Raw genomic sequence first — 288,358 nt, forward strand, 5'->3', positions numbered from 1 at the left:
CCCAGCTCTGGCTGTTTGGTGACAAAAAACCAGAAATGACCAGTGAGGAGCCCTTTCCCAGCAGTGTGTTTTCCCTGGGAAGCAGCCCCTTGCAGCCGTGCCTGGCAGGGCATCAGTGCTGGGTAGCAACACCAGAGGCTCTTCTTTCAGCTGGAGGTGTCCTTGTCTGGGGGAAGAGGTTGGACAGTTGCCACTGGCATTTGCAGACGAAAGGAGCCAGACTGAACCTCTCTCCAGCACCACAGGGGAACATGAAATTAATTCACCTAGAGGAAAAAAAACAGGAGAGGGTTTCTCAATCCTATCCAATGGCACAACTCAGAGCCACAGGGTCACACAGAATATGTTGTCTTCTCCTCTCTGGTCCTAGTAAATTCATGTTGCAGCCTCTAGAGCCCGGCAGGGCAGGATTGCCAGCTCTTTGGTGAGATGCCTTTCAGAAAAGGCATGTGGCTTTCAGAAGAATGCTCTGTGGAAGTGATTTGATGCTTCCACACCTGCAAGGGGAAAAAGGAAGTGTCTCTTCTCTGATGACAGAGCAAAAATTGCTTCAAAGGGCAGAGGCTCTCCCCTTTTAAGACACTTAAGGTTGACCATCAGAAAACCAGAACCCTTTTGATGACAAAAGAGCAGGCATCAGTGACTCAAGCACAAAATGTTTCTTGAGCTGTGGGAACACTTTTGTCTCCTGGCAAAAAAAAGATGTGTGTGCACATAAAAAAAAGACTGACTGGTGTCACAAATCCAGGGAGCAAAACAGAAATTCAAGAGAAAGCCAGGGGCAGACCCACTGATATTGCAGCCACCAACCCCCTGCTCATCCGAGCGTGGAGGCACTCAGCCACCAAGGCAGAGGTCCTCATTTCCACCCCAGCCCAGTGCCTCTGGCCGCTCTGGGGACTGAAGCTGAGGACCAGCAAATGACCAGGGCTCCTCCAGAGTGGCTGAGGATTTCAGTAGTGCCTTTACTTCTTGTTTAGGGGTGGTTTGGGGCAGGAACTGTGTGATGTGCCCAGTGCCAGCTCAGCGCTGGTGACCCACACCAGCATGGCTCACACCTCTGCACAGCCCTGCTGCACTGACAACAGGTGTAAAATCAGCCCCTTTGGCTCCTGTTACAAACTTTGCATCTCATTCAGGTCAGAACTGGAGGGTGTTTGCCTGTCTCTCTCGATGGGAGGTGTTGGGGACGAATGAACAATAAATCAAACTCTTCTCCCCACCAGAAAGGCAGATGTGGATCGTAGGCAGAGCACAGCTTTTGTACAAGCAACAGTGGCAGCAGCCTGTGTGACTCAGCCAGCACAAGCCCACAAAGCCTGCAAATAAAGCTGGAGTCAGATGCAAAATGCACAGATTCCTTGGTCCTGGTGGCACCAGGGTTTGTGCTGTCAGCCCACCCAGCCCTGGATCACAGCTGGTTGACAGATAAGAAAAACCCATCTGGAAAGGAAGCTGGGAAAGATGGACTGGATTTAGGTGACAGGACTGATCACAGTAGAAGGCACCAGAATGGCTCCTATAAATACCACAGAGAGGAAGAAGGCCCTTGAGGCTAACCCAGACTTGCAGGTCTTTTGAGCCATTATCATAGAATCACAGAACGGCAGCGTGGTTTGGGTTGGAAGGGACATTAATGATCATGTAATCCCAATCGTCTAGTTCCATCCCTTCACCGTGGACAGGGACACCTTCCACTAGATCAGGTTGCTCATAGCCTCATCCAGCCTGCTCTTGAATATTTCCAGTGGTGGGGCACCACAGCTTCTCTGGACAATCTGTTCCAAGTGCTTCATCAGCCTCACAGTAAAGAATTCCTTCCTAATACCCAATCTAAACTCTCTGACACCTTAAAGCCATTCCCCCTTCTTGTATCACTACATGCCTTTGCCAAAAGTTCCCTTCCAGCTCTCCTGAGCCCCTTTTAGGTGCTGTAAGGTGTCCCTGGAGCCTTCTCTTCCCCAGGCTGAGCAGGCTCTCTCAGCCTGTCTTCACAGGAGAGATGCTCCAGCCCTCTGACCATCTTTGTGGAACTTCTCTGGAACAGTCTTTCCTGCTCTGAGGAGCCCAGAGCTGATGCAGCACTGCAGGTGGGGTGTCACCAGAGCACAGCAGAGGGGCAGAATCCCCTACCTCACCCTGCTGCCCCCACTGCTTTTGATGCAACTCAGGACAGGTTTGGCTTTCTGGGCAGCAAGTGCACATGGCTGGGCCAGGTTGAGCTTCTTGTCAGCCAACACACCCAGGTCCTTCTCCTTAGGGCTGCTCACAATCCATTCTCTGCTGGGGAAATCCCCAGTCAGGAAGGAGGAAAGCTGGCTGTGAGTGCTGCCATTGCAAATGCTTTGCAAGTGCAGGCTATTTTACTTTCCAAAATGCAAACTTTCCAATTTCCCTTGAAGATTCTTCATATTAATGTTGTTTTAAAAACTAAGTATGTCTTGACTTCTAATCTAGTTTCTCAGGGTGTTCTTTTTAAAGAAGAGACAGGAGCTGCTTTTTTTTAATTGTTTTTAAAGTTTTAAGCCTTTTAAAAATGCATAAAGCCTTTTTTTTCTCCTTTTTTCCCCACTTTCTCAGTGCTTCACAGGGTGTTAGAAGAAGGCCAAATTCCCAAGTTGCCCACATTTTCATATGAAAAACAGCTACAACTTTCCATTGAGCTTTTAAGAAGGAAGTGTAAACATGTCAACTGTGTTTATGTGGGAGTACAGATAATTAAATATAACCTACATTTCCTGCATTATAGATATATAAGTGCCTTTATGAGAACAGTCTAGACCTAAGGCAGCTGATCAGAAGGAACAGACCCAGGAAAACGTGAGCATGGCTGTAGCACAAGCTTCTTCCTGGCAAAAAGGGACAGTGACCACCCCATGGCAGTGGCAGGGAAACAGACTCTACCCACCTCCATGACATTCACCCCTCTTGCCCTCCAAACCAGGCTGCTCCATGCAAACTACCCAGTGGGGGCAGGTCCAGGCTCCTCAGCTAGGAATCACAAGGAGAAGTGCTCCTGGTCCCAGGCCAGCTATTTAACAGCACAGGCAAAAGCTTTGCAAGGCAGCCTTGAGTAAGGACATCACCACCGTGTCCAGCAAGGGATGGAGTATCCTGGGACATCCCTTCCAACCCAACTGCCAAGAGAAGCAGCACCCCCGGCCCTGTTGTCCCAGCTTCTGTGACCTTGGAAGGGCAAGCAAGGACTGGAGTTCTGCCCAGTGATCCAGGGCCTGGAAGGGATCTCCCTGCCAGCTCAAGCCCCTGCAGCATGGCTCCTCTGCTCCCTGCCTGCTTCTCCTCTCCCTTCCCCAGCCAGACAGCATTGCAGTTTCTGCCAGCACGCAAGAAAATGACCTGTGATTTATCACACAATCAGTGATTTTGTTGGCTTTTTTATTTTGGACATAGAAGCACGTTATACTGCTCTCCCACACTGAAATACAGGGGTAGCAAATCTGCCTGCCTGGGACTGTCTGTCTTTTTAGCCTCATAAAAAGCCTGGAAAATGAAAGCAGGAACAAAATCGTCAGTTTGTTGCTTTTTTTTTTGTTCCCCTCTCTCCCTTACAAGCAGGAAGGAATTCTTAGCTATTTTGCAGAGCCAAATCCTGCACCTTCCGGTTATTAAACTGGTGCCAGAGCTACAGCCAGAGTCACTCACTTCAAACACACAAAATGCCTCCAGCTGGGAGCTGCTGTGGACGAGTCCCTCAAGTCCCGGTCACAGACACAGCCCGAGCACAGTCCCTTTCTGCAAGTGAGAATTGGCTGCTGCATTAACAATGACCTCTCTGCTTCCCCCTCTCCTAGCTGCTCTCCATTCTTCCCAGAGAAGCAGGTGGTAATGCTGCTTATTTCTATTAGAAAGTATTAAGCCCTGCTCCCTTGTAATGCTGGGAGCCAAGCCCTTAGCTAAGAAATGTTTCTGTGCTCCTTGTCAGTACCTTGCAGGATAAATTACTTTTGTGTCTGATGAAAACAGGGCCCTTAGCAAATTATATCATCAGAGAGCAGTTAATAACACAGAATAAAAAGAGTTATCTTTGTACATGGAATGGGAAAACACAGAAGTGAAGGATGAGTTTTCCTCAGTTATTTGAAAGGGTTTAATTAAACAGTAAGCAAATAAACAAAAATACCTAAGGCAAGGTAGAAAGCACAGAGTGTGATGGTCTTGCAGAGCTCTGGGGTTGGTACCAGTGGAGGGGGGAAGAAGGCCTGGGGCATCACATCCCCATCCCCCCAGTCCAGGCAGGCATTCCCACCACACTTCCACGTGGAGCCCCAGGTGGCCACAACAGAAAAATGTGGCCTTGTTCCCTGTACCTGTGAGGGGACGCTGCAATAGGGCTGGTTAGCTTTAGGTCAACATTGCTGCTGGATTGTTTCTCATCTCCAGCGAGTGTTCCTCACTGAAAGAATGACTGAGGTGATCCAATTTCTTGCAGTCTAAGTTGTTATATGAAGTGAGTGATGACTTTAGTAAAAGCTGCAAGCATCTGAGCCATCAAATAATAATTTTTGACATCCCATTCCCAGTCTCCAAAGTTTCCCTTCAGAAAGCTCATATCTGGGGGAATCACTAAATCCCATCTCAATTTTACAAGTCCTCCTTGTGCTGAGGCTAATTAATGGACATCTTAAATGTCTAACCAGCTAGTACAAATCATTTTAAACAGCTTTTGCAATAACACTTCCATCAGACTCCTGCAGCCCTGCCTTTGCCTGCTGACACGTTGGTGTTCCATCCATCACAGGGCAGCCAGGTTTTACAGGCTGACCCCGAGGAGATCCTGGGCAGCACTAAACCATCTCTGCCCTGCCACGAGCCTCTCCCGACCTCACAGGACTGCACGCCTCCCGTCGCTGTCAGCCACTTGCTGGCTGCTGCCTCACCTTGATGCCTTCAGTTTTAGCTTTCATATTTTCCAGGTTCTGTACTGCACTAGTACATAACTCTGAACTTCATATGAAGTGTTAGCAAGTTCTCTTCACAGTTTAGTTAGACAAAACAATCCTATTCTAGCCTGAGAAGCAAGGACACCATTTCAGCTTCAGGCCCAAAAAGTGTAAACACCAGCCAAGTGAGGAGAGCAATCTGGGAGAATGGAACTTCACACCCTCAAGCTGTAACTGGACAATTAACCCCAATATCTAAATGGACCAAAACTTATAAAAGTGTGAAAACTCAGCATCCATGTTGGGTGGAGCCATGGCCAGGCTCCTGCACTGCCCAAGGCGTATCCTTTGAAGGTCTTTTAATAAACACCTACTTTATCCCTTTAACACTGCCTAGCCTCTGTTTTAGGTAGCCTCGCAAGGCATCGACCTCCGGGCTGGGGCTGGCTGCTGCAACACACCCAGCCTCAGCCAGCACCTGCAGATTAAGGGCAGTGCTAAGGGACTACTCTGATATTCGTTAACAGAATGTGATAGTTTTGATGGGAGGAAAAGAAAAACTGACAGCTTGTCCTGCTTATGGACAGGCTCAGGCTTGCCCATGGCTGGGGCTGTAACACATCACAGATGCAAAGTTAGATTTTCTTTTTTTCCTGTTTTCTCTGAGCTGCAGCACAAGGTAACACTGAGGGAGACCAAGCCACTCTTGCAGCCTGGTGAGAAGCAACTTCTTCATGCTTGGGCAGGAAAAATTCAATGCAACACATGCTGTGAATGATAAAAGCTCCCCCTGTTGTGTGCCACAGCTGGGGGATGGGCCAGCACCCACAGCTGTCTACCCAGGCTGTCACAAGATGGAGAGCATCAATTTGCATTTGTATGTGTAAATATGGGCTGTTTTCCCTCGCATGCTGCCTTTCCCTCTCCTCTGTAGTTTGGCAGGGCCATTTCCCATACCCAGCCCCACACACAACCATACACGCATGCATGGAAGAGCTCTTTTCAGGGACTTGCAGCTGTAGACATGCAACGGGAAGAGAGGGACTGTGGAAAGATGACCAGGGTAAAAAAGATAACAGTGTGGAAGTTGCTGCAGAAAATCCAGCTGCTGCTCCCTGGATGGAGCACGCTCAGCATACCCCACCTTCCACACACAACACAGCACAGTCGAAGGGGGGCTAAAGGGAGGGTGGAGTGGAGACACCACAGCCAGGCTCCATTGAAACCCTTGCAGAGGAGGGAACTCAGTGGTACTTTCCAGCTGATAAGCCCCTGAAAACAGCAGCTGAAAACCAAGGGAGATAAAGGAAGATGTCCTGCTGTTGAATCAGCAACCGTGGTGAAATTGCTCTCCTTGGACTGGCACATGTCCCCATCACACGGGTCCCAGCTTTTCTGGGGTGTTGGCAGAGCAATCAAAGGGTTTGAGTCAATCTCCCTTTTTCACGTGACAGGGACTTACACACAGCCCACACTCCTCTCAAGGGGTTTTTCTGCCCTTCAGGGACTCCTGGTTCTCCAAAGGGCCATCCAATTTCTGTAGTGTGCATTTACCAAAGGACAAAAACTTACCAAAAAACAGCCCCTGACTTTATGCATCAGGTCCTATGAAGCAACTCCTAAACAGAAAAAAATTGAAGTTTGGTCCAATTGCAGACAAAATGTGGTACCTGAGACCAGGAAGTTGTTGGGTCTAAGTTCACCCAGCTGTGTATTTCTGCCCAGGGCCACCCTGGACCCTCATACTGGGACCTACTTGGGGCGGGAAGGGGCCACCAGAAGTGCTGATCTGACCTGACTTCAGCCAGCACTCTCAGGCCTCCTTTCCAGTCCATCACCATGGACCAGAAAGGCCACATCACCATTAAGTCCCAGACTTAAGGTCAAGTTGACTTACTGTCCCTCAGGCACAACAATCCTGTCTGTTTCAATGTGGGGTCCCAGCTCCTGGTGAGCACTTGCTGTGATATCCTTGCCTGGCCAGCTCCTGCCTACCAGCTCCTTGGAGAGCAGCAAGGAAACCACCCAGTGGAGATAAATCTGGCACTGCTGCATGGGACTGGTCACAAATTCTCATGCAGAAAATAAATTGTTTCATTCAAAACCAAATTTCCTGCCTGTGTGACTCTTAATGAAATTCCCTCCTGGGAAAGCATTAAGAGGAGTTGAGATGCTGTCATTGAAGGGTAAGAACAAGACTCACAAATCCCTTTTGAAACACTGTTTCTTTTCAGAGTATTAATATTAAATGTCAATATAAGCACAAAGCTTCTGATTTTATCTAAACAGCATTCCACTTAACATGAAACAAACATGTGGGGAGAAGAACACCAAAATCCTTTTGTACTTGTCACTCACTCAGGTTTCCCACCTCTGACCCTTAGAGGTGGAAATGCTGTTTTGGACACAGTTGAGCCTTGCATGGTGCCAGTGTGACTGTCCCAGCCTACGGGTGTGTAACCCTGTCCCTCACTAGAGGCAAACACAACTGGTCAGCACTGAAATCACGTCTTGCCCATGTCCAGTTGGGGGCTGAAGCCTCGGGGGGAAGGATTCAAGTTGTCTTCTCTGGTGCAAGCACAGACCAAACACAGCCAGCCCTCACAGCAATGTCCTGTAAGTGGTCACAGGCGCATCACTAATGGAAGCAACCTCTGCGGTGGCTGCTCAGGCTGTGAGCCAAGGCCCCAAGCGTGCAGAACCATAAAGCTCTGGCTACTGCTCTTTGACTCCCAAAATTCAGACTTCTTCTCAGGACCATCGGCTGTGTTAGATAAAGAAGTCATCTTCCTTGTCCTACTACCTCTGGGCAGCCCACTCCCACCTGAGCTGGCTCAAGTCATGAGTTTAGTTCTTTGCTCCTCAGTCCCCTCGTGCTGGAAGAGGATCAGCTCCCAGGAGAAGCTGTAGGGTTAGTGCGCTCCACGAACATGAAGGGAAAGGGCACCCATGGCAGGTTGCACAGTGAAAGGTCGGGTAACAAGAGATGAAGGATGCTGTCCCACTTGGCCCCTCCTCAGAGAGTTTAGCATTATCATCCTTCACTCTGCACGGGCTCTCTTTGCAGCTGAAAGATCCAGAGAAAAGTCACCCACTTAGGTGGCCAGAAAGCAAAGAGGAGCTCCTCCCTCAGCTAAAAACATTCAGCTCATGAGCCTGCTCTGCAATAATCAGTGTTGCAGTACTTTTGGCAATCTCTTTCTCGGTGATATCACTCCTTGCATTTTGTCATCTCCTACCTGCATGAAATACTGAAACACAAGAAAATTAGTGCTCACAGCAAGCAGGCACATCAGCATTTCAGACCAACTTTTCCCTCATCAGGGTGGCAACAGTCACTTTGCAATGAAAACAAAGCTCCTTTCTTCAAGCTCATAATGCCCATCTGTACACCAAGTCCTTGTAAGCAGGTTTGCCTCAGCTGACAGCACATGATGGATCCCAGTCTGATCAGCAGGGCTACACACCAAATGCACAGTGCCTTGGAGCACATGCCTTCCATGCTTCAGCTGAGGAACTGGAAATTTGGGAACTGGTTGTGCCAAGTGTGCCCAACCAGCCTGCTTTGGCTCTCAGCCAGAGACACCTGGGCTGGTGCAGAGGGGATGGCAAAGAGCAGCCTGGGCACAGGGATCAGGGGCAATCCAAGAGAGGGAACACGAGGTGTCTCTTGGGTTTCCAGGCTCCAGCTGATGGCAATACCTATGGCTTAGTGACACAGTTGGCCACCACTGAAAGGAACCAAGTGATTCTTTTTTCCTTTTGCACTATTTAGAGGTCTTTATATCAAAGACCTGACTTGCTCCACATATTGGCTTGGTTTTGAGCTCAATGGAGATGAAAATGCACAAGAGTAGGAGAAAACAGCATTTGTGGACAGAGGTGCATCCACCTGCAGTCACCAGGGTTTGCTTCAGCAGCACAGACTTTTCCCCCTTTTCACACTCACATCACTTTGTCAACACCAAATATGCAGTTTGAGAAAGTTTGAGAAAAGAGCTACTAGGTTTTGCTTGGAAAACATGGCACAGTGTAAGATTTTGCTGCAGGCATCACTGTTGTCCAAAAGCTGCCCAGGCATTCATCTCATTTGGACGCAATCCAAAGGGCCAGACCCCTAGAGAAGCCTCCAAGTGACCAGGAAGCTCTAGTCACACATCACTGCCCCATACCTCTCAGATAGAAGCCAAATTCCACAGGGAAGGAGAACTTTTACTTTGATAGTTCATTCAAATGACATTGTGAAAGCCAGAGGGTGAAGGGAAGCTTCATGCTGACATTACAGAGGACAAACCACAAGCTCCTGTATGATGTGTTTTACACCACCAAGGGCCAGAAGAGCACTACAGGGTAATGAGAAACTCCGGATAGATGAGTCTGCGAGCAACCAGGCAAGAACAGGCATCCAACACAGTAACACTTGTGTTCTCTGCCACCAGCTCCCAAGCTCTCTTAGTAAAAGCCAACTTAGCTAAAATATGTTCTTGTATTACAGTTGTGGTTCACAGTTGTGGTTTCTTCCTCCTAACAAAACTGCAAGGAAAGAGACTATTTAGTCACACAAGACTGCTTGTCAGTAAAGAAAATACAAATTTACTTTTATTATAACCATAAAGAGGCATATATTTAACAATTAGCTGTACATTCAGCACTCAGGTATATCTGTGTCAAATAAACTCAATTCTCTTACTGCTAAAAAAAGAACACTTCTCAGCAATGCACAACCTGTGCTTATTAGGATGTTTATTGTCTCTGTATTGCAGTTATCTTGACAGACAAGCCTCAGGATACAGAATAAAGCTTTACTCTTGGACCAAAATAGGAGGCAACATTTTTATTTAAAAAAATTAAAAACAGCAAGTTTCTAGTCAGATAATATAAAGCATCTTAAATTAATCTTTTGAAACTATTTACACTATTTGTAAACGTAAATATCTGAAACTGTACATGTTTAAACAAATGTTCATTTAGCAAACAGGCTGTATAAACTGATTGCTCTTCTAATCCTTCCACCAGCTGTCCTAGAGCTGTCTGGGTACTCTAAGAGAGAAAAGATCCCAAGCACAAGAGTGACTACTGCCATGGTTTACCCTTCACAACTCTTCTGTACAATGTCTGCATTAAGTTAGTCATAACTCTGTACAGTAACCATGCAGTCCTTCTGAAAAATCTTATAAAAAACAAATATACATATATTACAATGCACTGGACATTATTTTACAGACTGTATTTCTACATAAGTAAAGGGAGAGGGCAAGTTCTTCTCTTTGTTAGTTCCTTTACTTAATTTTTAAGGAGTCATGTAAGGTCCTATTAGTACCATTTATGTATTTCAGCACCACTGCTGTAACACTTCTTGTGGTAGCTTTCAATCCTACCATCTTATACTCTAGTCTTGTTATTTATATCAGGAAAATTATTAAATCAAAATATCACCAATGTGCAAGAAATGTCTTCATATTCAAAAGTACAGAATAGGCTTTAGAAATAAGTTAAAAATCTGTCACATAACCTACTACATTTTCATTTTACAGTGCTGCACAATGAAGATTTACACACTGAGAGACACTGAAGTGTTCATTCCATTAAGGGCCAGGCATTTAGCATCCAGCTTTCCACACTAATGTCCAATTAATGCTCACTCAACAGCGTGCACTGTTTACCAGTTACCAAGTACTTATCCTCTCTTATCCTATCCCTGTACTTATCCTCTCTTTACAATGCAGATTTGACAGCCTTGCACATCAGTTTCAGACATCCCCACACCCCCTGATTAGCACTTTCTCCACGGCACAAGGGCTGTGCAAGCTCCAGACCCAGCTCCCACTTTAAACAATGTGACAACACCATCTGATCTTGAGAAAGGCAAAAAAACCATCTCTGCCCTAAAATTAGATAGCTGAAAACCTCAATGCTAAGCACTGCTGCAAAGTATCTGAAAACATGCAGTTCGCTCAGAAACAACAGAAATTATGTTGCACTGCTTTCCATTGCAAATCCAAGGATCTGAGACTCTTCACATGGAGAAAGGCTAGACTATGACACTTCAAGTCAGGCCTCACAGCTCCCAACCACAAGAGTATAAGAAAGACAGCCCATCCAGCATTTCAAGAAACACTTCACATGTGGGAAATAAAGTTTTCCCAAGCAAGAACCTCTGAGTTACTTTCAAGCATGTGGCGGATTACCAGGATTTTCAGAGAAGTTAAAGAAAAACTCAGAAAAACTGAGCATGCCTGCTTAAGTCAAATTGTCATACCGATATGGTCATCTCCCAAGTCTCACAAGTATCTACTGCTGCGCTCAGTTGACTCCCTGCACTGTATTTCCAGCATCTCTTTGAAAGTGCGACTTTCCATTGCATATATCAACTCATTAAGGGAAAGCAAGAACGGTTTTGACATTAAAAAAACAAACAAAAAAGGTTTTCAATTTTGAAAATATCTGAAAAAGGCAGTAATTGAGCTTCCATAAGAGTCATCAGCAAACGGGTTTTTGTTTCATTTTCTTCTGCCCACTGCTCAAGCCAATGAACAGGAAGACCTTTACCAAATCAACAAACCTGTTCATTTTGGTTTTTTTCCTTTAAACAGCAGCCTGTATAGTTTTGATGCAGACTGGACTGCACACGGATTCTTTGTTTACTTCAAGCAAATGTGTCTGCATTCCCTTCACTCCCTGGCATTTGGCTGAAGCTTATTCCAAGCAGCCTCATTGTTGGGCTACTTGGACATCGACAACAGTAAGTTCACCTGAAAGACAAAATCAAAGCCTACGTTAGACAGAGAAGCCAAGTTGCAGAACTGATGTGTCATATTTTAACCTTTAAACAGGATTCCTAGGAAGCACATTAATCAGAAGACAGTTACAAAACAACAGCCAAAATTTCCAGTCAAATGCCTACTCACAGGCTTTTTAAAATGCAACTGATGACCATGCTGACCACTCATTTCAGCAGTCACAAACCACTGTATAAACTTCCTAAGATAACTTCATGAATTGTCAAGAAATTCCAAAAAACAGGCACATTGGCAAAAAATGTTACCATTCACCTCAAATATCTGAAACACACTTGGAATCCTTCACAGTACTTGTTTCCCATAGATTACAATACGGTTTCCCACACACTTCAGTTTGTAGGGTGAGTCTAAGGTTCATCAGATAAACAGTTAGAGGAAGCCATCTCCTCCAGGATAACCTCACCTCCTTATGGTGCATCACTCCCACTCCAGGACAGTGCTCCAGGACAGTTATCACACATGCCTGTGGCCACACGCACTGCAGGCAACATCCTCTAATCCATAAACTAGATTTCAATCATCCTGTGATAATCGAGATTCTACCTACATTCCCTAGACTACCAAGGTCAAAGTGACATTTTTAAAAGCCTACTTTTTTTTTTGTTGGTTTCTGACAGAGAATCCTAATAGAGGGAATTCTTAACCCAAATTATATCTGAGATTACAGACCATGTAGGGTTACACTTCCATAAACACCTGCACATTTTCTCACTACAATTCACTTTAAATGCACTCTAGTAATTCATTCTTGTGCTTCATAAATGTAAAAGCTGCTGCTTTTGTATTTGTCAAAAGAAAGACTGCCTTCAAATGCAGTTTTTTTAGGGCATATTCACTGGCTTTGATACCTTTCCAAGAAGACAATGCCAGGAAATGGCAAGACTCTGCTACAATGCTGTACAACTCAATCCCCAGCAACATCAATCATCACCTTGGTTTAAGAAAATCCATTAGACATTCATTAAAATAACCCAACCAAACAAAGTCCCCTCCTAGCTGAGAGTCTTAAGATCAGATAAAGCCCAAAGTTTAATCATCCAGGATTAAGGGGGATAAGAAATAAATAATGATACTGAACACTGGAAATACAAAAAATGAAAAAAATCAATGTTTATAAAAGCCAGTCACATGAAGGAGCAACTAATAAAACAGGGAGCTTCAATATATACCTGTTCCATTGAAGGACAAGCTATGATCTGGAGGTCTTCATTACTAAATTCTTCCTTTAACAGAGCATGGAGTTTCTGGAACATTTGCTGAATGTTATTCTTTTAGAGGAAAGAAGAAAAAAATCAATATTAAAAAACACAACACCCATCTTAAACCAGAACAAGCACAATGTACATGGAACAGCTACTGAAGCGACCAGGTAGGGAGAAGTAGCCAAGCTTCAAGAACTTTTTTCTAAATCAAGCCCCAAAACAGCTACAGGAATCCACATTAGTTATGAGATAAAAACTTCAGTTAGATGTGCTAAAGGGAAAGACTGAGTCCTAAGGACTTAACCTGGAAGCTTAGAACTCAAGCTTGGCTCTCCTGGTTGTTTACAGCAGGTTTTCCACTGAACTGTATCACCATCTCTGCCTCTGGAGCTTTTGCCCATGCATAACTGACCAAAATCGACTGGTTGGTGTGGGACAGAGTTAGTTTTCCTTATGGCAGCTCATTTGGGGCCAGGTGGAAGATGTACACAATACAGAGCAGCAGTCGCTTCCCTATAATATCCATGTGTTGTGTAGTACAAGTGAGAGCAGTACAGCTGTTTGGATTTGGCTTTTTTAAGCTAAAGATACCAACATGAAACATCTACAGGAAAACATGGCAGCAATACTCACTCTGACTGGCTTAAACAGAATTAATTCTGTATCTTTATTGGACAAGTATAAGGACATGCTTCGTAAAGTTGATGGCAACTTTGTTTTTATTGTCTTGTAAGTGGAAGAGACCAGATCGTTGATCTTTGCTGAAAGTAAAAGAAAATATGTTTAACAGGCTAAAATGGAGTTCTGCTTGCTGAAACCTATACTCCAGAAAATCACCTCCACTCTCCTGGGGCAGATCATTACCAGAGGTTTGAGTGGAAGGGAGAGAGGGGGTACAGGGCTGTGCAGTGTCAAACCCATCACAGGACCACAGCCTGCCAGACACTGCTTCCTTTCCCTGCAGAAATTGTACCCATTCCATTTCTGAAAGCTACCACATCCTCCTGAGGCTTCCGAAATCACAGCACTCCAATAGCAACTAAGTTCTACATAGGCTCCCTCCCAGAAAACTTAACTGGAAAAGCAATTGCTGAAAAACAGTGCTCTTCTGCAAAGAGAACAGAATCACAAATCCTCCTTACTGGTTATAAGCCATGTCTGTGAGAGGAAAGGCTGCACAGAAATCTGATATTGAATTAACCAGACAGGAAAGCTCTGTCAGACAAGATCTTCTTTCTTTATTGCTAGGAATTTTAATGATTTTACAAGATCACTGCCTAAAGGCCAGGGGAAAAGTAATTTTTGTAATTTTGTAAATTTTTTTAAGTACTGAAATTAAAATCTTGTGTGGGTTTTTACCCCCCTCAACTTTTGCCACATCTAAATTTTCTGCCTAGTCCCACTTCCCAGACAAATGACTCCAGGAAACAGCAGAAGCTCTGCTTTGATCTGCTTGTATACACATAATTATCTCCAAACAAACACTAAAAAAACTCCTGAAGAAGCGGGAGATATTAGGTAGAACCTCAAGTTAGCCCTTGAGAGCGTCTGACCCATGGAGCAGCACTGAATTATGTATGAACATAGCTGGCTTTGCATCTTAAGAATATGATGCAACAGAAGGTTCCAGTGTATGATTTAGAAAAATCAGAGTTTTTCATCCAGAAGCACAACTTTGTAAAGTGAAGAGCAAAACAACCAAGGAGCATCTAAAACTGCTTCAAATGTTCCTATGAAGTGCTCACATTTGAATTTTTAAAAAAGAGGGAAACAATCCCAGATTCCCTTTTTTGCATGGTGACAGGAAAACTGAAAACAAAGTAAATAACAAATGTACAGACAATAAGGGCTTCAATGAGGATTCATTCTTTCCTACAAAAGTAAAACCTTTATCATAACGCAATTAATTAATTCCTTAAGCACATTCTGTATGCAGTTGCAGAAATGCTGTTTATGTGCAAGAACAATCACAGCTTGAGAAATACTCAAGGCATTCATCTATTGCACCAATTAAACACATATTCTGAAGTTTGTCAGGTTTTTAGAGCTGGCTTAAGACATTTCAAATAGCACACAGGCTCAAATGGAAGCCAGGATTTGCAAGAAAAAAGCAGATAGTTCTTATATGTAGAATTTTTCAAAATCAATCACAGTCTCTCAGTCCAAGTTATTCTGACCACCTCTTCGGATTCCTAATAGTAACATGAATATAAGCCAAAGTAAATACCTGGTTGTGCCCAAGGTTGCTGTGAAAGGCTGTAATTGGGACCTCCTTGAGTGGCCATTGTTTTTAAAGCAGCCACCTGAAACAAGTAAAATCAACAAAATGATGTTTCTTTCAGTTGAGTTCAAAACAAAATAACCAACTAAAAATTGTAAAACTCTGAGATACCACAGTGTACAGAATCTCCACTGCTCTGTCTCTTCCGTGACCTGACTTAAAAACGCACAGGGGAAGCAGCTTGACAGAAAAGCAATTCAAAATTACAACCGTGATCAATTCTTGAAAGTAAAATTCAAAATGGGATTAAATTTACAAAGATGCTTAGGCACCTAAGGATACAAAACCTCAAAAGAGACTTATCCTTAAGCAGCTTAGTCAAACTCCCAGATTCCCAATGAATCACTGAGATCACTCAACCAATCTATCAATCTCACCAGTTACCCATCTATATTTTAGGCAAGCCACTGACCCCTACCCCAGCATGACAGGCATGAGTAAATTTAATACCGTAATCTTCTAAATTCTTAAAAAATCAGCAGCTGGGATATCTGCAGTCCATGCAGTGCTGCAGCCCCAGTTTCTGAGAGGTCATGTCACTTTTTCTCAGGACATAAGGCTCAGAATAGATTCTGTTCCAAGGTTTTCTCACTAGAAATTCTGACCTCTAGAGCAGGTTCTAGAACGAAATGTATTGTAACAAGACACCTAATATTCTAAGACCTCCCTCAAGAACACACATGACCCAAGACTGTTTCTGAAAGTTTACAAATGCAATCAAAGTAGTTCCTGCAAAAAGAAAAGCTCCTGCCAACCTTCACACACCTGTTACCATTCAAGGAGAAATTAAAGCTTCTTGAACAAACACAAGGGTTGCTTTTAAAAACTAACTATGACATGTTCCTTTAACCCATTAATCTCAAAAATGCATGGAAAATTGCTGTTGGAACTTAAAGGAAAGCACACTGTCTTCAGCTAATCACACAGCACTAGCAGATTGTCATATGCCCAATTTAAATACCAAGTCCCTTATCCTACCAGTACTTCAGTTAGGTTAGCAAACATACAATACATTTGTACCTTTGTCATGAATTCCTCCAGCTGGTCTATAAACTGTTTGGTTTGCTGCTGAATAAACTGCTCACAGGCTGATTTCAGATGACGATCTACGTCTTTCTTGGAGTCGATATAATGTTCTCTGATTTCTGGAGTACCCTTGAAGAGAGAACAACAATTCTCTTCTTTTTAATTGCCAGAGATCACCACACACTTAAATGACCCAATTTTTCTTAATGCAATAAGACTCCACATTACCTCCAGTAAGAACTGTATCAAGGCGTTGTTGCTGTTCAGTCTAAAAAATCTTGAAACTGCCTTAGGATTCAGAATTTTAAATGCTGCATCTGTGAATCAGAAAGTCACTCACACTGTAAGTCAATGCCACTCAGCTCCAGGAACTACAAACTATAATCACTCATTTATGCATAAAAATGGCCCAGCATGAATGATTATGACTGCAACATTAATGACTCTAGCACTACTCAGTGGATGCACAAGTGCACATGCACAGAAGCACACAAAGCTTAATTCACAACTTTTCAATGGCACCTATGGTACACCTGTACCTAACAGTTGCACAGTCTAAACAGATAAATGCATTACAAGAAACTAACAAGTTGCTGATATTAACTGCAGTGCTATAACCATGAAAATTGTGTGAGCTCTCCTCTTCTTGTTACTGTAATCTACAAGTGGAAGACTTTAACGTAAGCTATTTAAGCATTTACAAACAATATCTAAAATTTTGCAAACATTGCCTGGGAAAACTACCAACTACTGCATGAAATAACTTTTAATTGGCACTTTTTTCTTCTGTGTTTAGCTATTTTAGTTAGGATGAAACAACAAAACATCAAGGTTGATAAACATTCATGTTTATGTTCTCTACACAAGCCTCAAGAAGGAAAAGCAACAATGTCTGTAATTAACACAAGATACTGAAATTACACCTATAGTTTCAACAGGATGCTGTCACGCTGAAATCTAGTCAAATTGGGAAAAAGAAAATTATTAGTTACAGTATAGCTTTTTACCCTACTGTCAGCCATTTATCATCCTACACATCTATCTGCTTTTTTTTCACTTCAAAAGGAATTCTGCACTCTGTATAAAACAGGAGGGAAAAAAGGCATAAAAGAAGTGTTTTCTGAGACATTAAATAAAGAGAGAATACCAAATATATAGGTTTGTAGATTTTGCACTGAATTAAGAATCTGCACTCTTATGCAGTGAAAGGTGAACACAGAGCAAGATTATTTTTGTTCTCTGAATTTTTTACCAGCAGCTTGAGAAATTCCAAAGATTTGCCAAATTCTTGGTTAGAAGACTACAAGGTAGTCCTTTTTCCCACGAATATCTCAGTTACATGAACCTTAACATTATACTACTTCAAAGAAATTGGGCAAAAGCATGACTTTTACAGTAAGCAGTATCGCTTCACCTGCAAATACCAAATTAAATCTTAAACCTGTGTGCAGGAAGTTTGGCTAGAAGACAGTAAAACTATTAGCCATATTATTTTTCCTCTACAACTCATCCCAAATATAAAATCCCTACTGGCCTATGCTACACCACAGTAAGAATTAAGCACAACATACATCTTTTCAACACCACTGCCACCACCACCACCGAATGCAAAGAAAGTGTTTTCCACTACTTACCACTACCACCTGCAAAGCACTGGCTGGCACAAAAATTTATTCCATTAAATGAATATGGAGAACAAACTTGTGTGTCAGCCAGGACCAGACACCAAAAGGATGTATTTGCCCTTTAACCTCCAGTCAACTAGAAACCACTCAACAGGTAGGAGGTTTCATTGATGTTCAAATGCAACAAGTGAAATGGTTAGTGTAAGAAATGCTTGCTTCAGAGTTAAGACTGCAGCATAATAGCAGGAAAGAGAAGTTATTTCTTCAGCTTTCTCTTCTGGAATGGAAGGAGAGAAACTTGACATGCTTCCAATAATTTTTCCCATTATCCTTACAACTTGGAAAGTGCATGACAGTTCAATTTTGTATTAAGAGCTTTTTTGCTGAATTTTATAAGGGAACAATAGTACAATTTCAAAAACCATTACCATGGCCACTACTTCTATTTTCCTACAAGAGACATGCTTGCTACATAATACCGTAATACCGATGCTGTTCATTGAACTTGCAAAATAAGAAATCCTTCTCAAAACAAAACCTTCACAGAAAGGTCCAGGAAATCTTAATTTGCTCTAGCTAAGTTGACTATGTATTGTTAAATTCCCTGCTAAGCAGCAGTAAGCAAAGATATTCCTTTAACAGGCCAGAAAAGAGGAAAGACAATTCTGGGCAATAGAAATGTAGATTATTTAGCTGTTCTTAAAAAAAGACTGAATAAATGAGTTAGGTCAGCAGTAAAGAAGGCAAACACATTTCATACAAAAATAAAGAACACATTAGATACATTTTGAATTGCCCTGAGTAGGAGAAGGGTTTTGGTTTTTTTTCAGAAAAGCTAGGAACAAAGCAAGAGATTAGAAAAAGCATACAGGTTATTGCAAGTGAACATAAAATAAACCCAAAACTTTTGCTGGCACAAAGGGAGGACAATCCCATCCCATTCTGTAGCCAGCAGCTGTTTAGTACCTCTAGTTTTCTTAAGGTCCAGGGAAATTTCCTTAATGGTGAAATCAGTATGGAAAGGAGCAATTTGTTCACGAAGAATCAGAAGGTGTTTTATTAAGAAAAGTTGTCCATCGACCTGGGTCTACAGCACAAGAAAAAGAACATGCATTACATGTAAAAAAAAAAACAAACCCCAAACAATTAAATGAGGAGCAAAGTTTCAACATTTCCACTTTTATTATTTAACAAGCTTTTTCCATTAGTCTGTAGTGTGATTAAATACTCTGGGATCAACTTCTGTACTGTTCCTAATACACTGCACTACAGAAGCATTACTTCTACTTTAATGGGATACTTTATTCCCATTTCCTAGAAGAATTAGATTACACAGCCATATCACTAAATGTCCTCATTAAGTAAAGGTATCCACTATTTGAAAGATATAAATTTATTCTTCTTCAGAGAGAGGAATTATTTCATGTAATTTGTGTAGTTGAAAAACATGAGGTTCTAAATTTGTTTTCATCATTACAATGACTAAAAAAAGTCAATGTTCTTGTAATAATCTTGATTAACTGTGCTGTTCTGCAAGGGTCTTGCAATGCATTTTTCTCATGTCATTAAACACAAAGCTTAGTTAATTTCTAAACAGTACAGCAAAGATACAAAGAGTAAAAGAAGGCCAAGTTCACTTCATCTAAATGATCCGTTTTGCACTGCTTGTTATTTTAACTACATGCTTTATACCATGTGCTGGTTTTAATCTTTAAAGTTCATGGCTCATTGAGGTAAAAAGAGGAGGACTCTAGAATTCAAATTTGCTTTTGCAAGCTGGAGGAGAACTTTCCTTGATATAATGTTAAATAAAACAGAAAAGAAGAAATCAGATTTAAATCTGCAGTTTCAACAAATAGAAATTTCACTAAAAATGAGTGGTGGAAAGGGCTTCTAGAGTTGTTTGGGGTTGGTTTTTTGTTTGGTTTTTTTTTTTTTAATTCTTATATGCATCATTTCACCAGATAACATTAAATTAACATGCATCAAGAACAAAGTGGTAGAGATCTAGTTCTGGGCCAACCTATTTAGAGCTCATTGCAGGACAAGTTTCATTCTCTGCAATACTTTTAAGTCAATGCTAGCCAGGTACACAGTGCTAGAATTGGTATTTAACTGTAGAATTCTGAATCAGTTACACAGGAAATAGTTATCTGCTTAAGCTAAAGGGAAGTGTAGCTTGCATTTCTTTTTAAAGATGCCATGTTTAACAGATTTTTTTAAAGGACACTCAAAAGAGACACTTTAAAACAGATAATTTCCAATCAGAACTAAAACCTTTCTCATTATTAAATATTTACTGCTTATAAAAACCCAAAAATTTTAGCCTACTAAGACTTTTCTTTTTTAATTCACTTCCTGGCTGTTAGGAATTAGCAAATTACTACAGGATTTAAAGGAACTGTGAAAGGAAATACAAAGTTTACTCCAACTACAAACACAGGTAAAGTTTAAATTACTTGATGAATCTGCATTGAATTCTGAGCAACACACAAGATCAAACTTTTTGACAATACAGTTCTGAGCAGTGAATACTTAAAACTTCTTCCCAGTGAACATAAGTTAGAAAGATTTTTGAAAATTCAAACAATGGAGGCAGAGAAAAAGAGAAAAGAGTAACAGGCAGTGAAAATAACTACAAAATCCTCTAGCAAAAAATTTCCCTTCAGGCATCACTTCACTGAATCCCCATGATTAGAGCAACCTGTAAACACGACTGCTATGATCTGTATTCCACCTTTTCAGACAGGCTACCATGTGAATCATTATCTTTGCCCTGCAATACATTAACCATAACTAAGAACTGGCAAATCCATCAAATCTCTGGGGGGCAGAGCAACATGCTTTGACTAAGATTTTAACAGAATTCTGAACCACTGCTTCGTGACTTTAGATAGGGGCTGAGGGCTGTGGAAATCATACCCAAAGCACAGATTCTGACCTTGTTTTTGCTTATGGAATCAGCAGCTCCCAGCAGCGACTGGATGCAGGCAGACAAGGCCTCTTGCGATAATCCCTGAAACACTGCCCTCTGCAGGGAAGAGGAAAATGGAAAAAAAAAAAACAAAAGAGTTGTTAGCAAAGCTTAGGTAGAATTTTAAGAGTTGCACTTTGTGAACGATGTGTTTACCAGCTTATAAATCTCCAGACCAATTAGCAACAAATATGTTGGCTAAATGCAGTGACACAGGACAGACCATTCACATATAAAAGCTTGCTCAACCACTGAGGCTGGATGCAGGTACCCACACAAGCCTGCCCTGCTCACCCTGCAGCTCTGAATCAGCATCTGGGTAGCGACATGGTCAGTGACACCTCACACATTCAGAGCCAACAGCATGAATGGTGTGTGTGCTGGGTAACCTGACCAGACACTTCTTTGTGTCAGGGCAGCTACCTGTGCGTGCAAGCTTCACCTGCAATAGACACGAGATCATTTGAGTGAGCTTAACCTCAGGCAGACTCAAATTACCTCACATTTGTGACAGCTTAGTAAACAAACATGACAGCTGCCAGGGCCCAGGGGACATGGAGCAAGTCCTTAAGTGGCAGCAATATGATCCTACAGCTGAGCCAGCCATAGGAACACAGTTCACTCCCACCAGCACTGCAACAGAGCCCCGACTGCCCCAGACCTGCCAGCACCATTTCATTCATGTGTTCCCTATCTACAGGGTGCAGGCAGAGGGTACCAGTTCTGCTACAGGATCTCAGGGGAAAACTAAATTAGCCTCTGTGCAGATACACTATAAACAAGCCTGGCAAACAACACAGAAATCACCTCATTTACAAAGGTCTAGCTGAAAACAAGGGCAAATATTCATCTGTTTTAGTGGGATTGATATTTTAAGCAATAAAACATTAGTATTTTCTAGTTCCCTTTTTAGTAATAGCATCTTGGCAGGAGTTTCATGTAACACCCATCAAAGATATTTTGAAATCCATTAAATGTGTGTGTAATAAAGATACAACACGCGCAGAAAAGCAGAAACACTTGCATTAGTTTCCTCAGAGACTTATCAGCTTTATATGCTGTTAAGCAAGCAACACAAAACAGATTCTAATGGGAAAGTCTTAAAATATGTGTGAAGTAAACATTGGTTTTGTTTCTGCTAGACATGAAGATTTCCACTGTCTTAAACTTTGGAAATGTGTTTCTATGTTTTGGAGCATGAAGAAATGTGCCACAAAAAAAAAACTTCAGGACATTTTCAAAATGTAGAAGCAGCACAGTCACCATTTTTAAGACCAGAGACATAATACAAACACATTCACCCAGTAATTTCAGCAATAAAATCATTCCCTGTAATTGACCCAGAACTTTCTATTTTTTTCTTGTCTTATTCACTCCTCAGTTTTCATGAGACCAGTATCTTGAACATCAGACACTGAATTATTTCTGTAACACCAAAAGCAATAGATGTACAAATCAGTGCCATTTTTCTAAGTCTACAAATATAAAACTGTCTTGGAAATGATGACCTAAATTTGTCAGTTTGTTTTACATGAAGATAACAGCAGAAAGACCAAGAGGTTAGAGGCCAGTATTTGTCCATTCCTAGTTGTATTAAAATATTTAGACATGGTGCTCTACACACTTTATAACTTCACCTTAAAAATTAGATAAAGAAATTTTTGCATACATCTATACATCTGTACAGTTTGGAGAGACACACTAGAGTCCTTCTGACAGTAGGATACCACATTCCATGCAGATCTGCAGGTGAAATCGTGCTCTGATGCCTGGGATTAAGGGATTCAGCTGAACCTGTTTAAAAGCAAAATACACACATGAAAAGCTTGCCCATCTGTCCTTCCAACCACAGGAGACTGTTCTATCAACTGTAATATAAAATTCCATTTTATACTCTCTACGCAGAAATATGACATTTTATTTTACCCAAACAGGTTAATATTTTTTTCCTTCTGACCAGGTCAGTACTAGACTTCTGATGTGAATCGAGCACAAGCCTGTGAAAGACATGAATTTGCTTTCAGGGGTAGCCCAGCTCGACCTCTTTAAATGAGTTAGCGTTACAGGCATGTCTCCAATGACACACACCTCCCTCTCAGATAGCTAAACAGCTGAAATAATCAGCTACCGAAAAAAAAAATAGCACAGGAGAAAAGGCAAAAAACAAATGGTTAGAGATCATGGAATTACAGGAAATACTTAGGAAAAAAAAAAAAGGGAAAAAAACATTCTATTTCTTCACTCTTTCCCTTCTGCTGGGGATAATTCTACATTGATTGAACAGTTGCAAAAAATATAGGGTTTAAACATAATTTATAAACTGCAAAAGTAACAGCAAAACCAATTTTGTCATGAGCTTGTTGCAAACATAAAAAAGTGCTCCTCCTGGGTAACCTTCATAATAACACAGTATGCTCAAAATGGATTTTCACAACACCTGACAGACAGAAGTCTGTTTTCATTTTGTCCTTAAATCAAGCTGGGAAACAGCTGAGTCAATAGCATCAGAACTCTGATTTCAAATACCAACCATTTTAAAAAAGTAATTTTTTCTAGTTTCACCTGCTGATGGAAAATGCTCTTGTGCATATGTGATCACATAAAGAATGTGAAAAACATTGACATTCACATTGATATGAAGAAATCATCTGAAATAATCCAGTAAAATCTTTCTACCTTTTGCAACTATAAATATACTGTCACAGTAATTAGAAAGCCTGTAAAATCTTATGATATCAGTTTGAGGTTCCTAGGCCATTTATTAGTCAGTGCAGCTACTTCTGCAGGTCCTGAAATGGGAGAGAGGCACCTCTGAAGGACAAATAATCCAAATTATCTTAGACACATATCTTCAAATTATACCATATAGGTTGCTTCCACCTCCTGAGTGCAGGTGAGAATTACAGGACTTGCAAATTCCATGCACCTGGGGTCAAGTACAATGAACTACATTCTAAATGGGATTTGTGGAGCCAGGCTAGAAACACCCCTGCAGACTTTTCAAGCCAAAAGCAAGAAACTACCATGTAATCAAAAGCAATAAAAGAAACAAGTGATAAAGAGCTGAGAAAGATGCTGCTGAGTAAATAATAACACAGTACCACTCTGAAAAATGATAAAATAAAAGGAGAAATTCTTCATGGATCTTCGAAAGTAATTTAAAATTTTCTAACACTCAAATGACTGGCATCAGAACAGCCACGTTTTATGAAATTTTATTCCAGTTTGCTGTAATTTACAGACACATGGGTCACATGTTTAAAATGTCAAGGAGTAAATTCTGAATTATTAAAATACCTATCATTTAAGAGACAGGCCTGACACACCAAATCACTCTTCCCATCTTAGCACAGCTAACAAACAAAAGCATCCTCAAGTACACATCTTGATGGCAGGGACACTTTTCAGCGGAGAATACAAAAGCTCAGGTTTATACAAAGTACAGTAGATGCTGTTGGTTGCAAAAGAAGTTGCTTCATATAACAGACTGCACTCGAAGCACAAAGAAATGGCACCAAAAGAACAAGATCAGGCTATTTCTCATCCAAAATACAAAACTAAAACTTTGAGACCAAGTTCACCTCTAAAAATTGCTTATAAATTTGTCTAGGAAAATAACCTTTTAAGATACATGCAAGTTTCTCACAGATGGTTCAAATTAATGCTCACATTCCATGAGCTTTATGCATTAATTTGACAATATGAGATGTATTTCATACCAGATTTAACTAAGCTGCAGGACTCAGGATCTTCTAGCCGGACATCTGAAAATGAAGCTTCAGATGGCAGCTTCTTCTGTTCCTCTTTCAAACTCTGCGCAATTTGCTGCAAAGAAAGATACACAATAATATTTTAATATTACATAACACTGCTTTGGTTACAACAGATAAAAGCATGCTGAATTGCAAAAGAAATCAGCTACACTCAGCTTCCAGTGTTTCAAAGACATTTAGAAGAAATAGGCAGATGTTTCCAAAACAGTGGCAAAAATATTGCCATATGATAAAGATTCGCAAATACATATCTGTGTAAAGCACTGTTCTTTCCATTTTGCCTGTTTTACTGACCGCTCAATAATGACCTATAAAGCCACCTAGAAAGAAAAGTTCAAAATAGGGTAACCCAGTTCAACACTTACTTGGATTTTAAACAGATCATTTTTGATGGCTTTATTTCCATAAATGACATGTGCAGATGGCCCAAAAGTACTCTCTAGTTTATTCACTGTGGGAGTTCAACCAAAAGCCTTCCCCTAACATTACTCAACATTTCCACACTTCAACCTTTTCCACTACTTGGTCGGCTTCAAAGCAACAAGAGGCAGCAAGAATGGGCAAAGAACTGCATTAATATTTGAGCAGAACAGCACAAGAAACATTTCTGCCCCGTGCTTTTAACATTTTAATAATTCATTTACTAAGACAGAAGGTCTCTCTAAATAGCAAGGTTTTGAGGTTTAAAATCAATCAAGTAGCAAAATGAATCTCAAACCAGGCAAAAACTGAAGTCTTATGAGGACATATGAAGAGCAGCATAATTTCTCAATTTGGAATGAACTTTCTCTTCCTTAACTGAAGGGCCATAGGACCTTTGTTAGAAAATAAGGCCTCATACAGACCAAACAGCAGAATCACTTGCCTGAAGATGCTTATTAGTCCTTAAACTCTCAATACAAAGAGCATCTACTCAACAGACTCATGAGCTTCAGGGTTTAAAATCCCAAGGATATCCCACAAAATTGCCAAAGTACAAACTGCAGCACAATAAAAGCTTTAGATGTGTATAAAGACAATTGCATAGCAACATGAGTTCACTACTGGTAATTTTCTCACAGTGTTTTTTTCTGTTTGCAGGCAAGAATTGAGCCCAGTAAGGTACAGTCACACAATGTTAATGTCTTTCAGCCCACAGCAAAGTACATGTATTTTAGGAGAGAAGAGAGAGATAAGACAGACAGACAGACAGATAGATAGATAGACAGATAGACAGCTTCTGTATTTTTTATAAGTAATGTTCTGATTCTGAAGTCAAACAGCAGCTTCTCTACCAACTGGTCAGCCGGAACGACGTTCTACAATTTTATAAGCACCACCAGCTATTCTGGCAGCTAGGTGGAAAGCAGAATACAGTAATAAAATTTGGATCTTTCCAGTCCATGTTGGAAAGGCCATTCTCAGTCACCTCAGTCCTTTGACAGCTTGGGCCTCCCATTATAAAGTGAATGGCAAGAGTTATTTGGAGGGGGATCTTTGCTTTACTGCTTCTGTGTAGTCCTCATGCAGTTGCAGCTTGTTCTAGTCAAAAACTCATGAAAGGTTTCTCATTGGGCATTTATTTATTTCTGTGAGTTGTTTCATTTTTTAAAGTAAGTAGAGTTAGTTTGATCCATTTCAACAGGAACATTGACTCAAAGGGCTTAGAATGACTAAAAAAACAGCTAATACTGATGAGAACTTGAAAAAGGCTTCTGGAAGCCATTGCTAACATGTTAAATTATCTAAAGCAAGTCTCCTCTCACACTGCCTGAGCAGAGTACACACAAGCCTACCAAAAGCTAGTTGACCAGTAATTCTTAAAACAAACTTGCAGCTAACTGGGACTGCCTAAAGCATCTCTTCAATTCCAGCCCAAATAGAAAATACACTGGGTAATACCTATTACTGATAAATGTAAATAAAAATTCAGAAGCTTCAAATTCTGATAAAACTGTTAACTGTGAGAACTATTGCCATTGTCACTAAGTTTGACATAAAACGCTGACATCTAGTTCAAGGTCATAATTTAATCAGCAGGTGTCAATTTAAAAACGTAACACTAAATACACCTAAGAACAGGAAAACCCAAGTTGCCAAGCACTGTACTGCACGTACAAAGTCAAGGGCAATGAAAAAGCTGAGGCTGTACCTCCATCATTTCCAGCTTGTCGGGATAGGCGAGATCGCCTGGCGCAGGCTTGTAGCCGGTAATGTCAGTCTGAATGTAAATGTGCGTCCTATAGACAAGGCGCTCTTGCACATCTTCCAACATCTGCTTGACACCAGCTGCAAATGCACCCAGTTGTTCAGCTGGCAAAGGTAAAGCAAGGCACAAACTTGTTAATGACAAAACAAGCTTATAGAAACACAAATCTGAAGTATCACATATAGGACCATAAAAACCTGGCTTGCTGCAGATGGAGTCAGGTTATTTTTGGAACAGTGGCATGCAGACAAATTTGTGACAAACCAGGAATTTACTGAACTCCATGCTGCAGTTGCTTTGGCTCCCCAGATTTTCATTCGGCTATGAAAATGCAACCTCACACTGATGACATCAGATGCCTTGTTAGAATTAAGGGTTCTAATTATTTCAGACCTGGGTACATCAAGTGGAATTTGGTGGGAACAACAAAGCAAGGTGGCTTTGGTTCCATCACAGCCAATACCTGTGGTGTGACTGTTGAGAGCTGATAAAAACAGATAAACCAAAGCAGCTCACATAAAACTTAAGAATTATTGTATCAGCCCAAATTTAGGTAGTAGTAAGACACTTCCTATGATAAGCCAAAAGATTAAGTCAGCAAATTTTTGCTCATTCCCAACAGTGTTTTAATTATACTTCCAGGAAAGTGAATTCTTCATGATTACTGGCACAGCTTCAGCGACAAGGAGCTACGCTGGGTGATACATCAGCTACCAAGGAGGATTTCTGTTCATTACCTGGTGCAATAAAGGCTATGAAAGGATTCCATTATGCACTGGTCAAACTATGAAATGAGACACCAGGTCAGCTCACTCCTATGAGACTTTGGGCTCTGCATTCTTAGAAAACTCCAAAAATTACACTGCTACTAACTCCTCTGCCGAAATTACAATTTCTAATCTGGGAAACATGACATTAAGGAAAATTGAAAAAAAACCAGTTTGCATTCCTTTATGATCATTATGCCAGAAGCTCTACGTGGATGATGCATTAGCAGGGCCAAGTGAAGTAGTTTGTTAATTTAAAAAGTCAATTTAAATCAAGCCTGGTGCATGCATATACACTGGGCGGATGCTTGCTAGTATTTGTACAATCTAGAGAAAACAGGACTAACATCAGTACATTATTTAAAATGAAGCTATGCACAGACCCAAATATACAGACCTTCACTATAAATGAAAAAGCATAATTAATTTTACACAAACATGTCAAATATGAGCTTAGGTTAAGATCCATTAGAAAGAAATAAGCACCTAGAATTTCTGACTATGCAATTAAATCATTTTACGAGTTAAGAAGACACTTAAAAACAATAATCTTCAATCTATGAGTTACCATTGTTTTGTACATGATCCTCAAGCATCTCATTTTTGAGAATCCCACAGAGCTCAGAAAGTGTCTCTAAGTGAATGACATGGATGATCATTGGCCTCAGGACATCATACAATGAAAGACACAACTTCTCCAAGAGCTCACTATGAAGAAAAAATAAAACAACACAGCTCTGTTTGCCATAAAATATTGTCTGTTACATCACAACACACTAAATACAACATCCAGTAAAAAAAAAACCAGCATCTACCACCTACTCCAGTTTTGGTGTTGGTTTTGTGAAGAACTCATTGTAAAGCTGGTGTTCATCCTGGCATACATGGACCATAAAGGCACAACCACTTCGTACCTGTATTCACAGAAACACAAATACTTCATTATTAAATTCTTTCCCTTGCATCAGTATCGAAATAGATATTATTAGAGGTATGATTACTATGTATTATATACTGAGTTGTGATTATTACAGCTATGATTAAACTGAAGGTTTGTAAGACTCAAAAGCAATGAGATAAATTCTAAGACTATGGGCTGAAAAGATGTTACTAGGCAAATAAAAGCTCACTGTACAACTTCTGTCCCTTTTTTGTTTCTGAAATTTAAGTAACCACATTTTATGCTTCTTTTCTATCCTCCCGGCTCTGTGAGGTTTGTAACAGGGTGGAGTTTTTACAGAAACACAACATGTATGGCTTGAAAATATTAGTAGAATATTAATGATTCAAACTCACAGACAACAGTAACAATTCTGCATGTAAGTGACTGAATTAAGTAAGTTCACTTTTCCTGGGGGAGAGAGGATTAAAGCCTGACAAAACCCTCACAACACATGACTACTCTACTTACCAGAGCACAGTGATCTCTGTTATTCTGACTGGTTAATTCTGTAACAGTGCTAGCGATACTTGGACCAAGCAAAAGTTCCCGCTGGTCGAGGTAACATTGATGGATTTCATTGAGAACTTGCTGATACCTAGCCAAGAAATTAAAACAGTAACTGCATCCTGAAGATCATTTTCTGGCACACATAAAATGCATTCTAATACTCTCTTTAGGTCTATGCAATTTCAGTTACCTAAACAAAAGTAAATATTTTCAAAATTTAAAACTGTTGAAGATAAATTATGTAGACATACTCACTCTGGCATTTTTTCAGATCTTTGCTCTACTTGTTCAATAAGAGTCTACTCAAAAAAAAAACAGAGAAAGAAGTATTATCAGTAAATTACTTTTTTGTAGTAATTGGAAAAGAGTTCATAGTATTTTTCCATGGATACAATATGCAATCTTTGGACATTCATACTTGCACAATATGCAATCCCTGCATTCACACTAATAAATTCAAGCCTCATTTTCATAACTTCCTTTTTAAAAGTTAGTTACCAGCTACTTACTCTGACTTTGGGAGCAGCTGCTCTGAATTTCACATAAAACAGCGTGAAGGCATTGTCAGAATTTGGCACAGCTGAAGGATCCTGAAAGAAAAGATGAGTAATTGGTTAAAAAGCAAAATACTATATTTGGCTTCTAGTATATAATGGTGAGATAATTAGGCTCTAAAACAGGGTATTGGTTGTTTATGCTTTTGCCTCCAGTGAAACAGCTCTTAGCCACTTCCCACCAAAAAAGGCGTGCTGGTTTCAGAATTTAAAGTCAGATGGAAGAACAAAACCCAAGCATTTCATGCAACAGCCTCTACAGGAAAAGGAACATTTTCAGTAATTATGACATTCTCCATTAGAGACAAAAATTTTCTCTGGACCTGCCAGAGAAGTAGTGATTGTTGGTCCTTAATATGTAGTACTAAAATAGAACAAATTTCCCTTTTATCTGCTGGTCCCAAGGCAGAGAAGCTAGGTTTCAGCTTGCATTCAAGCTCCAACCAGAATATCAAGTCTTGAGGCAGCTCCCCCTACAGCTCCTCAGCCCAGTGGGGCAGACAGCTTGAACTTAAGACAAATTCTAGCACTAACAAAGCAGAGCAGAGACCCAGTTTACAAACCAAGCTTTCCTCCCCTTATCCCTACTGAAGTGAGAGAGATGATCTTCTTCAGAAATATGATGGGGACAGGAAATCTCCACCATCCTCACCTCCTATTTTTATCCTCGTGAGCAACCTCATCATCCTTCTACAAACTTACATCTAAACCTCCACTCACATGTGTGCACCACCAAAGAACATCCAGATCTCAGTCCCTTTCCAGTCCTGACAGTCTTGTTCTGTTACAATAGGAAAACTCAACACTTGATCCTAACTAACAAACTGTCCGGTCCAGTACTGCACTTCTAGCAGAAGGAGCCATTTAACGTTTCAAACTGTACAAAATATCCATAAAACCCCTATGTACATGGGAAGGAAAAGGTCATCCGACTCTTAAAAGATGTATCCTTCCTGGCTTAAAACTCCTAAGCAGCAATTCAAATTCAAAAATAACGTTTTGCACTTCTTTCTGGAGACATGCTGATTATAAGAGATGTTCAAATTTGTTTAAATTCAGCTCAGTCAGAGCAATCCATTGGCATCAAACCAAGCTATGATACCTTTTTTGTAAAACAAAACCTAGTTTTGTACCAAACACAAAAAATGTTCAATGCCACTTAACCAAGATCTTCACTCCACGAGTACCCTTCCACAAGTTTCCACGAACACTGCCTAAAATTCCCTTCTTTTTGGTGTGCCAGTTCTCAATTCTGGCATCTTTCAGATTCACTGATTATCCCTCAGGACACCATGTTTGCCTGTAATAGAACTGAGCACAAGGTACACAACAATTCTTTGGAGAAAGAATCAAAGCGCATAGGAAGAGACATTCCCCTCTCCCTTCTGCCCTGCCAGAATATTGCAGCATGAGACTATCAACATTTTAATGAGACCAAAAAACCTCCCTGCTCACATTTATGCCTACATCTCCTTGGAGTGAGGGGGAGTAAACACCTGGACAGGATGTTTCTTCCCTGGGACACTCTAGCATCACTGTCAACACTTTAAACTGAAACAAAAAATACTGGCAAAACTAACAGGAACCTGGCACAGTTGTTATCTGCAGCTACACAAACCACTGCAGAATAAATGAACATTTACATGACCAAGAGCACCCAAGAATATTTACTGGAATGTAATACTGAAACCATCATGGTATGAACTCAGAGTTGTGCTTTACAATTACCATCCAGTAACACCCAACTCCTATACACTTTTTTCAAGTATTCCCTTTAATCTCTCTCTGTCTCCAAAGCAATCCACCTCCAAAACAAAACACCACAGTACCTCTATTTCTCTTGGGTACCTTCCCCATTTGGCAACACACCAACAGCCAGTTCAGAGCTCCAGTGCACATTCTGGTTCAGGAAAGCAACTGTCTGGCCATCTGGAGTCTCTCATAAACAGTCCTTCATCCATCCCTGGCCTTCACTAGCTTACTGCTTGCCTATGTCAATTCACCAACCTCACCTTCTTCAATTTCCATCATTTTTTAATTATTACTACTTTTAAATCTTCTGGATCACTAGATCTCTGTCATACTTGGCTGAGTATTGGACAACCTACACAAACACCATAGTGTTTGCACTGACCTATTTTCACACAATCTGCTGACACATCCCACCTTCAAAAAAATAAAAAGAGAACTGTTTGATGTTATAATAGACATTTCAGTACAGCTCCACTTCTCACTTGCTGGTTCACCTTACCCTTTTCATTAACTGGGTTGTGAGGTTCTGTAGTGTATTCACAGTGTATGTCTTGATAAGGTGCATAGCTTTAGAAAGGCATTGCTTAAACTTCGTCAAATATACAGGATAATCTTTAAAATTTGGCTGAAAGAAAGAAAAAAATACAACTTAAATAGAAATAGTAAGAGTCAAAAATTTATCAAACTTAAAACACATAACTAGCTAGCTTGTACAAACTAAAAGCAGTATTTTACAAAAATTAAGCAGAATAAAAAGTATATTCAATAAAAATTTCTCATGTTTATAAAGCACCATCCTTAACTTCTTCCTGTATTTGGCAGAGAAAACTTTCTTTGGAGGAAAAAAAATCATTACAAAAGTATGAACACAAAGTTGTGACAATTTAACCAAAAATACAGAATGACTTACATGTGATGAAATATATGCAATACAATCATCAAGCTTAGCCAGCATGGGAATGAATCCTTCACTGTTCACGGACAGCGTAGGGGAATTCAATTTCTTTGGAAAACAAGACAAAGCATCATTGTAAGGAACCTAAGCACATTACTTAGTTGGTGACTAAGTTCAACAGACGGGTACATTTTCATTTTCTAAGACTATTAACAACGAAATAATACTTACAGTGTTGATATTTTCCAGCTCATTAAAGTAAGAAAGTTTCTGCTGGATGTTTTCAGCCAGGTCAACAAGTTCTGACTAGTAAAGAAACAATAAATAAAAGAAAATCATCAACCTAGCAAGTGGCTTAAATATATATATATAATATACACACGTGTGTATCAAATTATTATGTCTCCCTTTCAGCTTTCAGCAGACACCATTGTTCAACAGCTCCAAGTAACTTGCAACAAATTAAGTACAACAAAAGATGCAGAACACAGCAGTGCTCTCTCACCAGAGACTGACACATTATTTTCAGTAGTGTATTTAAAATAATATATACTACAGGTTTGTCTGTATCTCACAGACAGTGCTGCATACAAATACTAATGGCAGTGCTGCCATCAGTATCACAGAGAATTGTAAAAATCCTGTATCTCAGGACTGGAGTCTTAAAAAGTTGTCTCTTATCCAGCCTGACTATGGAAAAAAAACCACATACCACTGTTGCAGCAGTTCATCAGGAAAAAGTAAGTATCTGGGAAATAAGCTCCCAACTTTAAGGACCTTGCAGTAAGCAGCTCAAAATACTTCTGCAAGTGATATGAATTATTAATTCCAATACAGTTTGCACTTGTCAGGCATCAGTTACAAAAACTGCCCTCAGCTAACTTTCTTCATTAAGGCACATATTGACACATACTGAATACTGCATAACCCCCAGTTGCAGGTGAAACATTCTCAAAAAATTAGGTCCAAAGCAAACAGATGTAGTGTTACCACAGCTCATATATTTTCCCAGCCCAAGAAAAAGAAACTGTCATTTAAGATGTCTTAGTTCCCAGTAACCCTTCCATCAAAGATTACCTGCTCTTTCAAAAGCTGTTCACAGGCCTCATGCAGCGTTCCTGTCTTTGTAGACACAAAAAGATACTGTTTTTGCAGTGACTCCAGGTGCTGAAGGGCACTATTCACATCATTCAAGATAGCATCACACTGCTCCTGAAAGCCAGACAAGTAATCCCTCATCTGTCTAGAAAAAAGAGAACCAACAGATAACAGAAGTAAAATTTCCCTTTCTGTATTTGTAAATCCAGCTGCCTGCAGGGACACTGCCCCCACCTTTCTCCTTTTAGGAATAGGAGATCACTTACATCAAGCAAGAGTGCACAATAAGCAAATGTTTCATTATTTTAGAAGTAAAAGAGCTGACGGGTCTGGAATAGCCACTCCATCTCCCTGACATTCCTTATAGCAAGCCTACCTAGAAAGCAGCAGCTTGCACCACAGCTGGTCTGCATTGTGTGAGTACTGTCTAAATGGACAGCACAAACACACTGACTTCTGCAAGCAGCCAAATTCTACCGGCCTTGCTCCCAACAGGGGTGCTCATTTGGGTCTCTTCTACTAATTTTCAGTTTCCATTTAGAAATTACTTTTTCTCTCCTGAAGTAGCTGAAATTATCGAGAGGATTCAAAACTTACTGTGAGGATTGAAAGAGGCTTAGATGAAATAGATCCGGTGTCTAATGTCACCAGATTTGCCCAAGGCTCGATGCAGACAAAAACTCTACATTATAACTAAATGTTATGTCAAGCATTCAGCTTACCTAAAGCATATTAAAAATTATTTACTCTTGGATGTCAGCTAAAACTTCAGGGTTCTACTTGACCACGTACAAAGATGCAAGTAAAGCAATTCCCTGTATCCATGTGCAACAGGCAAAGAAATTATTCACCTTCCTTCTGCACCTTTGACCTCCTGCAGACAGTACCATACTGGCCAGCCTACAAACCACTGTACATCCACGGCACACTGGAGTACCTGTGTGCACCATTATGAACGTGTCAACTGACAAAGTGCAAGCCTGCTACTCCTTTTAGGTTTTTAACGATCAGATCACAGGATCAGTTTATGCCTCACCCTCTGCTTTTAAGAAAAGTCGCGTTCTCAAATGTCAGAGCAAAAGAGAAAGAAACAGCCCAAAGCAAAGCAGAGGAAAAACAGAAGAGGGAATACAGCAGCATCTCCTTGTGGCCAAGGGCAAGTTTGTGAAGTCTGAAAACAGAAGCCAGTTTCTATAAAAGCCACGAGCGGATCTAGCTAAACCATTCAGCTGTACTCCAGATTCCCAAGGAGTAACTGTCAAAGTCAGTGAGAAGGGTTTCTTCTGAGCCTGACAGAAAATTCAGTTACACAAAAACAGATGAGAATGGCAAGACTCAAAACTCGAGTTGAGCAAAGTGTCAAGAAATGCAGGGAATGCAGATACAGAATGACAACCATAGTCACTGGTGAGCCAAATGGTGAGAACAGAAATGACCACCAGCCACATCTGCTTATACAGTCTAGCCCTCAGAGGATGCCAGTCCAATAGCAGCAGCAATTGAAAAATCATAGGAAAGCTCTTAGACTGCCTTTGTCTACAGCCCTGTCTGTAAGCCAAACCTGATTTCCATCTGTCTAAATACAGTGGGCAGTTCAGAAGGAAATCTGTGTCCCCTTAACTGCTCTGCCACCTGGGCAATGGCCTTTGGGAATGAGGCACACAGCCTTGGAAAGCCTCAGCTGCTCCAACACATTCCCCCACTCCCCGCCAGCTGAATATGAACACGTGGTAACATTAATGGACAAGATGAAGTCCCTCAAGGGTGGAACTGCATATAGTGAAAAGAACTGAGGAAGAGCACATACCTATACTTGGCACCTTCATCTTGATCCATCTGTGTTTGCACCTGAGCAAACCAGGAGAAGAACTAGAAGAGATTTTTATGGTGTGAACAATATAGATATCACATGCAATCAATTAAAAAAAATCAAATCTATGATCTATGAAATGAAGATGAGCTTTTGTTAAAAACAGAGCTGTTTCAGAATTCAGTTATTAATCTAGGAAACTAATTCCTCACTGTAGGTCCCTTCCACCTGAAATACTCCATTCTATTCCTTCACTGAGTTTCCACCTGAAATACTCCATTCTATTCCTTCACTGAGTTAAAATGGTAAAGACTGGATTTCATATGGCTTTATTTGCACAAGAACAAGGATATCACATTAGGTAACTGGGGTTCTTCTGCTTCAAGAGCAACACCACTTTAGTGAAGGGGTGCCTTATTCTCGAATTCAATTCCACTCCAAATGCAAAAAGTACCTGTCACTTAAGAGCCAAGACTTCAGTGACGTTTTCCCCCCAAGTTCCCCCTTTTGCATCTTGAAAACACCCCAAAAGGTTTAGCAAACCCACCAAAAGCTAGGCGAGACACACAGAAACTAACAGAATTCTCTGAAGATCACTGCACCTTGGAGGTCATTCACTTACCTGCTGTGCTGTTTCAATTCTTTCATCCTCCATCCCTAGTGATGCAAATCCCTTCAAAAGGACATCCTCAGTGGATTCTGGCACCGCAGCTGTCAGCAGAGCGGGCAGCGACTGGGACGTTAGGCTGCACAAGTCCTCAATGGGCAGCTGCTCACAAAACACCACAAACTTTGGTCAGATAACTCACCGAGAGTCCCTTCATATCTGCAGCTCAACTATAAAGCAATCCAAAGCAGTAAGATGAGAAAATTACAGGCATCTACTTTTGAAGAAAAAAAATGCAATGGACATTTTACCTATCAATGAGATAATCACAGAATCATTAAGTTTAGAAAAAACCTCTGAGATCACTGAGTCCAACCATTGCACCAACAACTACAACATCCATACATTTAGAAACACCACTCAGGAACCGTCAGGTTTTTTTACTAGACATTCAAGGAAAATTCAAGATTGCTGCCATAATTTATTCAGAAGACAAGGAATAGCTCTGCTGAATGGGAATTATTTTTAGCCACAATTATTTTGTTTAAGCAAGAAAAACATGGAAAAAATTAACTTGAGATAAATTGTATTTAAGTATGACCAGAGACTATTCACTAGCCTATATGGAAGAAATTATTTCAAGAAGAAAAATACTGTTATACACACTTAACTAATATAATACCCTCTTCAATTACACGATGATGAATTGTATGTTTTCTGAGAACATCAGCAGGGTAAAACCAGAAAACAGTGCTTAACTACAAACTGGTATCTCTTTAGAAAACAACTCGCTTAGTAAAATATTCCCTGCCTGGTAATATTAGTCCGACAGAAAAAGAGCCATCAGTATTCCAACTATTTGAGAAAAAACAGATTGCCATACATTGTTCAACTTCCACACACCTCTCCACCCTGCCCCCCAAAACAGGGCTGACCCCAGCAGGGGAGCAGGGTTTCTCTCATGTCTAATACAGAGGGAAAGGTGAATCCATCAGAGCCTGCTGCTTCAGGACAGCCGAGACAATGCTGTCCCAGTTCTCTGAAGAACTCAATGTCTTGGCTTTGCTGCTGTCCTCACTGGCAAACAGAGTACCTGCCTTGTTGCCAAGCTGGTTTAGATCCTTAAAAACATCTTCTGGTAGCAGGACATCCTTCTACAATCACTTTGGATGCCTGCCAATATTTACTTTTTGCATTCTCCTTACACAAAAAAAAAAAGCAACCAGGAAGGATTAAATGAAACAGGTGTATTTGAGGAAGGAATTGCTTTACACTCTCCTTTTGGCAGTTCTGAGCTTTCAGAAACTTGCTGAGAGCAAGCTTTGTTGATTTTATGGCACTGTATCTTACACTACGATCCTGTTTAAATACAAACCACCTCCTGAAAAGTGCACTTAGGAATGCAAGGATTCTGTTCCACCTCCCTTTGCAGACAAGGGAGTGTTCCTAAGTAATCACCTTGTCAGAGTTTGGAATTTTACACCGTGGGAGACCATGTCCTCTATGGTGCTGACAAATTATTAAGCTTTTTACCCCTATTCCTGGCTTTCCTCAGTTCGTTCGAGAGCCTGCAATTCATACCAGGAAATAACGTTGGCGCCAGCAGCTATGCATTGGTAAGGCTCAATTTAGGAGGACCAAGAGAATGAACTCCACGACTAAAGCTCCCAACTTGAGCAGGACAAATGTCGGTGGACTGAGGGACGCGGCGAGGGCGGGCAGAGAAAGCCCGTGGATTCTCAGGGGAAAGCTCCCACCGCTGCCTGACAAACCCCTGCCAGACGGGGTGGGCGGGCGGCAGGAGGCTCCTCGGGACGGCTCCCAGAAGAGCGAGCCCTCCCGAGGGAGGGAGGGAGGGAGGTTGGGGGCGCGGCTGTGAGCGCGACCCAGGACGCAGAACGCCGCTGAGCCCCCTGAAGCCCGGGAGCGGCCGCGGCCCCGCAGGCCCAGCCGCTCTGGGCCGTCCGTCACCGCCGTCCGCCTGGCGACGTGGCACCGCCGCCACTCCCGCCCTCGCTGCCGCCGTCCGCCCCTCCGAGCCGGGCGGCGCCCAGCCTCACCTCGGCAGGCACCGGCAGGTTCTCGGCCGCCGCCTTCAGCTCCAGCACCGAGTCGGTCTGGCGGTCGCTGAGCGGCGCGGTGGGCTGCGGGCGGCGGTCCCAGAGCGTGAGGCGGTCCCGCACGTCCCTGCCCGCGGGCGGCGGCTCCGCGGGCGGCGGCTCCAGCATGCTGCCGGCGGCGGGACGGGCGGCCGGGCCGGGACGGGCCGGGAGCGGCGCCCGGAGCGCGGCGGAACGCCGGGAGCGGGGCGGCGCTTCCGGGGGAGGCTCGGAGCGCGCCGCGCCGCGTCGCGTGGCAGCGGCGTCACGGGCACGGGGCGGAGAGGCGCGCCACGGGGAGCGGCCGTGCGGGATGGCGACCCCTAGCGCCTGGGAGGATCCACAGCGTCGCAGACTGGCCCGGAAAAGACCTCGGGTCGTCCCGGGCACCTGTGACCGAACAGCACCATGGCACCGAGTGCCACGTCCAGTCACTCCTTAAATAGCTCCAGGGACCGTGCCTCCACCCTTTCTGAGAAGAAACTGCCCCTGATGTCCAACCTAAACCTGCCCTGGTGCAGCTTTAGGCTTTGGCCTCTTGCCCTGTCGCTGGTTTCCAGGGAGAAGAGACCAATCCCACCTGGCCGCACTCTCCTTTCAGGCAGTTGTGGAAGTGGCAAAGTCCCTCCCGATCCTCCTTTTCCCCAGCTTGAACAGCTCCAGCTCTCCCAGCCCCTCCTCACAGGACTTGTGCTCCAGACCCTTCCAGATACACTCCAGCACCTCAACATCGTTCCTGAGCTGAGGGGCCCAGGACTGGAGAGAGCACTTGAAATGCAGCTCCGCCTGTGCCAGGTACAGGCAGACCAGCCCTGCCCTGCTCCTGCTGGCCACACTGCTGCTGATACAGGCCAGGATGGCATTGCCCTTCTCAGGCACCTGGGCACAGCTTCAGCCGAGATCCTGAGCTACCATTGCACTGTTTCGTTGCCTGTGTTGCAGTCAATTCCAGTCCATCTTGTCCAGCTGTACCTCTCCAGCTTCCCCACAGATTAACTGGTACAGTGCAGTCACTGTCACTCCAAACTGGCAAACTTCAAGTATTTGAAACTTCAAAACAAAGTAGTTCTAAGTCATCACACTTCACATTTTAATAGGCTTGAAAAACATGTACTTTACTTACACAGTGTACAAAAATATTTACACTTTTTTTATTAAAGCAGGAAACAGTTGTAAGGGGAAACACTGCACATCAGCATACCCCTATATATAGAAAATGTTTTACCTTAGGAAAGTGCCTTGTGCATTTAAAAATTCTATTTGTGAATTCAAAATTAGTAATTTTAAGTGATTACAGAAATTTTGATATCACAAAGAAACATCTTTAAGTGGAATGCACAATTCTATGAAAAATGTGTAAAAGATTAACACAAGGCTACAAAAATCCAAAGCTATGGATCCTGCTTTGCTGCCCTCTGTAAACACAGAAGATCTATCCTACAATTTGCATCTTACTCTTTTTTTTCCTGGAATTCAACAACAGCACTTAAGAAGCTTGATGTAACTGTTAACACCCCTGAAGTTTTGATATACCTTTAAGCCTAAAGGTAATGTTTATAGAAGCTGTGGTTGATTTCTGCATCAAGTGTTTCCTTGCATGTAACAGCAACTTGAGCATCTTTGGTGTATGAAAGTGTTCACTAGTTCTGGACTTGGGTGTCTTTTTAAAGGAGGAAAACATTTTATAGTAGATTTACTTTTGGAGGGGTTGGCTCTTGTCACAAAGGCACCCACATGACACAGCCTGACTGCTCAGTGTAAAACAGTCAGAAACCAATAGTTCTTTCCAAGGATGGAAGAGGCATGGAAAGTTTCTCTACAAGATCAGCAGATGGGCATGAACTTGTTTGAACTTCATTCCTACTAGCAATTTCCATATGAATATGTTTAAGAAGCACTTATGCTGAAATCAGGAATTATACATGGAAGAAGAAAAAAAAACCCTTTCTTCAAGCTATGCAAAACTGTCAACTGTAGCAACCACACTTGCTAATGAAGCTGGATTATTCCCAGAAAATTATGCAGACATCTCAGGACTTAGAACACAGGAAAGCTTCAAACCCAGAAACAGATTTTATACTGCAGTAGTTATTTTGTCAGCCTGAAAGCCAGCAAAGATGTCTTGTGACACTTCCAGTTAACTGGAAGCTTTAAGCTATTACAATCAAATTGTATACATTTCTGAAAGCAGGAAAAGCCCAACTCCTTGGTTCTGCTTATCTTCCCTTACAGAAATACTTTTTTCCTTTACAGAAATATTTTTCTTTTCCTTCCTTTATGGAAATACAGAAGAAAAAACCCTTTCCTTTTCTTTGACTCTTATAAAACACTATGCTTTGAGACTCAGATGCACAAAGTTGCATTGCCGATCTTTACATTCAAGAACACTGAAACAGTTGATAGAAGGTATTCCACCATGTTTGGTTCAGTCTAAAAAACAGTGCACATCATCCACTGAATCACGTGCACAAACTATGGTTACAGGAGCCAGTTTGCCTTGAAATCACTTCCAGGTTCTTCTCATTCAGTCTTGCAGTGACCTCTTCCTTTGGCCAGCAGCTCAGACAATAAAGAGCAAACACTCAAGACAACTTGCACATTGCTCTAAACTCAGACAGTACATGAACAGAATTCTGTACACAGCTCAGCATGTCAGGCATCCAATTTCTTCAGCTGTTCATATGTCAGAAAGAACTGGCACAGCTGATTAAGGAAAACTGTCTCCTGTTCATGCAGTGGAAACTGGTCCCTTCACTACTGGAGGTTAACTGCATCTGTGTGCAACTGTGTTCCACTCCTTGCTCCTTCTTTTGCCCTGCTGCAGGTTGGCCGCATTTTTACACAACACTAGGCAGAATAATGAAACTTGCTTAAAGGCTGGCAATATAAAAATACTTTCCCATCCCTTCCTCAGGATCTTAAACCCAGGACTGAGGAGGCAGTCCTGCAAAAGCCCTTAAGAGTCTTTAATCACTTAGCTTTGATGGGCTACAGAAGGTTTGTTTATTGTAAAAAACATTTCTACCAACTCACTTCCCAGCGCCCTGATCAGCTGGCTCCTGAAACAAAGCCAAAATTGTGAGACTAAGATAAACAAAAAGATTACATCAGTAAATGCCAACAGTTTCCCCAGTTCTGGAAACAGCCCCCATTCCTAATTCACCTGGTCAACTTGGATTAAAACTAGGCTCATAACAAAGAAAATGGGCAGGTATGAAACTGGAAGAACAGAAAATTATTTTGCAGGATCATATTTTAGTGTTGACTGTGTGAATCAAATTCAATCTGACTGGAAGCAGTTAACTAAAAAAAAACAAAACAAAAAAACCCTGTCAACTGCACAATTTTCCATTCATAAAAAAGGGAATATCTGTGCTGATATGACACTTCCCACACTGAGTAATTCTGTAAAAAACAATACTTGTTGTTGCATGGCTAACTGAGTTGTTTTGCACACCTCTGGAAAGGATACAATGATATTCCAAGGACCAAGTCTTAACCAGTTTGGCCAAAAGCCTTTATACAGAGCAAAAAAGCCTTCATTCTTCCATGTCTGGGGGGGGAAAAAAAAAATAACACATTTATGTAATTCTTTTTTAGTGAGAAATCCAGACAGCATCTCAGCTAACAAGACTGTACCAGACAAGGGGGTGGCTTAGTCCCGTAACCTTAATTTAAATTGGTCTGCCAGGACAAAGAAATACATTCCATTAGATGTAAACTTGCAGTTGACATTTGACAGCCCCTTGAAATTTGCTGCAAGTAAACTTGTAGCTAACATATGGCAGTTCCTTGAAATATTTCAGTTTGCTTTATGGACCTCAAATTTCCCTGGACAATGTGACTTGGACTGTTCTGTCAACAGCTGGACAGCAACAGCTTACTATCTTCTCCATGTACAATGCCATCATGGTCCCACTTCATATCAAAGTTAGAGACTTCAGAAACCAAATCAAAGTAATCAAAATCAGAGGCTGACCTTGCCTCTGGCTGTACTGGGCTTTCCATTATGCAGTAAGCAACATAGAAAACCATCTGTTTCAGGAGATGTTTTTCTTCAAGGACTGACCTATGAAATTATAATTTCCTGTCAGCCTGACATAGTATAAGTTGAACAAGAGAGATTGCTGCTGAGAGCCTTCCTCTCCTCACCCAAGCACCCAAACAAAGTAAGGCTCTGCAGCAGACACTAACTTTCTTCCTGCCTTTCTGGCAAGACAGTAGATACTTTTCACACTTGAGTGCATTACTGACAGCATATTCCTTTTAAATATTATGGCAAAAAGCATGTCAAAGTTACTAGGGAAAACAGAACAATTTTGAGCTCCACAGCAAAACCATTGCTTGGTGGCAGCAGTTTCTGTTTATAATGATACATGAACTACTCACCTGTAACAAGCAATCCAAAGTGCCCTTGTAGGCTGAGTGTCCCCCGTGTTGTTGGCTTTTCTGATTCATCATGCGCGTTCTTACAACATCAACTGGGTTGGATGCAAGGGCTCCAGCTAACCCACAAAGAAAACTGGAACTAGTAAAAGAAGGGTTTAATGAAACCTAATCTACCACACAGATGTACAAGAATTTCCCCTTTCCAGGAAACACACAGTAATAATGACTGTTTAATACTTTTACTAAAAAAATTAGGTCATCTAATGAATGTGAAAAGTTACTTTTCATTTACTATAAAAACATAATTTTGAAAATTTGCTATACAGCCCCCTTATATATATATATATATTATGCTTGGAAAGATGTTCATGCCCCAGGGAATAATATGACTGTAAATTTCTTCTAACCTCAATTTGCACAGTTGAATGATTCAGACCGCCCACAAAACAAATTTCCACATTTCAAAAGAAAGCTAAATCCAAATGCTAAGTAAAATTAGCTTCCATGCTACCATTTGAGATGCTATTACACTAGAAATTATAAACACATCACAAGTATATGTACACATCTAGACATATGATAGAAAAAAATCAAAATACTCCTCTCCCCTGTAGCAAGAACTATCTAATAATGAGCAATACAACCAGGTACACAAACTTACAGGAAATGAGTATATACGGTATCTCCCATGTGTCCAGACATAATTATGTGCTTCTTGGTAAGGTCATACACTGGCAGCTCTACTCCAACAACAATAGCAGCTCTCTGTGCTGTCAATGATACTCCCTGGCAAAAGAAAGGATATAGTTGAAATTTAAAGTCAAACTTTGTGCACTGTTAGAAAAGCCAAGCTCTTATAGTACAAAGCAAAACACCACAAATGTGTTAAGAACATTGCAAATTCAAATAAGGCTAATTGTACTAAGTCTTAGATGTATGTACTCCAAAATGACAAACTTGAAATAACAGAAATCACTTCTCCACACAGAATGGCAACTTCGAATCCTTGAAGTTATTTTCTCTCTCTGCTTAACATCTCAATTCTTGCAGCAACAGTCAGCTAAAACCTCAAAACCAGTATTCCTTTGCTGCTAGCTGAAAAACTGAAGAAGTAAGGAGGATGAACAGAAAACTGAAGATCAGGAAACTTTGTGAGAAAGCAGACTAAAAACATTCCTATTTTCCAAATTGCTCAAAACAATTGTACATTTTGGCTCTTCAGTTGTTATACAGCCATTGACTGTAATCGGCCCAAGAGACAACATGTAAGACTGAATATGAGAGGTCCTGAGCTAGAAGGGATGCTGAGCAAGTCCTTCACTTCCAAATGTTCTTTAGCATATGTTTTAAAACAGACAGAGCATACAGATTGAGAGGTGTCAGGCAGAGGGTTGTTGAATTGTTCCTAGAGCCAGTCACCCTAATTGAACCCTACACGTGTCCTCCCTCTGCTAAGTGGCAGCTAATCCTCACACACAAGGCTGGCTGTAACCCTTCACCAAAAAGCACTGAGACACCAGCAGTGAAGCAGTCACGACAAATGACAGACATTACATCCTCCGTATTTCAGCTGAGAACACTGTAGGGATACATGACATTCAATTGAAGAAGGAAGTGTAGTTGAAGTGTAAGATACAGCTCAAAAAAAAACTTGCCTTCCACAATCCTTTAGTGCCTTCCTTTTGGTAGATCTGTATGAAGTTGCCCATCATTCCTCCTTGAATCGTTCTACCTTGAGCTTGCATTCTGATCTGAGATTCATTTGAAGATACGATTAAAAGATAAATACAACCAAAAATAAGAAAACTAGATTCAACTATTAAGTTACAACTGCAAGTAGTAAAGTCAATTTCTCTTTGAGTATAAAAGCAAGTGATGACATTATCACAACTATAGTGCAATCTTTTGCCTTAACTATCCAAATGCAGCTGCTAATTTTGAAGTAGTATGTGGTAGAATTCTTAGCTGCATTAAGTCACTTCTATTTCTGTATGGGTACACTGCTCCATTTAGATAAGACTGGCAGATGGGTTCTGCAGGATGTCCTTTACAGGATTCTCACAGGAACATGTTGAAATGAAAGGTTAAACAGATTATTGTTTCAGCTACTGAGAACCATGATCTTCAACCCTGTAGATTTATAAGAACATCCTTAGGGACCTGTCAAGGTAACTTTCATATACGAGTTGTCAACAAGTGACTTGGTGAGTGGATATAATTTTAGGAAGCAACTAATTGAAGCCACACTTGAAATACAAGCTTGTGTTTGAAATACCACTACATAACCACACTAGCACTATGAAGGACAAAGCTTTTTAGTAGTTTCAGGAAAACAGAGTTTTCTTGACTTCCTTTTCATTAGGAGCAGCTTTTTAAGTCACAAGCTCCAGTTTTATAAGATAAACCCATCAACCCTTTCAAGTAACTGACTATGATTAAGCTAACAGATTCTTAAAGAGGTGGTTGCTTCACTAATTCACTTTAAATGATTGATGCTGGAATGCCATTTCCTTGGAACACAGGTTTACAAAGCCTCTCTACAGTGTTAAGGAATCATAAGGTACAAGTAGCATTCCCTGGAACTCTTGCCTCTGAACTGATCTTCACCTGTTTTGAGCTCTAGCAACATCCAAGTGTAACAGTGTTACCAAGAAGTATAGATGAAATATGGAGTGTGGCTTCCACACAAACTCCACAGCATCAAAGTTATTTTGCCCCCACTCAAAATGTGCAGATCTAACTACTTCCCCAGCCTTCACCTTCCTCACACATACTTCCAAATCATTAGTATGGACCAGAAGGAGGTTCCAAGAATTCAGGATGTTACTGATTCTTTAGAAGTTAAGAGATGAGAATGAATAGGGTTACAAAACAAATCTATATTCATCAGGAGACTCTTTTTACTTCAGGAGAGAACAAAATTAAAAGACAAGCTCTACATAATTACCTTTAGGACATCAGTAGGGTTGGCAATAGATGACGAGATTACTCCCGAAAGAACACCACACAGAACATTCATCATGAGGGTTTCATCTGTTTCACAAACAAAGAGTTTAGCTGCAGATTCACAGAGCTTAAGATGCATTAAGACAGGATGATACCTCCACTCATTTAACCAGAGAGTGCCAGTTACAGAAGCCAGTTACAGAAACCCGCTCTGATGAGTTACCCTTGCTGACTAACTTTGTTGTAGCTGGTGTAAGGAATGTCTTCTTGGTAGACTTGTTCAAATGCTACAGTAAGATACCAAATGGAATCGGCTTCAAGCAAATCAGTCCTCAATTAAATAGAAAATGACCACTCACCTTCTGGATGCTCAACAAACATTCTTTTTAAGCTCTGGTAAGTGCCTATTTTTATAGTTCCATATGAAGCTTGTCGTAGCATTGCAGGTGCAATCCTGTAAAAACAAGCAGCAAAAATGTTTATGCTCAAGATCTCAAAAACTCTTCCTAGTGCAGAGATATCTAGCAAAGAAAGGTTTGTTCATTTAAATCAGCAATTTAAACTCATTATAAACAAAAAAAGCTTTGGAGCTTTTTAGGTTTTGGGTTTTTTTTTTTAATAGATCAGAGCCTGTGAGAACATGAATGAACTGTGAAGGGATTATTCTTATTAGACCATGCTTCAACTTGTAATCTATAAAATAGCTGGCAGTCATGTCTGAAATGTAGTTCCTCCACCATCCTGCACGTTTTGAAATAAAGCATGCTCATTTATAGGCAAAGGTAAATCCAATTTTAATTCTGAGAGATGGAACAACTATAGCAGCACTGCAGAGAATAACCTTATGCTTAAGTATTTTGTTTCATGTAGGTTTCGTTGTTTAGGGTTTTTTTTTTAAACATGAAATGCTATGGCAGTGTGCATCACTGAAGGTATTAAAGCTGGGTCCTCCAATTTCCAGATTAAGGCTAGCCAAATGCCTTGCAATCATGAAGCCCAAAAATTCACATACAGTGGGCTTATACTTTCACTAATAGACTGTTCATAAACCATTGCTGCAACTCTGTTAATCTTACCCAGAGTATAAGGCTTTCAACCCTTCTTCTCTGCATATTCTGACCAGTGCATGCACCATTCCACGGTAGCGGATCTCTTTATATTTGGCATCATTAACTTGACCTTGAACCTGGAGACGTGTTTTGGTCAGATCAATGGGGAAAGTACCTTAAAGGAAAAATCAGTGAGAAAATTAACAAAGTACCTACCTAACCAAAGAAAACAGAACATCATACAAGAAACAGCAACATTTTTTATGTATCATAACATATAAAAGTACTCCCATGGGAAAGAAGCCTTTCTTACCAAGACTTCTATTAAAGAAGCAATTCACATTCTATCACCTTGTTTCTTCTAAAGGCATGACAGAGGCACTGCCTACCTCGTGTGTTCACATTCACTATATTTTCAGGCAACACTGGTTGTAAGCAGCCACACTGAAAGGACTTTGCAATCCCAATCAAGCACTGAGTTTGCACGTGCATTCTACCAACACCTTTGAAGAGGACATCACTGAAGGCAAATAAATGCTGGAGGACACTTTCAGATACTAGGCCAGAAGCTGTATAAAGAAATAGCAGCAGTACCTATTTCCATTACTGCTTTTCTGTAGCCTACTACTATGTTATGTTCAATTCATATTCTCCATGCTCCCCTTACGAAAGGGTTCAGAAACCATATCCATCCAGGAAAAGGACCACCTCAACATTCCATACTCACCTAAGTACTAAAGGAGTCAGGATTAACTACATCTGTTTAAATGAGGCTTACCAAACAAGCAAAGCTTTCATGAATTGTGTGTCTTCCTTAAAAGCTTTTGGCATTATTGGCCATATTCAGTCAAGTCAATAATGACAGGTTTCAAACTCAAGTTTGTACAAATTTCCTAAGTCAAAACCCTTCCCATCCCTGGAATCATTCAAAGTCGGATTGGACAAGGCTTTGAGCAACCTAAACTAATTGAAGATGTCCCTGCTCAAAGCAGGGCAGCTGGACCAGATGACCTTCCAACCCAAACTACTCTATGAAAACAAAATAGTAGTTTTAAGTGTAATTTTATACCGCATCTACTTCCCTAGACAGACCTTTCATGCAAGCCCACCAGATGCCCAACCATGTCCTGCTACAATGAAAATCCAGATTCCCTTTACTTTCACATACATGCATTTCAAATACAACTCTATGAAAATGTTGATATTTAAGGTCTGCCTTTAGAGGAGGCCTAAAACATCAGAAGCACTGTCTCAACACAGCAATTATTCTGTGCTGCTCACTATTGAATTTACGTGTTCAAATCTAAGCAACCACTTACATTCAGAAAAAGATAATTTACACTGCAACATAAATACTCAGTAAAGCTAAGAGAAAAATCTACAAGTTCAGAGTGTAACTAGCCTACTGCAGCAAAGCAGCAGCTGTATCTACTTATGACCACTATCTAGGAACAGATCAAACAAACACCAAATAATAAAACACAGAGGCAAAATATGTGTAGAAAACAAGACTCACCAGGGATGAGAGTTTACAGACACAAGTGTTCTGACATCGCAACAGAGATAAGAGCAACTCTTCAGTCAGCATTAAGCAAAAAACTCTATGCTGCAGACTACCATATACCACTGTGTCACTGGCAGCATGGAACCAAACTTGTTTTACATAGAGACTATTCAAGTAAAGAAAACCATGTTAACAGTCAAAGCAAACACTTACCACATTCTGCAGTGATGGATGCTAAACCTCCATAGACAAAGGGCTTCCAGTTCAGTGCTGGCATTATTGGTTCCTCTTTCTGTGAAAGAGGAACATTTAACACCACTGGAATCACATGTAATAAATATACATGCTAACACTTAGCAAAAACTTTGTGCCTGGTCCATTTAAAATGGGCCTTTCAAACACAAGTAAAAAAAAGGTAAGAGTAAAAAAATCACATTTAATACATTTGGCAATCAGAGGAAAGACAGGAATACCACAGAAAGGCATCTGGGTTCAAATCAGTGTCTGCTATGTATTTGGGCCACCACTCTCCTCACCATGAAAGGTTAAAGCAGGTTATCTCCCAGGCATAGCGTTAAGGAGCACTGAAGTGAATAGCCTCCAAGGCTTTTTACTAAGCTGAACTAGTCTGACTACATCCTGCAGTCATTACAGAACTTCATTTTTTCCAGTTACCAATGTTATTTAGCATGAGCTAAGCTGGTACACTTGGACAGAAAATAAGGGTGCATACACTATTTTGCTTCTATTCAGACTATTTCTGCTACCAGTGTTCACAATATTCATTCTTACGAATGTTACATGAAAATAGTGTCAATTAGTGAATTTGACAAAATAACCACAATTCATAATTAACTATAGCATATGCTTTGCAAGATGTTGAAATATATTAGAAAAGAGACAAGAACTTCATTCCCCTTCCTCACAATAGTTTTCATTCCCCATTTTCTATGATATCCCCCTAAACATTGCATTCTACAGTTATTTTTGCCAATTAATTTTAGGGGAAAATTGTACTTGAAAATACCTCCCTTAGCACTGACACTCCCTGTTATTCTTCCCTGCTTTATCACCTGTAGTGCCTAACTAGAAAATATCAAAAATACACCCATTACTTAGCCCTGCCTTTTGTATAGCTGAACCTTCTTTAGGCACTTCCCTCTAGAAATGCCAATAACCCAGCAGCAAAATGAATTTTCAGAGTTGCAGACACTCAGCAGGCCTGAACAGTTTCTGCAGCTCTAGTTTTCCTTTTATCATATTTAGTTTACAATACTCAACACCTACATGCACAAAAATCCTTCTTATTCTTTAGACTGCCACAAAGAACAACATTTGGGAAAAAAAAAAAGAGCGAGAACAAGGCAACTAAGGTCACCCCACTATACTGCCAAAAAGAGTGAAGTACAGAGATCCAGACACACAGGCTTAGACCATGCCAGCTTTTCAACACAAAGGAGGCAGAGCCACATGGATATGGCATTATATCAGAGGGAGGCCAGTTCCAGCTCCAAGTTCCCCGTGATTAATGGCAGATCATTTAATCAACAGAGACAAAGCCAAGCTAAGTTTGTCTACCCTCTGCTACACACCTGTCTTTACTCCTGAGAAACTCATCAAAACTGACAGTTAAGCCCCCCAAACATACTAAAACAGGTTTTTGTCTATCACAAATATACACTAATAAAACAAAAAGAGATCCTTTTTCTGTTAATTTCATATTTCACTCTGGCTAGGCAATGAAGGCTACTCACTTTTTCTATGTAATTCTGAGCACAGTCAAGTAAAGTTTCCAATTTGCACACAGATTTACAAATATTAGTTAAAGCTTTAATATATAAATAGGATACTCCAATGCAAAAACTTTACAGCACATTCTTCCTTTGACAGACCCCAAAGTGAAGGTCAAGGTCTGTACATCTGAAAGGCTGTCAAGTCTCATCTCCTGCCACTATGCTAAACTGACCATATGAATCTTTCAGCTTCTAACCTCCAGCCTGCTTCTTCAAGATTTCCATACTTTAGGAAGAAGTATGAAGAAGAAGAAAAAGATAAAGCAAAGAAGTAGAGTTTTTCTCAGGAAAAAAAAATCAAAAAGACACACCATCCAGTAATTTCGCCCCATGGCCTCAGGTGTCTCATTTCCCGCTTATATTCCAAATTCTTGATTTGCTTCTTAGTCAGAGCTTCTTCCCTATATCAATAAAAATAGTAAGCGTCTCCTCAGAACAATTCTGTATCAGCTGAGCGAGGGGCAAACTACTTAAAAAGAAAATCCAGCCATCATTATAGAAAAACTTAAGGTCTCCGCTTTCACTAGAAACATACTGCCTTTACAAATACTCATTACCATGCCCTGAACATCAACGACACCAGAGGGGATACTCAACCCTAAAGAACATTGGGTTGAATTAGTACAGAGATTCATCCACACACTTTCTGCAGCAGCCAGAAGAGAATCCTCTTTCTTTTTACCACAGCATGACTGGACTAAACCCAAAAGTCAGGTTCCATGAAAAAAACTTATCACTTAAATAACTCGATATTTCCCCGAAGGGAAATAGGCTTGAAAAGCCCTATATCGAATTACGTATTGGTTGAGAACATCGCTAGCGTACTGAGCATACAGTACACTCGAGCTTATAGCAGTTTCAAATATTTAAGGAGGATTCGGGTCTAGGGTAGCAACAACTACTATTACGACTACTACACATGAAAAATGGTCTCCCACTCTCCAAGACCCCAGAGCAGCAGCAGCCGCCACCTCTCCACTCACCACCGAGCCCTGCCCGACGCCCACGACCTGCCGTGCCGACCCCGCCGCTCCCAAATCCCAGCACCGCTCCCCGCGGCCGCGGCGGCTTTTGGGGAACGCGGGGCTCCGCCCCGGGGCGGGCTGGCTCGAGGGGCCGAGCCGGGAGCGGGGTGTGGAAGGGGTGGGTGCAAAGCCGCAGTTGGTTTGAAGGGGTCGCCGAGCCGGTTGTAATTATCCGGGGAAAAGATTAACCACGCTGACCTTGCAGTCAGAGATCTCCCCTCGCCGCTGGCCTTGGAGGGCTGCTGGACTGGCGGGGCAGGCCCGGCATTTTCTATTAGCATTCCTGCCCCAGGAGAATGGAGCCGCTGTGTCGGGTGTTTCAGCGCTCCCCGGTTAACGAGCAGGTCACTCGGCCCTTAGAGTTTCTCCTCACCATTATCTATAAGGACACCGATTTTGCCCATCGATTTGTGAAGGCGACACTGCAGCAGTACCCGGGCTGAGCTTTCCCGAGGCAGCACACGAACCTTTACCTATCTGCTGTGTGGAGGAACAGAAAGGGGCAGGGTGGGCTTAAATAGCTACTCTGCTCTTTGAAATACCCTCTTCAATATTTTTGGCAGAACAATTACAAGGGTGATTCAGCAGTCATAGTAATATTACACAGTTCCGTGCCGTTCTATGTGTCTTTGCATTACCAGGGCAGAAATTATGGATTCAGTATATATGCTTTACATCGCTTTGTTCACACACATGCGGTGCCTGTCCAGAAGGAGAGGGGCTATCCAAAAGGGCAGGTCTCAGCCGCTGTACGGGCGGCAGTGACCAGTGAGTGAAGACTGGACGAGAACCAGAAGTAGTCTGGTCCAGAGCCCAGGGCTTCCTGTGAAATAGTTGGAATCAGCTCTTTTGCTGCCCCTAAAGGCAGAGTGTTCTGGCAACTCGGTGCTTTCTGTTTCTCACTGAAGAGCTGCCAGGGAGTGCTTGTAGAGACCTGCTACCCCCACGGTGCAGCCCTGCTGCCGCTGTCAGTCCGCTGCCCTGCAGGCGGGTGGCATGCCTTACCCCGGAAAGGGCAAAACACCCTGCGGGATTGCTCCCCGCGCCAATCTCAGGGCAAGGCTGGAGGCTGAGAACATTTATTTAAGCTTCCCGGCTGGTGGAGAAAGAGGGTGACACCCGCTCAGCCCTCATTAAGAAGCTGGATGTGGCTTTGCGTGCAATCCTTGATAATGCATAAGGAATCCAAAATTTGGGTTCCAGCATGCCACAAGTGCTTCTTACAATGAAAATAGTTCTCTAAAACAATCCGAGGCCATTACAGACTGTGGTTGTGATATTTTATGAAAATCCCTTTGTTAGGATTTTCTTCTCCTGAGAAGCTGAAGGGCCTCAGCTTCAAGTGTAAACAATTTGTTATCTGCTACTGTGGAATGCAGCAGGTGCTTTCTCGATTGGTCAATGTGGGATGTTTCTACTTGGTGGCCAATCGAGGAGGCAGCAGCTCTCAGACTCTCTAGGAGTCACAGAACTTTGTTATTCATTCCTTTCTATTCCTGTCTCGCTGTCTGATGATTCTTTTCTCTCTGTTCTTTGTAGTATAGTTATAGTGTGGTCTTTTTTAATGTAATATATATCATAATATAATAAACCAGCCTTCTGAAATCGAGTCAAAATCTCTCCTTCGCTTCACCAAATCCTAACTGCCCAGAAGACCCACAGCAATAACAGACTGCCCACAAATGTTACATTTCAGATGTTAAAGGATGGTAGCCTACAAAACTCGTGCTCTAATCACAATGTTGCAAAGTTGTCTTTGCAGGTGGGCCTCACAGAACAGTTCCGCCTCAGAACTGGTATTCACAGTCTAACCCCCTCCTGGAACTCCTAGTGCCTGAGTGCCTGGCTAGTACTTTACAGGTTTTACATCTACAGCAAGTAGTAGTACGATCTTACTTCAGATAAACTTTGAATGGCTCCTTTCTGTCTTTTTGCACAGAGATAATTTGGACTGATTCTAACATTGAGTGATTTTGCACTTTGGTGCAGCCACTTTGGTTTTCTGACTTCTCGAATTTCTGCCTCCTTTTAAGAAGGACTTTAGTTCCACTCTGATCTTGAGTTGGGCAGCTCCTTTTGCAGGCAGATGGGTTTTATTACCTGTGATGAAAATCAGCTCCTACTCACATGTTATATCTTGCACCCAATCACATTTCTTAGTTTCTTAACAACCTAGATGCTAGTTCCCAACTGTGTACATCTGAATACAGAACAATTCAGGTTAACTTTTGTTACTACTGGTGACTTTTGCATGGGTCCTCTGAATAAAGTCTTCTGTTGTATTCTCAACCCAATTCATACTACGTGTGAGGTACGTAATGCTTTTGTCAACAGACAGTGGACTACTCTTGGCAAGCTGCCTTGAACCTGGCATCTGCGTCATACCAGCACTGACTTAGGTGCTGAGCATCTGTCCACATGTGCTACCGATTACACAATCTTACAACAGCTTTATCCAAGGGCCAGTTCTTTCCCAAGGGGCTGTGCAGGGCTACAGTTTAATTAATTAATTCCCAGACCCCTAAACTTACTGCTCCTAAATTTCCTCACACATTTTTTATTTCTTCTTTTTAAGCAAAAGAAGACAGCCCTCAAACCATTTCTCCAGGGAGCTCTGTTTTTTGTGTATTCATTCCTATTTTGCTACTTCCACTGCTGCTTAAAACAGAAAATCATTTCACTTCTGGTCTGTGCAGTGGTGAAGACAGTTTTGCCAAGTCTCCTACTGCTTAAATGAACAGTTAGTGGAGAGACACAGCTGGCTGCAGGTATTGTTCAAACTGCCTTGACATTTTGTCACTAGCTGTAACCACGGGAGAGTTACCTTTTTCCCTTGGAAACTTCCACATTTATGAGTTACATAATTGATTTGTATTTTTCATGTTCCATTGGCTGAGTGATGAAAGCAAGCCTAGGACATGGGAGTCAAGAGCTCCCTGCCCTCCACAGCCTCCTCACCTTCAATTGTTTGCACTTTCTCTCTGAAGAGCATTTCATCTGACCCTCAATCATACAGCAGATGACTTTGTTGGGAAAGTAGACACTCAGTGTGCTATTGGCATGTGTAAAACTGTAAGATATAATAAATACTACTTCCATTGTGTTTGCCAGGGGTAAAGCCTCAGCCTGGAGCACTACATCCAGTTATGTGTAGTGCATTTCAGGAGGGCTGTACAGAAGAGCTATGAAAATAAGGCTAGGAATACAAAAACACAATCTGTAAGGAAAAATTGAAAGAAACAGTCTTAAAAAAAGATTAATATAACATAATCTTCAAGACTGAAAGTTATCCATAAAGAGGAATTTAATTATCTGTTCTCCATCACTTATTTTAGACATACAACAGACTTTCTAATGGTGTGGACAGTGCTAGATGAGAATGACTGTGGAGTTTGCAGTACCTTCATCATCACCAACTTTTAAAAACTGTTACACAGCTGTTTTTGAGACACAATTACAATCTGGATTTCCTGGATCAAGCATTGGGATGGACTCTCAAGGATCTTTCCAGCCTTTTTTGTCTGTAATTATTCAATGATATTTCCTTCTCCAGCAGCTAGCATATGTTATGTACAATGACAAGACAACTGAAGTTTCTAACTTAGTAACATAATCTACTGTGCAGAGACCAAGGAGAAAGGAAAGTGAAATCAGGAGTAACAGTAAATGCTATTTTGTAGTCTTTCTTTTTAGGAAATATTTTTTTATTATCTGATTTGGACTCTGGCATTGGCAGGAGCCAAAGGTCTTTACTGTGTCATTGTTTTGTGGATATAAAAGGGTCATGTTATTTGTTTTTAATGGGTAAAGGGTGAAGGAACAGAGGGCAGTTCCAGGCTTTGAGTGGATGACAGTCACACAGCATAAGGTCCCAGCAAAGCAGTTCTAGTAAATGGAAACTTGTAAACCAAACAAAATTTTCTGAAAGTGTTGCAATCTTGCAGCAGGTCCTAGGAAATTGATTTGTCTTCTTTTCTGAGATTCCATACAGAGATAATAACTCCTATGTACGTGACAGTGTTGGGCTTGATGTTATTTGAATGAGCAAATGAAAAGCTGCTGAAGTTGCTCAGATAGGAAGGCACTGTAGGAGGCTTTTCATTATTACAAAATACTTTCCAGCCTCAAAGGGTGATCGTCCAGGTCCTTGCTAAATACAGATCAGTCACAGTTGCTTCACAGAGGCTTTTGTCCAACATTGCACTGCACTAAACAAGCAGCAACTGGAAGAAACAATGCCAATTTAAATGCTGGTAGATGCCACACAAAGAAGAGCAAATATTTTTCTATGTCCTACTAAAAACCAGACAGAATATGGTGTAAGATACAGCCTAACCTTTCCCACAAGGGAGATGATTCAATGTTGAATGAATGACAGAGAGGTTGATGTGACACCAAATAATATCTCACACATGGTATGTTTTCTGCCACTTTCAGTACACCCCCCCCTTGCTGGCAGTACTCAATATCCAGGGATAGTAGGGAACATTTGTTGGGGGAAGCATATATTTGTGGAAGTGCTCTGGGGGAGATACATATCTGCACTAGACTATCCTGTGAAAGCAGAGTTGCAGTTGAAGTAGTTCTACAGTAAAAGAAATGTGACTCAAACAAAGACAATGGTCAGGGTGATGCCATGTCCTTCACAATGCAGGATTTAGGTTGATCAGAATACAAAACTGCCTACATAGCAAATTTTCAAGCTTTCAGTGCTATTACTTTGTGAAGGAGCCTCACTATTCTCTTTCCAGATTCTCAAGTGTTGATGGTTTTCCTCTAGTGTTTACAGAATGCTTTGCATTAAATCATTACCCAAATAATATCGCTTTTCTTCTGGTTACTCCAGTCTGGCTTTAGGTAACCTAGCTTTCACTATCAGCATCTGAATACCATTTCCTTCCTTTTAAATTTAAAAATGTACTTTATAAAATTTTGTCAAATTAAGCATTTAAGTAACTTTTTTTTTAAATAAAAAGTTCTGGAAAAGCAGGACACTTTCTGAAGAAGTATTCTCTTGCTTCACAGCCCTGCTGATCCACAGGATGACAACACCAGAATTAACACAGTGTTTGGCTGAGATGAGCTGATTGCTGTTAACCTTGAGCAAGACAGGTTATTCTGCACAGCAGGGAAAAACAGCTGTAGGATTTTTGTCCTTGTGGTAGTTGTCTGTCACAACAACCACATCCTGAACAAGTCAGTCAGGACCTTTAATGTGCAGTGGGATTCCTTGCTGATGCAGCAAAGCAGCAGTCATGGGTAGGAATTCACATCTCCACTGCTCCTAGTAACCAAGTCTGGCAGAGCGGGAGAACGATTGTCTTCCAGAGGCTGAAGAAGCACAGACTACAGTGATAGACATCCTGGGTTTCCATGAAACATGGCAGCTGACATGCTCATGTCCCTCCATTTCCCAGAGTTATTATTCCCAACACTTGGTTCAGTGGATGCTAGCTTTTGGACACACTCATGCCTTAGGAGGCAGCACCAGGGAGCAGAGTGTTGTGCCTCACAGCTGTAAAAAGAGTCTTTGTTCTGCAACAAGGCAGTGCTGATGTAGCAGCTCACTGCCAAAAAGGCAGATGCTCCCTTACCTTCCCATATTCCCCTCCCATTCCCAGGCACAGTTCTGGCCCTTTGCTCAGGCTGCCGATTGCTCTCATCTGACCTACGAGTGGGTTCAAATCACTAATTACAGAATGCACCCATCAAACCCCAGGGTTCTGCCAGCTGATGCAGCTGAACTGGCTTCACACTGGCAGCAGCAGCAGTGTAACAGAAGAAGCAGCATTGCATGACTTGAAGTGGGTTCATCCTGTTGGAAGCATTGAAATATTAGACCATCTCAACATCTCACGGGACTTAGGCACAAGGATCTGGCAGAGCAAATACTCTTGAGGGGTTGCAGTATGCATCCTGCCTTTAACACCCCATCCTAATACCTCTGGCCTCCCGTCTGGCTTGCAGTAAGAACAGGAGGTGGCATTAATGCCCAGACTTCACACAGTGTGCTAACAGCATTTTCTGACCTTCAAGGCCAGACAACAGGGGCAAGGCAGAGCCACCTTGCAGCCTGCAGGCTGCCAGTGGGGTCATGTGTAAAACCTCATCGAAGAACTTTGGATGGCCTCCTACAGGCAGCTGAAAATGCAGACTTCAATTCAGGCCAAAGACGGGTTGGCCTTGTTTCAGCTCTAAGGCCATGGGGAATTCAGCTCTGCCTAATCAAAGAACCAGCCTACAAACTTCCTTGCTTTGCATTTCAAATGCAAAGTCAGCAAGAAGACATGGAGAAGAGAGACAAAAAAGCAATTAAGAGTAACAAAGATGAACAAGAGAAGATAGTGCAAATGAACGTTGAGACAAGAGATATTAGGAGAACAAGCCTATATAAATTGTGCAGAAGGTTTTACTGGTGCTAGACTGTCTGAAAGGACAAGAGGGATTTTTGAAGGTGAAAAGAATAAGTTATGCTTTGAAAACAGATGGTTTGCTAGCTCAGTGATGGTTGCCATGAGGACTAAGACATATAGGTAGCTTGTTCCAGAGGAAAGCACTACAGGTGAAAGCTACTTCTGACACTTTCAGGATTCTGAGAGAAGAAATGTTCTAAGGAAGGTGTCTGGGGATTGAGTGGTTGTCTCCACTTCCTGGGGGAAGTGTTGAGGGATCCCTGGAAGGTCACAGCACTATGCAATCACACCTCAGGATACCCAGCACAGCCATCCTTCCGGGCTGCTTGGAGCACCGGACTTAGCAATTAATTATATACTTCCCCCTGGATGGAGTTAAACTTTGTGGATTTGTAATATCTGTAAATTTTATAGGAAACTAGCCTAGCTCTTGTAGTTCTTACACATCCTGGATTTTATGTGATTCCAAAAGATCCACTGTTTTTATTGTTTTTATATCTTAAATGACAGTCCCTACCTGAAGGGCTTCTGTAATGGAGGTAATTGTATGTGTATGAAAATGAAGTAACTATAGAAGCTACACAACCTTTTTCCAAATGTATCTCAGCAGTATGTAAATGACAGCACTTTTTTCTGATGTTGATTTTCACTGCAGACACCATTGTAACATTGCATTTTGGAGATTATAAACAGGCTGTTCTCTATTTCTAAAACCGTGGAGTACAAAAGCAGTTCCAGGAATAGGGGAACCCCAGAAAATGGCTTGTGGTCGGTAAGTATACAGCATCTGAAAGGAAGGGGAGAGGTGTAAGTGTGAGCAATGAAATGTACAGTATAGATGATCTTACTCCATACAATCCAGTACATGGTAGAGGCATTTAAATGGTGTGGTTAAAGACTAGGTGGGAAAAATAACAGTGCTGCACAGACTCCTGCAGCTCCATCTGGTTTGTCTGAACAGAGCACACTCAATTAGCTCAGCAAGTCTCTAATCAGCAAAAAAGATCTTCATTTAACCACTGTCCACGTCACCAGCGCAGAAGGAATTAGCTCCCAAACCAAGCTCATCTGACCATGTTAGCACATAGTTATATGTCTGTCTTTTTCATGTAACAGTTAGCACACTTGACTCCATAGGTTTCAAGTATCAGATTAGTTGTGTCCCAGAATCCCTCTAAACTTAGCCAAACACAGGCTTCTGGATACCAGCCCAGAAAGAGTTCTAAGAATTTTCTTAAATTCTGCATTATGCTGTAATCCCCTAACAATTGTGATGGGAGACAGAGCTGCAGCAGCAGTAAGACCTTTGAAACTTTGTTTACATGTTGCAGGAGGACAGCATCGGGAAAGAATTCTTGGCCTGCTGTCAGAAGTGCAGCACTTTTTGCAGCAGGAAAATCAGAATCAGGACTCTTATAATGAAAGCTGTTCTGCCAGCACTGTAGATGTTTGTTTTGCTGTTTTGCCTTAGAAACAATGAGCAACATTTTTGCATTTTCATTAATTAACATTCTTGGTCAAAATCATTACACCCAGAAAGCTCAACTGAATAGCATTTTGTTTTTTTCCTATTAAATCTTCTAAATCCACTGCAAAATACATCAGTTCTCTGGAAAACAATTGTTCAGGCAGGCTGCAGCTCCCATCTACTCTCTCAACAGTTCCAGCAACCCCAAAGTGCATTTGCAAGGTTTGGAGGTACTTGCCATTTGCTGACAAGTGGCAATGGCATCAAGCCCTGGAGTTTCTCACTGACATTGAGTTCTTTCTCATTTATTTTCCCTGTTTTGTTTACTTCAAATGCACTGAAACAAATGGCCATATAAATGTTAATGAATTACAGGCTCACTAATCAGACCTGGGTTTGCCTCCAAGTTTTAGCTGAGCAATGTACTGTGAAAATTCTTGAAAAGCCAGTTTAGTTTCAGAGGGTGGTGGTGGGAGGCCGATTATTATTTCGTAATGTTCTCAGACCATAACTTTTATTGTAGTAAAAACAGGAGGAAAAGCCTTGAATGAAAATCAAGAGCAAAATATTCTTGCAAGGAGACCAATTGCTCATCCTGAACCAAGGGTCTGATCTTCCAATATTAGGCTAGACACAGTAATCTCAAAATACTCCATGTGCACCAGCACTGCAAAAGATATGGCTGAATTTATGAAGTAGATTATGCTGTCTAGTGTACATTATGCCTAGAGACATCCTGTGACACTGGCACTGTAAATGCAGAGATGTGTCTTCAACAGTGCTCTGAGCTCACAGAGACTCTGCTCTGCTCATTTGAGCTGACTGTGGCCATTGGGGTGAGGAGTCAATGGTGCAAGGCACAGTTGTAGTCACTCTGCATTTTTGATGACTGAGATTGGCTGGTTTTATTCATACTTAAAGCTTGACCCAGCTTGGCTCCAGAATGCCTCAATTTTAAAATCTTCTAGAGCATACTCTGAAATGTTTTCCATTTCCATTTCCATCACAGAACACATCCACAAAGAGAGATATTCTCCACCCCACTCCCAACCTTACTTCATACTTGAAGAGGTGCTTGCAAACACGAACCTTAAAAAGTACAGACAAAAGGGCAGGTAAAATGGCAATGGGACAGGTAAAAAGGTTATAATAAATTTCCTCTGTCAGAACTGCATCTTAGCTCTCTCTGCCTCTGTTTATAAGCCCAGATTTGTATGTCTGAACTTTCCCCCAAGTAGCACATGACAGAGTTGGTTTGTGCCAGGTTCCAAAATCAGCTCCCAGAGACCTTTCCTGACCACAGACTGGAGCCAGAGCAGGCAGTGTAACCTTACTGTGGGGTCACACTGTGCCCATGTATTAAAAAATAATTATTTTCTTTTTTGCGCTTCACTTCTGCAATTACATGAATGTTTCATTTCCTGTTACTATACACTATTAACATTAGAATTGGTGCTTGAACTAAGTCAAAACAAAGCCATGATGTCACTTGCCAGAGCAGGGAAAATAAAACACTGCATTGAAAACCACAGCTCTTGTCTTGCAAACTACGAGATTAAAAAATATAACAACTACAGCCAGCTCAATATTACTACTGTATCACACACTTGGCAAAACCAGAACTCACGTATTCAACAGTCTTTAGCTCTCAGATGTCTACTGGACATTTTTATTAAAAGACTAAAGTACTTTCTGCATGAGTTCAATATGCAAGCCCAGGTGTGCAGTATATACAATCTGTAGCTTTCATGTTTTTTACATTAAAATTATTTTTATATAAGCTAACAGTAGTTAACATTGTGTGCATTTTTATATATAATTTTAAATCTTTGAGATAGATATATAGATGATTATATATTGTTTAAATATTGTGGTGATAATACAAGTCTGTCTTTCTCCTCTTTGTGCCTTTCTGGTAAATTCATAGCTATTCCTAGTTACAGTTTTTAAACTAGTAGGTCCTTCACATTGATGACATAAAAAACAAATAAAGGACTTCAGAACTCTGAATATGATTGAAATTGCACTGACTGTGAAAAAAAGGCTGTAACAGTGTCTGATGCTGTTCACATCACTGTAACTGGCCTTGAACAAGATGGTGCAATTCCTACATGCTTTGTAATACTCAGTCTTGTTCCTTGAGGCCTTAAAGGGATCTCATCCCATAGACTGCACTTCTGAGCTGTTAGCAATGACTCTGCAGGGTATTTCTGTGTGGTCTGTAACTGCCCACATGTACACATTATGAATAAAGGGACTGAAACCAAAAAATGGAAATCCAAATTGAGTGCGAGAACAAGACCTGAGCATCACAGGAAACTCCTGCCTCTGCTGGGAAGCAGAAAAGTACTTTGATTCCTAAAAACATACTTACAGGCTTAGCCCTGAACACCCTAGAAAGCGGCAGGGCTCCAGCAGGGCTGGGACATGGGAGTTGCCCACTGTCAGTCCAAAATTCAGCCCTTTTTCATGCTTCTCTTTCAAGATTAACATTTTGTAACTTGGGCCAAATACCGCACTGTGAAAACAAACTTTGTACCTCTCTGTAGACCAAACTTCATCATCAGCACCACTGAAATATTATTATCATGGCAAGATCTCAGGTTCTTGCTATCCATCCTCAATATCCATGATCTCCACAGTTTTGTTTCCCTACCTATGGAAATAAGTAATAATTTGTTATGACGGCATTACACCAGAAAAGAAATTAAGAATGAAGAAACATATTCGGTCAATATAACTACCAACTATCATGGCTATGTTCAGGAATGGAGAATATAATCAGAAATCAAGGAAATTATGAAAAAGAATTTTCCCGGTCCTTAATTTTCAGTAGGCTACAAAAATCAGAAGATTCGGCCTTTATGTTTGCAGTTTTCATGTGAAATGCTCTTAAAAAAAAAAAAAAAAAAAAAAAGAACTGCAAATAAAAATCATGCCCCGAGCCTCTGTCTGCCTAGGTCAGACTCCAGGTAGTAAAGACACCCACAAATGATCAAGTTGTTCCTCTAAAAAACCTGGGCCTCAGGAAAGCAGCTTGCTTATAAACAGGACTGCATGCAGAAACTGAAATGGTGCCTTTTGTGTTTAGCAGCAGCAGACCTGTTCAATAAACTAATGGAGAAATTGCTATTTTTCCGTCTGTGTTTCTTGTATGAAGCATGCAACTGAGGGCTTTGGATGAAAGCCAAGTCTTTAAATAGCACTGGCCACCAGCAGAAATCCAAAGCAGTGGATAGTAAACTCAGATTAACATAAAGAAAGAAAAACTATCCCCATTTTCATGGCATTGCTCTTATGTGCCTAGCTGGAGCTCACCCTTTTGCCTTGCCCCAGAGGATTCTGAAGACAATTTCTATCCTGCTGTTTAGGGGCCCCCCACGGCTCTGGGCACCACGAGCACATCGCACCCTGCATGCTCTCCCCCTCTGTATGCAACATCCACTCTCCCCAAAAGCAGCTTCTCTCTAGGATGTTCAGCACAAACCCGCCTGTGAATGGTGAGAAAACACACCAAAAAGATGATCAGAATAATTTGCATATATTTGATGTTCAGCATAGTGCATCTGTTGCATGGTTTCCATATTCATGCTGTTCTCAGAGGAGAATCATTTGCTTTGTGCTATAAGAGCTACGCCCCCACGCCTCCCTGATTTCTCTGCATTCACTTGCTCCCATACGTATTAATTTTTTCAGTGGGACTTCTACCTGGTTTCCTACCCCCATAGAGTAGTAATAATTTCTTCTATGAAGCCTTGCAGTAGGTGGATAAACGTTACTGGCCTCATTTCACGCATGGAGAATCTGAGACAGGAGGGTTATGCACAGACTGCCATCACAGAGAGGAGGGGCTGTAAGCACCGGTTTTGACACACAGGAATTTCTCTGTTGCCTCACAGGTGTGTGCTGTGCTCCCACCCATGCTCTTGAGCTTCTCAAGACTGAAGGACAGCATGACCTTCTAGGAAAAACAAGCCCAAACCTAACAGGCACTGTGTGCACCACAGCGCTTGTTATTGACAGCAGAAAAATATGTGTGCTCAACTTCGATGTGCACAAATGTGTTTTCGATGTCCCAATACACTTTGCTTGTGCACATGTACACGTTTGTGGGCTGAGGTATTCACGTGTGGCAGGATGTCCCAGACAGGAAATTTGCTGTGATTTAATGTCTGATGAGCCACAGCTGGAGGAACACAGGACTAGACCACATTGCAGAACAATTTAAAAATGAGACACACAGAGGGGGCCTGTGGCCATACAAAAGAGTGCAGAGGGTGGATGTGATTTCTTGGCACTGCTCAAACAAGGCAGCCTGACCTCACATCACCTCTGTAATCCTTCGCTTACTCAGGGATATCCAACACTGCCTTGGCTGGGCATTTGAGCACAGTCATTAAACAGTAAGGAAGCTGGTGGCACTTAAACCAGCTGACACATGTGAAGAAGGTTTTGCTTGCTCTTTCAAATGTCAAAACCAGGTCAGAACTGTAAGACAGCAGGATCAGACGAGGAGAAATCCTCAGGGCAGCAGCTAATGTAATTGGCATAGCTGGGAGCTGGTGAGGCAGAATGGGCAGCAGTCCTCCCTCACCTCAGCACGGCCCCACAAGTTTGCCAAGGGTTATTTCAGGGCAGAGAAACAGACAGAGATGGTTCCTCAGCCTCCTTACGACTTTCTTTTCCCCTCTGTGTTTCTAGAAAAGTTCTATCCTAAGGCTGCGTATGATTGACAAGTTAATAAAGGGCACGTAAGGATACAGAGATATCTTCAAACTCCTTCCTGAAAAACATACAAATCTATGCAGAGGAAGGCAACATCTCAGTGTTGAATTTCCTCACCTCCAACAGTCCTTGGCTGTAGGGCTTCTTCCTGAGCCAGAAGTGCTTAGTAGCCTTTTCTGCATTTTTTTAAAATTTCTTTTCAATAATCTAAACTTTTAGCATCCTCCACAGCATCCTCAAGCAATAAGTTTCAGGGTAGCTATAAACAAGGTGTTAAAAGGAGCCATCTTTTGACTCTTCTGAACTTGTCAGCTCATCATTTTCTTGATGTTCCCATATTTCCTGTCTGCTGATAGACAGTGAATAGTTGGTCTCTTGTAATTTTCTCAGCTCTACTGGTGATTTCAAAGATTGCCATCACACCCACCACCCCAGACATCACTTTTTAAAGTTAGTGTGTCCTATTGCAGATAATATTTTGCTCCTTGCCTCCCTTCTTGGTACTGGTCCCACTTTTACCACACCTTTTTGACACTTTGAGGCCAGGCCTGCACATGGCAATTGACATTTGGGCATGCAGCAATTACATTCAAAATGTGTGTGTATGTGTGTGTGTGTGTGTGTGTGTGTATTTACTCTGTGTGTGCGTATATACAGACATATGGCAGGGATGTTTCTGCTTTTATTCTCTATTTCCTTCTTAAAATTTCATTAACAGTTTAGTCTTGTGATCAGCACTGAGAGATGCTCTTATGTTTTCACAGAAGTCTCTATTATCGCTTCAGGCAACTCTGCCCTGAATTGTATTCATTAGCTAAACTCCTTTTTTATGTAAAACTCCTGAAGAAATACATGAGATTACCAGCTTCTTCCATTTTTTTCTCTCTACCTATAGCATCACAGCTGTGCAGAGAGACTTCCATGTGCCCACTGACCCAGAGAAAGAACCAAACGGTGAGGAACACCCTGGTTCATCCTGTGTGAAAGTACTCACAAAGAATATAGTTGGGATTTTTTAATAAATACAGAAATTGTGTAGCCAAGTGTCTGTGTAGAATGTGTAGAATGGGTCACAATGAGCTCCATAAAGACCTGAGCATCAGACAGGCCTCTAATTCCACATTAATACAGGTTATGATCCATCCTGTACTTGGAACACTCACAGGGAAATGGTAGGGCCCAGCCCCCTATTCAGTAAGCAGTTCTGTTTCTTCTGCAGAGGACGATGGAAATCTCCAGCATGAGGAAATCTGAAGAACAAGGTACACAAACATCTCCCCACAGAAGTGCATGTCTAACTAATCCCCCTGATGAAAGAAGACTGGCTGACTGAACTCTCAAGGTCCTTTTCTACCCTTATCTTGAAGTGCCTCAGATTATCAGCCATCTCAGATAGATAAACAGATCAGTCACTATTTCCCCAGAGCATATTTGTGGATAGAATCTGCAAACACCTTCTTCTCTCATCCTTCTCTTAAAATTCCCCATTTTTGAGTACCTCCTACAGTGCTGCCATACCTTTCTGAAACAAGAGAGCAATTCAAAATCACTCAGAAGCTGGGAGATACCTCCTAAGTGCCCAACACTTCCTTTGTCACCCAGGTACCTTTTTGGTTTTTGCAGAAAGGAGGAATGTAGTGGACACTAAATTCTTAACAGAAAAGAATAAATATCTGTCTTGAGATCTTTGAAAATGACAGCAGCTTTGTATTTCCAGCTGACTTGTGTTATGACCTCAAGTTACTGGATTGCCATTTGAGAAGCTGTTTTCCAAAATGGAATCTTTTAGTCCTGTTGCCTACTGTCCCCTACAGTATTTTAAAGTGATGTTTTGACAGACCAAGAAGTTAATCTACCCATTTCCTTATAATGGGTATTGAATCCTGCCATTTTCCTTGTGCATCTGCAGCAAAGTTTGCTTTCTAAACGTAACTAAACATGTTACCCGCTGGTAGTGTCAGAATTCTAGGGATAACACCATTAACACGCTGAGTGCTCTGATGATTATTTCCCTATTGACAAGACTGAGAGCTCACTCTGTGTAACAATGACCTAAAAAGCACACAGGGATGGATTAAAATGGCAGAACTCAATTTCAGGCTTCATAAGATTTCTGAAGCAAATGGCATTTTGAAAAATGGCTACTGAGCGAGTTTAGCATGGCAGGATTAGTCCCTATAATGGTTAAGAAGTCAACAGACCCCAGCTCATTATGAGTGGATGCTAATTATCTGGAGTGAATGGTACCTGTGTGCAGCATCCAGCTGGCCAGGAGCCCAGAGTGGCTGCATCAGTTACAGGCCTGAGATCGAATTTTACTTGCGCTGGTCCTGGGGCATTTCAGGTGACATGGGAACGGTATCAACAGCAGTGGAAAAAGCTCTGGCCTCCTACCAAGGTGAGCAGAGTCCTGATTACCATCCACCGGCTCCTGTCCCGCCATCTAGTGGGGTGTCTCTACATGGCACAGGCGTTCCGAAAGCCTTAAGGCTGGCACAAAAATAGAGAGCTCACAGGAGAACAAATAGAGAGCTCACAGGAGAACATCTTCTTTGAGTCTTCTCAACAGGGATCGCTAAAGATGTCTTCAGGGTGAAGAACTGGACAGAGATGTTTGCCTTAGAAGCACTGGCTAACTTTGAAGAGGTGCCTGTGGATAGAAACTGTAACTTTGACTCATGTTGCAGTAAAACCAGCTCCATGGAGGGAGCTGTGAGCTGCACTGCTGGGACCCTCTTCCCCAGGGCTCAGCAGCTCTTTGTGCTCAGGCCCATCCCTCACTCCCCACCTGGGCTGTGCTGCAGCCATGCTGTGTTCAGCCCGGCTCATCCCAGCCCTCAGCGTGGCTTTAGACATTGGTCCCACACTGCTGGCCCAGCTGGGGCATCCTGGGACTGAGCCTGGCTGAGGAAGACACTCCCCCTGCCTGCACTTCCAGCTCCCCTTCCCTTATGTAGCCAGCCTGGCTGCTCCATGAGAAGTCAGCTTGAGATCTCTTAACAAATGGATCTGCTCATGAGCTATCTCTGCTGTGGAGAATAAATAGGATAAATTCCATTTCCATTCTTTGCAAAACAATTGAACCAGCCAGGCATGCACTGATATTTTTGGCTTTTTGGTAGATGACTTTACAAAACCTCCGCTCTATTGTAAGAGTGGATATCTCTGCAGAGAGACATCCAGGTTTACGGCCCATGGACTAAGGAGAGTCCCAACGCAAGAAATTAGACCTCTGCTTACCTTTGCCTTAGGTTTCGCATGGAAGGAGTCCTTTCTGCAGCATACCTCTAATCTGAGTCAAAGGATTGTACCACACTGTATTTAAATAGGACTAAAATAGGGACTCACTAGGATTAAAACTCTGGGCACTGCAGAACCTGAATGCTTCTCCTTCTGTGTACATGTGATTTCCATGCAGACCCATCCTGCCATGCAGGGCAACATTCCTCTCCCATAACATGCCTTTCCCAAACCCTCTTGTTCATTCTGAATAGGAATTTCAGGATATTAATTTTATCCTGATTGTGTAACCACTCTAAACAGGTATAAATGACAGCACATAGTTCATGTAAGAATCACTTGGCGATGAATAGGGTTAAAAAGAACCTAGAGACAGGAAGAATCAACCATTATTTCTGTCAATAATAACAGATCTAACATGTTTTCTGGTCTCCCATGAGCAGGTTTCTAGCTTATCCTCAAAAACCTGCCAGGACAGAGAACTAGGTAGACAGCCTATTCTTTGCTTGTCTGTTGGCTGTACTGGAAAGCATTTGCAATGGCTAACCTAAATCTTCCTTGCAGCAAAACAAACTCATTTTCCTTCTACTCATTCCCTCTGCTCTTGTGAACCCTTGCTGAGCGGTCCATAGCTTTTTCAAAGTGTGGTGTTAAAGCTGGAGTCAGTGCTCCAGGAAATACCAGCACCACCAAACAGAGCTCAGCCCCTCATATCTACAACAGCACAAGTTTCTTATACATAACATCACCACTTATCTACTCCAATATCATGTGGCCTTTTCTCAGAACAGGTAAAATAGACATTAGGATTTTTTTTTTCCACTGAAAGGCTGCTCAAGCATCAGAACAGGCTGCCCTGGGATGTAGTTGAGTCACCATCCCTGGAAGTATTTAAAAGACAAGGAGATGCGGCACTCAGGGACATGGATTAGTGGTGGACTTGGCAGTGCTGGGTTAATGACTGGACACAATGATCTCAGAAGCCTTTTTCAAATTAAATATTTCTATGACTATGATTCTGGTTCAGCTTTGGATCCACCAGTATCCCAGATCTTTTCTGTAGAACTGCTGCCCAGTTCTTTGTCCTGTGTCCATGGCTGATAATTTCTGCTCTGCATTTGTGAGCATGACATCAGAGCACCCATATGGAGCACATCACCATCTCAGCATTCCCTGGCATTTGCCAGCAGCAGAAGCCTACAACAGAGCAGACAACCAGGGCCAGGATAAGGCAGCACTTCCCGTATGCACTCTTTCAGTTTCTAGTAATGTGTGGCTCAGAGCTTGTTTGAATGTTATGCTGCATCTTTGTGTTCAAAAGCCTTTGGTAGGTTTTCCTTTTAGCAAATGTTTGACTGCTCTTTGATGAGCTGGCCTTGTCCAAATGCCTTCTAACAATTCAGGCCACTTATCCAACGTGCCAAAATCACTTTTTAATTCCAATTTTAAACTCCAATACACTTGTGGTCCTTCCCAATGTACTGATACTGCCACTTTAATGAAAGCACTCTCTATTCCATCATTGAGCACAGCAGTGGGACACAGTGGCAGTAGACCTGAGGATCAGGTGCAGGCATTTCCACCACAGCCCTTTCAGACACCTGGATGTTTATATGGTTAGTAAGTATAAAATTGCGGGTGGGCAGCACCTTGCTTCATAGTTTTAACTTGGGAATCGCAGTCCTGTTTTTCCTAAAAACGCAGCAGTTGCAGTGCTGGCAGACAGCCTCACACCCCCCAGGGTAGGGTTTGGGGGAGCTGGCCTGGTGCAAGCAGTGCCACAGATAAAAGGGGTTTGTGGCTGCGCAGTGACCTCTCTGTCTGTTCACAGAAGTGCAGCAGCCAGCGAGAGGAACAGCAAATACTGAAAATGCCAAGGTAGGAACACCTGCATTTGTTGTGAGTGCAAGAGGGGCTGTTGCTCAACCGAAGACCTTCCTTGTATTCTAAGAAGGGATGCCTTTGTCTGGGATACCTTAATCTGTACAGTCCAGTCTAATATGGTCTATCATTTGTGAATAAATCTGAGCTGATAAGCTACATTAATGATCAAACCTCAAATCTTTCAAATATTAATCTTGGATTCTGGCTTAGTACACTGCCAATGCAAATGTAAATTATGAATTTTGTCTCGAGATCCAAAACAGTTGAAGGACTGCCAAGCACTGGAAGACTGATTATATTCATAACATAAACTCACCTGAAAGAGTCAAACTGATGGTCTGGCTTTGTAAGATGAATTCACAATTAATAAGAAGGGGTAACAAATAGTGATCAAATCTTTATTGCCTGGAAATATCCCGGGGAAAGAACTTGAAGCAAACCAGTTAAAAGCTACAGTTTCCATCTGTGTGGTTGAAAGAGGGGCTACAAAGTCACAGCTCCTTGTTTGAATCCTAAATTCCAGACAGATTTGTGAAGACATGAGCTGATCACGCGCATCCTCTCCCAAAGCCTTTGTGCTGGGAGATGCACTGGGGAAGGGGGCACTGGGCACAGACTGTCCTGCCAGCCTCTCTGCAGCACCAGGACTTGCTCAGTCCTTTAGTCCTCATTTTTCCAGTTTCTTTCTACCAGCATATATATATATATATACTTAGGGTCCTCTCCCCCACACCTAGCAAATGATGTAAAACATCACCACTTTTATGTGACTTTCACAGCCTTTTACAAAGGTTAGACTGGTGCCATCCCTTATGTCTTAGCCCAGTATCACCTCTCTTCCTCTAGCTTCACCTCTGCTTTATTTCCACTGATTGCACCCTGCAGGAGACATAGCTGAAGGCAGGATCCCCTCCCTTTTCTTACAGCTCAATGGGAGTTGCCACAACGGGCTGAAAATGTACTGTTTGTTTAGGGAAAGAATGGTGTAGTATCAGCTGTCATCTGGCACTTTAATCCAAGACACAATTAGTTGAGCACAGCCGTATCCTGACTCTAATACTTGATGGAAGCAATACTGCAGTAATTCACAACTGTCTGAGGTGTGGTTTTCCATGAGAAGGGCTTCTTGTGAGACCCTGCAGACACCTGCCTAGAAAATCCTCCTCAGATACTATTAGAAGACTCCTCTATAAACCCACAGGATTCCATCGGTCCTTCAGGATTTACACAAGACCGAAGGTGAGGTGCGCTATCAGGAAAACTTCTCACATCATTTTGGTTGTCAATCGGCAACTAAAAAGGTGGAGGGAGGGGTGGAGAGAGGGACCACATTTTTAACCTATCACTCTGAAATGTGAATCCAACTCTGGCTGGATGTGAGAAGTGCTTGAAGAGGCTGCCTGGACAGAAAGCAGGTGAACACCATTGAGGTTTACTCAAATGTCACTGGTTTCTGGAAAAGGGAAAAAAGCATTTTCAAATCTATTTTGCAAAGTATCAGCACATGGCATAATTCTGTGTTTATACGGGATCACGGGAAAATTTCAGCACTGGTACCTCAGTGAAGCCTATGCCAATTAAAACTGCTAACTTCAGCTTGATACTGATTCATCTTAACTCCACATCAAACTGGTGTTCACAGAGGAGCCTTGACCCATTTAACAAACGCATTTCTAAATGACATCTCACATTTTACACCTGCAACTCTTAATGCAGACCTACAGGCAAGGCAAAGCAACCTGAAGGTCCATCTACCTTCACACTGTGCTAAAGGCTTTCTACCCTGACTTCAGGAAATTGAGTCAACTGATGAATTTGTGAGAGGTTTCCGGACTACTGCAGAAATATCCATTTTTCTAGAATGGTCTCTTGAAAATAAAATCAAATTGAAGCACACCTACTAACTGGATGTTTTTAGCTGCATATTACACTATGTAGAAGGAGCCAAATGTTCCCCTGTCACTCAACACACTGCTAAAGATGTAAGTTGCTCTTTTTCACTGTGGTTTGTAAAAAGAGGGGTTATCTTTTATCAGGCCAGCTGCCCCTGAGAAAAAAAAAAAAAAAAAAAAAAAAAAAAAACAAACAAAAACAAAAAAAACCTTTTGGGAAGAAGCCCCTTCTTCAGGCCTGAAATAGCAGCAGGAGTCTTGAAGGTGAAAACCAGCAGAGAACGACTTATAAATTTAATTAGATTATGTAAGATGCTAGACCATCTTAAAAAAAAAAAAAGGAAGGGCACTGATATCTGGAGCAAAGGAAGGAAGAGCAGAGAAAGAGGAGATAAAAAGGGAGCTCCACTGGCACAAGCAAGGAAAGCAATGAGCAATTCACTGCCTAAGGAAGGCGAGGGACAGGGAATTGTGTCCTGTGCCCTGGTGTCTCTGCCAAGTCCAGGATCATTAGCAGCATTAAGTGTTTCAGGTGCCATGATGTCTTTTGAAGGTATTTTGTCAATGTCTCTTAAGAATCAGAGTTCAAGTGAGGTCTAGATTTGTTTCAGCTGTGACAGACTGCTGCAGAAAAGTACGTCCAAAGGGGGAAAAAGAGGTCTAGGCATAACTGCCCTTCTGTCTTTCATCTCGACCCTGACTACTGGGCTAAATCTCATTTATCCTCATAAGAAAAATATACCTGCCCCAGCCAGCCCTTTTGCGAGTGCATAAGCAGTGCCTCTGAACATACCCAACTCAATTTCCCTGAGGGAGTAATAACAGGAAGAGTTCAACAGCTTCCTAATTATTTCCCTATAAATGTTTTGAAAACATCACTTGTTTGGAGAGGTCCAGCACCCAGTAGAGCAAATGTATGTCCATATGTATGTACACCCAGTAGGGTGAATGACTTTCTGTGTCCCTGTGTCACAGCCCTTGCAAGGTCCAGAGCCCCTCAGCAGCGTGTGGGCATCACGGAGAGGAGACAGCAGCTGGAAGTGGCCAGGACGGCTCACGCAGACACACCCCTGTCAGAAAAACCTATGGAGGGGACACCCTGGCTGTGGTGGGACACAGGCATCAGTGCTTCCCCGGGGTGCTTGGGAAAAGCTGGGTGCTTTCTCCTTGGAAAGTCAGTGTGTGGATTTGCCAGGCTGCCTGTGTTAAACTTGAGGCTAGTCTGGAAAATGTGGGTGTAAAGATGCTTCCTAATACAACACAAGGAAAAGAGAGTAGATATACACTAAAAAAAAAATTAAGGAAAAAGAAAAGATGCACAGATGTCCCAAAAGCTGTACCATCTTGGACCAACCGGCAAAAAGAAAATGAAAATGTGATCGTCCCAGCCCGGCGACTCTGAGTAATAAGAAAAGAGCCAGTGATCACACATCCCAGACACCTCATAAGAAGTTAGACAAAAAGAAAAGTGTTACTGAGAGCTTAAAAGATTAGGAGAAAGAGGAAAATTGGTGTTGACACCCCTGAAATGCAAGCACAGGCAATGAGGGAGAGGCACCAGCCGTGCTCTGGCACGGGGCAGGACGGGTTGCTCTGCAGAGATCCCTTCCCCATGACTCGGGAAGGATGAAACCCTGCTCCCCGTTTTGCAAGCTGAATCTGAGCGCTGCCCCGGCAGCCAGGAGGGCCCCCCGTGTCGTGGGGTGCATCAGGCACGGCGTGGCCAGCCGGGCCAGGGAGGGGATTGTCCCGCTCCGCTCCCAGCTGGGGCTGCCTCACCTCCAGCGCGGGGGGCAGTTCTGGGTGCCACAGTGTAAGGAAGACACGGAGCTACTAGAGCGCCCAAAGGAGGGCAATGACGATGGCCAAGGGCCCTGAGGGGCAGCCGTGTGTGGTCGCTTGGTGCGCCGATCCTGGAGGCGACGGCGGGGAGGCCCCGGCGCAGCGGCAGCTCCCGGCGCGGTGCCGGTGCCGCTGTGGCGCTGCCTCGGCCCGCGCCGCGGGAGCCCCGCGCTCGCGCCCCCCTCGCGCGGCGGTTCCGGGCGCGGCCGCGCGGGGGCGCCGCTGGCGGAGGGGCGGGGCGGCGCGCAGCGCGCGTGCGCGGTGACGCGCGGGGCCGTGCCCGCTATATGAGCCCCGGCAGGCGCTGACTCGGCCCTTTCCGCCCCGCTCCCGCCCCGCGCCCGGGTCGCTGCGCTGAGACCCCGCGCCCCCCGCCGCCCCCCGCCGCCGCCATGATCATCTACCGGGACTGCATCAGCCGTAAGGCCGCGGGGGGAGGGGGGCGGCGCGGCCGGGAGGGGCGGCCGGGCTGGCACTCGGAGCGGGGGGGGAAGCGCGGCCCGGGCCCGTGCGCTGGGCCCGGCGGTGCTGCCGCGCATGTGCGGGGCCGAGCCGGGGCGGGGGGGGGCGCGGAGCCCGGGGGCGGGAGCGATGCGGGGAAAGCGGTGAGTGCCGGCAGGCGGAGAGTGACGCGGCTGGGTGTGTATGTGTGTTTGTCTGTCCCCCGCAGAGGATGAGATGTTCTCGGACATCTACAAGATCCGGGAGGTGGCGGACGGCCTGTGCCTGGAAGTGGAGGGGAAGGTGAGTGCCCGCCCGCCCCGAAGGAGGGAGGGAGGAAGGGTTGCCGCGGTGACTCACGGCCGGTGGGGAGTCGGGGTGGCGTCCCTGCGAAGGGCCCGAGCAAGGAAAGAGAGAGAAGGGAAGACTCACCTTGGCCCAGTGCCCCGTGCTGCCGTAGATGGTGCCTGAGAGAGCCCGGGTCAGCCAGGCTGGAGTGTAATGGAGCTTGGGTTGTGCCCCGTGGGGGAGTCGTGCTTGGGAGTCATAGAATCATAGAACGCTTTGGGTTGGAATGGACCTTGAAGATCATCTAGTTCCAACCTCGCTGCCGTGGGGAGGGACACCTTCCACTAGACCAGGTTGCTCAAAGCCTCATCCAGCCTGGCCCTGAACATGTCCAGAGGTGGGGAATCCACGGGTTCTCTGGGCATCTTTTGTCAGTGCGTCCCATGTAAAGAATTTCTTCCTAATATTTAATCTAAACCAACTGTCTTTCAATTTGTATCTATTCCCCCTTCTCCTGTCACTGGGGAATTAGTGCTCAAGCTGCAGCCAGGTTCCTTGCACTGAAGTGTGTCTCTCGAGTTGTGCCCTGCTGCCAGGTCATAGGTGTGTAAGAGCAGTAGCGCTGAGGTTTTTTGCAGAGCCGTTAAGTTTTTTGATGTCTCTAAATCTAGATGGTCACCAGGACAGAGGGTCAAATTGATGACTCTCTAATTGGTGGCAATGCCTCTGCTGAAGGTCCTGAGGGAGATGGAACAGAAGCCACGGTCATAACTGGTGTTGACATAGTAATTAACCACCACCTTCAGGAGACCAGCTTCACAAAAGAATCCTACAAGAAGTACATCAAGGATTACATGAAAGCGTAAGTGTTGGTAGGATTTTCCTTTCAGTTGGATTGCAGGGGTTTTGTGTGCCTGAGATTGTAAAAACAGCATTGGATTTATTCCTGTTAGGTGTTCATTCTGATACAGGTGTGAAACTGGCTGTGAACTTCAGTCACGTCTTAATGCTTGGCAGAACTGGGGCCCTAAAGAATGGGGGATGGAATATCTGTGTTTATTTTGGCTGAGGTAGAGGACCTGGTCATGTGCTTTGGATCTTATTTGTAGCCTTGCTGTTTTCTGTTTCTCCATGCCAGACCTTCATGTGGAAGGGACTGAGGTGGTAAAGAAAAGCTTCTGAAGCTGTTCTAGAGTGACAATGTAAACAGCTAAAAACTGTGTGTGAATGGGTCTCTTTGCTAGTGCATGGTGTAATAGCTGTTGGTTGGTGTTCAGTGGGGTTAATACTGAAAGTAAAAAAGCTTTGTGATATGGGTGGGTGATGCTCCTGATGCTGTGGAAAGGGCTTGCTGATATTTGCCTGTCACTAGCCTAGTTATAAAATCACCTTGGTAGGAGTGGCAGGTACTGTTTTGGGATTTCACTTGAAAAACTTAGTTAAAATTTGGGGGCTTTGGGGGAAGTGGGGGGAAAGGCAGCAAAATCTGAGTTTGACAGGTAGCTGGGTAGACTCTTTCTGCTGTGACATCCTGCCAGACAGTGAAGTTATTCAGCTAGAACATGTTTTCAGGGCATTTTTTCTTTCTCCTTCCAGAATCAAAGCCAGACTTGAGGAACACAAGCCAGAGAGAGTAAAGCCTTTCATGACTGGGGCTGCAGAACAAATCAAACACATCCTTGCCAACTTCAAAAACTACCAGGTAAGTTACGTCTCCTTACAGCAGTCTTGATAAGCTGTGATTGGTTCATCTGCTGAACAGCTTGTTGAGAATTTTGAGGGCTGCTGTTGTGAGGATGCTATAACCTGATCATCTCGGAGAGTATTAGGGGCCTGAGAGTCAGGGAGGAGAAACAGCCAAAGACTGTTGGATGTTTGGGGATTTCATTTCAGCTGGTAATGCTTGTAGTTAGCTACATTTGTTGTTAGGGTGATTCAGGGACTGTGCAGTTAGTCTTGGATCGCTTTGGCCCTTACTGTCTCTTGCTCTGTTTGTAGCAGCATGGTAAAATTATTGAATCACAGAACACTTTAAATAGAAAAGCATCATGGGGTTCCAATTCCCTGCCATGGACAGGGGCACCTTCCACTAGACCCAGGTGCTCAGAGCCTCATCCAGCCTGACCTCAAACACTTCCAGGGATGGGGCATCCACAGCTTTCTGGTCAGTCTGTGCCAGTGTCTCACCAGCACCACAGTAAAGAATTTCTTCCTAATATGTAATCTAAATCTATCCTCCTTGGAGTTTCAGCATCATTCCCTGGTGTCCTATTGCAAGGTGCCTCTGTCAAAGTCCCTCTCCAGACATTTTGTAGCCCACTTTGTGTACTGGGTGCTGTAAGGTCTCCCTGGAGCCTCTAGGGGTGAACAGCCCCAATTTCCTCAGTCTGTCCTCATAGGAGAGGTGCTCTGGGCCTCTGACCATCTCAGTGGCCTACCTGGGCTTGGTCCAGCAGGTCCACATCCTTCTTGTGTTGGGATCCAAGCTCCAGAGCTGGATGCAGCACTCTGGGTGAGGTCGCAGCAGAGAAGAGGAACAAAATCACATATCTTGACCTGCTGGTCACTCTTCTTTTGATGTTTGGGTTTCTGGGCTGCAAGCTCACAGTGCTGGGTTACATGGAGTTATTTGTCATCCAACACGCCAAAGTCTTTCTCCTGAGTGCTGCTGTCAATCCGTGCCCAAGCCCCGCATGTATTTGTCCTTGGGGCTGCCCTGACCAGGAATAGGGCATTGCACTTGGCCTGTTGGACTTCACAAGGTTCCCATGGACCCACCTCTCCAGCCTGTCAGGGTCCCTCTGGATGGCATCCCTTTCTTCTGGTGTGTCCACCATGGCGGCACTAAGATGGACAAGCTGCAGAGAAGAAAAATCCCTGTGGCTGGTCAGGGAGACTTGTAAACTGAACTTGGTTTAGTTGCATTGTTTATACAAAGGTATTGTATAAAAAGGCATTTTCTCCTGGCATTAGCCAATTAAATGTCTTAGAAACACATTCCTCTGAAGTTCTTTGTAGGGGAGAACATGAATCCCGATGGAATGGTGGCTCTCCTGGATTTCCGTGAGGACGGTGTGACCCCATATATGATTTTCTTTAAGGACGGCTTAGAAATCGAGAAATGTGTAAGTACTGAACTGAACTGGGTTAATGTGCCCAAGTACATTGTGAGCTCCATCTCTTGTTCTCCTGTATCCCTGTTGAAGTTGAGCAGTAGCTGCCAGTTTGAAAACTTTTAAATATTGTATTAGTACAGCCTGATTGGTGCTTTTGTATTATACAAAGTGCCCGAAACTTTAAATACTATTCAGTTGTACTAGAAGGGGATGTGTATCACTGCTGTGACTCATGGTGACTTAATGGCCAAGAAATGCAGAAGGGATTGATGAGATGTGTGTAATTGGGAATGGGTTTAAACCATAAGATTAAAGAGAGGTCCTCTGAAATGGAGCACTTCTACTTTGGATCCCTTTTCTGAGGGTTAATTGTGAAGTACCTTGCATGGTTATGTTCCATCTTCTTTCATTTAATCTGATGCCCTTATACAAGAACTGTCAGTATAAATATTGCCCTAAATTTGGGAACACAGTATTACTTGACCAGATACTTAACCTTTTTCTATCTGGAATCTCCCCACTACCTGAGCTCCTGTGGTCTGCTTTAACTACTCTGTATTGGAATGCGGTTGCCACAAGACAGTATTTGGATCTCAACACTTGTGGGTTTTTGGCTTGCTTGGAGACCTGTGGAATTCACTGCAGTGTGGGATCAGCAGTTGCTTTGCCCATTGTGGACTTGTGAAGTCTGTATATAGACAGCTAAATTTATCTGTAAAGGCTCTCACAGGCTTTCTGGTATGCAAGTCATGTAAAGACGAGCCAGATTCTGGTGTGGAGCAGTAGCCCAATTAAAGGAATACTTCAGTTGGCCAGACAGACACAGCACCTCCCACAGCCCGTTGGATGGGGGATGTCTGTCCTGGCCCTGGAACAGGTGATCACCTGGAAGGCACCTCCTGGGAGCAAAAGCTTCTGTGCATCTCCTCTATGGGGAGACATCCCTCTATGGGGGCACGCCTTTTGGATGTGTTGTTTGGATAACTCCACCTACTTCAAGGTGGAGTAAAAGAACAGTAGCAAGGTGTCCGCATGTGCAGTAAAACCTTCAGCTTCTTGCAGCTGTTTTCAGAAACAGCCGGGTGCATTGTAAGCTCTGGTACTTGTTGAGGATGTGCTTGAGAGCAAATCTGAACCTTGGTGTGTCAAGCAGGAATGATGTGGATGAGTGCTCAGCGTGGCTTGCTCAGCAGCTGGTGGCTGCCAGTTGCTCTGTACGATTGTAAAAATGATCAGCATCCTCTGATAGACCATGAGCACTTTTTCTGTTGCTCCCTGGTTTGCACTTGGATGCAAAAATAACTTCCTTGCGCTTTCTGCCTGCTTGACTGTGGCAGACCAGATTGAATTAGGGAATACACAAGTTACAGAAACTTGCTGATACTGTTATGACCTTTAACTAACACTTGCTACTCTTGTTTCAGTAACAAATCAAACAGTATGGTTTTGGATCACTTGTCTTCATAGCTGGCTGCTGTTTCTTCTTCATCGGCACAACACCAGGAATCAGCAATGTCTAACTGGACTGATGTCATCTTGAGCTTTATTCACTTATTTTGACCCTGATTTGGAGTGGAGGCATTGTTTAAAAAAACAAAAAAAACATCTATCATGTAGGTTGTCTAAAATAAAAACTCATTTAAACCATTCTAGGTGATGTCTTTTGGTCTGATGTGTCTCTCAAGGTGACTCGAAGGAGAGCTTGCACCATGGGATTGGATGCTGTCAGTAGCACAGCTGGTGCTAGAGCACTACAACTGGACTGTTTCCAGACAGATTTCACAGTTTGCCTGTGGTGCTGGAGTGCAAAAGCAGGTTCATGTCAATAAGGCAAAGTCCAAGAAATGTCATAATGGAGTGGACCACGTTCATCTTTTGTGATTGTGCAGAGATTTATCTCTGGAAGAGATAAGAAATTAATAATAAAAACATCCCAGCATGGAATATGTGCTACTCAAGCTGAGTGCTGGCTGAGCTGCTTTGTCAGACAAGAGCACTTGAGCCTCTCTTGAGCTGTAGTATGTCTCCAAGATCAAGGCAGGAGGCTGAATGGGAATACTGGGGAGAGAAGATGAAGTGGCTCAGTTTTCCAGCACAACTTGGCTGGGGTACTTTGAATTTGACAGCTCTTGGGGAGCATACGAATTACAATTCAGTCAAGTTGCAGGATTTTAGCTTTTTCTGTACTTGGCCTCTTGGAGAGAGATGTTGGAATGGCCTAGCTCTGCCCTAGACTTCCTCCAAACCAGGTGAATGCCTGTACTTGGGATTTACCTGAGTGTTTGTAAGTTATGTTCCTGCTGTGTTCCTTGTTAGGCAATGCATCTGTTTGACAGACCTGGAGCAAACACTGTTGCTTCTCAGGTTCTCCTTTGAGATGCAACAGTAACTGGTTCCTTGCGCTTTCTGCCTGTCTGAACCGGTGGCAGTTTGGATTGAATAAAGGAACACAAATTCCTTCAGAGCCCCACCTGGAGCAAGGGGGTGCCTGTTGCTGCTGACCCTGTTCCTGAGCAGGGATGTTGCCTTGGACTGATAATCATTAACTTTTTTCCTCCTGCAGTGATGGCAGAGGCATAGGAGGTTAAGGTGCCTGAAAGGGGAGGGCATGGCCCACTTGCTAACTGTTTATCTCCTTCAGAGTTTTCACATCTTTGCTGTCTTGTGTCAGTTTTTGGCCCCTGGTGCTGGAGGGTGGAGGTGGAGGGGGGTTCTGCAGGGGTGAGATAGATGTGGCAGAAGGCTGGGAGGAGTGAGAGACTGGAGGAGGGAGTGGAGTGTGCCCTAGTTATCTCCCAGGTTCCTGTTCTGGTTAAATATGCCCTATTATAGTTCTGGGGGAACTTCATGTATATATGGATTTTTTTTAAATTTTTGGGTTTTTAAGTTTGTTCAGTAAAGGATTTTGGGTCAGCTGTGCTGGATAAAGTACGATTTTGTTGTAGCCTGCTTCACCCAGTGAGGCTGGGAGGCAGGTTCAAAGCCTAGATAAAGTCACTGAGGCAACTTATGCTTTCCTTGCAGAGGATGTGTTTAATGGGACCGGGTGAGGATGTTATCTTCTCTTTCCTGATGCATCTTCATTAAAAATGAGAGCATTAAAAGAGAGGGAGAGGAAGCAGTCCTCAGCTGAGTAAAGTTAGTGTGGGCAGGGCAGTGCTGCTGTGCCTGTGCTGCCCCTCATAGCCCTGGCTCCCACTTCCTGTGAGTCAGTGTTTGAAATTCTGGAGCTGATACGTGAGAGCGACTCCTCCCCCCACTGGCTGGTCCTGCCAAGGCTGGGAGCCCTGGCCACCAGCCTGGAGCAAATTGCCACGTGGCACCTGTGTACAGATGCAGAGCTGCTTTGAAAAGCAGGTGCTTCAAAGCATGATGAACACAGCCTTGCTGCTTGGTTGAATGGCAAATTGTGTGTCATCCTGTCTGTACTCCAGGCTCACTGGGGTATTTAATTGCTGTGTGCAAACATTCCTAACTAGGGAGTTCTGTGCTCCAGGCAGGTGTGCTCTTCTGCACAGCACAGCCTCCGGTGGGAAGGCTCCTTTCAGCCTGCTGTAAGGAAATGTCATTTCAAAGGCTCTGGAGATGCAGGTTTTGTTTGTTTCTTCAGGGAGCTGCAAGTGCAACGTTCTTGCTGCGCTCACTGCACTTCCCAAAAATGCATTGCTGCCTTCAGTTTTTCAGGGAAGAGGATAAGTCTTGCTGCTCTGCAGCATCATGTCTGTCAGATGCACCAGGCAGGGTGTGGCAGGGAAGGACTGCGGCAGGGCCAAGTGGTTGCTGCAGCTGCACTGCTGTGGTAGCTGCCTGCTGTGCAGCCAGGGTGAGCGAGAGGTGGGAGTCACTGCGTGCTGTGAAGGAGGAGGCCCGTGCTGGTAAATGCACTTGTCCGTAGTTCATGACGCAGCTCCGTGTTGGGGAGGAAGTCTGCGTATTTCCTCAGAGCGTAATTCCTCTTCTTCTGTCCCATCTTCATCTCAAGCAGCTGTTTCTTTCCTAGGCCTGAAAAGCTGAAGTGGTTTGGAAAGGAAAGTCTTGGTACTTCAGACAACATCTTTGGAGTTATTAAATTGATAAAATCCCCCATGACAACAAATTAGCCTGCTGCTGCTTAAAATACAGGCGGAACTAAAGGACAGCTTTAACACTTAGCCCAGTCTTGTTTTAAATTGTGCTTATCAGGCTTGCATCTCACATTCCTAGAAAGATACTTTCAATGGATTTGGGAAGGATCCAAATTGCATTTTCCCTGAGTCACATGGAGCAGGTTAAGCAGTTGGGTAGAAACCTCCCTTATGCTGGCTGGGGTCTCAGGCTCTGTGGGGCCAGGAGGCTGCTCCTGCACCCACTATGAACTGGATGCTGACAGGAGAAAGAAGGTTGATTTGCTTATAAAGAGAAAAACCTGCCTTTCTAGTTTCAGCCTTCTGTGGTTAAAGGAGCGATGCCTTGGGGCTGAAGGAAGCAGCTGCTGTGCTGGGCACATGTCCCATGGTCTCCTTGACTTTTTGCCCTCAATGTCTGCTTATTGTCTTACAGTTTTGCTACCCCACTTATAAATTCACTCCATTTTTGCCCTCTGGAAGCAAACAAAAAACCCCAAATGCCCCAGTGACTGATGTTAGTATCCATTTTGCTGCTTGTCCATCTGCTTTGAGGAGAAAGGATGCGTACCTGAGGGTGTTCATGCAGTGCAGGGAACATCTGGCATGCTGGGAGAGGCACTGGTGTCCCCACCGCCCCTCTGGGGTGCCCAGCTTTGCCCACTGAGCTGGGGGTGGATGCCAGAGCCCAAGTGGGTCTTTAAACCTTGTGCAGCCCTCAGCTTTGGCACAAGGAGGGAGAACCTGCAAAGGGAAGATTCTGAAAGTATGTAGGAAACACAGTTGGGTTTGATTGGTGTTGGGAGCTTTTTTTGTGAATTTATTTTTTAACTCAGTTTAGGTCACAGCTAGAAGGCAGTTACAATAACCACAGGACATGGTTGTTACCAAATAAAATAAGACTGATTTTTTTTTTTTTAAATTTGGAAAAAAATTGGAAAAGCTGCAATTCACTTACTTCCCTAAGCAAGTCCCTGGCTGTTGAGCTGGCACAAGACAGCCCACTTTCATCTTGGCAGTGGGCAGCTGTTCAGGGAGGATGCTTTCATTAAAGAGCAATAGTATCCACATCAAGATACTTCTGCTTTCTCATACTCTGCTGCTCACTTGGAAGAGGTAGGATGCCTCCCTCTGCTCTTGTGAACCTCCATCTGCACTTTTAGCTCTGTAGCCACTTCCCTGGGGTGTCACTGCCATTGTAAGCTGGGATGTTTTGCTCTGGACCAGAAAATCTCAGTGTCACTGTAGCTGGCAGTGGGAGAGCAGCAGTTAAACACTATGTTCATTAGCTCAAGGATGAACATCTTCGTAGGAGGAAAAAGCCCTAGCCAAGCCTGGCACTTTTTGCCCCAAACAGTACCAAATCCATTCACAGGAGCACAATCTTGCTGGTTTGCAGTCCCTGTGTCTTGGCTGCCTTTTGGTAGAAGCTGCAGCTGGAAGCTGTTGTGCAAAGATCACAGCCAAGTGCCTGTGGCCAGGGCTGGAGGCTTGAGGGAGCTTTTTATTGGGTGCCAGCAAATATTGGCAACCCTGCCAGTGTGTTCTGCAGGAGTGGGTGGGATATTGAGGATGCACATGGCTGCCGGGCATTTTAATCCACTAGAGCTGCATTCATCACCTTCCACCTCAGGCAGAAGAGATCCAAACACACTTGAAGACCTTTTTAAGACCATTTTGGTTGTGTGATGCCAGCGTTGCCAATGTGGCAGCAGCTGGACATACTGATAAAATGCTGAACCATTGTTTCTCTGCAGCCCACACTTTATCCTGGGAGCTAACAGCTGGGATTCTCCTCCCCATCTGTAACCAGCAGCAGTAGGAAGGAAGCACTGCTGGCATTTTAGAGAGCAAACCTCTTTTTTCCTATCCTCAGTGAGGTGCAGATGTGCTGGCACAAAGCAGTCCAGCTAAACATAGATGTCGAGAAAGTTTTTTAAAGATCAGCTTCCCAAATTATTTGTAGCAGAGTGATTGAAAAGTAGCCATGTAAAGCTGGGTACTCCTGTTCTCCTCAGCTACTAAAACCTCACTATTGCTACTGGAGTGGTCTGGTTCAAGGGCTGAGGTAGAGGTGCTCTACCTACAGCTGTGTCTGCACCCGAGCTGGGTGCCCTCGGCCTCTCCCGTGGCAGTAGGGAGGGATGATTTCGCTGTCCCTGCAACTGTGGCTGCTGCAGCCACAGAACTGCCTGCAGCTGCTGGTGCTTCCTCACACTGCCCACAAAAAAGTGTTTCAGGGAGTCATCTCTGCCCTTCACCCCCCAGCTACAGCTGCCCCAGACCACCAGCTGCCTCCAGCAGCATGTGCCATCCTGGTACCCTGTGTCTTGATTTTCAGCTGTGCTCATTTCTGAGTTAATTTCTTCTCGGTAGCTGTTACAGTGCTGTGTTTTGGATTCAGAACTGAGCGGTGCTGGTAACACACTGATGTTTTTCTACTACGTCCTGTTTACCCTATGTCAAGGACGTTTTTCTGTTGTCTCATGCACACTGCCAGCGAGAAGGGATGCAAAAGAAACGGGGGGGTGGGGAAAGCATAGCTAGGACAAAGGACCTGGGCTCACCAGGGATATTCCACACCACAGAATGCCATGCCCAGTATATAAATGGGAGGGACTTACCCATAAGGGGGGCCCATCAGTCAGAGGGTAATGAGCACTTGTATTGTCCATCACTTGTTTTTCCCTTTCTATTAGCATTTTTATAATTTTTTACCATTACTACTGTATTTTACTAATCATCAGTTATTAAACTGTTCTTTCTCAACATACGAGTTTTACTTTGATTCTCCTCTGGAGGACAATTTCCCTGGCGTGGGGGGAAAGAGAAGGGAGGTTGAGTGAGCAGGGGATCTCTAAAGGAGTGGCTGTCACCTCGTGTCTGCTCAGGTCCCTGCTGGTACTGCCTGAGCTTACCATGTATGAAATTTCCAATGACTCAAACTGGTTATTTGGAACAAGCAAGGCTGGAGACTGGACATGCTTTTAATCTTATTTAATGGCATTTAGCACACAGAAACTTCTGCTCATGCCTGTGGGACCTGCTCGCCAAGCAGCGTTCTGACCACTAATATTGAAGAACATCTGCATGAGCAGAGTTCAGCATCGAGCAGAGACAGCAGCACATGGGAAGACCAGCAGGGAATTGTTCATCACTGCTGCGAGTCCAGAGTTTAAATTAATCCAAATGTGGGGGCTAGGGAATAAGACTGGAACGCCTGCGAGCCTCCTCCTCTCTTCTGGCAGATGGAAATCCTGCCAACAGCACTTGTGTAAGGGTGTTGTGCAGAACAAGTGCAGCGGAGCGGGAGAGGTTTTGCTGGTTATTAAGCGATGGATCCAAACGAGGTTCTCCGAAATGCTCAGTCATTATCCCAGCCTTGCATGAATTTAGACTAGTCCTGCAGTGGCCTGGGTTATTGCAGAAGGTAGAATATGGGGCTCATAGCAGCATGTTTATCTTGCTGCTTCTGTCTCTACGATGGTTTGTACTCTAAGATCCCATGGCTTAGCTGCAGGCTGGATGATGACCTGCCAAGGGCACCTAAAAACTCCACCTTCATCTTTAACACGTGCTCCCACCAGGCAGGAGCCAGCAGAGCCCTTGAATTCATGGCACAGGTCCTGCTGCTAGCACAGGAGAGCATCTTTTCATGCTCTAGATCAGCATCTCTGTGGACTCACTGTTCCCTGCTCTCATGCCACTTGGATTTTGTGGCAGCTTTTGAGGCTAAAATTCCAATCACACCCCAACATGCTAGAAAAACTTCAAAATCATGCAGGAAACAGGTAAAAAAGTAGCTTACAAGGTACCTGGCTTCTGGACTCTCCATTGGTTATCTTTTCTTAGTTTACTGTGATAGTGCATTTCCGTTTTTGAAATGGTGTTTCCTCACTGTCCTGCTCCTCATTATTTATAACTGGTGCTCCTTCACAGAAGGCTGCAAGCAAACCAGTACACCTTGGCATTCCTCAACCTTTCTGGCTGCTCACTGGTTGAAAACTCCACTGCTTCTTTTTTCTGTTTACTTCTAGCACTCTACAGGTTTTTAATGATAACCATAAAAAAATCAGCCCTTTGCAAAGAGCATAAACCCCATAAAAAATGGAGCGCTCTGCACATTTTCCATTACTCCTGAGCAGAGCTTATTTACCCTGTCCAAAGGCACTCTGCAGATCAATAAAATACCTCCTTTACTTACATGTTCAGGCATTTCATGCTGACTGATTATGTCCCTCTCAACTGAAGACAAACTGTGAAGCAGCTCACATAAAACCAGAAATACAAGCAGATCCAAAACTTTCCTGCTAAACTAATTCTGCTGGGGATTCCACTCAAGGTAACCATTTCCCTCTGGAATGTCACAGTCATTTTTACTTCTGGTAAGGAATTACACCACTACTTAATCAGGACTGCATGGCATCCCCCTGCATGGTGTTAGAGGACCATGTGAGGAGCAATACAAAGGAGAAGCTTACCTAAACTTGCTGGGTGCTTCAGCTTCACCTGCTGAAACAGGACATGGATCCCACAGGAGCCCAACGTGAAAAGCAAGAGCTTTCATTCTACACATCCCTGAACACAAGTCCACACACAGAGGACTCGAGCAGTGAGATGGGGACAGCAGGGTGAGCAGGCTCTGGCTACTGCCCAGGAGCACATCATGTTCCACAGCCAGACACAAAGGCTGACTTCCTGTGCTCCTCTCAGCACCTCAGATGGCTCCTGCAGCCATCTGCCAGCTGGGTCCTGCTGTAGAGCAGGAAACACGAGTCAGTGGCAGTATTTGTGAAAGCACACACCCTCCCGGAATGCGATCTGCTCTTCAAAACTCTCAGCAGTCCCTCTCCTGGGAACTGGGCACTTAATGCCAAAGGATGCTGAGCACTAGCCCCAAGTATAGCTATAGAGAGATACCTACACAAACAACTCTAGAAAAAATGAATTGAGCAAAATTGTGTGACTTATGTATAAGAGTTGTTTTACAAACCTCTGAAAGCACTTGACCACTCCCACAGCCTTTCATTGCTTCCAAGTGGACCAATAATGGAATGTTTGCTTCTCACACAGACCTCCTGTGTCATTAGGGTGAGCAGAAATGATGCTTACACATGAAGGACATGAGAGAATGTGAAAGCTGAGCTATCAAACCTCACCTGCTTAATTTACAGGTATAATAATGAGGTTATCCCCACTCTGTGTTCTTTGCTCTCATTTTAACATAAATTCTGAGAATATATTTAAATATATTAAATATATTAAATATATTATTTATAAACATAAATTCTGAGAATATAATTAAATAGTCCCTTCCCTGTTCCCTCCTAAAAAGGATGTTGAAGGAATAACCCTTGCAGTGTGCATTTCAAAAAAGGGGAACAGAGACACAGACACATTTAGCAATCTTTCCCAAACCACAGAGGAACCCAGTGGCAAAGCCAGCAATAAAAACATACTTTCAAAAAAACACTTCAGACTTGTGCTATCTAAATCACAATGTGTTCAGGTCAATACTGTGTGGTACAAATTAAAATAATACTTTTATTGATATGCTTAAACAGAACATAGGTATCAGCATAAAAACCAAACAAAAGAGAAACCTGTTCCTTGCTGTACCCAACAGACATTTCATTTTTTCTCAGTAATCACATGGAGGGGACTGACATCTTCCCACTGACTTTACGGGTTTTTAACTGCATTGATTTGTTCCCAGGGAGTCTAAGGATAGTGATGAGCACCATGGTTGTGGCTGTTCTTCCTAAAACCTGATAACAGGAGGAGCATCATGTCCATTCCAACATTGCACAAAGGGTTGTGCACATTTTCAGGCTTCCAGACAAAGCCCTGACAGATCCCAGCAGAACCGAGGGTATTAACCTGGGTACACTGGAATGCAAACCCAAAAAGTTATGGTTTCCTCTAAAACACATTTTACATCAAAGTTATTGAGACTTAGAAATGCCACAAAGCTACCAAGAAAAAGTAAGAGGAGAACTCAGAAGATTTCTAATAAAGATAAATCTAAAACAAGTTTATTCTGCAAACTTTTCCTGTCAAAAGACAAAGCATATATAGAAACATACAAGAAATACTCCTTGGGGAAAAAAGCTACAGAAAATTACAAAGTATCAGCTGATAATTTATCTTTATCCTTGCATAATTGCACTGTGCTCAGTCCTGTCTGTAAACACCACAGATCCCTCAGTGCAATCACTCTTACACCATAAATACTTTTGTTAATCACTCTTTTCTTCTCCTTGGTAATGTCTGTATTCCGGCTTCAGCTCCCATGTGTTTTTGTGGGTCCCCTTCACATTGTAGATGCCTATTTCTCTCAGAATTTCTTTCAAGTATATCTGAAAGGAAACAAAAGTTCAAATTAAACAGGCAGGCAATTGCCACAGTTCTTGCACACCTGTTCAATTGCATGGACTCAATTCCTAAGGGGCAGACAGCCTGGCTGGCTGATGGGCACTAACTGGTGTGGGAAGGACTCTGGGATAGACTTCGACCCTCAGGCACCAGCAGGGATTAGCACAAGCCCCAAGGGATGCAGCAGGGAGCACCCAAGCCCCAGAGGTGATGGCTCCCAGGCAGTCCCTCTGAGACAAGTACTCCAGGGGCTGCTGAAATGAAGTCATCAGCACCTCTTGGGAACTATTATGCCACACATCTTCCTCCTGCTGGAATTCCTCCAATTGAGCTAAAAGCTCTTGACCTTTCTTCCTGCTTGGGCTGGGATTATCTTGAAAATCCTTGCCTTATTCAGACTTTGTCAAAGCCTCAAGCTGTTGGTTTTTATACCATTTTGCAAAGCTTTAAGCATTTTATTATGGCCTCATTTTTAGAGGAGAGCTGAGTGTACGTCTGAGAATTTTCTAATACCTTAAAATATTAAGGCTTGGAAGAGAAAGAAAAAAACCAAAACAAGTAGAGCTATTATGGCAGTAGTATAATAATCTTTGACAAAACACGACTCACTGATATTGCCCTCCTTCACTCTTTATAATAAACACCAGTAATTTTCTTAAGAGTCACAAGAGCCTGCTTGTTTGTTTAATTATTAATTGGGACTGAGATGAGTGGATTGTCATGGCAACTACAGACCACAGTTTAAGAATCCCCACATTAAATTCATAATTGCTCCAGTTAGAGCAATTTAATCCTGTTGGAGTGCTTATATTGAACTGGAGTTGTTGGAATGCTTGTATTTTCTGCATCTGCAGTTCCACTAAATATCAACGTACTCCAAGCCATTAAAACCAACAAATACATGTTGAAGACACAGGAAAATAAGAAAGGTTGCTTGTCTAAGTGTTCCATGCACTCTTTCCCCCTTCGCTAAATGGAAAAGCTAGGAAATACATGAACAAAAAATATGTTCTCAGTCAGTAAAATAAGTGTATTTTACTAAAACCTTTCCTTACTCTTCCTCTCCAGGTACACACCAAAAGTATGCAAAGCAGCCCAACGCGTAAGAAAGGTGACTGTCAGGGATGTGCACATGAACCAGCTTCTTAGGGTCTTCTAGGGTGTTTCCTTTGAGCAGAGCAGCTGTGCTCAGGAGCAGGGAGTTCCCTGTGCAGGGATGGCTCCGCAGCCTTCCGGGGCGCAGATGCAAACCCCAGCAGGTGGCAGCAGCAGATCACCGCCGTCCCCTCCTCGCACACCTCCTCTGTTGCAGAGATGCCGTCATTGTTCCCCTCAGGTACCCGGGACACACGCTCGCTGTGGCAGCGATGCACCGCGCACGGTGCAAAAGGTGCTGGGAGCAGGTGAAGCAGGCATTTCTGCATGGGTGTGTGCAGATGTGCACACCTGCATCCCCACTGCCTGCACGCAAGGCCGTGTCACCGACAGACACTTCAGAGCATGGCAGAGTGGATGGGAGAAACACCTGGCTGCAAGGTTAAATTTTGCTTCAGATCACATGGACAGAGAACTGGAAAAAATCCCCCACAACTGCACTCAATGCTATGAGGTACACTGATGTGCAGTTCTCGAGCTGGCAGATCTAGTCTGCCTGGGAAGCTGGGTCACAAGGTGTGATGCTGCTGCTGGGCTCCGGCAGAGTAAAACCACTATGGCTGAACTTTCCATAACACCCACCCAAAACCACCCACCCAGCTACACGAGGACTATTTTTAATTTCAAGTACTTTTCAGACCTAACTACTCAGGCAGTTCTGCTTCTCTCAGGGCAAAACTTCCAAGAGTGTAACAAAATGGAACAAAACCAACCCAAAGCAAATACCAAAGTAGGGTCTGTGACACAGGTAACAGCACTTCAAGCTGGAAGCGTGAACTGCAGCAGCTGAGGATTTGCCACTTACTTCCCATCTCTGCTGCAGGGGGTAACCAGGCAGGAGAGGTGTTAGGGAGGGCAGCTCAGAGCATTAACCCCAAAACATCACTGTGTGTGCACAGACAACACTGAACTGCTGGAGTTTTTAGACAATTATGAAACATGGATAATCCAACAGTGCTGTATTGTACCTGAGAACAAGTGGCTTGAAGAGATGAGTTCAGGGGATGTTATGATTTTTCCTGCAGGATCAATTCTCCTCCTAGAAACCAGGACTCCCCACCTGGGTCTGCACGACACAGGCTGGCCTGTGTATCTTGAAGTACAGTGCTTTGACACTGTACCATGGAGAGAAACGCCACACTACTCCCAGTGATGCCAAATACTGAATTTTAGAGTCTGGTGATCGCTAATCAGGGGGCCACAATTTTTTCTCAGAAAGGGATCCAGTGTGTTTATGTACATATAATTCTAGCACAGAAACTCATCTGTAGGTGATCTGTTCATACATTTAAAGCATCTTCTGCTCTGTTCTACCTTTCCTCATGATTTTTTCCACATAAAGTGAGATGTTATCATGGAATTATGGGATAAAAATTACTGAGGAGCTAACTTACAAGCTCTAAAAATCCTTCTGAAACTTTGAGGGTGAAACAAACCCTGTTGTATTTAGGATAACCATTACTTAAAGCTAAAATAGAAGAAAAAATCCAAACAATCTACTCAATTTTTTAAAAATACCGTTCTTAGGCCACTGGCTCTATCCTGCTTCCATTCTTCGCAAATATTTGATTTCTCACTAACAGTATTATGTTCTCAGCCATGAAGCCCAATTCTGGAATTACTGCAATATTTCCAGGGAGCATTTAATACTTACATCTGGGTAGGTGGCTCAAGATTTGCCTACTACTGCAAATTGTAATTTTGCATTAGAATGAAAAACAAATCCAGGTTTCCCTAATATAGCAGTCATTTACATTCAGAAAATACTTGTTTTGTGATTTCATGACACAAATAAAGATGGCAGCAACTTCTTGTGTAACATGCAACAAATTCTGTAGCAAGGGTTTAATTCACTATTTACATTTACCATTACATAAGAAAAGTACCTTTATTTATTTGTAACTTCAAGATCTCCAGTGGCTTAAGTGGGAGTTGTGGGTGACTACTGCAAGCTGATGTCATGGTAGATGAGATAAATCTGAGACTTGCTTTCAAAGTGATCGAGATAGTGACTGCCACACTTCTCTTACCAAAAATAAAACCCACTTAAAATTTTCTTGCCACTTCCTCCATACCTTCCTTCTATTCCTTCCTCCTTCTCAGCTCCCATGACCCACACACCTTCTCTGCCGCAGAGATATGGAGCTGACTCATGAGATAAATGAATGGAAGACATGGATATGTTACTCAACTTTCAAGTTTCTTTCAAGGCACTAGAACACAGTGAACCTACATGGATTTTACTTGGGTAACATCTTCGTGCAGCTTCTAACCATACAGATTGTTCACTTATACAAAGGCTCTGACAGAGATACACTTCATTCTAAATGTGAAGTGAGCAAATCTAGTAAGCACCTTCCTTTCTGCCCCTTTTTTTACAGAGTATTTTTTCCATAATCCAGCTGTCCTTTCTTCTGCCTTAGCTCTAACAACCTGTGACATTGTTGCTCCATTTAGACTCAATTAAGTCCCCTTAAGTCTTCTGAAATCTGCAGCTGGGTTGAGGATAGATATTGAAGTTGGCAGTGAAAAACATCAAAAACACTGAAGGTCCTTTGCATGTCACTGTCACCCTCCCACTCTTGCCTGATCTGCTCAAGGAAAGCTTGAACACGGAAAGAAGGGAAAGAACTGAAAACTTATGGTTCATACATGAAGAGGCTGACAGATATAGCAAGACAACAAAACCATCATACATGCAGATGTCTTGGTGCTTTTCTTGTCTGTGTATTGAAACACTGCTTAAAAGCAAACCCCAAATAAATCCTAAATATCAACCACCTAAACTCTTAACCTAAAAATTACCCTATTTGTGAAGGAAATCCAGTGATTTTGGAGGCATTGAGCCTGAGCTCACGATGCCTGAGCTCCTAGCATGAATAATCCCTGCATTTAATACAAATTCCATGAAATACAGAAAAAGAGCAACACCTGTTGTAGTGCCAAAATAAAGTTCAGAAGCTGAGGGAAGGGCTGACCATAGACTAACATAAGCTGCTGCTGCCAAAACTAGGTTTCAGTGAGGACAGGAGTAGCAGGGGAGACATGAGAGCATTACAGAATTTGGTTCCTGGTATTAAAACAAACCTAAATAAAAAAGAGACCATTTAGGTTATTTAAACCATCTCTGTCAAGAAAAAGCACACTCACTACAATGTCTGGTATCCTACACTGTCCTACAATGCTGAACTTAAAATTTGGTGACTTCAGTTTGTTGTAAAACATATTTAGAGAGGAGTTTCTAAGGCATATAACACATATTAAACTATTTTCTAGATATGTGAAATACACACAGTAGTAACTACTGAAAATGGTTGTATGTACAAGACTTGCAGTACATACCACTGGCTGTTTGGTTATGTCCACCAGGTCTTTAATGTTGTAATACTGATGTTTCTCAAAGGCTGAAAAAAGCATGTCCAACACTTGTTGTTTATCAGCTCGAGCTCTTTTTCCGTCTTCTTTCTTCTTCTTCTCATATTCAATCTGTTACAAAACACGTTTTAAAGACATTCACATGTAATGCTGTATAATTCTCAGTGCTGAACATTAAGCTACAAAAAATGTCTTCTATTTAACAAAACACTGTTCAATGACTGAGTCCTTTTCATCTGGAAAGTTTTCTTTTGAACGTTCAAATATTCTTTTATGAACATAAACTAAGCATTTTGTCCCCAGCACAATAACCTTCTCAGATTTATCTGCTTTAACCAGAAAAAAAAAAACAAACAACAAACCCAGAAACAGAGCCTGCAGGTGCCCAAACCCAGAAAAAAACTAATAATAATATAGGAATCCAAACTGAGACGGTATTCTCACTCCACCTCTGTTGGTACCAGCTTCTGAGGTACAATGACAAATGCCAAACTACCATGCTCAGGAAAATCCACAGGCTAACATGGCTACATCCACAATCACAACAAGCACCTGCCCAAAGAATGTTCCCAATGGCCCTTGTATGCTGCCTCATTTTCTCCAGAAGCAGCACTCAAGGCATAAACTCCATTCAATATAGAACCAATCTTCAAAGACACACTTTGAGGATGTGGATGGTTTCTCTTCAGGAGAAACCAGAGTAGCACACATGAAGTTGCACTAGTCCCAAAAAACCAAACCTTCTAAGCAGGGAGAGGCCCCTTGTTGCCACACATCATCCTACTTCAAACTGTACATTAAAAGTTACTTAACCATTATAATCCGCACCAGATGACTATATATTTTCACAGAAACTTTTATCACCTCCAAAAATACTTCCTCTGATTCATCATCAGAAGCACAGACCAGCACACCCCAAAGAAACCCCAGTCGCCAGAGAGCACCAACCACGACACCTGCCAGCACATCACCTCACCCACCCCCAATACCACCCTGGAACAGAAAACCAGCCAGCTCCTTGGAACCAACAAAAGTGATCCAGAAGGTAGTGTAAGTCATGTAATCATTAAGTGCTTTCAGGCAAACTGCGTGGGTGAATCCATAGCGGCACAATGTACAGCAGAAAAGATGCATGTGATCAATAAGGGACACACGCCTGGCTGTAAATGGGATAATTCTGTATGGCAGTCGTTCTGCTTCTGATGGCTCAAATCTGACTCTGAAAAGGAAGACCTTCAGATGAAAAGCCTAGAAATGAAAATACACAGATCTACTAGATACTAAAGATCTTATTTTTAAGAAGAAAGATTGGTTTTATGGCCCAATTCATAATTTTTCCTATGTATCCTTGCCAGCTAACTCCCTCCTACTCTCAGAGTGAAAATAGCCTGTCTCTTGGTAGCTGTCCCAAAGTGGCTAAAGAATATTGCCACCTTTGCTGTGGCTCCCAGGTCTCCAGCCAGCCAACTACCTTCTTCACATTCTGAAATGGATGTACATCATTAGACTGCATGCAGAGCAATTGTTCCTAGCCTGTAGCTTGAAGTGTCTTACTTCTGATTTAAACGAAAATGAGTGTGCACAACGAAATACTTGTCTGCTTTTCCAACTCCATGCAGTGTTATAAAAGCTACAATCTCACCACACAAACCCATCATGCAATTGGTTTTTATCCAGTAAATACAGTTTAATTATTTAACTCTTTAGCTAGTGCATTTAAAGAAGAATAAATCTCCAAAAAAGTAACAGCTCTGCAACATAGCAAACTGTAACATCAAGCAAACCAGCTTGACAGTACATCATCTTGGTTGCCAGGATCCAGAGCAGAGCTGCTGCACCACAGACTCGATAAACCTATGACACTAGCCTTCCTTTAAACAATAGCAAGCCAAAACATTTGCTTCTTCTGGAAGTCCAACAGACAATTACTAAAAAAATTCCATATGAATACTCTAATAGTCTTAATTCATTAATGTATAAAATCAACTCACATAAAAAACTGTGTATCAAACCCTCCCTTTATTGAAAAGTTATTAGCTGCTGGTGCCCCAGTTGCCCACTCTCTAATTAGCAATACTCTAGCATTTTCCTCTAACCTCAGCAACAGTTTCCACTGTTGTCTGATAAAAGTGCACATTATGAAGTGCAAAAAAAAAAAAGCTTGGTGTCTTCTGTTGCTGATTTCTTCTTTTTGGCCTTGTGAATACACTGCTCACAGCAAGTTACAATGCAGCCTTTCACTTTTTTCCTTCCTGTTTTCTTTGCAAACAGGATCTTCTATGTAGTAGGCTTAAAGCACTTTTTAATAGTCATGTAATGGAATGCACCTACACTGTAAACTAATTAGATGTCTTTAAAGTTCTGTGTTTTTTTTAATTTAGAAAACATTCAAATACTATTTTATTTCAAGGAAGGACCATTTTAGAACAAGCTGTTTAGCATAGAAGTTGTGAGTTTATCCCCAAAGACTTCATACTGAAATCAATTTCTCTTTGTTTACCTTCCCAGGATGTTGCTAAGCTTGCTGAAAAGCTGCCAAAATTGCCTTCTTGAAAGTATCATTAATACTGAAGCTGATGTAACTGCTTTGGTAAACAGCGACTACAAAAGTGATAGAGAAGTTAGAATAAATCCAAAGTTTCATCTAAAGATGCTTTAAAGTAGTCCTAAAGGTTTTTTTGTCTCCTGGAGCATGGGTACCAACCTCTACAGTGCAGGACATTGGGAAGAGAGGAACACAAAGAAACCACTAAAAGAAGCCTCTGAAGGCGTAACCAGAACCACTCAAGAACCTTTCTGCTGTATTATGAAAAATAATTAAGTCACAGAAAGGTTCCAACTTCAAGAATACTAGCCTTGCAACTTTGAAAACACATTTAATATTTATGGAGGTCATAACACATTTAATATAATGGAGGTCTTTTCCTAGAGAAGAAAAGCTAAGTTACAATCTTAGCATATATTGTAATGGAATTGCAATTTCTTCAAATGAAAAGGTAGTTGTAATATAATTTCTTGCAAAAAAACCCTAACCACTTTCCCAGTCCTTGAATTCAAACAAGTTATTACTATTCCACATATAATTTATTTCCCTCCTCCTTCCTGCTGTATGTGCATTTATAGGTACATGAAGCAGCCACACTTAAGCCCCATTTTATATTCTTTCCTTCCAGAAATGTTAACCCTTTCTGTCTTACTTAGTAGATACTCATTCTTCCCTCAGAAACTGCCCAGATGATGACTGTATTAATGTATATGACAGTTTGTACATTTTTATTTCTTTCTTGTGAAAGTCCAGTCTGTCCTCAGCACAGCACCCATACGATTACATGCAATGCAGCAGGTTCTAAGAAAGCAGTTGCTGCTTGAAAACAGCACAAAAATTCAACCAAGTGGTTTTAGAAGTTCATGGACTTTTTCTCCCAGTTATATACCCTTTCAGCTATCTAACCTGAACTTTAATAAAAGACTTAATGAAAATAAAGATTTTGTAGAAAGTAGTCATGCCTCGGCCTTTAGAGTCAAGGCAAGGTGGTCAAGGTGACTCAAGTACGTCTTACAAGATTTTTCTCATCAGAACACCTTTAAGGTAGACATGAAAACTAAACACACTGCTGATGGATTTCCATGACCATGAACAGCTATGTAACCATTAAAAATACAATAATTAGGACATAAGAGCATAATCACTTTTAACAGGCCTGGTTATACCCCCTCAATCTCACACAAGATTTAAATTTCCATAATGATATGATGACCTGCAGTTTGCAGCTGGAATAAAGACACAAAGATTATCTCTAGGTTGTAGTCATACTGTTATAATTATGCTGATGTCAGGGAAATGGAACAGCATCCCACTAAAAAGAGAAGCTGTACCCCACCAAAGCTTATTCCAGAATTAAAGAAGAACACCAGCAGCATCATAAAACAATATACTGATGTAAAACTGCATCCGCATAGTAGGCACACATCAGTGTGACTGTTTTGGTTAAATGGTATTCGCTCAGCTGCAATAGTTATATTGGTATGATCATCCATGTACAGAGCAGACTTTGAACAGTAACTACTACAAAACAGACCCATGAGAGAAAAATTATTATTTCTGGTTCTGTGGCAATAGACTGACTTTCATAATAATGCTTAAATATCATCCAGTATATTGTCACTTGTTTTATGTAAATAAAATCTTAATAAAAAGTGTAAAAGTTTAAATGACTAACACAATGATTCATTTTCAGTATGACTTAATGTTGCTCACATTCAACATACTCAAAGAGTATCTTTAAGGAAAAGGACGTTACAGTTTATATGTACATCAACCGATCTGGAACAGCAGTGTGGGTGTAATATTGACAAAGCCAATGATGCCAATAACATGTACTGTGAAGGTAGGAAACTGAGAAAAATTATCAGCTGTTACTCTTTCTACTTGTTGCCAATTCCTCCAAAGGACTGGAAACTAATGATTCTTTTCAAGTCCTTTACCCTCCTGCAGATGATAAGTTATTTGGCTCAAAAGAGCGTTTCCACATCTCATAGCACAAAGCCAGAACTGCCTTTCATCCACAAATGTCAGAATTACATTTAAAAAAAAGATTAGAGGAAGAATGTAATAAAGCCACTAAAAAGGGTTGGGTGAAGGTGGTCTGCCCTCCATCAGATAACACAAGACAGTTACGACTGGCAGACCTTAGCCCCAAGGATGATACTGTCCTGAGACAGAAAGAAGATCCCCAGAAGACAAAATCAAGGAGAAACCGGATGACAGAGCATTACCAAAGACAGTGGTCAACTGTGAGCAAAAGAGCTGCTGGACAGCAGCAGAGCAGTCCTGGAGTCCTAAGCCAAATTCCTCCTGAAGAAAAGAAGGGAAAATACTAAAAGCTACTTACGTTATATTGATGATTAGCCACTGGTTTATAGTTTGTGGTTACAGCTTTGTCCAGCTGCTGTGATAACCTTACAGGTTTAGAAGATTCTTCTATCTGTAATCTACAAAAGAAAAAAAACACCAAAAACAAACAAGAAAAAAAAGTTCAGATAAGCATACACTCAAAGTGAATTCTAAAAATTTGCAATTATGAACCAGCCATTATCAAGGATCAGTTGCAAACAATCTATAAGGCAAAACAGATGCACTCTTCTGAATTAAGTTCTTCTTACTCTATTTTTGCTTAAGGACACTGAACTATTAGGGTGCTGTATGCTACAGAAGATACTGAAATGCTGAAAATCAAACAGCTGTAGAGAAGATACTAAAACTGAACTTTGAACACAAATTTCACTGCAAAAGCCTAATGCTGAGATTGAAAAAAACCCCTCGCTCTTAAAAAAGATCAAACCCAACCCAAATGAATGCAGAATCTCACAGCTTACTCAGCTGAGGGATGAAAAAAGATTTTCATCCACCTCTGATAACCCATAACCTTCTCTTAGATATTGAAATGTAAAAACATAAATTTCTGTGACCTTTCTTTTGACGTTACAGTACAGTAAGAGAGTGCAAATAACAGTTTTAAGAGCATTATAAAGACATGAAGACAGAAAAATCTACCCAGCTTCAAATCAATGTGTAATCAAGTCTCTATCACACAGATAACAATAGGTGACCTTCAATTCTCTTTGGGAAAGACTCTCAGAAGGTCATTGGTTGAGGATATCTTGTCAAGCTTATCCCCATGTAATTTAAAGCTTCTGTATGTTGATGTAGAGGGAGTGTTCAATTTAATTCAGATTTAGCACTCAAGAATTTCTACTTGAAATGTAGAGGCAAGAAACCAAGCTCTAGAAAAGCACAGGACAATGGCCTTTCAGACACAATGGCTTTAAAGCACATCTGATTAACATGTTAATTATCAGTGAAGCAGTTTTGTTTCCAAATGTGTATCTTGTAGGCAGAGGAGTCAATTTCCACTAAATACAGTATAACACAGCCCAATAAATGCACAGTGATGCTTGCTTCCTTCCAAACAAAATTAATATGGTGACATTAATGCAAATAATAACTGCATGTTTACTAGTGTAAAACATACAAATTATAAAACTGACAGATCTTTAAAAACAACTGTAAATATTTGAGATCACTTATCTATTTTTGTAAAAATATCATTTACACCCAAAAAGATAAAATTTAAATTCAGTGTGTTTCTGAATTAACACCTGGACAACCTAAATAAATTACATTTGAAGGAAGTATTAAATCAAGAAATAAATTCTCTAGTTGTAGTGACTTGAAATGAAGAAAATCATTCCTCATAGCTGGTATTGCTGTCCAGTAAGTGGGGACAGTTTTTTCTCACACATAGATAAACTTGCTCCCTCTTGAATCTTTATATCATAAAACGTAGAATATGAGGCAACGGTTGCTTAAGAGTAGTTAAAACTACAGAAAAAAATGACAAGTCTGCAAAAGGAAGAAGGAAAATCAATTGGAAGGTAAATGAACAGTGAACATGTTTTGCTTATCACAAGAGTTTATCTTTTGGCCTTCAATCTAATTAAATGATTTTAAAGATTTTCTTCATCTGGTTACCAAAGACCTTCTAAACTCATGTTTCACAAAAGGCATAGACCAAAACTAAATCACTGTCTTTTCTACCAATCTGTCTTTTTCTCTACTTCTCCATTGCTTAATATTTTTCTTTTTGGTCCCAATGACTTTTTAAATTTTTAAATAGTTTAGCTTTAATTTTTACATAGTTTGGCTTAGTTCTTTTTTTTTTCCACTTCATCATGTTTCTATTGGTTAGGTCTGGAGAGTTTTCCAGTTCTTCCTTGCCTGTATTCTAGCTATTCTTCATCTCACTTCTCCCCCCATTTTTCCTTGATAAAGGAGACTTCCTGCTCAACCCATTTACTGATACTGCTCCTGTTCATGAGACAGGGGCTCCTTGAGACGAACTGGGAATTCTTGTCACCCTCTTCCCCTCCAAGGCCACTGCACCAACTTCACGTGCACCAGATTATTTGATTTGCAATGTAGCTCCAGAGTCCTTCTCGTAACAGCTACAGCACAGGGTCCTAACAATACCTAAATACATGAGATGGTGTCACGTTTTCAGGGAGCGCCAGGCATTCAACACTGACCTATCTTTGTGATTAATCCTCCTTGCACTGGGCTTCATATTCATTACTCTTTACAATGTAAATTAACAATATCTCTATTTCTTCAGGTACACAGACAAAGAACTCTTCAATGATGAATTGTCAGCCATGGACTTTAGACACCACTCATGTTCAAGGCCTCTTCCTGATCTGGCATTTTAAAATTACAATACAGGAAATTTCAACTCCCATTCAGTGCAGCTTCCTTAAATGAATTCTTCTTTGCACAAAAGTACATTACCAATTTATTTCTTAATATTTTTTCACTCCTCATCCAGGGTATGCATTTCAGCTCTTTTATGTTAACCTCCCAATTTCCAAACCAGTAGAAAACCAAATGTGTAAGGGAGCTAATAGACTTCTCAGAGGCCTCCCTCCAAAGGTTGATGGAAGTGAAGGTACATTTAACAAGTAAATTTCTCCAGCACATAATCCTGAAAACAAAGAAAAACTTACTGACTGCTTAGAAACAGAATGAAAGCCAATCAAGTGAAAATGGAGAGGGACCAACTGAGCTTGTTTGTGGAATGGCAGAAGACTTCAGAAAGATCTATACATAGCAAGTAACAAATGCATCAGCTACAAATGTATGTTTCTGGAATTTCAGAGATATTTGTGTTGTACTTTGATATTTCTTGCCAAAGGTTTCCAAATTACAACCACAGATCTCACAGATCTCAGATGGTCTTTAGAAAACTGGCTTACAGTAAAATGTTAACCTTTATTTTGGTTTCTACTGCTGTAGTGAGAGCTAAAAATACATGACATTCCTGATACTACTTTTTAATGCAAACAATTACAGCAGTGGCCACATGCCAATATGGAAATTTATAAGGGAAGCATGGTGACTCAGGAGGCAAAGCTTTTTATTAATAGCTTTTATTCTACACATGCATCTTGCTCTTCTCCCTAATGGCTGCCCTTCCCATTTATTTTACAGCAGCTTTCACGATTGCACAGAGCCTCAGGTTACCTTCCTTTACGTTCCTTCCACAGGGCTTGCAGGTGGAATATTGTCACACAATCCTACGTGGAATAATAGCTGATGCACATCTGGAATTGGCCTCACAAAAATGCATGAATAAAGAGACTGACAAACATGGTATAAACACCAAATTAGCAAGTGGTTCACGCGGGGATGAAGCACTGAAATTTGCTTAGCGCATTACAAAGGGTAGAGACAAACAGTCCATAATCATTTTGTCCAGATGATTTGTTGATACAGACACTATCTGCAGGGAAAATACAGCATGGTTGTTTGGTTTTTTTTCAAAATCATGCTGCAATTCTGTTACATTCAGAAAGTAGTATGTTGGGGGGAATATAATTGACTTTTTAAATTTGCATAGATGTTGTCTGAAAAAATTTGATTTAATATATAAATTTATACATTCCAGTAATTATACACTCAAAAATACATACCGAAAACTATAAACTGGAAATTGTACTAGCCTTTTAGATAGATGTTTTAACATGTTACAGATAGAATTACTTTTAATTATTTAAAATTTCTTAAACAGAACTTAAAAAGCAGTATTAACCAAGAATATCCGGTGGTGCTTTATGCAGAATTTTCTCATAGTGGACCTGCTGAATCTTACACTAAACTTCTGGTAGGAATAAAGAAAAAAATCAATAGATATTCTGAGTCACTGGTGACACTGATTTAAAGGAGCAGTGGCTTTTTACCTATTACTCTTTATTATGATTTGCACGAGTTAAAAGACGTAGTTATGGCTCTGAACAATACAAAAATATCCAAGGAATTAAATTTTACACTGAACTCTTGTTGAAATAGTTAGAGCCATATTTCATGCTAATATCTGGCCTAAAAAATAAAGAGAAAATGGAGATATTTTTTCCCCAAAACTGCCAATGAATTAGCAACGGAGCAGCCACCAGCCTGCACACTGTGGTTTTCTCTTCCACCCCCAAGATCAAATATAGCTCTTCCACCTTGAAATACAGCAAATAACCAGCATGGCATCAAATTCACCATGGTCATTTCCCAGCAAAACACATTTCATACCGCAGCTTTGATTTCATGACATTATGCTTATACTTGAATAAGGAGAAAAAAACACTCAAACAGACTGGAAATAATTCCATAGGACTTGGCAACATGTAGCAAGCTCATACAAGAAGACAGATGAAGACAGTATGTACATTCCTAGGAAGAGATATTCATTGTTTTTTAAATACATGTAATTTTCAGCAACAAAAAATAAATCAAAGACCTTTAGAACGGATAATCTACTGTGATTAATCCTTCGTCACAAAACAAATGTTTCAAAGATTTGAAGCAGGTATTAATCAGAAACACTGCTAGGGCTCGAATTCTTTGTATTTCTAAATAAACTATTTTCCAGACAAGAGAGGAAAGTTAATGTACCTTTTTGTGCTTGGCTACCTGTACACAGGGCACCGGTCACTAAGGAGTCACCCTTACTGATGAAAAAAAAGCAAAAGTTGTGTTTCTTCTCTCTCTGCAGTAACACCCAGCAGAGATGCACTGGAAGACTGCAGGCCCACGGCCCAAAGCTTTGGAGGGGAAGAAACACACACTCTCCATCTTTGCATAGTTTTGTAGCTTTTCTCTGATTGCTCACAGTAGTTCCCAGTCCAATACCAGGGAACTGAAAGCCAAGGACTAATTCTCTCATCGTCCCTTACTCAGTAATTTTGTACTAGAACCAGGCATTGACAGCTGCTTACATGAAGTTTCATGATGTCTGGTATGGGCCATGAAGCTATTTCTTTGCTTCCTTATTTCGCTAAGCATCCCAGACATGACAGAAGTAGGTACATCCTGAAAAATCTCATCCAAAACAAACTAATAAAATAAATGCAACAATATAGCCCCACACCTCCTCTTCTTTTGTTCATTTGGACTTCTGCACCTTGCTGAGGTTCAGGTAGCATGTCTTTTGACTTTCCCTCCAAGCAAGAATAGCAGTAATGTAAGAAGCAAGCAGATGATGAACAAGAGATGAACATTCTTATTAGATACTGAAACTTAAAAAGTTTCACTAGTTCTGTGAGAACTAAGGGACTTCAGCACCCTGTGGTGCACATGTTGCTAAAACAACCCCATGGCAGTGCTCAAGCACAAACAACATAGGAAATTACTAGAATGGCCACACCAGTAAAAACAGGCACTATCTAATAATAAGAATGACAATCTGTTGCTACACCAAACAATCTGTCATATATTCTCAAAGATAAGAACAACATGCAAATTCTGCACGTTGTGTTTCACGGCAAGGAGCCCTACTGTCTCACGTTCCATGGAGGCGGATGACAGCCTCCATCGCATGGATGAATCCACTGTTCTTCAGACACTCAGTGTTACTCCAGCGCAGTCAAAGCAAAGGGAGTCTGTCCCCATTTGTGAAAACTAGACACGCAGACAGAGAAGAGCATGAGCTGAATGAAAATGGCATTAAGAAGAGCATTTGCCAGCATTAAATAACTAAATGTTTCAGATTATTAATACAGGATATGATTTATAACTAATTTTAAGTCCTGAAAACCTGGCATTTCAAGGAAAGAGCTGTAATTATTATGTGTTCAGATATCAGATTTTTCTGAAGTCGACATCTTCAACTATATATGTTGAAGGGTAAGCGATGAATCACATGACAATTTCATGTCTAATTCTCAGACAGCCACCACAGTCACAACTGAAGACTCCAATTCTACATATTGTATCTTCCTCCAGTACAGAACATCAGATGATATAAATGGCAATTCAACAATAAGTAACAATTTCTTATGCATTTTATTTTCTGGATTGACAAAAAGTGAATAATTGATTAAAACAAATCCAAGTTTTCCTCTCTGAGTTTAGTATAGCAAATGACTAAAAGCTTCTCAGCTAAGCTTGTGTGAACAAATAATATAAAGATAAAACCTATTTTAGCATTAGTACTGATATAATTGAATAATTTTCTCTATTTGTTTGATGCACAACTTCAAACATGTTAAGTGATGCACTAATGCAATTAGCATGAAAAAAATTGTAACATCTGCTTGACATCACAGATATTTTTAATCAAGCTGATGTGTGTCTACAGATACTTCCACTGGAAGCATTCTGACACTGATGAAGTCAGGCTCTGGCATTGCCTGGTCCACACTGGGGACAAGGTGGAAGAGTTTTATCTGAGACTAAGTTCAAAAAGGAATCATACCTCAGAGGTATCTTCTATATTAAACAGCCTATCCATTAGAGCAGCTGACAAAGTTTGTTTCTTGTCCCTGCCTCCATTAGGTTCGTCCGTCCAGGTCTGGGTCTCTCTTTTGTTTGTTGCCTCCCCCTTTTACTCAGCACCCACCCCCTTTTCCAGTGAAAAAGGTCCATGACCAGATATCCTTAAGGGCAGAGATTCCCATTCAACCCTGTGAAGCAAGGCAGCCTCTGCACCCTCCTTGTCCTTTTAGGAGGACTTAGGTCAGGACTTGGGTCACAGCATCACCTCCTTGCCCCCCAGGTGAAAAGGCCCTTTCAGCACTGCTTAGGCTGTTGATTGATAGAAAATCACACAACCAACCACAGAACCATTTAGGTTGGAAACAGTCTTTAATTTCAACCATTAACCCAGCACTGCCAAATCCACTGCTAAACCATGTCTCAAAGTGTCCCTCCAGGCCTTTTAAATGTCTCCAGGGACGGTGACTCAATCACTACCCTTGGCAGCCTGTTCAATGCTTAACATCCACTTCAGTGAAAAAATGTTTCCTAAAATCCAATCTAAACCTCCCCTGGTATAGCTTGAGGTTGTTTTCTCTTATCCTACTATCTATTGCAAAGAAATGAACACTTCCTTATTACAATTCATGTACTCTGGAAGAGCAAAGAAGTTTGCAGCTTTGCAGTTGTTGAAAATGCCAGGATTTTGCCCTCCTTTCCAACCTATGGTCATTGCAGTCAATCGATTAGTGCCCAAAAGGAAAAGAACTCTCCGTTATTGGTTCCTGCCATACTTCCAGTATTTTCTTATTAATACGCATACCACGAACATCTCTGTTCTGCCCTGTTTCCTGCCCAACACAAGTGATAAGATCAAGTTCAAGAACAAGCAAAAGCAGAGCTAACGGGGAAGGTCTTCCCTGAGGACTAAGTCAGGGTAAAAGTGCATCCATGCACGCTCAGTTACAGGCTGTAGCTTCATATGGGGCATTTCATCTTAGTTTCTAAGTGGATTAAAACACAGCAGATTTTTATAACACAGGGCTTATACTTGTGGCTTATTCCAGTGACAGAAAGGTCTAAAATGAGGATGAAGTAAAACCTGGATGCCCATTTGTGTCATCCGGAGCATGTAAGGGTACCTTGACCACAGGCATGAGACAAGGTTTGAGACTGGTAGAGTGGTAAGGTACACCAAACAAAAAATTAGGCAACATGCCAGGAGAAATGGGAATGCAGGCATGATTTTGGGGAGAGATCTATAAAGAACTATGCAAATGTACATGACACACATCATTCCCACATGGAAAAAGAGAGGGAGGCAACACAGAGGCTGCAAGAGAAGGACAACACAATAGGAATGGCTGAACAGGCTGGTGCACATACTCCTGAAAAATAGCAAGAAAGGGGAAAAAGTAGGTTGAAAAGCTTTTGGGTTTGTTCAGCTAAGACACCCAGGTGACAATCCACAGGCCACCGCCTCTGAGCCAACCCTTTGACACTGGACACTGCAATTTATACAGCACAGGCAGATGCCAGCATCTCAAATACCGTAGGGATGAGTAACCATGGAGCAGATCCCGGCTCCGGGGGAAGCACCAGCAGCCTCACACGCCAATTACTAATACTAGAGAAGGTGATCTAGGAAAAGTGACTCATTAGAAACTAAGCAAGAGAGAAAGAGCCCAGCCCTTTAATTTTAACATTAATATTAGCTCCTGAATTAAAGCCAAATAAAGTCTCCTTTCTCACTTCCATTTTCAAAGATTCAATTTCCTTTCTCGCTCCTATTTTTCTCACTCCTCAAATTTCTCCACAACAAATGGATTAACATGCTAGACACGATTTCAATTCAGATTTTAGAAGAGGAATTCTAAATTCTGAATGAATATTATTAAAAGTAAAACAAATAGACTTGTCTCAAAATTACATAATCTTTGTTCTCCTGCCAAAACTCATCTGGTGTGCTTGGAGCTGTTTTGAAATCAATGGTAGAAGTAACAGGGATTTTTAGGTCTGGGCAACAAAAGCCAAATAGTTCTTGGCAGTCTGCAGATAGAGAAATCGTGCACATATTGCTAATGGGGACAAGAAAAGAGAATTTTAAAAATTAGTTTGTTGAGACAGAAAAGGTACATCTTTACCGTACTCTGAAAGGCCTAGCTCTTCAATTACTGGTAAAAGGGTGGATAATTTACAAGCTCAGTCAATTCACTCCACAATGAAACTGCTCACAGCTAAGGAGGTGGAAAGAAAGAGGCAGACTCTTGGCTACAAGTCCTCACAAAAAAAAAAAATCCCTACAGCACCTCAGCTACATCTCTTCAATGTGAACCTCTCCTCCCCTTCTGCAAAATGTCTTCATCAAGTTACAGCTGCCAGCACTCTGCCTCCAACTACACGCTGCCATCTCTAAAACTCCAATTCCCAAATACTTCACCACTCTCCTGATTGTTCTGCAAACAGCTATGGCATCTGGCTCAATTGGGGATCTTCCAGTTAAAATTTACTGTAAACAATTTAACAGTTTGTGACAATCTGGAAAACATTTGGACTGCTTCCCTAGAAAACCTAGCTGGCTCAAATCTTCAAGGTTTTTCTCTGTCTCTTCCTTCCTTAGCCTGCAGACTCTAAAATTCTGGATAGCAAGAACACCTTTTTGAGGACCCACCCCTCCCTTAATTAAAAATACATTCAGAAACGACCATCAAGAACTGCTGTAAAGGGCAAAGAAAGGCAGGTGCTGGGAGAATGTACTGCACATGCCCATGGGTTAATGACTATACACTGCCTTTGATAGCTTAGAGGGGAATCTTGCACAGTTCAGCTGCTGTTCAATGATTTAAACATATGGCTGCACTAAACTGCAGAATTAGTTCACACAGAACTGCTGAATTAACCCACCCAACACTCTTTCCTGCAAGCAAAGAGAATGAAATCAGTTTTAACTGAACTCTGAAATCATGCTTAATCCAAACAAAACCAGCATTAAATTAAAAAGAAGAGCTGGGTAGGTTCAGCAACCCTAGAAACCCTATACTACAAAGACCAAAGCAAATGCAGGAAAGAGACCTGTCTTTCTCCTCAGTTCATGTCAAAAAGCAGTCTTGCTCACCCCCCAAGTGGAAAATTTACCAATTTCTCCTGCAAGCCATGGGAAAAAAGGAGATAACACAGCACAGACTGAAAGATGCATCAGTTAAACCAGAAAACTGGAGATTTTTTAAAACTTCGATCATCATTCTTTCAGCCAATTGTATTTCCTTTGCCAGTAGTACAGAACTACTGCTCTGCTGCATTTGCTCAAGTAGTTTAATTACATTTTACCTCCTCCTATTTTGCAAAACAAGTGCTCTCCCAGCTCCCTCTCCCAATATATTACATACCTGCCCACCTCCACTGGAAAACCACTGCTGGATGTGCCTCACCTGTTCAAGTGGGAACTGTGCTCCCACAAACAGAGCAAGAGGGTATGGAGCTGCAGCAAAGCCAGAGGCAGACACCAGTTGTGTGGAGGGAGCCCAGCAAGGGCTGCGAGCTGCAGGACTGCTCTGCAGCTGGGAGGTGATGGCAATGGGGAAGAAGGGCCACCAAAGGGTCACCTGTCAGAGGACTACACTCCCGCTTGCCAGGTTGTGAAGGAAGGTTTTATAGCAGCCCTGCATCATTCAATTCTGTTTGAGTCACCCTCCTCAAGGTCCGGTCTTTGAAATGCTGCTGCAGAGGGCAAACTTTTTATTTTCTTAAAAAGCCTTAACTTGCCTTCTGTGCATCATCTTCAGGGTGGTGCTTATCAAAGCCACAGCTGTATCACCATTAGCCCAAATAAAAGCTCTCAGTATAATGAAAATACCTTCAGGATCAGGTGCTGTGGCTCAAGACTCAGCTTCAAGCTCTGCTATAGCTTTAACCCAACAATTCTCAATTTATTTTAAAACAGCTTTCTTTAAAAAGCACACTGGTAACCACAAGGCACAACAAGGACATGACTAGGTTTTAAGGCAACTGAGTCCAGAAATTGTTAAGATTTCATTTTGCATTTGAAAAATATAACTTAAAAAATAACTCAGCCTTTGTTTCGAAGACAAAACCAATAAGCTTAGTAGTTCAGAACATCATCTTTGAAACGCGCCCTAGAGAGCTCACTTGTTAAGAAATAAACTTAGCTCCATGTACTTTGAGGTCTGTTACATTGGTATTCTCTTAATTAGAGATTTTCAGAAGAGTGCATCTTATTTGTGAGCACAATGAAACTCACCCAGACTTTGTGAAGCCATACCTATTCTGTTATTAAATAAAAAAACCCAAAGATTTGATTACAGATTTGTCTGGCATGACAAATTCCAAAAACAGTTAGTGGCTGAAGCACAAACATTGTCTAGCTTCCCCAACAGGAAGCTGGATAATTGGGTTTTCCATAAGACCTGTGTGAAAGCAGACTCCATTCACGTCCAGTTTGGTTGAGTATGTCTTCCACAGGGAAGTATGGGGGGTGGGAGGTGGGGGAAGAGTCGTGAAAGAATTTTCAGGGCCACTGTATTTTAAAGCTTGATTTGCACAGTGTTCCTTAATTAAACTTGAGGTTGCAATTTTAAAAAATGCATTGCATACAAGAAGAAATGCTCCACATAAATTTCACTGGTTTGTCATGAACTGAATTTGATAGTCAGTAATCCAAACATGAAATGTAATGTGAAACCATAATTACTGAGAAAAGTATCAGTTTCCCCAAAACTTCTATAGTTTTTGATTCAGTGTGTGTGTGTTTCTCAAATGGCAGTGTAAAACAGTGTCTATCAGGGCACTGAATCTGACAGGGATGGGATGAGCCTCCCCCACAGCAGCCCCTGAAGTGCCTGAGCAGCACCCACACAACACCAACACCCCCAGGAGCCAGGAAGCTGGGAGTGGGCAAGAGGTTGAGAGGGGATGCAGTCAAGACAGCTGACCCCAGCTGACCAAAGGGATACTCTGTACCATATGGTGTCATTCTCAGCAATAAAAGGTAAGAGAAATGAGGAGGATGACATTCCTTATGAAGGCATTTTCTTCTGAAACAGTTGCTGTGTGCACTGGCTTCCCGTAAAGTTGTCCCCATAAAGTTGTCCAGCTTCCCATAATGTGGCTGGACATCGCCTGCTGATGGGACGTGGAGATTAAATCTATATTTTTGTTTTGCTTCCACACACAACCTTTGCTTTCTTCCATTAAACTGCCTTTAACCTGACCCATGATATTTTCCATATTATTTTTTTCCACTGCCCTGATGAGGTGGGAGTGTGAGAGAGCAGCTGGGTAGGCATCTGGCAGCCAGCCAAGGTTAACCCACCAGACATAAAAACGCTAAAAAAATTGTAACTTTATAAAAAGTTAGCTCAGTATAGGGAAATATTTAGAGCTACAAATGTTTTAAAAACACTTAACATCAATGGGAGAAGTTCTCTGGCAGAGAACACATAACATAGGTCAATATAGATCAGGCTCAGAATGATGTGAACTGCTGGATATCTGCTCTTTCTTCAGTGGTATACATGGCATACTGCCAAGAATGCGTCCCTGCTTATGGCAGAGGTTTGGAATCACGTGATCCTTAAGGTGCCTTCCAACCCAAGCCATTCTTTGATTAGATGAAAAAGAAGTGTTCTTTTTTTCTACTGATATGTCTCCTATTCAGTTCATTTTAGTTTACATGGTCATCTTGAAAGACACTTAATAATTTTTGTTGTTATTATTTATTGGCTTTGTATAAAAACAAAATTATAAGCATCTCTAGGGGAAAAGAGAAACAAATCATTTTTTGTGAAAGTTATGAAAGCTCTTTGGAGCTGTTTCAAATCCCATGGGACATCAATTTTTAAATTCTAGCTCTAAGTCTAGAGGAGGTTAAGACACTCTAGAGAAAAGAACTGGAGAACAGATTTATTTAAAAATCTCCCCAAAAACCAGCTGTAGCAAATATTTAATAATTAAAATGTAGAAAACAGTCAAGCAATTACTCAGAAAGGTAAGAAGCCCAACAGGTTTTTTTCCAAACAGATACTTTTATATCTGCAATACTTTTTGGACTACTTGATCTGCTCACCACATCCTTTAACTTAATAACTCCACAAGACTTTGGAGGATTCACACATCCTTCACTGCAACAGGAAATCAAACATAAATTACCTACCACTTTCTTTATTGCTAGAGCCGCAAACATTTTGTGCTAAATGGGGAGAAGAAAATGCCTCTGCAAGCCTGCTTCCCCAGCTATGCAGAGCCTCAAGACCTCTATGACATTTCAGGCCAAGTACCTCCTGCTTTAGAGACTACAGGATCTCCGAGCCAAAGATGACAGGTACTATGCACTGTATTCTCTTCTGCATTTGGCTTAGCAGAAGCAGAACACAAAATGTTTATATGGCCTTCATAATTTTGGAAAATCCTTCATTCTGAAGAAACCAGGAAACTTCTTTTTCATAATGGAAAAAATGCCAAATTTCGCAAAATGCTGTTATAATTAATTTAAAATTCCTCTCCACTTGATAAATGAAGAAAACAACTGTCCATTGCTTCTTCTCAAGTGCAAATTCTATTAATGGCTACATGAAAACTAGGTTTACAAAGGGGACCAGCAGCATGCTGCTTTGTAATACAAAAGGGCCAATGAAAAATAATAGCATATAAAAATACCAAATAATGAACAATGTAGTTTTGTGCATTGAAACAACGTGCCTTTACAAGAGGTGTTCTGCTATGCCATACCCCAGGTAACACATGAAATGAACACTTTATTGCAATGAAATACAAACAACCTGAAATGGGACATCTCCTTTGTACATGTTCCATGACAGACGGTACTGGAATGGTATTTGCTGCAAACCACATTAAATCAGTTTTAGAAACTAAATTTCATCAATGAACAGATTGCACCATCTGCTTCTACTAATATATATTAGAGAATGTGTATTTTCCATAGCTGCATATTTACTCTGTAATCAGAAGCCTATGAGACAAATAGGTATAGCTTAGCTACAGAATGGCTGAAAAGCATCATCATTTGGGAATGTCAAGGGGGAAAATCAAAAAAGCACTTAGGTTATTGAAGGCTGTGCAATGAAGTAATGAAAGGAAATTAGGCAAAAGAAAATTTAAGCAGCACACTGGGACACTAACAGTCATTGCAGTGATGAGAGAAATACAAATGCAAAAAGCGTAGATGCAAGAGTTTCTTACTAATAACATGTAGAAAAAAAAAAGAAATAATCTTTCAATTAAAGCCTAAGTAGGGGTGTCTGGAAATCTAAATTTTTATTGCATTTTTTTTTGTGTTTTCAAGAAAAAAACGGTTCATATTTGAATCAGGAGGTAAGCCACTGACATCTCACACACAAGACCCCTTCTTATAAGCACCTGAAAAGTCAGGCTGACACATTGCTGTGGCATTTTGTGGCACACTGATATAACAGCAACGCAAAAGTGAACCTGAGGAAAAAGCTTGAGAAGCCAGGGTGAGATTTCACCAGTATTATTCTGTGTACCCTCACTAGCAAGGATGGTTATTTCCTGGAGAGTACAATACCAACTGCAATTAATGAAACAGTATTTCATTATAAATTGTGGTCTTCTCTCTGAAAGGACAATAAAAGAAACAAGAACTATTGGGGCACTAATTTTCCCTGCTATAAATGAACAGAGGAATGTAACAAGTTATATTCTAAGAAAAAAAAAAAAAAAAAGAGTAGAACTCTTCAGAGCCAAAAAATAAAATAATGAGATATGAAGGTATGACTGAGGAGTATGAATTCATAAAGTCCAGGAATAGGGAACAACTGTATGATGTGAATACCAGGAGTAGCAGGCATTAGGTCACAGAAAAATCCCCAGCAAACTGAGGAAAGCAGTTCTTCAGACAACTTGTAAATAAATGGCAGAATTTCTTGATGCAGAATATTATGAATGCTACAAGTGCATATGGGTTCCCAAAAAATAACTTTATTGATGACTACTAAAAACCAGGACAACACAACAGTCCTTGAGATCTTGTCCAGGACAAGCACAGTGTGCTGGATTTAGCAGGAAAACTGGGAAGACAAGCACTCCCTCTTTCCATCGAGCAGAGTGAGGCACTCCCTCTGCCATGCCCTCCTGCCAGTATCCAAAGTGAGCAGCCACAGCCTGCTCTGTGTCACTAAGCACAGCTCCATGCAGGTCTGAAGATCTGGATGTGCCAAGCACTCGCTCCAGCTCAGTACAATTGAGACTCCAGAAAGAAAAACACATCAGACACCGCTGTGATTTTTTTCTCACAATCCTGAGAAATATTAATTACTGGGACAGTAATCATGTTTCATAAACAGCTGCTGCAGATAAGGAAAGAAAAATTAATCTCATGCTACATGTGTGTAGATTTAATTAGCTTCTGCTCAAAGGTACGTCTTAAGAGAAGGATGGGATCCAATACAAAAACACAAAGGCATTATATTGCTGCAATCCTAATGTGGAAGTAAGTCAAAGATCTAGAAGAAAACTGAAAGGAAGACTTTCTGAGTTGAGTATGTATTATTTCAAAACCAAGGCTTTTGACTTCAGAGTCTTGCAGGTGAAGCAGGATCTCTTATGACCTATATAGACAAAAACGAAAAGAATATGAACCTGGACTTTGCCTGAAACTGGGAAGTGACCATGCCACAGAATTTCTGTCAGGACATTCAGAAGAGCACCATCAGTTCACTTGCCAAAGCAGAACTCGTCAGCTTCTTCATACCTCTATTTCCTCACTCTAAATCACAGCATAAAATCGACCTCTCAAAGTGCAAAGCCTTTTAAGACCCTTGGGTACAGGCATTTACAGAGAGTATTAACAAACCCCAGTGGGCCATGCCACGACTATGTCAATGAACACAGAGGTGTAGCACTTTGGAATAAAGTGCAAGCTAAACAGTTAAGCCAAAACCAGTCAAAAGAGGAAAAAGTGAAACATTTATTCCTGCTGGCCAATGAAACTGCAGAGAAATTAAATTACTTCTTCAAGAAGGACATACATGACAAAGCTGGATAATTACAGGCATGATAGAAATGAACTACAAGAATAAAAATAGAGTTAAAAAAAAAGTTTGTGGGTTAGCGTATTATTTAGAATGAAGTAACATAGTCATGACTTAATGAGGATAGCCTCAAGAAGGGAACCCTACGCATCCATACAGACATTTAGATAGGCCCACCTCCTAAAGCTAGAGAAAATGAAGAATGAAAATGTAGACAGAAACACATGACAGATAATTGGAAGGGTTTTGGAAGTTTTTTGAATAATCAAGAAGTCATAATTACCTAAAGAAAAAAGGATTTCTTCAAAAAGGAATAAAGGCAGAATGGGGAGGGAAAAAATAACCAAAAAATATAAAGGAGATGCCCATTAACAGCCTTCCTAAGATACTAATTTTCTGTACTTCACTTAGGAGAGGGACAACAGATAGAATTTTGTCTACTTGGAATTCTTAGATAAACACACTTTCATTTGTAGGTGGACATCATGAAACTACTATTGCACTCTAATCTCCATCCAGAAGACAAAATAGGGCATCATGAAGGATAATTCAATGAGGAACAGAAACTGTGGATGGATTCAAGTATCTCTTTCTTGTATCCTGAGGAATGTTTTATGGGTTTTTTGTTGAGTTTTTTTTATGTCTAGAGCTTCATCTTCCTTGACAAGCGACTACTAGCTGCTTTGCTTGAGTTACTTTGATGGAGTTGTTTCTAAAAGGCTCCTATTTGCTGCAGCAAGAAGCTGTATCTGAACAAGACTAATTTTCTCATCTAGCTTTTAAATCCTCTAAAAACGATTTTTCTTCCTCTTCTTTATTAATATTGCAATGAACTGAAAGTACTTCTGCATTTTGCCAAAACTTCAACAATCTTTAACTTCAGAAAAATTCTGAACAAAACCAAAGCAAAACATTATGTTTTAAAAAGTAAGGAAGATGCCTATACTCTGAATGAAGTTACTGATTTATCTTAATAGAAGACAAAAAGGCAGGGTGCACTGATTGGCTGGTCCCTGAGAGCTCAGAGCAGATAACTCTTTTTAGCCTCAATTCCTTTGACAGGGGACTTTCAATTCATACATAAAAGTGAAGTGAAAGCCAGGTTCAATTTATTTTATTCTGACATTAACTTAGTCCAGGGCAATTGCTTGTGTTCACAGTGATTAACAAAGAGAAGAGATGTAACTGTCAAACCCGTGTTAGAAGCCAGGTTATCTGAAGAGCACCTGGAGGACAGAACAACACTTAATCATTCTGAAGGGAGTGCTGCAGAATGGATGGCCTCCACATTGCATTCTATTTCAGGGGAAAATCCCTCACTATTATGGCAGGATCATCTTTGCTTACATAGTAAAAGCAGACCCATGAGAAAAGGACAAGATAATTGAAAAAGCAAACCAAATACTATATGATCACAAACCATAGCTAACACATGGGATTCTGCACCACCATTAACGGGGTGATTTAATAACTGCTGCGCTTGATGGAAGTCTTCCTTGATTTGATAGGATTTAGGGACTAGGCCCTAAAAGCTCCTAGTAACTACTTGGCTAGTGCAGCATGACATGAATTCACAATATTGTTTGAATTCTGCCTTTTAAATTTTGCTAAATAAATGTCTTGTGCATCAGTCACTTCTTATACATACACAGAAATACATCAAAAGACCTTAGCAAACAACAAAGCTGACCATGTAACACGATGCTTCCAATTACTTCCAAAAAGGACACTGGTCTTTCTGAACTTAGTAAGAGCTTGTGCACTTGCTTTTCAGCAAGTTTCAGATATCCATACCAAGTATTACTTCTGTTTTGCATGCACCAGATTTCCTAAATCCTAGACTTGAATTATATGTTTATTCTTTTATTAAAATAATGGCACATGTGACATGTGGGCAAATATGCTTATAACTCTTCATCTTCCCTGGATGATACATAGGACACTTGTGCTTCACTCATCAGCTTCTGAAATGGATCTGCCCATAATCTTCAAATTACTTCATGCATAATTAGGCAATTCCTGATTTTCATTACTCATGTTCATTGCTGCAGCATTTACATAGCACCAATCATACAGCTGCCCATGTGCAGATTGGAACACACCACTAATTACATACATTTCATTTGGTTATACTCCTCTATAAGTGAGGTTATGGTTTCCAAGGGCCAGTTCCAAGCTCATATCCAGATGTTCGGAGACCAGAAAGTCCCTGAGGTGTAAAAACTCATTTGAATTTACTGACCCTTTTAGGGAAATAAAACCACAAATAAAGTATGTCTGCCATTTTATTTCCTAACTTGTGTATCTACAGCTAAAATATGACAGCTTGGATTCACTAGAGCTGGTGATGCTTTACCTGTGATTCCTTATATATAATTTTGAAGTATTTTTTAAAAATTATATTAAAAGAAATTACAGTTTGAAATAATTGTTGGAAAATAGTAACAATAGATCAGTTTATCATTTGTTTGCTCTTTTCTCATCAATTTAGATGAATGATTGTGTCTGTTTAGACCAAGCAGCTGCTTTTCAAGCAGCTTTTACAAGTCTTACTTTCCTTCATACAGCTGAAGTCTCATTATATATGCAGAAGACAAAAGTACAATACTATTTATTGTCCTCTGTTTAGCCAGATTCAAGACTTCCACAAATGCTATGCTTAGGTAATTAAAGCAAGAGAAGCATTTCTTTCAGCTGTACTATGCACACATATAAGCACGGAGTGTAACAGAAAACAACTTAGATTTTTAAGAGCCTATAAGGCAATTAAACAAATAACTGCCATATTCCAATCTATGTTCTGCCAAATTTTGTAACATAAGTACAGACTATGCAGCAGCTAATATACTTCACTGAATATACAAAACAATCGCTCACTTTCCATAAGCATTGGCTCTTAGGTCTGTCAGGAACAAAAACCTATATGCTCACAGTGGCTAACATCTATCATTTACTCACCTAGCATTTCACTTACATACACCTTAATGAAATAATAAAAAAAACCTAAATGCCATATAATAAACCACCTCCACAGAGTACAAACTAATATCCAAGTGACATTCAAAGTTAGTTTTTTATTTTTTAAAGCAGCAAAAGGATGTATTAAATGATAATTCTTTCTGCACCAGACCATGCAAATCTAAGAGTACAGGATAGAGGAGAGGGAAAAAATACCATGTAAAACTGCAATGAAATGTCTTAAATCTGGCAGATCCATTTACTAGTTTTGTCCTTGCTAAGATCCCACAAATTCTGGAAGCACTTTTTACCTCTAGAGTGAATACTACAGGGGGGTATTCATCTTCTAATATGACAATAGGCTAAAAAGAGTTAAAAGAAGAAATAGCAATAAAAACAGTTTTAATAATCTACTCCAGTTGGCTGATTTAGGCACCAATTTATAAAACCTACACCATTACTCCTACTCGAATAATGTGGCAGCATAACTACACTGTAGGTGTTTCTCTCCAAACTGCCCTGAGTACCTCTCATGGTCGATATTGCAGTAATAAAGTACATTTCATGTTAATTTAAATTTGTAGTATAAAGACCGGGAAATGAGGTTTAGGTGCACAGTTAGAAATTTAAAACAGATGCTTTAATTTATTAGGAAATATTCATATGATTCAGTTTCACAGCATGTGTGAACATAAATCCTCAAGAGATTTAATTAGGTGTATTTTATCATAAATTGCATTCCCATAGACATATGCTGCTCCTGCTTCCTGCTGATAATAACAAAACCAACTGATACTTAAGAGCACATCTGAAGTGTGGTTTTCTGGCAACATTAGGTACAGTAAGAGAATAAAAGAACAGTGCTCAATATAAGTATCAGTGGTTTTCCCAGTTGTTTAACCATACTGACTTAGAAGAGAGTTTATTTTATACAGTACAAATTAGCCTCATGAAGTTCTATGTTTTCTCAATCTACAAAATATATCTTTGCTTCCAATACCATAAACATGGGGTATGAAAAAATTGTTTGCTGTACCTATAGATGTGCTTCATGAGAGCCTACAAAAGCAGTCTCTTGTTTTGAAAATCATAGTTTTGATCAATTAACATCTTATTAAGTATTTTCTGAGTCTTTTCTGCAATACAGTGATTTCTTAATGCTCTAAGCATTTTGATTATAGTTTCATACTTTCAGGACCTAGTACTTATTCCCTGAATTTCACTTCAGAGAAAGAGTACTAAGTTTTCGTGGATTTTGTTGAAAAGTTCTTTGTCAACATGAGCCACCAACTGCAGAATAGTTAAAATGATCGTGATTTTTCTAGGCAGCTCCCAAAGTCAAAACAGAAGCCAATGTCTGAGTTGAAATTAGAATTCAAAATAAAGAAATTATTTGAAATGTAATTTGAAAATGATATATGGGTGGTTTGGTTTTTTTTAAATTTTAGTTTGAAATGTATTATATAAATACAGATCTAAAGGGTAATTCTCTCTCAGACATTATCATTTAACATCTTCAGGTATGCATCCACATATTGGTGTTAATTTCCACGTAGTCTGCTATTTTTATCACATATTTTTCTACTCCCGCCTACACTCACATACAGTGAAATTTCTCTTTCAAGATGACATCACAATTCAGAATATATCCCAGAATGCAGGGATTTTCTTCTCTTTTTTCACAAAAAGAAATCTGGCCATGGATATTTTTGTGTTCCTGTTCCTCCTGTCTGTTTTCCAATTAGAAAAAAAAAATGGAGTGAACTATGATACAGATAATATTGAACCTTGTAACAGGTTTTGAGCACAGGGCTTTCTTTAACCTCAGAAACAGCTATAGTTAACACTGCTGGAGAGCTAGGATCTTTTCAGATATGACAAGAACTTTTAAAAATAAGCTTAGCAGACAGGATGTGTGTCTCTTTAGTACTGGGCCCAGCTAAACACCTTTTAAAAAATCTGAACCATTTTGAAAGAGATTTTTTTCACCTCTTTATTGTTTTAGATCTGAAGTGGTTGCATTGTCACAGTCATGATGGTCTAAGGGTTAACAAGTGCCTGAGCTCACGGGAAGATAAGGATTCGTATTAAGCTATTTTTTTACACTTCGATTCCTCACCTTAAAGGTGTTGTCACGTTCCTAACTGACTCTAACATGAGATAAAACTGTTCAACCAGCTCTGAAGAAGGACAGAAGCCTGTGTATCTCTGCTGTCTGCAGACTGGAATAATGAAGTCAGAACCTCATGTTATAAACAGAAATGAACCCTGTAAAATCCCTAATTTCCCCATGCCTATTGTCGGGAACGCAGCTCAAAGCCTCAAAACTGAATGAAACCAAGAGCAGAAGGAACAGAGAAAAGCTCTTTGGTGAGCTATTTCTTTGTCTAATTCGTTACTATTTCTTCTTTATCTTCCTCCTTGGCAAGGTCTCAGTCAGCACTCAAGAACACACGATCTGAGGGAACAGCAAGGCAGTAATTCAAATTTATATTACATGTCACAGGGTACAGTTCCTCCTGATTCTGCCACTATCATTAAGAAAGGGGTTAGTCAGATATGCCTGAAAAAATATGGACCTGTTCAAAGACCTAACATAGAGACATCATTGCCATTAACTATGGTTAGGACCCAGTCTGTTCACGCTTTCCTCAGTTACTGTTTCAGTGTACCCAAAACCTGCAAGATGGTGCTGTACCTGTTTATTTTTGGCAGGTATTTTTGGAATTGCAGAATTAATTCTCAGAACTGTCTGTCAGGATGAGCTGATACATTAATAAGACAGGAGATTTTTAATCTTTGGCATTTGGAAAATCAAATATAAATTATCAATAGAACACACTGTATGAGTTGAGCACAGATTTAAATTTCTTTATATTTTAAAACTGCTGCTGAAGATAACTCCTGGATAAACTTGCAACTTCACCTTAGTTAGAAAGGGCAACCCTAAACTTCTACCAGCAAGTATTTGAGTGCTTGACAACACCAGAAGCATCCAGCACACCTAAAGTTTGAGTGAGAAATGTACCCTGGATGAGAGAAGGGAAGGTAGGGGATAAAAGAAGACACATACAGTGATCAATGGGAAAAAAAAAGTCAGTCTGTCCTCCAAAACACCCCAAATCCAATCAGTCTGCTGCTACAGGTTTCACTATTGCCCTTCTCTACCTTCTAAACCTAAGTTCTGGTCTGTGCCCACTGTGGTTTCTAAACTGTTCAGAGATGGCTCAACTAGAAATGGCTTTAGCTAGCTTATGTTACAACACCCAAGCAGAGACAATGGATCCCACAGAAAAGAAAATTAAATAATCTTGATAGAGCAGGTAACATATATCAATACGTACCAACATGATACATTTGGATATCAATAGGATTTTAATTCAGGCATGCAGAGCCACTTTTAGTGCAGAACATTATCAGCCTTGAGGTATGTCAGAAAGTTGGGTGAAAATGAGAGCATTTTTTTAATCATATCCACTTAGTGGCTTTGATATATTAATTACACTCTGTTGGAAACTTTAATTTCAAGTAGTGGCATATAATCTTTCTAAGTTTTAATACTTTATGCTATGCCTTGCTTTCAAACTTGAAACAGGAAAAGCTGACAACTCTCAGGTGATGCAGTATCCATTTTGAGTTTGAACATTTCAGTCTTCTTGTGAGGCACAGGGAAAGCACAGAGCAGTCACCTGGAACACGGCACTTCAAGGCAAGAACAGATCTTTACAACTCCTGTGTGAGAGGCTTTCTTGGCTGAGAGCCCACATTGCCAGCTCATGTTCAAGTTTTCATCTACCATTATTCTCAAGTCTTTCTCTACCAGACTGCTCTCAATCACCTGGTTGGCACTGATACTGGGAATTGCCCTACCTCAGGTGCAGAATATGCATATTATCATACATTTATGTGTTCTACAGAAGAAACTTAAACAAAATTATAAACTAAAGTAACATTGACCCTAAACCTTAATGATCACTGGTAGTTGTCACAAAGCTGCCTCAGTTCCAGCTTTCTGCCCGGGCCAGCAGGGGAGGAACTAAGCAGTAGAGTCTATGAGCACTCTTCATGCTTTCCTGCTGGGGTCATCATAGCATTCAAGGTACACGGTTAGCTCAGAAAAAACTTCTCATTTCAATCTCAGGTATGGATAAAGTGCATCAGCCCTGTAAGAGTTTCACTGTCCTATTCAACAAACATACAGCCAGATTTGAGCTGTAATACTCTTTCGACTAGCGCAGAGGCATTTGTGTTGAGTCCTAATGGTGGTACTGGCTTAGTGCAAAATTTTCAGTGAAGTATCACAGACACCAAAATGACAATGATTAAATCCCAGGCAACTGACTAGAAACAAATGAGGCAATAGTCTAGCAAGGACATAGTAACAGATTTCAGGAATGGTGCAATTATTGTATACAAGGGGCAGTTAGAAAATATTTTTCATTAAAAAGCACAAAGCAGCTTGAAAATTTCAAACTCAATGTAGACTTGAAAGGGACTTGAAAGGGACACATCACTAGAACTGACATTTAAATCATATTCTGTTGATAAAATACCATTTCAAAGAGAAACCACCTCATCCTCTCACAATCATGTCAGTCTTGCAATGGTAACTGAATTAAAATGGCAGCATATGTTCTTCTTTAGGCCATAAGCAGACATATTTGTATTTAAATTAAGGCATGGAAAGAACAAAGAATTTGTGAGCCATTGTTTTTATATGAAATTGTTAAATTTGTGTATGCACATGAATGTACATAAGAAATATTTCAGGTAGGGGTCCTTTGTATTAATTTCTGCTTCTTTCAAGCTGTGGGAAGTAACGGTCTGTAGAAGAGCTTTTGTGCAAAATATTACTGAAAATGATTTGCATTTGATTTGAAGTGTAAATAAGCCTCCTATGATTTTAAAGTTCCTTCACTGCATTTGCAGCTTAAGTATAATTTGTTGGCCTTTGATACGGTCAATCCCATTTTTTCTATCCAGATGATTCAAGAGAAGAAAAGTGAGTTTAAGTAGACTAGACGAGTGAATTTCAAAGAATTTTACATTATATCTCTCGCTTAAAGCAAAAGGAAGTGATTTACTGCTCTTTTCCATTTTATGGCATTAATTTGAATTCAACTCTAAAGCCTTTTTAAAAACAACCCAGACTCAAGCATTAGCAGGTGGCTGCACAGTTTCCTCCCTATTGGAAAACATTTCAGGATTGTGCCTGAGTACTAACTGATTGTTGCAGTGCTTCAGTATCTTGTATTATTATCTGTGCAATGCTGTGATTAATTTCCAAAGCTGGCATCTTTTCCACCCACAGAGCCTCTAAGGAGCACAGGAGGTACCTCCACAGCTTTCCTCCATGGTACCTGGTGCTATGGCACTTTGGGACTTAAGCCCCCACTGGAATTTTGCCATGTCTGCAGGAATTAAATCACCCACTGATGACAGGGAAACCCAGTTTGATAAGCACTGGAATCCTACAGACAGACATTCCTTTAAAAAAGAACCAGAAACAGAGGATGGACAGTCTGTCATCTATGAATTTCCTTGAACTTGGTGACATCCCAAGCAACAGGCGCTATTTGGAGGGACACCTGTGCACCCTGCCACCTTTCAGACCATTGTCTCAGTGCCTTCCTGTAGCTTCATAAATTTCAGAAATGTTTTGATAAGCCAGGAAATCAATACATCAGCAACAGAATTTGCCACCAGATGATTCTAATCTTTGATTCTGCACCAGGTAGCTTTTAGTACTCAATGACACCATAGAATTTTTGGAGCTCTTATGCAGCAGGGAAGTGTTGGACAATACCAGTCTACTGATCTGTTACAAACTCCAAAAATCATCAGTAATATGTGAAAAAAGCAGCTTAAAAATAGAAGATGTGGTATGGTGCTGACATTCCACATATTGTGACAATTTGAGCTTGTCAGGCTGGTAGTTGCCAAAGCAGTTTTGCAGAAGCAAGAACACTGGCAGTACTCAACATAACTACAGCATTTGGAATGGTGGCCAGTAAATGATCCATGAGCTTCAGTGAGCTCTGCAACAGAGAAAATGCTGACACCAATGAAGAAATGAGCTTTTTTTATTTACCTCAGTAACACCAGATCAGTCATGGTAGTTAAAACTGAACTCCCAGATTTTCACCCACTCTAGTATGAGTTTCATAATACAGATGGAAAAGAGGATGAAAAGGAATGTGCTACCCTGGGAAGAAGAAGTATGTTCCTACATACTAAACAAGTCCCTCACTGAAATCTGGAAAGCACCTTAGCAGCAGAGACATCTTTGTAATTATTGTTCACCCTGGTTAAAGAACCTCCAGCATTGTACAACACCCAGGACTCCGGTTTCAAGAGAAGGAATCAGTGCCCCTGACATTAAGGTTTACTAGAATTATAAATATCCAGAACTTCTGGTGCTGAGCACTGGTACTGAGTGAGGCTTTTTTCGAGCCTGAAGAAGCTGGCTACGACTGAAGCCTGAACATACTCCAGGGTGACTATTTTTAGCCTCACTGCTTTCAGCAGATAGAAAGGAAATGGATGCTATTTTGCTAATTACCATAAAGGCAAACTAGGTATGTTCTTAAATGCAATGCCTCTGTTTCATGAACTTTATGTCAAAAAAACCCCAGAGCAATGAGAACTCTCCAATTACAACTATTGATTTCCTTCCGCAAGTATAAGGAAAAATTCATGGAGTATTTGCCATAAACTCTTCTTAAATATTCATCCCAAAGAATCTCTCTTCTTTCTGAAAATGACCTTCATGCTAGGCTTCTATCAACAACATACCTTTCTAAAAAGGCACAGAACATATTCACTATGCTCTCTATTCAGAAGCCATTTTAGTTTCAGAGAAATGCAGACGAATCTGGACACAATCTTGAGCAACTAGCTCTAGGTGGCCCTGATGGAGCAGGGGTGTTTGGACCAGATGACTTCCAGAGACCCTTCCCACCTCAACCATCCTGTGATTCTGTGACTCTCACGTGGAAATTATGATACTTAAAAAACAGAAAGAAGGCAAATTTCAGGTCATGCTGCAATGAAGCCATTTTAAGGTAAAACAAAAGAAGAATCATAAGTCAGCCAGAAAAGCCTACTTTTTTATGCTGCCCCCAGGCTTTTACAAAAAAAAAAGGAAACTGAGATCCAGTGACCAGATCAATGGTCTCTCCCAAAATTTAAGAAAGTATCGGTTTCCATAACCAATATAATTCATATGCTAGAAAGCGTATTAAAAAAAAATGTTTTATGCCTCTTTCTTCCCCCCTGCCCAATCCCCCTCAGATTAGCCTGAATACACTTGGTTACTAGAAGCTGAAAAGCACAATGGAGTACAAAGAACATATTAACCTTCTGCATCCAGCTGCAGATTTAAGAGAAACATGATAAAATACCTGCTGCATTACCAACAGTAGGCTATGCCTTATTTATTAGTATCATTATAATGGCTGGAAGCAACGACCAAAATTACAACCTTTTTCATATCACTGAACAAAAAAGCATAGTAATATAAAAGGCCTATAAAAATCCAGTCTCAGAACACCACTTGTAAAAACAACAAAAAACAACAGACAAAATGAGAAAGACAAGGGACAGTGAAAGGAGCCTAAGATCACAAAAAATATATACAGGAAACAAACAAAAGCAGCAACACTCCTGACTGCTGAAATGGGGAATAACCACTTCTCTGGGCTGCTGAGCTCATCTCACTTAAACCTTGTTTTTCTTACTTGCTTCTCTCCACTACTCTGGAAAAAAAAAGTGAAAAATGGATCCAAAATGGACACAAATACATGAAGTGTGTCTGTTACTTTGCAGTCCAACTGTTCACAATTAGAGTGTTATTTGCATGATTTCTTAAAAACTGGTGGGTGCCGAGGAACACAAGAATCATATTGAATACATATCTTAACAGTACAGCTTAACCTACATGAACATGATTAACATTAATTTTTTACAAAGTGCACATAACTCTTCAGGAAAAACTGTGATTGGAAATACTCTAGCATATGAAAAAAAATATATTTTTGTACTTGATGAGTAACTTAAAATACCCTAGGAATGTGGTTTTTTACTATGCTGAATCTTACCTCAAGCCAGAGAAACTGATCTTTGATACTTGAAAAATCAAGGTTGCATTGACTGACAGGCAGATGCAATCTCAGCCCTGCATAAAATTGGCTTCCCACCTCAAACAAACTGAGCAGCATTTGTGCAGCACGTCAGCCTTTGTGGAAAATGCACAGATGTATGAATACTTATGTATTTTGGAAAGGAATTCATAGCCAACTAAGCATATCTACAAGAATATACAGGAAGTGGCATGGTGGTCAAATGACTCATTTTCTTCTGTTAGTGGGAAGTATTTGTGGGGGAAAAAAGAGGAAAAAACCCTAAACAACCCCAACCAAAAAAAAAAAAAAAAACCAAAACCAAACCCCTGGCATAATGCTCATTTTCAGCAATATACTGAACTGTCAGTCAGTCAATACTCTCTCAGTACTTTAAAAAAGGTGAGCATCTCATCTGCATTAATTTAATTTCACTTGCTTGACCTAGAACACGAAGCTTCAGGACTTCTAGAGGCCTCCATTATATGGTTGTAAAGAAATATGACTTTTCAAATGTGGAAGTTCATTATTCTAAAATGTTTTACAACCCATTACTCCTAAAAGTCTATTATGCACATTTCTTCCAGCAGCTTTTATAAGGACTTTCATTATATTCTCTGTAGAAATCTCTTATAAGAAAAAACAAGAAGATAGACAAAATTCTTGCAGCCTTGTTACAAGCTGTCATACTGGCAACCACTATTTTCACTAATGACACTTCAAGACATATTTTAAAATTACTTAAGAGAGCTATAAGGATTACAACCCTTGTTGCAGTGTTAAATGTTGGCTCTTGTAGGCTTTTGGTAATCCTAAGACTCCTTCTTTTTCTTCACTTGGTGTAGGTATTGTGAGACTTCAGTAATTCAAATTAGGTATAGTCAAACCAGAGTATTCCAAAAGCCATTGTGAAAGGTGACCAGCATTTCAGCATCACATTTGAGAATGAAACAAGGGCACTGAATTCATCCTTTTTTGCCTGCCATTCTCCACTGTTGCAGAAGCGTTAACAAACAGGTCACACCACACATCAACTGCTTGAGCTGCACTTCACAAGTGCCTTCAAAACCTCCTCTGAGAACTGTGAGCCTGCTGCCCAGCCACCCTAGTGCAGAGGACCTGAGCAGTCCTAGAGACCTTTCTGTAGCTACTCAACTTCACCATGTCAGTCTGAATCAGAGCTTTGCAGAAGTTGCTCTCAGAGATTTTTTTTTCTTCTTAACTTTACCTTAAAATGAAATGTGTAAGATACTGATGTGGTCCAAATACTTTTGAAAATATTTTTTTCTATAAGTAAATGGAGAAGCAGAAATGGGAAAGGGGGACTGAGAAAGATTTGGGGAAGAAGAGAGTTTGCTATGATCAGAGGGATGAAGAGAATGGACGTGAGGACCTGTGCAAGGATAGAAACAGGTAATGTGGCGGAAAGAATCTGAGGTGGCTACAACTGGCATGATGATATTTAAAATACAGAAAGAAGGCAAATTTCATACCATGCTGTAATGTAGCCATTTTAAGGTAAAACAAAAGAAAAATCATAAGTCAGCCAGAAAAGCCTACTTTTTTTATCCTGCCTCCAGGCTTTTACAAAAAGAAGGAAACTGAGATCCAGTGATCAAATCAATGGTCTCTCCCAAATTTTAAGAAAGTATCAGTTTCCATAACCATATAATTAATATGCTAGAAAGTGTATTTTAAAAATAAAAAAAAAAGGAATGTTTTATGCCTCTTTCTTCCCGCCTGCACAACCCCAGCCCTCCATTTTCCCTCTTTTGTGAATAGCAAACACTCCTTAGGAGGATCAAAATCGTATTCTCATCTCCTCTCAAGTCATCTGGACCCTGAAGCGATCCTGAATGTCTGGGGAACTCCTCTTCTCCTGTGCCCCATGTTTCCCAGTGCAGACAAGCTGCTTGGAAGATCTCTCTCTTTGGAGGGGTCATTAATCCAAGGTGGTTAAACATTGGAATCACAAAATTAAAATCTCTTAAGCCTCAGAAAGGCAAAATTATGACACAGACAATGCATCTGCATGGTGGAAAGCTGACTAGAGTAAGAAAATAGTCTGGTTTGTGTGGGACTGTCTAGGGAGCATGTGGAGCCTGCCTAAGGCAGCCTGACAGAAGGGAAAGGCAACCTGCCTGGATGACATGGATGGTGGGGACACAAGCCTGGTGCAAATACAGAGTGTGAGCCATGTGTGTGACCCCCACCTGTGACGCACGCACTGCTACCACAGTTCACATGTGCCCCCACTGTCTGACAGGCTCCATGGGGCAAGAAGGGTCCTATTGTAGAGTAGTGTAGGCACAGTATTTTCTGTGACACTGCACAGCAAAGCTGACTGCAGTTAGGAATGGTCTGCCTACTTTTTTCCCCACACAGTCCAAATATTTTTAAATGGGATCATGAGATCCACTCCCACAAGACAGAAATCATGACAGGTGCTTGGAAACCACATACATTATTTTCCAGCTAGCCTCAATAACAGCAAATGTAAAACCAATCATTAAGGTGCTATGAAGAAATACACTGCTAATAAAAATTTTGCAGGAAGTTCAATAGCACAAAGCTTTACTACTGTAGGATAATGGGATTTTCATGGTATTTGTCCCTTTTCTAGAATGTGAAGTTCAGGAAAACTGAAAAAATTAAAATAAATCTGCTGACAAAAAAAACTTGCAAAATGGAATACCAAGTGAAGGTCACACAGCCTCTGTTTTACCTTAGTTAGGGAGTAGCTATCCCTAGACACACGTCTGTACCTTGTATTCAACGTGTTGGGAACATCAGCCATCTCCATCCTTTCTGTAATCAAATCAAAAGTGTGGGGGGAAAAACCCTTCCGAGTACAACGTTTGCTAACATTTTCACTCACACATGTCACCAGTTTCTGTAGTTTCATCATCCATCCTTAAACCCACACGTCACGCTTCTCTCCCACTTAACTGCCAGCAAGCCCATCACAAGACCATCGCTTCATCCTCACACTGAAACTCTACAGAACAGCAAGGAAACCAATGCCATGCCAGGCATCCATCAGCTCATCTCCTCGACCCAGATGCAGACGGCAAAATAGACAGGATCTGTATCTGCATTTAATACCAGGAAGTATATAATCCTTTTTGGTTACTGCCAGCTCTCAGAAAAAAAGTGATTACAGATTTTGAGAGTGTGCAGCTCCATTTTCTAGATCTTAAACATTTAAAGCTACTGCATTTATCTTTTAATTTTACTTCCTTCCCAACTCAACTTAGTATTATAGCACTCAAAGCCTACACAATAGACTTACTGTTTTATCAATATTATAAATTCCATTTTTGAAGAGTCTCTCTCATATAAAGCACAACAGTAAATAGAAAAATGAACAAAATGGTTTAATATAACACAGCTCTATAACGTATGTGTTTTATATTTAATGCTGTCACCTTTTTTTATGCACAGACTGTAGCATGTTGAGGGTGGGAGAGCATAAAGGGAGTGAAAAGTTAGATCCTACTACTCAAATACCAGATACAGTATTTGGATATAAACCAATTCCTTCTGAGGCTGTGACTGCTAGATGTGCTAAATCTCATGCTGATTCTCAGCAGATCAGACTATTTTTTTCAACTTCTTGGTAGAAGGCAAAAAATCTTTAACAACATGTGAAGTTAGAAAGTAGGAATACACAGCCTGACAATTTTTCTAGAGGAAGGAAAAAACAACGGTACCATTGCTTTCACCTGCCAATGTTTTCAGAGACAAAATGTGCTTTTGTATTTGTACTTCTGTTGGAAGTACTCCTATAGGAGTAGAACATGACAAAACTGAATACCAGGAGGGGCTGCATCCATGCATGCATGACAGAAAGTAGAATGCTGAAAAATTCTAAGTTTGGGTAGTACTTAATTAAAGCTATCAGTTCTGTTTTGGTCTCCTTCTGTGGCCTTTCCAGAAGAAGCTTATCTGATCAACTATGTACAAAATGCAAAAAAAGCACTTGGATCAGGAAACCTGTGATTAGAACAAGTATGAAGCAAATACATCTTACATTCTATATTCATGTATATTTAAAATTGCCAGATTGAAATGAGTCTTCTTCTATAACATTACATTTGCCTCATCTCCATTTCCTACTGATGACAAAAACCATAACAGCAATCATAGAACTCAGTTTGAAATTAAGTAGCTCACTGTACAGGAACAAACTTATGGTACTAATTTCCAACAGCTACAACATAAAATGTCAAAGAATGTCAAAACTGAATGAATTCTGTAAGGAAATACTGGAGCAATTTAGATGACAGAGAAAGTTAATAAAATACAAGATACTGAAAATGTATATGATACATAGAAATCAGATCAGGCATCAGAGAAAAACGCCACTTAGCATTTTATGTTTCTTTTGCCAATTTTAAATCAGTCACAGACAATTCTCTTCCTGAAATTTCCTGCTTTGAATTTCTCTATTTACTACAAACTCACAGTATAAAAAGGTGATTTAATGAAAACCCACATGTTTAAAATATGCAAATATGGACTTCATATAAGGCACAGTTCGATCCCAAATCTGACTACCAGAGAACATCATCAAGTTAATTACCCATAAGATATATGAATCACATGGTAAATTCTAGAGATATTTGCTTAAATTTTCAGAACTCACTATATGATCCTGTTAAATGTGTGTGCTGTGGTTTCCATTCCACTTCTGGTATTTTCAGTCACTACTTTTTCTAAGAACCATGCCAGCTTAGGTCCAGCACTTCTCCAGAAACTCTTCCCCATTTTTGACATAAACATCTTCTCAGAGATTCTTTTTGTCTAGCATGGCACAGTGTAAAGTGGAATCAAACTTGGGTGATCCACAGAAACCCACACTTGAGAAGTTCACCCGAGCAGACCAATGTAATCCCTTAAGTCCTCAGGAAATTCAGCTTCAATCACATTTGAATACAGTCATATGTTCAGATATGAAAAGGTACATGTGCTCTAGTAAGAGATTTGCATATGAATGGATGCAGAAGTCTGCATCATCCCACCAGGCAAAACCAGAGGGAGATACAATGCCCACAGCAGCCTTCACTCCCTCCCTACAGTAAATCCACCCCAAAAGCAAGATCAGTTCTGATTCTGTGTAGATCTGGTGTAAGACCATGATAATACTGAAATCACCCTTCCCTAGTAAGGCAATAATAAAAGCACCAAAGTCAGATATCACATATCATTTGTCATGAAGGACTCCTACCTTTTCAGCTTCATATAATTTTCACTAGCTGCAGGTCTGCATTCAGCACGTTGCACCACTATTCCTTCCAAGGCAAGTTTATCTAGAATAAAAAGAAAATGAAGTAAAACTGGACATTAAAATAAGATCCACCAAAACAGTCAGCATTTGAATTATTTTTCACTAATTAAGAATTTACTAAATATAACATAATTCTAAATTCTCAAATCAAGTTCTAAAATATCTGCTATTCAGACACCAAAGAAATAAGCACGAAAAATATGTCTGGACAGCTGGTATACCCTAGACTACCTTGTTTTGCCTTCAGATGTTTTACATATTAAGAATGAATCACAGAGATCAAATTTTAAATAAGAGATTGGAACTCCTTTCTCTAGATGTTGCACTCAGATTATTATCTAAGAACTTTTTTGTAAATGGCCAATTAATACAATCAGTGGCTATGAAAAAAACAATCTACAAAGAGAATCCGATAATCAAAGTATCCAAAACTAGTGGAATATAAAACAAAAGCTAATTTTATTCTTATTCTCAGGAAAACAGTACCGCATTTTCCTCTTGTTACAATTTTTTTTTAAAGTACACTAAACGAACACAACTCAAAAATAAGTAATAGTACAACAGACGGTAACAGTCAGGGAAAAGAAGTAAAAGTTTTCAGTTAGTAATCTATGACACCACATACATGTATTCAGGTAATACTCCTCTCTGTACATTCGCCACAAAGTGACGCAGTCACTTTGTTACCCTACGTAACCACCTTTTGCCTAAAGCAAGGATGACTAACAGAGCAGTACCAGCCTACACCATAAAGGTAGGTAAACCCAAAAATTAAAAGCAACTTAATGCAGCAATGAAGAGAGAAGTGATGGTGGGAAAACCACTTCTACTACCGTGTTCTAGTGCTTGCTGTGTGGATGTGGGAGGAGCGCATGTCAATTTATCCGTCTGTTTTGGGCATAGCCAGCGCAATATGTGTTAAACAAACACTTCTGGAACAGCCTTGCATTAGCAGAAAGGATGAGTTTTAAAGGCTTGATTAGCTCCCAGTATTAAAGTGTCCTTCCAAGAGCACTACACTGTCATCGTCACCTTCTGCTGGCAATGTCATAGAAGATGACAGAAAGGGTGAGAAATACCGATGTCCAAGTAACCCAAGGCACTCTGAGACACCTCTGGATTTCCTTTCACCTTATAGACTGAAATATTACTACATCTGCACATCTAAGTCTGCTCTCCCTGAAAAATGCCAGAAGCAATTACTTAGACATCATGTATTTTAAAATTATCTAATCTAAAATTTATTGGATTGATTCAAACTAAATCTTTGAAAGCAGTAAGAAAGCCATATTTTTTCAGATAGGTTTGAATGAAACAGAAGAAAATTTGTTTTAAAATACTTGTGACTTTGTAGATTCCCAGCTTAATGGTCAAAAGACAACCTGGCAAATTTGCCTGACTTCCTATGTATCACGGACAGAAAAATTGTATGGTCTTTCTTCTTTACAGAGCCTAGTAACTTATTTGTGGCTAAAGTGGTACTAATATTGCTGCTTAATTTCCAATACACTAATATTGCTGCTTAATTTCCCAAAATTGTATGGTCTTTCTTCTTTACAGAGCCTAGTAACTTATTTGTGGCTAAAGTGGCACTAATATTGCTGCTTAATTTCCAATTTTAAAGAATTTGTCTTTAGCTTCTAGTAGTTGATTCCTCTCATGACTTTCTATACTATGGTCAAGAGTCTTTCAGTACCTGATGTTTTTTCCCTTTGAAAGTACTTACAAATCATTATCAAGTTGCTTCTCAATCACCTTTTTAATAAATGAACCAATTCAAGCTCATGCATTATCTCATTATAAGACATTTTTGCCATACTTAAATCAGTCTGGGGTTTCTTATTTGCATCTTGTTCGATCTCGAAATGATCTTTTAAGATAACAGAGACCAGAAACCAGACATAATACTACTGAACTGATTTTATAATGTAAACCATGTAAACCATGTAAACCATATATGGAAGTAAAATAACAGATACAGGAGCTGGAATTTCTTTCACCTCACTCAAGCCATTTGAATGTTATTCAGAATCTGTGAATTCAGCAGAGAGAGGGAGGAAGGGAGACTGTCAGGAAAAAAAATGCTCCCATCTCTTTTAGAATGAAACTATTTCCTGGTGGGTTTTTTTGGTAAGTTTTTTTTGGAGGAAGGGGCTCACGGTGTCTGTGTCCGATGACTGCTTCATGCTTAGATGGCTAAAAATGGGTTAAGATCAATTTGTCTCTAAAAACCAATTTCTAGGGGTTTGTGGAGTTGACTGGCTATTATATTACTAATACAACTATTTTGAGTCTTTTCTAAGCCTCGCCTTTTACTTACGTGCTCTGCATTGCCCAGGTGTATAAATGCCTTTGGCTTGGTGAAAACACATTGTCTTTAAAACAGATTCTGTGAATTAAGCAATCCCAGTCACACTATGACAGTCCTGTCATAGTTACTCACTGTCTGACCTGCATTTGTGTCAATCACGACACATTTTATAAGCAGTGATTCTCTCTTACCACTGTCCTTCTTGCTAATCCTTGACCAAGCCCTTCAAACTACAACTCAAGAGGCTTCCTACTCATAATTCCTTTCTGATAACTGTCAGATAGTTTTTAATCTTGTTCTGTGCTTGTTTTAATTTCTTTTTTAATATAAATCAGAATGTCACAAGGATCTAGACTATGTGCATTAGGAAATGCTAAGCAGGCTGCAAATGTGCTGTTACTTTAAACTTATAATCTTCAAAACAAACATAATTAGGTTTGTTGGACCAGAAAAACTTTACATAAAGCCATGTTTGCTAGCATTCATTACATTTCCAATCTTAGATACCTCTTCAATGCCATAACAATTTTTCTGCTCACTTCTGTGGTACAGGTTTCAAGGCTAGCTAACCTAGATTCATCTGAACCATCTCACCCAGCTGCCTGAACACTGACATGTCACTATCAATCTCCCTGCACCTAGCACAATTTTCAAATTCTTTTTCAGTTTTAAGGATCAGGATCAGAGTTCCTACCCACTAACTAATTAGAAAATGAACATGCCAATTAAGCATGTTTATCCAAAGAATCACATAATAGTTTGGGTTAGAAAGGGCCTTAAGAATCACTCAGTTCCAACCCCCCTGTCATGGTCAGGAACACCTTCCACTAGACCAGGTTGCACACAGCCCCATCCAAACTGTCCTTCAGCACTGTCAGGATTAGGGTATCCACAACTTCTTTGGTATCTCATTTTTAATGTCTTGGCCAACACCCTCTTTTAATTACCACTGATCCAGATTTGATTTTTGTAGTCAAATCCAGACGAAATGTTCCAATCACTTAATGCACAAGGCTGTGTATAGTCTCCTGAACACCACCTTGCAGCTAAGGTTGTCTGCTTTCTCAGACAATCCACTGTCCAAACACCAAGGCTTATGTCCCACTTTCCCTGGACCCTCTTTGGGATTTTAACACAACCTCAGAGTCTAGCAGAATACACAAAGATACACGCAAACCTCTGGATGCAAGCCTGCAGTGAGGGAACACAGTTTTTATTCCCTTTGTAACCTACTCAGACCTCATTCACCAAACTCAAATTCAGAGACTTGGGCCTTTCTTCAACTGTTGCATGACCACAGTTGCAATGAAAAGATATCCAAAATGCTACACATCTGCCTTGATATTTCCATAGTCACATTAGCCTAGGAGGTAATGGATGAACAAGGCACAGAAATGGTAGTTTCCTGTTAAAAACACTTACTCAAAGTAGATAGTACAAAGTAAATAGGTCTGAAAGACTAGCTGAGATCAGTGATGAGAAGGGAAAATAAGACATTTTCCCAAGAGCCTCACACTCTCAAATGCCCAACATGTGTTGGCAGGTACAAAGTACCCTCTTAGTGATGCTCCAGACAGGCTCCTCCACAGAACCCATACGTTCACCATTAGCTGCCAAATGCATGCTCACCCTGACCTCCCTGCCTGAATGCCCCGGTGCCAATTCATAAAGCAATTTCAACTATTGTCTCAGTGAGATGATAGATATGCTGGGGAGAGACAGATTCCAGCTTGGAATCCTGCTGACAATCATTATCAAAGAACAGAATATGGTTGAAACACTTAAGCCAATGCTAATAAACAGGCAGGAGAGAAATTTACTGGAATTGTGCAGAAGATGGCCTGATAGGGGTTGGCTTGTTGTAGTTTTTAGAGAGAGAGAGATGGACTGGCTTGGAGATTTTAATGTATCAATCTTCTAGTCTGACTGCACTCAGCTTCTATTTCCAGACACTGTCTTGTTGGACCATTGACTGCTAAGTTCAAGAGCCTGCTAGGAAAGCATTTCTGCCCATCCAAGCACTTATATAGTCTCCACCTTTATCAAGCCGAATAAAAATAAATCATGTTTCCTTGAACCTTCCATTATGCCAGTTCTTCAGCTTCTTAATCATTCTTACTGGCCTGAGAAAGTCCAGTACATGTATGTCTTTCCTGAAATATTGTCTCTCACAGCCAGACTTGACAGCACGTGGGTCAGGTTCTGGAGCTTACCAACTCCTCTGCCTTATAAGCAGTGCCAAGGAAAAAAGAAGAAGACCACACTCAGGATGCATGGTTCTCAGGCAGCAGGACAAAGGAAATGAAAGTGCAGGAAGGCGAGGCTGTGGGCATGTGTGCCTCCGGCTCCTCAGCTGTTAGAAGATGTGCTGTTGCTTCCCAACTGTCATGGTTTAACCCCAGCCAGCAAACAAGCCCTGTGCAGCCACTCACTGCCCCACCAGCAGCATCAAGGAGAGAATCAGAATGGTAAAAGCTGGAAAACTCATGGGCTGAGATAAAGACAGGGCTGTACCGCATATAACAGTTACTTGGAAAGACAAATGCCATCACTCCAAATGTCTCCCCTCTTCCTCCTTCTTCCCCCCACTTAATATACTGTGCATGGTGTCACATGGTCTGGGACATCCATTTGGTCAGTTTGGGTCACCTGTCCTGGCTGTGTTTCCTCCTAACCTCCCATGCACCTCTAACTTCCTTACCAGTGTTCAGTACAAAAGGCAGAAAAATCCTTGGCTCTGTGTAATCCCTGCTCAGCAATAACAAAAACATCTCTGTATTATCAACCCTGTGGTCAGAACAAATCCAAAACCCAGCCCCATACCAGCCACTGTGAAGAAAGTTAACTCTACCCCAGCCCAAATCAGCATACCAGCATCCAGGTCAGAAGTCCTGGTTAGCTCACACTGCTCACTTAAACCACTGTGCAGCTTCCCAGGCTTCTGCATGTGCTGGTTGGACAAAGAATAGCCCCTTCCTTCACTAGACCTCAGCCCTGCTTTTACAGACCAAAGGCATTTTGTGGCACCTCTCTTGCCTCAAAACTGGTGCCCTTCTCAGACCATCCTTCCCTGGTAGCTATTCAACTACAGAAGAGGCTCTCCAGGTCTTCACTTGGCATTCCCTTATTTAGGCATCCAGTGATACTATGTTTGATTCTATGTTTGTTTTACTGACCACTGCACAGAACTCATGCTAAGCTGTCAATGACTTATTATACATAGATCAGAACCTCTGCCCTAACTCTCCTGCAAACATAAATACTGCAAGCTCTATCTACAGTGTATTCCTGGGCATATAAACTTTGTATATGGTGATAATAAAATGTTATCCTAACCAACTATCCAAATTGTTCTGCACCATCAATGTACCACCTTACTGACTGTACTCTCAGGTGTATCATCTCCAAAACCATCAGCAACAACCTCCTTGATCACTCACTAGAAAAAAACTGGACCAAGAACCAAATCACAGCAACATCTGAATGACAGTTTTCTGCTTAATATCTGCCAGTTTGAAGCCTTCTGTATAGCTAAATGATAGGGAAACTAATGTGGTATATACTCTACTACAAAATGACAAATGAAACATACTGAAGGATTTATCAGAAAAAAGCATCACCTGCTTTGCTGAACAAATTCTAATTTAAAAAAAAAGGGCAAAAAAATTGGCACCACCCATTTCTTCTCCACACATTGATTAGCATCATATTACTCTCCCTTAATTTTTTAACTGATCGATTTCCAAGTCAGATATTTTATCATTCTTCATACAGTACCTTTTCATATTTAAATACCTGTCTCATCTAACTCATCTTTCAGATATTGGCACAGCATTTGCTTTTCCAGTCTTGTAGAATTGCAGTGCTTAAAAATTATTAAAAACATCAACAGCAACTTTGACAGTTTCTTAGACAGCCCTTTAGAAACTCTTGAATGTAAATTATTCAGACTTGCTGGTTTGAAAATCTTTAATTTTAATTACTATGTAGAGCTTGTCTTCAATAGCTGTTAATCAACATCTGGAGATATTTTTGAAATGAGAATTTCTATGCTACCAGCACTGTGAGTCGGGAGCTACTGAATGGTCTAATTGTCCAACAACCAATTTTCTGTGTTATGACAATAAATGACTAGCAAACTGCCTCAATAACCCTAACAGATTGCATTAGCATGGCTTCCTAATACACTTCTAAATTTCTCTCCCTCCTATAGCTGAGAATTTTCCTCATATTCTTTTGTACTCTAATAAAAAATTTAGCTGGTTTTTGTAACTCAGGTTATTTTCACTGACAGCAGACTGTCAGTAAAGCTGATGTTCTTTGGACAGGCAAGTAAGCTGAACCACCAGTAAAGCACCAACTTTTCCATGGTGTGTTCTGGTCCTGAATCCTCAGTTCCATGGCATGCTCAAGCTTACAGACCAGGAGGTTCAGGAAGAGGGTGGAAGTTGAGTGAGAGTGAACTTATTTTCCAAAAGGAAACATGTAGGGCAGATGGAGGGGCAGATGCCTAGCCCCCTCCTCCTAAGTTTTGTTTTTCTGTGCAGCTGCTACACATGAGCACTGAATTCTCACTATCTCCAGGACAGCTTATCTGAGCAAGAACCTGGAAATCTCTGTGGACTGCCCTTCTGCTGCAACCCAAAGCGTGCATAACTTGGGAAGGGAGTACTACTACTATAGCCACTCTCCTAAGTGTGCAAAAGGGTGCCCAGTGTATTTCCTGACTTAATCTGAAACCAAAACAATATCCTTTCAATTGCTGGATTCCAGCACTATTGCCTACTTCAACGGCAAACACAGCATACAGGTGACACTACAAATTCATGAAGCAGCAGTCACTTCAGGATTGCTACCCCACACTGTAAGCAGAACACTTCAGCTGGAGAGGGCACAAACAGTTCACTAAAAAGAGGGGAAAGCATCCAGCAGCAAGCTACTCCATTTCAATCCAAGTGGGAAGCAAGAAGATCTGGGATGCACTTGGTACGTCTCAGCTATCACAGACTGACCGGTATACAACACAAAAGACTCTCAGAGGACAAAAATGGTTAAAGTCTCTAACTTGATTGCAAGAAATACTTCTGTATCTTTGCCAAAATGAAGTTTTGGATGGTCTTTCAGTGCATGGACAAAAGGACAGAAAAAAGGAAATCCAGCATAGCTACACCTTCAAAAAACAATAAGCTATATGAAACCACCCCACAAAAATTACATGCACTACAATACCATATGTATCAACAAGTGCAAAGGAAGAATTAGGGCTTTTTGGGAAAGTACGTAGTATGGCACAGAAAGTGGAGAATTTTCACTGAGAAATGCCAGGCTTTGGTTTTGTGTTATAGATGACTGTCAGCTGCAGTGAAATAAAGCTACATGGGATTGTGGGGATGAAAGTTTTACAGTAGCTCTAAATTTTTTCAAGTCTCAAAGGTTTAAATGTAAATATTCATGAACTCCACAGAGTATATTTTCCACACCAAATCCATTTTGAATATTTTATCATACACACCACTAAAATTATTTTGCATGATCTTTTAAAGAATACTTACTTGTTCACAAAAGTGGAAAATATCAACTGCAAGTGTTAGAACATTGAGAAGATGACGAAAAGAGAACACGCACTGTTCTGTAAATTTTGTCTGTTAAAATGCAGACAGTTTAACTGCACATGGAAAACTTCTTGTCTTTTACAAATCCCTTCTCTCCTTGGAAATCCCTAGTCACTGATACCAGGATGCTCCTAGCTCAGCTTCAAAATATTTGAAGTTCACTATGTGAGATGAAAGAACCACCAATCATTCTCTTAAGGTTTAACAGACAATAAGATGGTTCAATATTTTAGTTATGCACAATCTAAGCACATTAAGTGAATTTTCCATCACTTGACAATAAAATAAATTTGAATTAATGTCTCCTGTAATGGAAAAAAAATCTTACTTGAAACTAATTGGCTTTTTCATTTTCTCAATTGCTAATTCAGTAACTTGAACACCTTAGTAATTAGTGAAAGGAGTTAATCTTGAAAAAAAGTCCAAATGTTTAAAAATTAGAAACCAATTGAAATCTCTGGCTAAGTTATGTTAAACACATCCACAGCATCAAAGAGTTAAAAATAAAACCATTACTAATTTGTGGTAAATCAAACCTAATTAATAATACCTGCTTGATATATCATATACAGCAACAGAAAAATTTAGTGCATCAGCACTAGGGATAGGATATCCTGGCAAGGAGAAGAGGGAGAGAAAAACATTTATTTTCACTAGAGTTGGTTACCAAATAATAAAATAGTATAGTGATTACTCTGTGGTATCAATAAACAACCTTACAGACAGTGGGAGCAGTAGGAATAAGATACTTAGAAATATAACAGAAGAATTTACAGAAAAATAACGCTAGTCAGACAAAGCAGGACACATATATCTCTAAAGTGAAAAATACATCTTGAAAAAGATGGAACCTCCTCCTCTCCAGGTCTAACCCAAGGAAAGCCTTTGCTCCCACCCATGCTGGGGAATGCGTGCAGTGGCTCCCATCTGTCCACTCCCCAAGGAAACGCCCATAGAGATATGTGGAGAGCTTTTCCTTTCCTGCTCCAAATTGCAAATGTTTAAAGAGGAAATATTTTACTAAGAGGCAACTGAGAGGCTCAAAGTACAGGAGAGAAGATAGGCATTTGATTTCAGTATGCTGTGCCGACGTTTCTGCCTCCCTGAACCCCAGGGTTGCTAAGCTATGGTGTTATGTGATGTTCAAAGCTATCTGTAGGCACACAAGCCCTTTGTTCCACAGGGCAGCTGAGTTTTCCTATCGAGAAAGAACCAACTGATGCTAGACAGCCCTGGTGACTTAAAACCCATCATCAATATAAATTGTAAATCCTCCCTGTAAAACTGTTTTTGTCTATGGCACACAGGAAGGCAAAAAGCAAAACCTAATCAGGCTGCTGTTCTTGTGGTGGTGAGGATAGACCCTTTGACTCCAAACAAAAGCTTTTGCCACAAACTTAGAACAGTCAGACCAACAAGTCCTTGGTACCACTTCCAGGGTGTCTTCTGTGGAAACATCTTACTGCTGCACAATAAATGAGTGCCCGATAAATGAGTGACATGCATGTGCACACATTCCACAGATGACACCCACCCTTATACACAGAGGGACACCTTTTGTTTCTGTGTTGTCCTGCTGTATGCATCAGGTACTGTAATCAGTACTAAAAAACAATGTGAAAAAACAGGCTTTGTGAAAATAAAAAAATCCTTGAAACACAAATGAAGCTGTTTAACACCATAAGCACAAAATATGATTTGGCCAGCTGATACTAGAAATACATCTTCAAGTATTAAAAATAAGTTACCATTTAGTATATCAGTATGTATTTCTGTGCAGAACCCCCAAAGCTACTCAAACTACTTAGACTTAAGGGAAAGAAATAAAACAAACAGTTGTTATACGCTTCTTCCCTTACACAGTTAAATGCAAATTCTCTCTTACAGTCATATTCCTGCTATCTCCCTGCACACACAGCTGATACGCCACCTACTGCAAACTCAAGCTGACAGTCTGAGCAATGCGAGCAGCATTTCCATTCCAACATCGAGCTGGAGCTGAATAAAGGTGCTTTTTAATAAGACACATCCTCTTTGCAAGCTGACAAGAGCAAAGCAGGATAGCTGTATTGTTGTCCTAGCTTCAATAATGGAGAGAAAAGCAAGCAGGAGAGAAAATGAATGCGAAGAAAAAAACAGCAACTCTGAAAGCTCCGAGCTAGACAAGGACTACAAAACGTCTCTGATTACTCTGAATGTCGGTGGTTATCTATATATCACACAAAAACAGACACTAACCAAGTATCCGGATTCTTTCCTGGAGGGGATCATAAATGGAAGAATAATGTGCCCATTTGATGCAGATGGTCATTACTTCATAGACAGAGATGGACTCCTTTTCAGACACATCCTCAACTTCCTACGGAACGGAGAACTTCTTCTACCAGAGGGGTTTCGAGAAAATCAACTTTTGGCACAAGAAGCCGAATTTTTCCAGCTTAAGGTACTCTCAGAGGCAGTGAAATCAAGGTGGGAGAAGGAACAGCTAGCATCCCGAGAGACTACTTTCCTGGAAATAACTGACAGCCACGACCGTTCACAAGGACTTAGAATCTTTTGTAATGCTCCTGAATTCATTGCAAAAATAAAATCCAGAATTGTATTGGTGTCCAAAAGCAGGCTGGATGGATTTCCAGAGGAGTTTTCAGTATCTTCAAATATTATTCAATTCAAGTACTTCATAAAGTCTGAAAACGGTACACGATTGGTACTGAAGGAGGACAACACCTTTGTCTGCACCCTGGAAACTCTTAAATTTGAGGCTATAATGACAGCTTTAAAATGTGGATTTAGACTGCTGACCAGTCTGGACTGTTCAAGAGGGTCGATTGTTCACAGTGATGCACTGCATTTTATCAAGTAATCACAAAGGCAAAGGAAACGAGCATGCAGCCAGTAAGCCTCCCTGAGCTGCAGCCTCCTGGCATCACAAATAATGCATCTAACTAGCCCTGTACCACAGAGCTCAGCTGCTAATCAACTGATGTGAGCTAATGGTATGTAAATCTCATAATGACATCTATCTCTGGCTTACTTAAGCTGAATGAAAATTTTATGCCTGAATTTAACAAGAATTATCTGCTAACATTGTAAACAGATGGAATGCTTTATGCTCTTTGTAATATGTTTTCTCAATGCTGTCTTTCAACCAGAGAGTCTAGCTGAATTTTTGTGTACCTGTGTGATGAACGTGCATATACCTAACTGCTCTGCTGAACAGCAGTGAGAGTGTTTTCAGATAATAAGCAGGCTTAAAGTATGTTTTGCTTATAACACATTAAGAATGGATTTTAACTGGAATAAATAATTTTGACTGTTCATTAGTGTTTATGGTAATCTGTTGTACTGAATTTCCAAAAAACAAGATTTCAAGAGAATTTAAAATAGCCAATTTAATTTTTAAGTTAAATGGTTTCTCAACTCACTTAACCCCAAATTTATACCATATTGCTACACTAATGCTGCCAGAAACATGTGAACCAACAAAATAATGCTGGGGGAGAATAATTTCATTATAGGAACTGGGTCCAATCTGCACAGAATGTCAAATTTTCTAATCATTTATACATATCAAATAGCTAATAAAAGTATTTGACATTAAGTTTAGTTTAACAGGTTCCAGTATTGGCATCCAATAATGCCACAGTCAGTATTTCCTAGCAATCATTTGTGCTCATAAGGACAGCCCTTGCTTTGCACAGGGGTTTACTAAATGCAATGAGTACTATCAGTTCTGAACAGACCACCTGCTGGCATTAAAGACAATTCACTCTAAGTAATGGAATAAATACCTTCATTCTCTTCATCTCCACTATTTATAAAATCTTTTAATCGATATTTAAGAAAAAAAGTTTTATTAGTTTCTATAGAACAACTGTAACTAATTTAAACACAAGTATTACAAACAAGTCATTTCACAAAAGCAAGCTGAAAAACCATCACAAAAGGCAAGAAGAAGCAGCACTAACTCTAAGTGTTGTCATTGAAACCAATCATCATTCACGCTTTTATGAACCCAAAATTCAAGTAAAATGCTTATAAAGAAAGAAAAAAACAACTAAGTAGTCTCCCAAAACATTGATTTTATACAGGAAAAAAATAATGTCAGTAAAAGGCAGTACAATCCATACTGGAAGTGACAACCAAGGAAAACAGGTAACAGAAGACAGGCTGAGAACAGTTGTGGTTTGGATTTTAGGGGGAACAAATCAATCCTAAGTATCAAGGGCTGAGAATACAAATGCAAGGTCCACTTATCCCTTAACAAGAAACTCTTTTTTCACTTTTAAAGCACCAACAGGTGTTGTTAACTAAGTCCTTTGCTAGAGATGAATTAATACAGTGATGCTACATCTCCAGACCAGGGAACAGTGACTGAAACATATTCCAATATGATTTTATCAAATGGGGGGATTCAACCTCTCCAGAATACTCCATCAGAATGAATACACTGTCTAGAAATTATGATGTTTTTTATCTAGTCCTCCTGTTACAGACTTACAGTTCACAAAAAATGTGGTTCTATAAAAAAATATGGTTCTAAGTGGAACTTTTCCAGACTCTTGTGTTTAAAAATCAGATTACTTTACATTTCAGGCATACAAGCTGAAGAACTGTCCATGTATCCCAAAACTTCCCTGAATTTGTCCAAACGCATTAATTATATACACACAAAAGACACATAGTAAAATACTATTGTTTACATGTGCCACCAGCATGTGTCATCTTCCCTCCTCCCCCTCCAAGCTATTTTCAAATTGAGGCATTAAAAAAATCCTCATTAACCACTAATCTTGTGCTTATAAGAATCTGTAGGACTTCTGTGAAAAGCAAATGTGAAAGCTTCCCTAAAAGAAATAAAGAAGATCCTGTTGATCTTCTAGGACAAGAACTAGAAACACAATCACACAGAACAATTACATGAAAAGCCCTTTGTAGATACAATTCTCTACATGAGCAAGCTAAAGTGGCAAGACAATCTAAAAAAGCTCCATAATGAATCCACAAGTTTTAAAGCAGCATGCTCACAGTGCTGTCAAATACACAGCCAGCATCAGCACAAAGTCTGGAGGAGGCTGTTGCTCCTGGGATGTCAATCCATTTGCACTTAAACACTTTTGATTACAACCTTCATTTGTCCTGGCTCTTTGACTAAAATTTAAAATGTAATTGCAGCTGAAAAGAAAGAAGGCAAAAACCAATTTTTATTTCAAACAATTAATATATGTTAATCAAAATACGTTGTGGTTGCTCGCCTTTCAGTTAAGCTCTTATGATGCCAAACACCAAGAAATCAATTGTTAGCACTCCCCTATCAGAAGGCAGCACCAGTTTTTTATTGGAACATGACTTTTGCTCATGAAAAATCAGTAGAGAATTTGATGGGTCTGAATTTATTGTAGAAAATAATTTCAGAATATAAGTTATTCATAAGCTGATAATCACAGGTAACATGGAAACCATCTGAAGTATCTTCTAATAATATTGTATAGCTATTCATAAAAGATTTATTTGCCAGGCTTTTGGTTCAGAGTATCTACTGCCCTATCAACCTATGAAAGAGAACTTGAAAAAAGGGTTTTTTTAAGTGAAAAATGTACTTCTTTAATAATTATTAAAATAAATACCTGTGTTGCTTGGTTGGCTTATTGCAAGTTTGTTTGTTTGTTTGTTTGTTTAAAATTCAATGATTCATTATCTTATGTAATTTTAACTGGATTTTTTGTATATTTCTCTGTAAGTATCACTGACATCTATGGCACACATGCAAAGTCATCTGCTGCAACAATAACTTCAATCTTGTTTTTTTTCCCTTTTTCATGAGCAGTGATGCATTTCTGCAAGTGTCAGGGTTTGAAATTTTTACATGCTACCTCTGATCGAAGGCACCTCAGCTCTTTGAATTACACATCAGAAAGGAACATGGAAGTAAAAAATTTAATTCCTTTCCCTATTCAGACTAAATAAATCCACAACTGTCTTGAATCATGCCATATCACCTGCAATTAGACACTTCAAACTAGATATAAACTTGAGCAATTTTTCAGGGTGGGACTGTCTTGTTTTGGTATATGAACAAAAAAAGCAGATAAAACCTCAATACTGTGAACAATGTTTCCTCTGTATTTCATAAACATACTAAATATAACATAAATATATTTTGCATATGTTCAGTCAGTCAGGTGGATACTTGTGTTCCATCACAGTAGGATGAACCAGAAAAAGTACCCAGTTATGCACCAGCTATCTTTTTTTTTTCTTTAAAGCTGGAAATTTCATATGCAGTAACTACTATGACAATATGAAAGCTGCAAAACCAAGTGCTTAAGTCAGAAATACCCACAGTTGTTCTAACAACATTAACATTACTTACTATATGATGTGCAGCCAAAATATTTCTATTCCCCTTTATCTCATTAAGACTTGGATCACAACAAACATACAGAACTGCCCTACAAGTATTGTCAGGAAGGAATGACAATTATCATAATTTCTCTGATGATCTTCAACTGCTCCCATAGGAGTAAGAAGGAACTTCCTCCCATTTCCCCAAGGAGGCTCTTAACCTGCTCCCAGGCTTGGTCAGCTCTGCTTGCCTCCCTGCCTGTTTTGTCAGGTGAGAAAAGGCGTCACCAAGCAGAGAGGACAGGCAACTGAAGGCAGGACTAAATTCCATAGACTACAAAAAAATGTCCTTGCCTCTATTAATGTCTTGAATGACTACTCAAGGAAAAATATAAATAGCTGCCAAACTGACCACAATACTGACACCTGGATGCTCGCCTTTCCCCAGTGGTGGAGGAGAAGCCCAGGACCCTATCACATTTGGCAGTACACTGGCATAGGTACCAATTCCATGGATTTCTATTGAGAACAAAACCTACAAGTGGCTGCACTATGTCAGACTAAAGCCTGTTTTAGCCCAGTTTTCCCTGGTGATTGGGAACTGTTTCTAAACCCAGAGACTTCACATATCTGGGAGAACCCCCATTTTTGATCCTTTGACCTCACATTCTTTCCCTTGTCCTCTCCTCCCATCATACAACTATTTTTCATTTTTGTTTCACTGTACCCCTTCCTTTTATCAGGCCAGTTGTGGGGCTTTGTCAGGGATGCTTAGGAAAGAATAAATACTGGAAAAATATATACAATGCCTGCTCAAAGTATTCAGTCTCTAACCAGTCTTACTGCCCCATGACTTCTAGAGTCAGATGTGTTTTCTGGAGGTAGTCTTGATGCTGTGAAATACAGAGGCTGCACAACAAGGTCAAACTGCAGCTCCAGTTCTGTACCTTCAGCACTGACTCACCCACTGACCAGTGTTTCACAGCCTCATAATTGCACTATTGATATTTTCAAACGCTCATGTCTTATTTTTTATTTTTTTGCATTTGTACCTATTACAACTGTTTAAGTGACAACAGGTCACTTCTTTTCTACAGTAGGTAAAAATTACATCATCGTTTGCAGAAAATCGGTGGCATTGTTATTTTCGCCTCTTAAAAGCACTACAAGGTTTTCACTCAGTAAGACGAGAAGAGGTTAAGAAAATGATCTTCTTCCCCCACTCCTCATTAGTATACAAGCAGAATAAGGGCAGGCAACAAATAATACAATTTAATAAGAGCAGTGTCTAATCCATTCATTTATTTGTGTAGAAGGGTCATGTTGCCCTAATGCTACTGACTGATAAATCAGGATTGGGGATGAAGAGCACAAGTTCACTCGGGTCTGTGACAAAATAAATACTATTTTCCTAGGCTGGATCATCTCTGCAAAATAACTATTACATAAACCTAACATTGTCTGCTGCCCTGCAATACAGGGTAGATTGACAGGAAAGTGACTACTAGTTTAAAAATGAAGGAATCCTTATATAAAGAGAGAGGCTTGCATAAATTACTGTGTTGAAACAAAATCAATAAGTAAGGCATAAGAAATTTAGGAGCAGAAAAAATAACATTTTGGGCTTTGTTTACATTTGAAAGAGACATTCTGTAACTCCTATGTATTAGTATATCACAGAGAACATTGTCTCAAAACACTGCCTCTGTAAATCTTCTTCGTTCCCAACAAAATGCCAGAAAACAAGCAGTATGGCAAGGACTGGGGAAGGTAGGAGGAAGATGTATGATGACACCTGAGGAACATGGATGAGCAAGCACTCCAAAAAAGCAACTGCAGTTGCCTTTCTTTCTGAAATTGCATAATATTCTGTAGAACTAGACAGCTGATTTATTTTCCCAAAAATGTTTGTAGTAGGAGTACCACACACAGCTAATGCAACCGTCTCCCAAGAAGCTGTTTCTATCTGTGCTGTTCAAAGCTGGTACAATAATTATAGCGGTAAACAGCAGCTACTCATTTAAAACACCATTACAACATGATGATATGCAAGCTCAAGATGCTAGGATTTCAAAACCAACTTGTTAGAAGATGACTCCTATACATTGAGTCATTCTGAATGTCTGTAAGCTTCTCCTGATAATGCTAAAAATTACAATACTGCCTCATTCACTGGCAGTGTGGCTTTGGGGGATATAACCTTGGTTTACACACAGTTCATGAAAGCCATCATCTTTCTGGGCATTAAAGGAGTATTCCACTAGTCCCAGCCCAAGAATTATTTCAGCTTTGTGAAAAGCTAGATCTCTACTCTTTTCCAGGATACATCTTTTTTTTTCCTTTGACACCACCAAACTTTCAGGGGCAGCTTTACTCCAGGTATGGAAAGCCTGCTCTAACCTAAGCACAAGGTCTCCTTGCTCACAGCTCCTGAAGAGAGATTTGGCATCCAACAGAAACACATCAAGATGAGAATTCAGATTTAAAAACCAAAGGCTGCTTCTGGGGAAACGCCCCAGGAAGATGAAGTTCCAAGGGGCTAGCTAGAGTCTGGAATCTGATGCTCAGGGAAGTCTGCAGTGTTGGACTCCCCCAGCTGTGAGAATGGGGAGGGAGAAGTGTGGTGAGAGAGCCTATGAGCGCCATGAGATGAAGAGAAAGGGACTAGAAAGCGACTCAGTGTCACTCACTGTCAGCTGAGGGTCTTGGTTTTGTGACGAAGACAAATGCCCACACAGTGCAACACTGAGGTTATACAATACAAGTAATGTCTAAAAATCCTGAAAAAACAAATTATGGAGGAAAAATCTTAGAAAATTCTCTTTTTGCTTTTCATATGGCCAGCTTTCAAAGAGGTAATTTTCTCTATTGTAGCAGAAGTCAGAGGAATTAACTTTTTAAAAAAATTGTTAATAGAAAACTTCAAGCTACAAATCTCCTGCTGCAGCTCCACAGAAAGCTATTTGTTAGCTCCTAGGAGATTCCTGATTTTGTACCATAGCGAACAGATAAAGTGAAAAAAAAAAACCAGGTCAAAGGTGGATACAGACTCTCTCAATCAGGAAGAAAAAATAAGCAAACAAACTAGCAATGAACAGGCTAAGCATGAAAAAATGTAAACAGAACAAGCAACTGTAACACCAAAACCAGTCATTTATTGCCTCTCTACTACTTAAATAAGGTCTTTGGCAAGTATTAGGGATAAAGCAGTACATTTTCTCAGTGCTGAAACTGGTAGTCTCAGAGGAGACAAATTAAAGGTCCTGCCAGCCAGGTTGATAAGAATCAGCTAAAGAGAGGAAAGGGTACTCTTGAGGTTAGAAGTCTTATCAATACTAACATTATCTAAGGCCTGCAGCACTGCCAGGTCTCGTGACATTTCCAACACATTTTCTAAAAAGAACAGCAAATAAAGCTCCTTCCCAACAGGGCAGAAATCTAACATGTAGGCTATCTTATGCCTCCCATATGACGATAAAAGTCCACTTCTATAACTTTTCTGCCATACCAAGATTATGACTTCTGGGTTTGCCTACAGAATTCCCTCATTTTATTCACTTTGAAACTGACTTCTGCTAGCCTTACATGTTAGTCTTGTGGGCCAAGACAGAAAACATTTGATTTTCCTCTGCCCCTTTGATCCATCATTCAAGGCTCTGAATTTGCAAAACTCCAAAAATTTGAACCCATCAAATGTGATCAAACCCATCAAACGCTGGTAGGTGGGTAAACTGCAACAATCAGCAAAATACCTCACAGAAGACAAAACACAATTTGTGAAGTCATGATCTGCAATGTCCGGCATGGCTAAGATTCCTGGGATTCCTCAAGAGTCATAAGGACAACCAAGAACTCTGGTACAAGCCAAAAGCACACTTCTGTTTAGTTCAGTACTTCTACAAGCTGGACATGGACATCATAGAAGAGCAAAATACGGTCATGGGATTAACTCCCATTGTTTTGTATCCCGTTCTGTTCTCAGGAGAGAAACTGTGAAAATAAGTACATTAGTTTGCTCAGACATACATGTTAGACTATTCATACAATATCCTAAAATAAATAGCCACACTCTAAGGGCACCAATGACATTTACACAAATTCTCAAAAAAAATTAACTCCAGTTAATGCTGGTCTACATTAAATCTATATCCTTCTCATATTCTACCACTGCACCTTCCCTGTTCTTCCACAATATTTATTATAACCAGTACCACAGGCCTTGACAACATATACCTTAAAGCAGGAATCATTGCTTCTTTCTGTGTTTCAACAGCTGCCAATGGAGTCTCACACTGATTACGGCTCCTGAAAAGCTACTGGGAAGCTTGTATTTTAAGCTGTGTTGTATTTATCTGCCAACAAACCCAGTTATATTTCCAAGACAAAAACTGTTTCTCTTCTTGAACACGGCAGAATCCGCATCTAAATTATCTTCAACGCTGAGTTGCAAGCTAGTATTTAAATTAGAAGTTACTGTTTTATTCCTCCTGGCATTAATTTTTCAGTTGGAGTTTCACTTTTGGAGTTTAATTAATATATGTTAACTGCTTGGAAGAGGATAAAATCAAATGTGCATTTAGCACCTTTATACCATCCCATGTTATACCATAAGAAGTCTCTGTCTTTACCAAAAAATTGCTGATTTTATTACATGGAGGTCAGTGGTTATCGTCACGCTTGCAATGAATTTCAAATATTCCAACATATGTATAATCAACATGTGAATCCTTGTTTTTTTACTATAATATCAAGAAATTAAGGAAGTGGCATCTACAAACAGTTTGAGTGTTGCATACTTGTGTCTGCAGTCACATTCATACACCCACAATTGGTAACATTTTAATACTAAATTCACCCTATATTGTCTGTCTACATGCTCAAAGCTTGGTCAACATTAAATACTCAGTTGCTGCCCCTGCAGCTTCCATATAATGCACTTCCAAAAGGACTGCACCTAACTGAATTTGCTCTAACATGAGAATGCATTTCTTTACTGTATCATTCTCAGCAGACTACACGGGCTCAGAGCAGCAGCTTCTGAGTATTTTTATTGGGGGGGGAAGCAGGTCACACTTTATACTGGCACAAATGCTTGGTTTTCACAGCTTCTGTCACCACTGACAGCACTTTCAGGTAGGTGCAAGCAATGTCATAAACAAACAAGAGCCATATACACATATTTGGATTTAAAACGCTTGCTCATCCTCATATAGGACCAAGCAAAGCCAATTCTCATTTCTCTTTTCCTTTAGCTTAGTGTATCATTTGCTATGCTCCTTTCACTTTTAGCATAAACCAGCCTTCAGGCACTAAAACAACACTAGTTGAATCACCAAGCACTGTTTATCACAAGCTCTAAACAAATAGATTTCTGTATGGAAAAACTGATCTAAAATGATAAAATGCAAAAGGAACTCAAATTTAATTTAAGGAAACTTGTCTCACATATGTCTTGATTCCTGAATATTTTGACCGTAAACATAATTCGAGATATTATGGATACTAAAGATTTTACATGGGCTCAACCAACAGGGACACTTAATAGAAGAAAAATCCATGAGGTCCTGTTAGGTAAAACTCCATCATTTCGGGTTCTGGAACTCCCTGAGCTGTGAATCACTAAAGGCTGGAAGAAGCTGGAACAGGTTGCCCAGAGGGGAGGCAGGTGCTCAGCTCTGCAAACCTTCAAGGTTAGATTGGACAGGGGTCTGACCAACCTCTTTTAATTGGAGATGCCCCTGCACATTGCAGGGGTGCTGGACTAAGGGAGCTTTAAAGGTCCCTTTCAAACCAAACTGTTCTATGATTCTATGAGAAGTATCTTGGGGAGGTACCATTGTGCTTCTACACTGCTTTTACTCTCATCTTAAGGTATCTGCTGGCGACCACCACTGAGGACAGGACACCAGCCAGATGAACTTTGGTGTGACCCGGTATCACTCACAGTCTCTCTCAAACAGCATCACGTAGAGTAGCAACAGTATCATGGCATTTCCAGGTGGTTTACAACTATCCCAATGATAAATGTGATTAAAAATATCATACATAATACTAAGGATTTACGACATAAATTCCAAAGTTTGACAGCTCCTTGCCAATGTAAACATCTTTTAAGGATGTAAATCAAATGGTTTCAGGATGTCATATCTCCTTTACTTTCTTTACTTACTAACTATGAATAAACCTCACATATTTTATTTCAGTAAGACCCAAAAGGATCTTATTATGCTAACATGCTAAATAAAAACATAAAAGACATCATCTTTGCTTCAAAAGTACTTGATGTAGGCCAAGCATCACTAGATTAACAGAAAAATTGAATACTAAATAGCCTGAATTACCTAAGAGGGAATTTAGAAAAGGTCATCTGAGTTCCACAATGATTTTGAGAAAAAAAGTGAATAAGCAAATAGTGTAACTGATGGCTGAGAGTCCTCCTTTATATGCCCAGGGTAACCAACTACCATCACTCAGAGAGTGAATTCATATCCAGTTTGATTCCATAAAGTGGGTTTAGAACTTATCTTGTCAGCATATTTAAACAGCTCACACCATACAGTAATTCATTCTTCTGGCCGAAGCAAAAACAAACAACTAAACACGTGGCCATCTTACACAACATTCACAGAACACGGATGAGGCACCAAGGGAAGAGCAGACAATTCAACCATTCAAAAAAAACCGAAACAAAACAAAACCAAGAGTGCACCCTTACAACTAAAAAACCAACTAAACAGAAGTATCGAAATTCTGATTCATTTTAGCAGTTAAAATCTCAATATCTGATTTACATGAGACACTGCACAGCAGTCAATCTCAGTCTTGTAGTGGTATAAAATGCCAGTCTCCAGGAAGTATCCCTTCTTATCTTAAAACTGCACCATGATTCACACAGAATCAGACAGAACAGGTTTAACCAATGTACTAGGAAGAATTGCAAGCTATAAAACACACCCTGGACTCAGTACAAGTCTGCAGACTATAACATTCCTAACACCAGTCTTCTGACATGCTTAGGCCAGTGTAATAGAAGGAATCTCCATTTTACAAAAAATTCCCTGCTACAGAAAACAAAACCCAGACCCTACCTCTAGCCAGACACAAACTATACAGTTTTGACAATATTTGATGCTGAAAGGCAATTCAAAGAAGTCAGATATTAGAAAAAGCAGACATCTCCATGTTTAAGTGTCCAAAAAGTACTTTCAAGAAGATATTTTAAACATCCACTAGCATTAGAATTTTGTTTAGGAAATGCTTTTAAGAAAAGTAGGAGTTTGAAACTCTTTCACATGAGCCATCTCCTATCAGTGCCATTACCACTTAACGAGTGCACTCCAGTTCCAGTACTATTTAATCCATGTGCACCACAGATAATACTTTTATGGACTATTTTTATGACTGCTTAGTTTAGGCAATTGGAATCAAATAACAAAAGATCTGGAAATGTGTCACAAACTTTCCAACCAAAAGAAAAGAATTCAAACTAAAGGTAAACCAACAATAAATTCAAACAAAAAAAAAAGTTGAGAAATAAATAAAAAATCTCAAACAACATTGCAAAGAACATTACATTTCTAAACCTCTCCCTCATCATTTTATACCTACTCTTTTAAATAAAAAATATGAATAATTTAAACTTTTGGGCACAGCAGATAAACAGTTTATGAAGTTATTTACAAATTTTATTATACTCTACAAAATATTTTAAAGACACTTTTTTTTTTTCAATCTACCAATTTCTTAAGAAGCAAAATTCAAAACCTGAAGTAATAAGTAATTTCTTAAGTGCTTCAAAGAAAATGTCTGTACTCACCAGCACTGCCACTTTCTGATTTTTCATCTGATTGGTTTTCTGGGAAAAAAAATAAACAGAAAAGTAATCACAATGTTTCTGTGTTGATTATTTGAAATTACATCAAACAACTGGGTTGCAAAGTAAAGAATGATAAATTATGATAAAATCAAAATCATTTGATTTGATTAATGTTTACATATACTTTCTGAGGAATAATTTGCTACCAGGAGCAACAAAAAAAAAAAGTCCTTTAGTGCCCAAACCCCCTCAAAACTTAAATGTGAGAACAGTATTGCATCTCTGACTGAGCTCTGCGAGAACAAAGTTACACATTTATACAAAATCAGTAGCAGGATTATGCTCAAGCAATGTACATTATTCATTTAGCTCACTAGTTAGCCTAGACAAATATTTTTGTATATCATAAAAATAATCAGGGTTCTGCAAAAGAATGTTCCTAATTGGCATTAGGTAATTTTTTGACCTTGATCAACCTCTTCTCTACCCTTTTTACAGGCCATGGAAGAATTTATTTCTTCAAGCTTCTTCCTCTCTGATTATTTGTCCTACAATGATACTATAGTCCACTGGTATTTTTTGTCAAGTATTTGTATATGTCAAGTACAAGAAATACATATAATCAGAAGCATCTCCTGTTCCACGTAGCAGAGAATCATACGTATTAAACAGACACAGTGTTGCAAAGTGACTTGCTAAAAAATTATAACTCTGGTGAATGGCAGAGTCAGATTCAGAAGCAGCTTTCTGCAAGAAATTCCAATTCCACATTTCAAGAAATGGCTGCCAGTAGATGTACTGTGGTAATCTGAGTTACAACCCCTACCAAGCTCTGTAAGATTAAACCCCTCTATTAATTTGTCAGTATTACATTTGACTGTTCCTCCTATATTTCTCCTGTTTATGCATCCTCTGACGCAGAGAACAAAAGGAACATTTTCACTTCCCTGAAACACAGAAATGGTAAAATATACTTGTCCTTCGCTTTCAACTCAGGCAAGTTACAGCTGTCATTACAGGCTATTTACTTACAAGCAAGAGTGAATTATTGCTCTAACTCAGAGAGTAATTTTCGAGTTGAGTTAGGTTGATAATTTCTGCCATTTACAGGCTGGGTATTAAAAGAACTGAAAACATGAAATATTTTAGAAAACCTTTTTCTTGCCACTGACTCTTACTGGCTTTGAAGGCTTCTGTTCCTTTTTTCTCATTGAGATGGCTTGAGAGCCTGAGGACTAAATGCAAACATAAAAACCAGTATCTTACAGCTCCTTCTTTCTTTACACCAGGTGGCTGTCATTAGTCTCAGCAGCTGAAGGCACCTGCTTTCTCTATGAGAAACAATCATTACATGGCCCCTTCCCAGCCATGAGCATTCACAAAGTGAGTAAAGATCCCTGCCAACTTCCAGAAATACATCCTGGATAGCCTGTTTGCAGAAAACCAACTATTTTCTCATTGATTTAATTTTTTGTGCATTGATTTAATTTTTTGTGCATATCATGCTGTCATTAACAGCATGACATATAATAAACGCCCAACCAATACCCTAACTCAACTGTAGCTTAATGAAGGAAACATTCAGTACACACACAAGAAGCAGAGAGGATGAAATGAAGAACATGCAAACACACAAAGATACAAACACCTGACTGAAGTGAGAAGCAAGACGGAACTGGACTTAAAGCTGTTCAATTTCAACTCAGATTAAATGGAAGACCAGAGCTACCTCACCAAAACTACTGCCAAAGACATCACACTTGAACATTGCTAAGAGCATCTCTGATTCAAATGGCAATAAAAGTACTCCATGTCTACAGGGAAAGTGTGCGTGTTTCTATCTGCCCTCAACAATGGAGACAAAAAACCAGACAAAATTCAAGCCTTGAAAAAAGAGGCATTTTTCTTCCTCATCATTAGACAATTCAGTTTTGTTATGATTAGGTCACAAGTTCTGCTTTAAAAATCTTCTCAGCATTAATATAATGAAGAAGGTAAAGAAACTTGTACTATGTCTACTGAATATACTTCATTAATGCAGACTACAGCTGCTCAGCCTCCTCTACAACATGCAGGAGTTGACAAACGTCAACAGATCGGGGTTGGTTAGCTGGGGTTTTTTGTTGTTAGTGGGTTTTTTGCTGTCATTGTGGTAGTGGGTGGTGGTAGGGTGTTGGTTTTTTACACATACATCAGTGAGACTGCAAACAAAAGGTATTTTCAATCAATGAAGTTTGCAAAAAGACTATTCCCATCACACGGAGCCCATTCTAACAGACCATATATTTTGTGTGTTATATCCTCAATTGTTTAAATTTGTACAGAAATTAACAGTCTATAGTTTTAATAACAGAAATGAAAATAAAATTAGCTTATCCCTGCCAGCCAGCTGAACCTGCTTTACAGTACTTTTTTCAACCCTCTGACAAGCATAAGTAATTAAATAAATATAATTTTCATATTTTTGAGATGGAGAAGGGGTATGATGGAAGCAACTGCAATTGTTTTCTAAATGGACTGTATGTCTCAATAATACACACAAAATTTTGAGCCATCAAAATGATGTCTGTAGTTAAACTAGCTTGAGCCTCAAATTCTCCTTTTCTGATCAAAGGTTTCATCTTTATGATTCTCAAAAATATCTGGAAATTTGCATAAATGCCATAGATTTGAAAGGCTGCTGTTGCTTTATTACTTTTGATCATAAGGCTGCTGATAGGTTTGCTGCTTCTGCTAACAGTCCAGAAAAGACTGAAGTACAAAACAGAACAAAGAAGCATTAGGTTAGATCCCAAAATCTTCTGGAGGCTGGAATATGTGGTTAAGTGACAGCCTGAACAGAAACAATTGGAAAGTACTGTTAACATAGACATGTACACGTCAAAACTCCGCATCAGGCTGCACTAAGATGGCAGAAGAGTGAGGGTGTTTATTTCCTAAATAACAGTTTGATGAGGAATTTCAGAATTCAGACACTTATCTAATAGAACTGGAAACAGTATTACAAGGCATCAAGATTCTGAGCACACTGTATTTTACTGAGAATAATTAAATGTAATTAAAGAAGTAACTGCTTTAATGAAAGGTTTTTATTAGGGTTTGTTCCCTTCACATTTCTTCAATGGCTGGACATAGCTGATATTCAAAAATACATATATACAAAATACAGAATAAAAACCTCCGAATATTCATTTTCACTGGAACACAACGGCACATTGTATGTTACATGGTAGGTGTGATTCATGTACAAACTCAGAAAAGGTCCCTTCATATATGAGAAGCTGTGTAAAGGAAAAAACCCCAACAATTCAAAACAATGGGAGAATTTTCAAGAAATGTGGGAATAAAGGAATAAAGGAACTGTTCTTGGGTACATAGGCAGAGTTACATGTATTATTGAATAAGAACACAAAAATAATTGAGTGTCACTAATTGAATTTCTGAAGGAGAGAAGGCTCAGGAAACTGAAGAAAAACAAAATATTAAAAGCCAGCAATGTTCTGTGAAGCATGAAACAGTGAGACAATCCATGCATGAATGCTGTTCAGAAGCAACGCTCTGATATGTGCTCTGTCAATGGAATTCTCTGAACACTTTTTACTTTCAGTAAGATGGAAAGAGCATGAAAGAATCTAAAGATGCAAAAATAGACATTACGGCTATCCCACTTATGAAGGGGGAGTTGTGAAGATATATTCAAAATTTAAATAAAATGAATCATCTCATCCAACTTTACAGAAATATCTTACACTTTATCTGTGTCTACAGTGTAAAATCTACTCCTCCACCCATCAGTCCTTTACAGTCTGGGATGCAATTGCCTGCCAAGGTCTGTGTTTTCACAAGTCATATTAGTAGCACATTTTTCCAAAAACCAGTTCAATAAGAAACTTTTATCATTATCTCTAACAAAGCTGCAATTTTATTTATATTAAGATCCAGCAAACCTAAACTATGTGCTGGCAGAAAAATTAAGCAATGGGCAATTAAAGCAGTAAGAAAAGCAATTTATAATCATAATCAGAAAAGTTTGCAGTTAAATGTTTAACAAAAGTGTCTTCCCATTCCTTCAATGAGGAAAGAAACTGTTAAATTACAATATTATCTTATTCTAGGGTGTCTGCCAGCGGGAAGCCCAGAAAACAATTTTAACCAAATAAACCTTATGTATCAGTCCCATGAATTGCCCCTAGATAGTTTCTAGCTATATGCACATATGAAGAATTCATTTTGTTAAATAAGACACATTAAAATATGTGCAAAATCTTCTGCTTCTCACCCGCCAAAAAACCACAGCTATGATAGCTGATGACAAAGATGAGATAAAACGACTGGAAGCGCAAATAGCATTGTAGCATAGCAACTGTTGATGTACATATGGTGATGTTTATGGAACAGAATGTAGTTCATATTTAATGCAGAAATAACACCAAAACCAGCCTAGACAGCAAGACCTAGACAGCAAGAGACAAGCATGCTCTGGATCCCTCTGCAGACATGACAAAAGCCATGCTTCCCACCAGCTTTGCTACACTCATGCTCAGGAACGCCACCACAGGCCTCGGTGATCTGCCCAGCACGGAGACAATGCAATGTCCACACGTGCAACAGCCTTGCAAAGGAACTAGGGAGATACTTTGCAACTACCACCTTCAGAGTACTCAGTACTGTTCACTGGGGCTATTTCAAATTACAGAAAAAGGAAAAGAAAAGAAATGGGAGAAATCCCAGAGCTAATCCAAGCAGAAGACGCAGCACGTGTGAAAGCCAGCCCAGGCCAGATTTTTAACAGTATCTGGGATGGGAGCCACTTTATCAAGCTTCCTATTAGCTCAGATACACACTGCAGAAGAGCAAGAAACTGCAATTCATTGCATTTTGGACACAATAAATTGCACCTGAGAAGAGCCTACTGCTGCCCACTAAGAAATATGGGAACACCAGAGCTGCAGACATTTACAATGAAAGAACTAAAGGATTCTTCCAACACTACAAGTAGAACCAAGTTGAGTTAAGACAAAGCAAAACAAATCCCACAGAAAATCCATTCAGAAGACTAGAAATTACATCAAGCAGAAACTATTAAATTACTTGTCAAATTTGATCTTTTTTGCTTGCTCTAAATGACCTGATGAGTCAATGTGAAGTGCTGAATTATCCAGAATATATAAACTGCCTACAGCATCTTCCAAGATCACAGCATATTTCAGGAAAGCTATCAAAAAGACAGTCACTCCAACATAAGGATCCCAGGGTTAAAGTACTACACAGAGAATAGATCTTAGGACATTCAATGTGCTCAAAAAAAGGGGTGGAGGGGGGAACAAATCACAAACCCACAATCAAAAAAAACCCTACTCTGTACAAAACAAATCCAACTGTTTTACGCCATTTGCTCTGGTTGACTTAAGTCAGTCCTCAATAAGGGTATTGACTGAGAGCAACAGCGCATGAAGCACTTTTTTATCCATATTTTATTGCCTAATTCCTCAATTGCACCCTTCTAGATGACATCTGTAGTTCCATACCAGCTTAATCTTTGGCCCATGGTTCAAACTGATATATTGCTTGTGTTACATGGTGCAGATTAAAAAAAGAAAAAGGACAAGATGCTTTTCAGAAAAAAATATGCTAATTATAATATGAAGACTCATACTGGTCTGTGAACCTAGGAATTAATGAATTTCAATTTCCTATTATCGTCTTACTGTGGATCGACTGATGTGCAAAGATATGTAAGTTCTTACTGAGTGTTTTTTCATGGTCAATATAGTGTGTTTTTCCATGGGGATTTTCTGGCATCCAATACAGTAGCAGCCTTTCTTTCAGTTGGGACATCTGTACAGTCCACCCTTCAGAAACCTGTTTTCCCACTAGCTATAATTCACTTTGAAATTTGTTGAAAATGGACATGGAGCTCAAAATATGCCTACACATTTAAGCACATGAGCGTAACCTCAGAAACATGGTGCCTGTAAGGAATCTGACTGGAATTTGGAATATTTGTGTCATGTTCATTTTTCAAAGCAAAGAAATTCAAGCAAGAAAAGCACAATAAAGTATATTTTTGACTGTGCGTTACTGTACCAACTTAAACACAACAGCAAAAGATTTTAGCCATTTTGCATTTAAATCAGTTCCAGGAAAACTCATTGACTGCATGTTATGCTTGCTAATCTCAAACAAAAACAATTTTGACAGGGTCTATGCTTATTCAGTGCTTCATGCCAATAACTAACCACCCTTTGCTCCCAGTTAAAATAATAACTTCTACTCAGTAAATCCACGGTCCTCAAATAACTGTTTCTAGTTGCTGGGAAATGCGAAATTTTTAATTGATTAAATAAAAAAAAATGAACAGAGGAAAAAAATCAGCATTCTTATAAAATTATGTTCACAGCAGAGACCAATTCAAGGAGAAAAAACCAAATACTAGTTCATACAAAAATACATGGGAACACAAAACCATGTTTTTCCAGTCAAAACCCTAAAGGAGAATGTACACAATGTACTGCACTCTGTATTGCATTCCACGTTCCCCCTGCTCTCTCCAGCAGACTCAGAGCTGAAATGTACATGAAAACCCCAGAGAACTTAAATCAGCTGCTCAATCACACGAGTAAACAGACAGACACAAAAAAATTACAACAGTGTTATCTACGCAGAAAACACCAAAATCTGACTTACGAGTCTTCTGTCTTTTACAGCACTGAATTATTGAAAGCAGACATACTGGTAAAGTCATAACAACTTTAATTCTAACTTACCTACTGAAGTTTCTGTGAACACTGTTAAGGTCTGTCCTCCCACACTTTGCAGAAGAAATGGATGTTCCCTTGGTGCACTGACTGAAGCAGGCTTTCCTCCAATATCACTGATGCTTGCAAGCTCTTCATTCAAAGTAAATGACACCTAACAGTCACAATTGCCACAGTGTTACCAAACAGACTCAATTACACTGTTTCCCAAGTTAGGGGGAAACAAAAAGAGAGAAAACACAAGCAGTATAACATATTTCTATTTAAAAAATAAAGGGTAATATAAGAGTCCTTCCACACTGATCTCTTGTTGAAATACAGAATTCAAAGCTTCCATGTACTTATTAAAATTTACTCAGCTTTCAAAAAGTTGTAAATTACCTCCTCCTGAAGTCAGAGAACAATTTGATTTTACTTGTTAAAATATATGGCATAATAGGTTTTCAGCCATGGCTCAGTATGAGTGCTGAAAAATGTTTTGCACAGCCACCTGAGTTCCAGAAAAAGTGCTGAAGTACCACAAGTGTTACTAGCCTGGGACTCATGAATTGCATACAGTCCAGAAGAGGTTTAAACAGCTCCTTTGCCATGTTCACATTGTACACTCAATAGAGAAGCTAAGGAAGCTTGAAGAGGGATACTTCACACCAGCACTGCATGCTTTTCCTGTGTATCCTCCTTAGCCTTTTGTACTAACACATCTCAAAGTGTCTGAAGAGAAGGTAAACAAAGTGAAGGAACAGAGAGACCTGATGCAAGTCTCACAGGCATCTATGGCCAGAGCTACTAATAGAATTCTCTCCTCCTGATTCTGTGGTACATTGCTTCGCTAAAGGTATAACAAAAAACATGTGATATTAGAAACCAGCATGTTCTAAACAGTTTTTAGATTTCAAAACATAAACTTTAGCAATTACTTACTTCCGTTCTTCCTTGATTTCTGAAAAAGAAAATATTTAATATTTAATAAATATATAAATATTAAAAAAATTTAACAATGTTTCCATAACCTAATTCCTCAAGTTTAGCTTTCCTGATAAAAAAAAGCAAATTCAAATTCTAGTTTTGTTATTCATCTTCACTCCTGAGCTATTCAATTTTTTGTTATGCTGATGCCCAAGAATAAATGGGAAAAGTCAGCATGTGAAAACAGAAACAACAAAGTAACACATGTAAATAAAAGCAAATTCTGCAATTAGGTTTCCTTAAACCTAGGAAATCAAACCTCATGTAATGCAACAGAGTGACTCCCCAGTATAATTTTGTACAATTTATATTCCTAATCACTACACAAGCAAACGCTGTTCATGTATCAGAGAAATATGCACACTGTTGGCAAGAAAGAGGATTATGTCTTAGAACAGGTGCAACATATTCTTATTTTACACAGGTAACCTCTAAGAAATGCAACCAGTAAATGTAGAATAAAAGCTTACTTGACAATCCTTAGTTTTCCCACTTCACCTCTTCCTGAAGCTTTACTCCACTGTTGTGACAAGTACTTGGGGACCTAAGAGAAGAAAACAGATTTCAAGAAAAGCAGATTTTAAAATACTATACAAACCGCGTATGGGTAAATACTTTAAATGCTTTTACCCTGACCACTTCAGAATAAAGTATGAGCTAAATATAGTAGACAATAGAGAGCCACAGATGGTTTTGGTTGGCAGGGACCTTAACAGACATCTAGTCCCAATGCCCTCCAATGACCAAGGACATCTGCAACTAGATCGGTTTCCTCAGAGCTCTATCCAACCTGACCTTGACTGCTTCCAGGGATGCCACATCCACAACTTGTCTGGGCAACCTGTGCCAGTGCCTCACCACTCTCATTATAAAACATTTCTTCCTTACATCTAGTCTAAATCCACCCTCTTTTCACTCAAAACCATTACTCCTTGCCCAACTGCTATAGGCCCTACTAAAAAGTCTGTCCCCATCTTTCTCACCAGCCCCCTTGAGGCATTGGAAGGCACCTGTAAGGTCTCCCTGGAGCCTTTTCCTCTCCAGGCTGAGCAGACCCAGCTCTCCCCATCTGTCTTCACAGAACAGGTGCTCCAGCTCCCTGATCATCTTTGTGGTCTCCATTGCACCTGCAGCAGCAAGTCCAAGTCCTTCTTATGCTGGGGGCCCCAGAGCAGGATGCAGCAATCCAGGGGGGTCTCACCAGAGCAGAGCAGAGCAGAGCAGAGTGGAGCAGAGCAGAAGGACAAAATCCCCTCCCTTGACACACTGCCCATGCTGCTTTTGCTGCAGCCCTGGACAGAGTTGCCTTTCTGGGCTGCAAGTGCACATTGCCAGGGCATGTCCAGCCTCTCATCTACCAGCACCTGCTCAGAGCTGCTCTCAGTCCTTTCCTCCCTATGCACTGATGCTGGGGGTTACCCCAACTCAAGTGCAGGACCTTGTGCTTGGCCTTGTTGAACTTTATGGAGCTCATGCAAGCCCACTTCTCAAACACATACATATATACACATATGTGTATATCTATTCAGTTAGAGAGAGCAAAGACAATAATGTAGCACAAAAATAACACCAATGTAGAGTCTCAAATGGGAGAAAAATCTTAGTAACTTCGATCTCAAATACTACTATCCAATCATAAAAGGCAGAAAAAGATCAGCATCAAATTCTTAAACTAAGGAGTCTCAATATTTTATCGGGTAAAATTATACTTTTAAATATTCATTAGAAATTATCATCTCTCTAGGAAAAAAAAATCAACCAACCAATCACAGTGATGAGAAGTTAGACAATTTCTGCTGTGAAGGGAAGGGTTAGAGTCGGGGAACCTCAGACATCTTGAGCAGCAGACCACAGGCTACTGCCACTCCTCCAGCTGCAGAACCACACTAGGCAAATCTGCCTCCCATCACTCATTCCCAGCTCTTCACTGCATTGGGCAAAGTCTTTGTGCAGCTGGTCAGTATATGGAAAGAGCAGACTGATCTAGCTAGGAGGAGTGGGTGACTTCTGTGTTTCAGTTGTGCTGATTTTGTGTTTAGCAGGTGGAAAAACCAAAGCAGCTCCCCAACCCATTTTCCAGAACAGCTGCACAAAGTAGTGATCAATCCAGGGACAGGAACAAGACCTGCATAAATTGAGAATTAAAAGCTGCTGCAGTGCTGTTACCTCGCCTACACACCAATTCCTCCAGTTGCAAAGGCTGTGGTATCTGCAGCACTGGGTGACCTGGGCTCAAAATGCACAATAAAGGCCTCTGGCAAGCAGCACACTCCTCAGAACTTTGCAGCCATGTTCTTTACTGGCACAGCAAAGTTCGTCCTGGCTCACACAGTCCAGAGCTACTGAAAACATCTGTGCCCACGTGGAAAAACAGTGTGAGGCACAGCCAGTAACAAAGAGAAATACACAAAGCTATGCCTGGGGCATTTTCTGTTTCAATTAGCAAAGAAGCACTTGGAAGCCTAATTTTTGTCTTGCATAGAGTAAAACTAAACCAAGCTGGGGAGAAAAAGAGCCTGTTCCAATAACTTGCTGACAAAGAACAACCTCCTAACTTCCTAAAGCTCAAATTAAATTAACACTAACTTTGCATTTATCAGTTCTTCAAGAACTCCAGATCTTGGAACTGGTGTTTAGTTAGCACTTAGCTTTAGACACATAGCACCCCATGAAGAACATGTAGAATAACTACAAAATCCAGATGCCTCCAACTGCTCAGACAAACTAAATGGTAGTCCAGGTTCCCATAAAGTTCAGACAACTTTGGTCAAAAATACCACAAAAGCACAACAGAAAGCCATGAATTGGCACAATCTATTGATATATATATATTTCCAGTTTCCAAAGTGGTAACTTTCTACAGCAGATTCCATGCCAGATCAGATACGGTTTTCTTTCTAAAGTCAAGATAAATGCTATGACATGCTCCAGCTACTCAACACAAGTATTATTACATGCTTGCGCCTAATCTCTATTTATACTGCCAGATAATAAGGTAGATGCACATTTAGTACGAGTGGACAAGGAGTGAAGGGCTCTTAGAGTGTTAAAATCATTGACTTCCTATGTAATATGTTCAGACTGAGAATTAAGTCAGATTAAGAGGTTGCAGATCAATCATACTGCATAGGAAAGTCTCAAATAGTGCATTTAATAATCTTTCTGCTGGCCTACCTGCAGTCAAGGGCCATGCAGAGAAAGACAAAGGGTTATGAAGGGCTGTGATCAAAGGATTACTTCCAGCTATCCATAGATACTTCAGATAAAACCAGGTGCTACTCACAAACCAACGTGCTAATGACGTAAACAATCAGAAAAGACTAAAAAGTATTAAATGCCATAGACATCTGATTTTGCACCTTTCTTTTAACTTTAACATAATAATTATGGTAAAGAGTCAGGTTTCAAAGTCTTAACAATCCTTGAAAGAACACACAGAAAACAAGAGCAACCTGTTTTTACAGGGCAGAATTTTCACACATCCCACAGGAGGATTTTGAAAACTACATATGCACAGAAAGAGCGACCTGTGGACAGAGTGCCTGCCCAACTGAAAGGCAACTGAATGCAGCCTTTCAGGAGAAGTTGTCTTTATTCTGGGATTTATAGATAAGAACACTCTTCTCTCCAAAAAAGAAAAAAATGGCAGTTTAATCACTAGAACAAATCTGACGTACTGAAGAGCCTCACTTCAAGCCCTCTTCCCACTGCTGGTCTCCTCTTGCTACTCACATCACAGCAGTGCCCAGGCTGCAGGACACGAGGCACACTACAGGCAGTGTAGGACAGGAGGGCCCCTGCGCCACTCATCTTTCAGCCTGGGCACAGCATCCTAGCCCCCTCCGGAAGGGAACACACAAGCAGCCCCTCTCTGTAACAAACTACTTCCACTTTTCTGCAAAAAACTAAATTAGCTCTTTCTCTACACAGCAATACATATGCAGGGCATACAACAGAAACTAAGGCTGATGTCAGATTCTGTGTTTAAATTTTTCTTTTAAAATGCAAAAAATAATTAAATAAAGATATCCTCTTTCTAGCTATAGAACAATGCAGCAGATTAAATTTAAAAATCTGACCAACACACTCAGGGAACAAGAAAATTAACATTCTAATAGCTAACACTAAATGGGCTTCACTTTACCACAAGTACATAACCAAATACTCTTACTATTTCTCTACCTTAGCTTTCACTGAAAACACAGAAATAAAAATCTAGTGGCTTTCTGGATTTGTACTAAAGCAATTCACTCTCTTTATGGTACCTCCTTTTACTGCTCATGCTTCTAAAATACTCATCACTACAGTTTTTTATTGCCTGTTAAGTAGTCTCTCTGGAATACTTCCTGTGCTAGCACAATGCATGCTAAAAGGAAATCAAATAAGCCAGGTTTTTTATTCCATCAGAAGTGAATGCTCTCTCCCTCAAAGGAAGGATAAATCCATCCTCGTTGTCTGGCCTAGTGAAGATAAAAAGTACAGGTGCTATGCACTGTCTTGCCTCTGAGTTGGAAGTCCTACTAACAGATGTGGCTGTTTCCAAGCTCAAGTCCAAAGGAAATGAAAGGATAAAATCCTGCACATCCCATGTCATAGTTTATCAGTGTTAGCATCTTTTCAATATTTTTTACTGTCATTACTGTACAAGAAGATAGACAGAAGTTCAGAACACATGCATGAAGGATTACATCAACATTTACTTGGAAGAGTAATACTCCAGCTTTCCTTTCAGTCCTGTGTTCTCATTAAACAGAGTGACACCAACTGTAAGCACAAATGTGCATGAAAATTCCTTGCTTCAGGAAACATCAAATGACTAGACACTGGCGTTTACTTTCCTTGTTGGATGTGGACAGGTTTTTTATCAGGACGTAAACCTGGGCACACTCTAAACTTTTTCCAACTCTCAAAGTTTTGGGGAAAACATCAAACTGTATCAGAGTAAAGGACAAGCAAGTTCAGTGTCCTGTCTCCAAATGCAGCCACTGGAAGTTATTTCAGGAGGAACATTTGAAGAAAATTTATTTCCCCAGCATGCTCTTCTAATTTCTAGGGTGTTTTAGCAGACATAGAGTTTGACAGCATATTACTTTTTAATCTGTCAATTCAATTTTCCTGCCTGAATTTGACCGTGTTTGAACTTCTGCAAAGTTTTGAAATTCAGAACTTCTAACTGCAAGAAGTTCCAAAATTTAACTACACATTGTGCAAAACAGTACCTCATTTGCTCACGCTGAGCACCACCAATGAATTAATCTGACACACTTCTAATTCTAGTGTTCGAACTGATTCTTTCCTGTTCACCTTTGCCTATTCACTTCTCCCTTATCCACCTGTGACATTACTTATTGCTTCAGATCTCTACGAGATTTCCACACTGATCCTCCTGCCAGCCTAAAAGGAAACAATGCATTTAGGAGTTCCCTCCACAGCCATCACTCCTTGCTGCCAAGACCAGACCTGGTGCTCTCCTCGGTACTGCTCCCACTGTACACTTCCCAGAGCAGGGGGATGAGACCATGGCTACACAGAGCATTCCGGATAGAGGCAACATGATGGTACAGTAATATTTTCTCTTTTGTTTTCTGTGTATTTTGTAATCATGTCCAATGTTGACTCTGCTCATTTCACATGTTCTTCTAGAGTTTTCTCATTGTACAGAAAAAAACCACTCCTCCTGAATGACAACAACCAGCAGAAACCCAACTGCTGCATACATATAATTAGGACAGTTTTTCTCTGTGCACACCAGATTAGATCCTTCAACTCTTATTTTCATCTGCCATTTTATCATCCTGTCACTCAGCATGCCATGATCTAGTTCTGCAGCTTTCTGCTGCCAGCATTCATTGACAGTGCCCAGGAAGAGCTACTACAATTAGAGCACTTGCACAGTGCTCATTGTGGCTTTGTGACACCACACACTCAGGCGTCAGTAGTGAAGAGGAAGCCAGATGCAGCAACCTGCCCACCAAAAATTCTGCACAGCAAAGCAAGTCTGAAACCCCCAACCATTTTTAAGGGCCACAGCAAGAAGTTTTGGTAGCTGAAGCATGATGGTGTTACACGCTCCTCACCACCCAGGACTAGTATCTAGGTACCACCCTGTTCCCACAGGGTCTTTGAAGTCCATGGTGTGAACCTATTCCTAAAGGACTGGGAGGAAGGAACTGCTTCTTCCAAAAAAGATTAAATATAGGTCTAGAAAAAGAGGAGCATGCCCAGAGGGGACTAGAAGCAGGCAGGGGACATGCTCCCCCATCAGCTTCCAGTTTCTCTTTCTGAAACAATGGCTGGTATTGGCAGCAAAATGTCTTGACAGCAAAGCCACTGGCTCCAGCGCAGTGCCAGCCTGTTAGTAGTGGCACCAGAGGGATGTGGCCCTGCACCAAACAGGTTTGATTTGACACCCTCACTACCTCCTCACAGCCCCTCCACAAGAGCTGTATTTCACTAGCACACAAGGGAGCTGTAACGACAAGACACTGGCGTTTACTTTCCTTGTTGGATGTGGACAGTTTTTTTACCAGGACGTGAACCTGGGCACACTCAAAACTTTTTCCAACTCTGAAAGTTTTGGGGAAATAAAAGTTACACGGACATGTTTGTTGCTCGTCACAAACCACTGGCAAGGACAAGGGCAAGATGTTTTACTGTGACTTTGGTGAGACACGGGCACAGGTTGCCCAGAGAACTGTAGATGCCCCATTCCTGGAAATGTTCAAAGCCAGGCCGCATAAGGCCTTAAGCAACCTGGTCTAGTGGGAGATGCCCCTGCCCACGGCAAGGGGGGTTGGGACTGAATCATCTTTAAGCTTCATTCCAAGCCCTCAACATTCTGATTCTGCGATGGCTCCCCGGCAGCCCAACTTTCCCTGCGGGAACTCCTTTACTCAGCAGCATCCGGGCCCGACCCCGCGCTGTCTCCGAGAAGGGGAACAGGCACGGCGGCTGTCCCGGGCCACATGGCGAGCCTGACGCGGGCAACCCCGGCCTCACGGCGCCCACCCCGGGCACGGCGGGGCGGGGACGAACGGAGGCACCCGGCTGCCACAGGCCGCGCTGGGCCGGGCCCGGGGCCGCGGCGGCGGCTCCTCACCTTCACCAGCCACATGCCCGTGTTCTGCTTGGCGCCGGTGAGGTCCAGCTCGCCCTTGTCGCTCATGGCGGGGCAGCGGCCGGGCCGGGCCGGGCCGGGCGGCGGACGAGACGAGCAGGCGGCGAGCGCGGCAGCGGAGAGCACCCGGCACACGGCGGCCCGTGAGGGACAAACCTCCTCCGCTCGCACTGCACGGCGGGGCGGGCCCTCGCCGCGTCGGGGCCGCGGGTTCGGGTCCCCGCCCTGGCGGGACCGTGGGAAGGGGCGGGAATCTGTGGTGGCCGCAAGAAGCTCCAGTGTCACGGGATATCCTGGGCTCGAAGACACCTATGAGGATCGTCGCATCCAGCTCCTGGCCCTGCACAGGACATGCCCAAGCGTCACACCATGTGCCTGACAGCATTGTCCAAACGCTTCTCGATCTCTATCAGGCTTAGTGCTGTGCCCACCCCCGTGGGGAGCCTGCTCCAGTGCCCAGCCACCCTCTGAGTGAAGAACCTTTTCCCTGACCTCCAACCCGAACCTCCCTCAACACAGTTTCAGGCCATTCCCTCCAGAATGGTCATGAGAGAAAGGAGATCAGTGCGTGTCCCTCCTCCTCACGAGGAAGGTGTCACTGCAGTGAGGGCTCCCCTCGGACTCCTCCAAGCTAAACAGACCAAGGAACCTCAGCCGCTCCTCATACAGCTTCCCTTCAAGACCCTTCACCATCACTGCCCTCCTTAGGCCGCACTCTAACAGCTTAATGTCTATGTTACACTGCGGCGCCCAAAACTGCACTCAGGATTCAAGGTGAGGCAGCAGCAGAGCAGAGCAGGAAGTTATTCCCTCCTGTTACCAGCAGAGTTATCCCAGCATGCTGAAGAAAGACAGCAGCATGTAAATGATCTAGAGGAACTGGAGGGGCAGCCTGGAGAGAGGAAGCACTGCCATGATAGTGCCCTTCTGTTTGGGAGAATAATGGTGGGTAGAGGAGCAGCTCCTGCGAAAGGAATCAGAGCATCGTGGTGTGTCCAAAGGCAATAAAAGTGAAAAAAACCACAGCTGTGAATCACTCCCTGGGAATAAAAAGTAAAGGTTTAAGCTTAGCTTCCCAGAAAGGGAACTCATGAGGAAGAGTTGGAACAGGCTGTCCGAAGACAGGAGGACATCTCACACACTGAAAATGTCCTATGTCAGGAGAGAGAAAGCACCTGCCCATCCTACTTTGAGATGGGGTGTTTGGCTTAGAAAAGCCTTTGTTTTTACATCTGTCTCTATCCCTGGGGAAGTTTTCCCCCTTTGCAGTTTAACCTTGTTATCTACCTTCTATCCACTGTGGGCACAAGAAAGACTTGGACATGCTGGAGACACTGGCATAGGTTGCCCAGAGGAGCTGTGGGTGCCCCATCCCTGGCAGTGTTCAAAGCCAGGTTTGCCAGGGCTCTGAGCAACCTGATCTAATGGAAGGTGTCACTCTACACTGAATTAGATGATCTTTAAGGTCCTTTCCAATCCAAACCACTCTGTGATTCTATGTCATGGAATTCATTTTATTATCTTCCTCTCTTCTTTACTTTGTCCTTTTACTGAGATGTAGCCCTTTGATTTGCCTCCTCTCATACCAAATAACTTCAGTTTGTTCAATTCTGTCTCATAGGTCTATTTTCTAGACCTCTGGCTATGTCCATTGCTCTCTGAATTCCCCGCAGTCCAAGTTTACATCCTCTTTGAAGCCTGGTTGCTCAATGTTGAAGGTTATACTCCATCTGAGTCTGTACCAGCAGCAAGCAGAAGGTTTTTTCTAGTACAGTATGCAAGAAATTGCTCATCTGGCTCACAAAAAATGATCTCAGTATTATATCTCAGATATGAGAATCTGCCTTTCTAATTATAGGCAATCATCTAGGTAACCAAAGAGGACAACATTTTTATGTGTATCTGAAGCAATAATGGCTAACACTGAGCTATTATATTGACTAGGGTTAGTTACATTTAAAATTAATTACATTTTAAAATTGCATTTGTTTTTACATTGGAACTGTGTTTGTTTGCAGAACTCAGCTGGGAGGGTGGATAGATTTTATATTGTTAGTCAACTTCCACTGAAAATTCAGTTTTCTTTAAGACGACCTTACATAGACCTACTAGAGGCTCCTCAAATGCTAATAAAAATGGAAGTGGGTGCATCTCAACAGTAGTAAGACCAGCCCCATTTTCTGGGACTGTGTCACCCCCAAATATTGTAGGTCTAAGAACATTTGGTTGTGTTCACCTGGAAAAAGAGTAGATCTACACAGAAAAACACCATTGCTTAACAGTCTGCTTTGGATCCTGCTCATAAGATCATAGAACAGTTTGGGTTGAAAGGGACCTTAAAGACTGTCTAGTTCCAAACCCCTTGCCCTGGGCAGGGACACCTTCCACTAGGCCAGGTTGCTCAGGGTTCCATCCAACCTGGCCTTGAACACTTCTAGGCATAAGGCATCCACAATTTCTCTGGATGATTTATTCCAATGTTTCACTACCCTCATTTGGAAATGATGACTACCCTCATTTCTTTCTGATATCCAATCTAAACCTACCCTCTTTAAAACCATTGCACCTTGTCCTTTCAGTACAGGCCCTGAATAAAAAGTCTCTTTATTTCTTGTGAGCCCCTTTAATGTACTGGAAGGCCGCAAAAAGATCTCCCTGGGGCTTCTGTTTCTTCAGGCTGAACACACCCAAATCTCTCAGCCTGTCTACATAGGAGAGGTGCTCCAGCCCTCTGACCATTTTAGTTTCTTTCTTCTGGACCTTATCTGACAGGTTGGTGTCTGCCTTGTGCTGGGAATCCCAGGGCTGGATGCAGTACTCCAGGAGGGATCTCAAATGTTCCCCCGGGATAAACACTGAATTAACAACAAAATTGTCCCCCTGCCACTGCTTCCAGCTCAGTCTGTGTGCTCAGATCACATGTACCACTGTGTTTCAAAAGAAAAATGCAGTGGAATGGATGTCTCTAACAGGGGTGACATTTGCAGCAAAGCAGCGTCGTGGGGGTTCAGATGGGCCTGTGCTCCACTGGATGGATGGAGAGGAGCTCCACTTGCAAAGAGCCCAGCAGCAGGTGACAGGAGCAGGGCTGACCACCTCAGGACTCCTTAGAGAGGGAATCCATGAGGAGTCATCACTCATATTCCAAGTGTAAATGACAATAGCAAAAACCTCTGTAAAAGCCTGACAACTGGGGTGGCTCAGCTGGCAATCCAGAGGGGAAGGCGGCCAGGCAGTGATCTCTCCGGGCTTCCTCCAGACAGCCTTTCCATAGCTGTTTCCATGGAAACTGAATTTAAAGGGACAACAAGCAGGAAAAAGAGCACATTTTCATTAATTTCTCATTTAAAATCTCAACCTTGTGCTTGCCAGGGACACATTTAGTGCCATGGAGGAGGACCCGGAGCCAGCTGTTGAGCTGCAGAGCTGTGTGTTAGTCACCCATTTTCTTCTTGCTTGCATGGAAACAGATGTGTCTGAGAAGAGAGATGGCCAAATTCAGACTTGCACAGCCTTTCATTCTTTATTTTCCCCTTGTGCAACTAGGTGAGATGAAGAGTTGGCAGTGTCATCAGCAGCCACGTAGAATTTCTCTTCATCCGTTTTAGGAACAGGCTAATTGATGCAGCCTGGTGGTGCTCAGTGAAAACCAGCACAGCAGAAGATGTAAAAGGCCTGATGGGAGTTTTGTATTTAGGAATCCATGTGCTTTCCTCAAAGCCCAGCAAGAACTAGAGAAGATGTGCTCCTGGGAGCTGGTGATCCCACAAGATATCAGTGATGGACACCATCAGAGAGGTTTCCACGTGCTGGAGGAGCCGAGCGCTGCCCACATCTGGACACTCCCTGAGTTCAGCGCTGTACACCAGAGCTGTGCTGGGCCTCCATGGGGTCAAATATTTGGGTCTGGAGCCAGAGCTGAGATCTGCTGCGAGGCACAGAGGGAATCTTCTCCAGAAGCTGATTTTCATTTGGGAGTATTGAGCCAGGAAGACTATTCTGCCAACAGCTGATGCTCTAACTTCACTCATTTCTGCCTGCTAATCTCCTCATCAACAAATAAAGGTGAGCAGGGAACTCATGCTGGAAGAGGAAAACTACTGGAAGGATATTTTTACAACGTTGCTTGTCCTACCCTGTAGCAAGTCCAACACAACATCAGCAGAGCTCTGCCGGCCAGCAAGGATCTCTCCTGTATTCTGAATTCCTGAATTTTCAGTCAGCAAAGAACTCATGGACTTATGAGGGTGCAAGAAAAACTCAAACTTAAATCTCGAAACTACTGTTATTGTTTGAACTGCTTGAGTAAGAGGAGGGCAAACTTTTGCTGTCTCCAACTGTAATGCATCATTCTCTTGTTTGTGGTGCAGTTGGTCTGTGTAAGCTGGAAAAAGGAGAAGAAATAATCTGCAAAGACGAAAAGAATGTCTGGGCAAATCATGATTATTTATTTTTGAATAAGAGAAAAGAAATTCTGTGTAACTTACTCCAAAATGGGCCATGGCCCATCAAGCTGCATATCTATTTCCTGAGGCAGCCTTTTTAAGACAAAAATATATGTTGGAGCTTTTGTGTTTTCAAACTGCTTTTGAGCAACATGTTAATAACAGACTTGTTTACTCCAAGCTGTTCTGTGGCAGAGAGTTGGAAAACATCAAGCACAGGGCTGAGCTCCTATTTCAGTACCATCCTAGGCAGTATGAAATCTTCAACATGGCACTTCTGCTGCAAAACACAACACAAAAAGGCAGTTCTGAACAGAGGGCAGCCTTCATTGATTTATTTATAATTTTTAATTCTTTCTATGTATTTACAGCCACACATTTTTATCTATGCTATGTGTTGGAGAACACTTAGTTTTCACAGTAATGGCACTGCACCTCTGCTTGCAGTTCCGACTCGTACTATGTCTTCCATCATGTTGACAGTGTGCAGTAAATTTGACTGTTGGCAGCTTGGACTCTTTCTTGTTAGGATTTTCACCATATCAAGGAAGGAGTGACAGTGGGGGAGGACAGAAAATTGAAAGACGCAACTGCGAATTATTTTTTTTCAAAGGAAGAAAACACTTGTCAGACAATTTCAGGTACTTGGTCTGAACCTATTTTTTTTTTTTTTAAATTACCATAAAATTGGCATTATCTCTTTAACTCAAGGTACTTTTTGTGCCTTTCAGGCATAAAAAAAGTATTATCTAGCCTTTTTCACCAGTGTCTCTCAAGAAGGAGCTTTAAGCATACAACATTTTCAACCTAGTAATAGAACAAAGGTAATGTGAGGTTTCAGCAACTCGTTGTTTTCTAAAGTGCCTTTTCATTGTAGGTGTATAGAAAATGTTACACAGAACTGAGTTTAACCGGTTCTCCTGAACTCCTTGATATTTTTTCTGATCTTCTTCTCTGGCAATGTACTACCTCAGCACAAAAGGTCAGCAGCATCTACAGTCACTCATCTCCTGGACTTTCCACTAATGAGTTGGTGAAGAGCAAGGCATTTTCTCTTCAGCTACCAAAAAAAATTGTTTTCAATGGATTTATTTCCCTTGTGTTATAATCTAACAAACTTGATTCTATGCTACTGATATTCCCCTTATTTTGTAGGTATAGGCAATGCACATTCACCAAGGTATGTTATTGATGCATAAATTATCTCCTAATCAACTACTGTTTTGCAGAGGGAGCTTCCCAATGAGACTAGGAGAAGGCTGTGTGACTAAACTGAGCAAAAACAACATTATTGACCAGAAAAACAAATCTGCATGCTCCTAAAGAAAAACAGGGCACTTCTGTTGGAAAGCCTGACAGCCTGAAAGCATAGGCAGGTGTATATAATTTTGAGATTGTGTGTACATATAAATGCAACAAAAGCATCTAGTTTGTGGGTGTCACTGCTTCAGAAGCGGTCACTCTGGGACTCTTCAGTGCCACATGTGTCTTGCTGTGATTAAAGGAAATGAATCACACGCATGTGCATCTAACCTCGTGTCCCACCCTTGCACCTAGTTGCAGCTCAGCCACAGCAGCACCTCACAACAAACTCTCACTGAGATAATGAACTGGAGACATCAGAGGAGTCTGCTTCATTACTGCTGTGTGCTGCCTGCGGGTTCTCTCCAAAGTTTTTCCACCTAATGGCCTTTGCCGATAACTCACTTTTTTCCTATGCGCTGCTTGTTGGCACTTCTCTAAAACAGCGCTAATGATCTAATAAATATGATTATGCAAGAGTGGTTTGTCTCCTTTCAGCATAAGCTAACAATGCTATTACAGACTAGAGCAAAATACATTCTCTGGGCCACAAAGAACAGCTTTCCCACCAAACTGAAATAAATAAACTGGAATGAGTAGAAGGTGTTACAGACCTACAATTGGATCATATTTTACTGTATTTCTGTTGATGGATGAGGTTAAATAAGGTCTGAAATTTTGCCTTCTAGTTAATTGTTATGGCTTAAACATGAAAAAAAAAAAGGAACAGAAATGACATTTCAGCCAGTGGGAGGAAAATAAACAGAAAAGGAACCAAGGAAAGCAGAAAATAAAACCAGTGAGATTAAGAAAATCCAAGGAGGACACAGGGGCCAAATGGTCATCACAGGGGCAGAGACCACAGCTAGTCCTGATGGCCTCGTGTTGTTTCATTTTATCTTCTGGCAAATGACACATGGGCCTAGGGGGGAAGAAATACAATAATTCTAGAGTTATTTATTATCAGATGCCATTTCTTGATAGCCTGCTTCTTGTTGAAAAGTACAGACTAACCACTGAGAACACTTTCTTCCAGAGACTGAGCATTTGGCAGCAGCAGCCCTCAAATCAGCACTTGCAGCTTGTGGGGATATTTCCTCCTCCCTCCTGAAGCTCACCCCCTGTTTCACACGCACTTGTCATTTCTGGAGTGCCCACATGATCAGGTCAGCTCTTCATTTCATATACTCTTAAGGATGAGTCACTGAAGCTTTTTCTAACAAAGCTGAATGCTAACCTCTTTGTTAAATTACCTGAACTTGCTTTGTTCACATGGAGAATTTCTGGGGTGAAAGAGAAGGTATCTTTCTAACAATCCTAGGAATAAGGAAGTCTTATTTCTCTTCCACTGGAATCTCATTTGACTGACTTTGAGTCCTTGTTTTGGCTGAGATAGGCTTTTCCCTCATTATTAGTCTTAGGTATTAATCCTATGTTGACAGATGTATAATACTTTTCAACATGTAGAGGGCTGAAACTGAAAAAGGGAAACACATAAGGATTTTCTTATCATGTGGAGAGATGAGTAGCAGACTCAAGATTAAATTTCTTTGTTTTGGTTGCCTTGACCTTTTGTTCTGATCTCAGTGACATATCAACCATGCTTCTGCTGAAGAAAACCCAGACATCAAGAAGTCACTTGTGCCTGCCAGCTCATTGTGAGCATTCAAGGCATACAGAATCCTTTGCAGAAAGGAGCCCACTGCTATATTAGAAAGGAGAACAACCCAAAATAGTTGAGATGACTGCTCAATAAAACTCAGCTTTTGAAAATCAAGGCAGGTCATGAGAAATGTCCACGCACCTTGATGAGTTGTAAGTTTGGCATGATGTCTGTTTTGAGCTCTTGTAATGAAGTCATTTTCCCTCTTGTGAAACACTGTTGATTGAACCACAATTATGGTTTTGATGAGGGACTTTGAACTGGGCTGTTGGAGTAGCAGGCGATTTCACACAAAGAGAAGCAAATGTACAAAGAATGGGTAGCAATTTCCTTTGGGTACAATATGTACTTAGCTGACATGCCTGTGCACAGCAAAAGGCCTGGATATTAAACCATTCGTTGCCTCTGCTGAGCAACAGTGCAAATTACTTCTGACAGCCATTAAGAGATGCTTCAGTCAAGCACCCATAACCGTACAGCTCTTCACTAGAAAATTTGCTGATATTTTGAAAACATTGTGATACTTCACTAGTCTCAGAAATTCTTGACAGCTTATCAAAGATAAGAGTCGACGTCTCTGCACTAGTAATTACTCCTCTAACCAGATAGAGAAAGTGCCAGATATTCACCTTCTTCTTAGGAAATGTGAAGTCTCTGGCAAATAATAATATCTTTTTAAGGTATTTAGAGCAATTGTCCATTCTGATCCTCTCCAATAATGTAGTTTCTGAAAGCTGCTTTTGAGAGGGCCAGGAGAGTGCTGGCTGGTAGCAGATTTCCATTCTCCCACTGTTGTTAGTCTGTGCTTGTAAACAGTGACCCAAAATAGAAACGTGAGTGTTGTTTGAACAGCCAGTATTTGCTATGAAGAAAGTGGCTCAACAAGTAGGGGCAGATCCCCCAGCCTCTGCTCGAATGAGTCATCTCCCTGCACACAAGTGGTGCTGTCAAGTTCAATAAGCCTGTCTGTGCAAGGCTCAAGGATCAGACTCATCTGCCTCCCGTCATCCACGGCATGGGGACAAGGATGTGGATGGCTTTTGCATTGCTGATGCTCTGCATATGTGTGCACAGGGTTTGTGAATCTACTCTCAGTGGGCGGGAGTGTGTGAGGGAAAAATGCAAAAAAGGTGAAAATCAACAGAAAATTACAAGGCATCTTCCCCTACTTAAACAGAGTCCATCAAAGTTAACACGCCATTGCACAAAGTACTGCATTGAATATGAAAATGATTCCTTGAAAGAGTCATTAAAATTGCAAAGCCAAGTAGCCAAATATTAAAGAAGGACAAAGTTTAGGCTGCTCGCACCCCATTATTTTTGTATTTCTATGTTTCTGCATTATAATAGAGCCTTGAATGTCATGAGTACATAGCATTTAGCTTGTTTTTCTATGGGAAGGAAGCCCTTTGGATCATGTTGTCTCTGTAGGTGTCTGCTTGACAGTGGCTCTGTCCCTAACTTTTGAAACCATCCATCAGTTTCAATCAAAGCCTAAAGGTACCAGACTGCCACAAATCTGTGGAAATTAGGGGTCCAGTTAAGGAAAGAGATGCTACTAGAGATGCAGTGAGAGAGAACAAGGGCAGTGTAAACCCACCCCTTAAGAGCTAACAGAGCAACCTGAGGGAGAAGAATGCTTAAAATACTACAGGTATGAGAAAGGCCTCAGCTGGTCTCATGATTTATTAAAACCTTGGCCAAAGTCAAAGTTTACCTCCAGTGTTCTCTAAATGGGGTAAATATGTTTTGTGTTGATTCTCCTTCCAAAGGTCATCCTGCAGGCTGGGTTCCTGCTGGTCCCAGAGCTGCTTGCTCTGCTGCCCAGCTCAGTCCCACACTGACAGCACTTCCCATGGGGGCATTGCTGCAGCACTGGCTCGGCCCACGCTGTGGGGATTCCCTCATCCTCTGCCCTGCTTGCTGCCTTCCATGAGGAGTGCTCCTTCTCCAAGCCATCTCTGAAGGTCTCAGTCAGGATGCCTGGCTTCAAGGAGAAGAGATTCAAGTCTTCTCCCACTGTGGAAATGTACAATTAAGTTATTACACAGCTGCCCTGGGAGCTCTTGGGAGGACACACTGTCCCTCTCATGCTGACAGTGAATGTACAAAACCCTGGGGGAGAGAAGTGCAGGTGGCTGTCTGGAGAGAGACTGGCCATGGTCAGGAGCAAACACAGGAGTGATGGATAAGCAGTGGGGGAGACAGCAAGCTGGAGTGGCTAACCTGAGCCTGTCCTCCTTCCTTGTTCTGCAGATGGGAGATTGAGGCTCAGTGAAAGGACAGCTCAGACACTGCTTCCCTTATGGAGAGGAGCCTCCTGAAGGAGTGCAGAGGTCTTTCTTCCAGGCAGAGGCTGAGGAGTGAAGGGGAATCTGAACTTTGCAGGAATTTGTAGCTATGGGTCATTGTTGCTACTCAAAAGTGAGCATCTATTTTAAATTAGTGCTCAACCCCCGCTCTGTCCCGTGAAACAGAATTTAAGATCTTCTGTGAAGCATGTCATAGTGTCACACCTCTATTTTTTAGAAACCAGATCCAGTCAATTCCCTGCTGCCCCTCCTATTCGTAGTCTCTGAAGCCTTTTGGCATGCCAGTATTGTAAGAGCCAAAGGTTTCAAGATAAAGATTTTTTTGTAGGTGTAATAGCTTTTCTGAAGCCACCTAGTATATCTGAAGAAAGCAGATGACTTTTGGGGCATGAACAGTCTTCAGAAAAGATGAGGTGAATTTCAAACCTAACTGCATCTTGGGAACAGTTGTTCTGGGTTTAATTAGACCTGCGTCTGAACGAGACATCTGACAGCACCCGTGGAATATAAAGACTATATTGGTGGTTATATCCTAGGGGGAAAAGAGATGCAGGTAATTTGTAGAATAATAGTAGTGTGATGTAGAGCACTGGGAGATTGATAATTGGGAAGGGTGCAGAGAGGAGGATGGTAATGTGTTCTAAAACATTAATATTCAGGAAAGTAATGAGATACAGTTCCCAGATTTACCTCACAAAGACATTGTAGGATTTTCTTTGAGAATCAGGGCTGGAAGATCAAAAATGGAACAACTACACTCTAAGGAATGTTGCCTGTTGGAAACACTTCATCCCAGCTGACTCTTTTGAACAGTTTGAAGACTGTATCTTTTGACAGGCTGAGAAAGAAGCTTTCTTTTGCCTTTGCAAAGTTATGCCTAGTGCATTTCAAATTCCCAAGCATTTGGCAGATTTTCACTGTCTCAGTTGCTAAACCAAGAATTCCTCCTGGTGAAGAGTTTTTAATATGACTCTGTAACCAACACTACTCAATTGCTAATTGAGGGGGTACAGCAGTCAAAATAGGATGATGCTTCAGCTGCCTGTATCATCTCACTTGCTATTGCTATTTGGATGTTGGTCGAGATTTCTGCTTTTTCTGTGTGCTTAAATGCAGATGAAAGGTTACAAGTTCACTTGTCCATGTTCCAGGAGGTATCAATTTGTTGGGCTATGCCCATCTCTGAGTGCTAGAGAAAATCACCACCAACTGGTGGGTGACCAGGCAGCTCCTTCCACACTCCATTTTCCAGGACCCTGATGAGCAGGATTTAACAAATAGGTATGGGACAGAAATTTTACTGGTTGCCTCAGCTGATGGTTGCGATACATCATTTCACCCCAGAAGCTGACAAGGCAAAGTGGATGTCTCCACACTCTTCAAGAGGGCAGGTCACAAGATTCCTACTGGTCAGCTCAGCCACACAGATGGAGAAGTCTGATCCTCTGGGGTGGACAGGTTCCCTGCTCACAGATCCACTCATCCTGGCATTGCTGCAGCCCCTGCATGCAGAAGCAGACCTCAGCCAGCCTCCTTGCCTGGGGTACAGCATTGCCAGAGCAGGTCTTGGGGAGCCGCTTCTTAGGCACCAACACATTTCTTCTCAGTGTTTGTGACCTGAGACAGTTGAAGGCTTGTAGTTGGGGGTATATTCGGTAAAAAAAACCAAAAACAACTCCTTATGCTAGCAAGAGTCCCAAATTTGCCTCTCCCAAGTCTAAGTCCATATTCCAAAACAGAGCTTTTTAGCACACAGTGCTAAGAACTCTTCAATATTGGCAGTGCTGGGATTTGTGCTCTGAAATACTCTAAAAAAGTCACATTGATGTTACATTTTGTGACAGAGGGTCTTGTGGGTGAATCAGAGCTGACACCTGGAGTAGATAATGCCAGCTTCCAGGAAAGCTGCAAACTGCAAATACCTGGAAAGGAGGGCCTCCTGCTGCTAAGTTTTTCAGATAATGTTTGCATTTAGTATCATTGTAGATCCCCTTCTGGTTCCTGGCCATGCACTTGTCCTGCTAGAGTATAAATACTAGGCAGAAACCTCCCCAGGACTATACCCCATAACCCTCAGCACTGTGGTGCTGGTCTTGTGCTAGACTCTGCCCTAACAGCTCAGCCTGGCGCTTGTGTCCATCTCCTCGCTGAGGTCTCTGTTCTGAAAAGGTGTTGGAGAGAAGATGTTAGACCAGGGACAGCAGCAGGGGCACAACCTGGGAGTGTGTCCTGGGAGGGCTTTGTGGAAGGCTGGCATTTTTGGTGTGGGCTCCCTGCCAGTGCACAGCATGATAATGACAGGAAGAACTGCAGAGTTCAGTGATGGCCTTAAGTTTCTCTGCTTCTGGAAACTCCCTTTGTGGACAATAATGCATACCTCAAAGGATTAAAGTATTACACTCAGTGCGTGACTGTGGGCACATCCTCTCACTCCTGTTTTCCTCTCTCATGCTGGTTTTTGAAGAGGCAGTTAAAACCCAGTGACTTTTGTCACAGGTGGTGCAGAGGTCAATAGCTCCTGACCTGTGTGACTCCATACAAGAAGTGCCACTTGGTTCAGTGGCAGCAGCCCTGCTCTCTTGTGGTTGCCACAGAGACAAAGTCTGAGAAGCCTTCACTCCTTTATTTCCTTAGAGGATCCCAGGATGGCTTTGAGGCAACAGCCAAGCCTAGCTGGTGCCCATGCAAGCTGGAGAACCCACGGATCCTCTTAGATGAGCATGGGAAGGTCAGATCCATGTGGTGTGGGCACCAAAGAGCTATGCATTGATGAGGTTCCTGGGCTCCTGAGTTGTAACTCCAGTTCGAAAGCCACTATGATAATTTTGAATTAGCTGACTTCCATCTGGCAGCGAGTCAGGAAGGTTCAGCTGCTGTGGATGAATTCCTTGTTCCTGTCACTTTGCCTCAGTGGCTGATGTGGAAGGGTGGAAGGTGAGAAATGACAAGCAGAGCAGCTGGGGTAACACATGGCATTTTGTGTGCGCTTTGTTTTCCACATCAGGCCCATTATTTGTATTCTGCTCACATGATGATAAAGGCTGAGCCTCACCTGGGTGGCAGAAGATGGAAGTTACCTTGGAAACAACAGGAACACCTTCATTGCTTCTAGACAGCTTCCCCCTGGCTGCAGGCTTTGTACACACCAGCAGCCAGCTGGTCTCCTTTTCCTGAAGTTGCTGTTTTTCCATCGTGCCTTTTCTCCCTCAAAGCAAACTGACCACTTTGATTTACCATCTCCGGGTGCTGTGGGGTGTCAGATGGGGAGTGGTGTTGCACTGGAAAGCAGCAGTAGGAGCTTGGTTTGCTTGCTTTCACACAGCTCAGATGTCCCTCTAGGTCAGACCAACCCTTCATTGCCCTGACAGGAGAGGTACAAAGCAGCTGAACAGAAAAAAGGAGACTCCAAGCAGTGGAAAGGATCATTAGGCTTCCATGGCCTCAGTGCCACTGGCGTGTGAGGTCCTGCAGAGCAGACACATGACCCTCTTGCGGGTCATGGAGAAACACCTAGAGGTGTTTACAATGAGATGGTGGGCATAAGGCTCATTGAGGGTTGAGCCTTATACCCATCCTTGTGATGGGATGAGCCTTTTCCCATCCCTGTGGTGGGAAAAAACATTTTTGGGATTGTCTACAACTTGTTTTGGGATGTTTTCCAAGGGTCGTGGGAATGTACGAGGCTTAGTTCAGGATGTTAGGGATGGATTTAAAATGGGAAGAGGCAGGAATTGAGGTGGATTGGAAAGGAACAAGTGTGGGAAAAAAAGAGTATAAAAAGGGCAGGTCAATGTGCTTGCCTGAGCCCTGCCTGCACTTGATCGCTCCAATCTGTTCTGTATTCTCATTAAAACCTATTTTTATCTGGTTAAAACCAGAGTGTTCCTTCTGGTCTGAGTGGGTGTGTGTGAGCACAGCCAACGTGATGCTGGTCTGGTTGGTGAGCAGCAGAGGAGGGCTGAGTGGTGCAGCTGCAGCAGGGCCAGGAGCTGGGGGCTTGCATGTCCAGGTACCAGCAAGGCCCTCTGAGAGAGACAGTCAGGCAAGGACAGAGAGAGCATGTAATTTGCCCCAAGTTGTCAAACTCCTGGCCAGGTGTCACATGTGCAAGGACAAGTGGCTACAGCCCTACGAAGTGAAGCCAGTGGTTGCAATGTTAAGCTGCTGAGAGCCTGGGTCAGCCTTTTTTTTCTACCCCTTCCTATAAATCTGTTTATGAGAATTGTTTTTGAATATTTATGCTTGAAATGATTATTTGGAAGAAGTCACAGCTGCATCTCCTCCTGCTGAACTGACAGTTTGTACTGCTGTCTCCTAGACATCCTAAATTCCCACTCTGAAAGAAAGACTTTGTTTTTTTAAAACTAAGGCTTGATTTCCATCCTGATTTGAAATGGGTGTAATTTCAAAGAGCAGTGGAACTTATTACTGGTTTAAGGACCAATGTAAGAAAATGGATGAACTGAACCAGTGGCTGTTGCAGTGACAGCCACTTTGGAAGGACCCAGAAGCAGCTGCTACGAAAAAATCAGCCCTGCACAGGCAATGCCTCAGCCTTCATGCTGTATTTGAAAAGAACAGGAATGCCACATTTGTGTGAGATCCTGATGTAGGTCATCACTTCCCATACATCTGCCAGAGCTGGAAGCATCAGAAAGATGCATTTCAGAGGTGCACAATGACAGGGAGCCGGAATGTGTTCCTCAACCATTTAGTGAGCACATGAGAAAAATTTGAAGAGGTTGTCTGAAAGACACTGCATAACTTGTTGGGTTTTTTCCTCCCAGCATATAAACCACTGCATGCAATTCATAAGGACAGGAAAACACATGCATGTGTTTTATTTGAGAATTAGGTAGTTATGCAATTAGAAACTATGTGTACTGTATGCAAGGTGGGTGGCAGGAGCTGAGGATGCATGCACAGCAAGTTTTCAGATTCTGAATTTAATGCTATATGACTCTTAAATCAACATGTGATTTGTAATTGGCTGGACAGAAATCACAACAAATTTACATTTCAGAAACAAAACAAGTCCCCATGCTCAATTAGCCCTGGACTCTTGGAATCTTCTGGAGCATTTTGAATCTTCTGTTATGTGGAAAACCCCCTTTCCTACTGGACAGAAATAAATTAATGTTTCATCTCAATGTTTCTTTCTAAAAGAAAGATATTTCTACAATGCCATTTTGGTGTTATCAATATGATGCCATCACAGCCCTAAATAAAACACATTTTGATTGCCATTGATTATTTGGGAAATGCATTTTATCCCAGGAAAGCCAGCATGCACAAAGCTTCCACCAATATCCATTCTGCAACAGCAAAAGCAAAAAAGAACTCCACAAATAGGTGTTTGCATTGGAAGAGCATAAGCAGAGATTTTACCCAGGTATTACTGTATCACGTTCTAACAAAATTTTCCATCTCAGACAGCATGGCAGCTCAAGATATTTGTCCTGAAGACACATACAAAGCAGTCAGTAAGTTTTCTTGAAATGTCTTTATTGCTTTTACTTGCTCCTTGGCAACACCAAACTCAACAATTGTTTTTTCGTTCTTTTCCCTTTATTTTCTGTTATTAACATATAAAGTTCCTTAAAATTCATTTTAAATACACAGTTTATCCTACACCTACCAAAAAAGCCTTCTTTTTATTGACTATACTATGAATTATACACCTTTTTAACATTTCAGAAGAGGGAGACCTCACTCTTGAGCAGGAATGTTCAATATCAGTATAAATAAAGGACGCCTGTGCCAGCCCAAATCAAAGGCAAGCACACTAAAATCTAGGCTGGTAGACTTTTCACATTCAGGAAAACCTCTCTGACATTTTCTTTTACAAAACAGGATTTCCTGATATGCCTGGAGTCAGTATGGTGTGACATGGGCTGGTGCTGCAGAATAGCAACAGCATACATAAAATCTGTGTTGGGAGCCGGTTACCAGAAACACTGCATAGTAATTATGGTGAAGATTCTCTGTGAAATAGATTCTGGTTTTTCAAATGAGATTCTGAAAATAACACCTCCTAACATTTCAGCAGAAAAGCTTTACAACTTGTCCAAATTGTAGAAGGTGTCTCACCTTTTCCCACGAATGCTTACAGAGCTTGTAATTTACTGACTTACTGCTTGTTCTAATGACTACTTGAGGGGATGGCTTGGCATGAGTAAGAGATGAGTTTGTGTATGAATTCACTTCAAAGGCTCATGCAATTTACACAAAGTAATGAAAAGCTTAAACTCCACTTTCCCCCACCTCAAGCTCATAACACTGATATCATCGAGTCTTTAAGAAGTTGCGGCAGAGTGGGGGAGGGGAAAAAAAAAAAGAAGAGTCAAAAACAAGTTCCCGGCTCGCACCAAGGCTTCATTAATTAGAACCACGTGTTCCTCAGATGGAAGAGTAGTGCACGGTGGCAAAGGGGCTGCTGCATTCCTGTTATGAGAGGTCTCCTCTCGAGCAACACTGCAGAGCCTCCTCTCAAACATGGCCTTGGACAGGGCAGGAGACCAGGATGGGGCCAGGCAGGGCAGAGAGCAAACAGCAGGGAGCCAACTGGATCTGGCCATCAGTGACATCTGATGACCAGTCCTCAGTTTGGAGGAGGGGCCAAAGAACAAAAATCAAAAGAGAGAACAGAACAAGAACAAAATTTTTATACAAGCAGCCCTCATCCTTGCTCCCGACTTTGAATGAGCAAGGGCTGCACAATGCACTCATCAAGTAATTTTTTCTCAGCTGTGAAGATTTAGCTAGTCATACCATGCTCACCCTGTCATCACTTTAGTTGCCTAAAAAAGTCCCAGACATTTCTAATACTGCTTTTCCAATAAAGAAATCTACATTTGCTCAGAAAGTAGAATCTTAATGAGGCCTTGCTTGCTGAGTTAAAAAAGCATGAGGCAAGAGGAGAAGTCTGTACTAGGGGACGAAAAATAAAGAGCCCTTATTTAAACCCTCCTCTCACCTCAAAACCGAAGGCTCAGAAACCGAAAACTGATAAAAAGCAAACACAATGCAAAATCAATCTCTTTCTCCTGAAGGTAGCAGGTTTTTCAGCTTGCAAAATAAATTGTCCATTAGAAAAAAAGTGGTATCTAAACGCATTCCATGTAAGCAGTCATTTGCAACATCAGAAACTCTCCAAGACTTCTCAGCACATGAAGCCTGCATCTCCAGCTCACACACAAATGCAATAAAATAAGACCAAGTTTTTAACTATTAATTTCTGGAGCTTGTTAAGTCACTGCTTGATTAAACATGAAGCAACCCAGGGTAGCCTTTTTCCAAACTACAGGAATTTTTTTCTAATTACAGCAAACCCCACAGTATTTATACCTCCAAACAAATTACCAGCATCTCATATATAAAATTGTTTTCATGCATAGGTGCTTCCAGTAACTTCTTAGGAAGGATCCTAAACATTTGAGACAAAGGGTAAAAGCACAGGTCTAATTTTAAATAATTAACACAGAATCAGAGAATCATTTAGGTTGGAAAAGACTTCTAAATCATCGAGTCCAGCCTTTGACTGATGACCACTGTGTAGACCAAAGCATCAAGTGCTATATCCAGCTGTTTCTTGAACATCTTCAGGGATGCTTTTACCCCACCTCCTTGAGCAGCCCATTGCAAGGTTTAACAACCCTTCCTGCTTCTTATGGAAGAGGTAAAGAACTCTATATGTGAACGTAGACTTTTTTAAATGTCAGATTTATTTCCTTCCTTACAGAAGAGCTGCTCTGGTCTGCAAATTAATGGACAAAATAAGCCTTATTTTGATTTTCACATTGTGTATGCTTAAAAAAAGATGGATTTCTGATGACAATTCCTACAAATTGAAACTCAAATTAGATTTTCTCTTCCCATATACTGCCATTTTACAACTAACTCTGAAAACCTTGAGGTTTTACTATTCCTGCTACCCCTAGCTCTTCCTGCTACAGTACAGAAACTGTACTGCATACATATAAACCTGTGATTATGTACAGACACAGAATCAGAGAAATAAAAGCACTGGGCAAATGTAAAAGTTGCCATCTGAGTTTATACTCGCCAGCAGGAACTCCAGTCAAGCAATGTTCTACACACAAATGTAATGGGGTTTTTCCATGGCCTTCAGGTCAGGCTCAGAAAGAGTATCTTATACATGGCAGGAGGAAAGGGAAAACTACCAACTCCATTGCAAGATTAAATCTAGAGCTCCTTAAAAACCCACCTATTTTAATTAATTATTTTTATGCAAACAACAAAAAATATACATATCAAAGTTTTAAAATAGCAAATTTATATTTTTTTATACCAGGACTTTCCTTTACTAGTTTAGTACAGATGATCCTCCCTAAGAGAGTATTTACAGACAAGGAAAAATAGTTAAACATCAGGATATTTATTTTGCATACAAATATTTACAGAAAAATACTTACAAAAATTAAGTATTCAAATTTTAATGGACTTCACTTCAAAAAAGCATAATGCTTATAAAAACATGTTGCCTTTACTGTGCTCAAATTTACTATTCAGATCTCTGGATTTTCTAATAAGAGCTTTCTTTTGTGCTTCATCAAAGCGATTGACTTTGAGATCCTGCTCTCGGTCAAATGGCCTTCTTTCGTGAGGTTTGCTCTTTTCTTCAGATGCTTTGCTCTTCAGCTTTTTCTGGTGGATGTCCATGAGAGACTCTGACCTCTTTGACTCCTGGAAAAAATGGGGAGGAAGAGGAAGTAAAATATTAAAGAATATTGACAACAACATACAGAAAATCCACATGGAAAGACTGAAGTCAGGAAGGCTAAAAATTCCAGAAAAAGAAGACAGTTTAGTAACTGTATATAGAATGATAAATTTAGCATACATGGAGTAGAAAGTGTGAGCAATCTTGGCTAAGCTAAAATACTAATAATTCACTGATGTAGTTGGCCATAATATCGTAGGTAGCCATGCTGTTGTTGAATCTCCGCAGACAACACAGATAAATTATAAACATAATGCCAAAGAAATATAAAGGTTGCTCTGACATTATTGGCAGAATGAAGACACCATGTCAAAAGAAATACCTCCAAGTACAGGCCTAGTTTCCTATACACATCCCCATAGCACCTGGATTTGATCACTGCTAGGGGCAGGAACAAGCTAGATGCCCTTTTAATCCTCCATGCACTACGGTGGGTGCTCCTAACTTTGAATCACCTGTTAAAACCTCACAGGACAAAGTCACAGGTTTGAACTGGAGCATGTGTTTTTGCCAACTCAGTGGCTTTAGCTGCATTTCTTAGAGAGCATGATCCAGCTGAAACACAACATAAAACTTCTGCTGATTTCACATGGGAGCAGGATTAGTGCTCCCAAGACCATGACCTCATTTACTCAGGTACAGAGCATTTGTGTATCAAAACCAACTCTCTCATCAAAAAGTGCAAAAGTTGAGCAGCTCTGTTTTCTCATGATTTTCCTTCACTTCCTGTGCAAACACTTACTACATCACATATGCAAATAGTAGCTTATGCGTGAGTTAAGAAAAGATTCTCAAGGAAAATAGACAATACTTATTCATGATGAAACTGTATCAGCATTGACAAAATTGCACCAGAGAATGTATGTTGTATCAGCGTCGAAAGAAGAAACTACTTTAAGAATGAAACCTGTTCTAGTGAAGTATCCTTAGCAAATGTGAGTGGAGAAAGAAATTGGAAAGAATAGAGAAAATAACTTTAAAAGAAAAATACCCACAACAAAAATCACAAAATATACCCACCTGAAAATCACAAAAGAGCTGATTTAACAAAAGAGAGAAAAAATACCAACAAAACAACCCAAGAAACGATGTTCTTAAACTTTGAGACAACTCCATTAGTCTTAGAAACAGCTAAGGCCTGTGTATGTTTTATTCCACCAATGGCAGAGAGCAAAACCCATAGTTTCACATGAAAACTATTCTACTATATTCAAAGTGGCAAGAGAAACAGACACTAAAGAAGAACCTTAAGACAGAATGCTAACAACTCCAGATTTGCAATACTCTAAGTTAGGAGAAACATATGATTTAATGAACCACAAATAAATTATCAGAAGTGCCAGATAAACACGTAAAATAAGCCAAAGATGTAATTTTCAAGTTAATTGTCCTCTCAAGAGACAAGACTGCCTTACATAAGAAGGGAAAGCAGGGAAGTTCATCAGGGAAGAACTGGAAATAGGAGCTGTAAGGCAGGCAGTGGTCCACATGCTTTGAGGGACAGGGCTGACAGACAGAAAAGTGAGAGGGAATTAGACATGGAGTTCAGATTTCTAGTAATCAACATCTGTCTGTGAACATGATCTGCTCCTGTAGAGATTGAGAAAAACTACATGTAATGAAGCTCCTGTAATGAGTAGTTAATGTAATTAATGACAGAGGGCAATTAATGTGGTGACCTGCTTAGTCCATCAACCCTTTTTTAGGTTAGTGCATATGTTGGCCTGAAAGTTAAACCTGCATTGTTGTTTTATTCTTGGGATGTCAGAAATAGGTGAAGCAAGCTAATATTTGAATTAAGGTCCCAGCAACCATGTCCTGACATGAGAATGATTGAAGAAAAGCACTATTTAATACGGAGGCAATACACACAAACTCAAATTCTGTCACTTTGCAGAGGACCCAATCCTGCTCTTGTTGATGTTAATGCCAAGTGTTCTAATGTCTTAAAACAGCAGTAGGTTTGGGCACTAAAGGGAAAAGTGTAGTGGCATCACCATGGAAACCAGAAGCACTTGAAATGAGAACCAGAAAAAAAGTGAAGAACTAAAGGAAGTAGAGGAAGTATTTTGTGATTACACTTACATTGTATGAAGTCACCTGCTCAATAAGCCTCTTGTCCCTCCCAGATAGTAACATTTCTTCATTATCCTTACTGCTTGACTTTTTTGCCTCTTCTCTTTCCTGATGAGTAGAAGACAATCACATGCTATAGTAATCAGAATATCTGAAGTAAAAAGCAAGCAAATCTATATCTACTTTAATTAAATCTGGAGGACAAAGGCCACGATAGAGGCTATCAGATATTTTCTGCTCAGCTTGACGGAAGAAGAAACTGGACATGCTAACTGGAAAGTCAATGAACTGATAGAGAGTATCTGACTACTGCAAAAAGGGAGCAGAAATAAATGCATATCAATGATATTTAATGTTGTTACTTCAGTGCCTTTATCTTTAAGCCTGAATTAGTAAATTTTAATAACAAAGAAAAATCTGGGAAAGAAAATTTCACCGACCAACCCACAGTATCTTTAGTTTGTTTTCACAGAACATCAGTAACACCTACTGTCTGCAAGTGTATATGAATGAATAAATAAATGCTCACCTTGGCTTTTCTCTCTCTGTCAGCTGGAGTATCTGTCCAAACAGATCTATCACCTGATTTGTCATCAGCTCGTCTCTTGAATGTTCTTGGGCCAAATCCAAAGCTTTTCAACTCAGGTGGAAGCTCTGTCATCCATGATTCCCTGGTAACTTGTTTAGGTTCATCCTTTGCAAAAGAAGTAGGGGTGGAGGGAAGAGTGAAAAAAGCACAATCAAAAATTACTGTCTGAATCTCTTGGCTTCCAGCAGAAATCATAGACTTTTTTCTTTAATACCTGCACACACATAGCATCCCAAGTAGAGCTGCAACTAGATTTACACAGAAATAGGCAAACAGAAAGACAAATACACTCCAGCAACAAAATACTATAAATGAAGAAATCCAACTTACGCTGTCTGCTGAAGTAAGCTTTTCTTTCATTCTCTGAGCTCTGCGTTCAAACTCTTCAGCCACATCAGACTCCACTGGTCCTTCTGCAGGCATTGGGCCTATTAAATTGTCTTCGTCCTCGCTGCTATCTGTCAGCTTCCAAAAACAAAACATTTCTTTCAAACACAGTGCTAGGAGCATCAAGGAACACTTCAGCTTTATAGAATTAGAATGACTTTGTCTAGAAGAGCATATAATCCTAATGTAATGCATTTCCCAGATAATAAAAACCTGGACTAGAACTCCAGATTAGACCTGTTCTAGCACTTGAACATGGATACTTAGTCTCCATTTTGCCAAAAGGAGCATCTCTTGTCTGAGGCAAGACTGCTGGTAAAGGCAATGGCAGCACACAAAGCCCTGCTACTCCACATTGCTCTGCACACAGCCATGCAGCCTCTGTGGCTGTGGGCGAATTTGGAACACACAAGCATGTAACTTCCATATTTTGGGCCTTACCTTCACCAGCAACATTTGGATACATTTCCCTAATAAGGATCACAGTTACACACTGCAAGAACTGTCTTGAGCTGAGATGCTGTAAGGATGTCAGAAAGAATGAAGTGCAAGGTAGGGTTCTGGTGGCACACATGGTACTATGCCCCTGCAAGTACAGCATCTCCAACTAATCCCTTGGCTCTGTCATTCACTTCTTTGATCCCTCATGGATCCCTTCGGGAAGAATTTCTTCACTGCAAGGGTTATCAAGGGTGATCAAAGAACAGGCTGCCAAGGAAGTGGTGGAGTTACCATACCTGGAAGTGTTCAGAAAATGACTGGATGTGGCCCTGAGTGCCATGGTCTAATTGACAAGGTGGTGATGGGTCAAAGGTTGGACTCAAAGATCCTGGAAATCTTTTCCAACTTAATGATTCCATGATTTTGACATTGCATTCTAAGGAACTTTTTGGAGAAGGGCTAAAAAATTGAATTTGTTAGGGACTAGATGTCAATAAAAATCTTCCTACTTGCCAGGGGTTGTACAGAAAGCTCACTGGTGCCTCTCTCCAAGTTCAAACAGTACAGATGTGGATGGAAGCAAAACTAGACAGAAAATAGTGATGCCACAGTGCCCTGGGCGCAAAGCTAAGGTGCCCAATATCTACAAAAGTGCAAAGACTTTGCTACAGTCTGACGGTGCGTGATAAAGCAACGGGAGTAGGATGACAAGGCTGTGTAGCCAAGAAGCACAAAGCATTACTTGAGAATACACAAGGTGGTGAGTCATTAGATTCACTAAAGCAAAGTGAAGAGTCAGCATGCCTCTAAAGATGTACTTGAATACAAAGCAATGAAATACCTTTTTTAAAAAGCCAACAAGAAATTACTCATATTAAAAAATAAGAAAAAGAGTATTATTAGGAAGAGGTAACAAAAAGATAACTATTAGGAAGAGAAAAAAGGTGAGTTCCGTAATACCTGTAAAAAGCTGATGCTAGAAGATGTATTTATGAGAAGAGACACTTTTTTGTTTGCAAAATATAAAAGCAGACAGCAGACATCTCTGCCTCAAGAGATTTGTCACTGTGATAAATTGCTTAATCATTATTTGGAGTTATAAGACGATGAGTACCTCAGAAATGTCAGATAATCTTTCTGCACGATGAATTACAACACCACTCGCTGTAGGAGGCTGGAGGATTCTATGCTTTGCAACTGCTAACCAAAAACTGAAGTTTCAGAGCAGCCTTTGTATCCTTCCTTCCTAGTGTGTCTAGCATCTCCCATAGTATCTGGGAGTTAAATGTAAAAAGGTAAGTATTTTTAAAATAAACAGAATAACCATTAATTCTCCCAAAGAATTAATATTAACACAGCATGAGAGAGATCCACTTGCCTAAGCATTGGTATCCATCACCATTTTTGGTGTCTTAGGGTCTCCTGCCTGACTTAAGAGGTGCTGCGCAAGAAGGATATGACCTTTTCTAAAAGTGCTACTCCCTACCTGCCAGACCCTCCCACAGGCAATTTGGATCCCTCAGAACGGTCCTGGAAGCCCACGTTCAGGGAGTTCAACCTTCCCCACAGCTGTACTTTATCACACATCTTGTTCCTCATTGTTCTTTAGTAGCACATGCACTATTTTGCAACCAGAACTTCTACCTACTTTTTACCTAACATGACCAGAAAAGTCAAAAAACATAAACCTAAAATGCACATCAGTGTCACTGTCCTGCACCTCACTCCCAGTTACAGGTATCGTCCTGCAATTGCTAAGAACAATTTAGTGACACTGTAATGCCATTCTTGATTCTTGTATTCTTTTGGATAAACTTATTTAAAGGTTGTAGCCACTAGTAAACATCTTTCAGGAGGTGAAGATGTGTTTTCTGCCTGCAGTTTAGGATGCCAAGATTGCTTGTGTTGGGTGAGTGCACCATCCATTTAACAGCAAAAGCACAACAAACCAGGCCAGTCTTTTTTATTTCTTTTTTTTTTTTTTTAAGGCTTATTTATGCTCAAGTATTTGACTCCGGCAAAAATATGCCAGACACTTTCTGGTCCAAAATTAAACTGTCATCCTGAGAAGTGTCTGGTAGTCTCTTTCAGGCTGCAACTTGTTTAACCATTTCAGATAGCTTGTACTAAAACAAAAGGCTTCTCTTTGCACAAACCTGGGGACGGGATTCTGATGGAACAGACGGTCCTGTGAAACATCTGCTACTTCTGGTGTCCTCTGAAGCTTTCCTAAAGCCAGGTGGTAATGCAGGACCTATAATGGGCCTTGACAGCAGAGGGAAAAAAAAATCTTGTTTTTTCAGTTAAGGGGGAAAAATAGATCAGTATAAAAATAAAAATCAAACATCAATGAGAAGTATGACTTTCTTTCCTCCCCACACCAAGTGTGCCCCTGTGCACACATACTGTAGAAATAACTGAATAAGAGTGCCTCCATTTTCCAGGAGGATCTGTGCAGAGAGATTTGATGCAAAAAAAAAAAAAAAAACAGAACCAGGAATATTGCCGAATGTAGTCAAGGAGATCCACTTTTTTCTTTCCTAGCTTCCTTAACCAGATTCAAGAGCAATGAGAGGTGATAAAACAAATATACACTCCTCCTTCACAGTCAACAAACCAAATTTTTTTGTTCTTGTCTTGAACGTCAGTTTCATTGGCCTTTTAATAAGCAGAAAGAGTGAACTGCTCTGATTTTATTTTACCTTGGAGTGGGAAAGAGAAGCAAAGTTTTGTAGTCCAGGTAACTTCACTGATTTGTTTTTAAGCAGCAGCTCTGCAAGAAATAGTAATCAGCTGTCTCTGCTAACACAGAAAGGTGAGAATCTATTTTCAGTGGTGAAAAAACTACTACAAACTGAGCTCAAAGAAACTGTACTTGCTGTATTGAAAGTCTTTTGAATGCGGGTTCCTCTTAATAATCCACCATAATAGTCTTTAAAGCTAATAAAAACTAATTAAAAACTTAAACAACTGTCACCTGAAGACATATCCAGGTGACAGTATGCTCACAATGTAAGAGTAGACTTTGTTTATTATGACCTTCAGTTGTGTGCTTTAGGTTATTAAATGTAACAAGACCTGAACTGAATTTGCTAATTATGGCCTTTACTCAATCCCACTTAATCTAATCAGGACAGCCCTGCTGTAGTGATATTGTTGCCAGGGTGTAAAGAGGGGAAATAAAAGACACAAAATCTCCCTGAAGAACCAACCACAGATATACAGACACGAGCAATAAATATGAGCTCAGGCCAGGATAAGGCCACCAGTGAGGTTTTAAACCCAGGCAAGAAGTCTGGATTAATTTTGAAGTTCCATCTCCACCTAGCTGCTACAGTTTCATCTTCCTTCCTTCCTGACTACTTTCTTCTTAAGACCATGTTTTAAATCCCTAATGTAATTTAAAGAGTTTAAACTTATACAGATATAGCAAAAAGAATATTTTATTTTAGTATACAAGTACCTTTAATCTGCATGGAGAGATAGAGAAATCAAACTATAAAAAAGCTCCCTACTGAAATATATATATATATATACATATATACATACATATATATATATATATATATATATATGAACATCTCTGTTGTGGGCTGTATCTCTGCAGCCTGTGAAAAAGAACCAATCCCAAATGCTGTCTTGATTCTGTCACAGCTCAAAGGCCCTTTAGGGAACAGAAAAGTAGTTTTCATATTCATCCTTCCCATTCCTTATGCTTTTTCTTTTCCACTACATGAATATCTCTTCAGTCTTTCCTCAGCAGTACAGAGGTGACATGATCCTTGACAGTTTCCTGGATGTCCAAAGGGTCTCTGAACGGGTGAATTGAATCTAAATACTAGTAATATTTTAACTCTGATAATATATTTACTCTAATAATATATTAACTACTAATAAATAACTGATAAGCATATTTTACTGCTGTAGGTAACTTCAGTACCTGTACCATGTCAAAAATACCCCCCAAACTTATGGACTGTTAATTTAAGGACTGTTGCATTTCATATATGGCAAAGACTGTTCTCCTGTTGTTGGACTTGGAAGTCCTTGCTAATGCACATTTCAAGATGGGTGTTTCAGCATTCTTGTGATGTGTAACATAAATTTTTTTAAGATCACCTTCGCTCTTTACCTTGATGTATGAACACTTCAGAAATATTTATGAGTGCTGCACTTCTATCTAACACTGAATAACAGTAATATAATCTTCAAAGTTGAAGGAAATATTTTCATATATATATATTTTATATTGGAATGATTCAAACCATTTTCAGCAATGGCAGTGCAGACTGCCCCACGAGCTGCCCCTAATCATGAACACGTTGCTTTGACAAGTCTGGAAAAGATGTAAGAGAAGAAAAGCTTTCCTAAAAGAACGAGTATGTCACACAGAACTGATAAACAGCCTGTCCATACACTGAAACAAACGACCTGCATTTGTTTCAATTATTCATGGCTCAGTTGGCAGCTGGCAATCTGCTCAAGGCTAAGGGCAATGCAGCAGGCAGACAGCAGCATTGTGTCTGTGCCCTGCACGGCTCACACGCCTCCCAGACTCCCAGGTGTGTGGGGGTGGAAGACAGACAAGGCTCTTCCCACACATCTCACTGTTCCCACCTATTCAGGGAATCAGGCTGGGTGCAAAACAGCTCTCCTCAATCTGCTTTCTCAGTGCGTGCTAGGAGCAAGTATATGGTGAGGTAGGAAAAAACAATACAGTGAGTGCCAAGTGCCTTCTGCTGCTTTAATCTATCACAGGCACAGAGCAGACTCTTGCCTCAGTGTCACAGAATATTCTGAGGTGGAAGGGAAACACAAGGACCATCAAGTGCAGCTCTTGAGTGAATGGCCCCTTCCTCTTTCATTTTACCACGAGTATTCATGTCAAAAATCAAGAAATTAAGAAGGCTACCTCTGCTGATATTAGAAGTTACAAGTGTTTATTTTTAATAGAGAATACATTATTTTTAATGACCTGCTAAATTTTATAAATAAAATCACACTTTGTGCATACACAACACAAGAAAAAGGAAAAAAAATTAGTTTTTTATGGGACCATCAAAGCACCAAATGATCCCACTGAGCACGATACCACATCTACAAGAGTTTTTTTGATTACAGCAAAGTGTAACCAAATGTACATGAGAAAGATACTTCCAAATAACCTTAGTTACATAAATTCTTGCTTAGTTACATAAATTTTATGCTGCCAAGTATCATAAAAAATTATGCAAACTAAAAAAAAAAAGGAATTAACTTTGAAATTTCTTTTGAGATGGTGTATTTCACACACAGCTCAACAGTAAATTGAGTCACTTTCCTGGAACTGAAAACTCATACCTGACAGGCAAGTATTATTTTATCTACCAACTCCTATTGCTCTGAGGAAGATAAAAGTGATCAAGGGACTCTTGTACTTCTCATCAGGAAGTATCGCCTTGGAAGCACCAATTCCACTATGGACTATAATTTCAAATTATAGAAGGAATTGATGTGAAGACTAAAAGGCTGGGAAACACTGTTGAGTTCTGTATAGAAAATCCATATAATATTTGGGGGAGGTTTTATAACTGTAAGCAATCAAATACATATTATATATTATAATAATTATAATAGATATTATAAGTTTTATAACTGTAAGCAATCCAATTGAAAGCTTCCTGACAGAGACCATAAATAATGTTTATTTGGGTAGACCTGACAGCCTCTTTTCTAGAAAACTACAGTGTTCAGAGTAGTTTTGTACCTGGAGACATGTGAACAACAATCCTTGATGCATTAGCAAAGGACATGGTATTGCACCACACACGAGGTAACTGCCCCAGTCCCTCACAGACCAGAATGAACACTACAGAACTACAGGTCCTTGTACCTATAATTTGTTTTTTCTCCACTGATCTGAGACCTATCAAAAGAAACGGAGGAAATTTGACATCCGAAATACATCTCAGAAAATTTACATTAGTTCTTTTACTCTCCTTCCAACCTGGCCTAGGAGGGCTGGTGCTCTTTTTCAAGGGAATGCTGTTCTTGTTTTCAGAACACGGAGGAAGCATTACCTCTAATCATCTCAATCTCAAGTGCACAACTGAAATGTTCTGTAATAGTGACACAAAACATTTAATCTAAAATAATTGTGTTTTGAGGAAAAGAATCTGAATATAATTCCATTTTAATTACCTCTCTGGAGAATCATCCTGTTTTTTAAATCCAGGAGGAAGAGCTGGCCCAAAAAAGCCATCATCATCATCGTCTTCATGAATTCTTTTTGGCTTTCTGCAAATACAGATTTCACTTAATAATTACCTTGACAAGCATAGCAATTATCTACATTTTAAAAAGGAAAAGAAAACACATAAAATTATTTCATAGGGTCTTCTGTACTAAATAATCCTGCTGTTACCATGGAAACAGTGCAAAAGGATCCAAAATGATTTGAAGCAATTAAAAAATTGGGAGTATAAGATTCACTTCAAAAGTGTTCTGACATTTAAAAAAGAAAAAAAAATTAAAAACAACATTAAGAATGCTTTTGCTGTAGAAAGAAGTTCAGTATAATGTTGAAATACCATTTTCTAGTCACAAAGTCATTTAAAATTCAGTACTTTCTCCATTTTTATATGCTGTCTGCATTTTGAGTAGTATTTTTCCTGTTCAATTCTAATTAGCTGAAAAACTATTGACTAAGAAAACAAGAAAAAAATTGAATAATAATTACTCTAGCACTCATTAAGATGGCATAATGGCCTTCAAGTCTCTTATACAAGGCTTAGAGCAAACACACACAAATTCTTAACACAGCAATTGTGAGTAATCAACCCAACAAATGAGAGTATCTGCACACTCCTGTTACTTGCTAAACAATTCAAGTTTTTTTCATTAGAGTTGACTTAATTGAATGCATAAGTTCATGCCCATAAACAGGTCTTATGGCCTCTCAAAGTGAGTCAGTATACCAAAACCAGGGCTAAAAATCAAGTACCAAATACTTATGCACATGGTAAGTGGTGTCTGTCCTTAGCATAAACATGCAAATTTGCAGAACTAAAATAAAACATATAAATACAGAGATCTGACTGCCTCAAATAATTTGATTTCACCATAGGGTGTCAAATAGGTCAGCTGAACATTCTTGGCCATGAAAAAAACATGGAGAACATATAATCAAAAGTTTTACACAGGTACAGAGTTTACCTTTTTTTATACAACATTTTCCCTTTTTCATAAGTTAGACACATGGCATTTGCAATACAGTTTGTAAATATACAAATAACCCAAAAACATACTCACTTGGGTGCTGGATCTCCTTCTGTCTCCTCTTCAGAATCTCTGTTTGTGTCTCTGGGTGGAGGAAGAGATTCTGAGTCGTCATCACTGTCAGGAGTTTCTGAGCTACAGCTGCTTTTGTAGTTTGGAGGCAGTGCTGGTCCTGCAACTGAACATCCAGAGTTATTTGGGATCATAAAATCACAGAATGGTTTGGATTGGAAAGAACCTTAAAGATTATCTAGTTCTAATCTCCCTGCCATGGGCAGGGAACCTTCTACTAGACCAGGTAAAATAAGGACACCTACCAAATGTTTCAAATAAGTATGATCTACCATGGCATTTCCAAAACACATATTTACTTGAAATTAAGCTTATTTAATCACTGATCTCTCCAGCATTTAGAGAAGACATCTAAACAAATTTCTAGAAGCTACTTCTTTCAGCACCTTATTTCTGTCAACAACCTACCCTGAACTGTTCTGACTTAGGACATTACTAATCCATGACTACACGAACATCCTCTGGAACAGGACTAGAAAGCATGGAAGTGGCATAAACCAGTATATTAAAAAGAAATACTTTTATTAAAGCATTTGAAGCTTACTAGTGAAGAAACACATCATCTGTACATACACAGCGTGGGAGACTATAAATTATTAAATGGGAGCATTTGTGACCACAAAGTATTAAATTAACTGCCAGCCTGCTCTGGGAATGGTTTAATGATTAAGGTTATTACCAGTTCAGCTAAATGCGAACAGCACGGACAGATTTAAGTACTCTGCTTAAAAAGGGATGATTTAGGCATTCAGAGAATGAATTCAAAGAATTGTGCTGTCAGAAGGCTAGGGCAGTGGATGGAGCTCTCATGCTCCAGTAAAACCTTCATGCTCTGGGGTAATATCTCAGCAAAATTAAAATTCAGACACTAACATTGCTAATGGGTCTGAGCTGCTTCTGGCACTGTGCCCACCAGCAGACACCGATCTTTATAGATTCATTTGGCTACAGCACCATGTGCAGTGGGTCCAGAAGCAACATAGCCATTGACCCCAAACAGCAAATGCCCTCCAAACAAGACCCCTAATGCAGATACCCTCACAGGCTTGATCAACAAAGAGTCAGCTGGAGCAAGCAAAAACCAGCAATGGTTCCCAGGTAAAAGGCCTTCCCAATCCAGGGCAAGGCACCCATTTACACAAACACCCCACGTTCTCATGTAATGGAGATTTGATTCTACTGATGATTTAGCATCCTGAGACACAGAGACCACTCCTCCTCTTAATATCTCAAGCACTGAGTACAAGACTTGAAGGACAGAGAGGTGCTTTGGAACATTGTTCCCTTTATGAATAGTCAAGGGTCAGATGAAAAGATAAGTGGTACCAGGAAATTAGATCTCCAGTTGAAGAACTACAACTTTTTCATAGTACAAAATACAACCTGATGCATATTATGGTTCCATTGTTAGCTGACAAAGGCTAGACAGAAATCAAGTCCTTCGAGTGAGCTTCACAAAGCTTTTAATCATGTTTAGCACAAGACTAGTTACAAAGCATCCAGGCAGATCTGCCACTTCTTTGTTTCCTGCTCTAATGGAAAAGACTTTAACTGGGACATACAAATCCATTTCAGCACTAGGAAGGAAAAAAAACCCACCAAACCACTTCTCCCACCCTGAAAAAACCCAAACACAGCACCCTAGCCTATAAAGGTAAAATAAGCTCAAGATGAAAGGAAACAAACAGATTAATGATAAGCAGGAATAAAAACTGCTATCAAGAAGTCTTCTCTTCTGGTGCGAAAAGCACCACTTGAATAAAAGCACTTAAAACCCAGACAAAACCTGCACAGCTGCTTTCTCCAGCCACCTGTCATGTGCCCTGACATCATGCAAGCAGTCTTCATTTGCTCTAAATGCAAAAGAAGAGACTTGGAGTGGAAGGAACAAATGCAGATACAATTTGATGAGTCTGATACTAGAGAGGAAGAGAGGAATTAGGAGTAGTTTTGTGAGCTGCACAGAACTAGCAAAACCTAAACTATTTAAGGAAGGAGACTGGTCCCACTGGCATGTTGTTCAACACCAGGGCTAACACACATATTTTTATCCCAATTCCTCTCTGTTACGTTGGCAAAACTTTTTTGTATGGGCTCTGCAATAAGCTGGATCAGGGAACTTAAAAGGCATAAAAAAATAACACTGCAAACCACAGCAATCCCCTGAAAGAACTGTTTGTTAGTGGAACTGCAGCCTAAGCAGGACAACCAGAAATTAAGCAGTTTGAGACTGACTAATGAAGGGAAAATGGCATTTAAAGCCTGAGGAAGAAAAAGTCATTGGACATGGTGAAAAGAAATGGAGGGGAAAGAGACTTGGGATTAAAAATTAATATGATCATGGTACTGACTGAGACTAACAATCAGCACAGCTATGGATCAGGATGGTTTGAAGAGCCACAAGAAAGAGCAGAAAGGTCAGAATGGAAATTACTAAGCATAAATTCTGGGCGCAAAGGAAGAAAAGGGTGAGGAGGGAGACCAAGATCTAACCAGTCTGTGAAATTCCCCAAAAGCCATGGAAAAGTGGAAAAATACAGATGAAAGGAGGAACAGAGGAGAGCTCAAAGAGTCAGGAAACTAAACCTAATGAGGTGAGGAGGATAAATGGATGTAGCAATGGCAGAGCAACAGAAAAATGACAAAGTAACCAGAGCTCAGAACAATTCAGAACAGAACAATGGGATAAAAATGTATGAGAAGAAAATGTTTGGGATAGTGAGGAGAGAAACAGGACCAAGTGAGACTGAAGTGAATGTTTCACAGCTACTAGAAGTGACCATCCTACTAATGAGCTGGCTCTGGTGACTATCTGCCTGAAAATTAAGTCAATTCAATTGAGAAACCAAAATAAAAGCAACTTCTTGTTTTGTTAGAGTTATTTCTGCTGTATTTGGGGATTCTAAGCACACTACCACACCATCAGACATGTACTGGGAAGCTCTCAAGGACAGACAAGGCCTTCAAGCTCCAGCATAGTGGTAGATCAACCCAGACATATCAACATATCCCTATGTGGCCTCAATGCTGAAACAGACAAACCTCCCTTCTGTGCCTCTGGTTATTTTTAGCCATACCGTAGCACTTCTCTCCTGCTGGTACAAGGACAGCCCAGAGGCAGGGACAAATGGGCCAAAGGAAGTACAATTCTTCCAGCAAGAGCCCAGTCCAGCTTCAAAGCACCGTCATGAAGTGAAGAATCAGGAAATGAGTGCATGCCATGGGCTGGACAAGCTGGAGAAGGTAAAGGATTTGCTAGGGATGAGCTTTGGGGTCTGTCCAGTGACCACTTGCTTCCATCCTGCTCCTAATTAAGGGTCACAGAAGTATTATTAGCAACCTCTCTGACACCACAGGCAACGTGGTTTGTCCCATGGTAAGAACACCAGTGGGTACTGTGGGACAAAGTGTCTGGATGCTTGTATCCAGAGGGGTGGCAGGGTGGGGCTCAGAGGGGGGCTGAGATATTTGCTACTGACTGCGGTGCACATCAGCCTGCACAAGGGTATAAAATGCTGCTGGGCACTGGGCCAACTAGCCTCCCAAGGCTGCAGACAGCTCCCAGGTGGATTGTCCCCAGAAGGAATGTATTAGCAATAAATCTAATCATAATCATACACAGTCATTCTCCTATTTCTTGTGTCTGTCTGAGAGCCTTCTCTTGTGCCTGAGAGTCTTCTCTGCCGCGGACTGCTCAAAGTCCTACTTTGTTGCTGTTGGGAGACAGAAACTATGAAAATAGACAAAAAAAACAAGTGCCCTTCAAGAAAAGCAATGAGCAGCTCAAATATCAGTGAGACTACTGTGACAGGAAAAATATTGGAAAAGCTGTTCAGCTTTAAAAGGTGAAGCATCTCTTAAAATAGTTAGAACACACAAGGGAAATTGTTACAGAACAAATTCTAAGCCCATTTGACTCAAGACCCAGCAAGTGTTGCAGCACAGAAGGTGCTGATGGCAGCCCCACCGTGTGATTTTTGTCACTCCAGGTGCAGGGCTCCAGATGGAGCTGCAGTTCTGTACAGCAAAGTGTGTTATGCCAAAGCACTTGCTCTCCTTTCTTCCTCTGCACTGCAGCACTCTGCCTCGTGGGGTGAGCAGGGACATTGAGCTGCTGTAAGTCAAAGTCAGAAAAAGTTTGTGAAAATTATAAAAACCAACAACCTGCCAGTAGCTGGAGTTTGGGGTTTTTGCTTGTTTGTTTTCAAAGGCAAATAAATTCCTTCACCCACTTCACACAAAATTTCCAAGCAGATCTTGGATCAGTTGCCAGAGCAACTGTACTGCCATGGAACTGATTTACACTGGGACAAAGAGGGGACAAATTCAGCTGATTAACCTAAACTAGACACTGCTGAAACACCCAATGTCACAAACCTACGGCCTGAGGATAAGTTTAACTTATTTTGCTCATACATGATACAGATACTTGCAGCATGCTCAGTGTGTTGATGGAAAGTGAATAAGGCATTAACACAGATATGGCCAGGAAAGGCAGCACCAGCTCGTGCAGTCAGGGCTTCTGCTCAAAGCCAAGATCCGGACACAGAGCTTGATGTTGCCATGGTGTCAGCTGAAGCAGCAGCTTTGTCCCTCTTGCTATTGCTCCCTCTTCTGGACTAAAAAATTAGAGAGTAGACAAGCACACCAAACCTTTCCCATCAGAGCTGCTTTCTTTGGAATAACCAAACGGTCAGTGACACTTTGCTAGAAACTGAATATATGAACTAGTGCCTTGAACCTGGATTAAAGGCAAGGAATGCAAACGCTCAAAGTGCTGCTTCCAGAGATATTACTGACAGAGAACATGTAAGAATTTTAGTGGAGAAACTGAGCTCCACTGCAGAAGAGCCAGCCTGGCAGTCAGCTGGTCTCGGTGGCATCCCACTTCTGATGTGACAGCTCTTGACACGAGAGACCCTGGCAGGCAAGGCACCACCGCCCCACTGACTGGCAGCCTGCTCCACATCCTGAGGTTCTCTGCCTGGAAAACCACAGCTGATGAAGTGGTTCGGCTTGGCAAAGGAAAGCATGCTGCATCGGCCCAGCTTCTCCTTTCCTACCTGCTAACTGCACACTTGGAGCTGCTGAACTGCACGGGCTTCAAAGCGCACGGGAGATTTGAGCGGGACAAAATTAAGTGACCGAAAGCGGTATTTTTCTAAAACGAGTCTTAGAGCCTTTCATACCTGTAGCATTCCATCGCATATGGCGCTTGTTTTTTGTGGGTTGTTTCCCCCCCCCCCCCGAAAAAGTCACTGCAAGGACCCTCGCGGTGAGTTTAGCTCGATCCAGGCGCTGCACTGGCAGTGTACACCCCGCGCTGTGACACACCGGGCTGCGGAGCGCCGCTCTCCCACCCACCGAGCATGCCGCGCCGTGGAACACGGGCTGCACAGCCGCTCTGCCCCGCTCGCAGAGCACCTCTCGCTATAGAACGCCGGCCGCAGGCCCCGCTGTGCCCGCACGGAGCATCCCGCGCTGCGGCACAAGGGCCGCAGAGCCCCGCTCTCCCGCCGCCCGCCGCGTCCCTGCGCTCTCACCCTGGCTGAAGTCCTCGCCCGGCTCGGCCTCGGCGCGGCGCGGGAAGCCGGGCGGCAGCGCGGGGCCGATGAGCTGGCGGGCCATGGCGAGGCCGGCTGGGCGAGCGGCCCGGCCGCCCTCCCCGTCCCGCTCCGCTTCCCTGCTCCCGCCCCGGAGGCGCTCCTGGATGACGCTACGCCCGCCGGGAAGGAGAAGAGGGAGGGTTCACCTTCCTCGGCCCGGACGTGACGCGTTCAGCGGCCGCCGCCGGACGGCCCCACGTGGTGGTGCGAGAGCATCGCGGAGCGGGTTCTGCACACCCGGGCGGCCTCTCCGGGCCCGACATGAACCCCTTCGCCTGGTACCCGCCGCCCCCGCCGGGGCTGCCTCCGCCGGGCATCCCCCCACCCTTCTTCTGCCCGCCGCCCTCCTGGGACACGAGCTTCTGGGCTGCCCCTGTGCCCTACCCCCCGCCCGGCCGCTACCCGCCGCCCGACGGCACCTACGCGTCCGCCGACACTTACTCGCAGCCCTCCGAGTCCTACTCGCAGCCCGCCGACAGCTACCCGCCCGCTGAGAGCTACTCGGATCCCGCCCAGAGCATCCCTCCCGCCGAGAGCTACTCCCAGCCTGCCGAGAGCTATCCGCAGCCTGCCCAGAACTTCTCGCAGCCCGAGGGCTACCCGCCGGCTCAGAGCTACCCGCAGCCCGAGAGCTTCCTTCCCCCTCATAGCTACAGCTCGCCTGCCGCCTGGTTCCCGCCGGCCTACGGGCCGCGACCGCCGGGCCCGCACGCTGGTGAGGGGCAGGGGCAGGGCAGAAGCCGTCTCTCGGGGCTGTGGGCTCCTTCCCATCCCACGCAGGAAGGGGCCCCGGGGCTGTCCTGAACCCTTGGGGCTGCAGGATTCTCCTCCAAGCATGTTGGTCATGCAGCCCTCCCTTATCTCTTCCCTAAATCCTTCTCTGTCGCCCACCGAGGTAGAAGGGGGGTGTTTTACCAGGTATATGTGTGAATGGCTCATCTCTTTTTTTCTCTGTTCTGAAGGTGGAAATGGTAATTTCTCCCAGAAACGGCAGGGCAAGCAAGCGCCTGCATTTAGTAAACATGGTCCAGAAGAAAGTAACAAGCCGAAGGTATGGAGTGGGGTCCTCAGTGCAAGAGGGACGTGTACGTGTTGGCATGGGCCCAGGGGAAGGCCACGAAAATGATTAGGGGGTCGAGCACCTCTCCTGTGAAGGCTGAGAGAGCTGGGGTTTTTCAGCCGGGAGAAGAGAAGGCTTTAGGTAGAACCCTGGAGCATCCTTTCAGTACTTTAAGGGAACTTACGAGAAAAACCGGAACAGGCTTCATAGTACAGGCTGTAGTGGTAGAGCAAGGAGTAATGGTTTTAAGCTGAAGCAGAGTAGATTTAGACTGGACATGAGGAAGACTTTTTTTATTATGAAGGGGATGAGATAATGGCACACATTGCCCAGAGAAGCTGTGACTGGCCTGTCTCTGGAAGTGTTGAAGGCCAGATTGAATGGGGCTTCCAGCAGCCTGATCTAATCATAGATTGTCCCTGCCCATGGTGGGGGGGTTGGAACGAGATGATCTTGGAAGGTTCCTTCCCACCCAAACCTTGCTGTGATGGTGTCAGTTTTATGGGACTTGTTCCAAGGCACTATAGAGATCCCGTTCTCCTGTCTGAGGTGCTTGCCCTTAGAAAAGAGCAAACCTGTGACAGTCTGTAACTCTGGAAAGATACATGTCAACCAAATTCTTATACCAGTTTATGTTGCCCTACTGTGGTGATGCCCAACTGCCTAAATTACACTGGTGCTCTGTTACCTGGTCAAGAGCAGCCAGCCAGGTGACACTGATGTGTGTAGTGGGAGAAGGCAGGGTCTGTGCTGCCCTCTGCACTTGTACCTGTTATGGGAGAACAGTCATGGTATGTCTTGGTAGGGAAGACACATGGGGCTTTAGCCTAAATCTCACGGCCCTCGTGAAGTCCGTGCCAGCGCACTGGTGTGTTTGCAGAAGCAATAATTGATTGAAAGGTGGTAGTGGGAAGAGCTGAGTGCAGGGCACTTTGTTTAGAAGATAAGTAATTGGAACTTAACTTTCATATTATGTTAGCTTGTCTTTGAAACTTTTGAAACACGTAACTGCTTTATTTAACAAAAATACTAATATTGTTTCATGACTAGCTAAGCACAGGAATATCTTGTAACTGCAATCCTGAGATTATTTCTTCTTCTTTTTTTTTTTTTTTTTCAGACCAGAAAGAAAAAAGAGCCAGTTTTCTCTCATTACTGTGATACCTGTGACCGTGGCTATAAAAACCAGGAGAAGTATGATGAACACATTTCACAGCATAAACAGGTTAATGAGTTTGGCTTCTTTTATTCACACTTTGATTTTTTTTTCCTTTGTGCCTGACAAACAGCTGTAGTCACTTTTTGAACAGAAGACATAGGAATGAGATTCCAGAGCTTTGTCAAGTGTTAGTGGGGTTTTTTTTTTATGATTGCTGTATGTAGGGAGGCTTCAGATGTATTTTTGGTTTTATTACTAAAGCCTTTTAAACTGTTTTTCTTATGAAGTATTACTAAGTCATAGGAATTAATTCATTGACACCACTATAGCATGTACAGTTTTTTGTGTGGAAACATTTAAAAAATTTCCTTTATTGAAAATTATCAAAATTTGCAAGTGTCAAAAATTTAAATTGAGGAGTCTTGCAAATTTTTATCTTAGGTAAACTTCACTTTCTCTTCAGTTATCAGATACATTGCCTACACTGGTTATTCTAAAATCAGATGAAATTTAAAAGTACATTATCCCTGCTTGCTGTTTTTACAATCACCTTTGTTAGCAAACAGGGTAACTTACACAGCCTGTGCAAAAAACTACAGGCAACTGGTGCTGAGTTTATTTGAAGTGTGCTCAAAAGCTTGTTTCTAATTTGTGTAAATTGGTGTGTTTTAAGTTCACCCTCTTATCTTGCAGTGCTCAGAAGAAGGTTGCAATTTCAGTGCCCATGAGAAGATTGTTCAGATACACTGGAAGAATGTAGGTAACCCTCTGGGCCCAAAATAGGAGTCTCTGCCATCTTTCCCATAGCCCCTTTTCTTGTTCTTCAGTGGTTTCCTTTCATTCATCTGGAAAGGAAATGTATTACCTCTGAGGAGAAACTGTTTCAAGAGAATATTGTGAATGAAAATTTGTTAAATACTATGGAGTTTTCTTAATGGATTCATTTTATCATCTCTGTGTACAGTCTCACCACTTTTGGAGATGAAAACAGTGTGATACCACTATACCTGACATACTGATGTTTTCTTTTTTAACTCGTGTTTTTATTTTAAAACACCTGTGAAATATTTTTTCCTTAGGCACATGCACCTGGTGCTAAAAGAATAAAATTAGATAGTCCAGAAGAGATTGCTAGATGGAGAGAAGAAAGAAAAAGGTAAGACTTGTGGTCTGTGGATTTGTTTTGCTGTATTTTCCCTGTGGGAGCATGAGATGACAGCTGAAGGGCAGGAGCAGCACATAACTTGCTGTTTCTACCGTTCCATTGACCCTGGAAAACTCCTGCAGCAGTGATCTGTGTCAGAATGCATGAGCCAGGGGAGTGTGAGCTGCAGAGATTATAATAATTTAAAAGATTATAATAGAAGGCAAGGTATCAGCTGAGAAGGAAGCAGTTTTTCCAGATGCCTGATGTGGTATCCCAGGTTAGGTGAATGTCTCATTCCTTTTAGCCTCACCACGGATCTCATTTTAGGTCAGAAATGTTTGTGTGGTGGCTTTTAATAGCTTAAAAATCTGGGACTATTGTACTGACTATAATTGTAATGCTGGGTGCACATTTCCCCAGCTTAAGTTGTCCCAGTAGACCACTCCAGGGAGTTTTCCTAATTTTTAAGGGCTTTCTGTGTTGCTTGATGCTTTTCTAATGAAAGATAACAGAAACCATGAATGATTCTGTTCTTGAGTAGTCTAACTTAACATTGTATGCAGGGTGCAAAGTAAAATTCTCCTATAAACAGTATTTCTCACTGTTTCTTATCCTGTGATGTAACAGGGTGTAACTTTTATCTTGACCAGGATTGAAGTATTTAGCTTCCAGATTTGTTTTTTTTTTTTTCCTTCAGAGTTCAATGGATTAAAATCCACACTTAACCAGCAGGAGAAAGATGCTGCAGGCTTTCCTCACTTTTTAGAATATAGTCTTGCAAGTGATCAGTGCATAAGTTTCATTTCCACAAGCAAGAATGCTGTGTGCAGAATGGGAGGTGATATAAATTTAATTTTGAGATCAGTGGTGATGAGCTAGGGCAGTGAGCTAGTCACGTGGAATTTTTTTATTGAAAATAAAACCCAGTGGTCTGATGGAATCTTACTGATGTATCCACCTTGCATCCATGCATAAGGCAATGTTAATGTGTTCTTGCTTTGAACTTCACTTCCCTTAATACATCTTTACACTGGTTTTGTTGAAAAAAAAAAAAAGGAATTTATTGTAGAATTTTTTTAACTGCTTCCCACCCATTTTTTCCTATATGGAGAAGCAAAATTTCTCCCTGTTAATTTCATTCTTGGAGGTTTCAGTTTTCCTTTGGATGTGGTTTCAGCTTTTTCTGCAAATTTCCGAAAGGCAAAGGGAAATCTTAGCACTATGTCAGCACATCACAGCAGTCAACTGTTGCACCTTCTGTTCTTTTTTTACAAATGAAAATAATCCATAGGTTCTTTTAAAAAAAAGCTTTTTTTGATAGAGAAACAAGATATTATTTTCTCCCATTATTTAAAATGCCATCATTAACCAGACAGAAATTGGTCGTGATCTCTGCAAGTATAAGTTTGGTGTTAGATTAGGCAAGTTTTGGTGCTAGATTAGTTCTCCTTCCAAGGTTTCCTTTTATTCAAAAGATGCTTAAGGGCTTGTTTTTTATTTGCTTTCAGTCTACATATTACTGTTGTGGTTTTTTGGTGACCTAATTTTCTAACAGTAGCTCCAAGGAAGAAGATCCATACTCGTATGCAGTCTCTGGGATATAGGCTTTGCTACTCATTTTCAACTTTTCATACACTTCTGTGTATTGGGAAGCATTCAGGAGAGTTCCTGTCTAGCAGCTGATGCTGAGGTTTAAGTGTTGAAATGATGTTTAAGGTGTATAGGTCAGTAGGTGCTCTACTAGAACATTAGGGAAGTGGGAATTGAATGTAAAATTATGGATATTGTTTGTGTGGGGAGTGGATGCTGCAAATCACAGTGGCCTTTATCTACATTTAATTGTAAGGGTGATGCTCTGCCTGAGATGGTTTCTCTGGGCTTCTGAAGGATCTCGTGTTGGTTTTATAGGTGAATATGATTTGGCTGCAATACAGCATTGCTGCAAGCCTTTGCTCTCTGCAGCACAGTAAAATCAAGGGACATAAAGTCGTGCGGTCACAGGCAGCAGCCAGAAAGGGTGGAATGGGATTCGGACTGTCTGAGCCAAGGCCGCTAGATGGAGTAGTGCCTCATCTTGGTACTTCAAGCCTTCTGTGGGCATCCTATTTAGCCTTGATGGATGGGTGTAGAATGACTACCTGGGTGGCTTTTGTTATTCTTTGTGCAGCAAGGAAGCTCTATGAGCATCCTTGTTTTTTTAATTAAAAAAAAAAAAAACAAAAAGGGGATGGGAGGCAGGCAGAGAGAGAAAGCCAGCTGGAACTTTTGTGCAGCATTAATTGGGTCACCAGCAAAGCATCAGTTTAGTACTGAAGGTCTGTTGTTGACTCACAGTAAACACTGCATTGTACAGAAAAGAGGGACACCAGAGGGAGTCTGAGCTATTAAGCAGTTTTGGTTTACGGTGACAGGAAAAAATCTTTTTCTTTCTAGAAGCTCCAATCAGAGCTAAGAATGCATCTTTTTAGGTCATTAATAGTTTGTTCCTAATTAGGTTGCAGTGATTTAATATGTGTGTTTCCGTGCTGCATCCTGTCTTGCTTGTTCTTTCAGCCGTTATAAATAATTACTTGCAGAGTTAAGATTTTTCTTCTTAATTAGCTGCTGTGTTGCTCAATTGTGTATCCTGCTTAAAATCTTCAAGAAAGTGCTTGTGTTTAAAGTGCAGCCTTATTCTCATAGAGGAAAGAGGAGGAGGAGAGCTGGTGAGGGGTATCTCTGGATGAAGCATGCTGGATTGGAATGCCGTTTTCCTGTTGAACCTGCTGAGCCAAGAAATCTAATTAAGTAAAGAGCAATAGAGATGAAATTCCATGGGATCTCAGGGTTTCCCTGTGTTTTGCAGACAGATGGTTGTGAAGTCTGACATCAACTTTTCTTGTTTTGATTTGTCCTGTCCCTTTCAAGTGTTGAGAAATGTGCTGTCTTCAGCCTATTTTTTCTTTAACATGAGCTTAAAGAGAATTATCTGCAGTGCATTTCCTTAATGTGTCAGAATGAGGTATTGCTGTCTTCCCTACTCCACAAGTGAGATCTGGGTCCTGCCAGCCCATCTGTTTCTCACCAGCATTTCTTGAGCAATGGTTATTAGTAAGAATGTGGCAAGGCTGCTTTAGTGTTAAAGTGAATCATTAAATTTACTTTTGCTTAGCTCCTAATATAACATTGGGGGATTTTCTTGAGCTTGTGTGTTGCTTGTAAAATCTCCCCTTTCTGCCCTGCTTTCTTTATTCTCTTGGCATTGGTTTGTTCAGATAGGAATTGTCTGTTGTATTGCCTTGCAATACGTCTCACAGGCTGAGCATGTGCTTTGTGCTTGAAGTCCAGTACTGGTAAACACACCACTTCTAATTAATTTGTGGTTTTCTAGTTGCATAATGATAATCCTAGAGTAGTTTGGAATCCTTCCTGGTGTTGTGTTCATAGTAGTGAAGAATGTGACATGGAAAATAATTTCTTGTAATTTGGTGAAGGTAGAGGAGACAAAGCAAAGTAGAAGGGATGTGTCAACAGATCAAGGTAAACGTAGATACAATAAAGTTTACTCTGATCTGCTGGGATAGATCAGCAATGAAACTGCCTCAGCTAACATATGGTTAAATCAGATGTGGGAAAGTTCAGCCAAGATTTTACCAGCGCTGTTGGGTCATTTTTGTTCCCTTTGGGCTATCCATGTCTCCTTTGCTGTTGGCTGTGCATACGCAATTAAGACCAGCTCAAGAAATTTTTGAGGCATTTTGCTCACAGTGTTGTTCCTATTAAAATGATGAACTTGTGTAGCTCTTGACTCAGGAATTCATTGTATAAACTCCTATAGAAACAGGTCTCTTTTCTGTTAGATGTTGGCAAAGCTCTATTTTTTCACTGCTTGCTAAGAGCGGCTTTACTCCAATGTTTATTGAGAGCAAGATAAAGTATGCTGGCCTATAAAAAAATGCATGGCTCTGGCTAGTGTGCTCATTTATTGAGAAACAAATCTATTCACTAAGACACACGTGTTATTGATTAGGCTCAGTGTTACTGTTCCCTGTCTCTAGAAGCTTTAGGGTATCCTTTACCTGCATGTCTCACTTTGTTGGGATATATTTAGTATACTCAGCCTGAAAAGCAGTTTTCTGATATTATCAATTTATTTTGAAGAGCTTTGGGTTGTAGAAGTGTGTACTGTTGGGACCTGCAGCTGCTATGAAAGAGAGATGGCTTCTCGGGCTCTACTGGCTTTATGAAGTCTGCTGTGCCAGACCATCACATCCTGGTTTAACTCTCCCTTTTGCAATAAGTTGCTTAGGTTTGTAAAGCCCTGTGGGGACTGATGAAGCTCTTTGTATTCAAGCTCTGACAAGTTGTTTGCAAGGCATAAGTGCTGGGGTACTTCTGCTTCAGTGGTGTTTGTAGGTAACATTTTAGGAACATCATTTTCTTAGGAAAGGAGGAGGGCTTGCCATCTTACAAGGGTGCAAACCCAAGTCAGCTCTTGGGGTTTAAGCATATGGCCTTTTATGTGGAGGGACTCAGTCAGTAAAGGCATGAGGTAAAGGCAGTGAGTAAAATGCCATTTAACATTTGAGAAGAGATGGAAAAGATAAACACAGCCACTACAGATGCCTTCAGATGTGCTTCTGCAGGCGTACTGGGACTTGTGACTTGAGCTCTCGCCAGCTGTCAGTTACTGCCTGTGTCAGCTGGAAGGGTGGTTTAGGAGAAATCTGTCAGTGTTGGCAGTTAAATGGAACTGAAAGCCTTGCTGCAGTCCATTACGGTGGCTCGTGGAGGGAGTGGTAACTCACAGGAATGAAAGTGGGAGGCATTCATGTCTCAAATCATGTTGAGAGAGCGTGTCTGAATATGTCCTTAATCAGCATAAATGCTGGAGCATTTGAAGACTCCTTTGCTCTAGTATTTAGGGTCTTGCCTTACATTTGAAACACCCTCCCCCCTGCAATCTCTACAATAAACTTGGGGAATTTTTGAGCATAACTACTTGCTTTATGACTTGCTGTCCTCCTGGGGGCCTTTGTGTTCGAAGGAAAGCACCTTCTCCTAAAACTGCAGCGCACAGGGGTCTTTGTCAATGCACAGCTTTTGAGATGAAAGAGTTCATTACACATTTGCTGTGTGCTGGGAGTGTTGTAACATGGATGAACAAATCTAACCAACAGGGAGGAGCAGAGGTAAAACATCACATCCCTGTGCTCGCTTGAGCTGTATGGCAGATTTCTGGGAGAAATCCAAAGAAAATAGATGTTGACAGCTCATGTTCAAGCCTTCTCTTAAAGGGGACTAGTTCTATAGTGTGTTTAGGTTTGTCTTGTGGAAAAAGCTTCTCTTTTTCCCTTGGTATGTGTTTGAAGCTGTCTTGAATCAATGTGACACTTAGCATTCATGCTGTAATATGGGGGAAATGCATGTGATAAGATTAAATATTTAAAGAAAGATACGTGTCTATTTTGATAGCTATTTTTAGTTGGAAGCTGTTCTATGTTTCTCTTTACTCCATTTTAATAGACATCAAATATTTATTCTTTGTGTTTCTATCCAGAAGCTGGGGGAACATGTGCATGTGTTTCTCATTTACCACCTTTATCTCAAAGCACTGGCGTTTAGCTAACTACTGTTTGCAGAGCAAGTAGTGTAGCCATTACATTTTTGGGCTTTGATGGTAAAAAGCCTTGCTGCCCAGGCTCTGCGTGTTAGAACCAGCGAAGCATTTGTCTGGAGGGAAGGATGTTGAGGGAGGTGGGGAATGGAAGAGATGGGATGGGTTGGGAGATGGTTGTAACAGTAGATTTCTTTTCATCTGCATGATCTGGCAATTTTTCTTGAACCTGGAATTAAAAAGGGGCAGTAATTCTGGTGAACTTGAGGTCAGTGTGCGAGCACAATGCTAAATATTGCTCAAGAAGGAACTTGTGTGCTTTTCCCTGTCACATTAAGGAATCTTGTGCACCCAGAAGCTGTTTGTATAACCTTTTTATTTTTTTCAGTTTACAAGAACTCAGCAGTTAGTTTGGTATAGGCATGCCATTCAAATAATCCAATTGAAGCGCCATAGAAATAATATAGGAGGGGTAAATAATGTTGTTATGTGTTGGGGCATAGAGAGGGTCCATGACTATAAGCAAACTGTTTGTCTGTACCTTGCTTGGTGGTTTGGTAAATCTAAGAATGCTAATGTGATATATTTTTTAATTATTGTTTTGTTTTGTTCATTGCATCTGGATATGTAAGCCAAAATGCACTCAGGTTTCTTTTCCTCACTAATGCTTTTTAAGAAAGAAACAGTCTGTTCAACTTCTTTGAAAATTTTTTAAAATCTGTAATGTTTATAGAGGAAACTGTTTTGGTAAAGGGGGAATTGAGAAACTACAGTGAATCCTTTAAGAGACAGTGAAACTATTTTTTTTTTCCTTCTAGAAATTTTCCTACTTTGGCAAACATTGAAAGGAAGAAGGAAATGCAGACACAGAAGGAAGAAAGGGGAGAAGTGCTGACTACCCAGCAGTTTGGGTAAGTGTTTTGAAGCAAGCTTGTTGCTTTCCTCCCACTGAGCTCAAAAGTATGCTCTCTTACTGTGGTCCCCCAGCACTTGCTGCTTCCACTGTATACAGAATCTGGCTGCCCTTTAAGAGAGGACAGGCCATTTGACAAACTGGTGATGTAATATTCTTTCGTTTACTTCATAGTGCTCCAAAGTCCACTTCAGTTAAATGAAACAATAACTGCATGAAAAATCTGGTATTGTGGCTTGTTTGAGAAAAGCACTTTCTAGTGGCCATTCATTAGATCAGCATAGCCTTGGTCTCTGAAGAAGTAGTAATAGGGGAAAAAGTCATGCAACATAATGATTCCACAGGATTTAATCCCTTATTACCTGAAAATGGCCAACAGAGATTTTATTCTTACTCTCTCTCCTTTCTGATGATAAATCAGTAGCCAAGTGAAGAGGGGAAAAAGATAAAGATGATGGAGGGCAGAAAAAAGAAGCAGCACTACTTAAGTTATAACGAAAACTATAAGAAAATAAAGTTAAATCTATCTGCTACCATTGTTCTGAGCTAGTGCTTACTCGTCTTGGATTTTTATCTGTTCACTGCCTTATAAATTATTTTCTAGCATGGTTTTGTTCTTCTCTCTCAGTTTCATTGTTAGGTGGAACCAGCTAACTTCATTAGCTCTGCTTTAGGACCTGTGGGAAGATTGTTTTTAAAAAAAAAGATGTTAGAATGAGCCACACTCCTAAAATATCATTTGTTTGAACTAGAGTGACTGAGCTGGAAGGCAGGAGCAGACTCAGTCCTGAGGGGCTCTTGATAAATGCCATTTTCTGCTGCATGGAAGTGCAGCTGGGGTTTGCCTAGCTTTTTGTGTAGGGGATGACAGCAAACAAAATAAAACTTGCAAACTTGCACCATGGTAAAATGGCTGAGTTAGTGCAGAATAAGAAGTTAGTGCAATTTATTAAATGTGGGCAGTGCTAATTACCTTATTGCAGCATGTTCTTCAGAAGATCCAGCACTTGCCTGCCCCCACTCAACCAGTTGCCCTTCATGCCTGAAAGGAAAGGTTTATAGAAGACTGAAGTAAAACTTCCTTTAAAGGATATAAAGTTGCAGGAGTACTTTGCACCGAAGGAACCAAACCTGGGCATTGAAACTAAAGATGCAAACATATATATCGTATATGTATAACATATATATTGTGACATTTCTTTGTCACAGTAACAAAAACTGTTTGGTGTCTACAGGTTTTATTTGCTAACATTAGTGGCTGTGAGTCAGATGCATCAAGTAGCCTTAAATGTCCCTCAGCAATTCCATGCTGTTGCATTTGTTAGTAGGTTTATATCTGGAAAACTGTTTGGAAAACTGTTTGGAAAAAAAAAGCCCTCAAAATTCTTTGCTTCTGCGTAGCAACTTTTTGTTCTAGTTCATTCTAGAAATCTCTTCTTTTTCTTCCTCCCTCCCCGTAGCGCTTTAGACTTGGTGAGCTGTCCATAATCTGTCGTTTCTGCTTTGTAGCAGTAAAGATTCTGGAATTGGTGCTTATCTGGCAAATTTACTGATGTGTGAGGAAAAAATAGAATGCAGCTTGTTCCCTGCAAGCTGTACTATTAAAGCAAATGGCTAAGTAAGATTTAGAAAGATTAACACTTCCATGGTGCTTTCCATTTGTGGTTGTCTGAAGTGCTTTGCAACTCCTAAGTCTCAGCATCCCTGTGTGTGAGATCAGAGATGCAGAAGGACCGCTTTGGAAGCCTGTCTGGTGTCTCACAGCACCTGAGTAATAGTGCACAGCTTCCATGCCCTCTGAATGGAGAGTGAAGAGTAGGATGTCTTCCACAAGGGAACAGCAGAAAGCAGATACCAGGCTGATATTTGCTGGGACGTGTTTTTGACCTTGAGGTTTCTCTCTGGGTGTTTGAGGCCCCAGAGAATTTAGAAAGTTGTTTTTAACCCTTGGTCAAGGACAACAGCTTTAATTAAGCCTGTATTTGCTCAATGTCTTCTAGGCTGTACAACATGCTGAATTTAGAGTGTGGTTGGACAAATTCAGAAATGCAGTTTTCTCTCTTGTTGGAGTTGAATCATAGAAGATAATATTAGCCTTCTTTTGTGGGTGAGGGACTGATGCACAGGAAGGCGGTGGCTTGCCACTTGTACCACAGGAGCACTGTAGTAGGTGATGCCATCAGGGATGAGCAATCAGTGTTAGACGCTGTTGTGAAGTGACTGGAGAATGAAATTAAATATGTTTTGTTGTGATATAAAGTAATTTTGAGTGCTATGACTGGCCTTGTTCTCCACTAAAGGACTTGATAAAGCCAGAAAAGCATGGAAGAGAGGAATGCTGGTAACAGGAACATTTCTGAACAAACAAAGTAGTGGGTGGCTTGAAAGGGCTGTGTGATGGAGGCCTAGAAAGATTGCATAGGTGGAAGAGGTGAATAAAGTGTAATTATACACTGATTCTTGTAACTCAAGAAGGATGGGTTACTAAATGACTTGTTTAGACTTCAGAATGAAGACAAACAAAAAGAAGTCCTTTGTCACAAAATAGTAACACCTTGCTGCAAGATTTTAGCAATGCCAGACATGAAGACAGCATCCCATGTGAGGGATAATAGGACCTCAGCCATGCTGTAGGTGAGGCTGAGGCAGGGAGGACTGATCAAAACAAACCCTGGGGCTCATTCAGGACAGGAGATCTCGTGTAGTTTTTGCTGTTGTAAGGTACTGATGGTTACAGTCCTGTTTTGCTGAATTAAGTTTCTGTTGCTTGGAAATATTTTCAGAAAGCTTCAGCTGTCCCTTCTATCTTTGCTTTTCTCTCTTGGTCACATTTATTCTAGTATCTGTACAATTCAACCAGAGTTTGTTAAGCTTTCCAGGTATCTTCCTGTCAACATGTGTTTACAGGATAACCTGGAAGATAACAGAGCTGTGAACGATAAGTGGAACCAGCATGCTGTGCTCTTCCAATATTTCAGGACTTGTTATTTTGTTACAAGTTTTAAAAAATGCATTATCCTGATGGACGTTTCTTTTATTCCTTTTTCTTGGAGTGGAAAAGATGAATGGCATGTTGGTTGGAGGCGGGAGTAGGTAGTCATTGCAGCTGATGGTGTCAGATGGCTAAATGGATTTGGTGCAGCAAGATGCTTCTCAGAGCTGTAACTAGAAAAAAGCAGTGAAAGAATGTTTATAGTAGATGCTTTCCTTTTAACTTCATGTTGCCTTTGTTTTGAATGACTTTAATGCTTAAGTGAAGAGAGTATTTGTTGACTTTGTTATCTGAAATGAAAACACCATATCCTCACGCTGCAGGTTATTGAGGAACTTTCTTTAGCCCATGTACCCTTGGCCTTGTTGAAAACTAAAAAGTCATGAGCTTCAAACTGTTCATTCAGTTCCTGCTTTGTCCCATTGCCCTGCCCGAGATGAGGTGTGACTGAATTTATGGTCTGTCACGTCGTGTTAGCTGAGCTGGTATAACTCCTGGTATCATTCTGTGTTGCTGAACCTTAAACAAGGGCCTGAGCCGTTTGGTTACATCAGTTGTTTTTACTCTCATAGTTTATCATCTGTATGAGCTTTCTGTTTCTATTCTCCAGCAAAATGAAGGGGATGTGGAAACCTCCAGAAAATGGAGAGGCTCCTGGGCATCAACGAAGACACAGAAGAAGGCAATGGCGGCCATTCTGGAAGAAATTTAGGAAAAATGGCGGCGATTATCAAGGACCTAGAACTCAAAATGAAGCCAATGGACCAGAAAACAGCACATGTGAAAAGGAACATGAAGAGCAAAATGCTTTGGCAGGCCAAGCGTATGAGAAAGACGTGGACCCTCTTGGTCTTCTGGCAAATGGTGATGTTGGTAAGATGAAGGAACTTGGAGAAGCTTTATTTTAAATGGTTGTTTTAAGTTTAGATGCTGATACTTTATGCTTGCTAGTCACTATTTTGGAAGTCTGACATGAAGTTTGTGTGCAGCGTTGCATGTTCTGATGTAAATATTGTACAGTAGTCTAAAGGCCATGCAGCACCAACCTAGGTTGCTAAATTAACATGAGAGATAAGAAAGTATTTATAAAACCAGAAGGAGAATGAAGTACTTCAACAGCCAAATTATTTTTAAAGACTCTTAAATAGCCTTTGTGGTTTTGAAAACAACAGTATTTAGAAAGTGAAAACAAATGGATTTCCTTTTATGAGTTAAGTGAATTACTTAAAATGTCAGTATTTTACTTTTAATTCTGTTCTTTGCTGTATTATTGTTCTTGATATTCTCCATATGTGTCTGTTTTCTGAAGTATTCCTGCTTAGTTTTTTCTGGGTTTCGTTTTTTGTTGGGTTTTTATTTTGTGAGCACGTCTTGTTTCCTCATGCTGGCAGCAACATAAATTCTTCAGATCTAACTATTTATAATATAGTCAGCAGTGATGCAGTACTCCTAGAATATGGCATGTAAGCTGACTTATACTCTGGCTATTTTTAGCAACAAGGGTAGAATGCATTCCCTGGAAAGATGTCTGATGCTGAGTTTTTCCTCTTGAAAACATAATCTTCAATTAGTGAGAACAAGTACTCAGCATCCTTATGCAATTTGTTTACTCCATTAATCTTTGCGTGTTGGGAAATTTAAGTATGCTTAAATATCTCTGTATTTCTCTGCAGCATGTGTGTTTTACTTAATGACAAAAGGTCTAATTATGCCAAAGTACAGCTAGTGACCTCTATTGTAGTAGGTAGAAAAGGAATGTAGTACCCCTTAATTACACAATATTAAAGCTAGTTGCAACTTTTTATACAATTGAGAGATATAGCCAGAACAAATAATAACAAACACAATATAACTAAGTAGAGTTAAAAATAATCAGCCCAAATCTATTATTTTACTGTATAGGTGCATCTTTTTGATTCTCCTTTTTTTTTTTTTTTTTTTTTTAAATTTCCCTTGATTGGCTTCTAAATCCTTCTCCTCCATGTCAGAACTAAACCCATCAGGACTTCGAAATGTATTATGAAATCCTCTCTCTCTTTACCTGCACTTAATAACAAAACTTATATTTGGTATGCAAAGAAGGAAGCAGCAAGCTCAGCTTTCTGCTGAGCTTCAGGAAACTTTTTGTTTCAGTAACTTTGCTAGTAGGGTTATAAACCAGTGGAGGCACCAGTTTGGCACCACCTATCTGCAGAGGGTAGACAAATCTGGGGGGTTTTCTCTAAGTCCACAGCACCGGTGAGCAATAGTGCCCAACATCAGGTGTGTGTGGTGCTGAGACGGGGATTAGGCAGCAAGGCTGGCTGTTGGCAGGATTGTTGGGAAAAATCCCTCTTGCCTTTTCTTTCCCTGCAGAATCTGACAAGGATGAGGCAGCTGAGGAAGATGGGAGACTGGGAACGACAGTTGTCCCCAGGCAGGTGACCTCTGCCCTTAGCGCGCTGTCAGTCAACTATGGCAGCGCATCCGACAGTGAGCCCGAAGGTGTGTAGAAACAATGTCTGCCCTTCTCTCCCCTTCCACCCTGTGTCACACTGCAATGACGGGGACTGCAAGCAGGACCGTGGCTTTTTTTGCTGTCCTTCTCTCAGCAGCATGTCTTGGGTTGAGAGATGGGGGCATAAAATATCTTTGATTAAGTTGTGCGTCATCAAATTTCCCAAGCCTTTTCTCCCCTAGTTGGGGGAAAATAAGGAACCTGTTTTCAGTCTTGGTTCAAATCATGTTTGAATATTGCCAGGAAAAACCTGTTATTGTCACTCCATGAACTAATTTCCACATCCTTAAGGGCTTTTCCCATAGAAGGCTGCTGGGTGTTGCAGTTGGACTTGAACGCTCTTACTTGGATTTTGTGCTTCTCTGAGTGTATGCATCAGTGTGTGGCGAGGAATTGCTGCTGCTGCTTGTTTTTGCAAATATTTACTAAGCCTTACTTGCCCTGGGTGGCCTACCCAAAGTTAGAGAGCATCTAGCAGACAGTGAATTGAACTTGGGCATCCTCTCCCCTAAGTGTATCATGATTTTCTCAGCAGCCAAGTTTGCAGCAAGCTATAATATGAAGCATGGTACTTCTTAAGTGATAAGAAGGCAGAGGTTTGAAAATCTCGATCAGGTGTTATTCCTTTTATTTTTCTTTTTGTGCTGTAGAATTGAAGTACCTTGTTTTCCTTTCTGTGAATGTTTAGAGATTATTCTTTGTATTTAAAAAGAAAACCCAAGCCAAACAAAACCCTCCCTTCTTCCAGGTAAACCTTGAACATCTTCACACCAGGTTGTGTGAGCAAGAATAGTACTAATGAACTGCCAGTGCATGGGGATATGAGCATGTTGAAGAGGCTTTTAAGTTTGAGATGAAAGTGTGTTCTTTTTCTTTAAGAAATCCCTGTCAAGACTGCAACAAAAGCTGAGAAGAACCAGGCTGTGCTCAGAAATACGCCTCAAACTACTCCTGCTCCTCAGAGTCGGAAACCAAATCAAAACCGCCCAGAATGTGCAGGCACAACGTTAAGGAGCTCGAATTCAAATGCACGTGCCCCCAGAGGGCCTGATAAGCGGGGCAGGAAAACATTACCTCGCCTTCCCAAGCGCCGTCCAACTCTGCTGGAAATGGTAAGAGGCTAAAATAATGCCTCCTGTGCAAGAGTAGAACTGTTTGTGAATGTTTCTCCTCTTCCCTGCGGGAAGTAAGAGCAGTCTGTTAGCACAGGGACTGGCTTAAGAATAGTAAAGTGAGCATTTCACTTGGAGGAGGTGAAGATGCTTTAATAGACAAATAGAAATGCCCTGGCATGCATTCAGGTAACAACTCACTTTGGTAAGCAAGAGATGACAGCTGAATCACGTGTCTGAAATGAGCTGCACGAGGAACAAACCCTTTGTTCCTCTCTCTTCCCTTCCACGTGGCGATATCCAGTAGGTTTGGGTTGTATGTAATCCCAGCAGCCATAATCTAATCTTTTTGCTCCCAGCTTTGCTGTTCAGCCGCCTTCCTCTGCTGGAAGACCGCACAGTACTTTTTGCGCATGCAAAGAAATCTTGTTGAGAAGTGTGTTGGTGACTTAAAATACAGAACGGTGTTTAGCTGCAACCTGTTTGCAGCAGGGTTTCTTTTGTGGGCATGTTTTGATCAATCTGAGGAAGGGACAGCACCTTGAAGAGCAGCAGGTTGGTGTCTCAGAAGGGTAGAAGGAGGTTTGTTGGGGTGAGTCCAGGATATTCCCAGTAGCAGTGCAGAGCAACCCATTGGACCACAAACCTTGGTGTCTTTTCTTTAGAAAGCTCTGACAAAACCTTGGAGCTTTTTTTGTATTTATTGCTCAAAAGCAGTACTACTCTTGTGATTCTATAAATGGCATAAAGCTCCTCCATCAAGGGAAAACTTGCAGTGGGCAAAACACAGGAGAAAGCAGAGTGCCCTGACATCAGAGCTCTGAAATAGCGCAGGATGTTTCAGCAAGAGATACCTGATAAGGTATGTCCCAAGCTGCTGATGTGGGAAAAATCCCTTGGTAGTCTTTTCGGCACATAGTACCATTGCTGCCAAGAATTAAAGTTCCTAGTGACTGAAAAGGAAGTGTTTGTCCCTTGTGTAGCTCCCTAAGCATGCAGTTGCCTTTATCACTCGCTCTTCAAAGTTTTTGGTGATCAAAGCAGTGACGACTCTGGAAGAAAGTCAGATGAAGTCCCACATACTGAGAGAAGCTGGCAGTACATAGGGAACCTGAGTTTAAGCTTGCCAGTATAGTCCATTTCTAAAATTACATTTTAGTGAGGTTTTTTTACCTTTTCAAATTACTCAGAGTTGTTATTAAAGAATGTGTACTGTGGCTGTGAATCAGGAGGGCCTGAGGTTTGCAGGTAGGCTTCCACTCTCATTAGAAATGGTTAGTGTGCAAAAACCTTGAGAGGGAACAAGGTTGAAATTTTACAAAATGGATCCAGAAAGGGCATTAGAATGCTAAAAAAGGTTGTTGTATCAATGATGCTTTAAAAAAAAACCAAAAGGGAGGTAGGAGAATAGCTGCAGGTATCTCTTGGCAGTCATTCAGCAGTGAGCTTGGGCACTACTAAAACATGTTTATTGTGGACATGCAAACACTAATGTGTATTTAGTCATTCTCTGTGCTGACAAAATCAAAAGCTTGTGTACTGTCACTCCACTGATACCCATCCCTGCATTAAAAAATGAAATACAAAGACACAGTCTTTGATAGGGTAATTTCTGCGGCCCTGCTGGGCCCTAATTTGGCCATTTGGGAATTCACCGGTTTCTCCCAGACAAACAAAGAGAACATCACTCTGTCCCTTGTCTGCCCTGAAGTACATCTCCTAGTTCATATGGAAGGTTCCAGAAGGCTCATTTTAGGAGTTAGCTGCTTGTAACACCTCTTAGCAACTGATCTAAGTAGAAATATTCAGACTTAAAAATGGCTGGTTAAACCACTGTTGAAACTTGTAACAACAAAAAAAGCTTCTTGGTGACATTACTAGCCAAGCTTAGCCAAATCTCCTGCAGTATGTAATACAGCTCTACTGCAACTGATCAGGAAGTTACAAATTTAGCCTCTTGGCTCAGATTTTGTTTGTTCATACTATTAGTTCTGCTGACACTCACAATGAAAAAGGTTCATTCGGCTCTCTGGCTGATAGGTTTCTTTTTCCTACTACCAAAGTGAACTTCAGTGAGGTTGAAGTCAATGAGGAAGGCCTCTAGCACATTGATTAAGCTACTAGAATTAGGTTGGTATATGTATTATAGCCCAGACCAGTTACTGCTGTTTAAATCCATGGTCTGGTACCTGCTGAAAGATGTCCTTTCCTTGTATTTATCTTTTACTCGTAGGGGGTTTAAATTAAAAACGCATGGGATATGAAATTGCAGATACAGTGTAACTCAAAAAGTGTGAAAACTTGTAATAGACCTGCTACCCTGATGTACTGGAATGCATGGCTTGGTATTACACTCTGTGATATGAGAGCATCGTTGTCTCTGGTATGGCAGTCTCCAGCCCCTTGTGTCCAGGACCTGTGTGAGAGACCCAACTGTTTAACTTGAAAGATGTTGGAAATCCCTGAGTAGATCGGTATATGTTGCTATGCTTGTATCAGCTACAGAGCAGTAGAAGGAAATGTGCATCATCTTCTCTTTTTTCTAATTTCCAGTTACTGGCCCAGGACATCCGTCACGAAAGGAATGTGATTTTGCAGTGTGTTCGATACCTCGTCAGAAATAACATGTTTGGACTTCATCTTGAAACAGAACCACAGGCTCAAGCAGAAACTGAACAGTCCTCTACACCTACAGCAGAGCCTTCTGTGGAAAAACCCGATGACTCTAATTGTTCTTGTAGCTCTGACCTTCAGTTAGAAGGAGGACAAGAAGATGCATTATTAATAATCCAGGGTGAGAAAGAACCTGTGGATCAGACTTCACAGATGGCTCAGTTGGCAGATGAGGACACGTGGGAAACCCCATCAATTCAGTGTGAAGGAGCACCATAGAGGATGTCTGTTTTGGACAGTAAAGGCTCACATTTTCTACTCAACTGATGCTTTTTGAAAGACATCAGTGTAAGAAAAAAATCATTAAAGTACATAGTGAGAGCTGTTAAAACCACTTTCCTAATCTGTTCTGCCCTAGGTGGCCATTTCCTTGGAAAACGTTGAGCAATTCCATACGCACATGGCAGAAAGGCAGCAGTGGCACAGGGTATGACCTTCCCTAGAGTAGATGCAGATCCCTGCTCTTGAGCTTCAGAGTTCTGAGTGTCTTGCCTTCTTATGAAGCGTGTGTGATTCCATCCCCAGAGCCAAGTAGGATGGATTTTCTTCATGTGAAGTCATGGTCCGGTGTTTGTGGAGTATCTTGAGCGTCCAGAAGTATTTCAGTGTATTTTCAAAATGGCAATTCAGTGCACACATGGTTTCATTTCAGATGTTATAAGATATATCCAATATAAATCTAATATAGCCAGTGTAAAATATGGAAGATATAACTGACCTGTCTCAAAAAGTATTGCTTGTACCAGGAGCCTCTGCCTCCCTGAATTAAATTAATTGAGCAGAGAAATGGAAATGAGGGTGCAGTTTTATTTATTAAAAAAATAAAACAAAAACCCCCCAAAACCAAAAAAATGATAACTGCTTGCATCAGTGCTGGGTTGCTGATTGAGATCAGGTACCCAATATTGAGCTTTAACTTCTATTACAGTTATTGCCTGACAAATTAACTCCTGGAGCAAACCCTCAATATCATTATCAAAGTTTAGAAAGCTTACCAGGAGTTACTGGTTACCTTTTGCATATACATTGGGAATTTATTGGTTGGCCTTCTTGAAGAATGCCTTGGTACATTGTTATTGTGCTCCCACAGCACTCGGCGATTGGTTTTCTTCATGGGTTTGTGCTTACATCCATAGTGTTGTGAGCACTAAAAAAGAAGCATCAGCCAAGGTTTACAGACAAATTTAGTCTTTTGATTATATTGTGCATTTGCTTGTCAGAATGCTTCTTATCAAGGGCAGGTGTTAGTTTGTGGCATTGACACTGAAAACACACCACCAAGATAATCTATTCTCAAAACCCCCATTTCAGAACCTGATCTTAGTCTTTTAGTCATGGTTAAATGTTGCCATTAACTCTCAGGGACTGGCTTTATTTTCTTTTTCTTTGGTAGAAGTCTAGCCTTCCATTCCACCACCTGAAATAGGGATACTCACATGGGGTTTTTTATTGCCTAATAGCTATATTTTCTTTCCTTTAGTTCCTTGACTTGTGCCACACGTCTCATTTGTGGAGTATAGGAAACAAGAAGTAGTTGAAAATTCTATCCTGCTGCTCCGCTATTTATAACTACAACTGCATATTGTGTTTGTAATGCACTGTCTAAATTTATGGAATTGTATAAATACCAACACCCTTGTAAAAGTTGTGTGTCTCAAGGATATATGTGCAGAATAGAAGCAGTGATCATAAACATTTATATTTCCAAGGCAGATGATTCATTCTTCCCATGATGATCTCACGAGTCATCTCAATCTCGCTGACTTGCCTCTGGCTCTTACAGTTTTACTGCAATGAAAATACCAACGAAGAGCACTCAGCCACGGAGATCTGGCACTCGAGCAGAGCCTGGTTTCAGAGTGGAGTGGTACCAGTGCTGTTGAAAGCATAAGTAACAGCTGCACGAAGAGAAATGGATGTCTTAAATTTGCTATTAAATTGCACTTTAAACAACCCTGTGTCGTATCAAGGTGATGGCAGAGCTTTCTTTGACTGTACCCTTTGACTTTGTGTTTAAAAAGACAGAACCTTTACCAAGAATTCTTTATACTGTTGTCACTATGACTTAAGAATATTAAACTTTCATACAAAACCAAAAACTTTGTCAGAAAAAAAATCTTTTTAGAAGTCTGTTTCATATAAATAGAAAGAGGTAGGTTTCTTTATAGGGAGATCAGTATGTGGCATAAACCAGAAGTTTTAACCTAGGACTTGTTGCGTACATGAAGAACAGCTATTTTTCTCATAACAAGCCATTTCTGCCAACTCATATAGCAGCCATGTGGGGACAGACACTGCAGTGATGTCAAACCCTGAATTGCAGTCTTGGTCAATGGTAGGAGGTCTCTGTCCTTTCCTCATCCTCCACTTTTCTTTTTGTGTTCTTCCAGACCATGTTCAGACTTCACAGATCCCTTCCTGCTCATCAAGGATGCGCTTTCTTAGTACTTTGGATTCAGCCTGTGTATAGGAAAGGTGCCATAATGACCTTCTCTGGTACTCTCAAATGCCTGCAGGCTTTTCTGGTCCCTGCAGTTTTATGTGCTCTGGGTTAGCAGAGGTGAGTTTTGTTCACTCAAATAAAATAACCTCTCTCTGTCTGTAAGAAGAGCCTGTTGTTTCTGGCATGCTGCTGGAGCCAGTGCTTTGTGTAGCTTTTAGCTTTCTCATTGTCTTGATTTGGGGTGGTAGTTTCTTGCAGTTTTTTTTTTTTTTTTTTGCAGTGTTATTAAGAAAAAAAGAATCCTACTGCTCAGTCTTTGTGACTCACTTTAGATAAAAATATTTCAGTGACAACCTTCACACTTCTGAAATTTTATTTTTTCTCTTTCTTCTTTTATAATTTAGCTACTGAAAATGTAGTTGTAGGCGTCTAGTTTAAATTCAGTTCCCTTGAGCTTTGCTGGTTTTTGTTTGTTTTAAACCCATTTCACCTACTGAGCTAGAAGAGTGGGGAGAGGGAAGAAAAAAATCAAGACTACTCATTTGTGGAGGTGCAGCTTAGGCAATTTAGGCTTGCCTGTGAACAAAATCCTTTGTGCTACAGCACAGCTGCTCCTGGGAGGGTAAGGGAAACAAGTGGTGTGTGCATTTCTAATCTCTGTGACTCCTTGGTCAGTGAGGGCTTTTGCGACTGATTTTACATGTTGATGTTGCAGTCCTTGCACTGAAAGCACAGGAGAGGGGGTGGTTTGATTAGCCCTGCCCCAAAGGGAGCTGCTGTCCCTGCTGCCAACACTCTGTGGTCCTCTGTGTCTCAACTGGGTGTCCCCCGTGTTTCCCCCTGCTCCTGTGACTGCTAATCCAAGTCATGTGGTGTGGTCATTATTCAGAATGACAGTCGTGCAGTCCTAGCAGATCTTAGATGTTTGAAAAATGTTGAGGAATAAACACAGGCTCTTTGGGCTGGCTGTTCTGTCAAAGGCGGAGGTCTGCACTGGAATGCTGCACTCCCCGAGCTGTCTATCCAGCATACTGCATCATTCTGACTAACTGTGAAAGCACAAGACAATTGGAGAAAGTTCATGAGGACTGGAAAGAAAACAAGTATCAGTTCAGGAGAATCTCAGGCCCTACAGGCTCATCAGCTTCACCTTGACCCCACTGAAGGTGGAACATATGAGCCTAGAAACTATTTCCAGACGTAGTAAAGACAGTAATAGAATGGTTTGGGTTGGAAGGGGCCTTAAAATCTTCTGTTTCCAACCTTCTGCCATGAGCAGGAACATCTTCCAGTAGACCACATTGCTCAGAGCCCCATCCAACCTGGCCTTGAACACTTCCAGGGATGGAGCATCCACAGCTCTTCTGTGCAAACTACTCTAATGCATACCACCCTCACAGTAAAGAATTTTTTCCTAATATCTAACATAGAAGAAGGTGTTTGGGTTTAGCCAGCAGTGTTTTATGAAGGAGGAATACTTTAGCAATTGGCTAGTCTTTTACAGAGAGATTCCTTGCTTGATTGGCTGAGGAGAGGGCAGTGGATATTGCTCACTGTAGATTTGGCAAGGCTTTAGATGCTGTGTCCTATAAAATCCTTATTGGTGAGGAATGGGCTGGGTAGGTGGATGATGAGGTGGATTGAACACTTGCTGAAGTGCCAGGCTGAAAGGGGGCTGTGATCAGTCACCAGCAGGTTGGAAGAAGTGATCCTTTCTCTCTGTTCAGCATTGGTGATGCCCATCTGGGGTGCTGGGTCCAGGGGTGGGCTGCCCAGTGTAGGAGAGGCATGGACATACTGCAAGTCCAGTGCAGGGCCACAAAGATGATGAAGGGATTGGAGCATCTTCCTTATGGGGAGAAGCTGAGAGAGCCTGGAGAAGAGAAGGTTCAGGGGGCTTTTATCCATGTGGATAGACACCCGATGGGGGAAGTAAAGGTGTAGCCAGGATTTCCTCTGTAGTGCCCATGGACAAGACTTGACAAAAGCACCCCTAATGGAAGGAAATGCAGGAAATTTCTTTTAAATATCTGAAGAAATGTTTTTACGGTGAGAGGGGTCAAACACTGACACAGATTGCCCAGAGATGTTGTGGCATGTCCGTCCTTGGGGATTTTCAAAACCTGACAGGATGCAGCCATGAGCAGGCTGCTGTGGGTGGAAGTTGGGAGGGATGACCTCCAGAGGTGCTCACCAGCCTCAGCTGTGCTGGGATTCTGCAGGCTGAAGCGGATGTGCTGCTCAGATTTGCCTGTTGGTGCAAACACTTGCTGGGAAGGCACTGTCCCTAATGAAATGACAGAGCAGACAGATCCCACGGGCTGCCCTGCCTGCACAAGGCTGATGGACTGCATCAAGTATTGAAGAGAAAGTCCAAGCTCAGCACCCGCGACAGCTGACACGACTCCATGGCCTACATTTGTCCCTAGTGTTTGCCCTTGTGCAACCTTGAACTTCAGCTCTGTGCATCAATTTGCAGAGACGGATGCTAAATCCAATACTTTAACTCTCCCTGCAGTGCAATTTGAGATGGATGAATGAAAAATGCTGTGTAAGTTTTGGGTTTTGCTTTTACTTAGCGAGGTGAAAAAGAGTCGTGTTGGTCTGGGTATTCACTGGTGTAGTCTGGGAGTGCTCAATACCTGAAAGAAACTCCCACTCTCCCTACTCTTCATTACTCTTCTGGCTTATGTTGTGTGACTCTTTTCCTAAATTGTCCTCTGGTTTCTAAATATACCCTTCAGGGGGTGGCTCTTGTTTGGCAAGGCAGCTTTCTTGGCAGGGCATAATTTTTCCATCATTTTTGTATACATAAAGGAAGCTATATAGACTGGGTATGAGCATGGGCTCTTGTATGAAAGCAATACCAGCTCAGTAAAATAAAACTGTATGCTGAGGGGTATCTGACACATCAAAATCCCTAAGTGGCCATAGGAACCATTATTTTGGGTGAGGGGAAATCCAGAGTGGATTTAATTTTCTTTCAGGTTGACTTAAGTCTTAATGAAAACACTGATATGGGTACTTGTTGGGGAAAGAGAAACAAGAAATTGGAACAAGGGCAATGTGTAGTTGGAAAGAAGCAACAAGTTTGTTTTCTATTTGTCATAGCAAGCCATGTACTGAGTTGTTAAACCTGCTTCTCCCCTGCAGTCTCACCATCTTGCTTTCTAAACATGGGCTGATGTGCTTGAATGGTGTAAGTATATCACTGGCATTGGGGAAGCTGAAAGAAAATTGCACCAATATTTATCTATACTGATCCACGCTCTCTTGACTAGTGGATATCTGCTCAGAGCTGGGTGCCTTTTGAACTCTGTTTCCTTGGCAAACAGTTGGGGTGGAATAACTAGATTTCCCACTGGACTGATTTACGGGTGGATCTGGGCAAAAAGGATATTTTTTCAGTTCCAGAAATGGCCTGAAACATGCCAAAGTACACCTGTTTATAATGATTTCAGAAGAGATTTCTTTCTTATGTTTGTCCAGAGTATAACTTTTGTGGAATATTGGTTTTAGGTTGGTGAAACCTTTCATTTCACTTGGGAAAAAAGCATTTTGTTTCTGTTAAAACAGAAATGAGGAAACCAGAGCAGGTCTTCCTCGGTGTGGAGAAAGTGACTCCCCACTCCCAGGCTCCCAAGAGGGGGCTGCTTGGAGTGGCCCCCTTGGAGCATGCAGAGCTGGCTGATCCCATCTCCTGCCTCTCCATGGCTCCACTTGGCCCGAATGTTTGTCTCCTGATAGAGAGGACCAGGATGCTTTGCTGAGGGGCTGCACCACTTGCCTGGGAGGCTAGACCTCTGCAAAATGGAATTTTAAAAAACAAAGGCAGAGGATGCTGGAGAGAGTCAAGGTGATATTTGGAGTATTTCTGGTCAGGGGTGCATGGACGCTTCATGTCGTTGGGATGCCTGTCTCCTGAGCAAGTACTTTTATTAATTTTCTTGTTAATCAAAGCTGTCTGCTTCCTTCACCTCCTCCTCCTGCTCCTGCTCCTCCTCTGCCAGGGATGCAAAGTGTAGTCCACACTTTCTCATTAGCTGGAGCTACTAAGTAAACCCAACCTGAATTGGAAAATAGCAGTGGGATTACTTAAAACCACATTTCTCAGCAAGTTTGCGGTTTGCAAAACTCTTAATTCTGCTGTGCTTAAATCTAAACCCTCTTTATTTTCTTTTGGTCCCTTAGCAAAGAGATTTTGACTTTCAAGGGCAAGATGTCAGTGTTGTACCAGGCAACATTGGAGGGAAGCTGATTGCATCATATAGCAGCAAAATGTTATTGCAGATTTCCAAAAGTAGAGCTGTTCTCCCCACCCTTCTAAAATTCATTCTGAATTTTGGTGCCTGTCTGATCTTTTGGGTTATTAGGTGATACTGTTGATAGATGTTTTCTCACAAGAGATAATGAAATTTTTCTGCCCTTGCACCATGGAGAGAAAATAACAATGCAAGAAATAGAATCTTCTTTTATTGTCCTTTTGTTTCATGGCCAGGAGCACAATTTCCATCTCAGTTTCAGATGACCCTTTCAGAGAACTTGGTGTCTGTGAGCCTGTGACTTCCACCCACACATGGGAGCTCAGAGCTGGTGTCTGAGCTTCTGTGACACCCCCTGAGAAAACCCCAAGATGACCAGAATCAAAGTCTGGTCCTCTCCAAGAACAAGGGTGTGTTAAGGGGGCAGCATTTTGCTTCCTGTATGTACTTATTTTTTAAAGTGGATATAAATAGTGTTTGTGTATTGTATCTGAACATATATATTGGTAAAATAATGTAAATTTTCAATATTTATGAGATTCATATCTTCACACTGGTGGTTCCAGGGCCATGCCAGGCAGAAACCCCCATCCCCTTTGCCTGCAGGAGTGCTCTTCACTTTCCATCATGGAAAATACTGGGGGAACCCTGGCATAAGCATCTTGCTGGAGCCTCTGCTATGCAGTCAGGTGTTGCATAAAAACAGCAGTAATGTGAAAAGTGAGTCTCCTCTTTGGGAAACAACTGATTCATTGTCATCATTAAAGTTAGAGGCAATGTGGAGCACAGACTGTTCTTGGTGGAGGATTACAAGATTCTGTTGGGATTTAGGGACGGAAATACATGCAGGATTTCCTTTAAAAAGCCCTGTGCTTGAGTAGTTGTTTTGTTGCTACACTAAAAACTAAAATCCTCAGGCTAATGGGCTACTTTCTGAATATTTGGGGTATTTTGGCTCACCCTGCGTCGTGTCAATGGCATTGTGATGTGCCACATCAAGTGCTAGAAATGCAGCTCTGTATTGGAGATTCTTGATGAAGGTGCTGCAATGTGTTCTTAATTGAAGTACCACAGCATGCACAGATAAAAAAGGGGGGGCAAGTCACCTGTGGAGGAAAACACAGGCTACTGGTACCTGCCTCGTGCCACTCTGGTTCAAGGGGACAAGAGCACTGGCTGCATGCAGGCAGCTCAAGGTTTTGGTGGTTGTGCAGGTGGTGGTGCTCCATCCCATTAAGCAAGGCAGGCCAAGACATCAGCCCGCTGACCCGTCTGTGTCTCAAGGCCAAGTCAACATCCCTCTGACCCACTTTGAATTTACCACTTAATTCATCTTCTCCAGTGCTATAAATAATTCAGCCCAAGGCAGTCAATGGTGATAAATAGGACAATAAACCTGGTACTGCAGTGAAGGCTACAAAGGGAGCAGCGCTTTTAATTGACTGTTGCGCAGTGACTGGGGAAAGCAGAGAAAACTCACTCAAAGCACTGCACACAAATGTCACCCAGCACAAGTTCTTTGATGGCTTTGAAGTTTCCTGGAGTAATTCAGCCCTTGTCAAAGCACTGCGTCTCACGTAATGCTGGGGATTTGAACCAGGAGATTATTTGTGATTCCAAAGTCTTCCCTGAAACTAATTTAACCTCGTGGGACCACTGTGAAGGTCCTGTTTTATTTCTGGTAGTCTCTCCTCGATCTCCTTCCTTCATTCTGCCCCCGTGAGAGCCTGATAAAAGCCAAAGGCTGCAGGTAGGGACAGTTCTTGCTGCCAAACTCTGTGCTTAGACCACCACACAAGACTCTCTCAGTTAAAAGATGCCTTCTTTGGCATCTTTTATTAGTTAGTCGGGTGCCCTTACTGCCTCAGTGAGAGACAGAAGCAGGAGTGACATCAGTGGCTTCACAGGGTTAGACCAGGAGGTTGTCCTGGTGGCATCAGCTGTTCAAAAGCTGTCCATGGCTGCCTGTCCTGCTCATCACTGACTGCCACCAACACTCCTGGTCTCAGGGAAAATGAACAGTTCTGTCATTTGGGCTACCCAGCAGGAGCAGCCATGAAAGCAGGAGTGAGCTTCCAGAGGCTGGAAAGGGTAGCACATCCCTAGGATGCTGTGTGAACTTGCACATGTCTGAGCGTGGAAAATAACCAGGCATGCAGGAAGCTGGGTCTTCTTGGCAGCAAAGCAGAGGCACAGCATCCTCCCTGTGGTTCTGGGGAGATCTGGTTAAAGCTTCCTGTCTCACTAGAGCGGCAGCTGCATCGTCTGAAGAACATCCCATGCGCTGGGATTTTCTGCTCCCTGATGAATTAGGCACAGAGCTTTAGAGTCAGTGTTTTTTTGATGTGTGCCTATATTTAGTTTAATTTTAATGGTCTGCTAGGCTTCTCTGTAGTTAGCTAACAAGATCTGGTTCAATAGGTTACTGTGCTATATCTGTGTCCGGTTTGATTCGCAGCTATGAGAAAAACTGGGACTAGGGAGTCTTGGAGCCTGTATTTGTACACTGCTTTTTTTGCACTGCTCCCAGAGCAGATGTGTCTCTGCTCTTTTCCCTGATCCCATCCAAGCATGGAGTCCCAGGGTGACTCATGGGAAGGGCCTGTTTAATTTTATAAGCCTGGGATTTCTGCTTAGGGTCACGGGTGGTGGGGATGTAACTGGAGAGGAGCTGAGATCCAGCAAAAACACTCCTTGGCTGTTAACAGCTCCAGAGAGTAATGACAGAAAAGGCTTCTCCAGCCTGCATCTCATGCTCCCCTGGGAGCTGGGATTGCTGAGTAGTCTGAAATTCGGTCACCTTCAGCAGCATCTTGGCCACCTCTAAGAGAAGCATTATAGTGCATGGTGTGGAAGAGGAGGGGAGGGAAAATAAGGAGATGGCACAGTTCCCAGGACCAGCCCAGCTCTGGTAGATGGCATTGGGAATGCATTGCCCTATTTAGGGCAAGTGAATGAGAGAGCAATGACTTATAAATACCCACTACATCTGGGAAGAAAAGATCCAAGAGACAGTTGTGTCACCAGCCATCATTTTCTGGACTCAAGAAGATGCTGTTTGCACCAGAAGCATCTAAATATGCATCTGAATCCCTAACTCCAGCAGCAAGCATCAAAAGGGTTAACTCTAATAAAACCCTAGCTTGTCACTGTATCTTTCCACTGAGAGTCACTGAAGGAGGGAGTTTCACTCTGGCCCATGTAGTTGAGTTCATTTCACTTGGCAGTCTCTTTAAATTTAGACCAGCATCCTCCCAAGACAGTGTGGATGTTTTCTTATACCTTTGTCAAATTAGTGTTAAAAATGCTGTTCTTGAAGCCATTTTTGATCAACTGATGTTTGCTGCATTCCAAAAAAGAGGGTAAGGTTGCTTCCCACCTGATCCTGGTAAAGTGAGACAGTTTAGCTTTTTTCTCCATGGTTTTAGCTGCACTCCCTTTATCATTGCTTCAGCTACACGTAGCAGTACATCAGAGGAGGGGCATAAATTCAGCAGGCAAACAGGGACAAAGGGTCATGGAAGCAGACCTTGGCAGATAAGCTGATGTGCGGAGCCTGGTCAGTACCTGGATGGGCAATACATCACTGCTGCTGCAGAGAGAGAGGCCACCCTCTACTGCAGCTGAAATGGAAATCCCTGCAGTGACAGGGTTTCTCTCAGGGATGGTGGTGCTGGGGAGGTAGATATGGGAGGGTCAGCTGTAGGTACTTGCAAGTGCATGGGTGGGGGAGGCAGTGCCTCTGCAATTTTTTCACTCCGGTGAAGCTAATCCCTAAAATTGCCTCCTGATCTCAACTAGAGACACTAAATTCAGTATTGATCTTCATATAATTTTCTGCCCTCAATGGACGAGGTTTGGCTCCCAGAAAGTAGGACCTGTTTCTCTTTGGGACAGGAAACTGCAGTGTAAGAAGCCAACTCCCTGAAAGAAACCATTAGCCTGGTCCTTCCTCCCTGATAATGCACGTGTCACACTTGGTGTTTTCTGTGGGAGCTATGCTCAACTTGGATACACCTTCAGGGGACAGTGTGTGCCCCTTTGAGGACCTTGACCTTGAATTCCTAATAGAGCTGCTTTGGCTCTCAAAACAAGGGTTCCTTCTTTTGCCTATGAGTGTTATGACCTTAGAGCTCTTGCATTTATGGGTTCTCAGAAATTAAGCTGATGAGTGCTCTGTCAGCACCACTGTAGGCAAGAAGGTCTGATGGGATGGTGCTGATGTAATTTGTAATCAATCACATCATTTGCAAGTGGCTGTGTAGTGTTTACATGGGTTATGGCACAGAGACAATGCTTGAAAAATCTATCCTTGGGTCTCCTTCTGGGTGTCTCCACAGCAGTGTCTGTGAGACAAGCTCATATCGCCCTCCACAGATGTTTAAGGCTACAACTGAGTGCTGGGTCTGGTTTGCAGGTAGCTGGATCCCAAAACTTCAGGAAATTGTCTAGAAGGCCTTGATCAATGCTGGTGGGAGTTTTTTGTCTCAAGGTAGTGGAGACTGGAGAACAGAGCAAATGCTATCAGGCAGCCAGGTTTGGAGGGGAAGGGATTCAGGGCAATGAAAGACACTCCTGGCTTGGAATGCACTGAGCCTGCAAAGCAGTGCATCAGGTCCTGCAGGGCCATAGCAAGGTGCAGTCTGTACCAACACCTTTCTTTAGGAGTTCCTGAGAGCAGAAGCGGTTCAAGCTCTGCCCCCGACTGTTAAACTAGAAAATTACTCCATGCAACTCAAATCAAATAGAGCTTTATAAGCAGGAAGGGTTCTTGGGAAGACCCTAGGAGCGCTGTGGCTTCCTCCTCCTTTTCCTCTGCTGACACCTTCCAGTGCAGCAAGCATTCATCCAAGAGCTGCCACGTGCCACCTTCCTCGTTCCTTCCCCCATCAGCACTGCAGTTGTGTCCAACATTGTACCTTCCCATAATAGCAGCTATAAGCAGCCCTGCAAATCAGCTCTGTAATTATGGGGCCCAGTGTGGAGTAACAGGATGAATGTATTGGTCAGCAGCCACTTTGAGGGAAGCATGCAGATACACCAAGGGGCCCCCGTAGGTGCTGAAAAGAGTTTGTACCAAAACCCAGACTGTCCTAACAGTTTGTCTTGGTGATGATTTGCGCTTTTGCCGTCTCCAAATGTAGGAGTATCATCTCCCTCTGTCCCATTCCCCTTTGTAAAAGTTCTCAAAGTGCAAATGCAGCAACAACTGCAAAGTGAAGCATGTCTCTTTGCAAAAAAAGATTGGAAAATAAAATAGCAGGCAAGGCTTCAGTTTCCCTCTCTGTCTCTATGACAGACATTTGCAAAAGTGTCCTGATAAAGGTCCAGGTCTGCTGCAGAGCATTGGTGCTGTGCCTGAGGTCCCAAACTTTGTGCTTTTAGTCACTGATAAACAGCGCGATTACACGCTCCTTCTGGATGTGCTCCCTCTTCTGCAGTGATATTGTTTGTTGCCATGGATATCGCTTTGTCTTGAGAGACACGTAACCAAAATGAATTTAAACAGATGTTTGTGGGTCAATATTTCCATAGGAGCAAATGCACAGCTTGAGGATTCCTTGTATTATTTTACTTGTCCCTAATGCAAGGAGAATGAGGAACCCAGAGGTTCAGCTGGAGAGGTAATGGGTACTCCTTAATTGTAAGGAAAGACAAATTTTTGTAAGTTCTTTTACCCAAACCCAGAAAGGTAAAGGAACTTCTCTGATCTCAGCAGCCAGAAAGATCAGGTAGAAGTTTCTCTATTGTTTCTTCTTGACAATTTAAAACTATTTTTTCTTGCCAGTCCTAATCTATTTTTTTTTTTTTACAGAAGTGCCTTTCAGTCTGGGGTTTCCAAGATGTGTCATATTGCAGCTCATAAATGGACTTGTGTTCTGAGTGAACAATAGTTGTTACTGTTTAATGCAGAGATTTGATAAAATTTGCTAATGACTGCTGCAAAAAATGGGCAGATCAAGTGAAGAGAAGTTTTCGGTTTCTACCCAGGAGCAAAACTCCCACTCCCTGACTTATGAATTTCATTAGGTGGAACTAATTAAAGGGATGTTTCTTATTACCAAGATGAGAAGCAGTCCAAGAGGAGTCCAGGGAGGTTTATACTCCACAGCACAACTGCTCTGCTTTTAAATCCTGCGAAAGCATTGCGTCCTATTTAATTTGACATTCCTTGTGTTTGTTTCTCTCCGTGACTCATAGCACAACACTGGCAGCAAGCCTAGGAAGTAGGTTTTGGGATCTGGCGTGGAGACACTGGTGGATTGTATTCCAAGTGTGGTGCTTACATTGCACCACCAGCCATGAGAGCATCCAGCAAACTGTGTTCATGCTGCCCAGCAAGCTGGTGGCTGCAAAAATCAGACTCACAGCTGCAGTGGTGGGTGAAGGCAGGCTTGACTTGGCATTTTATTTGCCACAATCTATTAGCCTAGCTTGTTTAATGCGAAGCAATTTTAGTCTGTGAATAAAAAACTCTGCAAAAATGCAGTTCTTCTAGCTGTTACACTCTGTTTTTAAGCAATAGGTTGATCCCTTCTAGCCTCTCACCCGTTCCCTGACAGCACTACAATCACCAGACCTGCACAAAAATAGAATGATTAAGTAGTTGTTGATAAAAATTGCACGAAGGTTCTGATTTCACACACTGATGGGAAGCAAACACATCGATTTTCACACTGATGGGGACTTCATGGTGAGGGGGGGTTATGGCAGATGGCAGCAGCCTCTGCCTCAGCTCTTCAGCTCTCATTCTCTCTGGTATAACCCCAGACCTCAGATCTCTGCTCCCTATGGCTCAAACTAATTAAAAGGCAAGGGCATCACGCTGCTCTTGTGGACTCTGAAAGTGAAAGCGCTAGAAATATATCTTGAGGAAGACTGAGTAGCTTATCTAGCATTGCTCTACCTTTGGTCTTCTGCAGAATAAAAACTCACAGCAAAGCAAATAAAGTGCTTGGGAGGGTGTTTGAGCTTTGCACGGACATTTCACTACCAATAAAGCCAGCAAAGCACAAAATACAGCTGGATGGTAGGCTATGTAAAACCATGCTTCTTTAACACAGCCACTCTCTGTGGGAGGACCAGAGTCAGGATTTAGGTTGTCTGTCTTTCTTTGCAGATTTCTTTTGAAAGAAGACAGATGACTTCTTGCAGCTTGGTGACACGATAAGAGCAAGATCTGGGGAATGCACCATGAGAAGTGATTATTTGCAAGCAGAAGAAATAAAAGCATCATTGAAAGATATTTGCCTGTGGTGCCTATCAGTTGTGGTAGTGGCTTCTTGTGTCACTGAAAATGCTGTGTGCATGCTTGTGTGTGTTCTGCTGGACACAGAGCTAAGACCTCAACTGAATTAAATTTAGTTTAGTTTTGTAAATTTATGGGGACTTTACAAAGTGGCAGGTCAAGGACAAGATGCAACATTCATGCTGCCTTATGAAGAGTTGAACAGCCACATTAATTTTGAGTGATTCTGGATTGATCTTTTTAAATATTAACCAGAATTCAGCTAAGCAATGGAGCAAAACAAAAACTACTCCCTACTGCCATCCTTGGGACTTTTTTAAAGAAAATAGTTTCCCAAAAGCTGTCCTGGCCTTCAGAATGACCATCCTAAGATCATCAGGAACACTACAAATCCATCTTTTCTTCTACTGTGCAGCATCCAGGGCTGTGAAGAAACAGGAGTGTGCTTGGGAATCCAAGGCAGCATATACTGATTTTCTCAGGTGTTCCTAGAAATGCTTATTTGCATTTTATTTTGCTCTCAGGGACTTAGGAAAATAATTCAGAGAACAATAAATTCTCCCTAAAATGAAATGTCTTTTTTTTTTCTTTTTTACAAGCTGTAGGTGTAGAAGAGCTCAGTGTTATTTGCTGTTGTGAGCTCACACCAGGTCTTCTGTACTCTTCCAAAATAACAGAACTCCTTTGTTTAGAGTTTCACAGTGAAACATCTCTGAGGCTGCACACGTACTGGGATACACGAGCAAAAGTTAAATTAATCAAACCATTAATGCATTATTTAGGTTTTGGGGTTTTTATGGTTATTGTTGCATCTTGGAAACAAAGAAGAAAGCCAGCACCATAACACCAGCTAGCTGGAGATGGGCCAACACCTGCACACACACACACACACACACTCTCACACTGTCTCCTTCTTCTTTTAAATTCTTGCACACGATTTTTTTCAAGGCTCCCTAAACAGCTGCCTGTCTTCCCTTTTGGAGAGAGGAGATGGAAAACAGGAGCCGTGACTGAGGCTGTCAGAAGCAGTTGCAGACCAGCCACGGTGGGCTTTCTGCCCAGGTGATGCAAGAAAACAAGAGCCAGGAATGGCTTCATCTGGTGTCAGAGTGACAGATCCTTCTTATCCAGGGGAGAGAGGATGGAAAACAGCAGATCATTGCAGACTTCCTCTGAGTTTGTGTTGTGATATAGATTACATGTTTCAATGATAAGTGTGGTGAAAGGGCAATCATCTTGTAACTCTTTGGGTTGTAGGGCAGATTGAGCTCTGTAGGTGCTGTTACTTTGATTTTCATGCAGTTCAAATCAGTTTAGTGCTGGACAAAACATTGTTTTGTCCATGAAAAGTGATCTCAGTCTCCAGCCTGGGCTGTCAGCTCTTCATTGTGCACTCTTTCTCTGCAATAAATGTTCTTCTCCAAGGTTGTAATTTTCTATGAAGGGAAGCATTAGATAGAGGTTTGATTTATCAATTATCCTGATAAAAATGATGTGGCTTCCCATGGTAAATTGATATTAATTTTAGAATGAAATTTTGCTACTCACTGAAATAATAAACACATTACAACGACTTCAATTTTTTTAAACCTTGTGCTAATGAAATCAATGAGTTATCCAAGTGAGTCAAATTACTTATCTTCTTTCTTAGTCTTCTCTCCTCAAGCACAGCTTCTCTCCCAGGGAAAGGTGGTGTGTCAGCAGGATGCACATTAAAAATGTAAGTGCACTTTCTTCCTGAAATCTTGCAACATGCCAGAAACATCCAAATGGAATAACCTGACCGTGGGGTTAACAACTGCAACCTGTCAAAACATCAACCTAAATCCAGCACTGGCCACTTGACTCTGAGAAACATATCCTGATAATAACTTCTGCTTCCCTGCTGAATAGTGTGTTTTAGAAGTGTGTCTGTGAGACCATCTAATGCCCCATGCATCATTTCCCCCACCTCAGCACTGGATGGCTACATGAGAGGAACAATAATTAGAATTTCCTAAGCTAGAAGACCCATCCATCTGCAGTCTCGCTGCTCCATCTTAAATAATGCACACATCCTTATGCATGTGTAATTTCTGCATGAGAACAGGATCTATAATAGCTAAGCAGTAAGCTCATAAGAAGCTCTGCCTCACCTGAAGATATAATCCTTTATTTGTAACATCCCAACTAGTTGCCACTGGAAAGGATTATGGCTCCAAGAGAGAAATGGACAGAACCTGTGGAACCTAAGAGGTTAAGAGGTGGATTTTTTTTTCTCCACATAGTAAAATGTCTCTAAGATACATCTACTTAAAAAACCAAGGAGGAACTTGGGTGTGCTTTGCCTGCAGAAATGCGCCTGAGTAAGTTCGTTCCTGGTATGTCTTGCTAATATCTGCCTGTGTTTTATTTTACTGCTGCAGAGAAATGGATAAACTATACAAATTGTGATACAGGGGAAAATCTTAAACAAAAAAGTACCCATGCTTTAATGCTGTGGAAGTAACAATGATGAATGTTATCTGACATGATTTTACCAGTATAAGAAAACGGGGGTGTTTCCACCATAATCAAAACAGAGGACACAGCAAAGACTCGAGATCTGACGGAATTTAGCACTACGCAGTGTTGCCTGTCCCCTGCTGAGCCCTGCTGAGAGGCCCAGGCTTGCCCAAGGAGGGGATGAGGTGTGCCCAGTGGCAGTGAAGCCACCATGTGTCTCCCCAGCCAGCCCTTCTGTGAGGTGCAAACCTGCAGACCCAGCCCTGCAGGACTGTACTGGCAATTCCTGATTGTCCCAGGGACCACTGAATACTTTTTAGTTTTTCAGGAAAGTGTAGCCTGTTCCAGAGACCTGGCTTCACTCGCATCTCAGATTATAAATACAGGCTTGTTTGTACTCATGGCCTGACTCTGTCCTTGCAGATTGTGCCTGAAGGGTTGGGGTAGAAATAGGATAGGGGGAGATTGCTTGCTAGGACAGGCACCAAAAATAAAAGGCATCCAAGCAACAAGTGGAATCACACAGATGCAGCCTGTGGTTGGCACTTTTATGTGATCTTTTCCTCTTCAGAACTGTTGTAGGAGGCTGTTACTATCTAGCCTGGGCAATTGTAACTGTGGAAATGAGGGGTCCCTGCGCCTGTGCTTGGCACCTGTGCTATGCACAGGATGCTGGTGCTCTCATGGATGGATTTGCTGCTGGGCTCTGCCTTCCAGCAGCTTAGAGAAGGGAAAAGAGAAGCTTTGAGGTTGGTGCTGCTTGTGTGGCACAAGTGAAGGCACTGTATAAGGGCAGGAGACATTGTCCTAATTTGGGATTGCAATACAGGGCTATTCTGTCTCTCTTCATCCTTGCTCTGTCATGGCTTGCACAGAAATCCCAGTGTGCCCATGGCAGTGAGTGGATGGGACATGGCCTGTTCTAAAAAGTGCAGTGAGACATCATCACAAGGCCTGAATTGCCCCAAAATACTCAAGACTGGACAAGCTTCTGCCCAGAGCTCCTCACATGTGGCTGTACAAAGGGCACACAAAAATTTGCCTGTGCCTTTCTCACTGGGAATGCAACTTGTTGCTGTGAACAGCACTGCCAGATTAGGGGTGAAATGTAGTCTCAGCTGCTTTTCATGGCATGGTGGTTTCACTTACAGCACTGGGACCTGGATGGCCTGGGCATACCAGGAATGTGCTGCACCATGAATGCCATGGGACAGGTCATAAAGCAAATCAGGCCCTTTCCCTCCAAATGTCAAAGCCCAAATTCTGCCTGGAGCTGCCTCATGCTTGTGAAATTAATTTTACCAATCTAAGCTGACTGCAGATTAGTTTCTGGTTACGGAGTCCAGGGAGAAGCCAATCAAGCCAGAAGGGTGACCCAGCCCTCTGCCTGCTAACTCTGAGGCTGGAAGATGATACTATCAAGTGGTGGCTATTTTCAGGAGGTTGTGACTTTGTACAACACCTGTAAAGTCCCCTGAAGCTCGGGAGTGAGGACAGGGAGGTTTTGCTCCATGAGTAGCTCCTCAGCTCAACAGAACAGGCCAGGCAGTAAAATAATGCTAAATGAAAAATTACAGGGTGAATTTGGCCTCATAATCACACACAGATAATTTGGTGCTTAAACAGAGTCAGCTGAATATAAACAAGTCTACAATGTGCCTCATTAATTGGAGCTATTTTTCTAGCAAGCCCCATGGAAATATGAAGTGGCTTCACTCTGCAATTTGCAATGGAGTTTGCTATTAAAGGCGCTCGGTTTAATTGTGGCAATGCGTCTCGTTTTGGAAGCTTTCACAGCCACCATGTAAAAATAGCAGAAGATGGCAGAAGCCAGCTCCCTGGCACAGATGTCCTGCTCCATTTGCTGTGTGCTCTTAGAGCAGACAGGTGTGCTGGGTGAACCTGAGCTGCAAAGCACAGCAATGCTGATGGCAGTGAGAGGCATTTGGGGACAAGTGGCTTTCCTCTCCCAGTGGCACCACACAGGGTAGGTTGTCACAGGTTTGGCTGTCCAAACAGCCTGACCTTCATCCAGCTTAGGCTTTCTATCCGTAATCACAGTGACAGAGCCGTACATCTTCACACAGATATAGTACCTAAGGTTGATCATGTCTGACTGGTTTATGCTCTGATCCCATGACCTGCCAAAGATGAGATCATTCTGGGCTGCCATCTATCAAACGCTCACATCAGCCTCTTGTTGACTTTGGCCATATGTTGTCAGAGCAATGAAACAAGAACATTTCTAACCTTGACATGCCAGGGCTTAAGATACCAACGTAAAACATTTTTCCCTAATTGGGGTTATAAATCCTTCTCTTTAAATGTGTGGTTTATTTTAATCTGTGTGCTTTAGGTTGAACAGAAACCTGTAAGTGAAGGCCAAAGCTGATTAGGAACCAGGCGAGCATGCCAAGCCCAGAGCTCTTTGTTTCAATGGCAGAATACAGCAACTGCATCCATAGCCATAAAAGTCTACTGCCTGCCACAACAAAAACTGACTATTCAACTGGTTTGTTTTGTCAATCACACTGCACAGATCTAGGCTTTCAGCAGTCTGAATATGACCAAAAAGAGATCATCCAATGTGTTCAAAGAGCTCTGAACTTGCTGCTGCTAGGTGACACGTGGCCAAAAAGAATTAATGGTAACATGGTTTTGGGAGAATGAAAATATCTGTCAAATATTTATCCAGCACCTCTTTCATCCTTGCAGCCATTGCTAGTAGTGCACAATCACTGTGCTGTGCCTGATGCAGCTTCTGGTTATTATGGAGCCCGTGACAGATGATGAAGCTGTGGCTTTACTCGCTGCCGTGAGGAGGACAGGTCTCATTCATGGGGGAAGCAGTAGCGCAGAGCTATCAGAAGCAGAAGGAACCCAGAAGCCTTATCTTCTTACAAGCAGAGTTCAGTGGTGACCCACAAACTTGGTGCCACATGCAGCAGGGATCTTTCCCAGCCCATTGTCTGCTTTTGCCTCAGTGGGACAGACTCATCTCTTCACCAAGACTTTCTGACTGCTGTCTCTGCACACGTGAGCAGCCCTTCTTGGAGAATGTCAGAGCAATTTCACAGTGCTTATTTTTCAGGGGCACATACTGTGATGACACATGTCACCCAGTGTCATCTGCGGCTGAAAAAATATAGCATTCAGGAGTAAACACTTGGCAGAAACAACAGCACGGGCTCAAATTTAGACAGCAATAATTTATGCTGTGCAGACCCTGGCTTGCTGGAAGGGGGCACGCTCTCTGGAAGGCAGGCAGGAAAATGTGTTGCTAATTTTACTAGACAACTTCTGCCCTCCCCTCCTTTTCCTTTTGTAGTTGCCAGCCTTCCTGGTTATTCTTAAAATAGAAATATCTGACACCTTGTTTAACTTATTCTGGGGCCTGCAGGGAGGAGGAGGAGGGGATAAATCCCCTCTCCGCACTGTGTCCGTCAGACTCTTCTCTGCTGGGAATTGCATCCCGGTTTGCCACCTGCTGCCAGTTTCACACTTCGTCCCCGCTCTCCTTTTCCTGCCCCAACTTTGTGATGGCTTGGGGACTCCCCCACCATTGTCCCACTGTCCCACATCACTCTGTGACTCCTCTTGTGTGGCAGCGTGCTGCGCAGGCATGATGCAGGTGACAACTGGCACATAATGGGGCGCTGGTCTGTGCCACACAGGCAGGGCAACCACTCCTGTGGCGGGAGAGAAGCTGGAAATGGAGAAGGGATATTTCAGTGTGCTTAAAACGGAGCTCTCCTTGAATTTCAATGAGCCCATTATTGTTGCCTGCTTGCTCGTAGTTAATCCCTCCATGTGGTATTAGTGTGCTGCTGAGCACACTGAGCTAGCTGTGAGAGGGGCAGATTGTGCCTCCAAACAGTTTGAAGCTTCCCAATCCTCACATGATGATCCCCATGCAAGATTGCAGTTCTCCTTATTTCTCCCTCCCATGGGGGATTGCCTTTCCCCCGACTACAGATGAGAAATCCAGTTTGAACTGTGGGGTTTTTTCTTCTGAGAGAAATACACAGAGAAAACCTGCAGGAGACTGCATGAAACATCCCCATGGGGTAGATTATTTTGGCCCCTTTCTCTGGGGAAGATGCAGGGAGTACTCAGAGGCAATGGAGCCTTCAGTGGTGGAGAGCACGTGTGCTCTTTATGGACCCACACCAGCAGAGCACCCCTTCCCAGAGGAGGCAGGAGTTCAGCTGAGCACAGAGAAGGAGCTCCAGACATAGGACTGTGAGTCCATGCCCACCTTCCCTGTAATCACCTTCAGCTGCATCTGCCCCATCCCATTTGTCCCAGGGACAACCACAGGACAGTTCTCCAGAGAGGATGCCCTGCTCCATGTGATCTGGATGCCTTTTTTTTTTTTTGGGAAGGGGCTGTCATGCAGCCAGGATGTCATCGGGCTAAATTCCATCCAAGCCGTGCCTTATAAAATGATCTACTCCTTGTTTTCTTGCCAGCTTAAAACTTGTCTCATCTTCAAAAAACTTCAATTACAAGGCAATGAGAAATGTAATGGAGCATGGAAAACACCAGTGAGAAAAACATTCAGATGAAAAAATTTGAAAACTTTTCTGGGAGAAACTTTTGAACCCTGGAGGTCTAAGAAATTTCCCTCCTTGACTTCTCCCTCTTTTTATTGTTTAACAAGCAGTCCCCCACCCTCATGTTTGGTCTCAAGCTGCTCAGACCTCGGAAATGTGTATGTTGAGTGCTGTTTTCTCTTTGTGTATGTTGAGCCTCTGTTTTCTCATGGCTTTGCAGTGGAACAACATACAAATATTCAGGTCCAGTGCAATATACAAATTAATGTTAATGTACAAATATTAATGGTGCCTCCATTCAGCTAAGGACAACCTCAGTTTTGCAAGAAGTAAGCAGGATCTCTACAATCTCAGGAATGTTTGTGCATTGTGATGGAGACACATAAAGCATTTATATGTGCTAAAACTGAAATGACCAGCATGCTTCCAACTATTTAAAAACCCAAGTAACATTAGAAATTTCTATTTAGATAGATGTGACAACGGCAGAGGCATGTGAGAGGCCCACCCTAGCTTTCCTCCAGGACTGCAAACATAGTTTGGCCATCTGGCACCTGAGACTAGGAAGTTTAAATTGGATTTTAATAATACATTGCACTGTCTGATACCAAAGGAAACTCACTCTACTTATATCTTGAAAACTGCAGCCTGTGCTGAATCCCAAAGCATGGAGGAAATCTGCTGTTTCTTTTCAAAAGGGTGTAGAGCACTTTGCTATAAAGAAAAAAACAAACAACCCCACAATAAAAGTAAGTGCCTTGAGCTTGTCATTTCTGTTTTACAAAGGAAGTGGCAATAGGGTGACTGGTGTGTAAATTACCCAGCAATACTGCTGAACACAAAGCACACACTGATTTGAGTCTGTTCTTGGAAATCTTCCCCCTACCCACCTCCTAGAAGGAAATGATCACACTAAACCCATCATTTCCTCATGGGTTCTGAAAAGTTGAGGTTTCTTTCCTTGTTTGTTTCTCCAGAGAAACTGAAAGGTTTGGAGATTGAAAACCTAATGATGGCTCTTAAAACAAACTGACTTAAAATTAGAGACGGAAGAGATGGATGATGGTAGTTAGCAAGGTTTGATACTCCTTCCAAACTTGGTATTCCAGCTTTAAACAGCTGTAAATCATTTCCCCCTCTGACCTAGGCAAAGCATTATCCCCCAGTGCAGCACAGCTCCCTTTAACTCCTTCCTGCTATCATCTGTGTAAAGGCTTCAGTTCCTAAATAGCTAGGGTAAATTACTAACTACATGTGATCTTCAACTAGCTGCCATGTGATTTTCACCTTCCAAACTGGAAACAGCTCAATTTTTTCCTTCAGGGTGAAAAGTATGTCTTGGTACAGGCATGTGGGTTTCTCTGTATCTTTCATGATGGTTTGATAAAGAAGGCTAAAAAATGTTTCTGTCCATCTCTGCCCACCTGTGTCCTCTGCACTTGTTGCAGCTTGAATTGCAAAGAGCACAATGATGCACATTATTTTTAGGAAGTGCAGAGCTCCCTGAAAGGGCAGGAGCTCTACCTGGACAACACCACCTCATGTGACAAGTGATCCTCAAAGAGTGTTTTGGGACAAGGGGTACCCGGTCTGAAGTCTGAGCCAGAAAACATATCTGCCTAACAGGAGGGATGGAAGAGGACGGGCTCTGAGACAAGGGCCATGTTGTCTGAGCACAGAGGTGGCTGCAGGTGACCATTCCCAATCCAGATGTAGAGCCAATCCCATCTTCGCTGGCCTGCAGGCATTGCCCCTGGATGTGTGCTGAGAAGTGGTGAAATGCAGCGATTAGCTGCACAATAATAACCTTGTCATGGCGAAAATCATTGCCCAGCAGGTCTGCAGCTGAGTTGGAGAGACATCAACACTTGTTTTACCCCTTCCTGGGGAGCCTCAGCCCGATTCAGATTTGGCATCATCAAACTCTTTGTGCATCTGGTCTGTAGCTGAATCAGCCAGCCTTCGTGCTGCCAGGCAAGAACTTCAGAGTCACTGTACACAGCTCTATAGGACATTACAATCCTCCTCAACTTAACATTCTGGGGGAGGTGAACCAATTATCTGCTTCCCTGGAGATTACCCACTGCTTTTCTTTGTCCTGCTAACAGCCCTTCCTCTCCATCAGCAGTTATCTTCTGGAGCTGGTCCATCTTCCATCTATGGAGCACGCAGCTGCAGCAGGCTGCATCTGCAGAGCATCTGAAGGTAGGGATGGAGAGCTTCTACCACATTTCTAAGACTGGCGTTCTGGTTCCCTTGAACCCAGACTGTGGCTTCATGCAGTGACCTCTCTGAAATGCTGCCTTTCCCAGGACATGCACCTGCTCTGCAGGGCAAGGATCTCTGGTCCATCTCCTGCACAAGGGCAGCATCGTTCCTGGCAGGTGCCTGCCCCTCTGTCATCGGTGGGGACCTTCAGTGATGGAGAAACCGCAGCTTTCTTGGTCTTCTCCAGTGTTTCCTTATATCCACTTTTAAAAGCCTTCCATTCCCTTTGGTCTAATTTTTCAATTTTACCATTAAATAATTTCCTACTAGACCTGACTACCTCCTCTGACTGCCCTTTTGGTTCGTCCATCTCACAGCTTGTCTTTACAGTACTCTTGCCCACACTGTGCTGTTCAGTCCTGCTGATGGCTTTGAGAGAAGACCATGAGCTGGAGCAATGCAGAATTACCTTGTGTTTCCACACGGGGACACATGTTCTTACATCCAGTACAAAACCTACCTTTTTTACAGCAACAAGATATTCTTGAGTTGTGTTCAGCCTGTAGCCCACTTCCCCAAAACTCCTCCTGACCTGATAGTTCCCTGGTGGGTTTGTGCAAATGTGTTTTTGCTGTGCAATGCAGAATTTTATATTTGACAGTCAAATGTGAGCCAGGATGTTTCTTAAATTGTAACTTTTAAAAAAAATTCTTAGTCTATGCATTAACCTAAATGCAACCTCTTCTAGCTTCACATGTTGCTAGAGAAAATCCCTTCTTTTCTGTTCCCAGACTGTTCCTGAAAATGTGAAGTGCCATCAGACTTGGAACAGACCACAGACCACAGATCACTGCCTGAGCATCCCTTCAGCCTGTGAGATGAGACTATGGCACTGAGAACTGCTGTCCAGCTATGATTTCCCAGACACTTTTGCAACCATCCCAAATAATTTAATCTACACAATACTTTCCCAAATGTGAAAAGATATATGACATTTACTGTTTCTCCCACTAACTTGTAATGAAAAAAACATTTAGATTGGTCTGACAGAACTTGATACAATTAGATCTGTTTGATGCCTGCTGGCTGCTAATAATCTCCTTTTTTTTCCTCCCAAGTACTTACAAAATTGTGTATGATTTGTTTCAGGAGGGTTTATGGAAGTGACATTGAGCAGTTGTTAGCTACCAGAGTTAATGCTGTAGTCCTGAAGTCCATGGTACCCTGCCTCTGTCAGAAGGCAAAAACAATGTTTTAAGTCTCGGATATTTTGAATTTTCTGCGCACTGCAAAATAATAGGACCTTTGATATTTAATTAAAGCAAATATCTTTCACACCCATACAGAAATGTGCCATAAATATTTTGCAGGAAGTGCTAGAGCAGCCCTGGAAGCTGTGGCAAAGCTGAACTCACCTCCTGCTTAGGTGGAACCAAGCCCTGAGTTGCGTACAGTGGGGCTCCTTGGAGTCACATGCAAGAGGAGTAGGATGCCAGGCTTTTTGGAAGGTAAACAGGGGTGTGTTGGGTGCTCTGGGGGTTAGAGAGCGACTGAAAGGTTCTATTCAGTCTGATGGATTCTGGGTGTCCAGGGCCATGGGTCTGGGGTCAGGCTCAGACCTTTTCTTGCCTACCTTGCACACATTTGTCATGTACTCCTAAGGGACTGCAGCTGCTCACAAAAAAAGGAGGGCAGATATGAGCCTTGAAAGAGAAAAAACCCCTTCATGTCTGAATAAATTTTGCAAATGGAGGATCCATGGGTCTTTTCCAGTGTGTGGGCAAGGAGGAATCTCATGGCTGCCTCCAGCACAGCTGGATGCACTGAGGGGCATCCCAATTCCACCCCAATAGCTTGGACTGGAAAAAAATAGTCCTCCCATAAGTACTGCCTCCACTGTTTCCCTTATTGCTGACCTAAGAATGTGTTTCAGATCCTCAAACGTGGCAGGAAATACCCTGGATGAGAAAACTGCTCCCCAGCTCCCATGAGCATGCTGCTCCTTCTACAGCAGTCACAAACACGCAGTGTGGTTCAGCATTTCATTCCTGATGTTCCCACACCAAGCCTAGACACCCTTATTTTATTTTAAATTTTATTCTATGGCATGGTGTGTTTGTTCCTATATATTTTTCTCAGAGGATCACTGCATCAGTACCATGAAAGAGTCTGTGCAATCCATCCATGACAGATGCCTTCAGCTGCTGCTGAAACTATGGAAAGCGTCCAAAAATAAGTAAAACTTCCAAGTTCCAGGGCAAATCTAGTTTAAGGATTTATTTAAGCCATGAAAGAGGAGCAGGCTTATTGTATCTGCGTTGCCCCCAGATGAAGGAAGGAATGATGAATCTGACTCCATGTTCTCAGAAGGCTCATTTATTATGTTATGATACTATATTATATTAAAGAATACAAAACTAACTAGCTACAGAATACAGAAAGGATACTTACACAATGCTAAAAAGATAATAATGAAAACTTGTGACTCTCTCCAGAGTCCCAACACAGCTTGGCCCTGATTTGCCATAGAGTCAAAACAATGCACACCAGAAACCAATGAAACAATCACCTGTGGATAAACAATCTCCAAACACATTCTAGACAAGCAAAACAGAGGAGAAGCAAGTGAGATAATTATTGGTTTCCTTTTTCTCTGAGGATTCTCAGCTTCCCAGGAGAAAAATCCCGGGCGAAGGGATTTTTCAGAAAATGTGAATGTAACACAGGCTGGCTGGAGCTGAGCCCCACCCAGCTCCTGTCTTGTGGCAGGATGCACTGAGCTCTGCCCTTCCCACAGGAGCACAAGGGGAGCTGCCTCCTGCAGTGGGAACCCTGTGGCTGGTGGTTTCAGAGGAAGATCTGGTTTCTGCTGTGCCAGATGCCAGGTTCTGACAAGCCAGGCAATGTCCTCAGCAGACACCTCCTGGATAGGATCAGGGGGACATGGAGAGATCAGGCCTGAACTATGAAAACAGTTCTGTTCTCACGTCAGAGGTTCCAGTACACCACCACATAGGAGTGCTCGTTCCCTTATAACAGAGAGGGTTTTTATTAAAAAAAAAAAAAAAAAAAAAAAAGAAAATGGGAGAAGAAAAGAAAGGCAAGTGAGCCACTGTTTTGCTTCTATGATTGCTTAAACCACCCAATCTGAAGCCAAGGTGCTGAATTTCCAAACACTCTTTATAGGTAATTTCCCTTCCCCTTCTCACATCCTCAAGAAAAGTCTGATTTTCGTAACCACTGCATTTGGGGGTTTTCTTACTCTCTCTCTATTTTTTTTTTTTTTTTTACCATGTAAGATGTTTTAGATCAGACTTACAAAAAACAGTAAGGAATATGACTGTGTTCATCCAAAAGTTATTATTCTTTTGGGATAATTTGACTAATGAAAGCTGAATTGTATTTCAGAGAACTGTGTGCCATTGTGGTGCATTATTTTTGTTCCTCATAGCTCGCACTATTAAAAAATTGCAGCTGATACAGAGTGGTATGGGAGGATGCCAGCTGGATACAGATAATTTAATTAGATTACTTTGGCTTTGAAATATCCTCATTGGTTAGTTATAAATTTTCCTATTAATTTTAGGGGATTCCTGCTTACTTTTGAGGCCTCTAACAGCATTACCTTGAAACCTCAGGAATTATTTGAGAAAGAAGAAATATTTCATGTTCTCTTTCTTACTTTGTTTTCCTCTAGTAATTTTTTTCAGACATTTCGGCTTGTGTAACTTTGGGATTGGTGTTGAATAGTTTCTGAAAGTATGTGAGTGCACTTTATCTTGAAGGCTGTTGTCCACATATCCAAAACCTCCTGCCTTTACAGATTTGAAGTCTTATCTCCATTTTCATATGCAATCCTTTCTACAGTTTTGAAACTTGGAAGTTTCTTGTGTGAATAAAATATGTGCAGCTGCAAAAGCCTGTAAAACAGCAGTTAGAAATTCAGTTTTCTTCCCACATTGATACACCGGGGTGGATCATAACAGCTACTGGGTGGGCAACTTGAGTGGAAGAAAAAAGCGACTTCTAATGCTGGGTACCACAAGCAGAAAGAGGAATAAATAACTGAAGCCCACCTGACTTCACGTTGCATGGAAAAAATGCCCACCAGAAGGACATCAGACAACAGAGCACTCTGCCTAGCGGGTGATTGTGATTCCAACAGGAGATGTCTTCAAGGTGAGATGAGATAGACTCTCCTGAAGTACAGTGTTGGCAGCGCAGTGGCACTGGAGGAAGGTGAGGGTCTGAGGGCCCCAGCCTGGTGTCTGGTGAGCTGCTTCCCTTCCCAGCACTTCTCCATTGTCTTCAGCCTCTCCTGTTCCCAGGGGACACACAGGCAGGAGGCTGGCAGGGTGCCCACTGCATTTCACAGGAAGGAACTGGGGCCAAGATAACCACCTAATAAACCCCAAATCAGCCCTGGTATGGACATGGGACAGACGGATGCACCAAATAAGGACAGCCAGGGTCTGATTTCCAAGGGTTTGAGCTTATCTGAGCCTGCTTGCTGGCTTCTTATCAGGTGGGGATGTATCTGGTGCCTGTGCTGGTGCCAGTCCTGGCTGGTTTTTATTCAGCTTCTCATTACAGAAAAAAGGGAACTTCTGCTCTGTTTAAAGAGCAGGGGTGGGAAGAAAACCCCACTGACAGCATGTGCCTTATGACAGCACTAGCACATTCATTGTGAAAGTGATGGGCAGCTAATGATGTCAGCGTAGGAAAAAACCCAAAGCATGTTTGTTTTCTTCTTTCTCTCAAAAGCTCTGGCCTGAGAAGGGGCTGCAGAAACAATCACTGCCTGGGAAATCAGAGCAGTATTTAAAAAAAAAAAAAGAGGTGAGGGAGAGAGGAGGATATATAAGTAGTGCCAGCTGGATGTGAAATCAATCTGGCATTTCAAAATAATGAAAATATTTCTTTCCCATTCATTTGGTCTGGCATGTAACATCAGTGCTGTTGCCACATCGTTATTCAGAGTTAGCATGCTGGAAAGGAGACACCAGCAGAGACCCAATTGCTGCTCAGCCCCCCCAGAACAGGACACTATAGTGGGACAGGGCTGCAGATAGAGCACCACAGGGAAGGATGCTCCAAGCAGGAACACTCCTCAGATCCAGGGCAGCAGATGGAAAGGGGTCCTCAGAAAAGAAAAAAAAAAAAAACAAAAAACAAACCTTTGCAATTTGCAGGAGCAGCCACTGAAAAAGGGAGAGGCAGCTGCAGCTGAGATAGAAGGATGGCAATGAACAAGCTTTTCTATGTAAAACCTTGCATTATTTGAGTCAGGCCTAGTTCATTCAGTAGGCGTTTTAGGTCTGAACTTCCTATATAGAGAAGATGAGAAAAATCTCCCCAAAAAGTACAGCACAGCCTTGTGTCAGGCTCTGTTGGCTGTTCTGAGCATCCCAATTTGCAACAGGAGGATTCAACTTCTTTAGTCTTCTCTAGCTGACCCTTGTTCCAAGCCTCCAACTCTCTTGGAGTTATGCTGCCACTGGTAAATGCTGTCAAAACAACAAGGAAAAGCAACTTCACTTCCCTGTGCTATGGACACACACACCTGCTCCCCTTTTCTTCAGGCAAGTCTGGGAGCTGTGGGAATGAAAAGCCATTCCAGTGAAGGATGCACCTGGTTGAGCAAGTAAACCTGGAAGTGTCGAGCAGGGAAATACATTCCACACTTTGCTTTAATGCCTGCTCTGGGGCTGCTCTGTGGTTAAGATGAGCCAGAGATGCTGGAGAACCAGAAAAGCCAGAAATCTGGGGGAGCACAGGGGTGCAGGCTGTTCCCGTGCTAGGACAGGTGTCACAGGGCTGTTCAGGAGGAGGTGGCACTTCCCTATCCGGGAGAGGCCGTGTGCTCAGCCTCTCAGACCCTCCCTCCACCCTGGGCTGGGGTTGACATTGTCACTGCTTTTGTAAAACAAGACATGCCAAAAGCTGTGTGCCACACATTCCAGTTTTCAACTGGAATGGACTTTGCAAGGGAAGATTTCAGACCTACCTGGACAAGCAACAGAGGGACACTGTGAAGAAAAGGACCAAAAACGAATTGGGAAAAGCAAAGGAGTCTCCGTGGGCTGATTTAAAGAGGAAGTTGTTGTAAATCAAGCTGAGTTAGACCCTGCAAGCATAGCAAGAAGCTAAGTTCTTTCTGTGGTATAAACAGAAAGCAGACAAGAAGTGAGCAATGAGGCAGTGAGGAAGGGGGCAGGAGATGTTCAGATAGTGCATCAAGTTAAAAACCCACCATCATTCAGTTTTCTATAAGCAGATGTTAAATACTTGGGGTTAAACCAGAGAAGCTCATAGGAAATAGGGCCTGAAAATTCAAGGGGCAACACCATGGGTAAAAACAAAGCCAGTCAGTGCGCCTTACCACAGAGATAAGATCATCTCCCTGCCAGAACCCCAAAAGCCTCATTCACTAGTTTGCATGAAATCTTTCATTGAACCTTAACTACTTTTTCTTTAAGCCTGCTCAGTCAGAGGTGCTAACACAGATTTAGAAAATGGGAAATTATTCCTAGCCAGTTGGCCACTGTGGCCTGGATGTTAGGAAAGGCCCAGAACAAAATTTGAAGGGCAAATAAAAATTAAGAGGGTGTTCAGAGTGAAAAAACCCTCCACCCATGAAATTCAGACTAGGTTTAGCAGAAGTAGCTCAAGCCAGACTAGTCTGAATGACAAATAACAGGTGGGTAGATATTTGATAATGATAATTCATTTTCTACACAGGAGAGGGTAAATAGATCCAATACAGCTGAATTTCAAGAGATGACTTTGATTTGTAGATACCTGGAAAATTATCAGGGAAGCTAAAGAAGACAGGCATTAGTGTAAGAATTATGAGATAGGTAAAGGTATGGTTCACAGTGAGAAACAGCTTTTGTGTTTTATGGGAGCATCAAGCTGGAGGGAACCTGCCAGTGGCATTCCTTACACATTGGGCCTGGATTTGCTTTTCCGCAACACCTACAGGATGTTGCAGGTGGGAGCACCCTGGTGAACCCTTCTTTATTGCACTGTCATGAAAGAGCAGGATCAGGGCAGTTTTGGTGAAGAGCCGTCTGAGTTTGCAGAGCAGGTTACTATGTGCAGGATGAGACAGGGCAGCACAGAGCTGCAAAGTGATGAACAAAGGACATTTTGCGCTATGCTCTGGGAAATTTGTCCATTGAAATGCATCTGGCCTGGACAGACCTGAGCACTGGGCTTGACTATGGAGAACAAGCGCAAGGCGGCTGTGAAAATGCAAAGCTGACCTAATAGGGACAAAAGGCAGCATAGAGAAAGGACATGATCAGCCCTAATAAAGATGCTGGCAAGCCTTGACTTACACAACTCACTTTCCTGAGAGAGATATTTCACTGAAATGAAGTGCAGATAAGGATATAAAACTGGGCTAATGGGAGAAAAATTACCTAATTGATGAAAGGTAAATAAAATATTTGGCCTGTTTTCCTTAGCAAAACTGGGGCTGTGAATAGTTATGGTTGCTGTCTATTGAAATAATGCAGGTAACCCCAAAGGAGGGATACAAATTATTTAAGCTGGGTAGATGGTCTACACAAAAACAAATGTGTCTGAAGTGTCTGCTGTTAGCTAAGGCTGGAAATGAGAGGATGTCTCCAGCCTGAGAGCAGCAAGGCTCTGGGACAGCCTCAGCCTACAGACAGAAAAAAAATTGCCCAGATGTCATGAAAACGGATTTTGAGGAGAGCGAGAAAGAACTGTAAGCAAGGGGGCAAGACTTGAAGTTATACATTTAATTCCACCCTATCTTCTTCTGTTTGAGTAGCCAGCAATCCCTTGATGAGCCTCACAGCAGACTCTGTTTGCTCGGTGCTATATCAATGTTTACCTCATTCGCAGCAGAAAATGCAAAACTGGGAAATGGGAATTTCAGCTGGAGTCAGAATGCTGCGGTGCCCTCAATCACAAGCTTTGAAGGGCAGAACTGCCTCTGGGCTCCAGCAGACTATTCTTCAGTCATCTTCCATTCATCTTTCGGAATGAGAGCTAAGTAACTCCTGGCCTGTTCCATAATGGAGAGACTAGCCTCTCTATGAGGTAAAGACATTTCCTTTCTTTGCTTGAAACATCATGAACTTTCAAACTTGGCAAGGCTCTTTTGCGTTCGATCTAATAATAAACCCAAACCATCCATTGCATGAAAGTAATGAGTCTGAACTTGCCTGAACTTGCCTCAGGGAGCTGAGATCCAAAGCTCTGTCATTCCCTCAAAAGCCTTTCTCCTTTTTGCAAGGACAGGATGTTGTTGTGACAAGGCATCCTTGCTGTTTGCTCAGCCTCTCTCCCTCGTGATGAAATCCCTCTATAGCAACTCTGGAGGTCCTACTTCAGCTCTGATTTTTGGGCATACAAAGTGCTGCACAACTAATCTCCGCTCTTTTCTATGAGTGATTTATGGAGGCTTGAAGGACATTGAGACTCAGCACATTCTCTGTTTTCCAAATGTTGGTGCAATGAGAGGGGCACTTTTCCTGCCAGTGGGAACCTGAAAGACCTGATGGACTTTTCTGGCAGGACTCAATGTCAGTGAAAGGGGCGCCAAGGCGCCTGCGGAGCAAGCGGAAGTACAAATGTGTGTTAGCTTTGACTTCCACTGGGAAAGACAGAAAAAATATTTTGACTTGATTTTACAGTTCAGTTTCTTGTTAGCACAAAGTGAATGCTCAGCCAGTGATCAGAAATGCCCTTGCTTAATTTGCATCGATTCCTGTCCAGTTATTAGGCACAATTGACGTGAGAAGAACAAACAAACAACCTCCACATTGAAGAGCGAGTGAAATACTTCTTCTTTTCTCATCAACTCTTTTGTTGTGGTACCAGTTCTTTTTTAAAAAGAGAATGATTCTTGTGTCGTCATGAAGAGTTTGCTCTGCGAAGGGAGGAGGGCAGTCTGCAATGTTTGTTCTGGGTATCTAAATTTAAATTACTAACTTAAGCACATAATCTCCCTAGGCTGCCTCTAAAAACCAGGGGAGAGGGAAGGGCTCCTCTAATGAGCAGTTCAAAGGCTCTTACTTTAGTAAGCAATATTTTATTACCATGCCATACAGTGTTATAGGTGCTTAGGGTTTTATTTTGCCTTCTTGCATGCTTCTGTTTTCCAGTAGGATGTGACAAGCAAAACCAAGAAGTTCTTTGTGTATGTGGATTTGTTACCATATCTTCCCATATTTCCTTATGCAAATCACAAAATTACTAGAGCACAAGGGAATGAATTAGGTGATTTTCTTCCCCCTTGTATAAAACAAACATTCCACTCTGATGTGGAGTTTGAAGCTCAGCAATTTTTACCTGTGTGGAAATGGAGATCGCTGGTAGAATCCCTTGTACTTGATTCTGGAAAGTGAATTTGGGCTCATACAGGCCTGATCCAAATCTCATGGAAATCAGGAAGCCCACGGTTTAGCAACTGTTACACTCAATTATTCCCAAATCCATTTAGTCCATCATCCTATTTAGTGCAGAGGAGATCACCAGCAGATGCTTTTGGTGAGTGCTGGAATGGGTTTGCAACTGGCAGGCTGGGACATTTGGTCACATCCTAATCCTCCACGGACAGCAGCCAGCTGAATTAGCTCTGACATGCGGATGTCAGTTTCCCTTCTGCAAGTTTTCTTAACATTAACCATTAAAAAGAAAAAAAAAATTCTTACTGCCCATATACTAGCGAGAAGCTGTAGCTACATTATCCTGCTTTTAGAAATGCAGTGTTCTTATATGAAAATCAAAGAGAAAAGGTTCAGATAAATGACTGAGCGTACTCAGAGAGCAGTTACCAGGTGAACACTGTCAAATGAGAAAGATTTATTGAGCTGGCTCCCATGGGATATCCCTAGGCCTGGGTTCAGGCCTATTCAGTATTTTCATTAATAATTTGGATCAAGGGGCAGAGAGCCCTTTTGTTAGGGTTTCAGCTAAGAGCGAGAGACACCAGGGAGGAGGGGATTAGTGCTCGGGAGATCTCAGTAATTAGAGGAATGGTCTGGAAAGAAACAGGATGCAATTTAGTGAAGACAAGCACAAATCTGCACCTATGTTGTAATAATCAGCTCCACAGGCACACGGTGGGAGCGAGAAGCCAGATAAAGCTCTGCTGCAAAGGAGGCTCTGATGGAGTGATGACTCAGCTGTGGAAGGAAGGAAGGAACATCGGGCTGGGTTGGACAGATGGGGATGTCGCATGTTAGATGTGGGGGATGAGCCCTTCAGCTGGATCACTGGGACTGGTTTCTGTCATTCCACCTTGGGAAAGGCAGGACTGCAACTCCCAAGGAGAGCAAGGCTCCAGAGAGGGGAGTGAAAGGCTTCGTATTTAGCCTAGGGTAAGCAAAGCTGAAAGAGACACAATACCAATCTTCAAGAGCAGTCAGTCTGCCAAAAGGAGGAAGGTGGTGAGCTGTTCTGTGTCCAGAAATTATCCTCTGTGGTTTAGCCACGGTTTTCTGTGGTTAGAAAAAAAGAAAGAGGGAGAAAGAAATTGAGATGGTAGATAAGTTGACTTTACTGCTTTACTTATGAAGTGCCTTGGGGCATAAAGCACATGATCAAACATAGCTGAGTTACTGTAGCTTAATGAGTTATTGCCTGCTGGCTGAACCATACTAATTAACCATGTGTGTGCTCAGCCTGCCTCAATTGCCCGATGAAATGGCCTCACTTAAATACTTGGGTTTTATTTTGCAGGAGGCAGCCCAAATGCTTATGTAGGGTCAATGATTACAGCTCAGCTGATGGAGGGGTGACTTCTAGGGGATGGAAACTTGTTCTTTAGGGCTCAGCAATAACACTGGCACTGTTATATCAGGGAATAATAATAAAATGGGGCTGACTAGGGAGGAGGAGCAGAAAACAGACCTAAATGCATATGTTACTTCACAGGCTTGTGTCAGTAGAAAGAGGCTCAATACAAGTGTATTGGAAATGTAATAACACTGAATTTTATAAAAGATCTCAGTAGGTCATTATTTGGGAAGGCTTGTAATATGGTGATTTAAAAAATATAGCGTTAAGAACTCTATAGAGCACTGCACACATTTCTCTTAGAAATGCACATACACTTGCTTTAAGAGTATCTCTTTTTTTAGTGTTTTCCAGTTAATTATTCTTTTTGGCTGACACCCAGACAGTCCTCTCCAGTTGTTGCTCTTTGCCATCAGTGATGGCTGTTGTAGTTTCTGCGTTCAATGAGCGGCCCTCTTCCTCTCACTCTGATAAGTAGTAGCTGTTGGAGTGGAGCCTTCCTGGTTCTGCTAAGTGTGGGGTGTGCTCCAGGTTCCTGCTTCCTCTGCCTTCCTTGCCACCTTCCTCCCTCCCTTCCTCCTTTTTCTCCTTTGTGGCTGTTTTTCCACTGTTGTCACAGCTTGAATTATGTGGCTGAGGATGAACATTTGGATGTTGCAATCATTGGGAAGTTTTTGTTCACAGCAGTGCTTCTGTCTGTGCCGTCCCATTGAAGCAACCTATCCTTCTGCTTCCAGCATGCCATCTAGGCAGGCAGCAGGCTTGGCAAGCTTGCTTTGCAGACAAGACACACTTGACAAGTGCTATGTGAAATGGAAGCAGAGACTTCTACTTTGTTAGTTTGTTGCTATTTTATGTCATCACACAAATTAGCCAGGAAGGCGACCTGTGGAAGTTACCTGGTTCCATTCTGTGCTCAGTGCAGGATCAAATACATCCACTCAGGGCAGGATCAAATACATCCCTGCCCTTTTTGGCTGATGTTTGCCTAACTTGTTTTTGAAGTCCTGCATTGCTGCAAACTCCCAGGTCCCCAGACAACTTTTCTCTGTACTTTCCTGCACTTGACCACTCCATCTGATCCAAAATACATAGCTGTGGACAAATTAACACACAATTAAGCCTAAACCAGCCAAAATACATTCTGTGATCCTTTACATTTTCTGTAGGAAAGATAAATGCTAGAGATCTTAATAGATATTATTTGATAACATAATTGTTCTGTAATCTAATTTAATCTAAAGATGATTGTTTTCCCTTCAGGAGACAGATTTTTGCATTGAGAGAGAAAACTACAACCAAGAGCTGTCACAACAGTGATGCATACACTGCATTTCTGTAATGCCTGCAACAAGGAAACAACTTTTCATAGCTGTGTTTTATGTGTGTATGAAGAGGGATATTATGTAGCTATGGGTGTAAGGCTTTCTTCCTTTCCCGGAGACGCGCTCTAGGCTGAGGATGTGTGATTTGGTTGGAGCTGAAATTGAGTCCAGGTCTGGGGAGCCTGTCTACTGTAGCACAGAAATAATTATCATCTGCATGAAGTTCTTACCCAGACGTGGAAAACCTCTGACCGATTTGAGAGGGGGTTTGTCTTATCTCTAGTTTTACTGCAAAGAAATTTTATCTTAAAACATTACTTTCACAGGGTCCCTGCAGTATTGCTAATCCCCCTTGGCATTACCAAGGAAATATCAGACCATAACTATTCCATGGAGATCTGAAGTGAAATCGTCATGCCAGAAGAACGTGAGAACTGCTGAGCAGACTGTGCTTCCTGTTATCTGAGAACAACTGTGCATCCACAAGAAGCTGAGAATTGTGATGCTTCTATGATCCTGTCACATCCTTCAGCAGATGCGTTTTGTACAGACCCTTGTACAAAGAGAGATTAAAGAACAAGTGAAACATTTTCTCCTCTGCATGTAGAAGAAAATATATGCTACCTAAAATCAGGGGTGACACTGAAAAAACGATGCTTGAACTAGGAGGTTGCCTTAAAACAGATGAAAGAAAGTCTCTTTCTTACGCAATGAGCTATGGACTTCTGGGATTTATTAATGCAGAGGATGGTGGGTACTGGTACTACCAGCTAGTTCAAGAAGCTGTTGGGTAAATTGATGGACAACAGGTCCATAAAGGGGAAAAGCAGGGTTGTACTCACTCAACTCCCTATGCAGCATGTCCTGCCACCATCAACAGAGGCAGGATGTGGGGCAAGGTGAGCCATCGATCTTGCCCCAGCAGCACGAGTTTGACACCAATGTGCCTCTCCTCCCCATCTATCTTCCCTGCCTGTGACTCCAGAGCCAAAACCACTGTCACAAGGGTAAAAAGGCTCTTTGCTGGGCTTGCAGTATTCTACAAAACTGGAACCAGCTTATGGGGAAATAAATGATTTGGGTCCTTGGCATAAGGGAAACTTGATCTGTATCCAGGTTAGACTTCTACCACCCTTATCTAACAATAGCTCAAGAGGAAGGTTGGTGATAGAAAAACAGTCTAGGAGCACCTAGTTATTCCCCAAAACCTGCTGAGGTTTGCATCTGGATTCCTTGTTTCCTGCGCTCCAGGACAGCAGAGGAGGGCCAGACTATTGGACACACATATTGCCTATTTTGTTTTCACTGCATTTGGTGAGGGTTGGAAATGTGATGTATTTTCCACAGCATCAAATAATTCTCAGCAGTGTCACAAATAGCAACATTTCAGCTCTCTGAGGGATTTTGGACAAGAGTGAAAGACCCTTGAAATTGATATCAATAATTCTCCTGCTCAAGCTGGAGGCAAAACTCCAACAGCTGTTGGGGGATATGTGTGGTTTTTTATACCCAGTCTAGCCTCAAGGAGGCAAGACCATCATAATTAGCTGCTAATTGAGAAGTGTGCATCTGAAAAGCACAATTTCAGAGAACAAAGAGCCGCAGAGACCCATTTCCAGGACTAATTAGAATTAATTCATTGCTATAAGTAGAAGGTCTCCCACAGTCCTGGGACTCTCTCTTGCCCTCTCCTGAAACACTAGTCTAAACATAAGCATACCAATCATGGAAGGTTCAGCATGACTTGTGCAGCTCTTGTGCAACACAGAAATAGCACTGCTTGTTAAAAAATTGTCTAATTTTCTTTTTTTTTTCCCCTTTTTTTATAGCCCTGGGCTATGTCTCCCCTCTGCTTTGCTACCTGCTCTTCCTTCCTTTTCTGAATCTGCGTACCAATGAAAAAGTCACAATGTCACCACTTTTCCCACTACTGCATGAACTGGGCTTTTAGAGAAAAAAGGTCCACAAAACCAGGCCTCACTGTCTGTGGCACCCTCCTGAAGATGCCTGTAACAGGGCTATCTTCATGCACCCCCTTGAGCTGCTGGAGTCCATTTGCTTTCTCCCCAAAGTGTCCAAAGCAGCTGTTTTTGCACTTGATCTGGGGCTCCATCAATAGCTCTCACCAAGGTGGTGAGGACATGGGCTGCAGTTTCCAGTCTTCATGTAGTCTCTTAAAAAGCCTTCAAGAGCTGATTTTTGTCTTTAAGTCCTGAAGTTTTTTTTTAAAAAAACACTTCCACAGCAAATATCTCAGTAGCAGGTCAACCTACAATATTTCTATCTCACTTGAGATCATCATATCTCTCTTACATGTATTTAGTGCCAGCATCTCATTGCTGAATGACTCAGTAGTCACTGCAGGGACACTCCAGTGAGAAAATGAACAAGACCATTCCCTTATGATAGTCAGTTTTGGTCATCCAGTATAAGGTCCTTTCATAGTAAGTTTGATTTTTTTTTTTTAAGATGTTGAATACCTATCTTTGGAAGACAGAAATTACTTCAAATTGCTTCAAGTTATGGACCCAAAAAACAACAAGACAATAACAGGTTTGCAGAAATGCAAGGTAGCACATTGTCATTAGTGATGATCTTGTTATAGAGGAGGTGGCCTGCTGAATTTTGCTGTGCTGGCCTCCCTGTGTAAGGATGTCTAACAGACCTCACAGTTTAACAGAAGCCTCACAGTTTAACCATGGGTGTTGGAAGCCGATGCTCCTAAAGCAGGCAAATGGCTTAATTTGCAGGAAAGAGGAGTCTCTACTGCTTAGTAGGTGTGAGGTGCCTCATTTAGGATCCAAATATAGATGCATTTCTGTATCTTTACTTAGCCACTACTGAAAATCTGGTGTGTGATACCTCAGCAAGCCTGTGCTGGGGCAAATGTGAACAGCGCACTGCTGAGATTGAGAGACTCTGAGTTCTTTGAATACCTTTAAATTTCCCATTGAAGGAAACTGATCTTCAAAAAAAAAAAAAAAAATCCAAAGGATTTTCTTCCCATCAGTGCTCATCTGAACCACTACAGTGCAAGAACAACCTTTCAACTCTTTTTTCTGTGTAGTTTTGGGATGTTCTTCTTTCTGTGTGGTGAATCTTGCATGTTATTGCACATTTCTCACATGCTCATTTTGGTGAGAGACAGTATCTACTGCTGCCGTTAATGAGGCCAAAAGCCTTACCTTGGCTTTGTATCCCACTGCTGAGAGGAGATGCAGCTGCCACAGTCTGTGCCTTCATTTAGGCTTCAGCTGGAGCCAAACCCAAACCATAATCCCTGTGCTTCCTTTCTCGTGTCACCAGGGCCCTGGAGCCCCTTCTGCATAGGAACACCAGCCTGAGAGCTGGCACTTCACGTTCCCATCTGGCCCCGAGGACCAGAACTGCCCCCTCAAACTTCCCCATGGTTTTCCCCTTCCTTGCCAGGAGCCCACTAGACGTTTGCAGATAGCTTGAGGCTTCCTGGTGCCTCATGCTGGGTAAAAGCAACTTGGTAGGCAGAGAGTTGGTTTGTGGAAGGTTGCCAAACACAGCAATGCTCCCCAAAACACATAATAACACCCTCCCCCTGCCCTTCACACAGCCACCACTCCTGCCCTGCCACCCCAGGCTGGCATGGGCAGTCTGCCTCACACTTCTGCTGCTGCCACAAACCCAGACACTCCTCACCGGTGGAGCCTCCTCACGCTTTCTGGGAGGCTTGGAGGCTTTCATCAATTTCCTTTGCCAAACATCTGGATTCCCTGTGGGGTCTTCAGTAACTTTACACTGCTCCAGTCCTGCAGGCAGGCAAGATGCCTTGACAAGTTCCCCAGAAGTTCACTTTTGCCGAAAACCAGAATTTCCTTCCCTCACACATCTGATTCCGGCTGCATTGCCTGCAATTGTACTTTCAGCTGCCTCTTGCAACACTAAGAAGCAGTCACAGTGGAGCTAGTGGTTTTCCATTAGATCCAGTGGCTCATATTTGCTGAAGTTTTTTGTATCTGCAGTGGCTCACGTTTCTTATGTTAGGTCAGCAGAGCTGGGTAAGGTTGTATAGGAGTCTAATTGTAAAGATTTCAAAGCTATTTTTATTTGACATCTCACTGATGTAGCCTGTAGTAGAGCAATCAGATGACAACAGAGCCAGCTGCTTTTTGGGCAGTGTTCCCCTCCTGTCCTTAGGTCTCTTTCTCTTGAAGGTGTGAAGCATGGTATCAAACAAAAACTCCTTTAATGGGTCATAAAACTTTTTTTAACACGTTGTCCCCCTGCTCCCCCTAATTTTGAGTTTAAATGGGCTGATTTGGCTTAGAAATGGAACCAGAAATACAGAAACACCTTCATAATAGTGCTTGGACTGCTATGTACCTAAATGATACCATATGTTGGCCTGCTTCTAGTGGTGTTTACTGTGTAACCATATTGGCTCAGTAGGAATCTGTCTGGAAAAACAGTCAAGGTGTAAATGAATATCTGAAAAGAGCCTCTCTGAGTAAACTCTTAAATGCTGCTAAGGGGCAATGCTAAGACATTCTTTGATGACTTTGTTTCCGAACCATCCGACCTGCAGAACTGGTTATGACCAGTAAAGGAAGAAGACTGTCCCAAATTGCACTCAGGAGATGTCTTTGCCCATCATTCTTAGGTGTCTGTGCAATAATGATCATCAATCCTGGGGACAGTGCCCACACAGACTTCCAGTTAGCACTTTAATGTGACATTGCATGGAAGGAGACTATGACCTGCAACTGGAGAGAAACTGAAATTTGGCAAATAGCTCTAAGCCTTGTATCTAAACCCCACCTGTGATAGGTAGAAGTGCCCACAGATTTCAGTCTTGCATGATTGTGCTTTCCTGTCAGACAGTCAAAGTCCTTATATCCAGTCTGGAAACTGGGTAGCAATGACGAAATTCCCATTGCCCATTCTGGACAGAGAAATAAATCCCATTAAGTCCTTACAGTCACACACATGGGGAGCATGTTGTACCTCACTTATGTTTTATCTCATAACTACTACAATTTTAAAATGTCTAAGTTTAAACAGAACTTCTCTTGTGCTGTTCCCTAAGCATTTCTTCTTGAAGGCTGTTATTTATTCTCATTCTGAGGCTCAAAATTTCCCAGAATCTGAGTTATTTGATTCAATCCCACAGCTGCCATCTCAACAAACATGTAAATAAAACAAAGATCCTGTGAATGGGGATCTCAAGCAGTTGTGGAGAGGATTAGGGATTACTGAAAGATGATTCTGCCATTGTTCTCCTAATTGATAAAAGACAGACCACGGCTATTTTGAATAATGTCATTACCACACAAGCCTCAAGCAACTTAACAGATCCTGCCTAATCGAGAGGAGCCACTTCTGGATGTTGAAAAGGTTCCTGTGAAGTTACTCCATTTCAAGTGCTTCAAAATAAGGACCAGAGTGAGTGAAGCAGTGTCTCTCCTTCCTCTTTTTAATTGAAAAAAAAATTGCTTTCAGATGAATCCACTTTCTTTTTCTTCTGAAAATTTCCCTCCCCCAGCTGCATCTCTTAAGTGCCTGAGCTTCTTCCCAGCTCTGTCACAGACCCATGGTGTGCTTTGATGCTACATCACACCTGCCTGCTCAGTCACTCCTACCCTCCCAAGCCCAAAAGAGCAGGAGAAAAATCAAAAGCAGCCCTGCTCTCCCTCCCACAGCAGCTTTCCATCCAATGCTTGTTCACGACCTGAACCTGGCATCCAGGCTGATTCATGTTTGTAACAGCAAAAGCAGCCAAGCATATAGGTTGAGGTCACGAAAAACTCAAGATGGCTTTACAAGGTGTATTTAGAAATGTCCACATGTTTCACCCTGAACATCAGCTCCTCTGTTGAGTATCACTGCATATTCAGAAGGAATTCAAATGAAAACAAGTGAAAAGGAGTGGCACACTTTTGTGCAAGGTGTGAGTGTCCTCCTAATGCAGAGGTTAGAGGTACCTCAGAGGGTGAAAAGAAGGTGCCTGGTGACTCAGAACAGTCCTCTGTAAATCCAAAGGGGACTTAAACTTGGGATTTAAAAGCAGCTCATCTCTGTGGGATACCTGAACAAATCTTAACACAAACCTTACTAACTAGAATTTTCAGGAGTTCCTGAGCTCCCAGCTGCAGAGCCCCAAAGCCTCTTGCAGGATTGTGTCAGGGTGATGTGTGCAGCACACTCTGAGTGGGGCTGGTCCCACATGAGCTCTGACCAAATGCTGCTGTGGAAGCCCCAAGGATGAATGTGCAGGGTGAGCACCAGCCCATCCCTCTGAGGCTGAGGTACTATTGGATCCTGGTAAACCAGCTCTAAAGAGCTGCAGCAGCCCCTGCCTGGGTGGCTGGCACTGAGCTCAGGTGGGAGAGAAGGAAGAGACATTTACCCAGTTAAGCTGGAGCAATGAAGGGTGAGAGGCAGCAAAGGGCTTGTGAGGATGTGCTGCCCTGTATACAATACCCTGGCAAGTTAAGCATTGCACTGAGAGAGCTCCCATGAAGATGCCCCATCTCCTTCCCAGCCTCATCACGTGACTGTGGCCTCCCAGTGCTGCTTTAGACATCAAACAGGCTTTTAAAACCATTGTGTGGACCCCATACCATGTCACACACAGTGTGAGCTGCCCTCTGGGTGAAAGACTCCAGGGAATTTTTAGGTCCATTCATGTCAGATGAAAAATGGTCATCTTCAGACATAATTTATTTTCCTTTTCTCCCTCCCAAAAAGCAAGTGTCTAAGCAAGGCAGCCAGAGGCAAAGGCTGTGATTTTCCTTGTGTTCTTCTAGCTAGGACCTCCTGTCCTTTCCCTCATGTCATTCAGGAAAAAAAAAAAATAAAGTACTACTTCTGGTTGTTTGGCAGCTGCTCACAAGCTTACGTGAGAAGTAAAGAGCGATGTGCTGGGGAAATCTGATTCCCAGCAGGACAAGGACCTGCAAGCAAAAAAAGAACTGCTGAATATGTACAGAAGAGCTAAACAGTCACCAATGGTCCTCTAAAATGTCAAGCATTTGTTATCTTTTAAGTATACAGCATGGGTAGTTGGGTGAAATTAATAAAGGGAAGCTATAGACCTAGAAATCAGGGAGCTTTTATTAGAATATACTTCCTAGAAGCACCCTGGGAGAAGAGCAAAAGCTGTTGACTTCAAAAATTTAAAACTGGGTAAGAAAAAAACCTTGAAGAGGAAGTAGAATTAATAAATAAAGCAGAGTCAATAATCCTGCTTGGGGATGGGGTGAACTGTTGGCCTCATGTCATGTGTGTTTTCCATTCCCCACTTCTGGGATACTAAAAAAAAGTCTGACCCAATCCAGGGATTACACAAAGAATGCACTCCAACAAAGGGAAATGCATGGCCTTTCTACTCACCCTCCAGAGGCATTTGGGACCAGAAGAGGGGTTGGTTTGAATAGTCAGGATTACATTCCTGGCTGTGTCTAGCAAATGGTATGTGGATTGAGAGAAAAAAATATATATATATGTGCACGGCCACTGGAATATTTTCTCCATGTTTTCTTGTAAGGCAGATGTCAAAAGGAGACAGTGATGGCCACTGAAGCCATTTCTGCTTAACAGTGTGTCTGAGATGTTGTTTCTGTTGTTTCTTCCTTTGTCTGCCTGAGAATGGGCTAGTCCAAAACACAACTCAGCAATTAGGATATTAATAGTCCTAGTACTCCAAGCCATCCAGTTTGCTTTAAAATTCATGGTGCAGTTAGCTGAGGTTTGTTCATAACAGTAAAAGTACAGAGATGCAGGAAGAGTGAGTCAGAACAGAGCTTTGAAATGCATCAAGCAACCATTTAATTAAAGAAGGGAGCTCTAATATTGTGTTCCAAACGATTACTTATTTATATACTCCTCAAATAGTGCTATTTTTAAATGAGATTTTGAAGGGAAGACAATTTATATTTTTATATGCAGAGAGTCTTAAAATTAAATGAGCTGCCAGTACAGCACTGCCCTGAAGGAGTAGGAGAAGAAAAATCTCTGTGTCAGTCCTTCTGGTTCTTCTGCTGCCTCTCAGCACCATGACTGCTAGAGATCAAAACAGGCATCTCAAGATACACAGGCTTGTCTGCTCCTCCCAACAGTCCTCCTGGGGCAGCTCGTTGCCTGCCATTGTTGAGACATGGGTTTGGAGGTGCCTGGAGGCAGGCACCAGTAAGCCCAGGGAGATGGCCAGGTAAGAATGTAGGGAGGATGGGAGACTGTGCCTCCTGATGAAAAAGAAGGATTCTAAGCTTTTAAATTTAAACTTTTAAAATTTAAACTTCCTGGGTTGACACAGGTTTTTCATTTTACAAAACTGAAACTAAATTGGCAAACCCCAGGTTCAGGCAATGACCTTCATCCTTCACTCATCTGATTTTTGCTGATTGCACCAGTGTGGAGTGTGAAGTTCAGCAGGGCACCATTTTATGATCATTTTTCACTGGTCTGAACAACCATGCAAGTTGCAAGGAAAGAAAATGTTGGCTCCAACAGATGTTTGAAAACTTAAGTTTTTCTTCGCACTGGAACTGAGAAAGGCCTGTGTGGGAAGGAATGAATGTTTGCTGAGTTCCTAAATAAATCTGAGCCCAGCTTGAGAGTCTGAAAGCCCAGTGGCTTCTTTGAGTTCTCTAACAAAGGGCTGCACCCAAGTGCACTGAAGTCAGAGAGGGATTCTCATTGACATCAAAGGACATTGAATTGGACCCCATGAAGGCCTGTCTCTGCCAGAGACCAGCAGAAATAATAGTGTGTGATGTACGTGACCAACTGCCCCTGACCAACCACTTGGATTCCAGGCATTAAACACTGCAAACAGTGAACTCACAAACAATTCATGAAAATGTGCCAAAAAATTCAAAGAAAAATATGTACGGGAACTGCAATGTGTTTGTGGGTATTTTGCGAGCAGAAAAATAATATATTTGTGGAATAAATTAGTCCCTGAGAAGAGTTCTCTCAGCTCAGAATAGCGTGCAGTCAAGTCAGCTAATCGAACTCAAGCTTCTTTTCTCTTGTCAAAGGAAGTGGGCAAGTACAGAGACATGGATGAAATGAGTTTTGGTTTGCTTTTAAAAACGTGAGGTGCCAATTAAATCTCATTGTAATAGTTCTTATCGCTTGAAAAATAATTTTTTGCTGCTATCCAAGTACTTTAGGTTATTCTCTCGTGAATGCTGACAAGCTTTGGTCTGGTGTTTTTCCATATCAGACACTGCAAAGCTCATCCAGGCCCTTATCTCCTTCTGATTAGATTACTGTAATGTCCTGCCTCGAGGTTCCTCTGGCAGGGGATGCCACCACTCCTGTGAGAGCATTACACACAGGAGGAAATCCAGTGCTTTTTATTCCAACCGCATCGAGCCTTTCGCCGGCTATAAACAAAAAGGATTAACTAGAATTGGGAATACCTGCAGCTGGAATCCAGATCAATTAGGAAATGGGGTGACACCAAGAGCAGGCATGTCTCTGATGTGGTGAGCAATAGCTGTGCAGAGGCAGCAAGATAAAGGAAGAAGGCTCAAGCTGAAACCTTTGGCTCACCTTTGGTCCTTTCTAGACAACTGTGTTTAGGCTGCTGGGGGACTGGTCTGTGCCTCCCTTTTGGGCTGTCTCAGGCAATCAGAAGGACCCATTTATCTCTTCCCGGAGAGGATTTGCTCTTGGTGACAAGGAGTGGAGGTGGAATTGTCCATGCCCTACAATGCAGGATGGTGGTTTCTGATGCTGGTTGAGGGGTCTCTAAGGAGCTCTGCAGGTCCTTAAAATTATCTGCTCACAGGCAGTCCACACCTTCACTAAGCCATGCAGGATCAGAGACAAAGGAACAGAGGGGTTTTGGCTACACAGCTCTGGAGAGAGCCCCTGAGGTTTTTCAGACAGGGGATCAGACACTTAGACACGGGAAGCATTGAGAAAGACAGGGCTGGAAGATAAACTTCTCAGTCATCTGTGCATGTTGGCAACTGCTGCAAGTGCTTGGTTGCAGGCTTGGGTATGAGGGTTACTGCTCTGCTCATTTAAAACTGAATTTTAGTTTGGCTTCTAAGGTGGGAGAAAAACAAGAGCCACGCTGTTCCCAGCATTGTTCCACTGCAGACTGAGCTCTGGAAGCTGCAGCTCTCCTTTTTGGAGTGTGGTTATAAATACAGATGGTCATAAATGCCCTCAGATGCCAACCAACACTCAGTCCCAGTAAGCAAGCTGCTCTTTCTGTCTGGAGATCACAAAGTGCTCTACAAACCTTCCCAGATATACTCTCAGAAAGACTATTTTGTGTCAGGCCACTGAAGCACGCTGGGTGACTTCTTCAAGGTCACACAGGAACTGGTGCAGCACAGACGGCAGGTAGTTTAAATCCCCAAAGATAACTCATCTCCTTGCTTCCCCAGAGAGTGCCTGTCACTGAGCATCAGTCTTTGGCCCTCTTTGTCTTTCAGCTGTTCAACTGACTGCTGTTGCTCTCTGCACGATCAAAATCCTGTTTGATATGGCTCTCTTGCTGCTGGTGTTATTTATAGCTGCTCTTACCTTCAACCAGACTGGGCATCTCTTTTTTGTTTAAGCATGTTCAGCTCCTGATGTTGCTTCAAGGGCTGTGAGTGTCTTTTGTGCAGCAGGTGCTGCTCAAAATTAATTGTTTGTCTTGATATTATATTATCACTCACCTATGGATTTTCAAGTGTGTCAGTTGTTCCATTAGGGCTGTCACTTCCTAAATCCTTTTGGTGAACAACGTATTTTAATTTTACTTCTCTCATAGCCAGTGTTTCTTCACTCTTTGCTCCCCACAATACAAAATGTTTTCTGAGTGCCTTACAGGGCAATACCTCACCCTTTTATTCTTCACAGACAGCAGGCTAATGAGTGGTGCTCTGAGGCTCATTAGAGTTCATAACATCACTTGTTTAAGTGTTTGGGTTTTTTTTTAACTTACCGTGTCAAATGTGCTTAGTGTGTGGAGTTGGCTGGCTACAGTGGTGGGTGTCTGCAAGCTTTGCCGTGCTTCTGCTGATGGCAGGCAAAAAGCAGCCTGGAGGGGCCTCTGGAAGGACTTAGCTGGCCTGCCTGCAGTGCTGGTTGTTTTCACATCTCCATCAAGCCTGGAGATCGCCTCTGCACAGCAAGGAGAGCACCTCTTTCCCACCTCTCTGGAGATGCTGCAGAGAAATGGGGAGGCAGCCCAGTGTAGCTGTGACCCCACTGGGGGCCTTTCTGCACAAGGCAGAGCTGCTGCAGTGAACATTTGGCCTGAGACCTCGGCTTGGCAGCATTACAGGAGCAGATTTACTGGTGGGGATCAAGTGAGCCTTTGTCATTCCTCTCCATTAACACCATCCAGCACACGGGTGGTGTCACAGGATGACATGTGGAGCTCTGCAGCTGCCCCTCTGCAGCTGCATCCAGCTTTGACATCCTGCTCATGTAGTTCTCCAGAAGCCACCCTGGCCACTCAGTCATGAATTCAAGTTTTTTGATCCAGTCTGACTGAGAATATTGTAGATACAGATAGAAAAACTGCATATTGTCTCAAAAGTGCTCTAAACACAACAAAGGTTTGGTAAGTCTGCCCTGCAAGGACTGTCCTGTGAATCATGGTCTCCCACTTTTTGGCAAATACTTTGTATGATGTTGTCCCAACTTTCCTTCCTCAGGTCCCTGAACTTTCAGTGCAGTGGGAAGTGCTTTTTAGTCCTGCACTGGTGACAAGGCCTGCCTTGTACACTTGCTTCCTTCTTCTGGGGACTATACAAGTTATTTTTCAAAGGGCACATCAAAGTAGGTTTGGTGGTCTCCAAAGCAGATTTGGAGTAGTCTTGGCTTTGCTCTGCTCTTGGGTTCACTACAGGCAAGCTAAAAGTAGAGAGGAAATGTGGAATATTTTGACATAATTAGACAATATAAAATCAGACCTAATCAGGTAAGGAATAATGTACACAAAAATGGCTTAAACTAATGTCACTGTCCCTTTTCTTCTTGCACTGTTGAGGGTCTGTTTGGCTTCTCGTGTCTTGAGCTTAAGCATGCACCTAGAATTGCCTGGTGAAGTCTCCCTTGGTTTCTGGGTTTGTCTTGCAGTGCCCCAGGATGCTGGTTCCCTCTCGGTCCCTTTGGCTCTAGTTATGGAGGAATATGAAGCACCAATAATTTTCCCTTGTGCCCTCCTGGTGCAAAGGAAATGCTGCTTGCCGCTTCTAGTTGGAATCCTGAAAGGTGACTTCTAATGATGAGCAGCCCTTTTTCTGATGATGATTAATACTCCCTTAGCTTTCAGCATTTGGGTTCTCAAAGCCCAAGGAAGAGTCCATTTCCCCGAGCACTGCACCCATGCACCTGGACAGGATAGCGGGAGTTAGCTGTGAGGGTGAGGAGGACTTCTTTGAGCTTTTATTTAATCTCTTTTTTTTTCCCCTGGGGATTTAGTTGGTTCTTGTTTATTTGTTTGTTTACTTGTTCCTCTCTCTGCTCTACTCCTCACTTGCAAAAGCTTTGCTACACTCCTCCTCATTGTCATTACTCTGGGAGTCACTGCTGCTTTCTCAGCTTCTGCCTGAGGTTGAGGTGGCTTCCAGGGGTTTCCCTGAAGCTTTCTTTTGCCTTCAGCAAGGATAAAGCTGGGCACAAAGCTCTGTGTTCAACGGCTTCAAGAAGCAGACATCTAATTCCCTCATTACAAATGAAGTTTTCATGTTTTTCCTTTGCTGAGACAAACTATTCTCTCTCCCCTGTCAAGCAGAGGACACTGCCCACTGCCAAGGGTAAATTATCTAGTTCAGCAGTGTGTTTACCATTTTCTTCCTGCCTTTCTTTTGCTTTACCTGAGGGAAAAGGGCTCATTAGCTTTATAAGAGCTCAAACAAGACGTGTCTCACAGACAGCAGGCAGCAGGTTAGAACTTTTGGTGAGCAGAGCTCTGGCCCTTTGCTTAAAGACTGCAGCAGCTCGTGCAGGTGGGCTACCTTAGCTGTGCTGTCATCTTGGCTCACGATGGACTTGCGAGAGAAGAGGAAGAATTCGGTCTCAGTGACGAATAGCATCAAATATTTCACGTGAAAAGGACCTAATGTGTTCTGGAGGGCAGTCAGTTCTTCCCCTGAAACCAGCCCTTCTTCTCAAGCTGTCACCTGCACAGGTGAGCTGGTAACCGAGAGGGCTGTGACCCTGCTGAGCGGCAGCACTGTCACACAGCTGCAGCTGGGATGGCCAGGTAGGAATTCTGGTTTCTAGCTCTGTGAACAGAGAATCTGCTAATCTGCTCTGCAGCAGGCATGGGAGCTGGCTGGGTTTTTTTGGGGAGAGTTTTAAATTTTTGGGGTTTTTTGGGGGGTTTTATCATTTGTTTGTTTGTTTGGGTGTTTTTTTGTTTGGGTTTTTTTCATGAAAGAAATCTCCAGCAGAAGAAAATGCTTTGAGTTCTGAGAAGGATTTTTGTGGGGTTTTTTATTAAATCCAGAGGCTACTGGAATTTTTTTTTTTCATTTCAGGCCACAGAGTTGCATTTTCTCCACATTAGTGAAGCAAGTAGTAAATCCAAAGGCAGCCACTGATGTGCAAACACTACAGCTAATGAAGACAGGCAAGCAAGCTGTTGTGGTAGAAGGTAAACACAGCAAAAAGAAAGGAAGAGAAAAACCTAAATGACTGAGGTGATGGTGACACACACACAAAAAACCCTCAAATTACAAAAATGTGAGAGGAGAGCTTCCCCCTTTTTACTGAGTTTTGGTGCTAATGATCTCCTCATTATGTGCTGAGGTAGCCACACCATGAAAAGTATATTCATTGTATACACATTATGTATGTATATGAAGTATAAGCCATTGGATTTCTTCTAATAACATTCATGTTTCTTGGTGTTATAGTGACTTAGTAGTGGGGAGCTAGAGTTAAAAAGACTAAGTCTTAAACTCACTCAGATCACATCAGATTGATGAGAGATTTCCCCCATCCTGGGCTAGTTTAATTATCTCTCCTCTCAGTTGCAGAGCTCCAAGTTTCAGAAATATGGATTAAGAATTTTCACTTGCATTTTTATGTAAGAAAACACTTGTGCAAATTGTAAGTGCTCGGAGACACCTTGAACCCTAGCTCCTATGTTGGTATCATTGGAGGAGAGGGGTGGCCAAATAGCAGGTGGGATATTTAGAAGACAAAGGTGTGGTTTTGGTCTCTGCCACAATCATGCCCTGAGCCTCTGGACAAACCTTATCACCTTTTGGTTTAGTGCTTTTCATCTGTTTTAACAGCAACTTACCTTGTTCTTCTGGAGCGTTGAGAAAATTGATCAGTACTTATTTTAAGTGTGCTTGGAACAGATGATGCTGAGTTTTGTTAAAAGGCTACCAGAGATGAAAAACTGAGATAGGAATCACATAAACGGTAGCCACCCATTTGTATTTTTATTGATTTCATTTTTCATTTCTAGAGCAATTTATTCTAAAAGATCTTGGAACAGAAACAAACTTTAACATGGTTCTGTCCCAGGAGATCATGGACCAGAGCTATATATATATATATATTGTACAATATTACCTCTCCCTGTACCCTTGCCTGGCTCATGTCTTTAGATCTCCAGTGCTACAACCAAATTGCTGCTGTTGCCTTTGCTTAGAGCCAATTGTCTGCCATTATCCTGTCAGGCACTTACACTTACTTCTCCTAATATAATTTATATTAAGCCAATTTATATTACACAGCGAGTGCTTGATGGAGATGGTACCCACAGGAGGCTTATGTGCTGCTTTCCCTCAATGATATTTAGCTGATCTACTGACAGGTATTATTTCTTCCCATAGGCTTTTCCTCATTTACATCCTTAGAGCATCCAAGCTGCAAGAACACATTTACTCCAAGGAAAAACCCTGTTTTTCAGGAATTACCTTGCTGTCCCCTCTGTGGGATACAGGATAAGTGCCTCTCACCAGGCCCTCCAGGGACCCCAGGTGGTGCACTTTGATTTTCTCATTTGGTCTCAAATCAGTCCTTGCCCAGATACGTTTATGTTTCTATTTACTTTAGATCCGGTTTGTTTGCTTCTCCTTCTGTATTGAAGTTTTCTCCAGGAAACATGCAAATTGCCCAGCTGCTGGAGGTGCCTTCCTTCCACCACCTTCCAGCAATGGACCCAGCTTCAATTAGCATCTTTTCCTGTGTGAGCTAGTTGCTGTCTGCATCACTGGAATTACACTGGTGGAAAATTAATCTGATGACAGCTCCACCAAATCCTGTTAAGTTACTTTTGCTGTAATTCAGCTTCCTCAGCTACTTTTTGTGTCTTTTCATCTTATAGATCTGTATAGTGCTCTGCTTGTTGGGTGCTCTGGGAGTACCAGGAAATGAGCTAGGAGACAACCCGAAAATAGATATAAGCAGCTTCAGCTCATCTGAAGGAGTTGGAAAGGAATATATAACATGTCCATTTCTTTAAGAGAGAAATGGAATATACAACATGTCCATTCTCTTTGAGAGAGAAGTAGGAACAGGTGTTGATATCTGGTGTCTAACAGGGAGAGGCAGAGGAGGCATTAAATCCCTCTTTCTCTTTTTGTCCCCTGTTAAATCTATGCCAGGCTTTGATAGAAACTCCCATTCACAGAAATATTTCGCCAGGTAAACCTACAAAATCCATATAGAGAGAAGGTGATGAATAATTGTTCCTTTTTTGCTGTTTAGGAGATGAACACTCTCTTCTTCCGCCCTGCCCCTCTGCAGAGGGGTCAGATAAAGTGCCCCCTGAGAGGCATAGCCCATCAAACCATCTGTGAGGAGCCTGCTGGCCAAAGACACCTGGATGCGATGTCCTCACTTGCTGCAGGCAGCAGCGTGCGTCAGGCAGCCCAGGCAGAAGGTTCACCCATTTCTCTCTCTTTTGACTATTTTATGAGTAACATTTTGTGCTTCCCTTTGCTGTTCTCTACTGGGTCAGTAGCAGGACAGCCTCGGAGCACCGTGCTCTCACATCTCACGGGCAGGCACAAGCCCACCAGTGCTGGACTCCCTGCTGGATCCCACAGCACTTCACTGATTCCACAGCCATCAGAGTAAATCCTCCTGTTTGCAGATCTGCTTTCCAGAAGACAGCTTGCGCAGTGAGGGGTAGAGAATGCCCTATGAAGTCTAGGGCACTTAAACCAGAGATGTGACCTTTTTATTTATTTTTTTCCAGCAGCTTTGATTTTTTGCTCTGTAGAGTTTTCAAGGCTTTGGCTCCCAACCTTACTAAAGTAATTATGTGACTTTGTAAAAACAATTCATTTTTCAGCACTTCTCCAGCGCTGCCGACTTTTCAGCAGCTTTATAGAAAATATTGCGTTATTTGGTGCTTTGCTTGAACTTACATGTGCTTAATCAAAGAAGCTTATCCCTCACTGTAGAATAAATCCCCAGCACCATCCCTGGCTCTGAAATTTCGAGCTGCACACAGCAGGCACACGCCCCGCCCGCACCTCTCACCGGCTCCATCCCTGCAAGGTGTAGCCCCCACAACACGATCCAAGCCAGGGACGCAGCCTGAGCCACAGGCATTGCACAACAATCTTCATTGTAGCTGTCTGCAGGACTCCTGCGAATCAGCACAATGAGACATTTACCAGCACAATGCGACATTTACTGGAGCGGCCGTGGGGTGTGAGCCGTCCCCGCTCCATGCACGTTAGCTCCAGCTGGCATGGCACGTGCTCCCCTGTCACAGAACACAGTCTTGGAGCTGCTCACACCCCTTAGGAGCTAAAAATATTAAAAGGAAAGAAAAAATTAAAAAAAAGTTCAGCGAAGGAAAAATGAAGCCTTTTAAAAGGAAGCGAATAATTTGAATGAAAGTATTTAAAGGAAATTATTTTATCACTCGGAAATTTTATCCATCCTCTAAAAAAAAAAATAAAAATAAACAACAACCCCAGTAACTACTTTTTTTTTGCAGGCAGTTTTTATCTGCAGAAAGGATTAGCTTGTCCGTGGATGGAACGTGCTGCACACACCCTGTTCCCATGCAGATTCCTGCGGCAGGGAGCTGTATTTCCAGCTCGGCTCTAGGACGTTTTTTCTGCTGCTCAATCAGATGACTGCAAAGACCATTAGAGCAGTTTATCGCTGGAATCTGCAGGAACGTACTGTACCCAAAAGGAAAGTGTTCATTGACAGGGGAAGCGCAAGATCTGTGATCCTTGTAATTATGCAGATGATCCTCTCCAGAGGTCTGTGGTATGTGAGCAGGTCCACAATGAAGCTTTTGGCTCCAGCACTTTAACAGTCCCCTGAAATCCAGCTGTTCCTGCTCTCCAGTCCACTTGGCTGCAGCTCTGACTGGCACATCAGCATGAATGGTTTTGTCTCTCACTGGGGACATGCAAAACATCCAAGGGGCTCCCTGAAATGAAAGTGCTGCTTTTCCAGGCAGTTTGTGTTGTTGCTCTGCTGGATCCTAACAGAAGTTTGCACCTTGCAGCTCACTGGTGGTGAAGATACTGGACACACAGAGAGGGATGATTTTTGGAATGAAATGCCAGCGCAGGCTGGCAGTATGCAGGTCAGTCACTTCCTCCAAAAATCTCCAGACAAAGCCTGGTTTAAGAAAGGATCCCTTAAAATTAATGCCTAGGTAAAAAGAAAACCTCCTCATCCCATGGCAATATTTCTGCTCCATGTGCAACCTGGTGTAAGAGCTGCACATTTCCCAGCATGAACCCAAACTCACTCAGGTGCTGAAATCTCAGAAGGCTGCGTGCAAGAAAATCACCTGGTGGAATTTACAATTATAATTTCTTGAAAGGCATTGCAGACAGCAAAAAGATTGGGAAACAAAAGAGGTTGTCCTCAAGGGTTTGAAAGCTGTAGTACTGACGAGCAAAACAGATTGTGCAAAACTGTGTACAAAATTGTGCAAAATTTGTATGAAATAATTGTGTAAGCTTTGCTGCCAGCTGGGTCCCAGCTTTGCCAGGTGAAAGCCATCCTCCTCCCACAAACACTCTATTCCCATAAAACCATGGCCTCACCAGAGAAGGCAAAGCATCTTAAGGTTGGAGGGCTGCAAACTTCTGGTGACCCTAGGGAGGCTTTTCAGTGGGGAATATGATTCCTGTTGATCTTGAGGACACTGTAGCTGTTTCTAACCTCTGATGGTGTATCAGGGAGTTTAAAGAAACATCCAGCTGGGTTATGCCTCTCTGCATTCAGAAAATGATCCTGCCATCCCCCACTCCTCCCAGGGCAGGACCTGGTTGTGCTGTATCCATTCGAAGCAAGACTCAACTCCTTCACTGTAAAACTTTACCCTCCAGTGGCCAGAACAGGTTGGGAGTAAGGAAATGCTGTTCCAGCTTTCCTGATAAGGACCCAGAGGAAACAGAGAAAAAGTGTTTTTGCACAAGGCCATAAAGGACAACTGTTTCCAATCTGGGAAACAAGCCTGAATCTCTTGACTCTTAGTGCTCTCTCCTTTTTGGCAGTAACCTAACACAGTTTTTCTGTCTCTGGGACTGCCTATCTCCAGGGCAGAGGACAGCTGAGCTGATGCAGAAGGAAGCTTTGGTGGCTGCATCTTGGAAGAGCTCATCAGATTTTTTTATATGACTTAATGCAGCTGGCTGCAGTGTGGAAACTGCAATGACTTTAGGCCTGCAGTTTTGGTGTGAAATGGCCTGAACTAGCTTTTGGAAAAAGCTGTGTACCCAAAACCTTCATTATTTGCAGTGCAGGTTGTCTGAGCCTGATGAGAGTTCACCTGTGCAGCTTACTCCAGAAAAAATATTATAGTGACTGAAAATGAGAATTTCAATAGTCAGGCACAGACAAGGAATGGCACATCAAATGCTACTTGCCTACTGTCAGGTAGCATTAAAGACAGCCAGAAAACAGAGAAAAATCTTTCTGCATATCCAAGTCCCAGAAGAAGAACTAGATATGTCCTGTTCCCACAGAATATTATAAAATTGCAACAGGCAGCTTTGAGGTGAGAATGAAGGCTGTTCTGCAAAAGCATGGCTGGAAGACAAATTGCTGAAGGGTTAGGTGAATATTCAGAGCAGAAACCAGGATTTATTGGCAGGACACAGCCTCTGCATATTTTATCTTCCAGCAGTCTATTGACACGGGGAAAGGCTTAGCTGAGCTAAATTGGTGTTGGAAGCCTATGAGATGAAGAGCTGTCCATCCAGGAGCATCCCAGAGAGAGGTAATCCTATGGAAATGTATTTAATGGGGATGATAGGTTTTTTTATATGGGAGGGAGTGGCAGGGGATGCTTCCACAGGTACACCATAAAACAGAGGAAGTTCCAGCAGCATGAGGAAGCCTGGGTGAGCTGGCAGCACCCATGTTTCCCTGCTCACCCAACCTATCTGCAAAGGTGTGGGGCTGGGGAGAGAGCCCGGGGGAGCTGCATGCCTGAGACAGCGGGGTCACCTCAGGTAAGGGAGAGGAATGTTTTCAGTGGTTACCACCATGCTTTTGGGAAGGAGGAACAGGTCATTGTGATGATCATCAGAAAAGCAGCTTTACATCTCTTGCCTGCTTGTCACCTTTAGTGGGAAAACAGTGCTGGCTGCTAATAAACATTTCGTGTTTGTGAATTGTTTTTTTGGCTGCTCCAATCTTCCTTCCAAGTCCAGTGGTCATCCACTGTCATTCCAGTTGTCACAGCTGGGGGCCAGGACACCCCTTGAATTTCTCTCCCACCTATGCAACACCCATATTTTCCCTACTTTGCAGCTATGGCTCAGAGCAGCCGTATGCGTGTGCCCTGAGCTGTGGCACATCGCAGGGGAAGTGCTGCTCCTGCCAGGGACATGGGGAGGTGCTGCTGGAGCTCCAGCTCACACCCCTGGGGATCCTAGCTTGGCAGGACCCAGCCCTGGGACTGGCATGCTCAGGAGACACTTTTCTGATGGATCATCTATTGATGGTCTCTCATCAACATGGGGACTCCACTTTGCTTGTGGAGCAAGTGCACACAGTGCTTGAAGCATCGAAATGTATATATTTGTACGTATATACGAACGAACAGAAGTCAAACAAAGCACTATAAATGTGCAGTGAAGAAATAACAATCTGGCTTCTTTGGTTAAACAGTTTGATTTACTGGGCTAAACAACAGGTTTTTTCCTCTGTGCTACGTAATTGTTATTGGGAGGACACATCTGGTCGCTGAGTAGAAATGCACTTCTGCGATGTCAAAGCATTCAAAAATGTGAGGGAGCAACAACTGTCAAACAGGATCTACATATAAAAAAGTCAGCCAGAAAGCTCAAATAAATTTTGAATCATATGTACTTTAAAAGGCTGAGGAACAGCATGGCTCTTTAATATTATTGTGGCCAGCTTATGACATTTATAGCTCTTCTCCTGTTTGGCCACTAGGAACTGTTCCTGTTGAGAAATGATACCTCGGAGACAGCAGCCACTTGAGATGGAGATCTCAGGTTGTGTTGGAGATCACATGGAAAAATAACAAATTCATCTCAATAAATGGATAACTGCACAGAGCAGAAAGTCAGTCTCCAACAGGCAAACCTGGAGGGAGGAGCACCTCCTGCTCTTCAGCCCTTACTGCTGATTGTGAAGCCAGGGACTCAGAAATGTTGTCTCATGGATGTCAGGACTTATCACTGTCACAAACTGGGGGAAAAAACCCAAACAAACTCATGACAGAGTTAAGGAGATTAGAGGGACTGAGCAGTGAGATCTCATTTGGGTCTCCTACAGTTTTTTAATGAGGACAAAAAGGGTCTTCAAAAGTAGACTTATTTTTGATCCCCTGTTTGCTTTGCTACACTAGAAATTTCGAATTTCTAGAAATTTAAATTTCCTTTGCTTTCCCAGGAAGACTCAACTGAGGAAGGACTTCCAGCAGCACAGGAGCACTGCAACTACCATGAACTTCCTTTCTTCAGCCTCCCAGGGCCAGTCCTCAGCTTGCTGCCTTCCTGGTCATCCTCACCCACAGACAATGCCAAAGAGCCATGTTTTCAAAAGTAAGCAGCAATTTCCGTCACTTGGTCAGTGACACCCTAAAAAGAGGTGAGGTTTCTGAAAGCAACAAGCAAGCTGTGGAAGAAGCCAAGTAACCTGAAGGTTCTTCAGTGTGGCAACCAGAAATGGAGGCTTTCCACCAAAAAAAAAAAAAAACAAAACAAAAAACCTAAATGAAGTTCAGACTGAGTGCAGAATTTACCTTTTCCTTCAGAAGAAATTATTCATAACACACTTTTCTTGGGAGAAATATGGGATCTACTTGAGCAGTAGGGCCATTGTATGTGCAGAGATTGATTAGTGGTCATCGGGAGAAGAAGTTTGTGCCACCTTTAAAAATACACACTCACATACCTCACACATTTACAGATACCTCTCACAGCAGCTGGCCATGTCATAGAGATAAAAAACATCTGTTAAAACTGATTCTCTTACATGACCTGGGGTTTTCAAGCTGCCACACTTGTGCCTGTGTGCTACCATGCAGTATTGTCACACCCAAGCATGCAAGAAAGCATGAGTCATGTCCCTTTGAAATTAGGAAATTAACTTTAAAAAGCACCCATTTTCTCAAGGAGAGAAACCCCAAACCTGTTGAGAACTTAGTTTTCACTCTGTCTATATGGGAGTCACAGCACTAGAAGGAAAATTAGAATTTTTAAAGGTTTTTTTTTAATTTACTTTTTTCCTAAAAACCCCAAATGTAATATTTTTGTGCAATCCTATGATTCCAGACAATGGTGCCTTATGGGATCCATCAAGCAATACTTATACTTAATTAGTGAGTCATAGAGACTGGAAACTGGATACATGATTATCTTACAGAAATGCAAACAAATCACAAAGACCCTCAATTTTTCTTCACAGCAATAAAGAGCTTAATAAAGAAAAGATGTCAATACTAAAAATGTTCCATTTTGTCTTGCTTTGCTTCTATACCAGACTCTGTACCCTTCTAGTTTCCCCTAATGAAATGAAAAAGCATGAGGGCCACCTTTATATCCTCCTTTCTGAAATCCCCCTTTTCTACGTAAAAAACATTAAAACAACAACAACAAAATCAGTTCCCGGTGACAAAAGGTCTGGCCTTGTTTTGAGCTCTGCTCTACTGCCACAGCTTTTGATGGGGCAGCAGAGGTGGCACCTTGTGGGAAAGGTGCTGTCACCTTGACACTTCCAGTGTCGGGCTGTCAGCACTGCCCATGAAAGGATGTCCAGCAAGGCTCCATGGGGCAGCACCCCAGAGCAGGGAGCCTGGGATTTCTGGGATCACAAAGGTGCCAAACACGGGGGATGAAGCTTTTATCTCCAGATTAGCAAATGGGCCTCTCTGTGCATTTTTTTGTGAAGGTGCATCAGTTCAATGAAACTGATACATGCCTTCTTGTCATCTGGTTCTAGCAGATGGTTGGTATTAAGGGAAAAGCGTGATTGTTTTAGTTTCCACTCTGTTAGCGTTTATCATTCATTACCTTTGGAATTATGAATGTATATGTTCAGCTATGCCAAAAATGTGGATGGAAAAATACATTGAGATAGTCTAAAATATGCAAAATAAAGGAAAAGTAAACACTGAACCCTTCCTGAAGCTAGCAGAGCTGCTTGCTCCTTGGTGCTGCATTCAGCATGGCCAAACTGCTTCCCAAAAACCTGAAAAGACAGAACATAGGGAAACCACGGTGTAGAAATGTAAGGACTGATTCTACTAATCTCACATTCCAGATTGCTTGGCTTGGAGCATGAGAGAAGCCTACAGGAGCCAAGGGCATCCCACAGGAGTTCATGCAAAGCCCAGAGTGTGGCTCCATGGCTCTTCGGTCCCTGCTCCATTGACAGTGCAGGAGTGGGACGAGGCACTGAGCCACTGAACCAGACCAGCAGAAAGCCACTACCCATCACTTGCAGGGATGTTCCTTGTTCTTTGAAGGGCTGAAGGAGCACACCCTGGGCCCAGGCACACACTGGTTCTGGCCCATGGAGGAGATGGGAGCCAGGGGATGGAGGGGGAAGCAGGACAGAGGCAGCCCTGGCTCAGACTGATGGAAGTTTCACACAATGGAAAGCAAAGTGCATGAGGCTGGAGCTGTATCCCCACCTACATAATGAATTGCCCTGGGCACTGCACTAAATACATTAGGCAATGATGAATATACATATTTTAAGATTAAATCTACTTCCTAATGGAACTTTTCACTGGCAACATTTTCTTATTGTGTGTTTGAACTCCATGTATCTGAACAACTGCTGCTGGGTGAAAACAGCTTCCCAAGTCAAAATAACAACATCAAAAGATTGAAGAAACATTCCCAAAATGTTTTGGGTTTGTTTTGTATGGGTAAAATCAATGAAACCATAAAGCTCCTCAGATTTAACTCTTGATCTGAGAAATTGGTTTAAAATGGATGAATTTTCACAGAACCACTGAATGGGTATGGTTGGAAGGGATCACTGGATCATCTGATCCAATCTCCCTGATCAGAGGGGTCCCCTAGAGCACATTATTCAGGATTGTGTCCAGGTGGCCTTTGAGTATTTCCAGCAAAGAAGGTTCCACCACCTCTTTGGGCAACCTGCTCCAGTGCTCACACAGGCTCACAGTAAAGAAGTTCTTGCTCCTGTTCAGGTGGAAATTCCTGTGTTCCAGTTATTGCCCATTGCCTCTCATCCTATTGCTCAGCACCATTGAGAAGAGCCTGGCTCCATCCTTTTGGCAACCTCCCTTCAGACGCTTAGAGACACTGATGAGGTCCCTCTCAGTCATCTCTTCTTGGTGCTGCACAGGCCCAGCTCCCTCAGCCTTTCCTCACAGGAGAGATGCTCCAGTCCCTTATTCATCTTTGCAGCTCTCCACTGGACCTGCTCCAGGAGCTCCCTGTCTCTCTTGTGCTTAGGAGCCCAGAACTGGTACACAGCACTCCAGATGTAGCCCCAGCAGGGCTGAGTAGATGGGCAGGATCACCTCCTTCAACCTGCTGGCAATGCTGTTCCTAATGTACCCCAGGATGCCATTCACCTTCCTGGCTACAATGGCACAATGCTGGCTCACAGACAGGTTCATAGAACATCCTTAGCTGGTCCGTCCATCCATCCATCCATCCATCCATCCATCCATCCATCCATCCATCCATCCATTCATCCATCCATCCTTCCATTTATCCAGAGTCCAGGCTGAGCTGTTACATAACCTTTCCAGGAACTGATGTGGGTCTGACTGGCCAATAGTTCCCTCGGTTCTCCTTCTTGTCCTTTTTGAATACTGGAGTGATGTTTGCTTTCTTCCAGTGCCCAGGCACCTCTCTTGATTGCCATGACTTCCAAAGGTGACTGAGAGTGGCCTAGCAATGACATCTGCCAGCTTCCTCAGCAGTCATGGATTCCATGGAGTCCATGGTCCTACCAGGACCTGTGGACTTGGGAATATTGAATTTGACTAAATGGTCTCTAACCCAACCCTTCCCAACCAAGGGGGAATCTTTTGTCCGGCCCTTCTCCCTGGTCTCCTGGGTCAGAGATTCCTGGGGGCTGGCCTTGGCAGTGAAGATTGAAGCAAGAAGACATACAATATCTCAGCCTTTTCTACAGCCTATGTTACAATAGTTCCTTTTCCATTCAGTACATTTTCCCTACTAATAATTTTGTTGTTGATGTGTTTGAAGAAGCCCTTCTTGTTATCCTTGACAACCTTAGCCAGATTTAATTCCAAACAGGCCTTGGCCTTTTTCATTGAATTTCTGTGTACTCTGATACTATTTCTTTAATCTTCCCAGGTAGCCTGTCCCTGCTTTCACCTCATGTATCTCCTGCTTATGTCTTATTTTCTCTCTGCGAATCCTGTTACAAGTGGGGGACTTCATGGAGGGGAAAATAGCCACAGTACAAGGCTTCTCTTCACTGATGTTACAAAATGCTTTTGAATTCTAGTCTCAGTCTGGCTGAAGATTTTAGAATTGGGCTTTAGCGGCAGGATCCCAGTCCAGTACTTTTTTTCCAACCTACTTTTGGAGGTAGAATAAAATGCCGTTGAAATCTTCTGACAAGAGGCAGCAGCTTCATGACGTGGTGCTACAGAGATACTTCCCCACCACAAAATCTGACAGCATATTGAGATCCCCATCCAAAGACACCATTCTGGTGCCATCCAGCAGTGTGGTGCTGGGTCACCAAAGCAAGACTGTCCATACAGGCTGCAGCCCTCTGGTCCCCTCTGAGGTGTGGTGCCACCCTTCTCTCTAGCCCCAGGTAGGGCCAGAGCTGGTGGAAGGTCCTTGAAGAAGTCTGGGTGTCAGCCCGGCTCTGGTTTGCAGTAGATGGCACTGACTGATGGAGGGAGGGTAAAGGGTAGTGAGGACAGCTATGCCATGGTCCCAGTGATGCAGAGTGGCTGCTCTGGCCTCTTGCTCACATGATGTAAAGCACTTAAAGGGGGAATTACATGCAGGGATAAAATGGAAGGTCTAAAGCGGTAAAAAAATTGAAGGTCCAAAGTGAGGAAAAAGCCAGTTCAGAACTCCACGTGACACTGGGCACATTGAAGCTGGTTGGTCCATCCCTGTATGCAGGGGAAGATGTATTGCCACAACCACATCTAAGGATTTCATATTGAAGATCAGGAAAACCACCAAATGGAACAATTCCTTTGCCAGCTCTGTCATCTATCTGGACTTTGTCTTTGCCCTTGAAACAGGGCTGGCTGAAAGGGATGGTTGTACAGCTTTTCCCAGCCCATTTCAGAGAGTATCAGCTGCATCCCACCGGACCTGTTAACCAGGGATGAACTCTATGGGTCCTTTGCAATGCCTGCTTGGACATAAATTCCACTGGAGACAGCAGTAGCTTTGCTGCAGAAAGCTGGAAGCAAGGACAACAGAACAGGATTTTTTCAGAGGCAGTAAAACTTTTTCTTAAAATATGTCAATAAATGAGAGAACTGTGGGGTTTTAAAAGCAGGAAGATGAGAGGCTGAGTCAGACAGGGTTGCTGACCACAGCTCTGCCTGCAAACTGGGAAATGAAAAGAAAATAATTTCTGTGCTATAGAAATATCTAATTATCGTCTGCCATCTCAAATGCCTCCAAAGAGAAACTCCTGCAGAGACCTTTAAAGCTCTTTTAGTACAGAAAGCAGGAAAATATTCTGTCAGACTGAACCAAGATGCGGAGTGTGATCATATAAATCCCATGTCTTGGAGCACAGCCCAGATGCTTCTGACTTTGTTGTTTTTCGCAGCAGTTTAGCAACTCAGCAGAATCACGTTTGCAGTCCTAGATCTACTGGTTTTGGTAGTGGTGGTCCTTGAACTAATTGCTTATGTAAATAAACATTTAAAAACATAGAGGAGAAGGACTAAGACAGTTGTGGGGGAAAACAAGGAATTACTATCAACCTCCAGCAATATATCTGGGGGTTAGAAATAATCATTCTTTATTGAATTCACAGAGGCTTTATTTTTAGAGAGGATAAAACCTGCTAAGCCTTCAGTTCCTGACACATCTCTTTGGAGCAAGAAGAGAGGGATAGCAATTAACAGGGAGGTCTCTGGCAGTGCCGATGGACAGGGGCTTTTCTGTGCGTTTTAATCTTTGAGCCCCCTAAGAGGGAGGAAGCTGTGAGGTAGGCAGTGCACAGCCCAACCAAGGTAATTATTGCCAATGAAAACGGAACAGCACAGCCACAACTCCAGCAAAAGCATCCCAGCCAGCGTGGGAGGCTCTGGGCTCGTTATCGACCTTCCAGAAACCCTTGGTGACGTTCATCGGGAGCGGGTTGATGCGATTCCCACGGGACTGCCACCATCACCTGTCCCGCTGGCAGCAACGCCAGGGAGCCTTGCGAAAGGGCCAGAGGTGCAGATCAACCGTGTCGAAAACACCTTTGGTGGGCCAGACCTTCATTTCTCCCCCTTGAAATATGTTTTAAATGAAGCAGCTCTGGTGAAAAGAAGAGCGGGAGCAAACATTTAGAAGTGTTTATTGAATGAAACAAGGTTTAAAAGCCGCATTATCGTCCCGGGACACAATGGCCTTTACTGTTTTTGTTGGTAAGTACCCGTGTGATTTAAAGCTGCTGACAGCACCAGACGCTCACAATGAAATCATCTCTCCCTCCCCTCCCCGCAGTTGAGGCAGACACTCATTTGTATGTATGGGTTCAGCCTGTCTGCTGCGGCTGGCCAAAGCGACAGATACTAATGGCATATGTTAATTGCAACCCAACAACTTCCTTTCATTTGGGTGTTTATTAACATTCTCACTTCTGCCCGTGGAGGCAGCTGGCGGGAGATGCTGAGGCGGCCGGGGGTCACAGGCCATCTCCGATCGGGGACCGCCATGTGCGCTGCATTACGCCCGACATCCCAGAGCAGATTTTGTTCCCCCTCTGCTTACAAGGCTGCAGAGGGGCCGGGAAGAGGAAGGGAGCTCAGAGGCAAACTCCCAGGCATCGCTGCTGGACGGCTCCAGGTGTAGCTGCGCTCGGAACCCAGCATTTCGCTGGTAATGCCTTTGTGTAACAGCCCCAAATAGCCGGAAAACAGCTCAATAACTCGGAATTTAGGGGGATCATAAAGTATCTGGTGTAAGCAGCGAATGCAGCCAAACGAGTTTTGCTGGGAATAAGGGGAATTGCCATCTCACCTGGAGCCAGGATCCATCTACTCTCCCGTCCAATTGCTGGCTGTAATTGGAGACAAATACTTCAAAGGCAAATGCAAGAAACATTTAAAGGGACAATTCAGGTGTTTACCTTCCTCTTCACAACTGTTTGTGACATTGGAAAAATGAGATAAAAGTTCACTTTGTAAGAAAGAAATTGAATCAAATTTTAATTTCTGAACCCCACATCTTTATTAAGAGCTATCAGTGATTTCTTATGGCATGGTGATGCAAGATGATCAGGTAATTCTGTAATACATTTTTAAAAATTCCTCGAATCTCTTTTCAAGTTGTTGTGCTTCGATTTCATGCAACTTTATTAATAATCACTGTGCTGGCCAGGAGTTCTGGCCAGTGGAGCAGGACTGGATGCAGCTGGATTTTGCAGTTGCATAGAGCAAACCCAGCAGCTCACGGTATAAAACAAGCAGAGTCAGACACAGGACCACAAAGGAGAGCAATGTGAGCAGGCTATTCTCTGCCACCTTTGAAGAAAATTGTATTAATCAAAAGACATTTTCAGGAGCGGTTTCTAGGAGGCAGCTGTGTGGCTGACGGGAAGCTTTGAGGCAGCATGAAAGAAAAAATAGGAGAGTTCCTTTGCTTTTGTTTTCAGACTGGGTTTGATGCACATCAAACCCTGTGTGAGATAAGTCTGAGTATTCCTGGCATTCCTCTCAGCAGGCATCAGGCTGCCTTTGGCATCTGGGGATTTCATATAGCATTGTGCTGCCCTGGTGACTGTGAGTTGTTAAGTCCCCACATAATTCCCTACAGCCTTCACTCATCTGGAAGTAAAGCATAATTAGCAATTTTTGTTATCTCACTATTTAACCCTTCTGTGGAGTTTGTGTTTTGTACTGTTCATTTACAAATATCCAAGCCAAAATGATACATCTGCTTTTATTTGCTGAGATGTGCAAAGAATTATAGTAGATTAGTAAGACACAAGTACAGTTGTCTGGTTTCTCTTCTTTCTGTATCCTGAAGCCAGGCAAGGGGGCACTTCTCTGTGGCCTACAGCACTTTTTTTCCCTAGAGGAAGCAGAGAATGGTTCCTCTCCTTCCCTCCTTCGTGGGACACTAAGACATAAATACCTCTGCCTCCAAGGAGCTGCTTGTGTGGTTTTTCTTCTTCATGCTGACCCAGGGCAGGGCTCTGAGGCCTCTGAGGTCTCACCAGGACTGAAGAAGTCATATCTGGGATGGGTAAGCCAGAACAGTAGAATGAGCAACTTTTTTTTCACTGTTTACATCCAGCAAAATCGCCACACCATCACTTGTCACAGAGTACCAAGCACAGCCCCAAAATCATGTCAGAAGAGCAAGGGTTCTTGGGTTTAGCAGCCTCTATTGAAAACTACTTTGTTTCTTGTTTAAAGACAAGACATTTAATTATCTGGTTGTACATTGTTCTCACTCCCCACGCTACTGGACTGATGGGACATTTCAGTTATTTATTGACATGTAGCAAAGCCAAAACTTTGGATACTACAGTGAGGAGTTTGCATTGTCCCAGTCCTCTGTAGAAACTGTCCACTAGACAGAGGGAATTTAATTTCTTTCTTACAGTGAAAAACAATCCTGTACTGCAACAACCACGTAACCAGGATGTGTCCACGGGGCTAGGTTTTAACAACAGCTCACAAATGAGTGCTAAATTGTCCATCATTATCCCAGGGCAAGGACAGTCATGCCACCTGCATACACCCATGGGCAATCTCACCATGTTTTCAATGTTTCAATGCTCTGTGTCTGATTTTTGTATTAACAGAAATAATAAAATTAGAGCAGGAGTGTCCTTGGGTGGCTTCTGCTGTGTTCTGTTTTCACAGGATCAACTGCCCTGTGTGGGAATCTCTGGTTGGTAAATCCCAGCTATCATACAGGAGTTCTAGCTCGAGCCTCTTGTTCCCATGCACACGGCCACAAACCACACTGAACAGCCCCCTGCCTCATGAATTCTGCCCTTTGTGTGCATGGACTGAGAAACTATGATGCAGCCATGCAAACCATTTTCCAGCCATGAGTTTTCCACCATTTCTGGTATATCCCCTACCTAGCTCAATATGTGTAAATTCATCAGGAGAAACAGATCAAACTGGTAGGCTGATACAAGCAGTACTAGTGGAATTGATAAGAGTTTGTCATTGACCACGGTGGATGGGATGCATTGGGTGAAGCAAATGGGGCCCATCTTGGCAGCAAAGCCTGGTGACACCTGTCAGTCCTCACCTCTGTGTTGGCCCATGTCCTCACTGGTCCCAGGTGGAACCAAGCACTCTGATCAGCAGGAGCCCTCTGGACAGCTGCAACCCCAAGCTCCCCAGGGATGACTTGTGAGGCAGGACCCCAGATACAATTTTCTAGAGTGAAAGCCTGAACACTTTGGAGGATCAGGCCTCTTCTTTCCTCCTTCCTCCACCACATATCAGAGAACCAAGGACTGGAACCAATACAATACTGAGTTTCCAGTAAAAACATCCCCACTAAGTCCTAAAGGAATTTGGGACACATTTTTCTGGACTGCTAAGACCCTCCAAAGCACAGTGATTGCACCAGTCTGGAAAATAAAAGCTGCAGACCTGAAGTCTTGAATCAGGAGCAGGAAGCGCTGGCTGAACTGATAACTGGGATGTTGCTTTAAAGCAACCTGGTGAATACAGCAGGCCAACAAGGCTAAGGCAAAGGTGGGCTGTGCCTCTCCCATCATCTATTAGCACCCCTGCAGTAAAGAGAAGAACTGATTCAAAACCAGACTTACGCTCTTAGTAGCATCTTAAAAATGTTCCTCAGAGAACTGGATAGGTGCATGGGTACAGTTCAGTCATGGATAAAAATTGCCAGTGAGAGTGTAAAGCAGGAGTTCACTTGCCACGTGGCAAAGGCAGCACATGGCTACTGGTGTCCTGATGGGCAAAGCAGGAGGAGGGGAAGAGAAAAGGAAATGTGCTGAAGACATCAATTTGTCCAGGTTAATTGAAACTAGAAAAACCTGTGAGGCACTTCAGAGATGAGGTCAAAGTAGTCTGAAGAAGCCTAGAAAGAGCAATAAAAAGATTTGAGGAGCGGAAGAGACTGAAAGATGAAAAGGCTCAGGTGAGAGTGATGGTAGATATGAAGGAACCTGACAGAATGACTTGAGATAATATAGAATATGTCAGCTGAAGTAACACAGAGAATTTCAGCTGAACACAGTATTTCCTTTTATTTAACACAAGAAAAAAGTGACATCAGATGAAAATGAAAGATGATGGGTATAAACATCCAAAAAAGAAACACTGCTTTTCAGAACAGTGCACACCTCCACTGCCATAACTAAACAGGTGGGCTTTTTTCATTCTGCCTAAATACAGGGCAATGCCCATAGGTGTGTGACTTAATTTTTCTCTCACAACACTAACAGAAAATGCTTCATGCATGGAAATGGTTTTTATAAGGTACTGTTGGAAGAGATAATTCATCTGAATTCCAGGAACATCTTGCATTTACATGACTAATAGGCCCAGCAGGTATGTCAAGAGAAAAAATGCTCTAAAAGCCACCCTACTTTGAGGTGTGATACAACCAGTAATTGCCTAAGATTAGCAGGAAAAAAAATCCCCTGAACTGTGTACTCAAAATGTACCTGATTCTAGGATCCTTTCACTTTCTTTTAGCACCAAATATTTCTGCAAGCAAATATATCAACTGAGTTAATTAGGAGGCTGGGACCTATGTCCTTAGCAACCTCTGCAGTCAGGTGGAATGCAGTGCACATGCTACAGGAAGGGAAATAAAATCCCATTTTATAAAGCTTCTCTTAAGACAGCGAAAATACATGCAAACCTGATGGACGAGACCCCAGTGAAAGCCTTCCGTACCCCCTTTTGTCTACGGAACCCTAAACATTGTCACAGGCCAACAGACCCAAACCCAGTGAAGCTCTGTTTCCCTCCCAGAGAGGGAAATGAGAAGCCCAGTGGCCAGAGTGGCAGAGTTGGGTTCCCCAACCCAATCCAGCCCAACCCAACCCAACCCAGCCCAACCCAACCCAACCTCACCATATTCAGCATCTGAACCGCAAAGGGAGGACACTGTAGCACCTTTCACAAAGCAGAAGCAGCCACAGCCACAGGGCAGAGCACAGACTCCCAGCTGAGTAAGTCCTTGCTGCCCTGCAAGACTAACGCTGAAACCACCAGGGAAGGTTACACATGACTGGGAAAGTTGCCAAGCAGTTAGATCCCAAAGTAAGAGAAAGTGAAAGTGTCATGGTTTACACATCTGTTTTTACAATGCTCTTCACCTACCTCATTCAAATTTCCTTTTTTGCCCTTTAATAAGTGCATTGTTTGTTATCCACCTGATTCCCATTTGGGAATGTTTTAAGAGCAGCTGCCCCTCAAGCAGCATAACCTGGTATTTCCCAGGTTGCTGGTTCTGCGCTCAAGCTGGAGTGTTTGCAGTGACGCCCGAACACTTGAATGCAGCCCTGGCTACTGCCCATCCAGTCCTGCAGAAGGGTTACATACACATGACTCTTATTCACTCCTTTGGAAAAGCCGAACAAGCTTTGTCTCCATGGCGGATACAGTATCTCATTATGATCTGGAAGGATCGTTCTCAGAGATTCGGCGCTGGGATGACAAATCTGTAAACTCCTTTGGGATCTGTTTCTTTGTAAATACACAGACATGACTCAGTACACTAATGCAGTTATGTGTGAAAATTCAAGGGGAAAATATAACCCCAAACCACCTTCGTAAGAAAATAAGCTGCAAAGCCAAACATTACTGCATGCTTTTTTTTTTTTTTTTTTTTTTTTTGCCTGGCTATCAGCAGTTTACAAGTTCCCTCTTGTTGGCCCTTGGGAAACAGCACATCCCGAGACTGTGAGCACCAGGCAGTTCAAAGCAATGCCAACGCTCTTCAGTGTGAATAAAAAAGCAAGTTCATTGATATTTGCTGGAATTATCCATTGGCCTAGATAGTCCATGAATTCCTTTTGGTATGCCATGATGCCCGACCCTTGCAGGCCTAAGTGTTTATCCCCCGCGATGCCTATGGCTCTTGTGCTTGCCAAAGGCTCTCAGGTCTCGTCCTGCTCCCCAGCAAGCCCTTGGAGGTCTGTTGTTGCAAGTCCTCTGCTAATGGGCTGTGCTCTGGTGCTAATGAGGTTCAGAGCACTGACCACAGAGAGGATGGGCCACTTGTTATTTTTGTAATTAATTCAAGAACTAATCGCACAGCAGCGTACTCCCAAGACAGCCCATCTAACAACCGTGTTAAGAAGTCTTTACAAGTCTGTCCCCCCTGAACTTGCCCCTGAGTATTTTTCCCTGCTTTTTGCAACTCATTTGAACAAAAGATGGCAAAAAAATCTTGTTCTACCAGCTCCTTGTGTCCTCCCCCATGGCAGCTCATCCTGTACATTAGCTCCTTCTGCTGTTTTAAATCATTTGGCATTCCTTTTGGGCCCACCCATCCTGCATACCCTGAGCTTAAATTCTTGACCCCTACTGGGAGATGACATTAGCTCTCCGCTTCACTGCCTCTCCCATCTTACTCAAAGCTTATCTAAACCCACAGTTGCTCATATCTCTGATTTCTCTTTTTCTTTTGGTTATAACACTCTAATTAGAGCCTTGAAGCACACAGAGATGTGATTTGCATGAAAGGCACTGTTCAAAACGAAACTGGTTCCCAACCCATGCAGCTTAGCAGCAACATTTGAAGGTGATAAGTTATTTAGAGCCCCCACTTCTCACCATTATTTTTTAAACACTCAAAGCCCCATTCATCTGCTCTTTTCTAAAGGATTGGAGCTAGTTTCTCTAGTTTTTCTGGATGGGTAGTATCTCATAGCTCTGTACCGTGTTAAATAAACCCAAGAAGAGTTTCCACATTCCTCTTCAGTGTGTGTGTATGTATATTTTCTTGAATGTGTATCACCTGTTCCCTACCCACACAGTGGATGTCTATCGTGTATGTTAAAACACAGAAAATAAGGCCATCGTGATAAACATCTGCACTCACCACTTTCTTGCTCCTCCAAAGCTGCTTATTAAAAAAAAAGACAGAAAAAAAAACATATCAGAGAGGTAGGTAACTTTAAAGTGAAGTACTAACAGTAAAGATGAAGACATCTTATTATAGTTCCCAGTTATTATTAAATATTAACTAAAATTAAATCTGGAAAGTTTGTAAACACCCTATTTACATCCCCAAGTGGTTGTCTTATGTTCGAAGCCTCCCCTCAGAAGAAAAGCAGCTCCCAGTGCCATTTGGCATGAAGGGGACATAAGTTACAGAAGACCTGACACGAGGAATTTGTGCTGTGGCTATTCATGGTGCCAATGCTTTCCACGTAACTCTCCATTCGTGGCCTGCTTGGGGAACAGGATGTGTCCCAGGCACTGGAGAAAAGCCAGAAAAGGGCCATTTATTGGTAGCATATTCAAAGCAGCATTTGCAAAATAGATTCAGCACAAACGAAATCTGGCCCAAACAATGTTGACAAATCCTTGCTTGTGCTGTTCACAGAGAGCAAGTCATGTCCTTTCTGGGGCACTCTGGCTGGGCTCTGTGAATGTCCTGCTGCCTGTGAGGGTGCTTTACCCATCCTAAAACTGTGAGAACTCCCGGCACGCTGAATGCATGGCTAATCCCATGGGAAGCTTTCTGCACTGTGCTGTTTCAGCAGCCAGCCAGGCAACAGCAAATTGGTTGTGCAGACCCAAGCGTTTCCCCGTCCCCCTGCCTTTGAACAGGCAAGGATGAAGAACAAACTTCTAATGAATGGACTTCAGAGCAGTGAATGTGCCCCTGGCTGGAGCGGTACAGCTCCGCTGGCCTCGGGCAGAAATGCTGCAGAGGAACGAAGCGAGGAGCAAAGCACTCAGAACTGAATTTGGCCCTGTAATTTCAGTCTGAGGCAGTACCACGTTGAGCTGTGCAGCACTACATGCAAAGTTGAATGT

At 42.0% G+C, this 288,358-nt stretch overlaps 7 protein-coding genes and 2 non-coding genes across 10 annotated transcripts; 5 read left to right on the forward strand and 4 right to left on the reverse strand.

Moving 5' to 3' along the window:
* Positions 1-5,708: 5,708 nt before the first annotated feature.
* COG3 (component of oligomeric golgi complex 3) lies at positions 5,709-38,046 on the reverse strand. Its single transcript, XM_038137834.1, has 23 exons — positions 37,764-38,046; positions 35,719-35,865; positions 35,094-35,155; positions 33,266-33,431; positions 32,420-32,494; positions 32,204-32,296; positions 31,793-31,918; positions 29,497-29,577; positions 29,243-29,286; positions 28,949-29,075; positions 28,360-28,451; positions 28,106-28,245; positions 26,714-26,874; positions 24,529-24,634; positions 22,479-22,603; positions 20,777-20,866; positions 18,802-18,922; positions 16,439-16,527; positions 16,205-16,339; positions 15,131-15,206; positions 13,537-13,664; positions 12,871-12,969; positions 5,709-11,653 (listed from the first exon to the last, which is right to left on the reverse strand). The coding sequence occupies exons 1-23, from the start codon at positions 37,929-37,931 to the stop codon at positions 11,624-11,626; spliced, it is 2,481 nt and encodes an 826-aa protein (XP_037993762.1). The 5' UTR covers positions 37,932-38,046; the 3' UTR covers positions 5,709-11,623.
* Positions 38,047-38,865: 819 nt separating this feature from the next.
* On the reverse strand, positions 38,866-50,609 carry SLC25A30 (solute carrier family 25 member 30). Of its 2 annotated transcripts, XM_038137848.1 has the most exons (11): positions 50,467-50,609; positions 49,795-49,884; positions 47,904-47,982; positions 46,214-46,361; positions 45,497-45,591; positions 45,139-45,224; positions 43,847-43,942; positions 42,853-42,977; positions 42,192-42,330; positions 41,275-41,355; positions 38,866-40,496 (listed from the first exon to the last, which is right to left on the reverse strand). In XM_038137848.1, the coding sequence occupies exons 2-11, from the start codon at positions 49,813-49,815 to the stop codon at positions 40,455-40,457; spliced, it is 912 nt and encodes a 303-aa protein (XP_037993776.1). In that variant the 5' UTR covers positions 49,816-49,884; positions 50,467-50,609; the 3' UTR covers positions 38,866-40,454. The 2 variants fall into 2 exon arrangements, with proteins under 2 accessions (XP_037993776.1, XP_037993784.1); XM_038137856.1 differs by lacking the exon at positions 49,795-49,884 and having other exon boundaries at positions 50,467-50,546.
* A 21,610-nt stretch (positions 50,610-72,219) lies between these two features.
* Positions 72,220-77,469, forward strand: TPT1 (tumor protein, translationally-controlled 1). Its single transcript, XM_038126837.1, has 6 exons — positions 72,220-72,392; positions 72,643-72,716; positions 73,373-73,563; positions 74,298-74,403; positions 75,710-75,826; positions 77,242-77,469. The coding sequence occupies exons 1-6, from the start codon at positions 72,365-72,367 to the stop codon at positions 77,242-77,244; spliced, it is 519 nt and encodes a 172-aa protein (XP_037982765.1). The 5' UTR covers positions 72,220-72,364; the 3' UTR covers positions 77,245-77,469.
* On the forward strand, positions 77,051-77,180 carry LOC119710661. The gene has a single exon (XR_005259596.1). It is a non-coding gene; the product is annotated as a small nucleolar RNA SNORA31 (small nucleolar RNA).
* Positions 77,470-77,607: 138 nt separating the features above from the next.
* On the reverse strand, positions 77,608-164,607 carry GTF2F2 (general transcription factor IIF subunit 2). The gene is made up of 9 exons (XM_038126809.1): positions 164,423-164,607; positions 157,794-157,867; positions 157,279-157,297; positions 156,367-156,511; positions 149,600-149,638; positions 127,456-127,537; positions 95,718-95,817; positions 90,793-90,936; positions 77,608-86,279 (listed from the first exon to the last, which is right to left on the reverse strand). Exons 1-9 carry the CDS (start codon positions 164,486-164,488, stop codon positions 86,160-86,162), a joined length of 789 nt encoding a protein of 262 aa, XP_037982737.1. The 5' UTR covers positions 164,489-164,607; the 3' UTR covers positions 77,608-86,159.
* Positions 78,137-78,272, forward strand: LOC119710666. Its single transcript, XR_005259598.1, has one exon. It is a non-coding gene; the product is annotated as a small nucleolar RNA SNORA31 (small nucleolar RNA).
* Positions 136,088-141,079, forward strand: KCTD4 (potassium channel tetramerization domain containing 4). The gene has a single exon (XM_038126823.1). It carries the CDS (start codon positions 137,528-137,530, stop codon positions 138,299-138,301), a length of 774 nt encoding a protein of 257 aa, XP_037982751.1. The 5' UTR covers positions 136,088-137,527; the 3' UTR covers positions 138,302-141,079.
* A 14,381-nt stretch (positions 164,608-178,988) lies between the features above and the next one.
* GPALPP1 (GPALPP motifs containing 1) lies at positions 178,989-199,451 on the reverse strand. Its single transcript, XM_038147713.1, has 8 exons — positions 199,271-199,451; positions 193,689-193,833; positions 192,579-192,674; positions 188,555-188,663; positions 185,901-186,035; positions 185,511-185,675; positions 184,991-185,089; positions 178,989-182,868 (listed from the first exon to the last, which is right to left on the reverse strand). Exons 1-8 carry the CDS (start codon positions 199,353-199,355, stop codon positions 182,650-182,652), a joined length of 1,053 nt encoding a protein of 350 aa, XP_038003641.1. The 5' UTR covers positions 199,356-199,451; the 3' UTR covers positions 178,989-182,649.
* A 2-nt stretch (positions 199,452-199,453) lies between these two features.
* On the forward strand, positions 199,454-220,522 carry NUFIP1 (nuclear FMR1 interacting protein 1; the record flags this gene model as incomplete). Its single annotated transcript, XM_038143682.1, has 10 exons — positions 199,454-200,048; positions 200,296-200,384; positions 201,514-201,618; positions 202,246-202,308; positions 202,632-202,708; positions 209,114-209,206; positions 212,811-213,073; positions 214,556-214,684; positions 215,577-215,809; positions 218,363-220,522. Coding segments are annotated over 10 exons (1,986 nt in total), but the record flags the coding sequence as incomplete, so codon positions are not given.
* Positions 220,523-288,358: the final 67,836 nt, after the last annotated feature.

The sequence above is a fragment of the Motacilla alba genome, chromosome 1 (genome assembly GCF_015832195.1).
Source record: "Motacilla alba alba isolate MOTALB_02 chromosome 1, Motacilla_alba_V1.0_pri, whole genome shotgun sequence".
In the NCBI taxonomy this organism is placed as follows: Eukaryota; Metazoa; Chordata; class Aves; order Passeriformes; family Motacillidae; genus Motacilla; species Motacilla alba.

Coding starts and splice junctions, on each gene's coding strand:
- COG3 (XM_038137834.1), bottom strand. CDS start 37,931: ATGCTGGAGCCGCCGCCCGCGGAGCCGCCGCCCGCGGGCAGGGACGTG. Junction 29,076..29,242: donor AGATCTGAAAAAATGCCAGA/GTGAGTATGTCT, acceptor TTTCTTGGCTAG/GTATCAGCAAGTTCTCAATG. Junction 22,604..24,528: donor CTGCAGCTTAGTTAAATCTG/GTATGAAATACA, acceptor GCTTTTAAACAG/GTTCAGCTGAATCCCTTAAT.
- SLC25A30 (XM_038137848.1), bottom strand. CDS start 49,815: ATGGGGCGAAATTACTGGATG. Junction 47,983..49,794: donor TGGGGCGAAATTACTGGATG/GTGTGTCTTTTT, acceptor CCTCTTTCACAG/AAAGAGGAACCAATAATGCC. Junction 41,356..42,191: donor CTTTGGATTGCTTGTTACAG/GTGAGTAGTTCA, acceptor TTCCCCCCCCAG/ACATGGAAGAATGAAGGCTT.
- TPT1 (XM_038126837.1), top strand. CDS start 72,365: ATGATCATCTACCGGGACTGCATCAGCC. Junction 73,564..74,297: donor ATCAAGGATTACATGAAAGC/GTAAGTGTTGGT, acceptor TTCTCCTTCCAG/AATCAAAGCCAGACTTGAGG. Junction 74,404..75,709: donor CCAACTTCAAAAACTACCAG/GTAAGTTACGTC, acceptor ATTCCTCTGAAG/TTCTTTGTAGGGGAGAACAT.
- KCTD4 (XM_038126823.1), top strand. CDS start 137,528: ATGGAGAGAAAAGCAAGCAGGAGAGAAAATGAATGCGAAGAAAAAAAC.
- GTF2F2 (XM_038126809.1), bottom strand. CDS start 164,488: ATGAGCGACAAGGGCGAGCTGGACCTCACCGGCGCCAAGCAGAACACG. Junction 95,818..127,455: donor AATTATATGAAGCTGAAAAG/GTAGGAGTCCTT, acceptor TTTCTTTTGTAG/ATTACAGATAGAAGAATCTT. Junction 90,937..95,717: donor TGGCTAATCATCAATATAAC/GTAAGTAGCTTT, acceptor GTTTTGTAACAG/ATTGAATATGAGAAGAAGAA.
- GPALPP1 (XM_038147713.1), bottom strand. CDS start 199,355: ATGGCCCGCCAGCTCATCGGCCCCGCGCTGCCGCCCGGCTTCCCGCGC. Junction 193,834..199,270: donor GGGCGAGGACTTCAGCCAGG/GTGAGAGCGCAG, acceptor CTGGATGTTCAG/TTGCAGGACCAGCACTGCCT. Junction 188,664..192,578: donor CAGGATGATTCTCCAGAGAG/GTAATTAAAATG, acceptor TCTGCTGTCAAG/GCCCATTATAGGTCCTGCAT.